This window comes from Choloepus didactylus, chromosome 5 (assembly GCF_015220235.1).
Source record: "Choloepus didactylus isolate mChoDid1 chromosome 5, mChoDid1.pri, whole genome shotgun sequence".
Classification (NCBI taxonomy): domain Eukaryota; kingdom Metazoa; phylum Chordata; class Mammalia; order Pilosa; family Megalonychidae; genus Choloepus; species Choloepus didactylus.
The window spans coordinates 55,657,163-55,945,520 of NC_051311.1; the positions used below are offsets into that span (position 1 = coordinate 55,657,163).

The window sequence follows — 288,358 nt, forward strand, 5'->3', positions numbered from 1 at the left end:
AAAATTACATGAAAGAAGTGGCATTAGGAGTTTACATGGTAGTGAAAGTATAAGGAAGTAGGGAGTGGGGGAGCAGAACAATGAAAAAGTGACAAGGCTTAGAAATTTAGGTCATTTGCAAATTCTGTGATTTTTCCCTGTCCTGCCCAGTGTAGGACCCCAGGCATGCCAAGTTCACCATTAGGTGTTGACTCCATTCAGGGGCTTGGTATGGGGTTGCAGATGCAGAACCGCTGGGTCTCTGGTGGAGTAGGAAGCAAATTGCCCTAGATTTTTTCCTATGACCCACTACTACAGTGAGCAAATGGGTCCTGTGGAAGAGCTTCTTCATAGGCTGGATTATTCCAACAATCTCCCAACTGGTCTTCTTGCCTCCACTCTCACTCATTTTCAATTCACCTTTCACACTTCATCCTCTCCCTAAAACCCTTCAAGTTCTTGTCACTGCCTGAGGGGAAGTCCAGACCTCATAGGAAAGCATATAAAGCAATTCCTCATCTTGCACCTTCAGGCTCTTAAATTTTATCTCACAACTACTCCCCTTAGACTCTTCTTTAGTAACTACTGCAGTTACTTAGACACACATTCTCAGGTTTTTCAGCCTCTTCTCCAGCTCGTCAAGACCCTTTACAAATATAGCTCCCTTCTTCATGGGTCAGCAGAATCTCTCTGACTACTGTGTCACATCTTCCTTCCCTCGAATCTTTGTGGGTGCTGTCTTCTCTTTCTAGGATGCCTTTAGCTCCTTCTTCACAGCAGGCATCATCTCCCCAACACTCCTACCCAAGGCTAGATTCAATGCCTCTCCTGTGCCCTGCCCTACTGTATTGAAATAATTCATAACTTTGCCTGTCACTCCGGACTGAAAGCTCCACAGAGAATAGTAGAGTTACCCAATAAGTTCCCAATAAAAGTTTCGTGAATGAATAGGGTGAATTAAGATCAAAGTGCTGAATTTCTACATTCCCAGATTATGGTGTGGCCTCCTTTAAGATGTAACATCATAAGTCACCATCTCTCTTGCAAGTGCCCGAAAACTGTGGGATAAGAGGGCAGGTCCCTCTTATTTTCCTGTTACAAGGACTACTGTTCTGGACCTGAAGGGGCTAGGGTACTCCATATTTCCTTCTATGAAAAGCACAAGGGCTCCAGCTAAGGAATTACCTGGTTGAACCCCTCTGAGACATTTTCCTATTGATACATGTGTAGGTCCTGACAGAGGGCATGAGCCTCAGTAGAGGCTGACATAAAATAGGAAGTAGGGAGTGGGGGAGCAGACCAGCGAAAAAGTGACAAGGCTTAGAAATTTAGATAATTTGAAAATTCTGTGATTATCTCATTATCTGCTAATGAGAGTCCATGGCACTAACTCAACCATGTTGCACAGTCCTGTACATTTTAAAACTCGTAGGAATAGAGTAATGTAAAAGTGCTGATTGCAAAGTTAATTTATTTAGTTAGAAAGAGTCTGGATTGTATTTTGGGCATTTGCATGAATACCTGGCTCCAGTCCTGGGCAGGAAGTGGGTGAATGAGAGTGGGGAGTTACTGACGAAAGCAGAGTTCCATCTGAGTGATTAAGAGCAGCGCATCCATCCTATCAGAAGAATTCTCAAAGTGAAACTATGTTTGTACATGGAACAAGAAAGCATTAATTGAAATAAATTACTGTACTGTTCAGGATATGATGTAAACTCAGAAACAAAGGACAATAGGAAATACTCCCTATGACAACAAATGCCAAAAAAAAAAAAAAAAAAAAAGGAAAGAAGATTTTTAAAAAGATTCTAGGTTAACATAAAGCTGTTGTGTGCATCATTTCTCTGTTTCACTTTGGGTTTTGGCAGTTCTTCAGTGATACGTATTTTATATCTTCTCTTCTCAATTCATGGAGGAGTTGAGATTTCAGGAAGAGACTGATAAATAACACAAGGCTTAGCGTGGTGTTGAGGAACAACTTCTGAGACAGATTGCCCTGAATTTAAATTTCCACTTCACTAGTGATTTACTCTGTGACAGTAAGTTATTTAACCTCTCTGAAACTGAGTTTCCTCATCTTTTAAAGCAGAGATAATAATGCATTCCTTAGCTTGCTGTGAAGATTCAGTAGAATAACATGTCTGTCATTTAACACCTTCAAAATTGTGTGGGGTAGTAATAGGATGATCAGACTGGAGAATGGTAAGGGTGGGGTGTGGAGATTGAAGATAGCTAAAAGACAACTTTAAATAGTGTCTGATAAAGATGTATTAATTCAGTACCAATGATACTATAGTCTTGTGATAGTCAAGTAATCATGAAAAGTTCATGTATCAACTTTGCCAGATTAAAGTGTCCAGTTGTTTGGTCAAGCAAGCACTGGCCTGACTGTTACTAAGAGGATATTTTGTGGATTTAAATCACCAGTAAATTTATTGCATCTATGGCTAATTAACCTACGATAAACTAAGGAGATTGCCTTCAGCAATGAGAGAAGTCTCATCCAATCAGCTGAAGACCTTAAACGGAGAACTGGTGATCTCAGCAGTCAAAAGGAAGAATTTCCATCTCTACTGCAGCCTGACAGCTTGCTCTCCTGGGAAATTCATTGAAAACCCTCATCAGAGTCCCCAGCTTGTGGCCTGTACTACAGAATTTGGATCTGCCAATCCTCACAGTTGTGTGAGCCAATTCCTATAATAAACCTCATAATAAAAATTATCTCATATATCCATCCTGTCAATTTTGCTTCCCTGGAGAATCCTGACTAATACAAGTCTCAACGAATTCTACTAATGAGAGTCCATGGCACTAACTCAACCATGTTGCACATCCCTGTACATTTTAAATTGCACATTTAATAAGTACATAAGAGGCAATGACTGATTTAAATGCTTTATAAATTAGATAGCAAATTGATATGGCTGCAGAAGCTCAGGTTAATTTACTATGATTTTAAGATTTTAATCCCTAACCATAAACATGAGAACCCCAAAGCAAGGCAAGCACTTTTTAAATTTAAGAGAAAAAGGCACTCACTATCTTGCATTGAAATGTTGTTGCTTTCTGGTTGCTAAAATTAACTCTGCATAGTACATAGAGAAATACAGTATATTCATTTTTTTCTTTTGCTTCATTTTTGCTTGTTTGTCTGTTTTTACATGCATTATCTTAAAAAGTAGACTCACTCCACAAGTAATCATGAAAGGTTCATCATCATGTTCAAGCCTTTAGGTGGTTAGAGGGGCTTCTTCATTTGTTCATTTTTGAAAGACTAAAAGTATAAAAGAGAAAATTAAAATCACCATAATCCCAGAAGGTTATCAGAGATAACCTCAGTAATTTTTTTGATTGACAATGTTAGGAAACATTGGTTATGTTTCTAGAAATCTAGAAAGGAATTCATGAAAATCTAGAAAGGAATTCATGAAAATCCAAACTGCCTACCTTCAGACAGAATAAGGCATAAATATGACAGAAGAGAAGAATACATCTCCCAATAAATACCACCTCCATCAAAAAGATGATTATAAATTTAGGAAATATATATACATAGGAGGTCTGAGCCCGCTGTTAAGGTACAAATGTGAGGAATTATATATTTTTAAATGTAAAAGTCACGGGTATCATTTCATAGTTGCAAATAAGTACTATAAAGTTTTAACAGAGATATAGGAAGAAAATAGTATGTCAAGACTGCAAAAGGCCTGGGGATAAGCCTGGCCCTGGCATTGTGGTGGGATTGAGAAAGGCTTCTTAGACCAAAACAAGGAAGATAAATGAAACAAAATAAGGTTTCAGTGGCTGAGATATTTCAAATAGAGTTGAGAGGTCATTCTAGAGGTTATTCTTATGCATTATATAGATATTCCTTTTTAGTTTCTAGTGTATTAGAATAGCTAGAAGGAAATACTGTTGAACTGTAATTCAGTAGCCTTGACTCTTAAAGATGATTGTATAACTTTATAGCCTTTATTGTGTTACTTTGTGATTGTGGAAACCTTGTGATTGATACACCCTTTATCCAGTGTATGGGTAGATGAGTAAGAAAATAAAGACAAAAAATAAATAAATAGGTGGGGATAATGGGAGGAAAAAAAAAGACTACAAATGAAAGAGAACTTTTAGTTAAGGGTAAATACAGGCCAGATCATAAAATTATAACCCCCATTAGAATGTGGGCAGAGATATTTATTTTATTCACTCACATCTCTCAAATATTTAGAACAGTAGCTAGCAACTCATAGTAGGTGCTCAATAAATATTTGTTGAATGAATGGATGTGTTGGAAAAAAAATTAGTGCACAAGACAGTGAGACTGAGAGAAAAGAACAATTGAGACAGGTGCCACAATTGGAATCCTGACAGGGTAAGGCTTTTCTAAGATATAAGGTGTTTTAGATTCCTAATTAAATGCTAGGCCATGGGTTGGCTTAAACAATGGGAATTTTCTGCTGCATGGCTATGTACATAGCAGCCCCTCTTGGCTTCTCCTTTCTCTGTGGGCTCCACTGAGGTTCAGCTTCTGGCTTCTCCCTCTGACTTCAGAAGTAGGATTAAAGACTCATCCTGATTGAGCTGGGCCACACCATAACTGAAGTAATCTTATCAAAAGGTGCTACTTACAATGGGTTCGCATCCACATGAATGGATTAAGTTTAAGATTATATTTTTCCGGGATACGTAGCTCCAAGCCATCATATAAGATAATCAAGAAAAACAAATAAATAATACTACATTCACTATTTCATTTAAAAGAATCATCTTTTTAACTATACTTATATTGATGCCACTAGCTAATTATAATCATTTAATCATATAATTTTGAGCGAAAGGGATCAAAATGGATATTCTCATCCATTTCCCCTATTTTACAGGTTTAAAAACTAAGGCCAAAGAGTATAAGTAACCTAGCCCAAAGTCTCTTGACTCATGGTCCAGTGAACTTTCTATTCTAGAGTAGAATGCTTTTGAGCTATCAGAGATGCTACTGTTTTCTGTGTCATATCAAAAATTTGTCACAAAGGCAAGGACTCTCAGAGTGGCAGGATGTAGGGCTCCAAGATCTGGTCCTCAGGATAATTCTAAATATTCATTTTTTGGTCATGATGAAATACTCAACACAAAATTTGCTCCCCCAGTATAAACAACTAGAAAACTGGACAAAATATATGAAGCAACTGTTTCAGATGTGGCACAATAAACAGCACAGTAGAGTGATTTCTGAGAGAAGGAAACAAGTTGAGCCCAAGGATCCCTCCAGTTCTCTACTTAGAGTTATTTTTCTCAACAGTAAAACAAGGAGGGGGAGCCCAAACACAGCATGGCACACTCACTGAGTTAAGGAGAGGAATTCAGGGAAACTGAGGCAGCTGGAATATGAGGAGCAGAGTACTGAAGAGGAGGGTGTTACAGAGAAAGATCTCCATAATCCTTCGTAAGGATCCCTGACTCTTTAACTGAATGCTAATCTACATAAGTGTAAGGTGAGACTCCAAGAGGCTGGGTATAAAACAACTACTAGGGAGCTGTAAATGGAACATTGTCAGTGCTCACATAAAGTTAGAGAAACATGAATTCACACCAGTCAGAGTGGAGAGACAGTTTTGAATATCTACAACTTTCTGTGGCCTTCATAGTAGGATTAAGTTAGTGGTAGAGTAAAAGCTATTCTAGATTATATTCAAGTGCCCATGGAACATTCACTAAGATAGACAATATGCTGAGGCTTAAAATAAGTTTCAATAAATTTAAAAGGATTAAAATCATATTGAGAGGGTGGGGCAAGAAGGCAGAGTGGTGAGGTGGGGAATTTAGTTACTCCTCTAGGGCAGCTGGTAATAGCCAGGAACTGTATGAAACAGCCATTTTGGGGTCTTCTGTGACCAGTCACGCATGGTATAATAGTCTGTAATGGGTGGAACAGCTGAGATCAGCCCAGACATGGCAGACTGTATTGGAGCTAGTTCCCTGAGGGAAAAAGAAACAATCTGTCCTGGCAGCAAGAAGCAGGACTCAACCCAACCCCAGCAGACTTAATTAACAAATTTGGACTGCTGAATAAAAGCTCCAAGTACAGCTAAATGAAGAGCAAGGATGAGAGGAACCCAGGGGATTATGCCAGGTAGAGAGGAGGTGGGGCCAACAACAACAACAAACAAACAAACAAAACAACGATAACAACAACAAAACCACAGACTTCTCGAGGTGGAGTTGTTCAGAATACTGGAAAAGGGCTGGGTTCCAAGAAAAGGTGAAACAGAAACAGGCACCAACTGGGGCTCTCATTTGCAAACCTGGGAGGTTGGGGTCTGACTCTGAAAAGGGTTTTTTTTCTTTTCTTTTTCTTTTTCCTTTGTTTTCTTGCTCTCCAACTCTTTATCTTTGTACTCTTCAATAGCCCATGATGGCTCCTGCTTCAGCACTGCCCTGCGGCAAGGGAAGAATTTAAGATGTCTGAGAGTAATTATTCAGGTGAAAGAGATAGTAGCCTAAAGGGCATATCTTTAAATAGTCTATACTGGGTCTGACAAAACTGGGAGGCTGGGGAAAAGCCTTGAAAAGGAATTTCTTTTCTTTTTTTAAAAAACTATTCTAAGTAGCTCTTTACAGAAAGCCACAGATATTAGCAACTGGCCTCTGGACCCAGGCAAGCGCAGAGCTAAGATAGGTCTGAGAGATGAAGCAATGAATCTAGTGGGGGAGACAATTCCATAAAGAGCATAACTCCCCAAGAAAAGGGGGGGGGGGCGGGGTCCAGCCCAAGTGGTGGCCCTCCTTCAAAGAACTCAGACCCCAGTGGCTGGGAAACAGAAACCAGCTTGAGTCTGCCATGCCCCTGGGCAGGGACAGGAACTGTGGAGAACTAAAAGCAAATGTGGCACCTCTTTACACTGGTGGGGAGATGCTGGATGACAAGTACCACCTGCTGGACAGGATTGTAAAAGCACAGAGTCCAGAGGCATCACAGGAGGGTCTGACAACCTGCTGGGTCTCATTCTCAAGGAAACTTCATATCCTGTTCCTGTGGCCTGGGCCTGGATGGGCTGGGAAAGTCTGACTGGGGTCAATCATATCTGGGAGACCCTCTCACAAAAAGGTTACATAGAGGCACGGCAAGAACCAGAAAAATATGAGGTAAAAAATTCTGATTAACTGAACAGAAGCTAGGTTAAAGGTTTACAATAAGTTGAACTGAACACCAGGAACAGATAGAGAACAAAGCCAACCAACAAGAAAACCTTAGGTAAAAGAGGGAAAACAAGTTCCAGAATAAACTAACCAAGAAAATTATATGCCTAGACAGCTAAAACTAACAAGCCATGCTAGGAAAAATGAAAACATGGACCAGCCAAAGGAACAAACTTACACTTCAACTGAGATACAGGAATTGAAACAACTAATTAAAAATGTTGAAACAAATCTCCTAAATCAACTCAACAAGTTGAAGGGAAATGTGGCAAAAGAGATGAGGGATGTAAAGAAGACACTGATTGACAATAAAGAAGAATTCATAAGCTTTAAAAAAACAAATGGCAGAACTTATGAGAATGAAAGGCACAATAGAAGAGATGAAAAACACAATGGAGATGTACAACAGTAAATTTGAGGAGGCAGAAGAAAGGATCAGTGAACTGGAAGACAGGGCATTTGAAATCATACATGCAAAAGAACGGATAAGAAAAAGAATGGAAAAACATGAGCAGGGTCTTAGCAAGCTGAACAACATCTGAAACACACGAATATACATGTTATGGGTGCCCCAGAAGGAGAAAAGAAGGGATAAGGGTCAGAAAGTATAATAGCAGAAATAATCATTGAAAATTTCCCAACTCTTATGAAAGACATAAAAATAAAGGTTCAAGAAGTGTAACATACCCCAAACAGAATTGTTCTAGTTTGCTAATGCTGCTGGAATGCAAAACACCAGAAATGGATTGGCTTTTATAAAAGGGGTTTATTTGGTTACACAGTTACAGTCTTAAGGCCAGAAAGTGTCCAAAGCATCAACAATCGGGTACCTTTACTGGAGGATGGCCAATGGCATCTGGAAAACCTCTCTTAGCTGGGAAGGCATGTACCTGGCATCTGCTTGCTCCCAGGTTGTGTTTCAAAATGGCTTTCTCCCAGAACGTTCCTCCCTAGGCCACAGCTCCTCTTTGAAATGTCACTCTCAGTTGCTCTTGGGGCATTTGTCCTCTCTTAGCTTCTCTGGAGCAAGAGTCTGCTTTCAACAGCTGTCTCCAAAATGTCTCTGTAAGCTGAAGCTCCTCTCTCAGTTCCAGTGTGTTCTTCAAAGTGTCCCTCCTGGCTGTGGCTCCTCTTCAAAATGTCACCCTCAGCTGCACTGAGTTCCTTCTGTTTGTCAGCTCATTTATATGGCTCCACTGATCAAGGCCCACCCTGAATGGGTTGGGCCACACCTCAATGGAAATTATCTCATCAGAGTTATCACCTACAGTTGGGTGGGGCACATTTCCATGCAAACAACCTAATCCAAACATTCCAACTTAATCCCCACTAATATGTCTGCCCCACAAGTTTGCATCAAAGAATATGGCTTTTTCTGGGGGAAATAATACATTCAGACCAGCACAGGTACCTTCAATGGAGGATGGCCAATGGTGTCTGGAAAACCTCTGTTAGCTGGGAAGGCACGTGGCTGGCATCTGCTCCAAAGTTCTGGTTTCAAAATGGCTTTCTCCTAGAACATTCCTCTCTAGGCTGCAGTTCCTCAAAAACGTCACTCTTAGTTGCTCTTGGGGAGTTTTTCTTCTCTTACTTTCTCCAGAGCAAAAGTCTGCTTTCAACGGCCATATTTAAACTCTTATCTGCAGCTCCTGTGCATTCTTCAAAGTGTCCCTCTTTGCTGTAGCAAGCTCACTCCTTCTGTCTGAGCTTATGTACTGCACCAGTAATCAAGGCCCATGCTGAATGGGTGGGGCCATACCTCCATGGAAACTATCTCATCAGTTATCACCTACGGTTGGGTGGGTCACATCTCCATGGAAACACTCAAAGGATTCCAATCTAATCAGCACTAAAACGTCTGCCCCACAAGATTGCATCAAAGAATATGACTTTATCTGGGGGACACAATACATTCAAATCAGCACAAGAATAGATCTCAATAGACCTACTTCAAGATACTTACTGATCAGATTGTCCAATGTCAAAGACAAAGACAGAATTCTGAAAGCAGCAAGAGAAAAGCGATCTATCACATACGAGGGAAGCTCAATAAGACTATGTACAGATTTCTCCGCAGAAACCAAAGAGGCAAGAAGGCAGTAGTATGATACATTTAACATACTGTGCCAGTTTGAATATATTGTGTCCACCAAACCCCATTATCTTTGATGTAATCTTGTGTGGGCAGATGTTATCAGTGTTGATTAGATTGTAATTCTTTGAGTGTTTCTTTGGAGATGTGCCCCACCTAGCTGTGGGTGATGACTCTGATTGGATAATTTCCATGGAGGTGTTGCTCCACCCATTCAGGGTGGGTCTAAGTTGAGTCACTGGAGCCATATAAATGAGCTAATGGACAGGGGGAACTCAGTGCAGCTGAGAGTGAACTTTTGAAGAGGAGCTACAGCCAAGAGGGACACTTTGAAGAATGCACAGAAGCTGCAGATGAGAGACAGTTTGAAGACAGCCATTGAAAGTAGACTTTTGCTCTGGAGAAGCTAAGAGAGGACAAATACCCCAAGTGCAACTAAGACTTACATTTTTGAGGAACTGAAGCCTAGGGAGGAACATCTTGGGAGAAAGCCATTTTGAAACCAGAACTTTGGAGCAGACGCCAGCCACATGCCTTCCCAGCTAACAGAGGTTTTCCGGACACCATTGGCCATCCTCCAGTGAAGGTACCTGATTGCTGATGTGTTATGTTGGACACTTTATAGCCTTAAGACTGTAACTGTGTAACCAAATAAACCCCCTTTTATAAAAGCCAATCCATATCTGGTGTTTTGCATTCCGGCAGCATTAGCAAACTAGAACACATACTGAAAGAGAAACACTGCCAACCAAGAATTCTGCATCTGGCAAAACTATCCTTCAAAAATGAGGGAGAGATTAAAATATTTTCAGACAAACAGACACTGTGAGAGTTTGTGAATAAGAGATCTGCACTACAAGTAATACTAAAGGGAGTGCTACAGGTTGATGGGAAAAGACAGGAGAGAGAGGTCTGGAGAAGAGTGTAGAAATGAAGACTATCAGGAAGGGTAAAAGGAGAGAGAGAGAAAAGATGAGATATGACATTTAAAATAAAAAAGACAAAATGGTAGAAGAAAGTATTGCCCTTATAGTAATAACACTAAATGTTAATGGATTAAACTCCACAATAAAAAGATGTAGATTTGCAGAATGGATTAAAGAACAGGAACCCCATCTCTATGCTGTCTATAAGAAACTCACTTTAGACACAAGGCCAAAAATAGGCTGAAAGTGAAAGTTTAGAAAAAAGTATTTCATGCAGTGTTGGACTTCCTCACCTGGACTGATGCTGATGTTATCACAAACATTGAGGACTGGTGGTTTGATGTTCTGAGCCCTCTATCATAGGACTTGCCCTTATGAAGCTCGTTACTGCAAAGGAGAGGCTAAACGTGCATATAATTGTGTCTAAGAGTCTCCCCCTGAGTACCTCTTTATTGCTCAGATGTGCCCCCTCCCTCCCCCTCCCAAATAAGTCACCTTGGAAGGTGAACTCACTGCCTCCCCCAACTATGTGGGACCTGACTCCCAGGGGTGTAAATCTCCCTGGCAACACAGGATATGACTCCCAGGGATGAATCTGGACCCGGCATCGTGGGATTGAGAATATCTTCTTGACCAAAAGGGGGATGCAAAATAAAATGAAATTAAAGATCAGTGGCTGAGAGATTTCAAATGGAGTCAAGAGGTCACTCTGGTGGACATTCTTATGCATTATATAGATAACTCCTCTTAGGTTTTAATGTATTGGAATAGCTAGAAGTAAATATCTGAAACTATCAGACTCCAACCCAGTAGTCTGGACTCTCGAAGACGATTGTATAACAATGTAGATTACAAGGGGTGACAGTGTGATTGTGAAAATCTGTGGATCACACTCTCTGTTCTAGTTTGCTAATGCTGCCGGAATGCAAAACACCAGAGATGGATTGGCTTTTATAAAGGGGGTTTATCTGGTTACACAGTTACAGTGTTAAGACCATAAAGTATCCAAGGTTACAATTGGGTACCTTCACTAGAAGATGGCCAGTGGTGTCCAGAAAACCTCTGTTAGCTGGGAAGGCATGTGGCTGGCGTCTGCTCCAAAGTTCTGGTTTCAAAATGGCTTTCTCCCAAGATGTTCCTCTCTAGGCTTTAGTTCCTCAAAAATGTCACTATTAGTTGCATTTGGGGTATTTGTCCTCTCTTAGCTTCTCCAGAGCAAGAGTCTGCTTCCAACAGCCATCTTCAAAATGTGTCTTATCTGCAGCTCCTGTGCTTTCTTCAAAGTGTCCCTCTTGGCTGTAGCTCCTCTTCAAAAGTTCACTCTCAGCTGCACTGAGTTCCCCTGTCCATTAGCTCATTTATATGGCTCCAGTGACTCAACTTAGACCCACCCCGAATGGGTGGAGCAACACCTCCATGGAAATTATCCAATCAGAGTCATCACCCACAGCTGGGTGGGACACATCTCCAAAGAAACACTCAAAGAATTACAATCTAATTAACACTGATGGTCTGCCCACACAAGATTACATCAAAGATAATGGCATTTGCGGGGACATAATACATTCCAACTGGCACACTCTCTTTATCTAGTGTATGGATGGATGAGTAGAAAAATGGGGACAGAAACTAAATGAAAAATAGGGTGGGATGGGGGGATGATTTGGGTGTTCTTTTTTAATTTTATTTTTTATTCTTATTTGGATTCTTTCTGTTGTAAGGAAAATGTTCAAAAATAGATTGGGGCGATGAATGCGTAACTATATGATGGTACTGTGAACAGTTGATTGTACACCATGGATGACTGTATGGTATGTGACTATATTTCAATAAAACTGAATTTAATTTAAAAAAAGGTATTTTTCACAAACAACCACCAGAAAAAGCAGTAGTAGTTATATTAATATCAGACAAATGAATTTCAAATGTAAAACAGTTAAAAGAGACAAAGAAGGACACTATATGTTAATAAAAGTATCAATTCATCAAGAAAATATAATAATAATAAATATTTATGCACCAAGCCAGAGTGCTCCAAAATATATGAGGCAACACTGACAACATTGAAGAGAGAAGTAGATACCTCTATAATAATAATTGGAGACTTCAATCACTGCTCTCATCAATGAATAGAACATCTAGATAGAGGATCAATAAGGAAATAGAGATGTTGAATTGTATGATAAATGAAGTAGACTTGAAAGACATTTATTGAACACTACATCCCAAAAATAGCAGGATACACATTTTTCTCAAGTGCTCATGTTTCATTCTTTAGGATAGACTGCATGTTGGGTCACAAAACAAGTCTCAACAAATTAAAAAATATCGCTGTTATACAAAGCGCTTTCTTGGATCATAATGCAATGAAGTTGGAAATCAATAACAGGCAGAAAGTCAGAAAATTCACAAATACATGAAGACTAAACAACATACTCTTAGACAACCAGTGGGTAAAAGAAGAACTCACAAGAGAAATTGGTAAACACCTTGAGCCAAATGACACTAAAAATACAACATATCAAAATTTATGGGATGCAGCAAAGGCAATGCTGACAGGGACATTTATTGCCTTAAGCATAAATGCCTATATTAAAAGAGACAAGAAAGCAAAAATTGAGGAATTAACCATTCACCTGGAGGAACTAGAGAAAGAACAGTAAATTAACTCTAAAGCAAACAGAAGGAAAGAAATAACAAAGGTTGGAACATAAATAAATGAAATTGAGAACAGGAAAACAACAGAAAGAATAAACAAAACCAAAAGAAAATCAATAAAATTGATGGACCCTTAGCCAGGCTAACAAAAAATGAAAAAGAGACCAGATGCAAATAAATACAATTAGAAACATGAGAGGAGACATAACTACTGACTGCACAAAAATAAAGTACATAATGAGAAGATACTACGAGTAACTATATGCTAATAAAGTAGACAACTTAGATGAAATTGTCAACTTTTTAAAAAAGCAAGAACAACCAACATTGACTCGAGAAGAAACACATGTCCTCAACAGACCAATAACAAGAAAAGAGATTGAGTCAGTCATCAAAAAACTCCCCAAAAAGAAAATTGCAGGACCAGATGTTTTCACATGGGAATTCTACCAAGCATTCAAGAAAGAATTAGTAACAATCCTGCTCAAACTCTTCAAAAAATTTGAGGAGGAGGGAAAGCTACCTCACTCATTCTATGAACCGACATCACCCTAATACCAAAGTCAGACAAAGATACTACAAAAAAAGAAAATTATAGACCAATCTCTTTAATGAATATAGATGCAAAACTCCTCAGCAAAATACTAGCAAATCTAATCCAGCAGCACATTAAAAGAATTATACACCACAACCAAGTGGGATTTATTCCCAGTATGCAAGTCTGGTTCACCAGAAGAAAATTAATTAATATAATACACCACATCAATAAATCAAAGTGGAAGAACCACATGATCATCTCAATCAATGCAGAAAAGGCATTTGACAAAATTCAACATCCTTTCTTGATAAAAACACTTCAAAGGATAGGAATAGAAGGGAACTTTCTCAATATGATAAAGGTAATATATGAAAAACCCACAGTGAACATCATACTCAATGGGGAGTGACTGAGCTCAGAAACAAGGCAGGGATGCCCACTGTCACCATTGTTATTCAACATTGTGCTGGAAGTTCTAGCTAGAGAAATTAGGCAAGAAAAAGAAATAAAAGGCATCTAAACTGGAGAGGAAGAAGTAAAACTTTCATTCTTTGCAGATGACATGATCCTATATGTAGAAAATCCAGAAAAATCTACAGCAAAGCTACTAGAGCTAATCAATGAATACAGCAAAGTGGCAGGCTACAAGATCAACATGCAAAAATCAGTAGTGTTCTATACACAAGTAAGAAGCAAGAGGAGGAAGAAATCAAGAAAAAAATTCTATTTACAAGAACAACCAAAAAAATCAAATATTTAGGAATAAACTTAACCAAGGCCACAAAAGACCTATATAGAGAAAACTACAAGAAACTGCTAGAAGAAATCAAACAGGACCTTAAAAAATGGAAAAACACATCATGTTCATGGATTGGAAGACTAAATTTAGTTATGATGTCAATTCTACCTAAACTGATTTATAGATTCAATGCAATACCAATTAAAATCCCAACAACTTACATTACAGAAAGAGAAAAACCAGTAACTAAATTTGTTTGGAAGGGCAACGTGCCCCGAATAGCCAAAAATATCTTGAGAAAAAGGAATGAAGAGGGAGGTCTCACACTACCTGACTTTAAGGCATACTACTGGCATAAAGATAGACATACTGACCAATGGAATGGAATTGAGTGTTCAGGAATAGACCCTCTCAACTACAGACAATTGATATTTTTTTTGTTTTTTGTTTGTTTGTTTATTTTGTTTGTTTGTTTTTATGTACTGGGTGCATTTTATTGCTTATCTTTCTCTTTATCATAAGACAAAAATCAATGAATGCTGTTTGAATTTTACAGACTGTCGTAAAGGCAAAGGTGGGTGCATACACAGATATTTATACATTGTTTGCATGCATTCGGCTTGTGGAATCTCTTCATAATGGTAAAGAATAAGTCCATTTTCATTGTACCCAGTCTCTGAGGACTTCTGATTTTCACAAGCATCATCTCATTAATTTTCACAATGCCTTGGAAACTCAAGGAAAGGAGAAGAAAAATGTTCCTGCTTGTTCTGTGGACTGAGAAGCAGAACCCAGAGTGACTGGACGACCAGCTCAGGCCACCCTGAGTTCATAGTACGTCACAGCAGGTGCCTTCCCATGGATTTTCTTATTTTTCAAAAAGAAGAAAGTCAAGCACTGGATTACAAAAGTCCAGAAAACTTATCAATCTTTGGAGCCTTGGTGGCATCTCTGCATCTTGATTGTGATTTCAGAGGAATCTTTTCCTCATATTGTGAGTCTGTATAGCTCCCCAGGCTATCTCATTAACATCATGAAAATGAAAAAAGATAAGGTATCTGCTTACCTTACAGAGGACTGTAATGAATGCCAAAACACTTGCCATAAGTAACCGAGATGATGGCGGAGGCCCTGAGGTTTCCCCCCTGCTTTTACTGCTATCATCATTTTTTTTTCTCTTTTTTTTTAAATCTTCATATTATTGAGATATATTCACATACCACGCAGTCATACAAAACAAATCGTACATTCGATTGTTCACAGTACCATTACATAGTTGTACATTCATCACCTAAATCAATCCCTGACAGCTTCATTAGCACACACAAAAATAACAAGAATAATAATTAAAGTGAAAAAGAGCAATTAAGGTAAAAAAGAACACTGGGTACCTTTGTCTGTTTGTTTCTTAGTTTGTTTCTTTCCCCTATTTTTCTACTCATCCATCCATAAACTAGACAAAGGGGAGTGTGGTCCTCATGGCTTTCCCAATCCCATTGTCACCCCTCATAAGCTACATTTTTATACAACTGTCTTCAAGATTCATGGGTTCTGGGTTGTAGTTTCATAGTTTCAGGTATCTACCACCAGCTACCGCAATTCTTTTTTTTTTTTTTTTTTTTTTTTTTTTTTTTAATCATCATTTTATTGAGATATATTCACATACCACGCAGTCATACAAAACAAATTGTACTTTTGATTGTTTACAGTACCATTACATAGTTGTACATTCATCACCTAAATCAATCCCTGACACCTTCATTAGCACACACACAAAAATAACAAGAATAATAATTAGAGTGAAAAAGAGCAATTGAAGTAAAAAAGAACACTGGGTACCTTTGTCTGTTTGTTTCCTTCCCCTACTTTTCTACACATCCATCCATAAACTAGACAAAGTGGAGTTTGGTCCTTTTGGCTTTCCCAATCCCATTGTCACCCCTCATAAGCTACATTTTTATACAACTGTCTTCAAGATTCATGGGTTCTGGGTTGTAGTTTCATAGTTTCAGGTATCTACCACCAGCTACCGCAATTCTTTAGAACCTAAAAAGGATTGTCTAAATTCTGCATAAGAGTGCCCACCAGAGTGACCTCTTGGCTCCTTTTGGAATCTCTCTGCCACTGAAGCTTATTTCATTTCCTTTCACATCCCCCTTTTGGTCAAGAAGATGTTCTCCATCCCACGATGCCGGGTCTAGATTCCTCCCCAGGAGCCATATTCCACGTTGCCAGGGAGATTCACTCCCTTGGGTGTCTGATCCCACGTAGAGGGGAGGGCAGTGATTTCACCTTTCAAGTTGGCTTAGGTAGAGAGAGAGGGCCACATCTGAGGAACACGGAGGCAATCGGGAGGAGGCTCTTAGGCACAGTTATAGGGAGGCCTAGCCTCTCCTTTGCAGCAACAGTCTTCCCAAGGGCAAATCCTGTGGTAGAGGGCTCAACCCATCAAACCACCACTCCCCTATGTCTGTGGTCATGTTAGCAACCATCGAGGTGGGGTAGGCCAATACCCCTGCATTCTCCACAGCCTCCTCAAGGGGGCTCTACCTATTTTTTTCCTAGTTTTTTTTTTTTTTTTTTTTTTAATCATCATTTTATTGAGATATATTCACATACCACGCAGTCATACAAAACAAATTGTACTTTCGATTGTTCACAGTACCATTACATAGTTGTACATTCATCACCTAAATCAATCCCTGACACCTCCATTAGCACACACACAAAAATAACAAGAATAATAATTAGAGTGAAAAAGAGCAATTGAAGTAAAAAAGAACACTAGGTACCTTTGTCTGTTTGTTTCCTTCCCCTACTTTTCTTTTTTTTTTTTTTTTTTTTTTTTTTTAATCATCATTTTATTGAGATATATTCACATACCACGCAGTCATACAAAACAAATTGTACTTTCGATTGTTTACAGTACCATTACATAGTTGTACATTCATCACCTAAATCAATCCCTGACACCTTCATTAGCACACACACAAAAATAACAAGAATAATAATTAGAGTGAAAAAGAGCAATTGAAGTAAAAAAGAACACTAGGTACCTTTGTCTGTTTGTTTGCTTCCCCTACTTTTCTACACATCCATCCATAAACTAGACAAAGTGGAGTTTGGTCCTTATGGCATTCCCAATCCCACTGTCACCCCTCATAAGCTACATTTTTATACAACTGTCTTCGAGATTCATGGGTTCTGGGTTGTAGTTTGATAGTTTCAGGTATCCACCACTAGCTACCCCAATTCTTTAAAACCTAAAAAGGGTTGTCTAAAGTGTGCGTAAGAGTGCCCACCAGAGTGATCTCTCAGCTCGTTTTGGAATCTCTCTGCCACTGAAGCTTATTTCATTTCCTTTCACATCCCCCTTTTGGTCAAGAAGATGTTCTCCGTCCCACGATGCCGGGTCTACATTCCTCCCCGGGAGTCATATTCCACATTGCCAGGGAGATTCACTCCCCTGGGTGTCTCATCCCACGTAGGGGGGAGGGCAGTGATTTCACCTTTCAAGTTGGCTTAGGTAGAGAGAGAGGGCCACATCTGAGGAACACGGAGGCAATCGGGAGGAGGCTCTTAGGCACAGTTATAGGGAGGCCTAGCCTCTCCTTTGCAGCAACAGTCTTCCCAAGGGCAAATCCTGTGGTAGAGGGCTCAACCCATCAAACCACCAGTCCCCTATGTCTGTGGTCATGTTAGCAACCATGGAGGTGGGGTAGGCGAATACCCCTGCATTCTCCACAGGCTCCTCAAGGGGGCACTACATCTTTTTTTTTTTTCCTTGTTTTTCTTTTTTTTTTTTTTTTTTTAAATTTCCCATCTTTTTTAAATCAACTGTATGAAAAAAAAAGTTAAAAAGAAAACAAACATACAATAAAAGAACATTTCAAAGAGACCGTAACAAAGGAGTAAGAAAAAGACAACAAACCTAAAATAACTACTTTACTTCCAACATGTTCCTACTCTACCCCAAGAAAGTTACCTAATATAGCAACATTTCTGTGAACTTCTTCCTACTATACCCATCAGAAATTAACAGACCATAGTCATTCCTGGGCATTCTCAGAACGTTAAATTTACCCATGATAGCTTATCTGTTCTTCTTGGATTATTGTTCCCCCTTCCTTAATTGCTCTCTATCGCTAGTTCCCCTACATTCTACATTATAAACCATTTGTTTTACATTTTTCAAAGTTCACATTAGTGGTAGCATATAATATTTTTCTTTTGGTGCCTGGCTTATTTCGCTCAGCATTATGTCTTCAAGGTTCATCCATGTTGTCATATGTTTCACGAGATTGTTCCTTCTTACTGCCGTGTAGTATTCCATCGTGTGTATATACCACATTTTATTTATCCACTCATCTGTTGAAGGACATTTGGGTTGTTTCCATCTCTTGGCAATTGTGAATAATGCTGCTATGAACATTGGCGTGCAGATATCTGTTCGTGTCACTGCTTTCCAATCTTCCGGGTATATACCGAGAAGTGCAATTGCTGGATCGAAGGGTAGCTCTATATCTAGTTTTCTAAGGAACTGCCAGACTGACTTCCAGAGTGGCTGAACCATTATACAGTCCCACCAACAATGAATAAGAGTTCCAATTTCTCCACATCCCCTCCAGCATTTGTAGTTTCCTGTTTGTTTAATGGCAGCCATTCTAATCGGTGTGAGATGGTATCTCATTGTGGTCTTAATTTGCATCTCTCTAATAGCTAGTGAAGCTGAACATTTTTTCATGTGTTTCTTGGCCATTTGTATTTCCTCTTCAGAGAACTGTCTTTTCATATCTTTTGCCTATTTAATAATTGGGCTGTCTGTACTATTGACATTGAGTTGTAGGATTTCTTTATATATGCAAGATATCAGTCTTTTGTCAGATACGTGGTTTCCAAAAAGTTTTTCCCATTGAGTTGGCTGCCTCTTTACCTTTTTGACAAATTCCTTTCAGGTACAGAAACTTCTAAGCTTGAGGAGTTCCCATTTGTCTATTTTTTCTTTTGTTGCTTGTGCTTTGGGTGTAAAGTCTAGGAAATGGCCGCCTAATACAAGGTATTGAAGATGTTTCCCTACATTATCTTCTAGGAGTTTTATGGTAATTTCTTTTATATTGAGATCTTTGGTCCATTTTGAGTTAATTTTTGTGTAGGGTGTGAGGTAGGGGTCCTCTTTCATTCTTTTGGATATGGATATACAACTCTCCCAGCCCCATTTGTTGAAAAGAACATTATTACCCAGTTCAGTGACTTTGGGGGCCTTATCAAAGATCAGTCAGCCATAGATCTGGGGGTCTATCTCCGAATTCTCAATTCGATTCCATTGATCTATATTTCTATCTTTGTGCCAGTACCATGCTGTTTTGACAATTGTGGCTCTATAATAAGCTTCAAAGTCAGGGAGTGTAAGTCCTCCCACTTCGTTTTTCTTTTTTAGAGTGTCTTTAGCAATTCAAGGCATCTTCCCTTTCCAAATAAATTTGATAAGCTACCTTTTCCAAGTCTGCAAAGTAGGTTGTTGGAATTTTGATTGGGATTGCATTGAATCTGTAGATGAGTTTGGGTAGAATTGACATCTTCCTATCCAAGAACATGGAATATTTTTCCATCTTTTAAGGTCCTATCCATGAACATGGAAGATTTTTCCATCTTTTAATGTCCGCTTCTATTTCTTTTAGTAGATTTACGTAGTTTTCTTTGTATAGGGCTTCTACATCTTTGGTTAAGTTTATTCCTAGGTACTTGATTTTTTTAGTTGCTATTGAAAATGGTATCTTTTTCTTGAGTGTCTCTTCAGTTTGTTCATTTCTAGCATATAGAAACATTACTGACTTAATGTGCATTAATCTTGTATCCCGCTACTTTGCTAAATTTGTTTATTAGCTCTAGTAGCTGTATTGTCGATTTCTCAGGGTTTTCCAGATATAAGATCATATAATCTGCAAACAATGACAGTTTTACTACTTCTTTTCCAATTTGGATGCCTTTTATTTCTTTGTCTTGCCGGATTGCCCTGGCTAGCATGTCTAGCAGAATGTTGAGTAACAGTGGTGATAGCCGGCATCCTTGTCTTGTTCCTGATCTTAGAGGGAAAGCTTTCATTCTCTCACCATTAAGTACTATGCTGGCTGTGGGTTTTTCATATATGCTATTTATCATATTGAGGAAGTTTCTTTCAATTCCTACCTTTTGAAGTGTTTTTATCAAAAACGGATGTTGGATTTTGTCAAATGCTTTTTCAGTATCTATTGAGATGATCATTTGATTTTTCCCTTTCGAATTGTTAATGTGCTGTAATACATTGATTAATTTTCTTATGTTGAACCATCCTTGCATGCCTGGAATGAACCCCACTTGGTCATGGTGTATGATTTTTTTAATGTGTCTTTGGATTCGATTTGCAAGTATTTTGTTGAGGATTTTTGCATCTATATTCATTAGGCATATTGGCCAGTAGTTTTCCTTTTTTGTAGCAACTTTGCCTGGTTTTGGTATTAGATTAATGTTAGCTTCATAAAATGAGTTAGGTAGTGTTCCATTTTCTTCAATGTTTTAAAGAGTTTAAGTAAGATTAGTATGAGTTCTTTTTGGAAAGTTTGGTAGAATTCCCTGTGAACCCATCTGGCCCTGGGCATTTATTTGTGGGAAGCTTTTTGATGACTGATTGGATGTCTTTGCTTGTGATTGGTTGGTTGAGGTCTTCTATTTCTTCTCTGGTCAGTCTAGGTTGTTCACATGTTTCCGGGAAATTGTCCATTTCCTCTACATTATCCATTTTGTTGCCATACAGTTGTTCATAGTATCCTCTTGTAATTTTTTTTAATTTCTTCGGGATCTGAAGTTATGTCACCTTTATCATTCATTATTTTGTTTATATGGGTCTTCTCTCTTTTTGATTTTGTCAGTCTAGCTAGGGGCTTGTCAATCTTGTTGATCTTCTCATAGAACCAACTTTTGGTGATATTTATCCTCTCTATTGTTTTTTTGTTCTCTATGTCATTTATTTCTGCTTTAATCCTTGTTATTTCTTTTCTTCTACTTGGTTTAGGATAGGTTTGCTGTTCATTTTCTAGCTTCTTCAATCAATCCATTAGTTCTTTGATTTTGGCTCTTTCTTCCTTTTTAATATATGCATTTAATGCTATAAATTTCCCCCTCAGTACTGCTTTTGCTGCATCTTATAGGTTTTGGTATGTTGTGTTCTCATTTTCATTCGTCTCTATATATTTAGCAATTTCTCTTGGTATTTCTTCTTTAACCCACTGATTGTTTAGGAGTGTGTTGTTTATTTTTTTTAAGTGTTTTTCTCATTTCATATTTTCATATCCTTGGGATCATATGTGTTTATTAATTTCTATCTTGCATATCATATTTACTATTACATATAAACATTTTTCTAAGTCAGGATAATTCTTGATAGATATAATTTTTTTTTCCTTTTTATTGAGATTGTTCAGATAACATACAATTATCCAAAGATCCAAAGTGTACAATCACTTGCCCCTGGGTACCCTCATACAGCTATGCATCCATCACACTTAATTTTTGTTCAATTTTTAGAAACTTTTCATTACTGCAGACAAGAAATAAAGTGAAAGATGAAAAAAGAAAAGAAAACTCTAATCCTCCCCTAGCCCTAACCAACCCCCCTCAATTGTTGACTCGTAGTATTGATATAGTACATTTGTTAATGTTTATGAAAAAATGTTGAAATACTACTAACTGTAGTATATAGTTTGTAATAGGTATATAGTTCTTCCCTATATGCCCCTCTATTATTAACTTCTAATTGTATTGTCATACATTTGTTCTGGTTCATGGAAGCGATTTCTAGTATTTGTACAGTTGATCATGGACATTGCCCACCATAGGATTCAGTTTTATACATTCCCATCTTTTGACCTCCAACTTTCCTTCTGGTGACATATATGACTCTGAGCTTCCCCTTTCCACCTCATTCACACACCATTCAGCGCTGTTAGTTATTCTCACGTCTTGCTACCAACACCCCTGTTCATTTCGAAACATTTAAGTTCATCCTAATTAAACATTCTGCTCATACTAAGCAACCACTCCCCATTCCTAAGCCTCATCCTGTATCTTGGTATCTTATATTTCATGTCTATGAGTTTACATATTATAATTAGTTCCTATCAGTGAGACCCTGCAATAATTGTCCTTATGTGCCTGGCTTATTTCACTCAGTATATTGCCCTTGAGATTTTGTCATCAACCCATTTTTTTTTTAATATGGTTTTTTTCACTCACCATACATTCCATCCCAAGTAAATAATCAATGGTTCTCTGCATGGTCATACATTTATGTGTTCAACACCTTCACCACTATCTATATAAGGGCATCTACATTTCTTCCACAAGGCAGGAGGGAGAGTCAAAGAAGGTAGAGAGGCAAAAGAAAGAGGAAAAAAAAAAAAAGACAGGAAGCAGCAAAAGGAAAAATGACCTTAAATCAAAGTAGAATAAAGGATCAGACAATACCACCAATGTCAAGTGTCTAACATGCCTCCCCTATCCCCCCCTCTTATCTGCATTTACCTTGGTATATCACCTTTGTTACATTAAAGGAAGCATAATACAATGATTCTATTAGTTACAGTCTCTAGTTTATGCTGATTGCATCCCTCCCCCAATTCCTCCCCATTTTTAACACCTTGCAAGGTTGACATTTGCTTGTTCTCCCTCGTAAAAGAACATATTTGTACATTTTATCACAATTGTTGAATACTCTAGATTTCACCAAGTTACACAGTCCCAGTCTTTATCTTTCCTCCTTTCTTGTGGTATCTCACATGCTCCCCGTCTTCCTCTCTCGACCGTATTCATAGCTACGTTTGTTCAGTGTACTTACATTGTTGTGCTACCATCTCCCAAAATTGTGTTCCAAACCATGCACTCCTGTCTTCTATCACCCTGTAGTGCTCCCTTTAGTATTTCCTGTAGGGCAGGTGTCTTGTTCACAAAGTCTCTCATTGTCTGTTTGTCAGAAAATATTTTGAGCTCTCCCTCATATTTGAAGGATAGCTTTGCTGGATATAGGATTCTTGGTTGGCAGTTTTTCTCTTTCAGTATCTTAAATATATCACACCACTTCCTTCTTGCCTCCATGGTTTCTGCTGAGAGATCTGCACATAGTCTTATTAAGCTTCCTTTGTATGTAATGGATCGCTTTTCTCTTGCTGCTTTCAGGATTCTCTCTTTGTCTTTGACATTTGATAATCTGAGTATTAAGTGTCTTGGCGTATGCCTATTCATCTCTCTTCTGGTTGGAGTACGCTGTGCTTCTTGGATCTGTAATTTTATGTCTTTCATAAGAGATGGGAAATTTTCATCAATTATTTCCTCTGTTATTGCTTCTGCCCCCTTTCCCTTCTCTTCTCCTTTTGGGACACCAATGATATGTACATTATTGTACTTTATTTCATCCTTGAGTTCCCGGAGACGTTGCTCATATTTTTTCATTCTTTTCTCCATCTGCTCCTTTGCGTGTACACTTTCAAGTGTTTTGTTCTCCAGTTCCTGAGTGTTTTCTTCTGCCTCTTGAGATCTGCTGTTGTATGTTTCCATTGTGTCTTTCATCTCCTGTGTTGTGCCCTTCATTCCATAGATTCTACTAGTTGTTTTTTTGAACTTTTGATTTTTGCCGTATATATGCCCAGTGTTTCCTTTACAGCCTCTATCTCTTTTGCAATATCTTCTCTAAACTTTTTGATTTGATTTAGCATTAGTTGTTTAAATTCCTGTATCTCAGTTGACGTGTACGTTTGTTCCTTTGACTGGGCCATAACTTTGTTTTTCTTAGTGTAGGTTGTAATTTTCTGTTGTCTAGGCATGGTTTCCTTGGTTATCCAAATCAGGTTTTCCCAGACCAGAACAGGCTCAGGTCCCAGAAGGAAGAAATATTCAGTATCTGGTTTCCCTGAGGGTGTGTCTTAGAAAATTGCTCCACCCTTTGATGCCTCGGGTCACTGTGCTTTTCTGCCCAGCAGGTGACGCCTGTTAGCCTATAATTCTTGACTGGTGTGAGGAGATATGGCCCTGTTCCCCCAGGCTCTGGGGTCTGGTTCTGAATGGAAAGGGCCCCACCCCTTTCCTCCTAGAGAAGACAGACCCCCAGGTGGAGGTCATTAGCATTTCAATGGTCTCGCTCTCTGCTTGTGCTGTCTCCACCCTTCCCAGAGTCACAGCCCTGGAAACTAAAAATGACTGGGGCTTTCTCCACTGAGCCAAAAAAGAAACAGATAGTCCCCTTCACACCCAGTCCAAGGCGACCCTCTGGCTCTCCAAGGTCAGTCGTCACCCAAAGCCTCTGTCTGTTTTTTTGGGGATGCGTACCTGTAGTGAGCAGTTCACACTCGCTACTTAAAACCCAAGTTGGAGCTCAGCTGACCTATATTTGCTTGCTGGGAGAGAGCTTCTCTCTGGCACCACGAGGCTTTGCAGCTTGGGCTATGGGGGAGGGGGTCTCGCAACTTGGATCCGCAGGTTTTACTTACAGATTTTATGCTGTGTTCTCGGGCATTCCTCCCAATTCAGGTTGGTGTATGATAAGCGGATGGTCTCGTTTGTCCCCCCACAGTTATTCTGGATTATTTACTAGTTGTTTCTGGTTTTTTGTAGTTGTTCCAGGGGGACTACTTAGCTTCCACTCCTCTCTATGCCACCATCTTGCCCTGCCTCCAGGAGTGTGTTGTTTAACCTCCAGGTATTTATGAATTTTCTAAGTCTCTGATGGTTATTGACTTCTAATTGTATTCCACTGTGGTCAGAGAATGTGCTTTGAATAATTTCAATCTTTTTAAATATTGAGGCTTGTTTTATGTCCCAGCATATGATCTATTCTGGAGAAAGTTCCGTGAGCACTAGAGAAGTATGTGTACCCTGGTGATTTGGGATGTAATGTTCTATATATGTCTGTTAAATCTAATTCATTTATCAGATTGTTTATGTTTTCAATTTCCTTATTGGTCTTCTGTCTGGTTGATCTATCTATAGGAGAGAGTGATGTGTTGAAGTCTCCCACAATTATTGTGGAAACATCAATTGCTTCCTTTAGTTTTGCCAATGTTTCTCTCTTGTATTTTGTGGCACCATGATTGGGTGCATAAACATTTATGATTGTTATTTCTTCTTGTTGAATTGCCCCTTTTATTAGTATGTAGTAGCCTTCTTTGTCTCTCAAAACATCCCTGCATTTAAAGTCTATTTTATCTGAGATTAATATTGCTACACCTGCTTTCTTTTGGCTGTAGCCTGCATGAAATATTTTTTTCCATCCTTTTACTTTCAATTTCTTTGTGTCCCTGTGTCTAAGATGAGTCTCTTGTATGCAACATATTGATGGTTCATTTTTTTTAATCCATTCTGTGAATTTATATCTTTTAATTGGGGAGTTTAATCCGTTTACATTCAACGTTATAACCGTCAAGGCATTTCTTGAATCAGCCATCTTATCCTTTGGTTTATGTTTGTCATATATATTTTTCCCCTCTCTCTATTAATATCCTTTAATGTACCCATACCGAATCTCTTTAGTACTGAACCTTTCTCTAAGTCTCTCTCTCCTTTCTTTGTTTCTCTGTCTGTAGGGCTCTCTTTAGTATCTCCAGTAGGGCAGGTCTCTTGTTAGCAAATTCTGTCAGAATTTGTTTGTCTGTGAAAAATTTAAGCTCTCCCTCAAATTTGAAGGAGAGCTTTGCTGGATAAAGAATTCTTGGTTGGAAATTTTTCTCACTCAGAATTTTAAATATATCGTCCCACTGCCTTCTCGCCTCCAGGGTGGCTGATGAATAGTCACTACTTAGTCTTATGCTGTTTCCTTTGTATGTGGTGAATTGCTTTTCTCTTGCTGCTTTCAGAACTTGCTCCTTGTCTTCCGTGTTTGACAGTCTGATCAGAATATGTCTTGGAGTGGGTTTATTTGGATTTATTCTATTTAGAGTTCACTGGGCATTTATGATTTGTGTATTTATGGTGTTTAGAAGATTTGGGAAGTTTTCCCCAACAATTTCTTTGAATACTCTTCCTAGACCTTTACCCTTTTCTTCCCCTTCTGGAACACCAACAAGTCTTACTTTTGGATGTTTTATATTATCTATCATATCCCTGAGGTCCATTTCGATTTTTTCCATTTTTTTCCCCATTCTTTCTTTTGTGCTTTCATTTTCCATTCTGTCATCTTCCAGGTCACTGATTCGTTGTTCAACTTCCTCTAGTCTTGTACTATGAGTATCCAGAATCTTTTTAATTTGGTCAACAGTTTGTTTAATTTCCATAAGATCATCTATTTTTTTATTTAGTCTTCCAATGTCTTCTTTACGCTCTTCTAGGTCTTCTTGTTATCCTTTGTATCCCGTACTATGGTCTCATTGTTCATCTTTAGTTCTTTGATTAGTTGCTCTAGGGACTGTGTCTCTTCTGATCTTTTGATTTGGGTGTTTGGGCTTGGGTTATCCATATCATCTACTTTTTTCATATGCTTTAGAATTTTCTGTTGTTTTTGGCCTCTTGGCATTTGCTTAACTTGATAGGGTTCTTTTAGGATTTGTAGACCAATTGAAGTCCTTATCTCTAATTTATCAGAGCTACAGCTTTGTGGCATACACTTTCTCTAACTAACCAGCAGGTAGCATCCACAAGCCACCTGTTCTCCACAAGCCAGTTCTCCCCTGCTTTGCCTTTGTGGTGAGTGTGGGAGTGAGTCTTTTGGGATCCAATTGGTGTACCAAGCTTGTGTGTGTAGTTGGTGTTGCCCGCCCTGTGTATGGGGCATGTGTCTGGGCAGTCAGGGAGGGGGGGGTGGCTCTAACAATCAAATCTCCCTGGTGTTCCTGGAGTTTTAAAGCTGCTGCAATAGTCTAATCCTTCAGTTCAGTCCTGCCACAGTTTGTCTCTGCCACTGACCCACAAGTCCTTGATATTGGCGTATGGCTCCTGAGATTTGCGAGTGGGTCCCTTTTCCAGGCCGTGCACCCCCTGGTCCTCTGTTGAGGGATGACTGTGCTATGTCACAGGTGAGTGCCGTCCCCCCAGGGCAGTTCTGGGCTCCTGGGCTGTGTAGGGAGGCTCCTAGTCTGCTGAAATGATGGCTGAATGGGGCTTTGTTAATTCACACTGCTCCATCTTCCCAACTCTGGGACAATCAACTGAGGTTGCAGGGAATGCTAATGTCCACGCCCAGTTTTGTGGTGTGTGCCTGTTATTTGAAACACTTCCGTCACACTGGGTTGTCTGGGGCAGCTCTGGGTTATGGGGCTGGCGATGGGCAGGAGTGTTTCCTGTCCACCAGGATGATGGCTGTGAGCGGACACCCCCCTTTTCTTGGGAAGTTGTGGTGTTTAGTGAATTTTCTCAGCCACTGGATTATTGCGTTTTGTCTCAGAGCTCTCTTAGTTCTGCTCTTGACTTGACCTGCCCAAATTGCAAGTCTTTGAAGCTTTCGGTATTGGGCTTCTTAGAGTAATTGTTTTAGAAAAAGAAAAAAGGATTAAAAAAAAAACAACAAAAAAAAAAACGGCCCTCCTCAGAGATCTAATGGGTTATTGAAATGCTAAGAGACAAAGCAACCAGGGCCATTAAGGAAAGGTCCACAGGGCAGAGAGATCAGCTTTTCTTCGGGATTTGCATATGCGCCTCAGGGCCTGAGCTCGGGCCTGAGCTCTGCCCTTCCCCTTTCTATGTTCACCAGAACTCCAAAAAGCCTCCGCTTTTATTTTGGAGTTTTTCTTGCTGTTTTTTGCTATGCCTATCTCCTGTCTGCTGGGCTGGCTGCTCTCAGATTCTCTGGTGTCTGGTCTCAGTCTATCTATGGTTGGAGTTTGTATTAGTAGACTGAATTTCCAATAAGAGCTGCCACTGCAGTTCTTCCTTCTCCTTCCCAGCGCTGATGGCCCCTCCTCCCATGGGACTGAGCCTGGCAGGGAGGGGCGTGGGTCCCCTGGCCACAAAAACTTACAGATTTCGCTGATCTCAGCAGTTCAATGTGTTCATGAGTGTTGTATGAAGTATGCCCAAAGTCAAATTGCTCTGCGGTGTCCAGTTCACACAGTTCCTTGCTTTCTACCTACTTTTCGGATTGGCTTTTATAAAGGGGGTTTATTTGGCTACACAGTTACAGTCTCAAGGCCATAAAGTGTCCAAGGTAACACATCAGTAATCGGGTACCTTCACTGGAGGATGGCCAATGACGTCTAGAAAACCTCTGTTAGCTGAGAAGGCACGTGGCTGGCATCTGCTCCAAATTCCTGGGTTCAAAATGGCTTTCTCCCAGGACGTTCCTCTCTAGGCTGCAGTTCCTCAAAAATGTCACTCTTGGTTGCTCTTGGGACATTTGTCCTCTCTTAGCTTCTCTGGAGCAAAAGTCTGCTTTCAACAGCCATCTTCAAACTGTCTCTCATCTGCAGCTCCTCTCTCAGCTCCTGGGCATTCTTTAGAGTGTTCTTCTTGGCTGTGGCAGCTTGCTTCTTCTGTCTGATCTAATACGGTGCTCCAGAAATTTAATTCAGACCCACCCTGAATGGGTGGGGCAACACCTCCGTGGAAATTATCAAATCAGAGTCATCACCCACAGTTGGGTGGGACTCATCTCCACGGAAACACTCAAAGAATTACAATCTAATTAACACTGATAGTTCTGCTCACACAAGATTACATCAAAGATAATGACATTTGGGGGGACATAATACATTCAAATTGGCACAAGAGTCACTCTGGAGGGCATTCTTATGCACGGTATGGATACCCCTCTGTAGTTTTTAGTGTATTGGAATAGCAAGAAGGAAAGATTCTGAAACTGTCAAACTGCAACCCAGTAGCCTTGATTCTGGAAGGTGATCGCATAACTACATAGCTTTCATGGTGTGACTTTGTGACTGTGAAAACCTTGTCGTTCACACTCCCTTTATCCGTGTATGGACAGATGAGTAGGAAAATGGGGACAAAAACTAAATTAAAAATAGGGTGGGATGTGGGGGGTGGAATGTTTTAGGTGTTCTTTTTTACCTTTATTTTTATTTCTTTTGGAATAAGGAAAATGTTCAAAAATTGATTCTGGTGATGGATGCACAACTATATGATGGTACAGTGAATAACTGATTATACCCTGTGGATGATTGTAGGGTATGTGAATATAGCTCAATAAAACCATATTTTTAAAAAATGGGAAATTACAAGTGTTGGAGAGGATGTAGAGAAATAGAAACACTCATTTCATTGCTGGTGGGAATGTAAAATGGTGCAGCCACTGTGGAAGACTGTTTGATGGTTCATCAGAAAGCTAAGTATAGAATTATTATATGACCCAGCAACCCCACTACTAGGTATATACCCAAAAGACTTGAAACCAGGGTCTTGGATAGATGTTTGCACACTGATTGTTCTAGTTTGCTAATGCTGCTGGCATGCAAAACACCAGAAATGGATTGGCTTTTATAAAAGGGGGTTTATTTGGTTACACAGTTACAGTCTTAAGGCCATAAAGTGTCCAAGGTAACACATCAGTAATTGGGTACCTTCACTGAAGGATGGCCAATGGTGTCCAGAAAGCCTCTGTTAGCTGGGAAGGCACGTGGCTGGCGTCTGCTCCAAAGTTCTGGTTTCAAAATGGCTTTCTCCAAGGACGTTCCTCTCTAGGCTGCAGTTCCTCAAAAATGTCACTTTTAGTTGCACTTGGAGTATTTGTCCTCTCTTAGCTTCTCCAGAGCAAGAGTCTGCTTTCAATATCCGTCTTCAGACTGTCTCTCATCTGCAGTTCCTGTGCTTTATTCAAAGTGTCCCTCTTGGCTGTAACTCCTCTTCAAAACATCACTCACAGCTGCACTGAGTTCCTTCTGTTATGTCAGCTCATTTATATGGCTCCACTGATCAACTTAGACCCACCCTGAATGGGCGGAGCAACACTTCCATGGAAATTATCCAGTCAGAGTCATAACCCACAGCTGGATGGGGTGCAGTCCAAAAAAACACTCAAAGAATTACAATCTAATCAACACTGATAACCTCTGCCCGCACAAGATTACATCAAAGATAATGGTGTTTGGGGGGACATAATTCATTCAAACTGGCACACTGATGTTCATAGCAGCATTATACACAATTGCCAAAAAATGGGAGCAACCCAAGGGAACATCAACTGATGAAAGGACAAACAAAATTTGGTGTGTACATACAAGGGAATATCATTCAGTTGTAAAAAAGAATGAAGTCATGATACACACAACAACATGGATGAACTTTGAAGACCTCACATTGAATGAAATAAGCCAGACACAAAAGGAAAACTATTGTATGATCTCACTGATATGAAATGATTAGAATAAGCAAACTCAGAGTTAGAATCTAAAATATAGGTTACCAGGGGATGGGATAGGGATAGAGACTGGGAAGTTAAGGCTTAAAATGTACAGAGTTCCTATTTGGAAGGATGGAAATGTTTTGGTAATGGGTTGTGGTGATGGTAGCACAACGTTGTGAATGTATTAACATCACTGAAATATATATCTGAATGTAGTCTAAAGGGGGAATGTTAGGTTGTATATATGGTAATAGAATAAAAAATTTTAAAAAATCCATGGAGGACTCGGGCAAGATGGCGGCATAGAGAGGAGTGGAAGCCAAGTAGTTCCCCTGGAACAACTACAAAAAACCAGAAACAACTAGTAAATAATCCAGAATAACTGCGGGGGGACAAACGAGACCATCCATTCATCATACACCAACCTGAATTGGGAGGAATGCCCGAGAACACAGCATAAAATCTGTAAGTAAAACCTGCGGAACCAAGTCGTGAGACCCCCTCCCCCATAGCCCGAGCTGCGGAGCCGCGTGGTGCCAGAGAGAAGCTCTCTCCCAGCAAGCGAATACAGCTCAGCTGAGCTCCAATTGGGGTTTTAAGTAGCGAGTGTGAACTGCTCACTACAGGTACGCATCCCCAAAAAACAGACAGAGGCTTTGGGTGACGACTGACCGGGGAGAGCCGGAGGGTCGCCTTGACTGGGTCTGAAGGGGACTATCTGTTTCTTTTTTGGCTCAGTGGAGAAAGCCCCAGTCATTTTTAGTTTCCAGGGCTGTGACTCTGGGAAGGGTGGAGACAGCACAAGCAGAGAGTGAGACCATTGAAATGCTAATGACCTCCACCTGGGGGTCTGTCTTCTCTAGGAGGAAAGGGGTGGGGCCCTTTCCATTCAGAACCAGACCCCAGAGCCTGGGGGAACAGGGCCATATCTCCTCACACCAGTCAAGAATTATAGGCTAACAGGCGTCACCTGCTGGGCAGAAAAGCACAGTGACCCGAGGCATCAAAGGGTGGAGCAATTTTCTAAGACACACCCTCAGGGAAACCAGATACTGAATATTTCTTCCTTCTGGGACCTGAGCCTGTTCTGGTCTGGGAAAACCTGACTTGGATAACCAAGGAAACCATGCCTAGACAACAGAAAATTACAACCTACACTAAGAAAAACAAAGTTATGGCCCAGTCAAAGGAACAGACATACACTTCAACTGAGATACAGGAATTTAAACAACTAATGCTAAATCAATTCAAAAAGTTTAGAGAAGATATTGCAAAAGAGATAGAGGCTGTAAAGGAAGCACTGGACATGTATACGGCACAAATCAAAAGTTCAAAAAACCTACTAGTAGAGTCTATGGAAATGAAAGGCACAACACAAGAGATGAAAGACACAATGGAAACATACAACAGCAGATCTCAAGAGGCAGAAGAAAACACTCAGGAACTGGAGAACAAAACACCTGAAAGCCTACATGCAAAGGAGCAGATGGAGAAAAGAATGAAAAAACATGAGCAATGTCTCCGGGAACTCAAGGATGAAACAAAGTACAATAATGTACGTATCATTGGTGTCCCAGAAGGAGAAGAGAAGGGAAAGGGGGCAGAGGCAATAATAGAGGAAATAATTAATGAAAATTTCCCATCTCTTATGAAAGACATAAAATTACAGATCCAAGAAGTGCAGCGTACTCCAAACAGAAGAGATATGAATAGGCCTACGCCAAGACACTTAATAATCAGATTATCAAATGTCCAAGACAAAGAGAGAATCCTGAAAGCAGCAAGAGAAAAGCAATCCATTACATACAAAGGAAGCTTAATAAGACTATGTGCGGATCTCTCAGCAGAAACCATGGAGGCAAGAAGGAAGTGGTGTGATATATTTAAGATACTGAAAGAGAAAAACCACCAACCAAGAATCCTGTATCCAGCAAAGCTGTCCTTCAAATATGAGGGAGAGCTCAAAATATTTTCTGACAAAAAGACAATGAGAGACTTTGTGAACAAGACACCTGCCCTACAGGAAATACTAAAGGGAGCACTACAGGGTGATAGAAGACAGGAGTGTGTGGTTTGGAAGACAATTTTTGGAGATGGTAGCACAACAATGTAAGTACACTGAACAAAGGTAACTATGAATACGGTTGAGAGAGGAAGATGGGGAGCATGTGAGACACCACAAGAAAGGAGGAAAGATAATGACTGGGACTGTGTAACTTGGTGAAATCTAGAGTATTCAACAATTGTGATAAAATGTACAAATATGTTCTTTTACGAGGGAGAGCAAGCAAATGTCAACCTTGTAAGGTGTTAAAAATGGGGAGGCATTGGGGGAGGGATGCAATCAGCATAAACTAGAGACTGTAACTAATAGAATCATTGTATTGTGCTTCCTTTAATGTAACAAAGGTAATATACCAAGGTGAATGCAGATAAGAGGGGGGATAGGGGAGGCATGTTAGACACTTGACATTGGTGGTATTGTCTGATTCTTTATTCTACTTTGATTTAAGGTTATTTTTCCTTTTGCTGCTTCCTAGCGGTCGTTTTTTTGTTTCCTCTTTCTTTTGCCTCTACCTTCTTTGACTCTCCCTCCTGCCTTGTGGAAGAAATGTAGATGCTCTTGCTTAGTATGAGCAGAATGTTCAATTAGGATGACTTAAATGTTTGGAAATGAAGAGGGGTGTTGGTAGCAAGATGTGAGAATAACTAACAGTGCCGAATGGTGTGTGAATAAGGTGGAAAGGGGAAGCTCAGAGTCATATATGTCACCAGAAGGAAAGTTGGAGGTCAAAAGATAGAAATGGATAAAACTGAATCCTATGGTGGGCAATGTCCATGATCAACTGTACAAATACTAGAAATCACTTCATGAACCAGAACAAATGTATGACAATACAATTAGAAGTTAATAATAGAGGGGCATATAGGGAAGAACTATATACCTATTACAAACTATATACTACAGTTAGTAGTATTTCAACATTTTTTTCGTAAACAGTAACAAACGTACTATATCAATACTAGGAGTCAACAATTGAGGGGGGTTGGTTAGGAATAGGGGAGGTTTAGAGTTTCCTTTTCTTTTTTTCTTTTTTCATCTTTCACTGTATTTCTTGTCTGGAGTAATGAAAAGTTTCTAAAAATTGAACAAAAATTAAGTGTGATGGATGCACAGCTGTATGAGGGTACCTGGGGGCAAGTGATTGTACACTTTGGATCTTTGGATAATTGTATGGTATCTGAACAATCTCAATAAAAATGAAAAAAAAAAAAAAAAAAAAGAAAGAAAACATTAAAAAAAAAAAAAAAAAAAAATCCATGGAAATGCACTACCTGAACAGTAAACCCTAAGTTAAACCATGGACTATGGTTTATAGCACAATTAGAAAAGTGTGTATTCATCAACTGTAACAAATGTTCCAAACCAATGGAAGGTGATAATAATAGGGTGGTATATGGGAATTCTTTATTTTATGCATGATTGTTCTGTAAACCCACATCTTCTCTAATTTAAAAAAAAAGGGAAATTGAATGGCTTTTTGCAATGAATTACTCTTTCTATGGGTAGGGTGGTCTTTGCCATTATGCAAAACACCGGAATTGGATTGGCTTTTATAAAGGGGGTTTATTTGGTTACAAAGTTACAGTCTTAAGGCCATAAATTGTCCAAGGTAAGGCCTCAACAATAGGGTACCTTCACTGGAGAAAAGCCACTGGCATCTCGAAAACCTCTGTTAGCTTGGAAGTCACATGACTGGCCTCTGCATGCTCCCAGGTTGCGTTTCAAAATGGCGTTCTCCAAAATGTTGCTCTTGGAGCATTTTGCCCTCTCTTAGCTATAGCTCCTCTTCAAAATGTCACTCTCAGTTGCTCTGAGGTCCCTTGTTTGTGAGCTCTTTTTATAGGACTCCAGTGAACTAAAGGCCCACCTTGAATGGGCAGGGCCACATTTCCATGGAAACATTCAATCAAGAGGTCACACCCTAATCAAAGGTGTCACTCACAGTTGGGTGGGTCACATCTCCATGGAAACACTCAATCAGAAGTTTCCAACCTAGTCAACACTAATACATCTGCCCCCACAAGATTGCATTAAAGAATATGGCTTTTTCTGGGGGACATAATATATACAAACCAGCACAGGTAGTTTAAGAGTTAAGTAAAGTGTTTGGATGCAGAATAATGTAGTTGATGAGAAATAACTTCAGCCACGTGTACACAGATTCTTTTTTCATTGTACAAAGTCTCGGAAGCTGAAAAGGTATAGAATACAGGACTTCAGGTTTGAAATGATTAAGTCTGGGAGAAGGGACTGAGTAATGAAAATACAGCAGAAGGAGCAGGTTCAAATAGTGTTGTAGAGAAACACAGCAAAGTGAGAAGTGAAAAACAAGGGCAAGAGAACTGCAGTGGAACTAAGGGCAAGTCATGAATGAAAAAAAAATGATAATCCAAAGGTTGGCTATATAACGAACTTCTCTAAATAGGTGCAGTATAAAACCCATGGAAGCTCTTTGGATCTATAATTTTGAACCCTGACCCATGGCCATCTCAAATCTCAGTCAGAAGACTTGGAGGAGTATCAGCCAGGGGGAGCTGGAGGCAATCAATCAATTGTAAAGAGGGTAATCAATCAATATGCCACCAAGTTTTGTCTGAGTTTTTGGGGCACAAGCATCCAGGTTTAGTAATTAGATGTTGTTTCTAGAACTCAGAGCAAATTATGCAAGGTGGATGGATTAGCCAGATTTTGTCCGTGGTGGCATACAACAGATGCGACTGCCATTTGAGCAGTGGGGAGCAATGATGATGGGTGTGGTGCTAGCAATGTTTGTCTTAACCAGTCTGCTCCAGCTGCTAGCCCCCTCAGTCTAGCCTGTCTTCTAAGCCTGGTTCTCCACTTCCCAGCCAACTCTGTGAGTCATCAACTATCCTTCTAATTTTCTACTTGTTAGCCAGAGTCCATATCTGCTCTTTTTATTCAAGAATCTGGCCTGGTACAGTGAATATGGTGGTAAGCAAGCAGAGTGGGTGTCTTTAGCTGGGCCAGCCTCTGAGAGAAATAAGCACAGGGACAAAGATTGCCAGAACTGGGATCCTAGATGGGATAAACCCCAACACTGGCCCATGGACTTGCTCTTCCCATATAAGTTTGGAGAAGCAAAAAGCATGTTAAATTTAAATAAGGTCTACACTGATTTCTGGCAACTAGATAGCTGTCTTCTGCCTTGATGAGGTTATCAGGGTTTTCAAAGGATAAATATCTGAATGTTCTCCCCAGCAAATGGAAGCTGGTTGGATGCAGGAGTGGGGAAGGGAAGGAAGTCAAGAGCAAATAGAAGGCAGAACCTAGGGCAAAGCTGTAGACTTCAAATCCAATTGTCTTGGAATTTGGTGGAGAGGTAGCAAAGGCTCTATAACTTGGGAAGAGTAAGACATTATGAGCAGGTTGAGTGATTCTTTGTGACACAGATATGCAAGGAGTAGCTCCAAAGGTCACTGGCTTTGCTCACAGCCATATTCTCAATGGTGACTGGTACATTGTGAGTGCTCAATAAGTATTTGCACAATGAATGAAAGAATTGTTAAAGTTTTGACACCCACCATCAGTTGGTAAAAGCCTTAAAATGGGGATCTTTATGTAGGTAAGATGAAATGAGATTTCGGGTTTGAATTCAGATCTGTCTGACTCTGAAGTCCAAGTTCTTAATTACTGGTCTGTTTTGTCTACCCAGTTTCCAGCAGCAGTAATTGCTAAGGCTTCTGTTGCCTGCCAAGCCATGTGAAAGAGCCATCATGACTGCCAGTACTCATCAAGCTGTCACTTGCTCTAATGGCCACCTCCTCCCTTTCTCTGCATCATCATTGTAGATAAGCTGTATTTTTCAAGGTGCCAAAGTTGCTCTACATTCTGGAAAAATGTGCTTTTTATATCATGCTGCATCAATGAATACTAAAGACTTAGTACTTGTATATAAATGTCACACAGAAATTTTAGGAAAATTGCTCTGTCAGTGTTGACTCATAGCTACATTTCCTCCTAACCCTAGTACATACACCTGTGCTTGGGTGTCCACATGACTCAGATATGAGTTTATGGAGGGCGCTATGCTGGGACACAAATCTGAGTGACAAACATGATTCAGTGTCATCCTCTGCCCCTTGAATGACTAAGATTTTGTTACAATTTTGTATGCCAGGTTCTTCCCTGGAGAGTAATCTCTCTCAGGAAATGCCTTGGGATCTTCTGCAGGTAGACTTCTTGTGGCTGCCCCTTAGCCTCCCAAAGGTTTTCAGACTTACAGTCCCAACAGTGGACATTAGTGAGATTCCCCTTGGGATTCTTCTTGGACAAAGCTAACAGTTTCAATCATATTTAATAACTTTTTAACTTCCATGCAATAAAATCAACAAGATGAAAAAATCTTTAAATCAAGCTTCCATTTTATGTAAAAATATATAAAAAGCAAAATGATAATGACAGAAAGATCAATGGTTGCCTGAGGCTAGGGGTAGGAGAGAGGATCAACTGCAAAGAGACATGAGAAAACTTGTTAGAGTCAGGGAAATGTTCTATATCTTGATTGTGCTGGGGGTTATGTGATTGTATGCCTGATGCATTCATTTGGATTCCTTCCTTCAAAAGAAGACTCTGAGGTAAGAGCTTGGGTGGAGGTAGTTCTGTGGGAAATGATTCCAAGTAGTACAAGAACAGAAGTATGGAAAGTAACAAGGGAGGAGAGATGCATTAATGATCAGTTTACTACTTTGGACAACTGGTGCTCAGTCTTACTGAGGATCATCTGAGATACTTTGTAGAACATACCTCAGAATTGTCCCACCAGAGGACAGGAAAGCTGGGATTTTTAACCACCATTTCCCAAACTCCATTGTTGGAGGATTGCCCTGGAAGCTTTAACATCCACACATTGCCAGATTGTTCTGGCAGGCAGCCAAGCTTCCAGTGGTGATGTTGAAGAGAGTCAGACACAGGGCTTGAGGTGGGAAACCTGGAACTTGGAACCTGCAAGGAATTCAGTGGGCTAATGGGATATGAGGCAGAGAGCATTGATGGCATCTATAGTACACTAATATCAAGACTTTTTGGTAGCAAGTAACAGAAAATTTAACTCAAACTGGCTTGGGAAATAGAGAGAAGTCCTTGGCTCACATAATCATAAAGTCCTAGGATAGGTCAAGGGGTTCAAAAATATCATCAGGTTTCTCTCCATCCGTTGGATCCGATCTCCTCTGCATGAGCTTTATTATCAGGTTCTGTGTGGTAGTAGACGGATGCTAAAAGCTCTAGGGTTGACACCCTCCTAGATTCAACATCTGTGGAAAAGAGAACTTCTCTTCCTGGTAGCTCTTATATAGGTTTATGGAGTCACTAATTCAGATCACTTACTTATCTCTGAACCAAGTGACTTAGGGGTTGGAAGAATGCTAACTAGTGAAGCTTAGTTTTAGGCAAACTGAATTATCACTGTGGCTAGGAAGCTTTGATTCTTTGACCAATGCATGGTTATGTCTTTTCTGACTCCATCATCTGAACCACAGGAACTCAGATTGGGAAAATTATGCCTCCTCAAGAGAAATTATCAGAAGATAAGTTATCGGCATAAAACAGATGTATGCTGGGCAAGTAAAACAACTTACATCTACTGTACCATTGCATCTCGAATTTTAATATGAGACACCCTGAGATCTTGTTAAAATGCAGATTCTGATTCACTAGGGCCTGATATTCTACGAGTCTAACTAGCTCCCAAGTGAGGCCAATGCTGCTGGTTCTTGGACACACTTCCAGAAGCGAAACTCTTTACCCACACTACTAAAAATATATATTTTGATTCTTTTCCTTTTACCACCACAGTGCTTTGTTTTTTCCTATCATCGACTCAAATTTTCACCTCTTCCCCTTCTCCCAAACCCTTCCACTGAGTTCTTTGGTATTTCTACTCTGAGATCAACAAAGTACCCTCAACATCTTTCCAGATCATTCTCTCTATTCACTGCACTTAAACTACAGATGTCCTCTAAGGACACCACATCACCAAAAGGTGCTTATTTTCTTACACCTCACACACTTTAGGGACTAGACAGAGCATGGTGTCCTTATTGTCCATTATTTTTGCTTTCAGACTTTGTGATGGTTGGGTTTATGTGTCAACTTGGCTAGGTGGCCTAGCTGTCTGGTCGAGCGGGCACTGGCCTGACGATTGCTGTGAGGATATTTGAGGCTGGTTAATAAACCAACAGGGTGGTTTGTCAGATCATCAGTCAGTTGACTGCAGCTGACTGATGACTCATCAAGGGGCGTGCCTTCCACAGTGAGAGAATGCAATTGGCTGGATTTGGTCTGGGTGATCATTTGGAGGCTTATAAGCCGGACGGTTAGAGAACCTTCACTTCTTCTCCAGCTGCTCAGTGAAGCATTTCCTGGGGAGCTCGTCGAAGTTGCCAGTTCGTTTCCTGAGGAGTTCATCAAAGTTGCCGGTTCGTTTCCTGAGGAGTTCGTCAAAGTTGCCAGTTCGTTTCCCGAGGAGTTCGTCAAAGTTGTCGGTTCGTTTCCCGAGGAGTTCGTCGGATGTCTTCCTTGGAGTTGACAGCTTGTTGACGGCTCTGCAGAATTTGGACCCATGCGCTCCCGCAGTTGCGAGAGTCACTTTTACAATTTGATAATCAGAGACATCTCTCATTGATTCTGTTTCCAAGGAGAACCCTAACTAATACAGACTTCTATTTATCCTTTCTCTTCTAAACCTCTGTTTACTGAGATTCACATAATTTCTCTATATCACCTCTCCCTTTGCTTCTGTCATCTACCATCCTGGTCACTCCTCCTCATCCACTTGCCGACTGTTTTTCTATCCAACCCTACTCCTGTTAAATGATTTCTAAGTTCCTTGACCTCTCCCTACCTGAGCCACCTCTCCTAAAGTCAGACCTAGTCATGACCAGAAACTGCTGTAGATCCAAAGGTGTGACAGTTACCTATGATCCTTGCAGCAAGTTTTCCAGAAGGAACATCTGTGCAGTAGAACTTCATGACTGCCACAGTCCACCCCTTGCACTGTACAGATCCACTTTCCAAAGCATGTTCAGGGAACCACTCCTCCATATTCCTGTGGGCCTCTCTTTCTGAAGGTAAACTTAGAAGTGGGAGTTAATGGGAAGAAATACAGCCCCCATCACTGCAGGTGGTATCAGAGTTGCAACAATGTTCATGCTCTCCCTCTTCCACTATCCATTCTAAACTAAATCCATTCTAAACACTCTCACCCTCAGCCATCACCTTGGTAGTTTCTGGAGGCTTTTGTGAAGATGTGATTAAAACCTTCATTCCTGAGGGGTCTGGGCTTTTCTTGGTAATCATAGTTTCCTCAGCCACGATTGATGCATGCACTCACTCACAGTTATAACTGGGAAAGGGAGTACCAAGCTGCACCCAAGCCCAGGCATATGGCTAGTGGATGACCTGTGTTCCACATGTATACCTCTATGTCCCCATTATGTAAAAACAGCCCTCCTTCCTACTGTTGGTCAGAGTCAATTACCTTTGCCAAGATGGTGACTTCTCTTCTTGTCTGTTTGTACCTGGTCACAGGGAGTTCAAATTTCACTGCTGGCAGTAGTAGCTTGTAGTTCAGTGGTACCCCTTCTGTGTCCTTTGGCAAGAGAGTGGAACTTTTGGGGCACCAGTACTTTTTACCATCCAGAACCCAGTATTTCAAGATAGAAACACACAAAGTCCTCAGTGGGTCATTGGGAGTGATGGTAAATGGGGTCACTCCTGCTTCCATCTTTTATTTCCAAGATCCATGTATTCTTCCTTTTGAGGTTGCGGTATCACATAGACTCTACTTTAATGTATATACAGCACTGGAAAGGATGCTTCCCAATCCTGCAATGTACTGCTCTGAGTTGGTGTTTAAGCTGTGCTTTTAGTAGGCATTCCAGCCCTTTATAAGGCTGGCTGATTCTAATTGGTGTGGTGCATTAGAAGGTATGGCATCTGTGGCTATCAGTCAAATATGCTCTCTGCTGTAGGTACGCATCAAAGGACATCTGAGCACTGCATCTCCATGGCTTCCACAATATTCAAATTGCTGAAAACCAAAGATAAAGAAAAAATCTTGAAAGCAGCAAGAGAGCAAAGAAACATTACATACCTTGGAACAAAATAATACAGCTGACTTCTCATCAGAAACTTTGCAAGCCAGAAGAAAATGGAGTGACATCTTTAAAGTGATGAAAGGAAAACAAAACAAAACAAAAACTGTCAACTCAGAATTCAATATCCAGGAAAATAATTTTCAGACATGAAGTCAAAGTAAAGACTTTTTGTGACCAATGAAAGCTCAGAGAATTCATTGACAACCAACCTGCATTAGAGGAATTGTTAAGAAAGTTCTTCAGGCCAAAATGATATTTGACATTTATATCTATACAAAGAAATTAATGACAAATAGTAAAATGAAGGTAAATATAAAATACATTTTTCTCATTTTAAAATATTTTAAAAGAGAAATGATTGTTTAAAGCAAAAATACTAACAATGTATTTTTGTGTTTATAACCTATGTAAAAGTAAAATATATAACAAAATAGCACAAAGAATGGAAATTAAGAATTGAAAAACTTGTAAGTTTCTTATACTCTATGAGAATTGGTAGAAATATTATTTGAAGATAGACAGTGATATATTAATGATATATATTTTAGGGCAACTACTAAAATAATTTTAAAAAGAGGTATAACTAATGAATCAAAAGTGGAGAACAAATGGACAAATAAAATATACCCAATCCAAAAGAAAGCAGGAAAAGAAAACAAAAGAAAAGATCAGAGTAATAGAAGACAACTAGCAATATGGTAGATTTAAATCCAATCATACTGATAACTACATTAAATGCAAATAATCTAAACAGCCCAAATAAAAGGTGGTGACCATCAGATTGGATTAAAAAGCAAGATCCAATATATGCAGTCTATAATATATGCTGCTTTCCCTTCAGCCTGGGCCCCAGAATGAACAAAACATGGCTTTCTTTTTTCTATTTTTCCTTTTTGGGAATTATTGGGCCTCTTAATGAATTGAGGTCTTTCATCACTTTTGGGAAACTCCAAGCCATTATGTCCAAAGACAGTCTCAACTCCATTCTCTCTCTTTCATCATTCTGGGATACTAAATATATTGGACCATCTCACTGCATCCTGTATATCTCTTGTTCTCTGCTTTATATTTTACTTCTTATTGTCTCTATGTGCTTTATTATGGATAAATCTTTCACCTCTAGTTAAATATTTTTCATTTCTTCTCAGTCTAATCTTTTGTAAAACACATATTGTTGACTTCTTAATTTTTGGTGATTTTCTTTATTAGTTTTGAAATTTCTCTTTGGATCTTTTACAACTCTGTAATGTCACTTTTTATGGTTTCTAGTTCCTTGTTGAAAGTTGAAAGTTTACATTTTGTCTACACAAAAAGAGGACATGTTTTATAACCTCTCTCTGATGATTTCAATAGTTGGAGTCCCTGTGGATATTTTTTCCTGTTGTCTGTTTTTGTTTGTTCATTTTGTTGGGTTTTTATTTGTATTGTTTTGTCTAGAGGTATATTCCACAATCTTTGATGGTTTTTTGGACATTTTATTTTAAAAAGTACTTTTAGGAATTATTTAAAAGCTAGGGTAATGTAGGCTTCCTCCAGATAATTTTGTTTCCCTCAGCGCAGCACCTGATGGTGCCAGCAGGTAAAGACCAAGGCTGGGTCAACTAGATGACCCACTGGAGTCAAGTCCCTACCCTCACTTTCTGAAAGAGGGCATGTCAGTGCCCCAGTTGACAGCAGGTTCTCTGTCTTCAGCAGGTGCTGAACTCCAACTTTAGCCCCAGGTCTCCTTGAAACCACTCCACTTTTCAGCTGCTCCCCTCAGATTAGCAAATGTCCCCAGGTTAAAAGCAGTAGCCCTTTGGATAGTTAACAAGGAGGGTGTTCTGGTTTGCTAAAGCTGCCAAAATACAATATACCGGAAATGGATTGGCTTTTTCATGGGGATTTATTGGTTTGCAAATTTACAGTCCAAGGCCATTAAAATGTCCAAATTAAGGCATCAAGAGGTAGAAACCTTCTCTGAAGAAAGGCTGACGGCATCTGGGGTTCCTCTGTTACATGGGAAGGCATGTGGATGGCATCTGCTGGTCCTTTGCTCCCAGGTTGCATTGCTTTCAGCTTCTGATTCCAGTGGCTTTCTCTTTAAGAATCTGTGGGTTCTCACTTAGCTTCTCCAGGATAAAACTCTGGGCTTCATCTCTTAGCTTAGCATCTCCAGATGTCTTTCTGTTTGCATCTCCAATCATCTGGGTCTTTGTCAGCTCTCTGCTTGTTTCTCCCAGGACATTTCTGTCTAAGTATCTCTATTAGCTTCTCTCAGCTCCTGTTGGTCCTCCTTGCTTCTTCCGAGGGGCAAACTCTGGATTACATATCTTAGCTTCTTTCCAAAATGTCTCTCAGCTTCTCTGAGCTCTCTGTCTGTGAGCTCTCTTAAGGGACTCTAGTAAACAATAATTAAGACCCACTTTGAATGGGCGGGGTTACATCTCCATGGAAACCACGTAATCAAAAGATCCCACCCATAATAGGTCTGCGCCCATGAGAGTGGATTAAAAGAACATAATCTTTTATTGGTTACATAACAGATTCAAACCAGCATAGAGGGGGATCTTTACCTTTGGTCACTGGCCAAAGGCAATCTTATCTCTCAATTGCCTTTTTTGGAACAGCAAATGCCCCTTGGACAGAAATAACTTAAATTTACCTCTTTAAATTCTAATCCTTTCCCAGTTAGAGGTCATGTTATTATTTCTTTGATGCTTTTTATCCAACTTCTTTTTAGTTTTCTTTAGTGGAAGGATAAAGGGGCTTTATTTAATGAGCCCCCAAGAACAAGGAAGTGGAATGAAAAGAGACAAATCTATATGGTCCTAGAGATTTACTCCTTTACCTCTTTCAGTACAGTGGTAGATTAGATTACTGTTCAGCAAATATTCACTCACTTCCCCCAACCTCCAGGAGAAGTGGTAGTCTACTTCTCAGCTCTTTGGATGTTGAATTTGGCCATGAGACTTGCTTTGACTACTGGAATGTTACCAAATGTGATGCAAGAAGAGGCTTGAAAGGTGTTAGCATATATGGGCTTGCCCTCTTGCCCCTCTACCATTGCTATGAGAAGCACTTTCCCCAGGAAGCTGCTGCCCTTTCAGTCTGGGCCTCCAAATGATCACACATGAAGCAATCCTGAGCAATCTTCAGCCAACCTGAGTTACAAGAGTGAGAATAAATGACAATTGTTTTAAGCCATTGCATTCTGGGGCAGTTTGCTACATGGCATTTTTTGGCAATAGCTAATCAATACAAGTAGCCTAGCAAGAAGCTGGCATAGCAGGAATGAATTAGTGCAACAGAAGAAAGACTCCTACCAAAAGCTGAGCTCCAGAAGCTTCTTCTTTCTAACAAGGTCATTTTCCCAAGCAGGAAGTTCCCATTATTACTTAGTTGCCTAGCTTCCCACTTCTCATTCTCTGTAAGTAGGGAAAACATCACATGACTCCATTAATGCAAAGTATTAGTGATAGAGAAAACTGTGGGGTAGGGGGTCAGGGAGTCAGAAATTATGGGAACTCTACTTTCTGCATGACTTTCCTGTAAACCTACAACTTCTCTAAAAAAACAAAAAAAAAAAATCAAAATATCACAGGAGTAATACCCACTTTATTTCAGCCCAAACCAGATCGGTTGCCAAGAGGAGCCGGGGAGAAAGGGTGGCAAGGGCCAATCTCAGTGCTGCTTTGAGGCTAGATTACTCCTCTCTCTCTACCCACCCTACAGGTAGACTGAACTCCAATCCAAGATCAGTGCAATTGAAAGGTTCTTTCAGGGTTTTGTTTATTTCCCCGTTTTAACAAAGTCTTTTAGTTTTACACTGGTTCTGCAATGTCTCTGAGATGCAAAGAATGACCTTTTCTGCCTGGGGCCCTAAGTTTGACTTTTCTGCCAGGCAGTCACCATGCTTCCCTACCCCAACTTGTTTCTTTGGGGTTAATTTGGACCATTTTCCTCTCCCACCTAGGGTTTTAGAGTTCCTTGCTCTAGGAAACATTTGTCAGCTTAAGAAATCACCAGCCTCTTCCCAGCACATTTAATGGTGGAGAAAACAGGCAACAATTTAGATGCTTAGCACTAACCACCTCTTTTCTCCTTGGAGAACTGCCTCCCCCCTAAACTCTGCTTTAGAATGACCCAGTGAACAGCATCTAGTTATTGAAATCAGTCTCTTTGGTTTATTTTGTATTATGTTGGACATCATTAAACATCTAAATAAAAAGGATATACAGTCTTGATGAATGCTAACTACTTTGATTCTTCAGAGAGAACTACTAATAAAAATCCAAGAGATTAAAAAAAAATGTATAAATTTGGACCTTGTGCCTCTCAGCACGGGAAACTTGACTACTAATTCAAATTTTTCATGAACATATTCCTGAATAATATAATTGTTTTCATTGTGAAGTATATCACACATATAAGAGTGAGAACAAAATATATTTGCAGCTTTTAAAAATAATAGTAACATGAACACCTGTGTATCTATCACTTAGATTAAGTAATAGACTTAATTCCAGTTCCTTAGAAGATTCCTTTTGTGTCCCTCCTGGATCATGTTCCTTTTCCTCCCCACAGAAATAACCATATCCTGAATTTGATGTAAAACATTTCTTGCCTTTCTTCATAATTTTAACTGTATATATGTATCCCTAGGCAATATCATTTACTTCTGCCTATTTTTTTGAACTTATTTAAAATGGATCATACTATTATATATTCATCTGTGACTTCCTTTTGTTTTTGAAATTCATCCATTGAAACTGAAGTGTGTAGTGGTAGTTCTTTTTTTTTTTTTTGCTATATAGTACTGCACTGTATTGCTGCAATTTATTTATCCATTCTACTATTGATTGATATTTGTGTTGTTTCCGGTGTTTCTGCTATTTCAACAAATGCTGCCACGAACATTCCTGAACAAGTCTCCTGGGATATTTGTGTAAGATTCCCCCTTGCATATATCTACCTAAGGAGTGGAACTCCTTGGTTGTAGCGGATATATTATGGACTGCTTGCATTTCTTTTTCAAGTAACTATTTTAAAAAATCAGCAAACTGAAACTTGTGATCTGGTTGCCTGTTTTCGTAAACAAAATTCTTTTTGGATCCAGGGCTGGGATTAGGGTGAGGTGAACAAGGCACAGTTGGAGCCTGTCTTTATTATTTTGTTCACCATGGATTTCTTTTGCATTAATTTTGGTCTTTAAAATTGTATCAAAATATTATTTATCTTGATTACTGAGTTCTTGGTTGCTTGCTTAAATTTTGTGCCCAAGGTGAATGCCTGACTCACCTCACCCTAGTCCCAGCCCTGCCTTGTCCAAGCAACTCATCATCTCCAGGTTGCAGTTCTGTAATAGCCTTGCTCTCTCCTCTTCTATGTTTGCCACCATCTCTCATCTGTTCTCCACAAGGCAGCCAGAGTAATCTTTTGTAAAGATATATTGAGTCTTACCACTCCTGATTCAACCATTTCAATGGTTTTTTTATTCTACTGCGAATACAATCTAAACTCCATGTAAAGCCCTGCATTACCTGGATTCTGCCCTCTTCCCTAATCTCATCTCCTACCACTCTTCCTTTGCACTCTAGGCCCCAACTTCACTGGCTAACTTTCCATTCTTGCCACATGCTTAATATCCTATATCAGGGTCTTGGCACAGGTCATCCTTCAAATGGGTCATCTCTTTTAATCCTTTGAATCTCCGATTAAGTCTTCTCTTCAGAGACTCTCCAATGTAAAATATATTTCCTCCTGATATTTTTTTCTATCACTCTTTCCTTCCTAATACTTTGACAACATATATGTAGAATTTGATATGTTTATTCATTATTTCTAACTTATTTTCTGTCTGTTTTTTTAAAACTAAGTTCTTTGAGGAATTTAGTAGTTTCCTCATTACCAAATCTTCAATATTAAGCACTCAAATACTCAGTGACTAAAGCTAGAAAAAAATAACTATAAAACCTAGTATTAATGGGTTTTTCTAGAAAAAGCCATGCCAGAAAAGTGCCATTAATATTTATTAATATTAAAGCAATCTGGCCATACCAAGGGTAATAAAATTGTTCCAGTTAAGTCTACATTTGAGTTGAAATATAACTTGAAAATTTCATTTATTTAAATACATGTATATTAATTATGCCAAGTGTGAGAAAAGGGGAAGAAACCTATAATGTTGGTTGCTCATTAATTTTCCCCATCTCCATTCTCCTTCTCCAGCCCTATGTATGCTGTTTCCATGGCAGAACCCAAGCAGAGAACATTACTGGAGGAAAAATCACAAGTTGAGTAAAATACAATCACAATGATTTTTAAGTTTGCCAATCGCAAAATGGGCAATCATTTTCCTGAAATCCTACTGTTTTTCTGATGAAGTTGTTCTCCCACTGTCCACAGATGCTGTTACAGCATTCACCATTCTTTTTTCAAAAATTCAGTTTTATTGAGATATATTCACATACCATACAATCATCCATCACCATTCTCTTTTACGAAAGGCACCACCATCTATAAGACCATTTAAGCTGGAAAATCTGAGAGTCATTCAAGAGAACCCCTCCATATCCAATTAATCCCCAAATTCTATTGTTTCAGTCTCAAAAATATCAAATTCATCCACCTTTTTCTGTCTTCACAGCCACCACAGTCCAAGCCACCATCTGGATGACTGAAATATTCTCTTAATCAGTTGCTCTCTTTTCATTCTTGCCTTTCTCCAATACATTTTCCACACAACAGCCAGAGTGGTCCAGTTTTCTTTATTTAATTTTATTGAGATATATTCACATAACATACAATCATCCAAAGTGTACAATCAGTTGTTCACAGTATCGTCATATAGTTGTGCATTCACCACAATTAATCTCTGAACATGTCCATTATTCGGAAAAATAAAATAAAAATTGAAATAACATCCAAAACATCCCATTCCCCTCTTCCCCCACATTGTTCATTTGCTTTTTTTAACACAGTTTTATTGAGATATATTCACACACCCTACAGTCATCCACAGTGTACAATTAATTATTCATAGCACCATCATACAGTTGTGTGTTCATCACCAGAATCAGTTTTTGAACCTTTTCCTTACTCCAAAATAAAAATAAAAGCAAAAAAGAAGACCCAAAACTTTCCATCCCCTCCATGCCACCCTATTCTTCATCTAATTTTTGTCCCCATTTTTCAATGGTCCATTGTTAAAAGTGTACAAAAATAATTCATACACATAACAATAAATCAATACAGCAATTATAAAGAAAAAATTATATTCTCCCTGTACCCTTTTCCAATTGCAATCCGCACAGGTGACCAACCATACTAAATATTTGATGTGTATGTATCCTTCCATTATTTTCTCTGTGCTATACAGAAATGTATTGTTTATTTTGGATTGGTTCATTTTTACTTCTAAAATATGGAATATATTATGTTGCAATTTAAGTTTTTATTCTTACATAATAACATATCATGGACATTCTTCCAGGTCAGTATCTAGTTCTTTCTCTCTTTTAAACAGCTAGGTAGTATTCTATAGAATGGAAGCGCCACCATGAAATTAATAATTTCCCCACTGAAGGACATTCAATGGCATGATGTTTTAAAAAATGTACATCAGATCATGTTTCTTTCATTCAAAGTCTTTCCTTTTCCCATGGAATAAGATCTACATTTCCTACCATGGCCTACAAAGCCCTGGATGATCTGGCCCTTGCCTCTCTTCAAATTCACTTTACGCCATTTGTTCCCTTCCTCACTATAGTCCACACTAGCCTTCTGGTAAGGTTTTTTCTATCTCACGGTCCCTGCACATTTTCCACTCTTAATCTGTTAAAGATCTTCCCTGACTACCCTCCTCTCCCCCACCAATCTAAATTAGTTTCCCCCTCATACTCTCAAAGCATCTTGTAAACACTTTACATAGTATCCATCACCAGTCATGATTATATGTAAGAAATTATATTTATATTTATATGTTTGTATTTATTTATACTTATGATTATTTAATCTGCCTCCTCCACTAGGCACTATGCTCTATGAGGTGTTTTGATCAGTTATGTTATGATCAGTTTTGCTGATCACTGTATTTCTATACCACCAGCACCTAGCACAATACCTAACACTGAAGAGGAGGTAAAAAACATGTATAAAGTAAAGAGATGGTATGTCCCACATGGAGGAATCATTAGGCAAGCTAGGTAACAGAATTTAATGTTGATTAGTATTTAAAATTATATGAGAATTAAATGTTACATGGACAAGACTGTATGAAATTATACACAGTCATTTATACACATATATTATATTGGTAATATAATATAGTAAAAAAAAGCACTGGCTTGAGAGGGTGGTGACAAAGTCACTAATCCATTGGTAAACTAGGAGATGTCATTTCCTTACTCTTAGATCTCCATCAATGAGTGATTCTCAATAGGTGTGATATTGCCTCCTAGTGTTGGATACTTGGGGGAGGCACTACTGGCTTTTAAGGTGCAGAGGTCAGGTGTGCTAGACTTACTGCAATGCATGGGACTATTCCTCACAATGAAGTGTTTTGGGTCCCCCATGCCTTTTAAATGTCCTGCTGTAGGTGAAAAACCTGTTTCAAATTATCTTAACCTAAAACATATTTCTTAAAAATCTTTATTTTACATATGAACATGAAGTTTTTTTTTTTACATGGTTATAATATACAATGAACATTTAAGCAATGCATCTACTATGAACAGTGAAGAAAGACTAGTGTTGTCCACCAGAGTGGCCAGCACCACACCTAATGTCAGCTGGTATTTGTAACTGTCACCTTCATAGGGATTTTATTTATAAGTGCAAGTAAATGGTGATTTCATTGTATTTTCTAACAATACAATAAAATGCCTCAGCATGACTATATATATTGAAATACAAACTATTTTATTATAATTACTTTCTTTGTACATCATTATATTATAAATAGGACACTATTTTGACTGAAAACAAAATCATGTATGTGTGTAGGTAGGTTATATTACATATAAATTTCATTTTAGAATAACAAAGGACAGTATGACAATATTTGTTATTTAAAAAAGGGTGTGGTAAGATAAGGTTGTGAACCATTGGATTAGATAATGCTTGAAATCCCTTCTAGTTCTTACTGCTTTAGTTCTAATCTTCAGTTATGGAAATGATTCATTTAATTTCATTCTTTTCATTACTTTGTTTTTATTACACTATAAAATTGGTCATCTATACAAGAAAAATAAACACATTAAAAAATACACATCACCTATACTGAATGTTTAGGCTACCTAAAGTTAACTAATAAAGGTGAGTCCAAATGATTTCCTGAGTTTCCTTGTTAGATAATCATTTCATGATTCTGTAATTTCAAATTTATGATAAAATGTGAATTCATACATTTTATAATTATATATCTTCATTTTTCACCAAATAATTATTGCCTAGGCATCACAGTGAAGAAAGTGAAACATAAAGAACTTGTATTTTTTTTAAAAGTCAGGTAATTCACATTTAAAATTGCAACCTCTTCCCCTACTCTTCTCCCCTGTTTTAAAGTCCTTCCTTATTAGTTCTGACATCCTATAAATTTTTAGTAATATATTTAAAAACTGGATTTGCCTCGTTTCTCCCACACACTAGAATGAGGAAAGGGAATTTCGTCTGTTCTGCTCACTGTTGTATTCCCAATGTTTAGAACAGTTCGGGGCACACTAGAGGAGCTCAATGAGTATTTGTTTTGTGAATGGGGGAAGAATACACGCAATAAGCAAAAAACGACTGCTTCGAGCGCCACTTCCACCAGAGTTCTAGGAGGCAAGTGAGCGGTATAAAAATGACTGATTTTTGTGATTGAGGATACCTCCACACTCCTAGGGATTGCGGCTGCATTTTTATATTCTTTGGGATGTGTTGTGTGCGGAGTTTGTGAACTTGACTCACAAAGCCGTGCAGGGCAGGCTATCGAACTAGCAACAATTTGCACCGAAGTCCGCATAATGTTCTCAAATTCGCATCATTACAAACACGTTTTTATATGTGCATGGGTCTCTAATTCTTGTATACATTGTGCACGAGACAATTTAGGAGATATTTTCGCCCTGGAGAATTACGATGAGGATGGGATTTAGGGCCGTTACTGCTACAGAATACAGTTCCTCCAAAAAGCGCAAAGATGGGGAAATGAGTAAACGCTCACTTTCAGTAAAAAGAAGCCAAGTCAGTATCAAATTCTCTGCCCTAGATCAAATCCCGCGCTCCTCCTACCCACGATCTGTCTCTATCCTGCCTCCTTTAGATCTGTGATAGGTGAGGAAAGTAGAGGTATTCTCGGCTCCCCCCAAATTGGTTACACTGGCCCCGAGTTTTGATATCCCGTATTTCAGCCAACAGCGAGAAAACGCAAGGACTAACGAATACCACCAACCAAATAATGGTAGAGCAGCACACGCGGGCAGAGACAGGAGCAAAACACGAAGAAAGGCAGCAGTCTACCAGCCACGTGAGGTGGACGATCCCGTCAGGCCTCGGAGTTAGAACTTCAACTCCCGGCTTGCAGCTAGGCGGTTACCCTCTGAGTACTACAACTCCCAGGGTTCTGCGGGAGCGGCCGCCGCAACCTCCCACTCTGCCGCCAGCCGCTCCTCCCCGCCCCTCCCCCGTCCCTCCCGGCCCGATCGGCGTGCGCCTGCGCACGGGAGGCCGGAGGAGTCTTACCCTAATGTAAGATGGTGGCCCGTCTGGCTGTGGAACCCACCGAAAGCCGATAGTCTCTCTCTCTCAGCCGTAAAGGTCGGACTCGCTGAAGCAATCAGGCCTAGTTCTGAAGAGTAATTTCCCCGACAGTCGTCAGTGGTCCCTTGTGTGGACGAGGCAGTGCGTGGAGTCGGCTAAGGGAAAAGCGAGGCAAGGCAGGCGGGTGAGTCTATGCGGGGCTGGGCTTAGGGGAAACCCGGGGCTGACCGGCTACGAAAGAGCGGAGGCTTCACTGGGACTGTGCAGGCCGCACCCCCCTTTCTCCCCACCCTCCGCTTCATTTTCACTCTCCTGCTTGGTCTTCCTCCTCCTCCTCCTCCTCCCTCTCCCCTCTACGCCACAGCAGTTACCAGCAGGAAAGGGAGCGGGGCAGAAGGCAGCAGCGGCGGCGAGCATCGACTCTCCTTCAGAAATTTCTTCAGTTGGGAAGCCGGGGCGGCTTCTCGTCTTCAGCTCTCTTCTGTACATTTTTGTTGGGGCAGTATTTTTAGGTCTCAATACTTGTTTCCCAGCCCCCTTTCCCCTCTCTGACGTCCTTCCCCACCGCCCCTGGTCTCCCAGGACCAAAGCCATCACTTCCACTCTGACTGGTGTTGCTGCTGCTCATTAATCCTATCGCTCATTGCCCACTGGTCCTGCTGCCTTTTTTTTTTTTTTTTTTTTTTGCTCCATTGCTACCAGTCTGGAGTTAGCCTTTGCCCCCCCCCCCCACTCCCTTTCTGCTTGCAATCAGCTCCCGTAGTCTATATGCCACATTAGAGCTTCTTCCGATTTGCAATCTTTGCTTTAACCACATGTCATTTTAAAGCTGCCCCTTAAGTATCTAGATTATGCTGCTGCCCGTTCTCACCCACCTGTTTCTCAGCTTTGCGAATTATCCGTCCCTTCCCTCTTTCCTAAATAGATTCTTTCAACATACAATTCCAGAAAAAGGGATGCTCCATATTGGCCCTTGAAAAGTCAAGGAAGTTGGGAAGTGAATGAAGTGAGGTAGGATACTATGAGACATTATGAGTAAAGATCATTTATTCAGACTACTCAGAAGAGGAACATTTTCATTTTGCTTTCAGTGATCTATTTGTTGATTACTCTTTCTATTGGGACGTGCATTTTTTTTTTTTTTTTTTCTTTTCATTTTGGACCGGCTTCCCCTTGCTACTGAGCATTCTTCTGAATTGTCTTTCTCAGGACACTTCATAATGGGCTCTGATTATACCAATAACTATTACCCTAAGCATTTCAACATAAGATAAACCTGGTACACACACAAAATTCATCTGTGAACCTCACAAGCAAATACAAGTGTTTTTTTTTAATTATATGTGGGTTACAGATCCCTTCCATGTTGTGAATTGATTATTGACCAAGTGAGTTATGTTATTCAGCTTAATTGATGACATTTTATTTATGGTTTGAGTGGGAAATTTTCCCTCCGGCTAATCTCATATTTACTTAGTATTTTTGGATTTGGAAAGTTCTGTCTTTTAACACGTCTAGAATGGGAGTTATCTGAATAAATTGTCTTCTCTTAAAAATCTATTAGGATTTTTCTTTTGCATGCTGAAATCCCTCATATTTTTTCCATACAAAAAAGGGATGGAAAAATAAATGACAAAGCTGTTCACATATATGCCTTTGGTGGCACTCACTGGCATTGTTACCTACATTGAAAAGCAGAAAACGAGGAGCAGGGGGTGGCTTATGATGTCCATGTTTTGGCAAAAGCAAATATTGAAATATACTGACTAATGGCATAATGGGAAGGAGGAGCCTTTGCTATAATCAGTCCACTGTGAAATAATTAACAGAAAAACAGAGGACTGCATAGATCAGATACATACATCTCAAATTTAAGCATAAATAAGACAGTGTTCTTAAGATATATGTAAAAATGTTTTAAGTCATAGTAGCAACCTCAGGCAGCAATATATCTCTATCAAAAGTAATGGTACCTTGAGTATAAATACAAATACATACAGTTATCCTTTGGTGACTTTGCACATTAATGGATTATTGTGGTTTTTACACATTTTACCTGTGAAATTTAAGGAATCTTATATTTGGTGTTGCATTTGCTTGATTCTGATAAATGGTCTATTTTACCAAATTAAACTAAGGTCAGAAAAGCTGTTTATAAAACTTCTTTTTTCCCTTTTAGCCACTTAAGCCCTGATTTGGGGAAACTAAAGAAATCCCTACTCTTCTGAGAACTGGAAACAGTTTACATAGAAAACCTTAAGTTATAACTTGAAGTTTTTTTTGAAATATTATTTACACTTAGTTTGTAAGTAGTAGAATGTTTAATTCAGTTGACCTTCAACTCTAAATAAAAATATACTTCATTTTTCTTTGTAATATGTTGGTGGAGAAGCCTTTGTACATTGAGCAAGCCTAATACACAGGTTTAGAAATCCTTGGCAGTCATACTTGACTGAATTGTAGGCAGTGTATTCTAGTAGAGGACTGTACGTCTGGCACAGGGGGGTAAATGAATTTCGTACATCATTTCTTTTGTAAAAGTATTTTGCCTCACTAAATATTTTCTTGTACTTTTCTCTCATTCATACTTACTGCCTGAAACTATCAAATTTTTAGTTTTAGCCCTCTGAATCAAAATGAATTAACTTTGGCGACTTTAGTTTGTCTAAAGAATATTGTATTTCTAAAGTTCTTGTTACTTTGACAGGGAATAGGTAGTTGAGATTTCTAAAATATTTTTGTATGGTGTAAGTTTTCAGAGGTAACATTCTGAATATTGCAGCTTCGTACGTTCATAGTTTCTTTTGATAATTTGGAATACATTCTGCCAAGTTTAATAGTTGAATTCTTTAGATGAATAAGTTATTTCCAAAGAAAGTTTTTAAACGCAAAGTACTTAAAGTTGGCTTATAAAACTTGTTTTAGAAAATTGCATAGACAAATCTTCAGTTTCAGAGGATAAGACAGTTATAATCAAATAGCAAGATGCAGAAAAATACAATTGTTTTGTGAAGCCCTTCAACTTCAGTCTAAGTGGATATACCAGTGGTATTAGTTTGTAAAAAACAAAAGAGGGTGTTGCTTAAAGATGAACTCCTTGCTTTAGGGGAGCTTTACATGTCTTCTCAGTTTAAGCTGTTTGGTTTTAGAAGTCTTCCCTGTCTCTCCTTCCCTACTCCTGGTTTTAAAATGAAGCTGCACTCTTAATTTTTATATGTTTTTTAATGTGACAGCAAATAATACTGGATTGAATCTATTTAAACTTCAGTGTTATCATTTTTATAGACTGTTCAGGTGAGATAGGAAGTATTTATTTCTGAAAACTGCTGCCTCTGAAAATGCAGTTAGCTTTCTGTCAGTATGTCTAGTACTTAGTCTTGATTTTTTTATGAAAGAACTTACAAGATTCAGCTCAGTTGGTTCTGAAGAAAAACAATAGGGAAATAGGTTATAGGGATTTTTGCTCTTCTAGAAGCAGTATAACTAGAATGTACTACATACTTTTCTCAAGGGATTTCTTAGTCTAAATGGAACTTGTAAATGGTTTTCATCCCTCTGGAATAGCATGCATTTGATAAAACTTGTTAATATACTCTGAGATTATAAATTTTATGTTATGTTATAAATATTAGAAAAAAATTGCAAATGACCATTGTTGTGTAAAATGTGGCTATATTCCTGATCTTTTAAAGATGGTTTTATTTATGTGTGTGTGTATATTTACTTCTCAAATATTGAGAGTAAACAAATCATAAAAATAGCATAATTTACTCAGTTTTTGTGATGCAAGGAAAGACAATAAGTAGAACATTTTAATCATGTATTTAGCAATTTTCTAAAAGCTTTTCAGTATTGTTTGTAATCTCATTATCATGTGGCCTTCTTTAATAGAAAAGATTGTGTGGTAAATGTCAGCTTTTTGAAGTGTAGCAATATAATTCAGTGGGTCTTCTCACACATTTCTCTTTCATAGTATTTTTTTTTTTTTAATCAGAAAATTATTTACAGAAGAGAAAATGTCAACACTATTTCGGCCCCTTAGGTTAATTTCCCCATAGCAGAATTTTTCTAATATCAGAAGAGAGAAACTGTGTACTACTTAAAAGAAGATTAGTTTTATTTGCTGGGAAAACCTACCTTTATTTATTTATTTATTTATTTATTTATTTATTTATTTATTTTTTAAATCTTCATTTTATTGAGATATATTCACATACCACACAGTCATACAAAACAAATCGTACATTCGATTGTTCACAATACCATTACATAGTTGTACATTCATCACCTAAATCAATCCCTGACACCTTCATTAGCACACACACAAAAATAATAATAATAATTAAAGTGAAAAAGAGCAATTGAAGTAAAAAAGAATACTGGGTACCTTTGTATGTTTGTTTGTTTGTTTCCTTCCCCTATTTTTCTACTCATCCATCCATTAACTAGACAAAGTGGAGTGTGATCTTTATGGTTTTCCCAATCCCATTGTCACCCCTCATAAGCTACATTTTTATACAATTGTCTTCGAGATTCATGGGTTCTGGGTTGTAGTTTGATAGTTTCAGGTATCCACCAGCTACCCCAATTCTTTAGAACCTAAAGAGCATTGTCTAAATTGTGCGTAAGAGCGCCCACCAGAGTGACCTCTCGGCTCCTTTTGGAATCTCTCTGCTACTGAAGCTTATTTCATTTCCTTTCACATCCCCCTTTTGGTCAAGAAGATGTTCTCTGTCCCACGATGCCAGCTCTACATTCCTCCCCGGGAGTCATATTCCACGTTGCCAGGGAGATTCACTCCCCTAAAACCTACCTTTAAAGATAATATAGGTACAAGGTGGTTTGAGTATGAGTTTCTTTTCCTCCTGAGGAGTTCATTTTTGAGGATGGCTTCATTATTATTAAACTGTTTAAATAGGTTGCTGTTCTGTTTTCAACTTCAGTTGTGTTGAGTGATAGGCAGATGAGGTACGCTGTTAGGGTAAGTCTTGCTATTTGTATATGTGTGTATGTCAGATATCTGTTTAAAAACAGGTTGTTTTTAGTCATGGTAACTCTTAGTTTGTATTTAAACAAAATATGGATTAGAAGGGGAAATCAGAATAATTGCATTGGCTTGTTAAACCATTTTGGGAAAAAAAGCAAGATTAAAAAAAAAAGCAGTGTAATTAGAATAATAAAATACCTGCATTTAAAAATAATAAGTATGATATTAGAGCTTTTGGAAGGAATTAGTGAATGATGTTGTAGGGAAAATGATTAAATTTTGAAAAGGAGTTAAAGACTGAAATATCTAAGGGGTAGAACATTCCTTAGCAGTAACAAATAGATACATTGTCCTTATGCCAGATATCTGAAATTTCTTAAGCACATTTTTCAGTCTTGGAATAAATGGACATGTTAATTTTTCTTTTATTTAGGAACCTACTAATTCATTCCTTGTGTAGGCATCAGGTGTCTTCAGATTGTGAATTTCCTGGAATAACATTGGCCAATTTGGATTATTGAACATAGATTGTAGCAACTTTTTCTCCTTTTTTCTTACTTACTGCCTCCAAGTTTTTGCTTATGTTTTTTCCCTATGTTTTCGATTTGCAGCAATTGTTTGATGGACCCTTTTGTGAATGCTGTAGTTGGGTGAAAATTTATATTAATATAGTAGTATAAACCATATTGCTTTTGGTGGTAAGGTTAATTTTTCTTTTGATGGAGCTCTCCAGTTTGATTAGGTTCTTCCTCTAACTTATTTACATTACTTCTTAGATAAGAATTAGGATGGGCAAGTTCCCTGTCAAATTCAACTTTCCAGAAGTTTTTTCTTACTCTTATCTGTTTGGGAACCTAGGCATTTGTTAGGTAAAGAAAGTGTTGTAAGATATTTGATTTTGTCTTTAAATGAAGTAAAGATATTATTAGTAATTTTTTTTTAACTTATCATTGTGGAACATTTTAAGTATAAAAGATAATACTATCATGAACTGCCATGTAGCTATCAGTTAGCTTCAAAAATTATCAACTCATGGCCAGCCTGGTTTCATCTGTTCCACCACTTTCCTGTCCTCCCCCAACTCTTTGTCCTGGATTTTATTTTGAAGCAAGTTCTAATCATCATGTCATTCCGTTTGTAACTCTTTAGACATAATAAAATATCTTGAGCGTTTATCAGGGTTATTTACTCAGTTTATCAAATAGTCTTTGGGTGCTTCTATAGACTCACTTTTTGCAAAATGGAACTGCTTCTAAGAGCGAATTATCTTGCTGGTAACACTTTCATAATAATATACCTAGCACTACCACAAAGTAGTAAATCCTCGATATGTGGTGCATATAGTCTGGGTCTAGTATGTTAGTGTAGAGGCACCTTCAGATTAAAGTTCTAGGGGTAAGTCTTTTTGGAGAAAGTGGGACTTGAATAAAGCGCATATACTGTTTTTATAGGCAGAGCATCTCCACAAGGAAAACATTCCATACATTCCTTGTGGGGGATGGAAACATGAATAAACACTTATTGATGGGGAGTGGCATAATGTGAGAGGGATGTAAGGAGTCTGATCTCAGTGGAGTAAAGTGTTCATTTATAGGAATTGTGTCAAATAAGTTTGTATAAGTAAGGGTAGGGTATAAATTTGTATAAGTGGGGTATAAGCTAGATTATGGAAGGTAGATTCAGTATCAGGTTGAATTTGGTCTGCAAACTAGTAAGAAACCATAGAGGATGTGGGGCAGGGGGTGGGGGGAGAGGTAAGGAGATGACATAATAAATTTTTTTTTTTTTTTAAGAAAGATTGCACTTTCCTTAATGTGTAACATATTTTAGGATTAACATTTGAATTGAGTTTGAAAAATTAAAGACCAGACCACCGCGGTTAGGGGCCATTCTGAGAGATGTTAGAGTGGAAATTCTGTGGAATTTGGTAACTGATTCTTTCCATCTTCTTTTCAGCCCCTTATATTTAAAAATGACACCACAGTTTGGAGAATAAAGGATTGAGACACTCTTGACTGTTTATCTTTGATAGTAAACTGCAATTTGTTATCAAAGCCCAGCTTTTCAAAATAACAATCTCAAAAAATTTCAGAAGAAATTTGCTACCAATGTTTTCGAATAATTTTAGATCTTCATTCATTAGGGAATACAAGTTTGGAAAATTAAGAAACAATCTTTATTATATGATAGTAAGAGGTGGAACATACTTACTTTGTAAAAGAGAAATTCATGCCTCATCTGCTTCCCATGTGTGTATTAGTTCATAAAGGGGTATTAGGAGACTTATAACCAGTGTATATTATTGTATACCTTTAAAATTTAATAATGACCTGATTAGAGCACAGGGAGTGGCAGAAAATTCTGAAGAAGTAGGACACTAAATATTGCCAGCTCCAAACTCTCTGTTTAAGCATGGATGTTAGGTCGGCAGTCCAAAGAATGTAGGGACACTATGAAATGAAAATTTATTCTTTGACTTATTTTAGTAGACTTTGTTTTGAAAAGGTAATATTAAAAACAGATCTCCTTAAACACCAGCCATATTTCTTTTGGTTGGAATTTTTTTTTTTTAATTGAAATTCTTGAAATTATTCTTTTATTCTTGGTTTTAGTTTGTTGACCCTTCCTTTGGTCAACTTTTTGCACCATTGTGTATTTCTGGATGGCATGCTTTCTTTGTTTTGTGAAGGAAATTTTCACATTTTATCTGAAAGCTGGGGGAAATAAGTAGGTATCTTGCTTTGTAAATAGTAGATGAATATGGTATTGCCAGTTTTTCTCTTCCTACTTCCTTCAATATTGTGGCTCTTTCCCCACTAAGGTATTTATCAGATGGATTTCAAGGATTTTCCCACAACTGAGTCTGAAAACATCTCAAGCTCAGGGAGCTTAAAATTTTTGAATTGAATTTATCTTAATTTTCTCAATCATTACTTTTCTGTTATTATAAAAGGTAGGGCCTAGCATAATGTCATGGACCTTTTAGGTACCGGGGAAATATTAATAATGATAAAAATAATGGTGTAGCATAATACATTATTGGGAAATATTTGTTATTTTTCATTGACATTCCCTGCATCCTAAAACCTCCTTTTGTGACATGACCGAAATTTTTTTGGTATTTTTTTACTTCTTTATTTAGCAAGTCATGTGTGTTCTATAATATGGTCACTAGAATAAAAAGCTCTTGCCTTCTCCTTGGGGGTTTGTTTAACAGGGGCTTTAATGTATTAACTTGAATTTCTGATTGAACTCAGATCTCTTTTGTGCAGTAGAATTTTAAGAAGGATTATGCATTTTCCCCATTGCTACCAGTAAATGTGGGAGGGAAGTAAATATCAAATGTGCAATATAGAAAAACCTTAGTATTTGAGAATATTTTCAGTAGTAGCTGCCAATCCAGTCTTTTATACAAGAAATTTTAATTTAATTCCTTGGGGTGTGGAACCACTTTTAAGAGTGTCATGGTGGGAAAGTGAAGGAAAAAATGGCTCCCTGTTCCAAAAGTCCCTTCCAGATAATTTGAACATTAGAGACTAATTTGAATTAATATGTAATTATTAATAGTTGTATATATTTTTCATTCATACACTGGTTGGGAGGAAGCTGATTTTAGGGGAGTGGCTTTGGAGGTGCCTTGGGTAACTAGGAGGGTAGGTGCATTATATGCCCAGGAAAAGGGAAAGGCAGAAAATAAAGTGGAAAGATATCAAGCTGTAGTGAAGGCTACTGTGCATTTTTGCCTAAAACATTTGTGACACTGTCTCCTTTACTGCCTTTAACTGTATACTTTTAAGTTTTCTTTTAAGTTAGGCCTCATTACTAGTTGAAAAGACTACAGACTTTGGCCTTTTCCAAATCAAACAAGTGTGTCTATCCAGGCTTGTGCATTTTAATCTCTCCAGCTCAAAACCTGAAAAATTCATGTCTTTTCTCTGCTGGCAGTGACCGGAAGGAGGAGATGGTTGGGGTGGTACTCCCTATCTGCTCATTTTTAGTTATGTTACTGCAGAATTGTTTTATGAATGAACCTCTGTCTTTTATTTTTAATTTTTATGTAATCAGTTGTAAAACAGCTTTATGGATTTACTAAATAAGTGCTTAGAAACCTTTTAAAAGGTACTTTAGCCATGGGGTTGGTGATAGATTAGTTACCTGTGTAAGGTAGATGCTTAGTGGTACTTTTTTAGGTTAAAGCTGACCGGTAAAGGGTACCTGCAAGTAGGTTCTTAGTGTTATTTTTTTTTGAACCTCTTGTTTTTGCTGAAATCTTCTGTCGTATTGGCCTAGTCCTAGATTTAAATTTTGCTTCCAAAGAATAAAACTAGTAGTCTTTCTCTAAGGTAGATACCTTCCCTGCATTGTATTCCAATCTATTTTAATCTTGATGAAAGCAAGAATGACAGCAAAATGCTTTAATATAGGCATGCTAACAAAAGAACATTTGTTAGTCATGTGTCACCATATACTCTTATCATACCTAACAAATATTTTCAGTAGCTTTGAAGAATTCTGAATAATATGTGGTGTGTTGGTGTTTACAGTTTGTGCTTTCTCTTACATAGTACTACAATACTAGAATTTTTTAAACTTGGCGTGATATTAAAAGTTGCTCTTCAATATTCGGAGTAGAAAAGTAACTTAAATGATTTTTCATGGTTGATCCCTGTTTTCCATAGTTTGTAGTTTTCAATGTAAGCCTTTTGAGCTCTTCCTGTTTTCATTTATCACTCCTTTTGGGAGTAGGCAGTATTGTATGGTAGGTAAGAGCATCAGCTCTGGAGCCAGACTGCCTGTGTGTGAATCCTGGTTCTATCACTTACCACCTGGCAAGTTACTTTATCCACTCTGGGCCTCAGCTTCCTCGTTTGTAAATTGGAGATACTAGGATTATTATGTGGAATAAATGAGTTAATGTATATAAATTGCTTGGAATAGGTTTGGCACATAGTATGTACTATGTAAGTGTTTGCTATCATTATACATTTGCAAGAATCAAAGAACATTCATTTTTGAAGACTTTTCTTTTTATTTAATACCCTTTTTAATGTCTTATACCGGGCATATGTTTCAGTAGTTATTTGACCAACTGGAAACACAAACGATGTTTGAAGGGAATAGTCAAAGGACTGGCCTGCCTGGAATTCTTGTGAATCAGGGAGTCATGGAAAATGAACCTGGATAGATATGATAGAAAATGATTGTAGAGTATTTTGAACTAAAGCAGAGAAATGTAGATGTGGTTGTGGTTGGTAAGGAGAGATTCATGACAGGTTTTTTTTGTTGTTGTTGTTAAATACCAGGTAAGTGGTGTGCTTAAAATGGTAATTAGAGGAAGATGGTTTTAAGAGTGTCCTTGGTAGTATAGAATTAATATTTAACCTTATGTGGATAAAGGATTCTTTTTGGTCTGTTTTGCACCCCACATAATCCCTGGTAAATAGTAGGTGCTCGGTAAATATTGGATGAATGAATCTTAAGGGACATTGTGAGATAACATAAAGAAGCACAAAAAACCAAAAACTTTTGTTGTTCTATTTTTGGGGTAGCGATGAAAAAGGCAGTATTAAAGAAACAATTGGAGAGGTAGAGAAAGATGGAAAAAAAACAATTGGAGAGGTAGAGAAAGATGGAAAACAAAGGAAGAAATTTTTGGAAGAGAGGTCAGAGAGTTAGAGATAGGATAGTATCCCTTCTTGGTAGCTAAGGAAGTTTCAAGAAAAAGGAAAGGGACTGACATAATCCAATACAACATTGAAGGAGAATGAGACCAGAAAAAGGGTCCTTTGGCTTGGTGATATGTTAACTGCTGACCACACTCTAGCAATTTCAGTAGACTGAGAATATAATGGGGAATATAAATCAGGTTGGGGGGAGGGATTAAGGAAGGTCGTCAGTGGAGACTGTAGGTAGAGACCATTCCGTCAAGAAAATGATTGTAATTCCTACTATATGACAAGTACTAGGGATGAAGTAATAAAAAAGACATATGGTCCTTACCCTTTGAGGTAATAACAAAATGCTAAACATAGGATAATTTATGATCTACAGTAAATACCTTTAGATATCAAAAAAAAATGGCTGTAAAAATGTCAAGAAGAAAAATTATAATTGTAACTGTTATAGTATTGTAAGAGATTCTATTATTAGAGATGAGAAAACTTGAAGCAGTTTGTGCTGAATGATCTTAAGTTTCATGGTAGAGAAGTTGTACCACACACATCTCTCCAGGGCTCTGCCACTTGCTAATCGTGTGATCTTGGGGGAAGTTGCTTAACCTTTTTTCCCTCAATTTTCTCTCTTGTAAAATATAGACAACAGTAGCACCTATTTGATAGAACTGTGAGAATTCAATTAGTTCATCTTTTAAAAACACTTAGAACAATGCCTGAAATATGGTAAACATTAGATAAATATTAGCTATTATTATTATTATCTATTGCTGAAGTAAGACAGAGTAATTGGAGGCTTGAAGAGAAGAAATTTTTTTAAAAAGAAATTAATAAAATCATTGCCAAGTAGTGACAAGAAGTAAATGGAAAGCCTTTTTCAGGGCCTTTGCTTTAGCTGTTCCCTCTGCCTGTAATACTTGTCTTCCACACATCCACATGGCTAGCTCAACTCCCTCAGGCCTTTGCTCAAATAATTACCTTTTCAGTAAGTCCTAACCTGACCATTTGTTTACAATCAGAATTCAGGCTCCTATTCCCTAATATGTGCACTGTTTTACTTGTTAATCTTCTAATATAAATCACATTATCTGCTTACTCATTGTATACAGTTGATTCTCATTATTCCCAGTAGTTATGTTCGATAAAGTTGTGGTGAACATTGAATTAGTGAATGCTGAACCATTGATCCTAGGGGAAATACAGGGTTAGGTTCCTTTGAGCCTCTTGTGACAACATTTTCATCAACTGATCAATACCTAACCTTGTTTTATGTGTGTTGCTATTTAAAGACATCTATTTAATATATATTGTTGATTCATTAATGTTGAACTTACATCCAGCAGCACTGTAACTTATGCCTGCACAAAGCTTGTCTAACAGTGATTTTCTACATAAAGCACATTACAGCCTTCTTGCACTTAGGAACAGTAGAGGTTGCTTCAGCAATATGCTTGGAGGCCATTTTAAGCAGCAGAATCACCAACCGAAAACACAAAAATGCAAAAAACATAGTACTAAATATGCTGGGAAAAGGACACTTGTGTACAGTATGAGAGCTGAAACAAGAAAGCAGAGTGACACCTTGTCTGATCTCAGCTGGAAATGTGTGTCGGCTAACTCAAGTTTTTCACCACTCTGTGCATGTCCACACCTGTCAGTGAATGACTGTGCATAATGATTTTTTGGGGTTGTAAATTTTAGCGAGTAGGTGAATAATGAGTATCAACTGTATATTATTTGTTGTTGATCTCCCTCCGTTAGGGCAGGGATATTTGTTTTGATCCCTGATATATCCCAGATGCTGGGGATAGTGCTTGGCACATAATAGGTACTCAGTATGCTTGCTGAATTAATAAATTAATTATTCTACCATTGAGGAAGGTGATTGGGGAAACAAGTTCAGATGTTGGTGATAACACTTTTGGAGGTGAGCCCGGTTTCTGACATTGATAAGACACTACACAGAAGTTGACTTTCTCAGAGACTTTCCTCTTCTTCCTCAAATGAGTTTTCTCAGAGTCCATTTTGGTACTGGCTTTCCTTGAAATGACTTGGGAAACTTACTTAGCTGAGAAAAGGGAAATGTAAAATGAATCTTTTTTTTTTTTTTACTGTATTTTAGTAAAATAATTTTGTAAGATAATTATATTTTACATTTAGTTTATCTAATAAAAGCTTATCTTTGAGTGCTTATTAGATGCCAATCACTGTTCTAAAATCTTTATAGTATTACTCTTTTAGTTGTGAATTTTAATTGTAACATAAACACAAAATTTCCCATTTTAACTATTTTTAAGTGTACAATTCACTGGTATTAATTATATTCCCAGTGTTGTGCTACCATCACCAGCATCCATTACCAAGACTTTCATCATCTCCAACAGATATTCTGTACCATTTGAACAGTAACCTCATTCCCCTCTCTCCCTGGCACCTGGAAACCTCTAATCTACTTTCTGTCTCTATGAATTTGCTTATTGTAGATATTTCATACAAATGGAGTCATAATTATATTTGTCCTTTTGTTTCAGCTTTTTTCACTTAGCATAATGGTTTCAAGGTTCCATCCATGTGGTAGCATGTATCAGAACTTCATTCCTTTTGTGGCTGAATAATATCCTATTTTATGTATGTACCACATTTTGTTTATCCATTTACCTGATGATGGACAGTTAGGTTGTTTTCACCTTTTGGCTATTGTGCATAATGCCGTTACAAATATGTATCTGTTCGAGTCTCTTGTTTTCAATTATTTGGGTATATACCTAGAAGCGGGATTGCTAGGTCATATAGTAAGTCTGTTTAACTTTTTGAGGAACCACCAAAGTGTTTTCCCCAGTGGCTATACCATTTTTGTATTATTCCTTTTTAAAAGTTCTAAAAAAACACCCTGCAAGTACATTAGTTTTTTTTTGGTTTTTGATTTTTGTGTGGTTTTTTTTTTTTTTTTTTTTTTTTTTGGAGCAGTTGTATGTTTACAGAAAAATTATACAGATAGAACTGAGTTCCTGTATACCTCTCTCACACACGCAGTTTTCCCTATTAACATTAATACATTACAGTTTTAAAATAACTTTTATAAATATTCTCATTGTTCCTTGCAAGCCATTACCAGGAGTCAATGGGGGAAGCCCTTTACACTGAGATTGAGAACATAGTCCCCCAGATTGTTGTCTTCCATTGAAGGGGAGCTCCAAATACTTCATTCCTACCTACCCACCCTTCTAACCTTTATAGTCTTGACACCACTACTTGCCTGAAGACCAGGAGGACTAATCTCACTATATCCTGTATCCCTTTTTATATCAGTCATCACCAGTCTCATAGACAACCCTTCGTATCCCCCACTTTAATTTCCACAAGGCTCTGCACATTTCCTATCTTTCGCTCCTCTCCAACTTCTGAGATCCTACTATTGTGCACCAAGTGGAATTCATAGTTCATCACCAACAAAACTTCACATATTCTTGTTTTTTTCTCCGTTTCCTCTTATTTTTTACTTTTCTGGGAATGCTGCTTCCCCTGCAGCCCTCTTACATGCCGGCTAGTAAAATTTTCTTTTTTATTCTGGTAAGCAGTCATCAAAAGGTCAATGGAGAGTCTCATGCATTGAGACTTAAGACCGTATTTCCCCATTCTGATTTCCTCTATTGAACAGAAATCGGGAGCCTGGATTCACTGAGCACAGAGATGGGGCAGATTGTACTCCATTCTCTTCTCCCTAAAGCCTGCCGGTTAGCAGGTCACATTTTCCATAAATTTGTATGTTTGCAGACTTGTACTCACCCTGCGTTACTCCCTCCTTCTCTTTCCTTGACTAGTTAGTACCTGGCTCACTGCCGTTCTTGTCAACCCTATGCCTCTTTTAATGCTTGGTAATTTCAATATATACCTTCTATAGTCCTTCTAATACCCTGGTCTCTCAAGTTCTAAAATTCCTCTTTAATGATCTTGCTCTCTACCCTATCTCAGTTACTGACTCCCATGGTCATATTTTACACTTTGTTTTTACTAATAACTTGAACCCTTTCATAATTTCAATTTCATGCCACCCCCTACCCCAACCACTGTCCAGCAGCTCATTCTACCTAGTACCCCAGTGCAATAATCCTTTACCATCCCTGGGACCTCCAGTCCACTGATTTCTATCCCTTTTTCATTGTTCCTTGCCCCCTTGATTTCCCCTCTTCCCTCCTAACCTCATTTACATTCCATGATCAATCATTATATTCATTCCCTTGCATATGCTTTCAACTCTTTTGCTCTTTTCTGGTTTCTTTATACTTAACTTGGTGTGATGGTTAGGTTCATATGTCAACTTGGCCAGGTGATAGTACCCAGCTGTCTGGTCACGCAAACACTGGCCTAACAATTGCTGTGAGGACGTTTGTGGCTGGTTAATAAACCAACAGGCTGGTTTATTAAATCATCAGTCAATTGACTGCAGCTGTGACTGATGACTCACCAAAGGGCATGTCTTCCACAATGAGAGAATGCAATTGGCTGGATTTAATCCAATTAATCAGTTGAAGACTTATAAGTGAGACAGATAGAAGACTTTCATCACTTCTTCGGCCACCCAGTGAAGTGTTTCCTGAGGAGTTTGTCGAAGTTGCCAGATCTTCGATGAACGTTCATTGAAGATCCCAGTTCATTTCCCGAGGAGTTCGTTCACGTTGCCAGTTCGTTTCCTGAGGAGTTCTTCGGACATCTTCCTTGGAGTTGACAGTTTGCTGACTGCTCTACAGAATTTGGACTCGTGCATACCCACAGTTGTGTGAGTCACTTTTACAAATTTGATAGTCAGAGATACCTCTCATTGATTCTGTTTCCCTACAGAGCCCTAACTGATACACTTGGCAAAACTTGTTATAGTTACATGAATTTGACTATCTGAATACTTCATGCCTGCACCTGTGTAGCTGAAAGTGAATGGAACAGCACAACTATGATTACTGCTCTCACTTTAAATTCATGGTAAGAAAACACAGGTAGCCCTTAATATTGTCCGGCAATCATATTCCATTTCTTTTGTCTGTTCATTCTCCTTTCCTGGGTGACTTCTTTTGTATCTTTGCCTTTCTCCTCAGACTTTCAACCTTCCTCCCTGTATTCACTCTCAGTTGATAGATCTACAAATAGAACCAGTCAAAAGAACAGTAACAGACTCCCGTCACCAAATCTGTGTACCTGTTGCATTTGAACTCACAGACTTTGCCTTCCCTCTGTTACTGTAGATGAGCTGTCTAGGCGTCTAATTCCTGTTCCTTTGGTATGTGCCTTAGGTCCCATCCCTTCTCGTTTACTCTGGTCATTGCAGTAGCAGTTCTCCCTTCTCTCTCTATGTCATCAGATTTACCTTCTTTTCTGGATCATTCCCATCAATGTACAAATATGCTGTTATTTTTCTCAGAGTATCTTCTCTTGACCACTCTTCCCCACTTCCCTGCTCTTCTCTGCTTCCATTGCCTGACTAGCTCTCAAAGCATTGTCAAAATGCACTGGTTCTTAATTGCCTTCTAACTTCCTGTCTTAAACCTGTTCCAGTCAGGCTCTTGTGCCACCACTGTGATAAAATTGTTTTTGTTCAGGTCTCTCAACAATGATGTTAAATCCGGTAGTCACTTCTCTTTCTTTATTTTATGAGATCATCCTCCAATTGACACAGTTATTTTCTTCTTCCTCTTTGATGTACTTGTTTCACTTGGCTTTCCAGGGTACTACATACCCTTGGTTTTCTTCAAAACTCATTGGCTGCTGCTCCTTACTCTGTCTTGCCAGATCTTCTTAATCACCTACCTCTAAAACATTAGAGTATCCCAGGGTGTTCAGTCCTTGGTTATCTTTTCTGTCTAACCTCTCTCTTGGTGATCTCTGCTTGTTTGATGGCTTTGATGAATACCTTCTAAATGTTGATGACTCGCAAATTTATTTCTTTAGCTCAGACCTCTGTTCTGTACTCCAGACTTGTATATCTAATTGCCTATTCAATATTTCTACTTGAATGACTGTTAGACATCTCAAGTCCAACATGTCCAAAATGGAATTCTTGCTCTTCCCTCCCAAACCTGCCCTCCCATACCTTCTCTACTCATATACCTTTCCTCATCTCAGTTGTTGGCAGCTTCAGGTTGCTCAGGCCAGAAATCTTGGAATCATTCTTTACTCTCTTGCCCTCACATCTCACATTCATTCCTTCAGAAGTTATTGGCTCTACCTTCAAAACATGTCAAGAATTCATTCAGTTTTCACCGTCTCCACAGCTACTGCTTTCAGCTTTTGCTGGATAATTGCAGCAGCCTTCTAACAGGTTTCCCTCCTACCACCTTTGCCCTCTATCATCTGTTACTAACACAGCAGTCAGAATGATCCTTTGAAAATGTAAGTCAAGATAGCAAGAGATTTTCTAACACATTTAAGAAATTTTATGCATTGATAAGATTAAAGATCATTGCTGGCAGTCAGTCTTATTTTACGAAATCATGTTGGCCTTGATGGCACATTTAGTGTAGGCTTTGCATATGACTCTTTGTATAGGTGGGAGAGACGTTAGATGTTCATGACCTCCCTCGTTTCTTTTCCCTTATGCTACATGCAGAAAGATGAGTTACCTATATCCACTAGGATATTGAAAAGAGAGGGTCTGAGTTAGTTGCTGTATTAGTTAGGGTTCTCTAGGGAAACAGAATCAATAAGAGATATCTGTAAATATAAGGTTTTATAAAAGTGTCTCACGCAACTGTGGTGATGCACAAGTCCAAATTCCGTAGGGTAGGCAGCAGACTGGCTACTCCAGTGAAGGTGTTCGATCATCTCCTCAGGCATTGAACTGGCAACTCAGATGCAGGTGTTCAATCAACTCCTCAGAAAACGCTTTGCTGGCTAGCTAAAGAAGGTCCTCTATCTTTCTCCCTTAAAAGTCTTCAGCTGATTGGATTAAATCCAGCTGATTGAATTCTCATTGTGGAAGACACCTTTTTCGTTGATGTAATCAGTCACAGCTGCAGTCAATTGACGGATGATTTAATAAACCAGCCTTCTGGTTTATTAACCAGCCACAAATGTCCTCGCAGCAACAGTTAGGCCAGTGCTTGCTTGACCAGACACCTGGATACCATCACCTGGCCAAGTTGACACACGAACCTAACCATCACAGTTGCTCTTCCAGGAAATTGCTTTGAGTGGAAGATTTGACCACCCTTAATAGAGAATAGCCTCTTAATAGCCTCTGACCTCCTTTAGCAATACTTGCTTTCACCCAAGCCTTGCCAAGTGTAATGCCTTCTATCACTGCCATTTCTCTGCTTTACCAGCCTCCCAAATGGAAACATATTTATGACATTCTATTCTATTTGAATTATTGTTTCAGATACCCGTGAGTTACCAATTCCTATGGCTCTAGTGTGAGCCAGTTTTACTTTTGTTAATAAAGTCTGGCAGAATGATACTGGACGTAATAGTAAAAGGAAAATTGTTACAAACAGGTGAAGAAGAAATCAAGTGTGCAATTATAGGAAAAATGAAAGATATTTTTACTTGGTCCTTTGAACTTACTTATCTTATAAGCTAATGATAATGATTTCTAAAGAAGTTATACTTACTACATATATAGAACCTTAAGATTGGTTGGCAAAAGATTTCACAGTTCATTTCTTTTATGTCTTGAGATTCTTTTCTCAGAAGGCAGATGATCTTTAATCAGTTTTCCTTTGGTTCCCTTTCTTTAAAGGCCCTCATGGTTTTTTTAGGACTATGGTCTAAAGTTAAACTGTTAAAATACTAATTTTCTAGAAGCCTTTTCTTTGCTATAGACACTAGCTCTTGCAAAATCCTATTTTATAGAAATACCCCCTACCCTCATACCCACTTATCTGCTTATACTTGGAAGAGTACATGAACCAGAGGATGTGCCTTGTACTTGGATTAATAGTCATACCACAATTGTGATATTTTGTATACATTCCTATTGATTTGAGATCCTTTCAGATGATAATACTTAATCTCTTGGTCTACAGGTAGATATATACCTGTTAAATCAAGCTGTGTCTTAAACTCTTGCCATCCAATTTGGTAACCACTAGCCACATGTGGCTATTAAGCACTTGCAACATGGCTGTTCTGAATTGAGATGTACGGTAAGTGTAAAATACAAACCAGGTTCAGCTCTTTAATTTTTTTAACATTAACACACATTAAGCTGACAATATTTTGAATATATTAGATTAAATAAAATAAAATGATTTTATTGTTTCTTTTAAACTTTTTCTCTTTGTTGAGCTTCTCATATTGTTCATGTATCATTTTCCTGGTACCTTTGTTTTTTCTCCATTTCCATGTTTTCCTTATCTCCTTGAGCATATTGAAGATCATTTTTTAAATGTCTTTGTCCAGTATGTTCAGTGTTGGGTATTCTTCATTGTTGGTTTCTGAATTTTTATCTTGTCCCTTTGAATGGGCCATCATTTTCTGTTTGTCTTGTAATCTTTTGTTCTACATCCTACATTTTAATATTTTAATGTGTTAACTCTGTTAGTCTCTGAGCTCTCTCTTAAGTTTGTGTCCAGCTAGTGGTGTGACAGAGATTTCCTTGATGCCAGGAGCTAACAAAACAAACAAAAAAACCCAAACCAACCAAGGTTAAAAAAAAAAAAAAAATACCTTTCACAGTCTTTGCAAATTGACTCTGGGTTAGTGGGTGCTCTCCTTCAGATTTTAGCCCTTCTATTTTAAGATCAGCCTGAGGTGAAAGTGGAGTGCAGAATCCTCTCTGTCTTTGCTGAGCCTGAGTTTTGTCTTGGGTTTAGGCTTGCTCATGGCCTTAGGAGGTCCCAGTTTACAGGCATCCGAATGTTACCTGTATTCCTTTTGAAATAGACTTTTTCTCTCCCTCACTGGAGCACTATTGTTTGTCTTAAAGCTGGTCATCTTTTGCCCTAGGCCACTTGGACTTAATTGTTTCATTCTCTGCTTTATCTATTTGTTAGCTACTTGTACCTGCAGGGCAAATTCTTCGATCTTGCCACCCAATTGGTTGGCACCTTCATACAGCCACTGTAGTATGTGCATGGGGTTACTCTGCTCCCTCTGGAACACGACCTGGGACCCACAATGGGAGCTCAGGCTGTCTCCACACCATGCTGGAGAAGGCATGGGAGAGGGGCCAACAAGGGCTTCATGAGCTGCTCCTACTATTTTTAAAGCTGCATTTTCTTGATCTGGCACTTGACCAATTACTGCAACCCTTTAACAGTTTTGTAGAGTTTTGAAGAAGTTGTCTGCTAGTTTTTGCTAGTTGTTCGAAGATGTCATACAATGCCATCCTCGTTGACTAGAAATCCTACAATCTGTGGGTAGTTTTTATTTGAACAATTGAGGACTGGATAGTTATGGATTATTTAAATGGACTTGTTGACTTTTTTTTTTTAATAATTCAATTTTATTGAGATATATTCACATACCATGCAGTCATACAAAGCATACAACATACAATCAGTTGTTCACAGTACTACCATACAATTGTGTGTCTGTCATCAAAATTAATTTTTGAACATTTTCATTACCACACTCAAAAGTAATAAGGATAAAAATTAAAGTGAAAAAGAACAATTAAAGTAAAAAAGATCACTGGGTGCTTTTTTTTTTTTTTTTTTTGCCCGTTTTTCTGCTCATTCATCCATACACTGGACAAAGGGGAGTGTGATCCACATGGCTTTCCCAATCACATTGTCACCCCTCATAAGCTACATTTTTATACAACCATCTTCAAGATTCAGGGGTTTTGGGTTGTAGTTTGATAGTTTCAGGTATTTACTGCCAGCTATTCTAATTCATTAGAACCTAAAAAAGGTTATCTATATTATGTGTAAGAGTGCCCACCAGAGTGACCTCTCGGCTCTTTTTGGAATCTCGCAGCCACTGAAACTTATTTCATTTCATTTCACATCCCCTTTTTGGTCAAGAAGATGTTCTCCATCCCATGATGCCGGGTTCAGATTCCTCCCCAGGAGTCATATTCCATGTTGCCAGGGGTATTTACACCCCTGGGTTTCAGATCCCTCGTAGAGGGGAGGGCAGTGATTTCACCTGCCAAGTTGGCTTAGCTAGAGAGAGAGGGCCACATCTGAGCAACAAAGAGGCATTCAGGAGGAGACACTTAGGCACAATTATAAGCAGGTCTAGCCTCTCCTTTGCAGTAACAGTCTTCCCAAGGGCAAGTCCGGTGATTGAGAGCTCAGCCCATCAAACCACCAGTCCCTAATGTCTGTGAGCACATAGCAACCATTGAGGTAGGGAAGCCCAACACCCATGCATTCTCCCCAGCAATGTTCACATTAGTGGTAGCTTAGCATTATGACTTTTGAGCTCAGAAAACATATTTCAGAGTAACTCATGATATGTTTTTATCATAAATGTACTTACGGTATGGCTTTGTTAGGCATTTGAAAATAACTTAATTATTGAAGAATTATTACTTTTACTACTTAAGGAGTTCACAGAATATGCTTAGATACTGTACTTTATATAAAAAGCACATTCTCAGGAAGATTCTACATAAAGCAAAAAAAAAGTTTGTGCCCACAACTTTGAATTTTTTTTTTAAATTATTAGAATTGAGAAAAGGTTGGTGTATATACAAGGACAATTGGGGAAACGAAGATATACATGGTGAAAAATGTATATAGAAAATGGGTATCATGGAAAGGAAGAAGACAGGTGAGGTCTGTTAAAGTTCACATTCTTGGATGCTGAATGGAAGTATACCCTTGATAGAATAAGCCAAAGATTCTGCTACTTGTGAATTTTCTGGATCTTGGAACACCCTATTTACCTTTTTTGGTTTCTCCTAAGCTTTGAAAGTAGCTCTGTTTTCTGCTTCAGTTAGCTGTGTAGACCTAGAGTTGGACTGATGTAAGAATAGTTTCTGAATATATCTACTTTGAATGTATCAGTTGTTTGTTCCTTTTTATTGCTTTATCATGTTGAGAAAGTTTCCTTTGATTCCTACGTTTTGAAGTGTTTCTATCAAGAAAGGATGCTGGATTTTGTCAAATGCCTTTTCTGCGTCAATTGAGATGTTCAGTAGTTTTTCCCTTTTGATTTGTTAATTTTGTGTATTACATTAATTCGTTTTCTTGTGTTGAACCATCGTTGCATACCTGGGATAAAACCCACTTGGTGATGGTGTATAATTCTTTTAATGTGCTTTTGGAATTAATTTGCAGGTATTTTGCTGAGGATTTTTGCATCCATATTCATTGGAGTGAGTTGTCTGTAGTTTTCTTCTGTCTTTATCTGGCTTTGGTATTAGGGAGATGTTGGCTTCAAAGAATCAGTCAGGTCATGTTCCCTCTTCAGTGTCTTGGAAGAGTTTGAGCAGGATTGGCATTAATTCTTCTTGGAATGATTGGTAAAATTCACTTGTGAAGCCATCTTGTCCTGGACCTTTCTTTGTTGAGGGGTTTTTGACGACTGATTCTGTCTCTTTACTTGCGACTGGTTTGTCAAAGTGTCTTCTATTTCTTCTTGAGTTAGTGTGGGATTTTTGTGTGTTTCTAGGAAATTATCCATTTCATCTAAATTGTCCAGTTTGCTGGCGTATTGTTGTTTGTAGTATCCTCTTATGATCTTTTTTTATTTCTTTAGGGTCTAAGGTAATGACCCTCTCTCTCATTTCTGATTTTATTTATTTGGATCTTCTCTTTTTGTCTTGTCAGCCTAGCTAAGGGTTTGTCCATTTTATTGCTCTTCTGAAAAAAACAATTTTTGGTTTTGTAAATTCTCTTTTGTTGTTATTCTCAATTTCATTTATTTCTGCTATAATCTTTGTTATTCTTTCTTTCTGCTTGTTTTGGGATTAGTTTGCTGTTCTTTCTCTAGTTTCTGCAGATGTTCAGTTAGGTCTTTGATTTTAGCTCTTTCTTCCTTTTTGATTTGGGCATTTAGGGCTTTTAAATTTCCCTCAGCATTTCCTTCGCTACATCCTATAACTTTTGATACATTGAGTTCTCATTTTCATTTGTCTCAAGATGTTTATTGATTTCACTTGGAATTTCTTCTTTGACCCACTGATTAAGAGCGTGTATATGTGAATTTTCTAGTTCTCAGGCTGTTACTGATTTCCAGCTTCATGCCATTATGATCAGGAAAAGTGTTTCATATAATTTCAGTCTTTTAAAATTTATTAAGACCTGTTTTGTGCCCGAGCATGTGGTCTAACCTGGATAATGTTCCATGAGCACCTGAGAAGAATATGTATCCTGCTGTTTTGGGGTGCAATGTTCTATATATGTCTGTTAGGTCTAGTTCATTTATCATATTATTTAGGATATTGATCCTCTGTATCTTCTTAATATCCTTTTTCTCTTTAGCTATCTCCTTTAATTTGTCTAAGAGATTTATTTGCACATCTTTGATTAGTTCTATTTCTGTGTCTCCCCTGACATTTTAATTTGTTCCTTTGACTGGGCCATATCTTCCTGCCTTTTAGTATACCTTGCAATTTTTTGCTGTTAACTGGTCATTGGATTATCTTGATGGGTTTATTCTGAAGGTCAGTTTCTCTCCTGTCTAGGATTTTGTTGTTGCTTGGGTTTGTATTAAGGCTGTTGACAGTTGGTTCATCAGTGTTTCCAAGCCAAAACAGGGCTAGGTATGTGTGCAGTGTTCATAGACCTGATCCAGTGGGCCCTGGGATAGGTCTGGAAAGACTCCCCAAAAGCCGTCTTTCTCCTTCACTTTTAGCCTGCACAGCAGATGGCGCTCTTTGGCTCCTATTTCTCCTCTGAGCAGTTGAAACGGTGGTTTCAACAGCGTCTGACTGGGAGGGGCCAAAGCTGTGGGAATCCTGTGTTTTCACTTCACCAGCCAATATCTGGCTCAGTGTTTGCCTATATCCCACTCTGTACTAGACAAGAATCATGCTGCTCTCTGCTGCTTCCTTTGATGGTAGGGAATGGGCACCAGGAGTCTCAGAGGGAATTACAGTCTCTGATGACGGTTTCCCAGTCTCTTCATCTTATACTTCCTAGGGTATTGTACTGTCCTCCCTTGTTCCCCAGATCCCTAGACAGTTGATTCAGACTATTTCTGCCTGGCTACTTGCTTTTTTGGGGAGAGAAGTAGGTTCTGCCATTCTCCTCCCTAATCCTCCATTTTGACAGCGCCTCCTTGGTCACTCCTCTTTGGCTTGTGTTCTTCCCTGGGTTTATGTGGACTTGGGTTCCTGTGTCTGGATATGCATGGGGATCTAACTCACTGCTGTGAGTGTTTTTATAGTCTGTGTCCCTGGTGGGAGATGGCAGGGATCCCAGCCACTGCCTCTGGGCACTTCCCAAGCTGCATGGGATCAAGTGAGGGGGAGTGAAGTTTCCTACCTGATACTTTTCCCTTTCTTTGATTCAGCATTTGTGGAATCCTTCTCCAGTCTTTATCTTCTTCCAGAATTCTAAGCAAATGAGATTTGTCCTTTTTTTCTCTGGGGAGGTTTTTCCTGGGGATGCCTTATGTCACCATGTCAATGATGTCGCTGTCTTTTATGTTCTTGACTGTGATGTTTCCAGCTGTTGTTGTTGGATGAGATGATTTTATTAGATTTTGATGATTTCATAAATGAGATTTGGTGGACAATTTTCATTTCGTCCTCCTACATCATTTTCTAAAAATGCTATTTTATTGATACTCATTCACACACCATGCAACCCATCTGAAGTATACAATCACCAGCTCACTGTAACGTCACATAGTTGTGCATACATCCTCATGATCAATTTTAGAACATTGGGGGGCAGGATTTGGTTTTCTTTTTTCTTTTTGTTTCTTTTCTGGACTAATGAAAATACTCATACATCGTTTTAAGGCATGTTCAGTTTGTTGTAAGCTAAGGGTCATAGCATGGTTGATTAATATCTTAGGCATTAGGGCATGATATTCAAATTACCTAAGATTGGCATAATGAAATATTTCATTCAAAAAAATGTGAAAAGTTAAAAAAAAAGTGGCTTAAAAAACAGTCTTTAATTATGAAAGACAAATTAAGATTTTTAATAACTAGAAATACAAATCTAGGAAATCTATTAATATACGCATAAGAATATAATTGTGTACATTTGTCCAATTTGTTCATATCCTCAAGATGAATATATAAATTTGGTAATTTCACTGAATTTATTGTTCGGTGTATTGAATTTTGGAGGATTAATTTATATATGGGGACATGTTCCAGGATGTGTATTATACCATTGTAATACCCAAAGTTTGAAAACCACCTATATTAATATCAGTAGGGGGCTTGTTAAATTATGTGTACACCTTTGTGATTCAAAAAATTGTGACCATGAAAAAAAATGTAGAGAAATATGTATGAAGATTTCCAGTGTATATTAAGTGAAAAGGGGAAGGTTCACAACAATGAGGAAAGTGGAAGAGCAAGAGGATATATTAATGACCATATTTGTATATACGTTGAATATGTTTCTGGAGGAATACACAATAATTGTTTATAGGGGTTGCCATTGTTCCTTAAAGATGGAAACAAAAGATAATGGTACCTTTTTTATTGTGTTTAAATTTTGATCAGTGAGGTAGTAAAAGTAAAATTAAATGTTCACAGTGAATATTCATTGTGACACATCTGAAAAATGACAGAATCTAGAAGATCTCCTAACGATAACTTGTTAAAAGTTCCTTTCGATCTTTTTATTTTGTATTTTACTTTGACTTTTTAACTTATTTTTTAAATCATAATATTAGTGTTTGCCAGTTGTCATTTACACTTTACCGCCTTATAGTACTTTCTGAAATAAGGTGAGATATAAATGTATAAGCATCATTTTTAGTGGTCACTTAATATTCCGTTATAAGTGTGATACAAAGGCAGTGTGTTTGTGAATATTACTACATTGATTGCCTGCGTTGATAACTGATCCTATGGGTTGGGTGGGCAGCCTCTTCTTTCCTTAGTGTTGCATATCTCACTCTCTGAAAGTGCCATAGTCAGTTGATGAGGGCAGCCTTCCTAGGTAGGAAAACTTCCCCTAATGGACGTTTGCATAGTTCTCAGTTTTTTGATGTTATGCATGGTCTAGCAGTTTATCTTTGTAGCTGAGTGTAATTTGGACTCAGTAGACATAATAACCCTCCAAGGATATTGTAAATACAAGCATTTTAATCAGTTTTACCAACATTCATGAATTTTCATTAGATTATCTTCTGGGGAAAATTACATTAAACCATTTTAATTTATTGGTCAACTTTCTAAATAGTGACATTAAATATTTTCAGACTTTTTCCACATCTATTTTACTCATTATTATTTTTACTGGGATTGATTGTTCTGTGTTTTATAATGAACTTATAATTTATTGATCAGATATTTATTCATAATTTCCCATTATAGTTTTTTTAATTCGTTTTCATTTGAACTTATTTCTCCCAGGTATTACACATCCACATTTTGTCAAGAAGAGTTGATTCATCAGTTTTTTTAATTAAATTCAGTTTTACTGAGATATATTCACATACCATACAGTCATCCGTGGTATACAATCAACTGTTCATGTTACCATCACATAGTTACGCATTCATCACCCCGATCTATTTTTGAACATTTTCCTTATACCAGAAAGAATAAGAATAAGAAATAAAAGTAAAAATGAACACCCAAATCACCCCCCCATCCCACCCTATTTTTCCTTTAATTTTTGCCCCCATTTTTCTACTCATCCATCCTGCACTGGATAAAGGGAGTATGATCCAGGAGGTTTCCACAATCACACTGTCACTCATTGTAAGCTACATTGTTATACAGTCGTCTTAAAGGGTCAAGGTTACTGGTTGGAGTTTGATAGTTTCAGGTATTTACTTCTAGCTATTCCAATACATTAAAACCTAGAAACCATTATCTATATAGTGCATACGAGTGTCCAGCAGAGTGACCTCTCCACTCCATTTGAAATCTCTCAGCCAGTGAAACTTTATTGCATTTCATTTTGCATCCCTCTTTTGGTCGAGAAGATGATTTCATCAGTTTTTAGTCAGCAGCGTATTTTATCATGTGCAGTTTTAGTCTTGGGCTACTTTATTTTGTTTAACTCTGCCAGTAATATTCCTTATGAATTGGACCAAAGACCAAGGTTTTTTTCTAATTCATGAGAACATTGTAAACAGTTTCTCTTTGATATTAAAGGACTACTAATTAACTGTATTGTTAAATTCGTTGATGAGGAAAGTTCTCTTCTTTCAGTTGCCTCTTCGCCCTGAAAGTACTGCTCCTGATGTTGGCCTCTTTAGTTTTGGAGCTTTCCTGTTCCAATGATTAGATACTAAAATGTAGAATTCTGTTTGCATGTACCTTATTCATAGCTTTGAGAAAGTTTTATTCGGTAGTTGCCATTGATCTGTTACACAGATAACACCTGTGGTGTTAACCAAGGCAATATGAGTGCCCCAAATACAGATCTTCAAACCTACTTTAAACCAGACTGATAACTCATTTAAATTGACTGCTAAATTGTATTAATTGTGCTCTCATATGCTAGGCAAGGTTGAAACAGCCTGCATTGCTTTTAGTTAAATTATTTGCTTATGCTAAATTTCCAGACATGAAATTAGTGGTTCATAAAATGTTAGCATCATTATAATTTTTTCATTATATTGATTTTCAAAAGGATTGAACCAATTTTATGCTGCCATCTACCATATATCTGCACTTAAGTTTCATATAGTTCCTTTAGAATTAGGTTTTAGTATTTTAAACTGTTTTATTCACTTAACTAGGAGTTGCTTTCATTTACGTTTTCATTTACTTTGTGTAGAAATTTAGTAGGAACAAGCCAGAAGCAGGTTGGAGAAATAACTTTTCATCACAGTATTTGGTTACATAACCTTGTCTGCATTGTATTAATGCTTTGACTCAAAATCAGTTTAAAAATTAAGATTGGTTATTAGCATAATGAAGTATAGTGTCCCTAGAAGGAAAGCCATAGAGTACTGTTCTACTCTTAGAAGAGTTTGTTCTTCTTTTGTCTTACGTCTCTCTAGACTCAGAATAGAATAATATACTACTTTTATCCTGCAGTTTAACTGTCACTGTACTTACATCTGTCTTTGTGTGTCTGCTTGTACAGTCAATTAAAAAGTGCTTTTTAATTCTTTGCCTAGTTAGTAATACCATAATATGTTTTCCAGGGAAGTGAATAAAAAGCTATTTTTGTCATGTGTATTAGTTTTTTTTATTTTTTATTTAGCCAAAAATGATTAGCATGGCTCTACTATTTCCTTGTTTTTGAATATGGTTTTTAAATTGTAAGTAACATAACCAAGAGAGGTTTAGAAATAATCTTTTTAAATAAAGCATGTCAGTAATCCTTTTATTAAAAAGCAAGGAACATTAAACAAGGAGATTGAGCAAATGTTTTTATTTATTTTCTCATTTATGACACTTGAGGTCTCTTATTCAAACCTCCAAGCCAACAGTATTATTAAAATCAGATTCTAGTGCGGGCAGATCGTTCTTTTTTTTTTTTTTTTTTGACGTTCTTCTGTATTAGTAAGACAATAAATCATATTTATAAATTTTAACACCTACCGTGGGAATTGCACGGTTAATCTTTTTCTCTCTTTAATGTCTTTAGGAGCCAATCATTTTTTTTTAAAAGGAGTTTTTTTGAGGTAAATTCACATAGCATACAATCCATCTAAAGTCTACAATCACTGTCTTCTAGTATATTCACAGAGTTGTGCATACCTCATCACAATCATTTCTAGAACATTTTCACCCTGAAAGGGTTTACTGTGTTTTACTATGTGAAATATATTCCACATATTTTTTCCTGTTGAGTTATACATGTTTTTTCCTCTGGCTTTACTTCTAATACATACACAACCCTAAATGTTGCCTTTTAACCACAATCACATTCACATATTGTTGCTGTTAGTTACACTCACTATAATGTGTTCCTATCACCTCCATCTATTTTCAAACATGTGTAACTGACCTTTTTACATATTCTGCACAAACTAAGCATCAGCTCCCCATTCTCTGCCCACATTCTGGTTTCTGGTGACCTGTGTTCTAGGTATTAACACCTTGAGTTTGCCAGTTAGTTCATATTAGTGAGGTCATATAATATTTTTCCTTTTGTGTCTGAATTATTTCACTCAATATAATGTCCTCAAGATTCATCCTTGTAGTTACATGTGTCAGGACACCATTTTTTCTTACAGCTGCATAATAGTCCGTCATATGTATATACCACATTTTGTTTATCCATTCATTGGTTGATGGATCCCCGGGTTGTTTCCACCTTTTGGCAATTGTAAATAAGGCCACTGTGAACATTGGTGTGCAGATGTCTGTTTGCATCCCACCTTTCAGTTCTTCTGAGTAGGTCCCTAGTAGTGGGATTAGTGGATTATATGGTGGTTCTGTACTTAGCTTACTGAGGAACAGCCAAACTGTCTTCTACAGTGGCTGTGCCATTCTACATTCTTACCAACAGTGAACTAATGTTCCTGTTGCTCTACATCCTCTTCAACGCTTGCAGTTTTCTGTTTTTTTAATAGTGGCCATTCTAGTAGGTGGAAAATGATATCTCATTGTAGTTTTAATTTACATTTTCCTAATAGCTACTGATGTTGAACATCTTTTCATATGCTTTTTGGTCATTTGTATATCTTCTTTGGAAAAATGTCTGTTCAAGTCTTTTGCTCATTTTTAAAGTGGGTTGTGTTTTTATTGTTGTGTTGTAGATTTTCTTTATATATCTTGGATGTTAAACCCTTATTGGATATGTAATTTCCACATATTTTTTCCTATTGAGTAGGCTGCCTTTCACCCTCTTGACAAAGCCCTTTGAAGCACTAAAGTCTTCAATTTTAAGGAGGTCCCATTTACCTATTTTTCTTCTTTCGTTGCTTGTGCTTTGGGTGTAAAGTCAAAGAAGCCACCACCTGCCACAAGATCTTGGAAGATGCTCCTTACATTTTCTTCTAGGAGTTTTATGATTCTGAATTTTATATATAGGTCTTTGATCCATTTTGAGTTAATTTTTGTATAAGGTGTGAGATAGTGGTTCTCTTTTATTCTTTTGGGTATGGATATACAGTTCTTGCAGCACTGTTTGTTGAAGAGACTGTTCTGCCCTAGTTAAGTAAACTTGACAGCCTTGTCAAAAATTAATTGACTATAAATATGTGGGTCATTTTTTGAACTCTCAATTCCATTCCGTTTGTCAGTATATCTGTCTATATGCCAGGACCGTGTTGTTTTGATCGCTTTAGTATTGTAATAAGTCAGGAACTGAGAGTCCTCCAACTTCATTTTTCTTTTTCAAGATATTTTCAGATATTCAGGGCCCCTTACCAAGTAAATTTGGTAATCGGCTTTTCCAGTTCTGCAGAGTAGGCTGTTGGAATTTTGATTGGAATTGCATTAAATCTGTAAATCAATTTGGGTAGGATTGACATCTTAACAATATTTAGTCTTCCAATCCATGAACACAGAATGTCTTTGATTTCTTTTACCAATGCTTAGTAGTTTTCTGAATGCAGGTTTTTTACATCTTTGGTTAAGTTTATTCCTTGGTATTTGATTCTCTTAGTTGTTACTGTAAATGGAATTTTTTTCCTGACTTCTTCCTCAGATTGCTCATTACTGGTGTATAGAAACACTTCTGATTTTTTTATGTTAATCTTGTATCCTGTCACTTTGATGAACTCGTTTTTGGGTCTAGTAACTTTGTTGGTTTTTTTTTGGACTTTCTAGGTATAGGATCATATCGTCTACAAATAGTGAAAGTTTTACCTCTTCCTTTCTGATTTGGATGCCTTTTATTTCTTTTTCTTGCATAACTTCTCTAGATTGAACTTCTAGTACAATGTTGAATAACAGCGGTGACAGTGGGCATCCTTGTCTTGTTCCTGATCTCAATAGGAAAGCTTTCAGTCTTTCACCATTGAGTACAATGTTAGCTGTGGGTTTTTTATATTTGCCCTTTATCATGTTGAGAAAGTTTCCTTTGATTCATATCTTTCTAAGTGTTTTTATCAAGAAGGGATGCTGGATTTTTTCAGATGCCTTTTATACATCAATTGCTCACATTGGTTCTTCGATTTTGTTAATGTGGTGTATTACATTGATTGTGTTGAGACACCCTTGCATACCTGGGATAAAACCCACTTGATCATGGTGTCAAGTTCTTTTAATGTGCTGTTGGTTTTGATTTTCAAAAACTTTTTGAGGATTTTTGCATCTATATTCATTAGAGAAATTGTTCTATAATTCTCCTTTCTTTTAGTATCTCTATCTGGTTTAGGTATTAGGGTTTAGGTTGGCTTTATAGAATGAGTTAGGTAGCATTCCCACCCCCTCCTTCAATTTTCTGGAAGGGCTTGAGCAGGATTGGCGTTAATTTTTCTTGGAATGATTGGCAAAATTCACCTGTGAAGCCATTTGGTCCTGGGCTTTTCTTTGGATGTTTTTGATGACTGATTCAATCACTTGTAATTGTTGGGGTCTTCTATTTCTTCTTGAGTCACTGTGGGTTGTTTATGTGTTTCTAGAAAATTGTCCATTTCATCTAAATTGTCTAGTTTGTTGGTGTACAGTTGTTCTTAATATCCGCTTATGGGAGGAAGGATCTAAGATGGCAGCATAGAGAGGAGTGGAAGCTAAGTAGTCTCCTGGAACAACTAAAAAAAAAACAGAAACAACTAGTAAATAATCCGGAATAACTGCAGGGGGACAGACGTGACCGTCCACTCATCATACACCAACCTGAAATGGGAGGAATGCCTGAGATCACAGCATAAAATCTGTAAGTAAGAACTGTGGATCCAGATTGGGAGATCCCTCCCCCACAGCCTGAGTTACAAAGCCTCGTGGTGCCAGAGAGAAGCTTTCTCCCAGCAAGCGAATATAGCTCAGCTGAGCTCCAACTGGGGTTTTAATTAGTGAGTGTGAACTGCTCACTACGAGGTACGAATCCCCAACAAGGAGACAGAGGCTTTGGGTGATGACTAACCTTGGAAAGCCGGAGGGTCGCCTCGGACTAGCTCTGTTCCTTTTTCAACTCAGTAGAGAAAGCCTTGGCCATTTTCAGTTCCCAGTTCTGTGACCCAGACAAGGTTGTGGCACAGGCAGAGAGAGACCACTGAAATGCTAATGACCTCCCCTTAAGGCATCTGTCTTCTCTAAGAGGAAAGGGGTGGGGCCCAGCTCTACTACCTGCCTTCCATTCAGAACTTACACCAGTCAAGATTATAGGCTAATCTTTGCATCAGGCAGAGAGCGCTCCTGCACAGCCTGGCGGCCCGGGGCTTCCCTTGAGGGATGACAAGCACTAGTGACGTAGCACAGCCTTCCTTCAGCAGAGGTCCTGGAAGATCACAGCTGAGAAGGGGGGCCCGCTCGGAAAACCCAGGGATGCTACGTCGATGCTGGTGGTTTGTGGGTCAGCAACAGAGAAAGTCTAAGCCTTTCAGTTTTGCTGAAATGAAGGTTTAGACTCTTACCACAGCCTTGAGTCTCTGGGAACACCTGGGAGGTTTGAATATTAAAGCGGCCCAGCCTCCCTGACCACCCAGACACACGCACCACGTTCAGGGTGGACAGCTCCCAACAACAAACCCAAACTGAGTTCACCAACTGAACCCCACAAAAATCATTTTCCCACACACCACAGAGACAGAGTTGGGGAGAACTGACTCGAGGGGTATTGGTGACTTGCAGACGCCATCTGCTGGTTAGCTGGGGAAAGTGTACACCACCAACTTGTATTTCTGAAAAATTAGACTGGTATTTTTTTTTCTTTTTAACAACTCGAAAGAACCCTATCAAGCAAAGCAAATGCCAAGAGGCCAAAAACAACAGAAAATCTTAATGCATATGATAAAACAAGACGATATGGAGAACCTGATCCCAAACACCCAAATCAGAATATCAGAAGAGACACAGCACTTGGCACAATTAATCAAACAATCACAATCGAGGAACGAAAACATGGCACAGGATATAAAAGACATGAAGAAGACCATGGAACAGGATAAAAGGGACATAAAGAAGACCCTAGAAGAGCGTAAAAAAGAAATTGCAAGATTAAATTAAAAAATAGAAGATCTTATGGAAATAAAAGAAATTGTTGGCCAAATTAAAAACACTTTGAATACTCATAATACAAGAGTAGAGGAAGTTGAACAACGATTCAGTGTCCTAGAGGTCCACAGGACAGAAAATGAAAGAACAAAAGAAAGAATGAAGAAAAAAATAAAAAAAATCTAAAAGGATCTCAGAGATATGATAGATAAAATAAAGCTTCCAAATTTTAGACTCATTGGTGTCCCAGAAGGGGAAGAGAAGCGTAAAGGTCTAGAAAGAGTATTCAAAGAAATTGTTGGGGAAAACTTCCCAAACCTTCTACACAATATAAATACACAAAGCATAAATGCCCAGCGAACTCCAAATAGAATAAATCCAAATAAACCCACTCCAAGATATTCTGATCAGACTGTCAGATACTGAAGAGAAGGAGCAAGTTCTGAAAGCAGCAAGAGAAAAGCAATTCACCGCATACAAAGGAAACAACATAAGACTAAGTTGTGACTACTCAGCGGCCACCATGGAGGCAAGAAGGCAGTGGCATGACATATTTAAAACTCTGAAAGAGAAAATTTTCCGACCAAGAATACTTTATCCAGCAAAACTCTCCTTCAAATTTGAGGGAGAGCTTAAATCTTTCACAAACAAATGCTGAGAGAGTTTGCCAATAAAAGACCTGCCCTGCTTCAGATACTAAAAGGAGCCCTACCAACAGAGAAACTAAGAAAGGAGAAAGAGATATAGAGAATTTTAACAGACATATATAGAACCTTACATCCCAGATCATCAGGACACTCATTTTTCTCTAGTGATCATGGAACTTTCTCCAGAATGGACCATATGCTGGGACATAAAACAAGCCTCAATAAATTAAAAAAAAAGAAATTGAACATATTAAAAGCACAGTCTCTGACCACAATGGAATACAAATTGAAGTCAATAATTTTTGAATTGTAACTCCACTATTTACTTCCTACATGATACAAAATACACAAACTCTAATGACAAATCAGTGGTTTTGAACTCAATGTAAAATATGTAACTTTTGACAGGAAATATTTAAAGGTGGGGGAATGGAAGAGTATAGGTACATAGTTTATGTGTCCTGTTGAAATTAAGTTGGTATCAAAGAAAAACAAGATTGTTATGGATTGAAGAGTTTAATTTTAAGCCTCACAGTAAACACAAAGAAATTATCAGAGAATATGACCATAGAGATGAAAAGTAGACTATGGGTTAAGAGAAATGGGGGAAAGGGCAAATGGGGAGTTAAGAAATGAGTGTAGGGTTGCTGTTTGAGGTGCAGGGAAATTTCTGGTAATGGATGGTGGGAAGGTGATAGCATGACAACATTCTAAATGTGATTAATCCCACTAATGGAAGGCTAGGGAGGGGGTAGAATGGGAAGATTTAGGCTGTATGTATGTTTCCACAATTGAGGGTGGGGGGGAAGACAGTCTAAATAGATGACAGTTCAGTGCCAAGGATGACCCTGGATGGGATCTGAGGATGGAGGACAGGAGGCTTAAAGGGACACAGTTGAGACATAAGGAAAAGGAAATATAGAATGTAAGCTTTGTGTCATTGTTGAATCTCTTGTACTTCTTAGCTGCGCTTAATGGGATTGCATAAAAGAATATTCTTATTCACGGGAATTATATATGTGAATTATAGTTTTTGTTCAAGGATGTGTGCAGCTAGCTCTCATGTTCAGAAGACAGAGCAATAGATGACGGATGATAGATAGGAAGAGAGGGAGGGAGGGAAAGAAATAGCGGTGTGACAACATGTTAAAGTTAGTGGATCCAGGGTATCAGGGGAGAGGGGTCAGGGAATGCTGGAGTTCTGTGTATGGGGTTTGTATTGTTTTTGCAACTGTTCCTATAACTTTGAATATATTTCAAAATAAAATTAAAAAAAAAATTCAAGATAAAGTTAAAAAAAAAAGTTAATGAAAATATGACTCCCGGGGAGGAATCTAGACCCGGTATCTTGGGATGGAGAATATCTTCTTGACCAAAGTGGGGATGTGAAATGAAATGAAGTAAGTTTCAGTGGCTGAGAGATTCCAAAGTAGCCAAAAGGTCACTCTGGTGTGCACTCTTATGCACAATATAGATAACCCTTTTTGGATTCTAATGACTTGGAATAGCTAGCAGTAAATACCTGAAACTATCAAATTACAACCCAGAACCCTTGAATCTTGAAGACTACTGTATAACAATGTAGTTTATGAGGGGTGACAATGTGATTGGGAAAGCCATGTGGATCACACTCCCCTTTGTCCAGTGTATGGATGGATGGATGAATGAATAGAAAAACAGGGGCAAAAACGAAAACAAAAAGGGCACCCAGTGTTCTTTTTTACTTTAATTGTTCTTTTTCACTTTAATTTTTATTCTTATTACTTTTGTGTGTGTGGTAATGAAAATGTTCAAAAATTAATTTTGGTGATGAACGCACAACTATATAATGGTACAGTGAACAATTGATTGTATGCTTTGTATGAGTGCGTGGTATGTGAATATATCTCAATGAAATTGAATTATTAAAAAAAACAATTAAATAAAAAGTTAATGAGAGGGGGATGTGAAATGAAACAAAATAAAGTTTCAGTGGCAGAAAGATTCCAAATGGAGTTGGGAGTTCACTCTGGTGGGCATTCTTATGCACTATATAAATAACCCATTTTAGGTTTTAATGCATTGGAATAGTTCGAAGTAAATACCTGAAATTATCACACTGCAACCCAGTAGCCTTGATCTTGAAGATGATTGTATAGCAATGTAGCTTATAAGAGATGACAGTGTGATTGTGGAAGCCTTATGGGATCACACTCCCTTTATCCAGTGTATGGATGGATGAGTAGAAAAATGGGGACAAAAACTAAATGAAAAATAGGATGAGGGGGTGATTTGGGTGTTCTTTTTTACTTTTATTTTTTATTCTTATTTTTACTTTTTCTGGTACAAGGAAAATGCTCAAAAAATAGATTGGGGTGATGAATGCACAAGTATATGATGGTACTGTGAACCACTGTACACTTTGGATGACTGTATGGTATGTGAATATGTATCAGTAAAATTGAATTTTAAAAAATAATATCCAAAACTTGAAAGTAAAAAAAAAAAAAAGTTAATGAAAATAAAGTTGTGATCTTTTTCAAAAAAAAAAAAAAAGCCACTTATGATCTTTTGTATTTCTTTGCAGTCAGTAGTAATGTCTCTCCTCTCATTTCTGATTTTATTTGTTTGCATGTTCTCTTCTTTTTTCTTTGTCAGTCTAGCCATGGGTTTGTCAATTTGTCAATCTTCTGAAAGAACAAGCTTTTGGTTTTGTAGATTCTCTTTTGTTTTTTTGTTCTAAATTTAGTTTATTTCTGCTGTAATCTTTGTTCTTTCTTTCTTTCTCCTTGCTTTGGAATTAGTTTGCTGTTCTTTTTCTAGTTCCTCCAGATGTGTAGTTAACGTCTTTCATTTTTATCCTTTTCTTCCTTTTTAATGTTGGTGTTTAGGGCTATAAGTTTCCCTCTCAACATTGCCTTCACTGCATCCCCTAAAGTTTTTTATGTTATGTTCTCATTTTAATTTGTGTCAAAGTATTTACTGATTTCCCTTGCTTTGTATAATTTTGATCTTTTTTTCGCTTTGTCATCTTCTAATAATTGTCAGAGTAAATAAGAGAGTTACTGTAAAAAGTAATTTTTTCTGTTTTGCCCTTTTGTATCCATCCCTTTTAATTCCACACTCAAAATTTGAAATAGCATCATCAAGAACAATTTTTACTAAAAACACTAATGGATATTTAAAAAATATCCCAGAATCTGGAACAAGTATTAGGGAATAAACAACAAACATATCAGTATATAGGGCTCTGAAGTGTATTATAGTAAAAAGCTTTTCATTTGTCTCATTGAATCAATCTTTTATGCAGGTTAGGCAAAGATTATAGTAAAACATGACACGTGTCGTGTAAATGGGTTCATAAAATGGGAATGATTGTACTTCTGAATCTCATTCATATCATTTTCTGTGCATATTATATAATACGTAAGATGCCCTGTTTTGCTCCCCTAAGAGGTAACCGGTTGAAGTTTACAAGTTTACAAGAGAAATACACATGGAAACCTTGTTTGAGTAACTAGGCTTGTCATTAACAGAAATGTGACATATTCATATGCTAAGCAGGTTGTAAAAGAAATAGCTTATTATGTGCATAAAGGATTTTAAAATCTCATAGTAAACAAATATCTAAGTGAGAATTTTCCCCTATTTCCAAGTAAGATAATGTTGATAACCTATCTTATAATTAACTTTTACATTTGACTTCCTTTTTTGTAAATATAGTTGCAATTACTGGAATGGGTCGAGGCAGTTTGGCATACTAAGGCTGCATCACCCAGGAAAATACCTGCTAAGGAAGGCATGATCTCCCTACCCTACCCCACTTTTTTTTTAAGCCTGAGGTTTTAATGTCAAAACATAAAGTCTTGTAAGGTCTTGAAATAATCATTTTGCAAAATAAAGCAGCTTTATGCTGTAAAAACATTAGTTCTTTGTTCAAGGTTATGTTTTCCTGTGCTCATCTGCTGCTACCAGCTGTCAGCATCTTCTTTAGAGATCAGTTTTTTCTTCATGACGACCTCCTCATGCAGCCCTTTGGCTGTCCAGGTTTGGTTTATAGTCTAAATATGTAACACTGTCTAACAAGAGCTCCACTGTTGTTTCACATGCCTGAACATGCTGAGCTAGTCCTAGTGTTTTCTGCACATTTCAGTAGATCTTGGAGAGGCAGTACCATCCTCATCACAGTCCTTCTTGCCTTTGCCACAGGTCTCGTAGCACCTATCATGTTGGTTGCGGCACTTTGTCAGTGAAGGGATGCCAGTGTAAAGATGAACAACAAACATTGGAGAGCCACGTTCATTTGGTGGGGAGTGTTTATAACCATAATGTTGGAAAGGCTTAGATCCATCATTGCACTTGTAATGACAGAGCCTGTCCTCATCTCCGTGGAGGTCCAAGGTGGCATTCAGGTACATGTCTATCTTCTGAATGCCATTCCTGATGGTCTTAAGTGTGGCCCTCCAGTCGGTGGTCTGGGCCTCTCCATGGCACCTGAGACTAGCTGGCAGGAGCAGGAGGGCGAGTGTGGGCTGTAGAAGCACAGCTGTCTGCGCATCGCCAGCCTCATGGGTGCCTCGGGTCTCTGGAGCCACGGTGGCATGTGTGCCCCCATGGAGCCCCTGGGGCAACCTAGGCAGTGGCCTGAGTCCTGGGCTAGGATGCAGCCACCCAATCCATGCCCATGCCTTCTTTCGGGCCGCCTGGGCCACACACAGTGTCACCACCTTTACAGATCTCCTGTGGTGAGGCAGCACTGTTGTGGGGCAGTTTCATTCTTTTTAAAGCTATTAAGACCTGTTTTTGACCTGACATGTAGTCAGTCCTGGAGAATGATGCATGAGCACTTGAGAAAAATATGTATCCTGCTGTCTTGGGGTATTGTTCTGTATATGTCTGTTAGGTTTAGTTCATTTATTAAATTATTCACATTCTCTATTTCCTTATTGATCCTCTGTCTAGATGTTCTGTCTATTGATGTGAGTGGTGTATTGAAGTCTCCAGCTAGTATTGTAGATAAGTTTGTTTCTCCCTTCAGATTTGCTAGTGTTTGCCTCATCTATTTTGGGGCACCCTACTCAGGTGCATATATATTTATGATTATTTCTTCTTGGCGAAGTGTTTTTATTAACATATAATGTTCTTCTTTGTCTCTTACAAGAGCTTCACATTTAAAGTCTATTTTGTATGAAATTACTATAGCTAACCCAGCTTTTCTTTGGTTACTGTTTGCATGGAATATCTTTTTCCAGCTTTTCACTTTCAACCTATTTATATTCTTGGGTCTGAGGTGTGTCTCTTGTAGACGGCGTATAGATGGCTCATATATATATATTTTTTTTAATCCATTCTGCCAGTCTGTGTCTTTTGATTGGGGAGTTTAATTCGCTAACATTCAATGTCACTATTGTAAGGGCAGAATTTGCTTCAACCATTTTATCCTTTGGTTTTTATATGTCATATCTTATTTTTGTCTCTTTTTGCCCTTTTAGTTACCCTTGCTGGTCCTTTCCTTTCAGCCTGCAGGACTCCCTTGATTATTTCTTATAGAGCAGGTATCTTGTTAACAGACTCTCAGTTTCTGTTATCTGTATTTTAAACTCTCCCTCATTTTTTTTTAATGAAAAAGTAATGATTTAATGACTGCAGTCTCCTTCATTTTTGAAGGACAGTTTTGTCAGATAGAGAATTCTTGGCTGACAAGTTTTATCTTTCATTATCTTGAATATATCATACCAGTGCCTTCTTGCCTCCATGGTTTCTGATGAAAACTCTCTGCTTAGTCTTATTGGGCATCCTCTGTACGTAATGAATCACTTTTCTCTTGCGGCTTTCAGAATTCTCTGTTTATTTTTGGCATTTGACATTCTGATGAATATGTGTCTTGGAGTAGGTGTATTTGTATTTATTTGGTTGGGGGTACATTGCGCTTCTTGGACGTGGTATCAGTACTTTTCGTAAGAGTTGGGAAGTCTTGGCCATTATTTCTTCAAATGTTCCTTCTGCCGATTTTTCTTTCTCTCCTCCTTCTGGAATACCCATAATGCGAATGTTTGTATGCTTTTTGTTGTCAGTCAGTCCCCAGAGATCTTGCTCAAATTTCCCATTCTTTTCTCTGTCCTTTTGTCTGTTTGAATTCAGATGATCTGTCTTCTAGCTTGCTGATCCTTTCTTCTGTTGAATTCAGATGATTTGTCTCCTAGCTCGCTGATCCTTTCTTCTAATCTGTTGTGTGCTTCTAGTATATTTTTAGTTTCATTTATTGTGCTGTTGATTCCCATTAGATCTTTTATTTTTCTTAGCATGCTTTCAAATTCTTCTTTATGCTCACCCATTGTCCTTTTAATATCCTTTATCTCATTAGCCATCTCTTTAAATTTGTTTAGGAGGTTTGTTTGTACATCTTTGATTACTTGTTCCAGATACCGTATCTCCTCTGACATTTTGATTTGCAGCTTTGACTTGGCCATATCTTCCTGTTTCTGAATATGGCTTCTTATTTCTTATTGATGTCTGGGCTTTAGATTATCTTGGTGAGTTTACTCTGAAGGTCGGACTCTCGCTCATCAGAGCTTTTGTTTATTGGATTTGTATTAATGCTCTTCTTTGACAATGGTTTGTCAGTATTACCCAACCAGGGCTGGACCAAGGATCCATGAAGGGGACTCACACCAGCTCCACAGGGTTCCAGGGAGAAGGTTGGGTAAAGATGCCTAATATTCTTTAATTCTACTCCCCAAGGGTGCATTTTCCCAGCCTGTCCAGCATATGGCCCTCTTTGCCCAAAAGCCTTTTAGATGTCTTCCTGGAGGTACACTTTCCTTGCCTGCCAGCAGTTGACACTCTTCAGCAACCTCTTCCCCTCAGCCCTTTGAAAGCATGTCTTAGCTCCCTGCCAACTCCAGACAATGGCAAAGCCACTGTGGGTGTGGCAGATTTAAACTGCTAGTGGTCCCAGCAGTCCAAATTAACTGACAAAAAGCTGGCCTAGTGCTAGATTATGTCCCACCTTTTCTTGGGAGAGTGGACCTCTGCTGCCTTTTCTGTCTGGAGCTGCCCACCTTTCAGAGTCTGGAGAACCAGATGCTTTCTGTTCTGAGAGTGGGGGGTGGGCGTCAGGAGTAGGGGCTGAGGAGGTCTCTCACTGCAGCTTCTCCATCTCTTGTCCTGCACTTTCCTGGGTGTTGTAGAGCACTCACCCCAATCTCCAGAGTCCCAAATCCATTGTTGCTGACAGTTTCTGCCTGATCCCAGTTTGTTTTCTGAGAGAGAACTGAACCCATCTTCTCCCTAGTCAGCCATCTTGGATCCTTCTTTGCAGTCATTATCTTTTAAGGTTAGTTTGAAATGGTTACTTAAGTACTATACTTTGTGCCATGACCTACTTGTAGTGATCATTTAATATAATATTTTATAAAGCAAGAGTTCATTTGGCTAGTAAGTGTGCCTTCCAGTTCTCTGGTAGGTGTAGGGACACTGCTTTCAAGGGACTAGCATTTAAACTAGCTAAGTGACAAGATTATTATAGGTTACATAAGACAATTACTGAGTAATAAAAGTCATTATGGACCCAAGAGTCTCGAAGTGTAGGCCTAACTAAGGGTTCTGCAGGCATGGAAAGTTGATAACTTGAGATTTTGTTTATGCTTTTTAAAAAAAATTTTTTTTTAAATTTGAGATGTAATTTACATACAGTGAAATATATAAATCTTAAGTGATGCTTCATTAAGTTTAAGCAAATGTATATACCTGGCTAACCCCCAGCTCTGTGAAACTATAGAACATTTCCATCACTTCACAGAATTCCCTATGCCCTTTCCTACTCAGTACCTATTCCCCAGGGTCTTCCTTGGAATCTGTCAACAGAGCTTTGGTTGTTTTGGCAGTTACAGAATTTTATATAAATGGATTATTTTATGATTGGCTTATTTTATTTAGCATAATGCTTTTGAGATTCATTCCTGTTGCATTTACCAGTACTTCCTTTTTATTGCTGAGTAATATGGTAATGTTCCATTGTATATCCATTTACATGTTGGTGGCCATTGAGGTTGTTTCTGTTTATGGCTATTATAAATAAAACTGTTTTTGAACATTCATGTATAAGCCTTTTTGTGAACACATGTTTTAATTTTTCCTGGTTAAGTATCTAGGAACAGAATTGCTAGGTGATATGACAAGTGTATGTTTACAGACTGTTTTCCCAACGCCAGTGTTTGGAGCATAGCAACAGGGGGAAATGGAAGTGAAAGAGGATTATAAGGGTTTGAGGAGAACTTTATCTCAAAGCACAATATAAAGCCATCCCAAAAGATTTAAGACAGGAGATTAAGAGCATCAAATTTGTATTTTTATTGACTGTCTTTTATTTTATGTTGCCTGTTTTTTTTTTTTACATCTCTGTTGCTATGCTATATACAACACATGTTCAGTGTGTACGGTTTGATGAGTTTTGATGTATGTATATGTCCATGAAACCTTTACTTCTTCAAAATAGTAAACATGCCTATCACCCTCATGAGTTTCCTCATGCCCCTTTGCAGTACCTCCTTCACTCTGTATGTTGCTTTTTATTTTTATTTATTTACTTATTTTATTGTGGTAACATTTACATGACATGAAACTTAACATTTTAAACATTTTTAAGTCTACAGTCAGTGGTGTTATGTACATCTACAATGTTTTGCTACCATCACCACCATCTATTACTAAAACTTTTTCATCACCACAAACTCTACTTTATGAAGAGTCGATTAAAGGTGAGTCTAAAGGAGGAAGATCCAGCAAAATTATGTCAGCTATAAGGTTTTTGTTGCAAATGATAGAAAATTTGACCCAATCTGGCTTAAGCAAAAAGAATTTTTAAGTCTAGGCAGTATCATTAACTCAAAGCTTTAGCTACTAAATATATGTCTGACTCTAAAATTTGTATTTCGTCAGCCCTTACATCTCCTCTGAACTCTTGATATGCTCGTTGACCTGAACCCTTTGCCTAGAAAACTGCCTGACACGAATTAGATACTCAGTGAATAATTCAGTAAATGAATGAATGTTTTCAGGCATACTTCTGAGTCATTTCGAGTCATACTTGAAAATTCCTGTTCTCCCTGCCTTCAATGTCTGGCCTGTTCTCCTGCCAGAATATTTCCCACACTTTTCCACTTCTCTCAATCTCCACTATTACAACACTCCTGATTTCTCTCTTACCTCTTCTGAGTATCTTTTGTGATTTTTCTCCATTGCGTTCTCTAAAAGGTTGGAGTTACTCAGGCCTTGGACCTATGTCCTCTTTTTCTCTGTATTCCTCTGTACGTGGACGATGCATATACAGTCAAGAAAGATGAGAGGTGTGATATTCAGCATAAGGCAAGGAGATTTTTTTTCAATGCAATTTTATTGAGATATATTCCCGTACAATCAAAGTGTACAATCAGTTGTTCACAGTATTGTCATATAGTTGTGCATTCATCACCACAATCTCTGAACATTTTCATTACGCTGAAAAATAAAAATAGAAATTAAAAGAACATCCAAAACATCCCATTCCCTTCTTACCCCCCATTGTTCATTTACTTTTTTAATACAGTTTTATTGAGATATATTCACACACCTTACAATCATCCACAGTGTACAATTAATTATTCACAGCACCGTCATACATTTGTGCGTTCATCACCAGATCAATTTTTGAAACTTTTCCTTCCTGCAAAATAAAAATAAAAGCAAAAAAGAACACCTGAATTTTTCCATCCCCTCCATCCCACCCTATTCTTCATCTAATTTTTGTCCCCGTTTTTCCACTCGTCTGTCCATACACTGGATAAAGGGAGTGCGAACCACAAGGTTTTCACAATCACATAGTCACACTGTGCAAACTACATGGTTATACAGTGGTCTTCAAAAATCAAGGTCATTGGGTTGCAGTTCAACAGCTTCAGGTATTTCCCTCTAGCCATTCCAACCCACTAAAAACTAAAAAGTGGAATCTGTAAAATACATAAGAATACTGTGCCGGTTTGAATGTATTGTGTCCCCCATATGCCATTATCTTTGTAGTTTTGTGGGGCAGGGATTTGCTTGGAATGTGCCCCACCCAACTGTGGGTAATGATTTTGATGAGATGTTCCCATGGAGGCGTGGCCCCGCCCATTCGGGGTGGGCCTTGATCAGTGGAGCTATGTAAATGAGCTGACTCAGAGGAAACTCACTGAGTGCAGCTGGGAGTGATGTTTTGAAGAGGAGCAAGCTTGCCAGAGAGGAACGTCCTGGGAGAAAGCTGTTTTGAGGCCGGAGCTTTGGAGCAGACGCCAGCTGCCTTCCTAGCTAGCAGAGGTTTTCCGGACACCATTGGCCATTCTCCAGTGAAGGTACCCGATTGCTGGGGTGTTACCTTGGACACTTTGTGGCCTTAAGACTGTAACTATGTAGCGAAATAAACCCCCATTTTATAAAAGCCTATCCATCTCTGGTGTTTTGCATTCTGCAGCATTAGCAAACTAGAACAGATTTTGGTACCAGAAGTGGGGTGCTTTTGCTGCTGAGTCTGCAGATACCAAACATGTTGGAGTGGCTTTTCAAATGGATAAGGGGAGGATTCTGGAAGAATTGTGAGGAGCTTGATAGAAAAGGCCAAAACTGCTTTAAAGAGACTGTTTGTGGAAATATGGACTCTAAAGATACTTCTCATGAGGCCTTGAAAAGAAATGAATGTGTTGTTGCAAACTGGAAGAAAGGCGATCTTTGTTTTAAAGTGGTAGAGAATTTGGCAAAATTGAGTCCTGGTGTCAGATGGAAGGAAGAATTTGAAAGCAACAACCTGGAATACTTAGCTGAGGAGATCTCCAGACTACGTGTGGAGGATGTATCCTGGCTTCTCCTTGCAGCTTATAGTAAAATGCGAGTGGAGAGAGATAAACTTAGAACTGAACTCTTGGGTTCAAAGAAACCAGAAGCTGATGGCTTGGAAAATTACGAGCTTCCAGGGGATGGAATCCCAGAAGCTACAGCCCAACATGAGGATGTAACCAAACACGGAACTCAGCCGCCATTTCAGTACAAGCCAAGATTGGAGATGGAATTATCCAGAAAGGATTTGTGGAAAGTCCTATTGTCTAATGGCTTTGACCCCTGTGTGCTTCATGCAAAGCCAACAAAATTTTTGTGAGATCTTTATAGACAGAGCCATTGCCGGTCTGGACTGGAGGAGACAGACAAGGAAAAAATTAAAGGAAAAATTTCTTCAAAGACAGAGCCATGGAGGTTGAGGTCTGGAGTCAAGAGGTTTGGGGCTGGGAGAGCAGAGCAGCCCACATGCATGGAAAGGGTGAGTTTGATCTGGAGGTCGAGGGCGGGCTTTCCGCCTTGATGCCCTGGAAGAGTTTTGCCACCTCAGGTCCCAAAGAGGTTGGAGCACATTCCCAGGGAATTGGGGAGAGCCTGGCTGCCACCCCACTGTTCTGAAGGGGTTGAGCGTGTGCCCCGGAGATGGAAGGGAATCCGGGAGCTGCCCCGATGTTTGAGGAGGGTGGGGCCAAGAAGGTGGTCTCCCCAATGTGTGGATATGTTGGAGCACTCACCCAAGCATTTGGAGAGGAAACAGCTGCCCAAAAGGCCCTTGGGAAGGGTTAGGCTCCTGCTCTCTCAAGCCCCAAAAAGGCAACATTGTTCTGTAAATGACTCTCAGACTTTGAAATCTAATGGAGTTTGTCCTGCAGGTTTTAGGAACTGTTTTGGTCCTGTTAACCCTGTTTTCCTTACTGTTTCTCCTTATGGCAATGGAAATGTTTATCCTATGAATGTCTCGTCTTTGTATATTGGAGCACATAACTTAGGTTCTAAGTCCACAGATGCAAAGCTAAAGGAGAATTATGCCTTAGGACCCACCATGCCTGTAATTGATTTTGATGGGATTTTGCACTTAACTTTTGTTACTGAAATGATTTAAGTTTTTGTGATATTGTGATGAAATGAATGTATTTTGTGTTTGGAAAGATAATGTCATTTTGGGGTCCAGGGGGTGGAATGTGCCGGTTTGAATATATTGTGTCTCCCAAATGCCATTATCTTTGTAGTTTTGTGGGGCAGGGATTTGCTTGGAATGTGCCCCACCCAGCTGTGGGTAATGATTTTGATGAGATGTTCCCATGGAGGCGTGGCCCCGCCCATTCGGGGTGGGCCTTGATCAGTGGAGCTATGTAAATGAGCTGACTCAGAGAGAGGAAACTCACTGAGTGCAGCTGGGAGTGATGTTTTGAAGAGGAGCAAGCTTGCTAGAGAGGAATGTCCTGGGAGAAAGCCGTTTTGAGGCCGGAGCTTTGGAGCAGACGCCAGCTGCCTTCCTAGCTAGCAGAGGTTTTCTGGACGCCATTGGCCATTCTCCAGTGAAGGTACCCGATTGCTGGGGTGTTACCTTGGACACTTTGTGCCCTTAAGATTGTAACTGTGTAGCAAAATAAACCCCCGTTTTATAAAAGCCTATCCATCTCTGGTGTTTTGCATTCTGCAGCATTAGCAAACTAGAACAAATACCCTCCAGAGTGACCTTTCGACTCCATCTGAAATCTCTCAGCCACTGGAACCTTATTTTGTTTCCTCTCTCTTCCCCTCTTTGGTCAAGAAGATCCTCTCAATCCCACACCACTGGGTCCAGGCTCATTCCCAGGAGTCATTTCCCATGTTGCCAGGGGGTTTATACTCCTGGGTTTCATGTCCCATGTAGTGGGGAGGGTAGTGAGTCCACCTGCTGAGTGGGCTTAGAGAGAGAGAGGGGGCCACATCTGAGCAACAAAGAGGCTCTCTGGTGGGGACTCCTAGGCACAATTATAGGTAGGCTTAGCCTCTTCCTAAGCAAGGAGTTTTAAAGTGATCATGATAAACTGTGAACAGCGTGCTAATGTGCTATAAGGAGAAAGTCGAAAGTTTCCCAACAGTTATTGTAGAGAAAGTCTAGGGAAGGAATAGATGTATAAAATTTGAGGGCAGATTTCTGGTATAGTTCTTTGGGTGGGGGAAACATACTATTGCTTTGCTCCCAGAGTCCAAAATCTAATCTTATGCATACAACAAATAATCTGTAATACATTTTGTTTTTCTAAGCTAACAAATGACTTTAAAATCTGTAAAGGAAATGAAAAACAAAAACCAAAAAACTCTGCTGCATAACTTAATTAAAACATTAATATTTATATTTTCTCCCTACTCTTGACCCATCTTTAGCACTCCCACACTTGTGTTTTCCACAGACATTGACATTTTCCAGAAATTTCATATCTTTACGTTATGGACTGTTGATGCAAGAAGATTGACTCATAGTGATTATGGGGAAAGTAGCTTGCACAGCTGTGTTTAGAACATAGCTGATAGATTTTTTAATCAGGAAGAACCTGAAATATGCCTGTTTAAATAGATTGAAGGTCACTGAGTGCATACTTATTTTTGGTCATTAATATTCTTTTCAAAACAACAACAGCCTATCACCATAAATGCCTAATAGTATATCTGACACACAGAGATGGTGAAAGATAACATACACGTTACTTTAAACTGAAAATAACACAATCATGCAGCTCTATTGTAGAAATGAAAATGTGTTGAGGGGAAGAGGAAGAGTTTGGCTTAAGTATCTATAAGTTTATCTTTTTTATTTTAATATAAAATTTCTTTTTTGTCTCAAATACATAAAAAATACATAAAATTATGTATTTGTCATATATATATATTTAGCAGTTTTATTGAGATTTATTCACATACCATACAGTCCCATCCAAAGTGTACAACCATTGGTTCACTGTATTATCACAGTTGTGAATGCATTACCACAATCAATTTTAGAATATTTTCATTACTCCAAAAAAAATCCACAAACAACCCTTACCCCTTACCCCCCCCCCATTATTGACCCTTAGCATTGGTGTGGTATATTTGTCACTGTTGATGAAAGAATATTAAAATATTACTATTGACTATAGTCCATGGTTTGCAACAGGTATGTTTTTCCCATATATCACTCTATTATTAACTCCTTATAATAGTGACATACATTTGTTCTAGTTCATGAAACAATATTTTTGTATGTTTATTATTAATCAGTCATAGTCCACCACAGGGTTCACTGTGTTATATAGTCCCATGTTTTATCCTTTAGCTTTCTTTCCAATGACATGCACAACTCTAAATTTTCCCTTTCAACCAAATCACAGTCATAATTCAGTGCTATTAATTACACTCACCATAATGTATTACCATCATCTCGGTCCATTTCCAAACATTTAAATTCAATCTAGTTCAAAATTCTGCACACATTAAGCATCTGCTTCCCATTCCCTACCCTCAGTCTATCTCCTGGTAGCCTGTATTCTAAATTTTAACTCCATGAACTTACTTATTATAATTAGCTCTTATTAGTAAAATCATATGGTGTTTGTCCTTTTGTGTCTAACTTATTTCACTCAGTTTGATGTCCTAAAGTTTTATCCATGTTGTCTCATGCTTCAGAACTTCATTCCTTCTTACTGCTGAATAATACTCCATTGTATGTATATACCACATTTTGTTTATCCATTTGTCGGTTGATGGACACTTGGGTTGCTTCATCTTTTGGCAGCTGTGAGTAATGCTGCTATGAACATTGATTTGAGGCTATACATTTCTCTCTTAGCACTTCTTTTGTAGCTTCTTATAAGTTTTGGCATGTTGTATTTTCATTTTCCTTAAGATGTTTCCTAATTTCCTCTTTAATACATTGGTTGCATAAGTGTATGTTGTCTGTCTTTATGCTGCTTTGAATCACCGTCTACTGTCCTTTCCTTTTAGTTTGAAGAACTCCCTTTAACATTGCTTGTAGGGCAAGTCTAGTGATGAACTCCCTCAGCTTTTGTTTATCTGAGATTGTCTTAATTGTCCCCTCATTTTTGAAAGAAAGTCTCGCTGGAAGTAAAATTCTTGGCTGGCAGTTATTTTCCTTCAGCACTTTAAGTATTTCAGCCCCCAGCCTTCTTGCCTGCATAATTTCTGCTGAGAAAATGACACTCAGTCAAATTGGGACTCTCTTGCACGTAACATGTTGCTTTTCTCTTGCAGCCTTCGGGACTCTCTCCTTGTCCTTTGCCTTTGATAATATAATCACCATATGATGGGGTGTATTATTATTCATGTTTATTATGTTTGATATTCTTTGAGCTTTTTGGATGTGCGTATTTGTGTTTTATGCCATGGTTTGGGAAATTCTCTGTCATTATTTCTTTGACTATTCCTTTTTCTCTTTTGAGTCTTTCTTCTCCTTCTGGGACTTCCATAACACATTTATTGATGCCCTTTATGGTGACCCATGGCTGTCTTAGGCTATTTTTGTATTTAATATTTCCTTTTTCTTTCTGCTTTTTAGGCTGACTCAGTTTCAAGTGTCTTGTCTTCAAGTTCACTGATTTTTCTGTCAGCTCCTATGTGATCTTGAAACCCTACTGGGCATTTTTCATTTCTGTTATTATGGTTTTCAACTCCAGTGGTTCCATTTGGTTCCTTTTTAAAATTTCTGTCTCTACTTAAAGTCTCATATTGTTCATTCATTGTTTTCCTGATATCCTTTAGTTCTTTGTCTGTACTTTCCTTCATCTCCTTGAGCATTTTTAAGTTCATTTTTTTAAAGGCTTTGTTTGGTATGTCCACATTTTTGTCTTTGTTGGTGTTTTCTGTATTTTTATGATCTTCCTTTGGATAGACCATCTTTTCCTGTTTCTTTGTCTTGTTTGTGCTCTTTTGTTGCACACTGTACATTTTAGTATTTAAAGTGTTAACTCGGGGATTTATTCCCCGGGATGTCTGTGTCCTGGTTTTGCAACCAGCTGGGGATAAGACAGAGATTTTCTTGAGCTTTAGCCCTCCTATCAGGAAGGTATGTCCAAGGCATTTGCTAGTTAGTTTTTTGGAATTAGTTGTTTGGTTTTCCCTGCTGTTTCCCAGGTGATATACCTCCCTCTCCCTGGTATTTGAAGCTTGCTGGCCTTTGTCCCGGATTGACTGCCTCTGTAGTTTTTACATTCCTTTCTTTGTCTCAAGGTGCTTTTGCCTAGAGGGCAAATTCTAGGAAGAAGTTCACCCTGGAGAGGAATTTCCCAAATCAGTCTTTCCCAGCCAAAACAGGGATGCAGCGCAGACCAGCTCCAAAGTGCCCTGGGGAGAGAATGAGAAAGGGCACCAAGAGATTCTCTGATGTCTTTCCAGTGCTGAGCTTTGCTGGCTTGTTTGGCAAATGCAGCCCCTCAGGTAACTATCTCCCACAGCCCTGAGGATGCTGTGCATCTTTAAATCTCTGCCCCTCTCTGGAAACAGTGGCTGCCGCCTCCTTTGTCCAGGTGGGTTGAAACAGTGGCTACTCTCAGAGCTGGGACCCAGTGATCTGATTTTGTTAATCAAAGCAGTGATCAGTGGTTGGTCATGCCTACCCTTGTTCTTGGGAAATAGGATTTTTATGTCCCTTTCTGCCACCAGCTGCTAGCGAGGTACTGGACCCCACAGTCGCCTACCGTGACAGTGGGGGATGGGCATCGATAGCTGCTGCTTTGTGAGAGCAATTTATTGTTCTTTATCATAATTTATTAACCGCTTTCTCCTGCTTTTCCTGTGTGCCATACAGTATTCTTCCGGCCTCTGCATTTTCAAAATAGCTGTTTTAGAGATTTCCTGCTTGTTTAATAGTTTTTTTAACTTCCATCTTCTCTGGAAGTTTTTCTTTTTTAAGGAGTTACCTTCCTCACTTGACTTTTTAATCATATCTGAATAGAGTTGTTTTTTGTTTTTTTAAATATTTTGTCCAATTTTGTAGACTTTTACAGTGGGCAGGCAAGTCAGCTCTTGCTGTCATTGGGCTTTTAAGTAGCACTACAAGATTCATAATAAATACTGCAGCCCTTTTCCTTACCTCTTCTCACATTCAAGTCCCTGCACCAATGACAGGTATTTCAACTCTTCACCCGATTTTTTTTGTTACTTATGTCCGTGTTTCTAGATGACATTTTTATACTGCTGTTTCTTGATACTTCTTTGAAGATAAGAAGTTCTAATTTTTTCTACCATATATCCTCATATTCAATGTTCTCAGCCAGCTCCTGGGTACTTGTTTACATTGTTTCAATTTTTAATACTTTTTTTCCTAGAGAAGAGTTTATTATCTTGATTGGTATAGTTAGTTAATATGTGTTCAGTGCTGATTGGATGGAAAAAAATGCAGACCTGTTGTGGTGGAATGCATAAATATTTTGGGTGAGCTGTACAGTATCAGGAGTTGGAGTGTTGCTATTGTCCTAGACTCTTTTCATTAGGTGATTTGTATATATATATATATGTATACATTTTGATGAGTCTTAGCAAGTATTGCCTTATTTGCTTATCAGTGCAGACTTTTAATGTATACCTTCAGTATACTATTGAGTCACTTGAACAGGAAGCAATAGCTTATTCATGTAATGTTGCTGGCTTGAATTCCAAGGATCTTGGCCATTCCAGGAGAAAGAGTTCAACGGCACAGCACAGATAAAGTAAGCAGGCAGAAAGTTTATTAAGCACACATGTAAAGAGGAGCTTGTGGGTGCTCACACAAGAAAAGGGAGGCGAGAGGCCCCAGCACTGTGGGACAGTGTGCTTTTATTGCTTAACTTTACCTGCTCCCCTTCCCCACTCCTTGTTCAGGGCTCTTTCTCCTACCCTCCCTTCTATCCAGGTGGTATCTGGAGGTATCTGTGTGGTGGTAGATAGTGTACTTTTTTTTCTTCTTTTTTTTCATTCAATTTTATTGCTATATAGTCACTTATCATACAGTCATCCAAAGTGTATAATCAGTTCACAGAACCATTGTATAGTTGTGTATTCATCACAGTTAATTTTTGAACATTTTCATTACTGCAAAAAAATAAGAAAAAATAAAAATTAAAGTAAAAAAGAACACCCACCCCCCATTATTCATTTACTTTTTGTCCCCATTTTTCTGCTCATCTGTCCATACACTGGATAAAGGGAGTGTGAGCCACAAGGTTTCCACAATCACATGGTCACACAGTTCAAGCTATATAGTTATATAATCGTCTTCAAGAATCAAGGCTACTGGGTTACAGTTGAGCAGTTTCAGGTATTTCCTTCTAGCTATTCCGATACACTAAAACCTAAAAAGAGGTATCTATACAATGCATAAGAATAACATCCAGAATGACCTCTGGACTCCATTTGAAATCTCTCAGCCACTGAAACTTTATTTTGCTTCATTTTTCTTCCTGCTTTTTGTCAAGAAGGCTTTCTCAGTTCCTCGATGCTGGGTCCAGGTTCATACCCGGGAGTCATGGCCTATGTTGCCAGGGAGATTTACACCCCTGGGAGTCGTGTTTCACGTAGGGTTCTCTGGGGGTGACTCTTAGGCACCAGTATGAGTAGGCTTAGCCTTTCCTAAGCTTCATAAGGGCAAGCCCCAAGATTGAGGGCGTGGCTTTCTAATTTGGTAGTCCCTAATAGTTATGAGAAGAACAGTAATTCCCCAGGTGGGGAAGTTTAATATTTCCATATTTTCCTCCAGTCCCTCAAGGAGCTTTGCGAATACAGTTTTATTCTCTGCCCAGATTCCTCTGGGATGTATCAGGGCATCACAGTAACTTGTAGAAACCAACCAGATCTGACTCCCTATTCAAAGTTCCCTGTAATTATGGTGTTTGAATAAACTGACCATACAAGTTAAATTATATAGTATGCTACAGAAAATACAGATTTTGCACAAATAAACATCTCTTCTTTGGTCTCATACAGAAGTTGAAGTTTTAAAACACCATTCCCAGTATAATCACATAGTTATGCATTCACCACCACAATCTATTTGAGGACATCTCCATCTCTTCTGTGTCAAAAGAGGAAGAAGAGAAAAAAGAAAAAAAGAAAAAAATACTTAAAAATAAAATAAAATGCAATAAAAAGGTCAGACAACGACACCAGCGCCTAGAATCCCATACCCCTCCCTTATATCCCACTCTTAATAGACATTTAACTTTGGTGTATTGCCTTTGTTACAATTAGTGAAAGCATATTATACAATGTTACTGTTAACTATAGACTCTAGTTTGCATTGATCATATTTTTCCCCATTACCATCCCATTTTCAACACCTTGGAAAGTTGACATTCATCTGTTCTCCCTCATGGAAAAACATTATTATACTTGAACGTTTAATCACAATCATTGACCACTCTAGGTTTCCCTAAGTTATACAGTCCCAGTCTTTATCTTCTATCTTTCCTTCTGGTGTCATACATACATACCCCTAACTTTCCTCTTTCAGCCATACTCACAGTCATCTTTTTTTCACTGTACTTTCAATATTGTACTACCATCACACATATTGTGGTATCCATTTCTGGGTCTATACAATCAGTCCTCTTGAACATTCTGTACCCCTTCAGCATCGTATGCCTGATCTCTACCTTCTTTTGATCTCCTGATATCTTCATTTCTACACTCTTTTCCAAACCTCTCTCTCTCCTGTCTTTTCCTGTCTGTCTGTAGCACTCCTTTTAGTATTTTTTTGTGGAGGGGGTTCTCCTGTTCACAGACTGTCTCAGTGTCTGTTTATCTGTAAATATTTAAAACTCTCCCTCATTTCTGAAGGATAGTTTTGCCATATATAGAATTTCATTTGGCAGTTTTTCTCTTTCAGAATCTTGAATATATCATACTACTGCATTCTCGCCTCAATGGTTTCTGCTGAAAGATCCATACTTAGTCTTATAGAGGTTCCCTTGTATGTGATGGATTCTTTTTCTCTTGCTGCTTTCAGAATTCTCTCTTTGTCTTTTGAGATATGACAATCTGATTAGTAAGTGTCTTGAAGTAGGTCTGTTTGGATCAGTTCTGTTTGGGGTATGCTGTGCTTCTTGGATCTGTAATTTTATATCTTTAATAAGAGTTGGGAAATTTTCATTGATTGTTTCCTCTATTATTCTTTTTGCCCCTTTCCCCTCCTTTTCTCCCTCTGGGATACCTATAACACATATATTTGTGTTGCTTCATGTTGTCATTCAGTTCTCTGAGACCTGTTCATATTTTTCCATTCTTTTCCCTAACTTTGCTTTGTGTGGAGGATTTCAGATGTCCTTTCCTCCAGTTCATGAATCCTTTATTCTGCCTCTTCAAATCTACTGTTGTATGTCTCCATTGTGTTTTTCATCTCTTGTATTGTGCCTCTCATTCGCATAAGTTCTGCCATTTGTTTTTTCAAGTTTACAGATTCTTCCTTGTGATCACCCAGTGTCATCTTTATATCTTTCATCTGTTTCATCACATTTTCTTTCAACTCATTGATTGGGTTTAGAAGGTTCATTTGAACTTCTTTAGTTAGTTGTTTCAACTCCTGAATCTCAGTTGAGGTGTTAGTTTGTTCTTTTGACTGGGCCATATCATTGTGTTTCCTGGTCTGGCTCATGATTTTTTGCTGTCTAGTCATCTGATTTTCTTGATTAGTTTATTCTGGAAATTGTTTTTTTCTCTTTTGTATAGGGTTTTCTTGTTCATTGTCTTTCATCTCTATCTTTTCTTTGTTTCTCTAGCTGGCCAGTTGTCAGATGGGCTCTCCTCCCCAGTCTTCCCCCCATAATCTGTTTCCCACCATGGCCTGCCACAGGGATGGTAGTTAGGCACTGGGAATGTCAGCAAGTTCACTGTGTGTAGTAATACAAATCTTCTGGCTTCCAATGGTGCTCTGTTTTCTGCTGGCCAGCAAGACCTGGATTTATTTTAAAACCGTGGTTTAACAGTTTGGTCTTCCATATTTCTCAGCCAAAACAGGGTTGGGTTTCTGTATAGGGTGTGTAGACCAGCTCCTGTGGTCCTAAAAAAGGGTCTGGAGCATCTTTTTAAAAGTTCCCTTGCATCTTCTGGACCGTCCAGCAGATGGTGCTGTTCGGTAACTTAATCATCCTCAGAGGCTGCTTTGTCTCCAAGCACAGGCTGTGTCTACACAGGTGAACTGAAACTGTGGGATTCGTATTCCCTCACTTTGCTGGTGCACTCTGGCTCAATGCGGAGCTCCATCTGCACAAAGTACTCCCTCAGCTGACCCATTACTCCAGCCGTCCCCAAGGCAAGGAAACTGCTGGTGGCTGCTGCTTCCCTCAAGGGTAGGTGAAGGGCTTTCAGACCCAGGACTGGAAACACATTCTCTGTCCAGGGTTTCTCAGTCTTTTTGTCCCTGACCTGGGGCTTTGAAATGTCCTGTTCCCCATGTCTTCAAATGGTGGGGTATGTCTCACTACTGTGAGAGATTTTATACACTGTGTCCATGGTGGGAGGGTTCCTGTTTGCTGATTCTGTGCCTTTCCCACACTGAGACTGAGTGAGGGGGTGGGGAGAGGACCGACTAGTCTGGAACGGACGAATCCTACCTGGTATTTCTTCTCTCTTCAGTTCGGCATTTGCAAGGTCCTTTGCCATGCTATATCCTCCTCCAGAGTTTCAAACAATTCAGAATTGTCCTTTTTTCATAGAATCTCTAGAGAGAAGTTTTCAATAGCTCTTTATGACGCCATGTTGATGACATCCTAGATAGTGCACTTGGGCAGGTCTGATCCCACTGGATGTTTTGCATAGGTGCATAGCCCCAGGCAGGATGTCTGTACAGGACCGGCCCTCCAGACCTTGATTAACCATCTTTGCCTTGTTCAAGGGCTTCTTCACGGTATCTTCTCTCTCCACCTCTGCTCTAGCCTGCCTCAACTTCCTCCTCAGAGAGTTTTAGCCCCTTAATCTTAAGGGTTATTGAGGGATGAGAGTCTGTCTTCTATAGCTACTTTCTGCTTGTTAGGTAGTGTAGGCCCAACCTGACACGGTATAGAACTTGCTGGCTATCTCATTTAGGTTGAGAGGGGAGGAGGACAGAGGAATAGTTGGAATGGCTAAAAAACCTCACATCTGCATTAGTTTGGTGTGAAAATCTTCTAGTCTGGAGGTAATAAACTTGGTGAGAAGCTTAAAAATACAGGTGCTGATCAATAGCAAGTGGAAGATAGAAATGGGTAGGCCTAGGAGAGGCATTAACCAAGAAAGACTGGGGAAGAGGGAAGGGAATGACCATCCTGGAATGACCAGGTTCAAGAGTGAATCCTAGCTGGGCAGCTTGTTCCTGCTCAACTGGGGAATAAGAGGGTTGCAGGTGGCAAGTTAAGGGGTGTGGGAATGAGGCATAGAAGGGACTTGACTGATGAGGCTGTGGCTTTGGCTGCCATGTCGACCAGGTTATTCCTCCAAAAGTTGATGGCCAGGGCAGTGAATTACAGCTCTTTCTGTCTGCAAGAGCACAGTATTTAAGAGATTGAGTATCTCTTGGCAGTGTTTAATTGTGGTTCCACTGTTCATGCGAAAGCCTTGCTCTTTCCGTACTGCTGTGTAAGCATGCAGGACTAGGAAGGCATACTTGGAATTGGTGTAGAGTTAGCCTTTTCCCTTTTCCTAGTTCTAGAGCTCAGGTGAGGGTAATTAGTTCTGCTTTTTTGAGCTGAAGTCCCTGGGCACAGGGCTTTGGCTTCACTCTAGTCTGGCTGGCTATAGCGTACCCTGCTCTCCTCATCCCTTGTTCAGTGAAACTACTTTCACACATAAACACATTTGACAATTGTCTTATATTAGGGTTATCAGCTACAAAGTATAGCAGAAGTTTTATCTTGTTTCACTTCTACACATTTACTAGGGTTATGTTAATTAATAGGTATATATACAACTATATACTTGTCTTCTCTTTTAAAATCCTTTTTGTTGAAGATGAAATTCTGACTTATAGCTGATATACATGTACTTTTAGAAAAGCATTGGAACAAGTAGTGTAACAAGTAAATCTGGTTGTTTTGATGATTTGTAATTTTTTTCTAAAGTGACCAAAGCCATGACTAACATTATCATGCTGCTGTTTAACATCATACAGCTCAGTATCAGGTTATAACATGGACAGTGAGAACGTTGTCAAATTTTTAGCAATTGTATACAGTCTCTAAATAAACGAATAGCGTTTCAGTTGTACAAATTTAGCTTAACAGGAGGATATACAATCTCTTTTAATTGTAATATTTCCTGTATACTTCCTATGTAATATGTTTAACTATTTTAGCACCTCACTTCTACAAAGTGAAAGAACAAATCTTTTGTAACAAATTTTTTTAAGAGTGAGACTTGTCTTTTTGAAATAAAAGGTGATAAACATCAAAAAGGATATTATTCTTATATGAAACAAAATCTTTGTCTTCTATACAGAGTACCCAGATGGTTAAGAAAAACTTTTTGTAATTTCTCATCAAGAAACCAACCAACAATTTACATTATTTTAACAGAGTGAAAACCTTCATTCAGTTCTAGTCTTACATATTAAAATTAGCCATTTTATTTTAGGACAGACATTTTCCCTTAGACAACCTTAGCAAATTTTAATCAATTTCTCAGTAATTGCTTGGAGGCTTTGCACTGCCTCCCATTTAAGAGGATATTGGTTGCTACTCGGTGGGCTCGCCCTGGCATGCCTTCTTCCCATACAGGTGGGTCTTTTTGCTCAAGGATCTCCTTTGGCATGCTGAGAGACCTCAATCTAGTAGTGGCTTCAGAGAAAACAAGGGGTTAAGCACTAGCCAGTCTCCTAATCTTAAAGTGGCCCCCAGGGAGCGAAGAAGATCTCTCCCTAAAAGGGGGGTGAGACATTCAGGGACAATGAGAAATTGATGGGACATTAGAATGCCCTCAAGCCTACAAAGGAGAGGTTCTAGTTTTGGCTTTACCATCAACTCCCATAATTATGCAAGTCTAAGTGGAGGTACATCCAGAATGGCAGTTCAGGACAGAGTAAGTGCCTCCAGTGTTAATTCAGAAATCAGTACTCTTACCTGCTATGTCACCCAGGGCTCCTCTAGGTTGATAGTTAGATGTGAAGTCAGCAGAGCCATAAACAGCCTCGGGCACCCTCAGTCGCAAGCAGGGCTCAAGGAGGGTTGTCCTGCCTCCCCTTCAGGAGATGGGACATTCCCTGGCCTGTTGCCCATGTTGGTGGCACTTGGGGCAAGGGCCCTGGTTGGTTCTTAGGTGGAGAGTTGTTTGAGGTTTCTGGCAGTCTGCTAGTGATTCTCTAACCCACAGTTGAAGCAAGGCCCTTGAGGCTTGGAGCTATGATTCAGGTGACCTCGAGGAGACAGCCCCCCCCCCCTTTTTTTTTAATAATTCAATTTTATTGAGATATATTCACATACCATGCAGGAGACAGGGCCCTTTTAACAGCAACTACAATAAGATGAGCCTGTTCTTTGGTCTTTTGCTTACCTCTCTTTGCCTTCTCTTCCTCCTTGGCCTTATCTCAATTGTTAAGGACAGAAAAGGCAGCTTTTAACAGGTCGTTAATGGGAGTTTGCTGGCCCATGGAGAGCTTTTGCAGCTTTCTCTGCAGATCAGGGGCAGACTGGCTGATGAAGTGAGTGCCCAGCAAAATCTGACTTTCCTGGGAATTTGGGCTTATATTAGTATACTTCTTCAGGGCTTCAACTAACCTTCCCTGGGACAGGGCCAAGTTTCTTCTTTCTCTTGAGTGATTTCCTTTAGCTTATTGTAATTAACTAATTGGTGGTATATTTTCTCATACCTTCTAGCAAACAGGTGACCATATGGTCCCTATTGTCTTTTTTTTTTTTTTTTTTTTTTTTTTTTATTAAATTCAGTTTTTTTGAAATATATTCACACACCATACAATCATCCATGATATACAATCCACTGTCCACAGTATGATAACATAGTTATGCGTTCATCACCACAATCTATCTCTGAACATTTTCCTTACATCAGAAAGAACCAGAACAAGAATAAAAAATAAAAGTGAAAAAAGAACACCCAAATCATCCCCCCATCCCACCCCATTTGTCCTTTAGTTTTTATCCCCATTCCTCCACTCATCCATACACTAGATAAAGGGGGTGTGATCCACAAGGTCTTCACAATCACACTGTCACCCCTTGTAATCTACATTATTATATAATTGTCTTCAGGAGTCCAGACTGCTGGGTTGGAGTTTGGTAGTTTCTCTCTGGACACTTTTTTTTTTTTTTTTTTTTTTTTTTAAATCATCATTTTATTGAGATATATTCACATACCACGCAGTCATACAAAACAAATTGTACTTTCGATTGTTTACAGTACCATTACATAGTTGTACATTCATCACCTAAATCAATCCCTGACACCTTCATTAGCACACACACAAAAATAACAAGAATAATAATTAGAGTGAAAAAGAGCAATTGAAGTAAAAAAGAACACTGGGTACCTTTGTCTGTCTGTTTCCCTCCCCTACTTTTCTACACATCCATCCATAAACTAGACAAAGTGGTGTTTGGTCCTTATGGCTTTCCCAATCCCATTGTCACCCCTCATAAGCTACATTTTTATACAACTGTCTTCGAGATTCATGGGTTCTGGGTTGTAGTTTGATAGTTTCAGGTATCCACCACCAGCTACCCCAATTCTTTAGAACCTAAAAAGGGTTGTTTAAAGTGTGCATAAGAGTGCCCACCAGAGTGACCTCTCGGCTCCTTTTGGAATCTCTCTGCCACTGAAGCTTATTTCATTTCCTTTCACATCCCCCTTTTGGTCAAGAAGATGTTCTCCGTCCCACGGTGCCAGGTCTACATTCCTCCCTGGGAGTCATATTCCACGTTGCCAGGGAGATTCACTTCCCTGGGTGTCTGATCCCACGTAGGGGGGAGGGCAGTGATTTCACCTTTCAAGTTGGCTTAGCCAGAGAGAGAGGGCCACATCTGAGCAACAAAGAGGCATTCAGGAGGAGACTCTTAGGCACAAATACAGGGAGGCCTAGCCTCTCCTTTGCAGCAACCGTCTTCCCAAGGGTAAAACTTATGGTAGAGGGCTCAACCCATCAAACCACCAGTCCCCTATGTCTGTGGTCATGTTAGCAACCATGGAGGTGGGGTAGGCGAATACCCCTGCATTCTCCACAGGCTCCTCAAGGGGGCACTACATCTTTTTTTTTTTTTTTTTCCCCTTGTTTGTCTTTTTTCTTTTTTTTTTTTTTTTTTTTTTTTTTAACTTTCCCTTCTTTTTTCAAATCACCTGTATGAAAAAAAAGTTAAAAAGAAAACAAACATACAATAAAAGAGCATTTCAAAGAGACCATAGCAAGGGAGTAAGAAAAAGACAACTAACCTAAGATAACTGCTTAACTTCCAACATGTTCCTACTTTACCCCAAGAAAGTTACATAATATAGCAACATTTCAGTGAACTTGTTCCTACTACAACCATCAGAAATTAACAGACCATAGTCATTTCTGGGCATCCCCAGAACGTTAAATAGCTTATCTGTTCTTCCTGGATTATTGTTCCCCGTTCCTTAATTGCTCTCTACTGCTAGTTCCCCTACATTCTACATTATAAACCATTTGTTTTACATTTTTCAAAGTTCACATTAGTGGTAGCATATAATATTTCTCTTTTTGTGCCTGGCTTATTTCGCTCAGCATTATGTCTTCAAGGTTCATCCATGTTGTCATATGTTTCACCAGATCGTTCCTTCTTACTGCCGCGTAGTATTCCATCGTGTGTATATACCACATTTTATTTATCCACTCATCTGTTGAAGGACATTTGGGTTGTTTCCATCTCTTGGCAATTGTGAATAATGCTGCTATGAACATTGGCGTGCAGATATCTGTTCGTGTCACTGCTTTCCGATCTTCCGGGTATATACCGAGGAGTGCAATCGCTGGATCGAATGGTAGCTCTATATCTAGTTTTCTAAGGAACTGCCAGACTGACTTCCAGAGTGGCTGAACCATTATACAGTCCCACCAACAATGAATAAGAGTTCCAATTTCTCCACATCCCCTCCAGCATTTGTAGTTTCCTGTTTGTTTAATGGCAGCCATTCTAACCGGTGTTAGATGGTATCTCATTGTGGTCTTAATTTGCATCTCTCTAATAGCTAGTGAAGCTGAACATTTTTTCATGTGTTTCTTGGTCATTTGTATTTCCTCTTCAGAGAACTGTCTTTTCATATCTTTTGCCCATTTTATAATTGGGCTGTCTGTACTATTGTCATTGAGTTGTAGGATTTCTTTGTATATGCAAGATATCAGTCTTTTGTCAGATACATGGTTTCCAAAAATTTTTTCCCATTGAGTTGGCTGCCTCTTTACCTTTTTGAGAAATTCCTTTGAGGTGCAGAAACTTCTAAGCTTGAGGAGTTCCCATTTATCTATTTTCTCTTTTGTTGCTTGTGCTTTGGGTGTAAAGTCTAGGAAGTGGCCTCCTAATACAAGGTCTTGAAGATGTTTTCCTACATTATCTTCTAGGAGTTTTATGGTACTTTCTTTTATATTGAGATCTTTGGTCCATTTTGAGTTAATTTTTGTGTAGGGGGTGAGGTAGGGGTCCTCTTTCATTCTTTTGGATATGGATATCCAACTCTCCCAGCCCCATTTGTTGAAAAGACCATTATGGCTCAGTTCGGTGACTTTGGGGGCCTTATCAAAGATCAGTCGGCCATAGATCTGAGGGTCTATCTCTGAATTCTCAATTCGATTCCATTGATCTATATGTCTATCTTTGTGCCAGTACCATGCTGTCTTGGCAACTGTGGCTTTATAATAAGCTTCAAAGTCAGGGAGTGTAAGTCCTCCCACTTCGTTTTTCTTTTTTAGAGTGTCTTTAGCAATTCGAGGCATCTTCCCTTTCCAAATAAATTTGATAACTAGCTTTTCCAAGTCTGCAAAGTAGGTTGTTGGAATTTTGATTGGGATTGCATTGAATCTGTAGATGAGTTTGGGTAGAATTGACATCTTAATGACATTTAGCCTTCCTATCCATGAACATGGAATATTTTTCCATCTTTTAAGGTCCCCTTCTATTTCTTTTAGTAGAGTTATGTAGTTTTCTTTGTATAGGTCTTTTACATCTTTGGTTAAGTTGATTCCTAGGTACTTGATTTTTTTAGTTGCTATTGAAAATGGTATCTTTTTCTTGAGTGTCTCTTCAGTTTGTTCATTTCTAGCATATAGAAACATTACTGACTTATGTGCATTAATCTTGTATCCCGCTACTTTGCTAAATTTGTTTATTAGCTCTAGTAGGTGTATCGTTGATTTCTCAGGGTTTTCTAGATATAAGATCATATCATCTGCGAACAATGACAGTTTTACTTCTTCTTTTCCAATTTGGATGCCTTTTATTTCTTTGTCTTGCCGGATTGCCCTGGCTAGCACTTCCAGCACAATGTTGAATAACAGTGGTGACAGCGGGCATCCTTGTCTTGTTCCTGATCTTAGAGGGAAGGCTTTCAGTCTCTCACCATTGAGTACTATGCTGGCTGTGGGTTTTTCATATATGCTCTTTATCATGTTGAGGAAGTTTCCTTCAATTCCTACCTTTTGAAGTGTTTTTATCAAAAAGGGATGTTGGATTTTGTCAAATGCTTTTTCAGCATCTATTGAGATGATCAATTGATTTTTCCCTTTCGAGTTTTTAATGTGTTGTAATACATTGATTGTTTTTCTGATGTTGAACCATCCTTGCATGCCTGGAATGAACCCCACTTGGTCATGGTGTATGATTTTTTTAATGTGTCTTTGGATTCGATTTGCAAGTATTTTGTTGAGGATTTTTGCATCTATATTCATTAGGGAGATTGGCCGGTAGTTTTCCTTTTTTGTAGCATCTTTGCCTGGTTTTGGTATTAGATTGATGTTAGCTTCATAAAATGAGTTAGGTAGTGTTCCATTTTTTTCAATGTTTTGAAAGAGTTTGAGTAAGATTGGTGTCAGTTCTTTCTGGAAAGTTTGGTAGAATTCCCCTGTGAAGCCATCTGGCCCTGGGCATTTATTTGTGGGAAGATTTTTGATGACTGATTGGATCTCTTTGCTTGTGATGGGTTGGTTGAGGTCTTCTATTTCTTCTCTGGTCAGTCTAGGTTGTTCATATGTTTCCAGGAAATTGTCCATTTCTTCTACATTATCCAGTTTGTTGCCATACAGTTGTTCATAATATCCTCTTATAATTTTTTTAATTTCTTCAGGATCTGCAGTTATGTCACCTTTTTCATTCATTATTTTGTTTATATGGGTCTTATTATTCTTATATGAAACAAAATCTTTGTCTTCTATACAGAGTACCCAGATGGTTAAGAAAAACTTTTTGTAATTTCTCATCAAGAAACCAACCAACAACCTCTTGAGATCTGCTGTTGTATGTTTCCATTATGTCTTTTCTTTTCTTGTGTTGTGCCTCTTTTTCCATAGATGCCAGTTCTTTTTTCGAACTTTTGATTTCTACTGTATGTTTCCCCAGTGTTTTCGTTATATGCTGCATCTCTTTTGCCATATCTTCCCTAAACTTCTTGAACTGATTGAGTATTAGTTGTTTAAATTCCTGTATCACAAGTTGAAGTGTAAGTTTGTTCCTTTGATTAGGCCACAACTTTGTTTTTCATAGTGTAGGTTGTAGTTTTCTGTTGTTTAGGCATCTCATTTCCTTGGTTACCCCAATCAGGTTTTCCCAGACCAGAACGGGCTCAGGTCTTGGAAGAAGAGAATAGTATCCTGTTTCCCTGAGGGTGTCTTAGAAGATTGGTATACCCTGTGAGGCCTCAAGTCACTGTGCTTTTCCACCCAGCAGGTGGCGTCTGTTAGCCTGAAGTTACAGACTGGTGTAAGGAGGTGTGGCCCATAGCTGTTTTCCCCCAAGCTCTGGGGTCTGGTTCTGAATGGAAGGTAGGTAGTAGAGCTGGGCCCCACCTCTTTCCTCTTTCCTCTTAGGGAAGATAACCACCCTAGGGAGAAGTCATTAGCATTTGAATATACACCCTGCGTGTGCTATCTCCACCCTTGTCTGGGTCAGAGTGCTGGGAACTGAAAACGGCTGAGGCTTTCTCCACTGAGCCGAAAAAGGGACAGAAGCCCCCCTTCAGGGCCAGTCCATGGCCACCCTCTGGCTCTCCAAGGTGAGTCGTCACCAAAAGCCTCAGTCTGCTTATTGGAGATTCGTAGCTTGTATTGAGCAGTCCACACTTGTTAATTAAAACACCAGTTGGAGCTCAGCTGAGCTAGATTCGCTTGCTGGGAGAGTGCTACTCTCTAGCACCAGGAAGCTTTGCAGTTTGGGCCATGGTGGGAGGGGGCTCGTGGCTTTGATCTGCAGTTTTTACTTAACAGATTTTATGCTGCGATCTTGGGTATTTCTCCCAATTAAGGTTGGTATATGATGATTGGACAGTCACGTTTGTCCCTCCATAGTTTTCCAGATTATTTACTGGTTGTTCCAGGGGGGACAAACTAGCTTCCACTCATTTCTATGCCACCATCTTCTTCCGTCCAGATAAACCTTTAATCTGTATTAACTTTTAAGAAACTGCAAAATTATCTTCCAAAGTGGTTGTGCTGTTTTGTATTCCTGCCAGCAATGAATGATAGTTCCTGTTCCTCCACATCTCTCATTAGCATTTGAAGTTGTCTGTGTTTTACATTTTAGCCATTGTTATAAGGGTATAGCGGTATTTCAGTGTTATTTTAATTTGCCATTACCTAATGACTTAAGTTGAGCATCTTTTTATATGCTTATTTGCCATCTGTTTATCTTTTTTGTCAAGGTTTCCATTTAGCTCTTTTGCCCATTTTAAAATTGAGTTGTGTTTCTTATTGTTGAGTTTTAAGAGTTCTTGTATGTTTTGGATACAAGTCCTTTTGAGATATGTTTTGCAAATATTTTCTCCCAGTGTGTGGCTTTTCTTTTCATTCTCTTAGCAGTGTCTTTGACAGAACAGAGATTTTGAATTTTAACTCAGTCCAACCTGTCATTTCTTTCTTCTATGGATTGTGCTTTTGGTGGTGTATCTAAAAAGCCATCACCAAACCCCAGGTCATCTAGATTTTTGTCTGTGTTGTCTTCTGGTTTGTGTTTTATGTTCAGCTCGTGATCCATTTTGAGTAAATTTTTGTGAAAGATGTAGGTCCTGTGTCTAGATTCATTTTTTTTGTTGTTTTTTGTTGTTGTTGTTGTTGTTTTTTGCAGGGGTTGGGCTGGGGTGGGGGTGGAAATGTGGCCCTCCAGTTGTCCCAGCATCATTTGTTGAAAAGACTGTTCATTCCTCATTGAATGGTCTTGGCACCCATGTCGAAAATCACTTGCCCATAAAGGTAAGGGTTTATTCCATTGATTTATATAGCTATACTTATGTCATTACCATACTGTCTTAATTATCATTGCTTTGTAGCAAATTTTGAAATCGGGCCATGTGAGTTCTCCAATTTATCCGCCTTTTTCAGGATTGTTTTGACTATTCTGGGTCCCTTATAACTCTGTATGAATTTTAGAATCAGCTTGTCAGTTTTGATAGAGAAACTAGCTGGTATTATGATAGGTATTGCATTGAATCTATTAATCGGGGGGTAATGCCATCTTAACAATGTTAAGTCTTATGATTTGTTAACATGGGATACGTTTCCATTTATTTAGATCATCTTTTTTTCTTTCAACAATGTTTTGTAGTATTCGGGATATACATTTTTCACTTATTTTGTTAAGTTTATTCATAAATATTTTGTTCTTTATGATGCTTTTGTAAATGGAATTTTCTTCCTAATTCCTTTTTCAGATTTTTCATTGCCAGTGTACAGAAATGCAGTTGATTTTTGTGTATTGATATTACATCCTGCAACCTTTCTGGGCTTGTTTGTTCTAGTGGTTTTTTAGTGGATCTCTTAGGGTTTTCTAAATACAAGATCATGTCATTTGTTAATCGAAATAGTTTTACTTCTTTCATTTTGTTCCTTTTCAGTTCCTTTTCTTTCCTAATTGCTCTGGCTAGAACCACCAGTACACTGCTGAATAGAATTGGTGAGTGCAGATATCTTGTTTTGTTCCTGATCCTAGAGGGAAAGCATCCTGTTTTTCACCTTTAAGTATGATGTTAACTGTGAGTTTTTCATAAATGCCCTTTTTCAGGTTCAAGGAGTTTCCTTCTATTCCTAGTTTTTTTAGTGTTTTTGTCATGAAAGACTTGGCTTTTTTCTAATGCTTTTTCGGCATTTACTTAACATGATCATGTGGCTTTTGTTTTTATTTTGTTGGTATGATGTACTACATTGATTGACCTTTAGATGTTGAACCACACTTACTCTCTGGGATAAATCCAAGTTGGTCATGGTGTATAATTCTTTTTATGTGTTGATGGATTTGGTTTGCTAATATTTTATTGAGAATATTTGCATCGAAGTTTTTAAGAGGTATTGGTCTTTAGTTTTCTTGTGATGTCTTTCTGGTTTTAATATCAGGGTAATACTAGCCTCATAGTATAGATTAGAGTGTATTTCCTTCTCTTCAAGTGTTTGGTAGAAATCACCAGTGAAGTCATTGTAGCCTTGGATTTTCTTTGTGGTAACTCTTTGATTACTAATTCAACCTCTTTTCTTATTATAGATCTATATAAATTTTCTATTTCTTCTTGAAACAATTTTTGTAGTTTCTATTTTTCTAGGAATTTGTCCATTATATCTGTTATCTAATTCATTGACATGCAATTGTTTGTAGTTTTCCTTTTTAATGCTTTGTATTTCTGTAAGGTCAGAAGTAATGTCTCCTCTTTCATTTCTTATTCTAGTAATTTGAGTTTTCTATTTTCTTTTGGTCATTCTAGCTAACAGTTCATCAGTTTTTCACTGATCTTTTCAAAGAACCAGATTTTGGTTTCATTAATTTTCTGTATTGTTTGTCTGTTCTCTATTTCATTAATTTTCTCTCTAAACTTTATTATATTCTTCGTTGTGGTTGCTCTAGGTTTAATTTGCTCTTCTTTTTCCAGTGTTGTAAGGTAGAAGATTAAGGTATTGAGCTGAGATCTTTTCTATCTTAATGTAGGTATCTGTAGCTATAAATTTCCTTGTAAACAGTGCTTTAGCTACTATCATAAGTTTTAATGTCTATTGCTTTGATTTATATACATTTCAAAGTATCTTCTGATTTCTTTTGATTTTTTTTCCTTGACCCATTGCTTATTTAGAACTGCTTTGTTTTTCATCATTTGCTGTATTGGATAATGCTGGCATTCATAGCTGTTGAACGCGGGCTCTGAGTCTCAGGTGTCACTCAGATACCCGAAGTTACGTGGACTGACCAGCTCAGCATCTCAGAAGTTAGAGCTAACAATTACAGTTCATGAATAGATGTGACTGCTGTAAGAGCTTACAATTGAGGAACCTTTACCATAAGCCTTTCCCTGATAACCTATTCTCCCAGATTCTGTTCTTCAGAGTTTGCACATCATGGTTAGTCCATGTTAGTGACACGTTATAATGTTTGTCTTTTCAATTTCTGGCTTATTTCACTCAACATACTGTCCTCAAGGTCCATTCACCTAGGTGCAAACCTCACAACTTCATTTCATCTTGCCACTGCTCAGTATTCCAGTGTTTTCTATATACCTCATGTCCTTTTTGTTCCTCTATTTCTCCTTTATTGTATTCTTTTGTATTAAATGAATATTTTCTAATGTAGCATTTTAGTTTCTTTAATGATTTTTTATTATTTATTTTTTGAGTTATTACCTTAGTGGTTTCTGTAGGACTTAGCCATATGCATAGGAACTTAACAGAATCAAGTTCAGATTTATACTAATGTAATTGTAGTGAGATAAACGTCACTCAATAGTTTAAATCACGTTTCTCCTTTCTGTGGTATTATTGTAATATGTATTAAATCTATTAACATTGTTAACCCAACAACATATTGTTAAATGATTACTTTGTATGATTTTATATTTCTTGAAAGAATTTGAAAGAAGAAAGGAGAGCAAATGTACATTCTTGGCTTTTGTAATATTAACTTTCTTATCATTTCTAGTTCTCTTCATTCTTACTTATAGATCTATTTCCCTTCATTTGTTACCGTGGATATAAGTTACCATCTGGAATCACTTCCGTAGCCCAGTACAGCTTTGCTGACATCCACCTTCTTTGTACTGTTATTGGCAAGCATATTTCTATGTTATAGACTCAATAATTGATTAAATACATGTTGCTGTATACAGTTTTTTTTAAGAGATGAAAGGAGAGGAAATATGTGTTTATGCTGTCTTTTGTAATTACAGAAATACCTTTACTGGTGTTGCTTTATTTTTTGTGTGTGAATTCAAATTACTTTCTGCGGTTACTTGCTTGCAGCCTGAAGAACTTTCTTTATAATTTCTTATAAAGAGAGGGTCTGCTAGCAAAACATTCTCTCATTTTTCGTTTGTCTGGGAATGTCTTTATTTCACCCTCACTTTTCAAAGATAGTTTTGCTGGATATAGGATTCTTGGTTGACAGTTTTCTTTGAGCCCTTGGAGTATGTTCTTTCACTGCTTTCTGGCATCCATTGTTTTTGTTGAGAAATCAGCTGTTAATCTTGTTGGTGTTCTTTTGTAAGTGATGAGTCATTTTTAATATCTTCCTGTTTTGAAAATTTTTGATGTATAAATTGTTTTTCATCAAATTTGAGAAGTTTTCCGCCATTATTTCATCAAAAACCTTTTCGGTTCCTTTTTCTCTCTCTTCTAGTACTCGCATTGCACTTATTTTGATGTATGCTGTGGTGTCTTACATTTCCCGTAGGCTCTGTTCGTGTTTCCTCTTCATTTTTCTCTCTGTTCTTTGCATTGTATAATCTCTATCAAACTATCTTCAGCTTTTCTAATTCTTTCTTCTGTCAGTATAAATCTACTGTGGGGTGACTAGTGGCTTTTTCATGTCACTTGAATTTTTCATGTCAGTTATTGTACTTTTCAACTCCAAAATTCCATTTGGTTCTTTTTAAGTGATTTCTGTCTCCTCATTGATATTCTCTATTTTGATGTGACGTCAATATACTGTCCTTTAATTCTTTAATCATGGTTTCCTTTAGTTCTTTATGTTTATAATGAGTCCTTTGATGTTTTGTTTATGGAGTCCAACATTTGGTTGCTCTGACAGGCAGTTTCTGTTGCCTGCTTTTTTGTTTTTTCTGTTATTCTGGGTATTTACCCCTCCCACCCCCCCCACGTCACCCCTATCCCCACCCCCAAACATACACATGCTCCCTTCCCTGTTTATTTTCTTGCTTATTCACTTAGTGAGTGGATTATTTTAGTGACATCAGTTTCCCTCTGCATTATGTGTGTCTGACTTTCCTCCTCAGGAGACATAACCTTGAGTATGCCCATATTTACCCTATCATGACAGTGGTTTTCAGGAAGCTCTCTGACTTTTTTTCTTTTCCTGACCACATTCGGCTGTTAAGCTCCACTCATTTGTAGGCCGTTAAAATCCCCTCAGGCTTAAATTGCTTCCCAGAATGATCTAATCAAATTGTGTCAAATTGAAGGGATAGTTCTTTTGGTTAGTGTTTGAGATTTGTTCTGACATCAGAAGGGCTCTTCCCAGCTGTTTCTTTGCTGTGTTCTCTCTGGCAAATTAGGTGGCATGTAGTTTAGCCTATATTTCCAATGAATCTACCAGTGTCTTCCTAACTGCCTTTCACAGCAACCTTCACAGTTTTTAGAGCACTCTTAGGCATGAACTTCTCCAACCCTGTTGCCAATGAGGTTAGTTCCTTTGGAAAGTATTCAGAAAGATGTGTATATGTGTTTTTTGTTTTGTTTATTTTGTTTTTAATTTAACAAGTGTATTTATAATTATTAAGTTCAGCTGTTGAAACTTGTTCACTGAAACGTTTTGACTTATACTGATGCTTTATGTCCCTGTGTTTATATTAAAAATTCCCACAGAAATGAAAATGGGAAAACTACCAGAACCAGATTTCTGTCCCGTTTTTCTCTTTGTAATCCTATATTTACGTACCTGTATTGCCCCATGAGAAAAAAATATCTAACTTTCAGAACTACTACAAAAAGAAGAGGGAAAAAACTTTTTTTGAGAATCAGATGTTTCCTGTCATAGTAGATTATCAAGCATGTTCTCCACAATGCAGCATGCTTGCTGGATGTCTTTTGCCATAATTGCTAATGTTTGGCATGGATAGCACATAGTTTGTTTCAAAAAGGCCAACCAGAGAGGCCTGTCTTATCTCTTGTAAAACACCAATAGCTGCTCTCTGGAAGTGTAGATCTGTTTTGAAGTCCTGAGCAATTTCTTGCACTAGATACTGGAAGGGAAGTTTGTGAATCAAGTTCAATGGACGACTTTTTTTTTTAAAGCAGTCTTATTCACACCCCATACAATCCATCCAACATGCACAATCAGTAGTTCTCAGTATAATTAGAGTCATCCTTTCATCACTAAATCAATTTTAGAACATTTTCATTGCTCCAAAAAGAAAATCCTCTTATCCTTTATGCTCCCTATTATTAACACTTAGCATGGGTCTGGTACCTTTGTTACAGTTGATGGAACAATGTTATAATGTACTGTTAACTATAGTCTATAGTTTGCATTAGGGTTATATTTTCCCATGTACAACCCTATTACTAACACCTTGTAATAGTGACATACATTTGTTCTAGTTCTTGGAAGAACATTATTATATTTGTACTAATACCACCTTCATCGTCCACCATAGGGTTCAATGTTATACAATCCCATATTTCATCCTCTAGCTTTCCTTCTAGTGACATACATGACCCTAAACTTCCCCTTTCAGCCATATTCAAAAACATAATTCAGCGCTGTTAATTACACTCACAATAGCGTGCTACCATCACCACTATCCGTTTCCAAGCATTTACAATCAACCTTCTTAAAAATTCTGCCCAAATTAAGCATCAGCATATTAATGGGTCATATGATAATTCTATACTTAGCTTCCTGAGGAACTGCCAAACTGTCTTCCACAGTGGCTGTACCATTTTATGTTCCCACCAGCAATGTATGAGAGTACCTATTTCTCCACATCCTCTCTAACACTTGTAGTTTTCTGTTTTTTTAATAATGGCCATTCTAAGAAGTAGGTGTGAGATATGTTTCATTGTGGTTTTGATGTGCATTTCCCTATAGCTGATGATGTTGAGCAACTTTTCTTGTGCTTTTTAGCAATTCTGTATCCTCTTTGGAAAAATGTTCACATCTTTTGCCCATTTTTTATTGGGTTGTTTGTCTTTTTGTTGTTGAGTTGTAGGATTTCTTTATCTATTCTGGACATTAATCCCTTATTGAATATGTGGTTTCCAAATATTTTCTTCCATTGAGTAGGCTGCCTTTTCACCTTTTTGTCAAAGTCCTTTGAAGCACAAAAGTCTTCAGTTTGGAAGAGTTTCCATTGATCTATTTTTTCTTTCATTGCTTGTGCTTTTTTGGGTGTAAGGTTTAAGAAACCACCACCTACCACAAGATCTTGAAGATGCTTCCTTATATTTTCTTCTAGGAGTTTTATGGTTCTGGCCTTTATATTTAGGTCTTTGATCCATTTTGAGTTAAATTTTGTATAAGATATGAGATAAGGGTCTTCTTTTTTTTTTTTTTTTGGCTTTTATAAAGGTGGTTTATTTGGTTACAAAGTTACAGTCTTAAGGCCATAAAATGTCCAAGGTAAGGCATCAACAATAGCATACCTTCACTGGAGAAAAGCCGTTGGCATCCAGAAAACCTCTGTTAGCTGGGAAAGCACGCGGCTGGCATCTGCTTGCTCCCAGGTTATGTTTCACAATGACGTTCTTAAGGGTCTTCTTTCATTTTTTTTTTTTTGGATGTTCATATCCAGTTCTCCCAGCACCATTTGTTGAAGACATTGTTCTGTCCCAGTTGAGTGAACTTGGCAGCTCTTCTGGTTTGCTAATGCTGCCATTATATAAAATACCAGAAGTGGACAGGCTTTTATAAAGGGGGTTTATTTGGTTACAAATTTACAGTCCTGAGGCCATAAAACTGTCCAAATTAAAGCATCAACAAGAAGATGACTTCACTGAAGAACTGCCCATGGTGTCCAGAACACCTCTGTCAGCTGGGAAAGCATGTGACTGGCGTCTGCTGTTCCTTTGCTTCCAGGTTGCGTTTCAAAATGGTGTTCTCCAAAATGTCTCTGGGCTTCTGTCTTCACTTAGCTTCTTCACATGTCCTTCTGTCTTCACCTCCAAGCATCTGCAAGCATCTGCAAGCATCTGCAAGCATCTGGGTCTTGGCTTAGCATATCCTGGGGCATTTTTATCTTTCTGCTCTCTGTGTGAGATCCTTTTAAAGGACTCCAGTAAATTAATCAAGACCTACCCTGAATGGGCAGAGTCAAATCTCCATGGAAACATTCAATCAGGAGGTCATATCCTAATCAAAAAGATTAATAACTCTGCACCTATAAGACTGCATTAAAGAATATAGGGGACATAATATATCCAAACCGGCACAGCAGCCTTGTCAAAAATCAGTTGACCATAAATGTGCATTCCTTTTCTGAACTGTCAATTTGGTTCCATTGATCAATATGTATATCTTCATATCTTTATGCTGGTAACATACTGTTAGAGATACTCATATTAAGTCTTTCTTCTCTCCCTAGATGATATCTCTGGCTCTGAAGCTGAGAATGGAGATAATGGTGCTCTTTTCTCTGTGTTATAATCTGATTTAGGAACTGAGTGTTTGGTGTGGGGTGGTATTGTACGTTTAGGCCTTCTCAACTTGCTTTTTCTCCTGTGGGACCTACACTTTACATATAAGCTGTAGTGAGGGTAATTTGGAACCTAGTATTCTCTGCATGCTTCATTCAAAATAGAACCTCTGTCTCACAAATGCGGGCAGAACAGAAGAATGGAGCCCCCATCTCTTGGCTGCACTCTCCTTGCCTTTAGCCTTGGCAACATTTAGCTGCAGGTAGGATGAGAAATGCTAATGTTCTGCCCCTCACTGGAAGATAGCCCCTCACTGGCAATTGGGGGAAGATGGAGCCCTGTGTTTTTGGCTGCACCAGTGTGGAGTAAAGTTTCAGTCTTGTTGACCTGACAGGAGTGGGTTTACCACATAGTCTTGTTGTTCTTACCAAGTTTAAGTAGATTTTCTTGAACAAGTGTTTTTTCATTTGCTTCATGCCCTTAGGTCCATTTGCAGAGACTTTACATGGTTATTTTAACAATGATTTTCACCAGGTTCACTGGGGAGCAGGTTTGTGGATCTCCTCACACTGTCATGTCAGAAGTCTCCAACCCAATCAACACCAATACGTTTCCTGCCCACCCAAGACTGCATCAAAGATAATGGTGTTTTGGAGGACATAATACATCCAAATCAGCACAGCAATCTGCTGTGCTTTTGTAATAGATGTATTTACCAAATGTGTTTAAATTAGGTATTATTTTTATTTGACATATTTTAAATGTATATGGAAGGTTTTTTAATTAAAAAATTTTAGAAAATATATTTATTTAAAATTTATTTTTTCATGTAAATTATTATTTTCTATTTGTTTTATACATTTGAGTTTTCATGTTGTTATATTTTCCTAAAATATATTTGTGAGCAAAGGTTGCATTTCTTTATGGCTTTATTTTGAATGATTTTTTACCTTTACCATCCTTCATTTGTGCAGTTGATAGATCGTTGGATTTTAATGAGCAGCATTTTAATGATTTAATGTTTACATTGCCATGCCATGCAAGTGAACACATGCAAATTACCAAGTTACTTTGAAAAAAAAAAATCATTGAATTTTGTATTATAAGAATATTACAACCCTTTGTCTCTTCTAGTAAATGTTTTAAGAGAAGTCTTTTACTGTGTTATAAGTGTGTTTGCTACATGCTGATTTGTAAAAATTGCCAGTGAATCTTCTAATAGGTGCTTAAAAGCATTTGTAGAAAAACAGCACAGGTCCTCACTGTCTTTTCTCTCCCTCCTATTTTCCTTCCTTGTTTTCTTTCTTTCCTTCCACCTCGTAAATCTTAAATGGCTGCTAAGTGCCAAGAATTGTTTTATTCATATACGTATAATCCATCCTCTAAGTATACAATCACATAATTATGTATACACCACTATAGTCAATATGAGAACATTTTCATTTCTTCCAAAGAAAAAAATCCTATGCTCCTTATATCCCCGTTATTGACATTTAGCTTTGGTATAGTGCTTTTGTTACAGTTAATGAAAGAATATTACAATGTTAATGTTAACTGTAGACCTTACTTTACATTAATTGTATTTTTTCCCCCATATATCACCCTGTTATTAACACCTTGTAATAGTGATGTATGTTTGTTCCAGCTCATGTAAGAGTTCTCTTATATTTATACAATCAACCACCATCATTGTCCGCTCTGGGTTTTGCTAAGTTATACAGTTCTAGTTTTCATTCTAGCTTTCCTTCTGGTGACATACATGACTCTAGCCGCCTTCTTTCAACCATATTCACTCTATGTTCTAGACTTTTTAGATATGCTAATTGTTTAGACTGTCTTGGTCTTCATGGGACTTACTTCCTATTGGAGAAAATATTCCATTCATCTCATTCCATCCTGATGTACTCCGTCCCTTAAAAAAAAAAAAAAATACTTGGAGCATATATTATTTGAGCTGATTTATATGCTGATTTTTACTTATACTTTTGGAAAGTAAAGTAAAAATATTTTACTAAATAAATCGTAAAGTGCTGGAGAAGAAGAAAGCAGTCCCACCTGATTGATTTTTCTGTATAACTGAAGCTTAACCTTTTATGAGAGAGACTTGCAATTCTTGGGAAGAAACATCTCTAAAACATAATTATACTTTCCTGCCTTCCTAAAGGTACACAGACTGTCCTGAATTCCATTGTATTTTGTACTTAATTTTCAAGGGGGAGGAGGTGCTGATATTTAGGCAGTTCTTTATCCTACATTTTTACTTGGCAAACTGTTCATAGCTACTGTCCAGTCTGTTTTTTCTTTTGCATCATTTATACAAATAATATGCTTTGTGAAATACATATGTAATAAGAAACAATGGACAACCTAGAGTATAGTTTTGTAATTTTGAAGAGGATTTGTCCGGCGCTTCTCCGCCCCGCCTCGAGTCCTCGGTCGGCCGGCGATGGGGACCAGAGAGATAAGGGGAGAGAGGGTGCGGACAACGTCTTACCCGGAGCACTTGTGATCACTCAGGACTCGCGGTGGTAAAGCAGATAAACTTTTAATGGGACTAGGCAATCATCATCTTTACAGGTTCCACCCGGGGCGAGACACCTCGGGGGAGAACAACCTCGATGCGGCCGTCAGGTACGGCTCCTTGTGGGCTGTCTCTCCGAGCTTTGCCCGGGAACTTTCTTATAAACCTTGCGTGTATCCAATGGGCTAACGCCACGCACACAAGCATGATTGGTGAATACAGCGGGTGGTTACATACATCAGAAGCCGGAAGCAGGATGTGGGCGCCATCTTGGCACCACTCGATGGGCGGGGGGAACTCAAGGGCAGGCTGCAGCTTGTCTACTAGGCCAAATCCGGAAGGTGGCTGCTCACATCTCCCCCTTTTTTGTTTTTTATGCCCCAGTGTCTCCAGTGATGAATGTGCTCCCGTGGACCAAGATGGCCCACAACGTATTTTTTGGTGCTTTGGGGAGTCTGGACTAGGTCCCGGCCATACCAAGGTGGGACCTCTGGCACCGACCAGAATGCTCACTTCATATAGAGACCGGAGAACCCGTGAGCCGGAAACCACGTGGCCCTCCTTGCAGTACTCAGTCTCGCAACTGGGGGACAGGAGGATTAGGAGAAGGTAGCCAGTGCCGAGGGCGTCACTAGGAGCCTCTGTGCAAACGCCAAGGGTCCCGTCTGGCCACAACTAGGACTCTGCGTAAGAGGTCCACCTGAGACAAAAATTAGGGCCACTGGTACCGAATGTTTATATACGAGATTTTTTCATATACTTAGCTGCGAACCTTACCCCCGAATGCCCAGCTTCGAGTGGTTGGGATGGGTGCTGGGCAGAGGGACTATAGTTATCAGGAGGGTTACAGGCAGAGGACATGGCCATCATGGCGGTAACACGTAATTGCTGTTGTCTTTGAAACAAACGCTCCAGCAAACTCTTAACAATGATCAAACCTACTAATAACCCCACAGCAAGAAGAACCCAATTGGTCAGATTAGGCCAAGAGAACCAGGAGGGAAAAAAGGTCAATATTCCTGGCCCTCTTCCCGGTCTGCTGGGGAGTGGTCGACACCGTCGACATCATTTGACCGCTCATCACGCGAGTTGAGGACTGGATCCAACAGGTCACGTTGGGGGTTTAACGACCCGTCAGGCTGCAGTTCTTTGGTGTTCTCAGGCGACTGCACGGTTCTCACCAATCTCTCCGGTACCCACACTGGTTGGCGTCCTGGTTCCTGGGGAAAGACACAAACAGAGCCTCTGGCCCAGCTGAGCACTGGGTCAGGACCTTTCCATTGCCCCGACAGAACATCCCTCCAACGGACCAGGCCTCTATGCGGAGGACCTGGGGTGGTATGTTGTAGGGCAGGCGTCATGGTTGATGCGTTTTAGGTGTAGGCGGGTATGCACCCTCAGTGGCCCCTAGGAAAAACCCAGGCCTTGTCTACCGGGGTTAGAGTCAGCCTGAATGGGCTTCACGCGCCCTTGCAAGGAGGCTCCCAGCCCCCTGCCCGGGACATATCCCATTCTATTCAGCAACTGTTTAGAAGTTGGAGAGTAACCAGTGGTTAAAGTCACGTCCATTTGAGCTAGAATATCTCTTCCCCATAACGAAACAGGCAGGGCCAGCACATAAGGCTGAAAACTGCCTTGATGCCCTTCCTCATCCTCTCAATGGAGAGTAATGGCGCTCACCATGGGCGCTGAGATTTGGCCGATCCCTCTGATGGTGTCTTCCGCTTGGTTCGTTGGCCAAGCGGGGGGCCAATCTTGCTGTCTTATAATCGACCTATCGGCTCCAGTATCTAACAGACCTAGGAAGGCTCGGCCTTGTACTTTAAGAGTCAGCATGGGTCGAGACTCTAGGGACATCTGAAGACCCTCAAAAACTTCTCCGGAGGACCCAAATCTTTTATTCCCCCTCTGTCCTGGCTTGCTTGGAAAGACTGAATGCAGGCTGGGCAAGAGCAGAAGCTGTGCCAACCTATCGCCCTCTGCAATGACCAGAGTGCCCTGCAGAGACTGCACCATAACCTGGACATTACCCGTGAAATCTGAGTCTACAACACCTGGCACAATTGTTAATCCTCTTAACGCTATGGATGCTCTCCCTAATATAAGCCCCACGGTTCCTACTGGAAGGGGCCCCCTGAAAGAGGTCCCCACCAATTGGACTCCCATAGCTGGGGTTAGCACGAGCCCGGAGGTGGCACGGAGGTCCAATCCTGCTGATCCGGGAGATGCGCGGGTCTGGATGGGGGCCGCATCATCCGTTGGTGTGTTTGGGGGCCCACCGCAAGGGTGGACCCCCCCTGCCCGTTTTTTGAATCTTGCTCAGGACGACCAGAAAGGCGTACTCCTTGCGCATTGAAGACTGACTTACAGTCCTCGGCGCGGTGAGGCCCCTTGTGGCAGCGGCCACACAGCCTAGTGACTGCACGTGGCCCGTGGAGATGCTGAACGGCAGGCGGTTGATCTTTATTGGGGCAGTCTCTCTTAAAATGCCCAGACTGGCCACAGCCATAGCATCTTTTTGGCTTTACCTCTAAAGCTCTGGGGTCCTTTGTGTTTACTTGTAAGGAGCTGGCTAACATAGCAGCCAGCCCCGCATTAGTTAACGGGCTGCCAGCGTCCCTGCAAAGCCGAACCCACTCTGTCAAGCTCTTTCCCTTATTCTGTGCCAGGATAACCTTGCACTCCTTATTGCATTGCTCAAAAATCATCTGCTTAACCACAGTTTTCTGCAACCATTGGATCTGAGAAAATCCTCTCAGCCGCAGTCTGCATTTTCGCTACAAAATCTACAAAAGGTTCTGTGGGACCCTGGTGTATGCCGCTAAGCGAAGCCTGCGCCTCTCCTTCCCCTGTCAATTTTTTCCAAGCCCCTATGAAACAGCGAAAAATTTGGGCATAAACCTCCTGGGGGTATCCTGTCTGATTCTGGGCGTGAGCACCTTTCCCTAAAAGCATATCCGCATTCCACCCGCCGTGCCTTGCCACAGCGTTTCTTGCGGCTTGTTCCTCAGCTAACTCCTCAAACCACGCCTTCCAATCGATAAACCTGCCAGGAGGCAAGCAAGAGCGAGCCAGCTGAAGGATATCTGCAGGTGTATGATTTAGGGCGGAGAGGTTTTCAACCATATTCAGGGTGTAAGGGGCGTTAGGGCCGTACTGATGGACGGCTTGCCTCAGCTCCTTCAAGAGCTTGTAATCATAGGGTTCATGATTACGAGCTTGCTGATTGATAATGACTGGGAACATCTCGGAGGCTGGTTCGGGTTCATTGAGCAGCGGTCGGTAGCCGCCAAGAACGCCAAAAGGTCTGAATGTGGTAAAAGGGCTCCACCTCCAAAAATGCCTCCTATTGGGTGAAGGGTGCGGAGGGTCCGCGTAGTCGGGTGGGGATTCTGGGCATTGCGCGGGAAGGTTAGGGTATGTACTCGGCATGTCCGCCAGAGGGAGCCCTCTATAAGGGCCCTTTACGGAACCGCTGAAACCATCCACCGGATGCAGGTGCATCCTCTGAGGCGCAGCAGCCGTTGCTGGTGGGGCGGAGGGCCGCGTGGGTGAGACAGGAGGCCCCTCTAGGTCAATCAGCGGAGGCGCTTCCGGCCCTTCATCTGCCTCACTTTCAGATTCTGAGTCAGAATTATCAGAACTAGCACTCGACTCCGGCGGCTTGCCCTTATGGGAGCCCTCCGCAGATGAAACAGACTGAGCCTCTTGGAGTGCATGTCGCGCCTGCAACAAGGCGGTAGGCGTAGTTAGGCCTGTGGCTGATTCTAACTCAAGTACTGCACGAACAGTCTCCCATATAAGGACTAGAATCGGGTCCAAACAGACACCCGTTTGGCGCGCTCGGTCTATATCACGACCAAGTTTCATCCAAGAGGGCAGATTAAGGCTGTCAGAACAAGGAAACCAGGGGGCAAAAGTGGCCACATCATCTTTAAGGGGGTTAGTAGGGGTGAACTCCCGGACTGCCCCATGCTTGCAGCCGGCACTGTCTTGTAATCACTCGGAGAGCTCTTCCGAGTCCCCGGGGCTACCTGAACGCCCACGGGCCCTAGTCCTCGTATGGAAAGGGGGTGCTTACCTTCTCGCGGTGATCAGTCGCGGAGGTCAAACCACGGATCCCGGGAGCACGTCTCCGTCGGGGCGAGGGGAACGCAAATGAGGTTGCGGGTTCGAAGTTCCCCGTACGGGCCACCACTTGTCCGGCGCTTCTCCGCCCCGCCTCGAGTCCTCGGTCGGCCGGCGATGGGGACCAGAGAGATAAGGGGAGAGAGGGTGCGGACAACGTCTTACCCGGAGCACTTGTGATCACTCAGGACTCGCGGTGGTAAAGCAGATAAACTTTTAATGGGACTAGGCAATCATCATCTTTACAGGTTCCACCCGGGGCGAGACACCTCGGGGGAGAACAACCTCGATGCGGCCGTCAGGTACGGCTCCTTGTGGGCTGTCTCTCCGAGCTTTGCCCGGGAACTTTCTTATAAACCTTGCGTGTATCCAATGGGCTAACGCCACGCACACAAGCATGATTGGTGAATACAGCGGGTGGTTACATACATCAGAAGCCGGAAGCAGGATGTGGGCGCCATCTTGGCACCACTCGATGGGCGGGGGGAACTCAAGGGCAGGCTGCAGCTTGTCTACTAGGCCAAATCCGGAAGGTGGCTGCTCACAAGGATTGTCTGTCACAACTGATATACCAAATGATTCATTGCCTGTTTTATTCATTTTTCAGTTATGTGAGTTCTTGCTGTTTCCTAGCAGCCATGTTTTAGGTGCTTGAAATACTATACGTAAGTGTTATGTATCAGGTAACTTCTCTGCTTTCCTGGAGCTTCTGTTCAAGTGAAAATAGGCAGATTGTTTAAAGAAACAAAATAAAATATTGTAAATTGTAAGGTGTTTGGAACTAAATTACAGTTTTTAAAAATTTATAGTTTATAGTTCTATATATATATATTGAATTGAGAATGTGTTTTTTTTTAATGGAAACTTCCCAAGATGCTCTTCTAGATCCTATTCAAAAAGTGTATATAGTTTGTATCTTACAAGGGTCTTTTAATTTCTATACATATAACTTTGAGTATATAGTGTATTCATGAGTATAATTTCTGTGTAATTGTCTGTATCCAAAGGAATTACATTATACACATATTTAACTTATTCCAAATTCAGCTATAAAAAGAATTTAAATACGATGATTAAATACTTCTAAAATTTTGCAAACGCACTGTTTAATTATATACTATATGTGTATTTAGTGTATTTCTCTACATATCTGTTGAACAAGGTGGGATCCTAAACACAAAACCTGTATTTAATACTTTACGAGTGACTTATGGAATTTTCAAGAATAATTTCAGGATATGATTTTTGTTTTGTGCACTTACATGGTATGCGATTTTTTTTTACATTGTTATGCATATTGGGGATTATACTGTGTTGTATCATTAGTTGTTGGTGTTACAGAACAACAGTCAGGTAATGAGGTAAAGATTTATTTATATATTTATTTTTTGATGAAGTAATGTTTATTTATTTATTTTTGACGAAATAAATGTCTTTTTGCTTTTTTGGACATTTGTTTTCCTCACCCAAGGATATATAGCTGCAACTTGAGTAATTCTGACTGCTATCCTATTGTATTAGAATGTACATGGGTTTTGAGGTTGGCAATCATATTTTTGAATTGTGTATTTAATAACACTTAAAGGCTGATTAGCCCTTTAGCCTCAGTTTCATCTTTTATAAAGGAATACGTTCCTCACCAAGTCACTGTGAGGAAATAGTATATATGGAAATGTAACTTTTTTCTGAGAAATTAATTACTGAATAAAAAAACTGATCATTTTTGTCTTAAGATCCTCTCCCATACTCCCTGCCCAATCCAGGAAGTTGTTAATTTTACTTCCCCTCTTCATTTAAAAAGATCTTTTATTTCTGTCTGGTGCCTTTGTGAATCTTGTTGTTTCAACCCGTTCTTTTTTTTTTTTTTATCTTTATTTGAATATTAGTTAATTGATTTATGAAATAAAATTATTCTCCCCTAAATGAAAATTTGAGCTAGGGTATTGGGAGGGAAAAGTTTATTTCAAAGCTTATTTTAAAACTTACAGCGGATGGATACATTTAGGAAATTTCTTTCTGTACATGAAATTCCCTTAGATTTTGTGTCTTTTCCCATTTTTCAGATGAGTATTTTGAGTTCTGGACCTTTTGAATGCCTTACTCATGATCAGATAGCTACTTTCTGGAAGAGATGAGGAGGAAGTAAGGTCTTTGGATTTGTATTCTAGTGTTCTACCATATCAGACTACCCTCCTACACTTTAGTATTCCCTTAATTATATTGGCAACTGGCTTGCATGACATCTCTCTATGGTGTTAGAAGTGAGCAAAATGGACTTACTTACTTTTTTAGTTTTTTCTTCATTGAGAAGGAATTCATGTAACATAAAATTAGCTATTTTAAAGTGAACAATTCACTGGCATTTATTCCATTCATAGTGTTGTGCAACCACCACCTCTACCTAGTTCCAAAACATTTTATCACCCCAAAAGGAAACCCCAGACCCATTAAGCAGTCCTCCCCATTCTCCCTTTCCTGACCACCTAGCAACCATAGTTTGCTTTCTATCTCTATGTATTTACATATTCAGGACATTTCATACAAATGAAATCATAAAATATGTGGCCTTTTGTGTCTGGCTTCTATAGCTTAGCATAATGTTTACAAGATTCATTCTTATTGTGGCTTGTATCAGTATTTCATTCCTTTTTATGTTTGAATGATATTCCATTGTATATCCACGATTGGCTTATCCATTCATCTGTTGTTGGAGATTTGGGTTCTTTCTGCCTTTTGGCTGTTGTGTATAGTGCTACTGTAAACAGAGTATAGGTGTATTTGTTTGAATACTGTTCTCACTTCTTTTAGATATATACCTAGGAGTGAAATTGCTGTGTCATATGGTAATTCTATGTTTAACTTTTTGTGGAATCGCTAAACTTTTCCTGTTTGCTTTTGTATTAACTGTCAGAAGGGAGTTCTTGCTGCTTTGTCCCTTTCCTTTCCTCTCAGCTGAAAGATATGGATGCTTGCAAACTTTTTTTAAAATTAAAAGCAGAGGCAATCTAAAAGCAAACCTTAATATGTCACCTTTTATTTATAGTAATTTACTTTTTTTTTTTTTTTTTAAATTCAGTTTTATTGAAATATATTCACAAACCATACAGTCATCCATGGTATACAATCAACTGTTCACAGTATGATCATATAGTTATGCGTTCATCACCACAATCTATTTCTGAACATTTTCCTTACATCAGAAAGAATCAGAATAAGAATAAAAAATAAAAGTAAAAGCAGAATACCCAAACCATCCCCCCATCCCACCCTATTTGTCATTTAGTTTTTACTCCCATTTTTCTACTGATATTTTTTCAATTTTTTAACTTTGTTTATCAAAAAATTAAAAACAAACAGGCAAACAACAACCAAAAAAACCCCACAACATTTCAAACGAAGCAATGGATTAAGGAAAACAAATAACCTAAAATAACTACTTTGCTTCCACTATGTTCCTACCATACCCCAAGAAAATTAATAAACCATGTCCAAACAGAGGAGTAAGAAAAACAAATAATCTAAAATAACTACATTGCTTCCAACATGTTCCTACCATACCCGAAGAAAATCAACAACCCCTAAGAAAACAAAGGAATAAGAAAAAAAAAAAACCTAAAATAACTCTATTGCTTCCAACATGATCTTACTATATCCAAGAAAGTTTACAAACCATAATCATTCCTGAGCATTCCCATAACATTGAGATTACCCTCCATAGTTTATCTGTTCTTATTAGATTATCATTCCCCCTCCCCTAATTGGTATCTCTAGGTCCCCTACATTCTACAGTATAAAACATTGTACATTTTTCACAGAATTCACATTAGTGGTAACATACAATATCTCTCTTTTTGTGCCTGGCTTATTTTGCTCAGCATTATGTCTTTTTTTTTTTTTTTTTTTTTTTTTAATCTTCATTTTATTGAGATATATTCATATACCACGCAGTCATACAAAACAAATCGTACTTTCGATTGTTCACAGTACCATTACATAGTTGTACATTCATCACCCAAATCAATCCCTGACACCTTCATTAGCACACACACAAGAATAACAAGAATAATAATTAGAGTGAAAAAGAGCAATTGAAGTAAAAAAGAACACTGGGTACCTTTGTCTGTTTGTTTCCTTCCCCTATTTTTCTACTCATCCATCCATAAACTAGACAAAGTGGAGTGTGGTCCTTATGGCTTTCCCAATCCCCTTGTCATCCCTCATAAGCTACATTTTTATACAACTGTCTTCGAGATTCATGGGTTCTGGGTTGTAGTTTGATAGTTTCAGGTATCCACCACCAGCTACCCCAATTCTTTAGAACCTAAGAAGGGTTGTCTAAAGTGTGCGTAAGAGTGCCCACCAGAGTGACCTCTCGGCTCCTTTTGGATTCTCTCTGCCACTGAAGCTTATTTCATTTCCTTTCACATCCCCCTTTTGGTCAAGAAGATGTTCTCCGTCCCACGATGCCAGGTCTACATTCCTCCCCAGGAGTCATATTCCACGTTGCCAGGGAGATTCACTCCCCTGGGTGTCTGATCCCACGTAGGGGGGAGGACAGTGATTTCACCTTTCAAGTTGGCTTAGCTAGAGAGACAGGGCCACATCTGAGCAACAAAGAGGCATTCGGGAGGAGGCTCTTAGGCACAACCATAGGGAGGCCTAGCCTCTCCTTTGCAGCAACCGTCTTCCCAAGGGTAAAACCTGTGGTAGAGGGCCCAACCCATCAAACCACCAGTCCCCTATGTCTGTGGTCATGTTAGCAACCATGGAGGTGGGGTAGGCGAATACCCCTGCATTCTCCACAGGTTCCTCAAGGGGGCACTACATTTTTTTTTTCCCTTTTTTTTTTTTTTTTAACTTTCCCTTCTTTTTTAAATCAACTGTATGAAAAAAAAAGTTAAAAAGAAAACAAACATACAATAAAAGAACATTTCAAAGAGACCATAACAAGGGAGTAAGAAAAAGACAACTAACCTAAGATAACTGCTTAACTTCCAACATGTTCCTACTTTACCCCAAGAAAGTTACCTAATATAGCAACATTTCTGTGAACTTGCTCCTACTATATCCATCAGAAATTAACAGACCATAGTCATTCCTGGGCATCCCCGGAACGTTAAATAGCTTATCTGTTCTTCTTGGATTATTGTTCCCCCTTCCTTAATTGCTCTCTATTGCTAGTTCCCCTACATTCTACATTATAAGCCATTTGTTTTACATTTTTCAAAGTTCACATTAGTGGTAGCATATAATATTTCTCTTTTTGTGCCTGGCTTATTTCGCTTAGCATTATGTCCTCAAGGTTCATCCATGTTGTCATATGTTTCACGAGATCGTTCCTTCTTACTGCCGCGTAGTATTCCATCGTGTGTATATACCACATTTTATTTATCCACTCATCTGTTGAAGGACATTTGGGTTGTTTCCATCTTTTGGCAATTGTGAATAATGCTGCTATGAACATTGGCGTGCAGATATCTGTTCGTGTGACTGCTTTCCGATCTTCCGGGTATATACCGAGAAGTGCAATCGCTGGATCGAATGGTAACTCTATATCTAGTTTTCTAAGGAACTGCCATACTGACTTCCAGAGTGGCTGAACCATTATACAGTCCCACCAACAGTGAATAAGAGTTCCAATTTCTCCACATCCCCTCCAGCATTTGTAGTTTCCTGTTTGTTTAATGGCAGCCGTTCTAATCGGTGTGAGATGGTATCTCATTGTGGTCTTAATTTGCATCTCTCTAATAGCTAGTGAAGCTGAACATTTTTTCATGTGTTTCTTGGCCATTTGTATTTCCTCTTCAGAGAACTGTCTTTTCATATCTTTTGCCCATTTTATAATTGGGCCGACTGTACTATTGTCATTGAGTTGTAGGATTTCTTTATATATGCAAGATATCAGTCTTTTGTCAGATACATGGTTTCCAAAAATTTTTTCCCATTGAGTTGGCTGCCTCTTTACCTTTTTGAGAAATTCCTTTGAGGTGCAGAAACTTCTAAGCTTGAGGAGTTCCCATTTATCTATTTTCTCTTTTGTTGCTTGTGCTTTGGGTGTAAAGTCTAGGAAGTGGCCGCCTAATACAAGGTCTTGAAGATGTTTTCCTACATTATCTTCTAGGAGTTTTATGGTACTTTCTTTTATATTGAGATCTTTGGTCCATTTTGAGTTAATTTTTGTGTAGGGGGTGAGGTAGGGGTCCTCTTTCATTCTTTTGGATATGGATATCCAACTCTCCCAGCCCCATTTGTTGAAAAGACCATTATGACTCAGTTCAGTGACTTTGGGGGCCTTATCAAAGATGAGTCGGCCATAGATCTGAGGGTCTGTCTCCGAATTCTCAATTCGATTCCATTGATCTATATGTCTATCTTTGTGCCAGTACCATGCTGTTTTGGCAACTGTGGCTTTATAATAAGCTTCAAAGTCAGGGAGTGTAAGTCCTCCCACTTCGTTTTTCTTTTTTAGAGTGTCTTTAGCAATTCGAGGCATCTTCCCTTTCCAAATAAATTTGATAACTAGCTTTTCCAAGTCTGCAAAGTAGGTTGTTGGAATTTTGATTGGGATTGCATTGAATCTGTAGATGAGTTTGGGTAGAATTGACATCTTAATGACATTTAGTCTTCCTATCCATGAACATGGAATATTTTTCCATCTTTTAAGGTCCCCTTCTATTTCTTTTAGTAGAGTTATGTAGTTTTCTTTGTATAGGTCTTTTACATCTTTGGTTAAGTTGATTCCTAGGTACTTGATTTTTTTAGTTGCTATTGAAAATGGTATCTTTTTCTTGAGTGTCTCTTCAGTTTGTTCATTTCTAGCATATAGAAACATTACTGACTTATGTGCATTAACCTTGTATCCCGCTACTTTGCTAAATTTGTTTATTAGCTCTAGTAGCTGTATCGTCGATTTCTCAGGGTTTTCTAGATATAAGATCATATCATCTGCAAACAATGACAGTTTTACTTCTTTTCCAATTTGGATGTCTGTTATTTCTTTGTCTTGCCGGATTGCCCTGGCTAGCACTTCCAGCACAATGTTGAATAACAGTGGTGACAGCAGGCATCCTTGTCTTGTTCCTGATCTTAGAGGGAAGGCTTTCAGTCTCTCACCATTGAGTGCTATGCTGGCTGTGGGTTTTTCATATATGCTCTTTATCATGTTGAGGAAGTTTCCTTCAATTCCTACCTTTTGAAGTGTTTTTATCAAAAAGGGATGTTGGATTTTGTCAAATGCTTTTTCAGCATCTATTGAAATGATCAATTGATTTTTCCCTTTTGACTTGTTAATGTGTTGTAATACATTGATTGATTTTCTTATGTTGAACCATCCTTGCATGCCTGGAATGAACCCCACTTGGTCATGGTGTATGATTTTTTTAATGTGTCTTTGGATTCGATTTGCAAGTATTTTGTTGAGGATTTTTGCATCTATATTCATTAGGGAGATTGGCCGATAGTTTTCCTTTTTTGTAACATCTTTGCCTGGTTTTGGTATTAGATTGATGTTAGCTTCATAAAATGAGTTAGGTAGTGTTCCATTTTCTTCAATGTTTTGAAAGAGTTTGAGTAAGACTGGTGTCAGTTCTTTCTGGAAAGTTTGGTAGAATTCCCCTGTGAAGCCATCTGGCCCTGGGCATTTATTTGTGGGAAGATTTTTGATGACTGATTGGATCTCTTTGCTTGTGATGGGTTGGTTGAGGTCTTCTATTTCTTCTCTGGTCAGTCTAGGTTGTTCATATGTTTCCAGGAAATTGTCCATTTCCTCTACATTATCCAGTTTGTTGCCATACAGTTGTTCATAGTATCCTCTTATAATTTTTTTAATTTCTTCAGGATCTGCAGTTACTTCACCTTTTTCATTCATTATTTTGTTTATATGGGTCTTCTCTCTTTTTGATTTTGTCAGTCTAGCTAGGGGCTTGTCAATCTTGTTGATCTTCTCAAAGAACCAACTTTTGGTGATATTTATCCTCTCTATTGTTTTTTTGTTCTCTATGTCATTTATTTCTGCTTTAATCCTTGTTATTTCTTTTCTTGTACTTGGTTTAGGATTGGTTTGCTGTTCATTTTCTAGCTTTTTCAGTTGATCCATTAGTTCTTTGATTTTGGCTCTTTCTTCCTTTTTAATATATGCGTTTAGTGCTATAAATTTCCCCCTTAGCACTGCTTTTGCTGCATCCCATAGATTTTGGTATGTTGTGTTCTCATTTTCATTCGTCTCTATATATTTAGCAATTTCTCTTGCTATTTCTTCTTTAACCCACTGATTGTTTAGGAGTGTGTTGTTTAACCTCCAGGTATTTGTGAATTTTCTAAGTCTCTGATGGTTATTGACTTCTAATTGTATTCCATTGTGGTCAGAGAATGTGCTTTGAATAATTTACTTTTACTTTTTAGAAAGCTTTTCGGTTCATCAAGCATACACCCCCTCAATTATTTTAGTTTAATTTCCTATTTGTGGAACCTATGTTTGAGTCTGTATTGTCTGCAAGTACAGTTGTTAGATGTTCAAATTGGAGGAGCCATTAGCAATCAACTCTGAACCTCTAATTTTATAGCTGTTTTATAAAGTAGGAATCCTGGATTGTTTACAAATATGTACACTTTTTTTTTTTTAACTTTTATTTTGAAATTAATTATATATTCTCAGGAAAATGACATTTCATTTTACGTTTTCTTCTAGTTATTAAAGTCAGAATTAGTTTTGCTAAAGGAGATTTTAAAAATTCCCTTTTTTAAAGTTTGGCCATTTGAATTACGAAAGTAATTGATACATGTTTGTTGTAATGATTCAAATAATACAGATGCTTGTAAAATAAAATATTTACCTCCATTTTGTCCTATAACAATATTTTGGTGTATAACCTTCCATGTTTTTTATTTTCTTAGAGAAACAAATCAATATATAGATCTGCAATGGTTTATGTAGTTAAATGTAAATAGTTGTATATTACTTTTCGTCTCCAACTTCTTTTTTTAAAAATTATGTAATATATAATAGACATCTTTCTGAGTCAACACACACACACATCTACTTCACAATTTACTTAATGGGTCCCCTACCGATGGACAATTACATTGTTTGCAGTTTTATAGTATTATAAACAATGCTGCAGAACACAGCAAAATCCTTGGTACACATGGGTAAGTAAGTAGGTCAAAATTCTTAGGTGGTATAAGGGAGTGGTTAAGATCAGAGATTCTGGAGCTAAGTGTGCCTGGAATGAATTTAGGCTCCATAACTTAATAGCTGTATGCCCTAAGGCTAGGTACTTTATCTCTTTGTTCTCTAGTTTCCTCTTTTGCCAAGAGGAGATCAATAATAATATCTACTGTTGGGGGGGCGGGTTGGGAGCTAACTTTTTTGATAGACTGATGGGAAAAAATGCTTTATCATTGTTTACTAGCTAAAGAGGTTTCATATTTTCATATGTTTTCGTCATTTATATTTCTTTTGTGACCTACCAGATAATTCTGTTTTCATTTATTCTTTTGACTTATTTTCTTTTTTCTTATTCCTTTGTAAGATTACTTTATATATTCTGGATGCCAACTCTTTATTATATAGAGAGAATATATTCTTTTCTCTGTTGCTAGCCTTTAATTATGTTTATGTTTTTTTCATTTCATGTTGCTAAGCCCATCATATTTTTCGTTTTTGGCTTTTGAATTTTTGTTTGTTTTGCTTAGGAAGACCTTCTGTATCCCAGGGTTTGAAAAATTACTGTTTTTTTTTTTCTTCTAACATTTTAATAGTTTATTTTGATGTGTAGCTTTGTAGACAGATCATATAGGATTTATTTTGATTGCACTGTGGAAATAGATATAAACTTTTTTCTTCAAGTGAATAGTCCAGTGTCCTTTACTGGTTATAAAATAAATAGCCCATCCTTTCCATATTGATTTGTAATGTCACTTTCATCAAATATTTGAATCTCATGAATTTTGGGTTCATTCCTAGATTCTTATGTAGTTTCTTTGATCTTTTGTCTATTCGTGTACTGTGATATCAATTATTTAAATTATTGCTTTGTAGTACATTAACAGACTACTGTGATTGTGGTCGAGATTGCAATAAATTATAGATTCCAATTTAACCTGTTAATCTAACAGTGACTTTTGCCTAAATCTTTGCTCAAAAGTTTTCAGCTCTCCCTGATCTTAAAAGATACAGTATTTAATTTTTTAAAAAGTGTTTTGGAGTGTGGAGATCTGTTTGTTCTCTTCCCTCCTTCCTGTTTCTTGTGAGGTTTTTATAGTGTTACAATAGGAATAATTTTATTTTGTTTATTACTTGTTTATTTTTCCAGAAGTTTTCAGCAGCAGATTAATGCATATTTCATTGTAAAAGGTTAGGTTCTATGCATATTTATTAGTGTTTTTTTTTTTTTTTTCACCACTTGCCTATATTTTCTGTGGTTTATGTATGGCTTTGATGTTATCCAACTTTAGATGAATGGGGGCTCTCTTCTTCATTAGGTATGTTTTGTAAATTGTGACACATTTTAGAATATTGCAGTACTCTTAGTTCTGAGGCATCATTACTAGCTTTTAGGTCAAAGATGAGATGGTTCAGAGTATGTTTTAAGGCAGAAGACGTTTCGTTATTGTCTCTATTCCCTTAAAGTGTATGCTAGCTAATGCTATGTCTGTACCAAATGTTTTAGCTAGAAAAATCGGAAGGCCTTTTTATCTCTATATTGAATCAAAAAAATTTGTAGTTCAGACTTCTTATCTTGGCATGCAAAAAATTTCATAATAAAGTTAACTTGTTGATAGGGAAATCCATTCTGAGATGACAGCAAAAAATTGCTCAGATTGACATTTTTCAATTGTTCAATAATGTGATTCTGGGTTGTTAAATATGCCGTTCTTTCTCTAGTAGTAAGCAATGTGTTTTGCTTATTCTCCTGCAGGTCTTCAGAGTACTTCATTTTAGCTCTCATTGCTGAAGTTCCTTCTCCCTTAAATTATTATAAACTTTTGCTGCTGTTTAATAAACGTTAAGATGTCTCGCAGTCCTGATGTGAAGGAAGACCCTGTGGAATGTCCTCTTTGCATGGAGCCCTTGGAGATAGATGACATCAACTTTTTCCCTTGCACCTGTGGCTATCAGATTTGCCGATTTTGTTGGCATCGAATTCGCACTGATGAAAATGGGCTTTGTCCTGCGTGTAGAAAGGTAAATACTCCAAAATAACTTTGTATTTAACTTTTGTCGTATGCATATACGTAAGTGGATTTAAAAGAATCTACAACCCTCAGCAGAGATTATATAGCATTATATTTTTGAGATATCCTAGTAGGTTGTGTTCTGGTTTGCTAGTGCTTCTGTCTTGAAAAATACCAGAAATGGATTGGCTTTTATAAAGAGAGGTTATTTGGTTACAAAGTTACAGTCTTAAGACCATAAAGTGTCCAAGGTAAGGCATCAACAGTAGGTTACCTTCACTGAAGGATGGCCGATGGCATCTGGAAAACCTCTTGTTACCTGGGAAGGTGTCTGCTTGTTCCCAGGTTGCGTTTCAAAAATGGTGTTCTCCAAAATGTCAGCATCAGCTTCAGGGCTGTCTTCAAAATGTGTCTGTAAGCTGCAGCAGCTCTGGGCTTGTGTGGCTCTTTTTAAAGTACTCCAGTAACCGTTCAAGACCTATGCTGAATGGGTGGGGCTATACCTCCATGGAAATAATCCGGTGAAAGGTTTTACCCACAGTTGGGTGGGTCACATCTCCATGGAAAAAACCCAATCCAAAAATTCCAACCTAATCAACACTAAAAGTCTGCCCCACAAGATTGCATTAAAGAACATGGCGTTCTGGGGGACGTAATGCATATAAACCAGCACAGGTAGAAAGAACCCTGAACTGGGAGTCAGGGTCTAGTCTTGGCTTTGTGGTTAACTGGATATATGACCTTTGTAAAATCATATAACCTCTTTCATTGGTCTTTATTTTTGTCATCTGAGGAGAGGGACAACATCATTGGTGCTCCTCATTTAAGGGAATTAGAAGTAGGGAGTTATCTCAGTTTCCTAGGGCTGCTGTAACAATTTACCACAAACTAGGTGACTTAAAACAACAAAATTTATTGTCTTATAATTCTGGAGGCTGGAAGTCTGAATTCAAGATGTCATCAGAGCAATGCTCCCTCTGAAACCTTTAGGGGAGAATTCTTCTCTACTTCTTCTAGCTTCTGGTGTTTGCCAGCAATCTTTTGCATTCTTTGGCTTTTGCAGCTGCACCAAGTTCAACCTCTGCTTCTGTCATCATGTGGCATTCTCTCTTCCTGTCTCTTCTTCCTATCTTATAAGGGTGCCAGTCATATTGGATTAAGGGGCCATCCTATTTCACTGTAACCTCATTTTAACTTAACTAATTCCATCTACAGTGACCCTATTTCCAAATAAGGTTGCATTCACAGGTACTAGGCATTAAGATTTGAGCATATCTTTTTTAGGGGAAGAAAACTCAGTGGTAGCAGGGGATAATGGATTTGGATAGATTGGAAAAACACATTCAGTATTACATTTGGGGAGAAATCAACTTCAATTTTCTAGAACCAAGAGAAAAGTTTTGTTGTTTATCAAAAGGGGCAATGGATTAAAATGACTCAGAAATCTTGATTCAGAAGATAATAGCTACTCATTTGTTGAGCCCTTATAACAGTTCTATGCAAATATCATTGTTCTCATTGTACATTTGAGGAAACTGTGGCTTAGAGAATTTAATAACTTATTCAGAGTCATCAGCAAGTGTATAGTAGATTTGGGATTCAAATACAAATCTTTTGATTCCAAAGCCTTGGTTGTCAAGACTGTGTTACTGAAAAACTCTTTTAATTCCAAAAATCTATGATTTTTAACATTCCCTGGGTTTTATTGGTTTGATAATCAGCCACAACTATTAGGGTAGGTAGGACCACTGCATTTTCATTTTGGAGGTCTTTATTTGTGATTTTAGGGTTTGATACAAATACCTGTCACTTAAATATTAGAATTTGCTTTCTCTTTGATGTCGGTGTGGTTTAAACTTTCTTTTCTATGTACCTATTTCAAATAGCTCCTGTGTTCATTACCATCAAATTTTAAGAAAGCTGAGGTGTGCTTTAGATACCTAAAAAATTAAAAAAAAAATTACTCTCAATGTCCTTAGCTGAAGATGTGTAAATCTCAGAAGGCAGTGCACTGTCCACTTTTTTTTTTTTAGTCCAGTGGGCATGCAGTATATATTTAATTGATTGAAAAAAGGTTATTTCTGTTTTATTTTAAGTGTTATTTAATGTAATTTTTATATATAGTTATATGAGTATTGTATATAATATACATAAGTATCGTTCCTGTTTGCTAAAGCTGCTGTTATGCAAAATACCAGAAGTAGATTGGCTTTTATAAAGGGGATTTATTAGGTTACAAATTTACAGTTCTGAGGCCACAAAAGTGTCCAAACTGAGGCATCAACAAGAGGATACATCCTTCACTGAAGAAAGGCCGATGGTATCCGGAACACCTCTTTTGGCTGGGAAGGCTTGTGGCTGGCATCTGCTGGTCTTGCTCCTGGGTTTTGGTCTAAAAATGGCCTTCTCCAAAATGTCCCTGGGCTTCTTTCTCTCTTAGCTTCTCTTTCTCACCTCCTGTGTATCCTTGTTTGTTCTCCCAGGGCATTTCTTTCTAAGTGTCTGGGGGTCTTCTCTTAGCTTCTCGGGGGCAAACTCTGGGCTTCATCTCTCAGCTTAGCATCTCCTAATGTCTTTTTGTCTGCATCTCCAAGTGGCTTCTCTCTAAGTATCTCTCTGAGCTTTCTTCAAAATATCTCTGCCTTTATCCTCTCATAGAGAGCGCCAGTAAAAGACCCACCTTGGACAGGCGGAGTTGCACCTCCATGGACATAATCTAACCAAAAGGCCCCACTCTCAATTGGGTGGGCCACATCTCCATGGAAACAACCTAAAGGTCCCACCCATGAGATTGCATCAAAGAATATGACTTTTTATGCGGTACATGACAGATTCAAACCAGCACAAGTATGTTAAATGTAATCTGTAATATATAATGCATACTTCTATATAATGTATGTAACGCATATTTACATATAATAAACATACTTCAAGAAATGTAAATCAAAAGGAAAATGGAAACCTCAACATTGAATTTGGTTAAAACCTATATACATTTTTCTTAATGGATTTCAAACATTCAGCCATATTTTAAAAATTGGTTCCTTGTCATTCTGTAAGAACATGATCATATTGAAGCATTTTGTTGAAAATGGTGACATTCAGGGTAGCCCAAGATTCTGAGGTTTGTGCATTTGATTTGCTTTTTGAGATTTCTGTCTTGTTTTCCTTTAGAGTGTTATGAAGGTGAGTTTTCTGACAAAACCAATTGTTAAATAGTCAGTAGAGAAAAAATAAAATTTGAAAACAGCAAAGAAAATTACCTCAATCTTAAGGGATTACCTAGAATCACCTCAAATCCCTAGAAAGTAGAGAAAAGTAAAAGATGATAAAGTTAAAAACAAAGATAAATAACCTTAGCAAGGCTGGAGTGCCCTAGAAGGACCAGAAAGTGTGGGGAATCTTTGAAAGACAGAAGGCCATTGAGATCAGTTTGAAGAAGCAAGTGTTTAGTGCAGGATATATTCAGGAGAAGTTTGCTGCAAAATGGTAAAATAGTGGTGCTCTTAACTCCTTGGGAAACCATCAGTGTGGTTAGTTGCATATGGCATTGTTGCTGCCAGATGGGTCCAGTCTCTTTTGTGCATGTAGCAGAGACAGATGGCCTCTTGCTAAAATGTGATTATAATTTTGGATCAGAGTCTTAAGGTATATGGGAAACATTCTGGAGAACTGGAACTCCTATTCTCAGAACATTACCTGTTCGCATACTCTGTCCAACAACATGTTCTCTCTACGGTTAAAAAAGAACATCCTGCACTACTCAGAAAAGCATCTATAGCCAGGCTGACACGGTTTTTGTATGTCTAGATGCGTAACAGCAAAGAATCAACAGGTACTTCAGGAAAATCAGCATCATGAAAGAGAAGCACAAAAATCAGTAAATAGCAGAACCTAACATAAGGAAGCAAATGGAAAGGTACTATTAAAAAGTATCATTGTTACCTCTCAGAGAAATAAGGGAGAACAACTTATTCAGGTAAAATATAGTTTGTTGTTAAAGAACCAATTACAGATATTGAAAATGAAAGTGAATTGAAAATAAAAAATCTCATAGGTGAACTGAACAGCAGAATGGACACAGTTCAAGAGCAAATTAGTGAATTGGAAGATTGTTTTGAGTGTTTTTTGCAGAATATAGTAGAAAAGGATCAAAAAAAGAAAGTATAAAAGAAAAGTTAAACAGTATGAAATATAGGTCTTCAGGTCCTAATCTCTGTTAAGAGGAGTTTCAGGGAGAGTAAACTAAGAATGGATCAGAAAAAAATAATCAAAGAACTCATAGAACAAAAATTCTTATGAGGAAAAGCTGTAGTCCTCAGATTAGAAGGGCCCTGTGACTATAAAACAAGGTGACTGGAAAAGATCAACGTCAATTTATCTAATTGTAAAATGTTAGAACATCTAGAATGAAGATAAAGGTCTAAAAGCTCCTGAGAGGGAAACATAGATATACTACAGATGAACAAGAAAAAACTGATGCCAATATTCCTGTTTTACAACTGCAGACCAAAGAAAATATTTGAGAAACTTGTTTTACCAAAGTTTTGAGGGAAAATAATTTTGAAACAAGAATTTTCAAATTCATTCAGATGTGAAAGCTATTATAATAAAACATTTTTCAGACATAAGATTCATAAAGTTTGTCATTTTCTATGAACCACCATACAGGACAGATACGAGAGTTGAAGATGACCATGAAGTTTTGAACTGAAGAACTGAAGTAAGGAGTGGCCATTTACTGAGATAGAGAATTCTGAAGTAGAAATAGGGATTTATTTGGAGATCAGTTTTTTAGACATGTTTAATTTGTGATTCCTATTACAAATCTGTCTGGAAATACTGAATAGACAGATGAATATTTAAGTCTGGGTTTCAGATGAGAGATCCTGGTATAGAGATGTAAATTTGGGACTAGTCAGTGTATAGAATGTTATTTAAATCATGAGAATGAATGAGGTAAAAAAGGGAGAGAGGGTAAATAGGAATTGTTAGAGACTAAGGATGACTTCCAAGACTTCAACATTTATAGGAAAAAAAAAAAAAAAACTAGTTCAAAGAGGTCCAAGACAACTCTCTTTTGAGTTTCCAAGTTAGAAGCTTTTGTTGAGGCAGGTATTGTATTACAGACCAGGAGTGATTTCTTGGTTTCTTAATGACTTAACCGCATTCCATAGAACTTCTTGGTCCGGTCACCAGACCTTGCTCATACCTGTTTAATGGCTGGAGTAGTTCATGGGGGCAGACAGTGCAGGCAATACAAGATCTTAGAGACTGAGACCTGGCTTAGTCTTGTCAGAGAGTATACTAAGCACAGGATTAATGATTATGTAGTTGCTCATATCAGTCAGGGACCAGAATGTCTGTGGTCTCTGGAGACCAGACCCTGTGGCTGTGGTTAACACAGAGAAAAGCCACAAATGTTACCAGAGGTCTGGAGAGAACCATGAAGTGACCATTTGCACGTAACCCAACCCTGTGTGATGAAGTCGTGAAGAGGTCACTCGGTGAGGTAGCAGACTGATATGATTTAAGTAAACTTAGAGATAGAGGTAGGGAGCTGATTGTTGGAAGCCCACTGCTTGGTCCTGAAGAGGAAACCTGCTCTTTTGCAAAAAACAGCCTCTTTGATAGCTTGAAAAGCAGTGACAGGCAGTTTTAAAACCAAGCAAGTTTAGTATTTCTATCTAGTCTTGGATGCTGAACCTAATGGGGTCAAAAGGACTTGACTGTTTCCTTAAACATAGGTGCAGACTCCTTTGTCATTTCTTAAATTTGCTTTTGTGTATCTTTTTAGTATGGAGTTTCTGGGGGAAAAAAAAAAACCTGGTAGAATGACAGAGGATATGGGAATATAGATGGGGTATCCTGATATAGCATTATATAATGACATACAGAAACCAGTGTCTGGGCAAGGAAATGAAGACTTCAACAGAAGTATTATTATTTTCATCACAAAAACAATAAAAGATATTACATCCATGAAACAAGAACACAGTATTAAAAAAGAACATTCCGTGAACAATGAACATTGTTATGGATAAATAAAATATGATAGCAGAAATAAATAAGGAAGGGGTTGAAAGATGAGGCTGTAGGGCAAAAACACAAAGAGATGAAATATTTGAGAGGAGAGAGTTTATTTGAGGATCCATCCAGGAGGTCAGATATCCAGATAATTGTTTTAGAAAGAGACTACAGAGATAAAAATGGGAGGTTGTCATAAAAAAAATATGTGAAGACTATTTCCCAGAACCAAAGGACACATTTCAGGATCAAAAGGGCCAGTTGATTGCCTGGCACATACATCTTGAAGTATCAGCATATCAAGGATAAAGAAATTCTGCACGCTTCCAGAGAGGAAAACATAGGTCACATACAAAAAGATCAGGAATCAGAATGGTTTCAGACTTCTCATTAGCATCATTTGAAGCTAGAAGACAATCCTAAAGGACATTTATTTTCATCCTAGAGTTCTGTATCTGTTCAATTCTTAACTGTGAAGGTAGAGTGAAGACATTTACAGACCTGAAAGGTCTGAAAAATGTTTTGCCTTCCATGCATTCTCTCTCAGGAGTCTACTGGAGGATGTCACACCAACATGAAGGAATGAACAGGAGAAAATATATGTGATAAAGGAATTAGGGGATCCAACACAGGAGAGAAGCAATGGAAATTCCTGGAAGGATGGGGAATGAATGATGATACCCATGCCCCAGGTATTTTAGAGGACAGCCAATCCAAAATGCAGCAAGTCAGAAAACGCCAAGGTTTCTATATAAAGATAAAATTGAAAGAATACTTGGATTTCATGAACATTCAAATAGAAAGTCTTGAGAGGCGATTTGGACAACTGAAGGAGATTTGATGGTTGAATTAGTAATAAATGCATAGAGATACAATCAGACAAAACAGTTATCAGCTCTGTGCTGGCTTGAATCTGTTATGTACCCCATAAAAGACTATATGTTCTTTTAATCCACTGTTGTGAGGGCAGACGTATTGTGGGTGGGACCTTTGATTAGATGGTATTCATGGAGATGTGACCCCACCCATTCAAGGTAGGTCTTTATCCTTTACTGGAGTCCCTTAAGAGAGCTCACAGAGATAGAGAACTCAGAGACACTAAGACAGAAACGTGCCAGGAGAAACAAGCAGAGAGCAGAGAGAAACAGAGAGACATTTTGGAGAGACGCTAAGATATGTAATCCAGTTTGCCCCCGGGAGAAGCTAAGAGAGAAGCCCAGAGAATTTTGGAGAAAGCCACAGAAACCAGAAGCTAAACCAGGGAGAGAAGGTTCAACAGAGCTAGCCATGTGCCTTGCCATGTGACAGAGGAATCCTGGATACCATCAGCCTCTCTTGAGAGTCAAGGTATCTTTCTCTGGATGCCTTGTTTTGGACATTTTCATGGCTGTAGTACTCTAAATTTGTAACCTAATACATTTCCATTGAAAAAAGCCAATCCATTTCTGGTATTTTGCATTCTGGCAGCTTTAGCAAATCAAAACAAACTGAGAGGAATAAAAAGTTTTACAGAAAGGAAAAGTAATTATAGTATGCTAATGTATGAGGTAGGGAGTTTGAGATTTTTTTTCCCCCATATAGATATCCAGTTGTTATAGCCTCATTTGTAGAGAAGACTCTACCTTCAATATTGAATGATTTTGGAACCTTATTTGAAAATCAGTTGCCCATAAATGTGGTAGGTTGGTTTCTAGAGTCTTTGTTCTGTCCGTTGATGTTTATGTCTGTTCTTATGCCAGTATCATATGGTCTTGATTACTGTAAGTTTTGAATCCTGCTATAATAAATCTTTCAATTTTGTTATTCTTTTTGAAAATTGTTTTGGTTTTTCTAAAACCTTAGCACTTCTATATACGGTTTTAAAACTGTCAGTTTCTACATATAGCCTTCCAGTATTTTGATTGGGATTATATTGACTGTGTAGATCAATCTGAGGAAAATTGACATCTTAAAAATTGACCCCTCCAGTTCATGAATAAGTATATCTTTCCATTTTTCTAGGTCTTTTAATTTTTTAGCAGTTTTATAGTTTTCAGTATACAGAGTACAGTACATTTTGTTATATAAATCCACAAGTATTTTATACTTTTTGAACTGTGGTAAATGATACTGCTTTTAAATTTTCACTTTCCAGTTGTTCATTGCTAGTATATATAACAGTTGATTTTTATATATTTAGTATCCTGCACCCTTGTTAAATAAATTCCCTAGCATTTTCCACCTAGATAGATGGTCATGGCATCTGTGAATAAAGACAGTTTTATTCTTCCTTTCCAGTCTACAATTTTTAATCTTTTTCTTGCCCTATTGCATTGGGCAAGTGCTCTGTGATAATATTGAATAGAAGTTGTAATAACAGATATCCTTGTTTGTTCCCAATTTTAATGGAAGGTGTTGAGTATTTTACATTGAGGATGTTGCTGGCTGTGGGTTTTTTTTTTCATTTCATTTTTTAGATAGTGTTTATCAGGTTGAAGAACTTTTCTTCTATTCATAGTTTGCTGAGAGGCTCTTTTTGTTTGTTTAAATCACAAGTAGGTGTTGAATTTTAGCAAATGTTCTTTTTCCTTTTGTTGAAATGGCCATTTTTTCTTCTTCTTTTCTTCTTCATTCTTTTGAAACAGTGATTTATGTTAATTGGCTTTTTGAATCAACCTTCCCTTCCAGGGATAAACTCCAGTTGATTATGATGTATTAAATTTTTTATATTCAGTTTACTAACATTTTCAGAAGTATGCTTGAGTCCAAGAGGAGTATTTGTCTGTAGTTTTCTTTTATATTGGTTTTGAATATGATAGCAATTTAATACTGGCCTCATAGAATGAGTTAAAAATGTTTCCCTATCCTCTGTTTTCTGAAAGAGTTTGTGTGTCATTGGTATTGCTTCTTTTTTATTTCTTTCCCAAATTCATAACTGTCAGGTTACTGTTCATTGGAGAGCTCCTTAAGAAGCTTGTCAACTTCAGGATTCTAATATGTAGATTCCTGGGATTCATTTGGGGTCTTTCTCTCTCTTGCTTCTTTTCTTGCAGAGATCACCATCCTGCTATTCATTGCCTGTTGACCAGTGTCTAAGAGCAGTTATTTTTTACATGTTATCTAGTCTTCTAGTTGTTTTTGGTGATAGGTCTAGTCTTTTACCATTTACTCTGTCATGACTGGAAGTAGAAGTGTATAAATAACATTTATATATTATAATAATACAATCATGAATGTTGATGAACCACAGTTATATAACTATTACAAGAGTGAGAGGTTAGAAAGTGAGCTTAGGGTGTGGAGAGGGGGTTGGTAAATGAGAACTTAATCTTTACCTTGTATAATGTGATCATTTCTAAAACTGAAAAATTAAGAAGTAGCAATTAAAGCATGCTATTTAGAGATATAGGGGTAAATGACAAAAGAATCATCTCAAAGAGTTGACAGGATTATTTCTAAGGAGCGGTAAATGACCTGAGGATGGGAGAGGAGAAGGAAATGGGGGACTGCCCTTTTCCTAATAAACCCTTGTAGAACTGTTGACTAGGTAAGTTTCATTAGTTCTGGTGAAAAATAAAGCTGTTGTCTTTAAATATTGCCTTTGTTTTCTCTCTACTTCTGGGACTGTGATTAAATATTTTTTCAGATCTTTTTCACTGTCTTCTATATCTCTTAATCTCTTTTCTGTTTTTTTTTGTTTTTGTTTTTTTGTTTTTGTTTTTGTTTTTTGTCCTTTTTCCATTAATGAAAGTGAAATTATTTCTCTTCCTGTTTGTGAGTGGTTTCTTCTTTTGGGTCAATCTGCTGCTAAATAATGCTCACTGAGTTTTCAGTTTTGGTTTTGTTTTCCATTTCTAGACATTCTGTTTTCTGTTTTTTCAAATTTGCTATTTTTTTAAATTCATTCTTATACCCTGAAGATATTTCTGTGTTTTTCATATATTTCTTTAAATAGATAAGCAATGTTGTAAAGTCTTATGTCAAATAATTCCCATAGCTGAAGTCTCTGGGGGGAGGTTTTACTAGTTGTTCTTTATGTTGTTTTGTTTCTCTACGTACTTGGTTATCTATGCCTGCTTCTTGGTCATTGTCATCAAAAAAATTATTTGAAGGGTTCCTGAGACCTAGGGTAGATTTATCCTCTTCTAGAGAAGCTTTGACTTGGCCTCTGCTGAGCCCTATAATCATTGCTATTAGGGATACCTCATGCTTAAAGGCCCTGGTCTGCCTAAGATTTGTGTCTCTGAGGTACAATTTCCCTAGGGTTGGTTTCAGCCACTTCTCAAGGATGATTCCCCCACGCCCTTTACCTCTCTGCAGTCCCTGGTTGTTGGAAGGGTAGGTAGATCTGCTCTGTTCTTATCCTGAGACTTAAGGAGCCCTTTGAGGGTAGGCTGGGTCTCAGGGATCTCCCTGAAGACTCTCCAACTTTGGGTGGTCCTAGACTTTGAATGCTGTCTTTCTCCCTTGATTTGGTGGCCAAACTAGAGCCTGAGTGTGTGTTATCAGTCTTGAGTGGCTTTGTTGTTACTCTCATATTCTGCTCACATCTGTGGATATTGGCTTTCATTCAGAAATTGGCCTGGGAGTTCCCCACTGCAGATCAATATTGTTTTTTAAGGTGTTGGTTTAAAAAATTGTTTTTATATAGCATTTTTCATTGTCTTCCCAAATACAGTACAATAAAATTAGACATTTACAGCAAAATAATTTTAAAGAAAAAATCCATTGACCTGTAAAGTAAAAAATACACTGTGCTGTAACTCTTTGTTTAAAGATGAGGACAAAATAGAAATTAAAAATTATTTTAAATCAAGAATTTGAACACCACTTCTTAGAATCTCTGGAATGAGACCAAAGTAGTATTTAGAGGAAATGTTAAAAGTCTTAAACGCATTTATTGGAAAACAAGAAGGAATGATGAAAATATATGAATTTATTAACATCTTGGGAAACTAGAAAAAGAATAAGCATTGTGACAGAAGGCTGGTATTAAGCAGAGTTTAGTGAAATAGAAATACGAAAAAAATAGTGTTTTCAATAAAGTTTAGAGCTGGTTCTCTGAAAAGACCAGTAAAATAGTCAAAATCAGATCAAGAAATAGAGACAAGACACATATAATAGCATGAATAATAAAAGTGGGAATATAACTATAAACATATAGAAGAAATTAAGTGTTTGCTCTAGAGAGACTACAAACCATCTCAATTAGTAATTTGAAGATTTATTCCAAATTAATACTAATAAAAATAGTGTTATATTTAAATATGGCCACACAGATTATCTATTTAGCATTAATTTGATATATAACACACAGTATTGTCTTTAGAGAAAATTTTTCTACTTGTGATTTTTCATTTGATGTCATATTCCTAGATATTTAAGTTTAACATGTGTTTGAGTCAGAAAGTAGACGACAAATGTATTTTTTTATATTCACTTTTTAAAGCAGTTTTATTGTGATATATTCTATTCACATACCATACAATCCATACAAAATATATAATAATGGCTTTTAGTATAACCACATATTTGTGCATTCAGCACCACAATCAATTTTAGAACATTTTCATTACTCCAAAAAGAAAAACCCCATACCCTTTAGCAAGTCACCTCTTAATCCCTCTGTCCTTCCCCAGCCCTACATAACCAAATTCTGTCTCTATAGATTTATTTATACCTATGTTTTGTATAAATGCAGTCATTACAAGAGGTAGTACTTTGTGTCTGGTTTCTTTCATTTGGCATAATGATTTTTAAACATTATTGTTTGTTTTTTTTAATTAGAGAAGTTGTAGGTATACAGAAAAGTCATATAAAAAATACAACTTTCTAATATACCCTGCCCCCCCAATTGTTGACACTTTGCATTGTTGTGGTACCTTGTTACAATTGATGAAAGAATATTAAAATATACTATTAACTACAGTCTGTAGTTACATTAGGTGTAATTTTTCCAATATACCACTCTATTAGGAATACTTTTTGACATACATTTGTTCCAGGTCATGGAAGATCATTCTTATATTTGTACCATTAACCATCGTTCATTGTCCACAACAGGTTCACTGCGTTATAAAAGTCCCATGTTTTATTTTCTAACTTTCATTTAGTAACAAACACAATCTAAAACTTCTCCTTTAAGCCATATTCACAAGCAAATTAAACACTGTTAATTATACTCACAATAATGTGCAGCCATCACCTCTATCCATTTCCAAACATTTACAATCACCTTCTTAAAAATTCTGCCCAAAGTAAGCATCAGCTCCCCGTCCTTTACCCACATTCAATCTCCTGGTAATCTGTATTCTTGATTTTAATTTTACGAGTTTGCTTATTATAATTAGTCATATCAGTGAGACCATATAATATTTGTCCTTTGCCTTATTTCACTCAACTTAATGTCCTCAAGGTTCATCCATGTTGTAGCATGCATCAGGACTTCATTCCTTCTTACAGCTCAGTAATACTCTGTTTTATGTCTATACCACATTTTGTTTATCCATTCGTCAGTTAATGGATGCTTGGATTGTTACCATCTTTAGGCAATTGTGAATAATACTGCTGTGAACATTGGTGTACAGATGTCTGTTTGAGTCCCTGCATGCTTTAGTTCCCCTGGGTACATATCCAGTAGTAGGATTAGTGGATCATATGACAGTTCTATACTTAGATTCCTGAGGAACTGCCAAACTGTTTTCCACAGTAGCTGTACCATTTTACATTCCCACCAGCAGTGAATGAGCTTTCCTATTTCTCCACATCCTCTCCAACACTTGTAGTTTTCCTTTTTTTTTTTTTAATAATGGCCATTCTAAGAAGTAGATGGGAGATATGTTTTATTGTGATTTTGATTTGCATTTCCCTAATAGCTAGTAATGTTGAGCAACCTTCCACGTGCTTTTTAGCTATTTGTATTTCCTCTTTGGAAAAATGTCTATTCATGTCTTTTGCCCATTTTTAAATTAGGTTGTCTTCTTATTGTTGAGTTGCAGGATTTCTTTATATATTCTTATCAAATATGTGGTTTCTAAATATTTTCTCCTGTTGGAGAAATCTCGTCACTTTGACAAAAGCCTTCAATTTTGAGGAGGTACCATTTATCTGTTTTTTCTTTCATTGATTGTGCTTTGGGGGTAAGTCGAAGAAACCATTGCCTACCACAAGATCTTGAAGATATTTCCTTACATTTTCTTCTAGGAGTTCTGTGGTACTTGTTCTTACATTTAGGTCCTTGATCTATTTTGAGTTAATTTTTGTATAAAGGATGAGATATAGGGGTCTTCTTTCATTCTGTTGAATGTGTATATCCAGTTCTCACAGCATCTTTGTTGGAGAGACTTGGTAGCCTTGTCAAAAATCAATCAACTAAATGTGAAGGTCCTTTTCTGAGCTCTCAGTTCTATTCCATTGGTCAGTATATCTATCTTTCTGTTAGTACTATGTTGTCTTGATCACTAAAACTTTGTAGTAGGCTTTAATTCAGGAAGTGTGAGTCCTCCAACTTCTTTCTTCTTTTTTAACTTTTTTTTTGTGGATATTCAGGCCCTCTTACTAAGTAGATTTGATAATTGGCTTTTCCAATTCTGCAAAGTAGGCTGTTGGAATTTTGATTGGGATTGTGTTGGATCTGTAAGTCAGTGTGGGTAGAATTGACATCTTAATATTTAGTCTTCTAATCCATAAACATGGAATATCCTTCCATTTGTTATTTAGGGCTTGTTGGATTTCTTTAGCAATATTTGTAGTTTTCTTGATGCAGGTTCTTTACTTCCTTGGTTAAGTTTATTCCTATTTATTTGATTCATTTAGTTGTTATTGTAAATGGAATTTTTTTTCTTGATTTCCTCTTTAGATTGCTCATTATTAATGTATGGAAGCACTACTGATTTCTGCGTTTACTCTTGTATCCCACCACTTTACTGAATTCATTTATTAGGTCTAGTAGTTTTCTTGTAGGTTTTTTTCAGACTTTCTAGGTATAAGGACCATATCATCTGCAAATAGTGAACATTTTACTTCTTTCTTTCTGATTTGGATGACTTTTATTTCTTTTTCTCGCCTAACTGCTCTAGATTGAACTTCTAGTACAATATTGAATAACAGCGGTGGCAGTGTGGATCCTTGTCTTGTTCCTGATCTCAACAGGAAAGCTTTCAGTCTTTCACCATTGAGTACAATGTTAGCTGTGGGTTTTTGATATATGCCCTTTATCATGTTGAAGAAGTTTCCTTTGATTCCTGTCTTTCAAAGTGGTTTTATCAAGAAGGGATGCTGGATTTTTGTCAGATGCCTTTTCTGCATCAATCAAGATGATCATGTTCTTCTTCTATTTGTTATTGTGGCGTGTTACATTGATTGATTTTCTTGTTTTGAGCCACCCTGCACCTGAGATAAAACCCACTCAATCCTGGTATATGTTCTTTTAATGTGCAGTTGGTTTTGATTTTCAAGTATTTTGTTGAGGATTTTTGCATCTATATTCATTAGAGAGATTGGTCTGCAATTTTACTTTACTGTTGTATCTTTATCTGGTTTTGGTATTAGGATGTTGTTCTAGTTTCAAAATGGCTTTCTCCCAGGACTTTCCTCTCTAGGCTGCAGTTCCTCAAAAATGTCACTCTTAGTTGCTCTTGGAGTGTTTTTCCTCTCTTAGCTTCTCTGGAGCAAAGTCTGCCTTCAACAGCCGTCATCAAACTATCTCTCTCATCTGTAGCTCCTGTGCATTCTTCAAAGAGTCCCTCTTGGCTGTGGCAAGCTCGCTCCTTCTGTCTGAGCCTATATACTGCTCCAGTAATCAAGACCCACCCTGAATAGGTGGGGCCACGCTTCCATGGAAATTATCTCATCAGAGTTATCACCTGCAGTTGGGTGGGTCACATCTCCATGGAAATACTCAAAGGATTCCAATCTAATCAGCACTAAAATGTCTGCCCCGCAAGATTGCATCCAAGTACATGGCTTTTTCTGGGGGACATAATACCTTCAAAGTGGCACAGATGTTTTGGCTTCTTAGAATGAATTAGGTAGCATTTCCTTCCCTTCAATTTTCTGGAAGGGTTTGAGCAGGATTGGCATTAATTTTACTTGGAATGATTGGGAGAATTCACCTTGAAGCCATCTGGTTGTAGATGGTTTTTTTTTTTTGGATTTTTTTTTTTTTTTTTTTTTGGATGTTTTTGATAACTGATTCAGTCTCTTAACTTACGATTCGTTTGTTGAGGTCTTCTATTTCTTCTTGAGTCAGTGGGGATTGTTTATGTGTTTCTAGAAGATTGTCCATTTCATCTAAGTTGACTAGTTTGTTGGTGTATCCAGTTGTCCGTAGTATCCTCTTAACGATCTTTTTTATTTCTGTAGGGCCAGTAGAAATGTCCCTCCTCATTCCTGATTTTATTTATTTGCATCTGTTCTCTTTTTTCCTTTGTCAGTCTAGTTAAGTTTTGTCAATTTGTTGATCTTCTGAAAGAATCAACTTTTGGCTCTGCAGATTCTCTCATTTTTTTGTTCTCAATTTCATATATTTCTGCTGTAATCTTTGTTATTTCTTTCTTTCTCCTTGCTTTGGGATTAGTTTGCTATTCTTTATCTATTTCCTCCAGATGTGTAGTTAGGTCTTTGATTTTAGTCTTTCTTCCTTTTTAACGTAGGCCTTTAGGGCTATAAATTTACCTCTCAACACTGCCTTCTCATACATTTTGATATGTTGTGTTCTTGTTTTCATTTATCTCAAGATTACTTACTGATTTCTCTTGGCAATTTCTTATTGACCCTCTGATTGTTTAAGAGTATGTTGATACTTTGGAGGATTATATGTTATGTGAGTATATCTCAATAAAATTGCTTAAAAAAAGAGTGTGTTGATAGCTTCCATATATTCCTGAATTTTCCAGTTCTCCAGCTGTTACTGATTTCCAGCTTTGTTCCATTCTGGTCAGAGAAAATGCTTTGTATAATTTCAGTCTTTTTAAATTTATTGAGACCTGTTTGTGACCAATATGGTCAATTCTGGAAAACCATCTATGAGCACTTCAGAAGAATGTATGTCTTTCTATTTTGAAGTGCAGTGTTCTGTCTATGTCTATTAGTCTAGTTCATTTATCAAATTATTCAAATTATCTATATCCTTTTTGATCCATTTTCATTACTCCAGAAAAGAAATAAAAAATGTAAAGATAATAATGTTTTAATACTCTTTCATCAACAGTAACAAATGTAGCATGCCAATACTATGGGTCAATAATATGGGGGGATATCTCTCTGTAGTATTTCTTGTAGTACAGGTCTCTTGTTAATGAACTCTCTCAGTTCCTATTTGTCTGTGAATATTTTAATCTCTCAGTTTTGAAGGCCAGTTTTGCCAGATAAAGCATTCTTGGGTGGCAGTTTTTCTCCTTCAGTTCCTTAAATATATCATACTGTTGCCTTCTTGCATCCGTGTTTTCTGATGAGAAATCAGTATTTAGTTTAAATCAGTTCCGTCGTATGTGACGAATTGCTATTATCTTACCTCTTTCAGGATTCTTTCTGTATCTTTGGCATTTGACATTCTGATTAGTCTGTGTCTCACAGTTCATCTATTAGGATTTATTTTGTTTGTTTTAAGTTATACTTCTTGGACATGTGTATTTATTTCTTTCCTAAGCGTTGGGAAATTTGCAGCCATAATTTCCTCAAATATTCTTTCTGCTCCTTTTGCCTTTTCTTCAACTTCTGGGTTGAAGAAAATCCATGACGTATAGTTGTGCCTGTTGTGCTGTCATTCATAGACCCGAGCCTGTGCTCTATTTTTTCTCTATGTTCTTCTGTCTGTAAGATTTCTATTGTCCTGTCTTCTAGTTTGCTATTTCTTTTGCCTTTTCAGATCTGCTGTTGTATGCCTCTAGTGTATTTTTATCTCTTCTGTTGTGCCTTTCATTCCCATAAGTTCTGTTATGTTTCTTTTTGTACATTCAGATTCTTCTTTTTGCTTACCCAGTGTTGTCTTAATATCCTTTATCTCTTTAGCCATATTTTCCTTCCTCTCCTTGAATTGATTTATGATATTTCTTTCATCTTTGATGAGTTCGAAATTCTGTGTCTTCTTCAAAGTCTTAATTTTTCGAGACTTCCGGAAGATGGTGGTTAGGAGAGACAGGGCAAAAAACACACCTCCATGAAAAATATTAAATAAAAGCCAGAAAGTGACCCAGAACACCAGTTCCAGTGATGCACCAGCTGGACAAGGTCTGCTAAATCCACAAGGACCATGCACTTGGTGAAACCAGGAGTCTGCATTCTGAAACGAGTGAGTAAGCCTGCTGAATATCCGGCAGCCATGCTGTGGTGTGGGGAAACCGTGGGTTGGCGTTTGGAGTCAGACTAGTTCTTTTTTTAAAAAACCCAAAAGCAGCTGCTGATATGGCAGCAAGAACCACACAGTGGAGCGCGGCAGGAATGGGCTGTGGGTATGCCTCAGTATCTGGTGTGGACGATAGCCTTTCGTGCACCCGCTGCTTATTTCTCAGAGTGAGGAAGGCAGGGGTGAGCCAAAAGGGGAAAATAACCACACCCCTTACAGCCGTCTTCCTGGTGGGCTGGAAACGCTCCTGCCTGGCACTGGCGCCGTAGCCCAGAGCTGCACCAAACAACCCAGCGCGACAGGAAGCCTTTCCAGCAACATGGGCACATGCCACAATATCGGGTGTGGACAACAGCCTTTTGTGCACCCACAGCTAATTGTCCGGAGCTGGGAACGTGAAGCTGTGCGAAAAGGGGGAAATTAACACGCCCCGTACAGTCATCATTTCGGCAGCCTGGGAATGCCCCTACACGGCCCAGTGGCCTAGAACTTCCCTTGAGGGACAGCACGCACCTGTGATGTAGCACAGGCTTCCATCAGCAGAGGCCCTATGAAGGCATGGCTTGGAAGAGGGACCCACTTGGAAATCCCAGGGACCATCCACCAATACCAAGGAATTGTGGGTCAGCAGCAGAGACAATCTGTGGCAAGACTGAACTGAAGGTTTAGACTCTTGCAACAGCCTTAAATCTCCAGGAACACCTGGGAGGTTTGATTGCTAAAGCCTCAGACACATGCCCAACATTCAGGGCGGACAGCACCAACAACACACGCAAACTTGGTGCACCAATTGGACCCCACAAGAATCAGACCCCCACATACCACAAAGACAGAGTTGGGGAGAACTGGCTTGAGGGGAATAAGTGGCTCGTGGATGCCATCTGCTGGTTAGTTAAAGTGGACGCCACCAACCTGTAGATCTGACAAATTAGAGATTAGTCTTTGAATTAGCCTAACATCCTAAAAGAACCCTATCAAGTTAAGCAAATACCAAGAGGCCAAAAACAACAGAAAAGTTTAAAGCATATGAAAAAACCGGATGATATGGATAACCCAAACCCAACCCAAATACCCAAATCAAAAGACCAGAAGAGATGCAGTACTTGGAGCAATTAATCAAAAAACTAAAGACAAACAATGAGAGCATGGCACAGGATATAAAGGACATGAAGAAGACCCTAGAAGAGCATAAAGAAGAAATTGCAAAAGTAAATAAAATAATAGATGATCTTATGGAAATAAAAGAAAGAGTCGACCAAATTAAAAAAATTCTGTGTACTCATAGTACAAGACTAGAGGAAGTTGAACAATGAATCAGCTACCTGGAGGACAACATAACAGAAAATGAAAGAACAAAAGAAAGAATGGGGAAAAAATAAAAAGAATCGAAATGGACCTCAGGGATATGATAAATAAAATAAAACGTCCAAATATAAGACTCATTGGTGTCCCAGAAGGGGATGAAGGGAAGGGTAAAGGTCTAGAAAGAGTCTTCAAAGAAATTGTTGGGGAAAACTTCCCAAACCTTCTACACAATATAAATACACAAAGCATAAATGCCCAGCGAACTCCGAATAGTTAGTAAATCCAAATAAACCCACTCCAAGACATATTCTGATCAGAATCTCAAATACTAAAGAGAAGGAGCAAGTTCTGAAAGCAGCAAGAGAAAAGCAGTTCACCACATACAAAGGAAACAATGTAAGGCTAAGTAGTGACTACTCAGCAGCCACCATGGAGGCGAGAAGGCAGTGGCACGACATATACAAAATTCTCAGAGAGAAAAATTGCCAACCAAGAATCCTTTATCCAGCAAAGCTCTCCTTCAAATTTGAGGGAGAGCTTAAATTTTTCACAGACAAACAAATGCTGAGAGATTTTGCTAATAAAAGACCTGCCCTGCTGGAGATACTAAAGGGAGCGCTACTAACAGAGAAGCAAAGAAAGAAGAGAGAGAGATGGAGAAAGGTTCAGTACTAAAGAGATTCAATATTGGTTCATTAAAGGACAATAAGAGAGAGAGGGCAAAATATATCTGACAAACATAAACCAGAGGATAGGATGGCTGATTCAAGAAATGCCTTCACAGTAATAACGTTGAGTGTAAATGGATTAAACTCCCCAATTAAAAGATATAGATTGGCAGAATGGATCATAAAAAAATGAACCATCAATATGTTGCATACAAGAGACTCATCTTAGACACAGGGACACAAGGAAATTGAAAGTGAAAGGATGGAAAAAAATATTTCATACAAGCTACAGCTAAAAGAAAGCAGGAGTAGCAATATTAATCTCAGATAAAATAGACTTTAAATGCAAAGACGTTATGAGAAGGTCACAACATACTAATTATAAGGGGCAATTCAACAAGGAGAAATAACAATCATAAATGTTTATGCACCCAATCATGGTGCCACAAAATACATGAGACAAACACTGGCAAAACTAAAGGAAGCAATGGATGTTTCCACAATAATTGTGGGAGATTTCAGCACATCACCCTCTCCTATAGATAGATCAACCAGACAGAAGACCAATAAGGAAATTCAAAACCTAAACAATCTGATAAATGAATTTTATTTAACAGACATATATAGAACACTACATCCCAAATCACCAGGATACACATACTTTTCTAGTGCTCATGGAACTTTCTCCAGAATAGATCATATGCTGGGACATAAAACAAACCTCAATAAATTTAAAAAGATTGAAATTATTCAAAGCACATTCTCTGACCACAATGGAATACAATTAGAAGTCAATAACCATCAGAGACTTAGAAAATTCACAAATACCTGCAGGTTAAACAACACACTCCTAAACAACCAGTGGGTTAAAGAAGAAATAGCAAGAGAGATTTCTAAATATATAGAAACAAATGAAAATGACAGCACAACGTATCAAAACCTATGGGATGCAGCAAAAGCGGTACTGAGGGGGAAGTTTATAACACTAAACGCATACATCAAAAAGGAAGAAAGCTAAAATCACAGAACTAATGGAGCAACTGAAGGAGCTAGAAAATCAACAGCAAACTAATCCTAAACCAAGTAGAAGAAAAGAAATAACAAGGATTAAAGCAGAAATAAATGACATAGAGAACAAAAAAACGATAGAATAAATAACACCAAGAGTTAGTTCTTTGAGAAGATCAGCAAGATTGACAAGCCACTAGCTAGACTGACAAAAATCAAAAAGAGAGAAAACCCATATAAACAAGATAATGAATGAGAAAGGTGACATTGCTGTGGATCCTGAAGAAATTTAAAAAATTATAAGAGGATACTATAACCAATTGTATGCCAACAAACTGGATAATGTAGAGGAAATGGACAATTTCCTGGAAACATATGAACAACCTAGACTGACCAGAGAAGAAATAGAAGACCTCAACCAACCCATCACAAGCAAAGAGATCCAATCAGTCATCAAAAATCTTCCCGCAAATAAATGCCCAGGGCCAGATGGCTTCACAGCGGAATTCCACCAAACTTTCCAAAAAGAACTGACGCCAATCTTACTTAAACTCTTTCAAAACATTGTAGAAAATGGAACACTAGCTAACACATTTTATGAAGCTAACATCAATCTAATACGAACACCAGGCAAAGATGCCACAAAAAAAGGAAAACTGCAGGCCAATCTCCCTAATGACTACAGATGCAAAAATTCTCAACAAAATAATTGCAAATTGAATCCAAAGGTACATTAAAAAAATCATACACCATGACCAAGTGGGGTTCATTGCAGTCATGCAAGGATGGTTCAACATAAGAAAATCAATCAATGTAATACAACACATTAACAAATCAAAAGAGAAAAATCAAAGGATCATCTCAATAGATGCTGAAAAAGCATTAGACAAAATCCAACATTGCTTTTTGATAAAAACACTTCAAAAGGTAGGAATTGAAGGAAACTTCCTCAATATGATAAAGAGCATATATGAAAAACCCACAACCAACATAGTACTCAATGGTGAGAGACTGAAAGCCTTCCCTTTAAGATCAGGAACTAGACAAGGATGCCCGTTGTCACCATTGTTATTCAACATTGTGCTAGAAGTGCTAGCCAGGGCAATCTGGGAAGACAAAGAAATAAAAGACGTCCAAATAGGAAAGGAAGAAGTCTTAATTTTTCATTTGACTTGGCCATATCTTCCTGTTGCTTAGAATGGTTTGTAATTTTTTGCTGATGTCTATACATCTGATTATCTTGATGAGTTTACTCTGAAGGTCAGTTTCTCTCTCTGCCTGGGGTTTTATTTTTGATTGGCTTTATGTTAAGTATCTTCTTTGACACTTGATTCCAGTTATTCTAGACCTTTAGAATAGCCTGTGTTTATCTGACCAGATGTTTTTACCTCTTCTTCATCTGATTCTTGCTGTGGATATGTGGTACAATTTTTAAGATTACGCTACTGGTACAGTTTCACTCCCAGGAGAAAGCTTCCTTTCCTCTGTTTTTTCTCTGGAATCTTGATTTGCTCTGTTTTTGTTTGGTCGCTTTAGTTTTTTTACACTCCTTCTTTGCCTCTAGCTGCTTTGCCTGGAGGACAAATTTGGGAAGGAGGGTTACCCCAGAGACATCAATATTTCCCAGCCAAAACAGGGCCAGGGAGCCACAGAGGAGGCAAGACCAGCCCAAAGAGCCCTGTGGAGACGATCAGGAAAGACCAAGACACAGAAAAGCCTTTTTGGAGATTCTCTGAAGCTGCTTCCCAGCATATGGCACCCTTCAGCAAACTCATTCCTGACTCCCTGTGGAGGCACTGTGTCTAAAACCTCCACCACCTCGGCCCCTGTCATGGGGTGGGTTGAAACAATGGCCACCACTGTCCCTTTCCAGTGGTGACTGAAATAGCAGCTCAGAACCTGGACCCAGCAGTCTGAATTCCCATCAAAAGCTGTGACCAGTGCTGGGCCATGCCCCCTCTGTTCTTGGGGAAGAGGACTTCCACATACCTCTCCATCCACAGCAGCCAGCCAGGAGTCAGACCCAAGGCAACCCACCTCAAGAGTGTAGATAGACACCCACAGCCACCATGAAGCAAGTACTCCCATTGCTTTACTGCAGTTTCTCAGCCTCTTCCTCCCGCTCTTCTCTGGAGGCTCTGCAGTACTCCCCTGGCCTCTGGAGCCCCTTAATAGTTGTTTCAGACAGTTCCTACTTGTCCACTAGATGTTTTAGAGGAGTGAGTCCTGGATCTTCCTATTCTGCCATCTTCCCCGGAAGTTCTCCTTTATATTTGTTTTTAATACTAGTGTTGTTAGCTTTATGGGTCTCACTCTTTTTCTACATTTGTTCAATAAGTTTGTTTTTTCTTTTTTCCTTAAAATATTTTCTTTTCATTAGAATAGCTGTAGGTTCAATCATGAAGCAAGTACAGAGTTTCTGTATACCTCCCCTCATACCCAGTTTCCCTGTTATTAACATTTTGTATTAGTGTAGTACCTTTGTTACAATTTACGAAACAATGTCAGTGTAATTTATTATTAATTGTTACACCGTGGTGTGCATTGGAATTCACTCTTTGTGTTGTAGAATTCTATGGATTTTCTTTTAGTTTTATTCTGTTAACATATATACAACCTAAAATTTCCCATTTTAACAACCCTTTCATGTATACAATTCAGTGGTGTTAATTTTATACACAGTGTTGCACTACCACCACTATCCATTACCAAAACTTTTCCATCAATTCAAACAGAATCTTTGTACAAATTAAACATTTACTCCTCGTTCCCCACCTCTACCCTTTCCCTTGGTAACCTGTATTCTAATTTCTGATCCTGTAAGCTTGTATATTCTAATTATTTCATATAATTGAAATCATATAAAAATTGTCGTCTCCTTCATCTCATTTTAATAGTTTATTAATTTTATGTCATTGGGCTTGTATAGTATGTATATATGGTGATTGTGTATCTTTGAGGAGGAACTTTTGTGGAATGCATGCTTTCCAATTTTTAATGAAACTTTCGGTCAAGTTAAGGGAAGTAAGACTTTGATTATATTGTTTCCAGCTGTGAATAGATTAAATTAGCATATTTTATATGGTCCAGAAGAACTTAATTCCTCCTAACAGAGGTGCACCTTCACATCTTTTAAGAATACGTGGCTCATCTTTATAACAGCTTACTAAATAAGAGATATTTTAAGAACTAAACTGTATTAAAATTATTTGTCTCATTCTTCTCTTGAATTGATATCTTTTGCATTATGTAGCAGTTATTTTCCAACAAAGTTGACTTTGAAGCCTGATGGAAATATGTTTCCATAGGCAAAATCTTGGAATAATATAGGAAAAAAGGCTAGGATAACAGTATAATCCAGTGTTTTATTCTCAACATGGTAGTCTATCACTATTATACTTGGTGAAAGTTGATATTGCAACCTCGTTTTTCTTGCTTGTCATTCTTTATCAATTTCTTTGTGTGTTTATGCATTTTTTGCTTTTACATCACTTACCCTATCTTTGTTAAGGATTTTACAGTTTTGGAGAATGTTTGGAAAGAAAGAAACCTTAAAGTGTTTGTCACATCCCTCATGTTTTCACAAGAATCTGAGTTCCAGAAAAGTTACATCAGTGTTTCTTCAAATGATCTGTAAAGAAGAACCAGATTTTTCATATTTCTTATTTTTCCAGCCTGTTCAGTATGATCCTACTGTGCATACCTAGTACTCGGCAGCTTGTATTATGTGATTTACCACCTAAATCCATTAACAAACAAACTGATAAATATCTCATTCTGCAGAGAGTCCACTGATCATGTGATTGAATGTTGTTGGACTGTCAAATTGCTGTAAATATTTCCAAGTGCTAATTCTCAATTTTTGTATTTTTCTTGTCATGGACTGCTAAAACTTACTGCATGGACCATACCTTGAGTAGCACCAGGTTGTTTGCCTATTTAAAGTCAAACCGCACATTAAAATGTTAAACTAAAAAAAAAAAAAAAAAAATTAAAAACAAACAAACAAAAAAAAAAATAAATAAAAAAAAATAAATAAAAATGTTAAACTAAATCCCTGTACTTGGCAATATTTTATACAAGAATTGTGCTAGGTCCCAAGACACATTCTTATTAATTTTTTTTAACCTTTTCACATTCCTTTTATTTTTTATTTTTAATCTTCATTTTATTGAGATATATTCACATACCACGCAGTCATACAAAACGAATCGTACTTTCTATTGTTCACAGTACCATTACATAGTTGTACATTCATCACCTAAATCAATCCCTGACACCTTCATTAGCACACACACAAAAATAACAAGAATAATAATTAGAGTGAAAAAGAGCAATTGAAGTAAAAAAGAACACTGGGTACCTTTGTCTGTTTGTTTCCTTCCCCTATTTTTCTACTCATCCATCCATAAACTAGACAAAGTGGAGTGTGGTCCTTATGGCTTTCCCAATCCCATTGTCACCCCTTATAAGCTACATTTTTATACAACTGTCTTTGAGATTCATGGGTTCTGGGTTGTAGTTTGATAGTTTCAGGTATCCACCACCAGCTACCCCAATTCTTTAGAACCTAAAAAGGGTTGTCTAAAGTGTGCGTAAGAGTGCCCACCAGAGTGACCTCTCGGCTCCTGTTGGAATCTCTCTGCCACTGAAGCTTATTTCATTTCCTTTCACATCCCCCTTTTGGTCAAGAAGATGTTCTCCGTCCACGATGCCAGGTCTACATTCCTCCCCGGGAGTCATATTCCACGTTGCCAGGAAGATTCACTCTCTTGGGTGTCTGATCCCACGTAGTGGGGAGGGCAGTGATTTCACCTTTCAAGTTGGCTTAGCCAGAGAGAGAGGGCCACATCTGAGCAAAAAAGAGGCATTCGGGAGGAGGCTCTTAGGCACAACCATAGGGAGGCCTAGCCTCTCCTTTGCAGCAACCGTCTTCCCAAGGGTAAAACCTATGGTAGAGGGCTCAACCCATCAAACCACCATTCCCCTATGTCTGTGGTCATGTTAGCAACCATCGAAGTGGGGTAGGCCAATACCCCTGCATTCTCCACAGGCTCCTCGAGGGTGCACTATATCTTTTTTTCCTTGTTTTTCTTTTTTTTTTTTTAACTTTCCCTTCTTTTTTAAATCAACTGTATGAAAAAAAAGTTAAAAAGAAAACAAACATACAATAAAAGAACATTTCAAAGAGACCATAACAAGGGAGTAAGAAAAAGACAACTAACCTAAGATAACTGCTTGACTTCCAACATGTTCCTACTTTACCCCAAGAAAGTTACCTAATATAGCAACATTTCTGTGAACTTGCTCCTACTATATCCATCAGAAATTAACAGACAGTAGTCATTCCTGGGCATCCCCAGAACGTTAAATAGCTTATCTGTTCTTCTTGGATTATTGTTCCCCCTTCCTTAATTGCTCTCTATTGCTAGTTCCCCTACATTCTACATTATAAACCATTTGTTTTACATTTTTCAGAGTTCACATTAGTGGTAGCATATAATATTTCTCTTTTTGTGCCTGGCTTATTTCGCTCAGCATTATGTCTTCAAGGTTCATCCATGTTGTCATATGTTTCACGAGGTCGTTCCTTCTTACTGCCACATAGTATTCCATCGTGTGTATATACCACATTTTATTTATCCACTCATCTGTTGAAGGACATTTGGGTTGTTTCCATCTCTTGGCAATTGTGAATAATGCTGCTATGAACATTGGCGTGCAGATATCTGTTCGTGTCACTGCTTTCCGATCTTCCGGGTATATACCGAGAAGTGCAATCGCTGGATCGAATGGTAACTCTATATCTAGTTTTCTAAGGAACTGCCAGACTGACTTCCAGAGTGGCTGAACCATTATACAGTCCCACCAACAATGAATAAGAGTTCCAGTTTCTCCACATCCCCTCCAGCATTTGTAGTTTCCTGTTTGTTTAATGGCAGCCATTCTAATCGGTGTGAGATGGTATCTCATTGTGGTCTTAATTTGCATCTCTCTAATAGCTAGTGAAGCTGAACATTTTTTCATGTGTTTCTTGGCCATTTGTATTTCCTATTCAGAGAACTGTCTTTTCATATCTTTTGCCCATTTTATACTTGGGCTGTCTGTACTATTGTCATTGAGTTGTAGGATTTCTTTATATATGCAAGATATCAGTCTTTTGTCAGATACATGGTTTCCAAAAATTTTTTCCCATTGAGTTGGCTGCCTCTTTACCTTTTTGAGAAATTCCTTTGAGGTGCAGAAACTTCTAAGCTTGAGGAGTTCCCATTTATCTATTTTTCTTTTGTTGCTTGTGCTTTGGGTGTAAAGTCTAGGAAGTGGCCGCCTAATACAAGGTCTTGAAGATGTTTTCCTACATTATCTTCTAGGAGTTTTATGGTACTTTCTTTTATATTGAGATCTTTGGTCCATTTTGAGTTAATTTTTGTGTAGGGGGTGAGGTAGGGGTCCTCTTTCATTCTTTTGGATATGGATATCCAACTCTCCCAGCCCCATTTGTTGAAAAGACCATTATGACTCAGTTCAGTGACTTTGGGGGCCTTATCAAAGATCAGTCGGCCATAGATCTGAGGGTCTTTCTCCGAATTCTCAATTCGATTCCATTGATCTATATGTCTATCTTTGTGCTAGTACCATGCTGTTTTGGCAACTGTGGCTTTATAATAAGCTTCAAAGTCAGGGAGTGTAAGTCCTCCCACTTCGTTTTTCTTTTTTAGAGTGTCTTTAGCAATTCGAGGCATCTTCCCTTTCCAAATAAATTTGATAACTAGCTTTTCCAAGTCTGCAAAGTAGGTTGTTGGAATTTTGATTGGGATTGCATTGAATCTGTAGATGAGTTTGGGTAGAATTGACATCTTAATGACATTTAGTCTTCCTATCCATGAACATGGAATATTTTTCCATCTTTTAAGGTCCCCTTCTATTTCTTTTAGTAGAGTTATGTAGTTTTCTTTGTATAGGTCTTTTACATCTTTGGTTAAGTTGATTCCTAGGTACTTGATTTTTTTAGTTGCTATTGAAAATGGTATCTTTTTCTTGAGTGTCTCTTCAGTTTGTTCATTTCTAGCATATAGAAACATTACTGACTTATGTGCATTAATCTTGTATCCCGCTAACTTTGCTAAATTTATTTATTAGCTCTAGTAGCTGTATCATCGATTTCTCAGGGTTTTCTAGATATAAGATCATATCATCTGCAGACAATGACAGTTTTACTTCTTCTTTTCCAATTTGGATGCCTTTTATTTCTTTGTCTTGCCGGATTGCCCTGGCTAGCACTTCCAGCACAATTTTGAATAACAATGGTGACAGCGGGCATCCTTGTCTTGTTCCTGATCTTAGAGGGAAGGCTTTCAGTCTCTCACCATTGAGTACTATGCTGGCTGTGGGTTTTTCATATATGCTCTTTATCATGTTGAGGAAGTTTCCTTCAATTCCTACCTTTTGAAGTGTTTTTATCAAAAACGGATGTTGGATTTTGTCATATGCTTTTTCAGCATCTATTGAGATGATCAATTGATTTTTCCCTTTTCACTTGTTAATGTGTTGTAATACATTGATTGATTTTCTTATGTTGAACCATCCTTGCATGCCTGGAATGAACCCCACTTGGTCATGGTGTATGATTTTTTTAATGTGTCTTTGGATTCGCTTTGCAAGTATTTTGTTGAGGATTTTTGCGTCTATATTCATTAGGGAGATTGGCCGATAGTTTTCCTTTTTTGTAGCATCTTTGCCTGGTTTTGGTATTAGATTGATGTTAGCTTCATAAAATGAGTTACGTAGTCTTCCATTTTCTTCAATGTTTTGAAAGAGTTTGAGTAAGATTGGTGTCAGTTCTTTCTGGAAAGTTTGGTAGAATTCCCCTGTGAAGCCATCTGGCCCTGGGCATTTATTTGTGGGAAGATTTTTGATGACTGATTGGATCTCTTTGCTTGTGATGGGTTGGTTGAGGTCTTCTGTTCCTTCTCTGGTCAGTCTAGGTTGTTCATATGTTTCCAGGAAATTGTCCATTTCTTCTACATTATCCAGTTTGTTGCCATACAGTTGTTCATAATATCCTCTTATAATTTTTTTAATTTCTTCAGGATCTGCAGTTATGTCACCTTTTTCATTCATTATTTTGTTTATATGGGTCTTCTCTCTTTTTGATTTTGTCAGTCTAGCTAGGGGCTTGTCAATCTTGTTGATCTTCTCAAAGAAACAACTTTTGGTGATATTTATCCTCTCTGTTGTGTTTTTGTTCTCTATGTCATTTATTTCTGCTTTAATCCTTGTTATTTCTTTTCTTGTACTTGGTTTAGGATTGGTTTGCTGTTCATTTTCTAGCTTCTTCAGTTGATCCATTAGTTCTTTGATTTTGGCTCTTTCTTCCTTTTTAATATATGCGTTTAGTGCTATAAATTTCCCCCTTAGCACTGCTTTTGCTGCATCCCATAGGTTTTAGTATGTTGTGTTCTCATTTTCATTCATCTCTATATATTTAGCAATTTCTCTTGCTATTTCTTCTTTAACCCACTGATTGTTTAGGAGTGTGTTGTTTAACCTCCAGGTATTTGTGAATTTTTTAAGTCTCTGATGGTTATTGACTTCTAATTGTATTCCATTGTGGTCAGAGAATGTGCTGTGAATAATTTCAATCTTTTTAAATTTATTGAAGCTTGTTTTATGTCCCAGTATATGATCTATTCTGGAGAAAGTTCCATGAGCACTAGAAAAGTATGTGTATCCTGGTGATTTGGGATGTAATGTCCTGTATATGTCTGTTAAATCTAATTCATTTATCGGATTGTTTAGGTTTTCAATTTCCTTATTGGTCTTCTGTCTGGTTGATCTATCTATAGGAGAGAGTGATGTGTTGAAGTCTCCCACAATTATTGTGGAAACATCAATTGCTTCCTTTAGTTTTGCCAGTGTTTCCCTCATGTATTTTGTGGCACCTTTATTGGGTGCATAGACATTTATGATTGTTATTTCTTCTTGTTGAATTGCCCCTTTTATTAGTATGTAGTGGCCTTCTTTGTCTCTCAAAACATCCCTGCATTTGAAGTCTATTTTATCTGAGATTAATATTGCTACACCTGCTTTCTTTTGGCTGTAGCCTGCATGAAATATTTTTTTCCATCCTTTCACTTTCAGTTTCTTTGTGTCCCTGTGTCTAAGATGAGTCTCTTGTATGCAACATATTGATGGTTCATTTTTTTTGATCCATTCTGCGAATCTATATCTTTTAATTGGGGAGTTTAATCCATTTACATTCAACGTTACAACCGTGAAGGCATTTCTTGAATCAGCCATCTTATCCTTTGGTTTATGTTTGTCATATTTTTCCCCTCTCTCTATTAATATCCTTTATTGTACTCATACCGAATCTCTTTAGTACTGAACCTTTCACCAAGTCTCTGTGTCCTTTCTTTGTTTCTCTGTCTGTAGGGCTCTCTTTAGTATCTCCAGTAGGGCAGGTCTCTTGTTAGCAAATTCTCTCAGCATTTGTTTGTCTGTGAAAAATTTAAGCTCTCCCTCAGATTTGAAGGAGAGCTTTGCTGGATAAAGTATTCTTGGCTGGAAATTTTTCTCACTCAGAATTTTAAATATATCGTGCCACTGCTTCTCGCCTCCATGGTGGCTGCTGAGTAGTCACTACTTAGTCTTATGCTGTTTCCTTTGTATGTGGTGAATTGCTTTTCTCTTGCTGCTTTCAAAACTTGCTCCTTCTCTTCTGTGTTTGACAGTGTGATCAGAATATATCTCGGAGTGGGTTTATTTGGATTTATTCTATTTGGAGTTCGCTGAGCATTTATGATTTGTGTATTTATGTTGTTTAGAAGATTTGGGAAGTTTTCCCCAACAATTTCTTTGAATACTCTTCCTAGACCTTTACTCTTTTCTTCCCCTTCTGGAACACCAGTGAGTCTTATATTCGGACGTTTCATATTATCTGTCATATCCCTGAGGTCCATTTCGATTTTTTCAATTTTTTTCCCCATTCTTTCTTTTATGCTTTCATTTTCCATTCTGTCATCTTCGAGGTCACTGATTTGTTGTTCAACTTCCCCTAGTCTTGTACTATGACTGTCCAGAATCTTTTTAATTTGGTCAACAGTTTCTTTAATTTCCATAAGATCATCCATTTTTTTATTCAGTCTTGCAATGTCTTCTTTATGCTCTTCTAGGGTCTTCTTGATTTCCTTTGTATCCCGTAGTGTGGTCTCATTGTTCATCTTTAGTTCTTTGTGTAGCTGCTCTAGGTGCTGTGTCTCTTCTGATCTTTTGATTTGGGTGCTTGGGCTTGGGTTATCCATATCGTCTGGTTTCTTCATATGCTTTATAATTTTCTGTTGTTTTTGGCCTCGTGGCATTTGCTGAACTTGATAGGTTTCTTTTAGGATTTGTAGACCAATTGAAGTCCTTATCTCTAATTTATCAGATCTACAGCTTCGTGGAGTACACTTTCTCTAACTAACCAGCAGGTGGCGTCCACGAGCCACCTGTTCTCCACAAGCCAGTTCTCCCCTGCTTAGCCTTTTTGGTGAGTGGGGGAGTGAGTCTTGTGGGGTCCAATTGGTGTACTAAGCTTGCGTGTGTAGTTGGTGTTCCTGCCCTGTATATGGGGTGTGTTTCTGGGCAGTCAGGGAGGGGGGGGGTAGCTCTAACAATCAAATCTCCCTGGTGATCCTAGAGTTTTAAAGCTGCTGCAATAGTCTAATCCTTCAGTTCAGTCCTGCCACAGTTTGTCTCTGCCACTGACCCACAAGTCCTTGGTATTGGCGTATGGCTCCTGAGACTTGCAAGTGGGCCCTTCTTCCAGGCTGTGCACCCCGGTTCCTCTGTTGAGGGATGACTGTGCTATGTCAGAGGTGAGTGCCGACCCCCCAGGGCGGTTCTGGGCTGCTGGGCTGTGTAGGGAGGCTCCCAGTCTGCTAAAATGATGGCTGAATGGGGCTTTGTTAATTCACACTGCTCCACCTTCCCAACTCTGGGACAATCAGCTGAGGTTGCGGGGAAGGCTAATGTCCACGCCCAGTTTTGTGGTGTGTGCCTGTTATTTGAAGTACTTCCGTCACACTGGGTTGTCTGGGGCAGCTCTGGGCTATGGGGCTGGCGATGGGCAGGAGTGTTTCCTGTCCACCAGGATGATGGCTGTGAGCGGACACCCCCCTTTTCTTGGGAAGTTGTGGTGTTTAGTGAATTTTCTCAGCCACTGGATTATTGCCTTTTGTCTCAGAGCTCTCTTAGTTCTGCTCTTGTCTTGACCTGCCCAAATTGCAAGTCTTTGAAGCTTTCTGTATTGGGCTTCTTAGAGTAATTGTTTTAGAAAATGAAAAAAGGATTAAAAACAAAACAAAACAAAAAAAAAGGGCCCTCCTCACAGATCTAATGGGTTATTGAAATGCTAAGAGACAAAGCAATTAGGACCATTAAGGAAAGGTCCACAGGGCAGAGAGATCAGCTTTTCTTCAGGATTTGCATATGAGCCTGAGGGCCTGAGCTCTGCCCTTCCCCTTTCTATATTCACCAGAACTCCAAAAATCCTCCACTTTTATTTTTGAGTTTTTCGTGCTGTTTTTTTCTATGCCTGTCTCCTCTCTGCTGGGCTGGCTGCTCTCAGATTCTCTGGTGTTTGGTCTCAGTCTATCTATTGTTGGAGTTTGGATCAATAGAATGAGTTTCCGATAAGAGCTGCCACTGCAGTTCTCCCTTCTCCTTCCCGGAGCTGACGGCCCCTCCTCCCACAGGACTGAGCCTCGCAGGGAGGAGCGCGGATCCCCTTGCCGCAAAAACTTACAGATTTCGCTAATCTCAGCAGTTCCACATTTTCATGAGTGTTGTATGAAGTATGCCCAAAGTTAGATTGCTCTGTGGTGTCCAGTCCATGCAGTTCCTGGCTTTCTACCTACTTTCCTGGAGGAGTAACTAAAACATACAGCTCACCAGTCCGCCATCTTGCCCCGCCTCTCCCTCTTATTAATTTTGAAGCAATTTTTTATGACAGAAAGTTTTTTACTTTGCCAGCTTTAAAAATTATATATGTATATGAATTTCACTTGAAATGGGGAATTAGGAGCAATCCATATGTTTGACCTATTCAGGGAGTCCAGTAAAGTGTACAGATGTTAGTGAAGGGCAAAAGCTTTCAAATAAACTTAATAGTAAACACACCAAATGGAGCTAGCCAGAAATCCAGGATTAGAAAACAGCTTATCCATGTGCAAATGAAAAATTTAAGTGATCTTATAGAAAGATATTTTCATTGGTTTTATGTAATTCATACCTGAAGCTTCAAATATTGTCATGGATTATAATCATCAGGACAGATAGATTAAAGTAATATAGATACAGAAAGGTGAAGGGAGGAAAGAGAAAGTTTTGAGAGTAAGTGTTGAGAAAAGACTTAAATGAGGAGGATTATGTCATTGAATGAGGAATTGAATTTATTGTAATAGATGTTTAATCATTTGGTTTTTAAAATTAAAACACAAGAACATTTTGAAATAACTTATTTCTTTAATTTGAAAATTTAGGTGTCTTTAGAAAAGTAGCAGTGTTAAATTTTCAGTTCTAGAGAATGGCTTGGTGTTTGGCAAATATTTATTGAGCTCCTAATATGTGCCACATTGACTTTATATTTGATCTTGGAGAAAGTCTTAGGCTAACAGAAAAGTCAAGTAAATAACTGAGTCAGCTGTTGCATGTGCCTGCCACTGCCAAGGAAGTTGGAGTATGCCAAGTAGTACCACTGGGCTAGAAAATTCAGATTGTAAATGTGGGAATTGAATGATAATGGCCGCTTACCTCCTGGAGGACCGTTAAGAGTTATACTTGGATGTTTTAAGGCCCTAGTTCATTGGTAATTGGGTAAACTATAAAGAATATAAGGTTTTCTTAAAGGAGGAATAAGTTAAAATTGAAGAGTGGGCATAAAAGGGGAAAAGAACAGGGTTCCTGTAGACCTTATTATGATAGTGCTAGTAGAATTTGAGGAATATAAAGGGAAATCTCACTTTCTTAATTGACCTCAGCATTAGTCTGGGCATGTTCACAAGTTTAAGGCTTGTTTTTTACTTAGATATGAAAAAAAATGAGAATAACCTTATGTTAAAAGTGTAGCAAGGTTTCAGGCTTCTGAATCCTCCTCTCTTCTTGTTCTCATTTTTTCCTTGTTGCCACCCCCACTCTTCTTGTACCCACTTTTATTCCTGTTGGCATTGTTTCTTTGGTGCCCAGTCCATTATTTTGAGAGTCGCAGTTTCCCAACCAGTTATGGTTCCCATTCCCAGAATCTCTTCATATCCACTTCTGGTTATTACTGCTTTTAATATGTCCCATCTCTCATTTATCATTAATAGTGTTTATTATTAATAGTAATGATAATTGACTTACTGAATGCTTATGTGCATGGTAGGTGTTCCTGTGTGCTAATGCTGTTGTTATGTAAAATACCAGAAATGGATTGGCTTTTATAAAGGGGGCCTATTTGGTTATACAGTTACAGTCTTAAGGCCATAAAGTGTCCAAGGTAAGGCATCAACAGTCGAGTACCTTCATTGGAGAATGGCCAGTGGCATCTGGAAAACCTCTGCTAGCTGGGAAGGCACGTGACTGGCACCTGCTTGCTCCTAGGTTGCATTTCAAAGTGGCATTCTCCAGAATATCAGTTTTCAATGGCCGTCTTCAAAATGTCCCTCAGCTGTAGCAAGTAGTGAGCTCCTTCTGTCTGAGCTTTTATAGGGCTCCAGTGAACTAATCAAGGCCCATGCTGAATGGGCGGGGCCACACCTCCATGGAAATTATCTAATCAGAGTTATTACCTACAGTTGGGTGGGTCACATCTCTATGGAAACAACCTAATCCAAAGGTTCCAACTTAATCAACACTAATACGTCTGCCTCCACAAGATTGCATCAAAGATAATGGCATTTTGGGGGCCATAATACATCCAAACCAGCACAGTAGGTTTTCATTAAATGTTTATTGATAGAAATGCACAAACCTAGACAAGAGAACTTATAATCTTTGCCTCTTACACAATACCTCAGAAGCTGAATCTTCCTGTAAACTGTGTGTGTGATAGACACTGTAGGGAATACTGAGATGGAAGAGAATTTGACCCTGTCTTCATGGAGCTTAAAATTCTTAGTGAGATAAAGGACAGTTATATTCAACTAAACAGAATAAATACAGGTTTTTGGTTTTTTGTTAAATTTTGGTGGTGTTGAGAATTTTAGTGCTAAAAATGGTCATGCTAAACTCCAAAAACTAAATATTCAAAAAAGAACTGTATTTAACTTTTATTAAATAAAAGATGTTTTAAGCAATTAAAAATTCATAAAAAGGCCAGAGAATATCACAAATTATGCACATACCTAAGAATTTGATAATTGTTATTCATGTAGTTCTTCTATTTATTTGTTTAATACTAAATTCTATGTTTGTTTTATTCATAAAGCCATATCCAGAAGACCCAGCAGTATATAAACCACTTTCCCAGGAAGAACTGCAAAGGATAAAGAATGAGAAAAAACAGAAACAAAATGAGAGAAAACAGAAAATATCAGAAAATCGCAAACATTTGGCTAGTGTGCGGGTTGTACAAAAAAACCTCGTCTTTGTTGTGGGTCTGTCTCAGCGCCTAGCAGATCCAGAGGTAAGTTTTCTTTTGCTTTCTTTCTCAATTAGACATATTTTTCTTTTTTTTTTTTTTAACTTAATTTGAAAACAACAGTTGACCCTGTTCAACTGCAAAATTCCTCTGAAAATATTAAAATTTAGTAGGAGAAAATGGGAAATTGTATAATAATCACCAGGGCATATACAACCAGTTGTGATCTTAGGCAAGCGTCTTAATCTTTAATCTTTCTTGGCCTCAGTTTCTTCAGTTGTAATACTAGGGAGTTGGACCAGATCTCTCTCAGCACTGAAGTCCCCTTTAGTGCTGATGGTTTGTGAAAATTGGATGATTCTGTTTTATTGTTAAGGCTACGTAAAATGTGACATGACTATTCTGTTTTTTCCTCTTTTCTGTAGCTTATCTAAAGTCCAACAGTGGAGATGCAGTTACATGAACTCATTGGAGATCTGAACTTACGTTTTTCATCCTTCCCAAATTCTTCAAGTAATTGTTGGTTTTTCCAGAATGCTGCTTTACTGTGTCATTATTCGTTATTCTTTTGTTCTAAGCCAGTTTTGGAGAATGGATTAGGTTCTTTGTCATTCATTTGGGGGCAGGGGAGGTATTAACCTTTTTTCTTTGTTTTCTTTCTTAAATCTCCTACCACCAACAGCCTTAGTAATATTGAATCCATACTTCCCTTGATGCCCTTGGATACTCATTTGTTAATTTCTTTTCTGATAAAATACCAGGAGGTGCTCACTAGATTGTTAGGAGGGCAAATAGAAGCTGATTTACAGCCAAAATGCTTATTTCCATAGGAGAGAGCTGGGTGGTGGGAATCATCCACAAGTACCCCCTTGAGAAGGGTTTGAGCTAATGTTTATCTTGGTTCCAATCAGAAGGATTGTAGTTAATATTCTTAAGGAGATGGTACCCTTCAGACTTGGTGCTAGTGGGCGAAAGATCCCAGAAGGAGGAATTTAAGGAGTCTAAAGTCTTGTGTTTTTTTTGTTTTTTTGTTTTTTGTAAAAATTATTTTAGAATGTTAAATCTTTATTGATGATGAGTTTACTATGTGTTTAGTCTATTAAGGGCTTCAAGATCATTAGAGGAGAAAGTCTGGAAGACCTTAGTAAGCATAAACTATCATGGGCAGTAAACATGGAAGCAATCAAGAATTACTAGGATCTAGGTCCAGGAATACTGGCAGTAGTGGACTACATTATATTCAGGAGACCAGTTTCTTTCCAAAGCCGAAGGGGTGGGTCTAGGGTTCATATAGGAAAGGACTTTTTAAATAAGAGATATAAGGTGAAGCTCATTTTGGGCCTATATTCAACCTCAGCTAGTACTTACTCTCATGGCCGGCAGAAGCTCTGCCTGACTTTTTTTTTTTTTAATCATTTTATTGAGATATATTCACATACCATGCAGTCATACAAAACAAATCGTACATTCGATTGTTCACAATACCATTACATAGTTGTGCATTCATCACCAAAATCAATCCCTGACACCTTCATTACCACACACACAAAAATAACAAGAATAATAATTAAAGTGAAAAAGAGCAATTAAAGTAAAAAGGAACACTGAGTGCCTTTGTTTGTTTGTTTCCTTCCCCCATTTTTCTACTCATCCATCCATAAACTAGACAAAAGGGAGTGTGGTCCTTATGGCTTTCCCAATCACATTGTCAACCCTCATAAGCTACATTTTTATACAATCGTCTTCAAGATTCATGGGTTCTGGTTGTAGTTTGATAGTTTCCAGCTACCCCAGTTCATTAGAACCTAAAAAGATTGTCTGTATTGTGCGTAAGAGTGCCCACCAGAGTGACCTCTTGGCTCCTTTTGGAATCTCTCTGCCACTGAAGCTTATTTCATTTCCTTTCATTTCCCCCTTTTGGTCAAGAAGATGTTCTCCATCCCACGATGCCGGGTCTGCATTCCTTCCTGGGAGTCATATACCACATTGCCAGGGAGATGCACTCCCCTGGGTGTCAGATCCCATGTAGAAGGGAGGGCAGTGATTTCACCTGCCAAGTTGGCTTAGCTAGAGAGAGTCTGCATGACTTTTGATGACCATAACCTTGAAAACAACCATGAGTTTGCATCATCCCTTCTATTCCCTCTTAGCTTTTTTCCTACCCAGAGAGTACTTCCTGTTTACTGGCTTTTGTTAGCTGCCTCTGCTTACTTCTACTACTCTTATAGATTAGAATCTACTTTTGTCTTTCTGATATTGCTACTCCAGTAAAGTAATGGAACTTTTACCTTGATTTGAGAGCTCTCAAATGTGGATATACTTGTTTTTATTCATATATCCTGCTCTTTTCATCTGTAATACTTTTGCAGGCATACAGAGTACCACCTGAAGACTGGAAGAGATTAAGCTGTAGTCTGACTCTGATGTTTGGATTATAGGTTTCTATTGGGGATTGAATTATGCCCCCCACAAAAGACATGTTCAGGCCTCAAACCCTAGTCCTGTAGGTGTAAACCCATTTGTATGTAAGACCTTTGAAGATATTATTAGTTAAGATGTGCCCGTACTGAATGATGGTGGGCCTTAATCCAATACAGCTGAAGTTCTTGTAAGCAAAGGAAATTGGACATGGAAGGGAGGAAGCCATAGAGAGGAGCCAGAAGCTGGAAGTCACTGGGAAGTAAAGAGAAAGGAAAAGATGCTGCCATGTGCATTGCCTAGTGACGGAAAAGACAAAGACCAAAGGGTCACGGCAGCCAGTCTAAAACCCCGTAGTCTTCAGGGAAAAGTATCACTTTGCAGATGGCCTCAGTTTTGGATTTCTCCTAGTCTCAAAAGCATCAGCCAATAAACTGGATATAAACAGTTTTTGGTACTGAAAAGTGGGGTGTTGCTATTACAAATGTCAAGAATGTGGAAACAACTTTGGAATTGGATAATGGGTAGAGACTAGAATAATTGTGAGGCGTTTGATTGAAAAAGCCTATATTACTTTGGAGAGACTGTAGGTAGAAATATGAATGTTAAAGGTAGTTCCAGTGAAGGCTTAGAAGGAAATGATTGTGTTATTGGAAATTGGAGGAAAGGCATTCCTTTTTATAAAGTGGCAGAGAACTTGGCGAAATTGTGTCATTTGATGTTTGATAGTGATACTGCAAGCATGGATCTTTCCAATAGAAGGGCCTGCCTGACCCGGTGCTACAAAGGAGAATCATGTCTTTTAGTTTGAAGGTGATTTATTACAAGTGCACTTGGAAGGAACTGAAGGCAGTCTTCCCAAAACCAGTTCCAAGTGCTGAGAGATGGTGGGTCTTCACCCTAGTGTTCAGGGAGAGCATGGCTGCTGTACAAACTCTTGGAAGGGGTGGGGCTGCCACTCCATGAGCCAGGAATGCAAAGAAGTAAGTCACAGGTGACTCTCAGATGTTGAAATTTAATTGAGTTTGCCCTGCTGGGTTTGGGACTTGTTTGAGGCCCATGAACCCTGTTTTCCTTCCAATTTCTTCCTTCTGGAATGGGAAGGTTTATCCTATGTCTGTCCCTCCATTATCTATAATGAGCAAATAACTTGTTTTCTAGGTTTCATGGGTCCCTGAGACAGAGGAATTTTGCCTTGGGCCTGACCACACCCATAACTGATTTGATGAGACATTGTGCTTAGCATTGTTCTAAAATGGCTTAAGGCTTTGGGGATGTTTTGATGGAATGAAAGTATTTTGCTTTTGGGAAAAGATGTCTTTTGGGAGTCTGAAATGACAGACGGTTGGGGATTGAAACGTGTTCTTCACAAAAGGCATGTTCAGGTCCCAAACCCATTTGTCAATAGGATCTTTGAAGATATTATTAGTTATGGTGCACCCAGACTCAATGAGGATGAGTCTTAATCCACTGTGGCTGAAATCCTCATAAGCAAAGGAAATTGGATAAGGAAGGAGGAAGCCTCAGGGAGTAGCCAGAAGCTGGAAGTCAACAGGACTTGGAAGAGAAAAGAGAAGATGCTGGCATGTGACAGAAAAGCCAGCCCCAGAAGAGCATAGTATTCTGGGAGAAAGCATGGTTTTGCCAGCCCCTTGATTTTGGATTTTTCCTAGCCTCAAACCCATGAGCCAATAAGTTCCAGTTGTTTAAGCCAAACTATTGTATGGTCTTAGTTTTAGCAGCCGGGATACTTAAGCAGTTTTCTGCGTCATCTTTTGATTTCGTTATTTATATGTGATTGTTGGAAAATTCTACTCCTTTCCAAACAACACACTAGGCAAGCCTTTTGTGCAAGATTTCCTGGTGGCCGGAATAACACGCTGGGGCCACTGCATCCTGCCCAAAACCACCCATTCACCAGCTATATACATTCCATTCCTTAACAGGACACTAAAACCACTACTTACTTTTCCATTGGCTCAACACCATTCCCTCTCAATTCCCACCCCGACAGGCCCCAGGGTCCAGTCACCACTTGACCCATCAGCCAAACCCCTGTCCATTGTGACCAACTGACCCCCCTACCCCCCCAAAGGAAGGCATAAATACAATTCTCCTTTTGCCTCGGGTGGGCTGAAGCTTTAGTTCAGACCCCTACCATGCTGATAGCACTTTTCCTTTCCACCCTCACCATGCAGCTGCGTGAATAAACTTTCCTGCCAGAAATGACTGGTCTTCATTCCCTTTATGACTGCATGCTGAAATTTCTAACAGTGATATAAGTTTTCATTTACTTAAAGGGATTTCATATTTCTACTTAAAATAACATGTGCTATCATCAATTGTAACAAATGTTCCACATCAAGGCAAGGTATTGGTGGTGGGGTGGTATATGGGAGTACTGTATTTTATGCATGATTGTTCTGTAAACCCACAACTTCTCTAATATGGAAAAAAAAAAAAAAGAAAATTCATTCTCCTCCCATTAAACCAAAATTATTTCAAAAGTATAAAACCAGTAGTTTTTTTGTATATACTTAGACTCATGATAAAGCATTCTCTCTCACTAGTCACCACTTACATTAAGTTTTTTCTGTATAACAGTTCCTCAGATTAATCACACTAGATTAATCTTTCAGGAATTGTGAATAATGCTGCTGTGAACATTGGAGTGCAAATACCTGTTTGAGCACCTGCTTTCAATTCTTTCGAGTATATACCTAGTAGTGAGATTGCCGAGTCATATGGTGGTAGTTCTATACTTCGTTTCCTGAGGAACAGTCACTGGCAATGAATGAATGTTCTTATTTCTCTGCATCCTCACCAACACTTGCTGTTTTCCATTTTATAAATAAAATTGTCTGTTGTCTCACTGTCATTTTGATTTGCATTTCCCTCATGGGTAATGATGTTGAATATCTTTTTATGTGCTCTCTGGCCATTTGTATATCTTCTTTGGAAAGATCCCTGTTTTAGTCTTTTGCCTATTTTTAAATGGGGTTATTTGTCTTTTTGTTTTTAAGTTGAAGGATTTCTTTATATTTACTGGATATTAATTCTTTATCAGCTATGTTGTTTCCACATATTTTCTACCATTGTATAAGTTGTTTTACTTTCATGATAAAATCCTTTGAGGAACACAAGTTTTTGGTTTTGATGAGGTTGCAATTATCTATTTTCTCTTTTATTGCTTGTGCATTGGGTATAAAGCCTAAGAAACTATTGCCTAACACAAGGTTCTGCTTCCCTTAGTTTTCTTCTGAGTTTGGTGGCTCAAGCTCTTTTATTTAGGTTCTTGATCCATTTTGAGTTGATTTTTGTACAAGGTGTGAGGTAAGTATCCTCCCTCCTTTTTTTGCAAATGTAGATCAGTTTTCCCACCTCCGTTTGTTGAAGAGGCTGTTCTTTCCTAATTGAGTAGTCTTTGCTGTCTTGTCAAAAATCAGTTGGCCATAAATGTGAGGGTTGATTTCTGAGCTCTCAGTTCTTTCCCATTGGTCTGTATCTGTCCTTGTGCCAGTACCATGATGTCTGAAAACTGTGCCTTTGGAGTAAGTTTTGAGTTCAGTATGTGTAATGAGTCCTCCAATTTCATTCTTCTTTTTCAAGATGGCTTTAGCTGTTCGGGGCCCCTTACCCTTCCATATAAATTTGATGATTTGCTTTCCGTTTCTGCAAGACATTGTTGGAATTTTGATTGGGATTACATTGAATCTATAAATTTCTTTGCATGTTATTGACATCTTAATGATATTTAGTCTTCCAATCCATGAACACAGAATATCCTTACATTTATTTAGGTATTTAATTTCTTTTAGTAGTGTTTTGTAGTTTTCTGTGTATATGTCCTTTACATCCTTGGTTAGATTTGTTCCTAGATATTTGATTCTTTTAGTTGCTTTTGTGAGTGGAATTTTTTTCTTGATTTCTTTTTCTGATTGTTCATTGCTTGTATATAGAAAGGCTACTGATTTTGAGTGTTGATCTTATATCCCGCCACTTCGCTGAATTCATTTATTAGCTCTAGGAGCTTTGTTGCAGATTTTCAGGACTTTCTGTATATAGGACCATATTATCTACAAATATGGAGAATTTCACTTCTTCCTTTTCAACTTGGATACGTTTTGTTTCTTTTTCTTGCCTAACTGTTCTTGCTAGAATTTCTACCACAATGTTGAATAGCACTGGTGACAGTGGGCATCTTTGTCTTTTTCCTGATCTTAGAGGGGAAGCTTTCAGTCTTTCACCATTAAGTAGGATATTAGTTGTGGGCTTTTCATATATGCCCTTTATCATGTTCAGGAGGTTTCCTTCTATTCCTAATGTTCTAAGTGTTTTTTTTCAAGAAGGGTGCTGGATTTTATCAGATACCTTTTCTGCATCAATTGAGATGAACATTGGTGTTTTTCCCTTCATTCTGTTAGTGTGGTATATTACATTAATTGATTTTTATATGTTGAACCAGCCTTGCATACCAGAGATAAATTCCACTTGATCATGGTCTATAGTTCTTTTAAAATGCTGTTGAATTTGATTTGCTAGTATTTTGTTGAGGATTTTTAAATCTATATTCATTAGAGAAATTAGGCTGTATTTTTCTTTTCTTGTAGGATCTTTATCTGGCTTTGATATTAGGGTGATGATGGCTTCATAGAATGAGTTAGGTTGTATTCCCTTTTCTTCAATTTTTTTGGAAGATTTTGAGCAAGTTTGGTATTAATTCTGCTTGGAATGGTTGGTAGAATTCACTTGTGAAGCCTTCTGGTCTTGGACTTTTCTTTGTTGGGTTGTTTTTGATGACTGATTCAATCTCCTGTAATTGGTCCATTGAGGATTCTGTTTCTTCTAAATTCAGTTTGGTTGTTCGTGTGTTTCTAGGAATTTGTCCATTTCATCAAATTTGTCTAATGTGTTAGCATACAATTGTTTGTAGTATCCTCTTGTGATCCTTTGTATTTCTTTGGGTTCAATAGTCATGTCCCCCCTCTCATTTCTGATTTTATTTGTTTACATCTTCTCTCTTTTCTTTTTCAGTCTAGCTAAGTGTAGGCTGATTTTATTGATCTCAGTGGGCTCGTTGACTTTGGGTTTTGTTTATTCTCTCTGTTGTTTTTTTAATTTTCAATTTCTTTTATTTCTGCTCTAATCTTTGTGTTTTCCTTCTTTCTGCTTGCTTTGTGATTTGTTTGCTGTTTCTTTTTTAGTTCCTCCAGGAGGATTTTAGCTCTTTCTTCTTTTTTAATGTAGGCATTTAGGGCTATAAATTTCCTTCTCAGCACTCTTTGCTACATTCTATAAATTTTAGGTTTTTTTTTTTATTGTGAACTTTCACTTATATACGTAACAGTGATAACTTTCAAAGTATGATTTAACAAGTAGTTAGAGAGCCAATTTCAAAAACTGTTATGGGTTACAGTTCCACAATTTCAGTTATTTCCATTATTGTAAAATATAACATATATACAGAAAGGTGTTCACTTTCAAAGTACAGCTCAAAAGGTGTTATATCAATAATTTCAAAAATTGTTATGGGTTACAGTTCCACAGTTTCAGTTCTTTCCTTATTGTGAAATATGGGATATATACAGAAAGGTGATAGCTTTCAAAGCACAACTCAGTAACTAGCTGTAGAACAAGTTTCAGAGCATGTTATTGGTTACAGTTCCACCATTTCAGTTATTTCCTTCTAGCTATTCTAATACCCTAGCATCTAAAAATATATATGTAAATATTTATAGAAAGTTTCAGTATTCATAATACTTTGTTAAATCCTATCTTGTCTGTTGCTACCCCTTCCTCTTGTTTAATCACTTTCTCGATCTTCAGGGGTGTCTAAGCAGTGACCACCCTAGTTTGTTCATACTGAAAGGGGGTGTCGACACTACATGGAAGAGGGTTGCATCTGCTTGTTGTGCTTAAAGAGGCTGTTACCTCTGGGTTTTAGGATTTGTCTGGCATAGAAACACTCTGGTGGATTCACTAAAACTTAGTGAATGAATCTTTTACAGAATCTCAGATAGGGACCTAGGTATTTCGGAACTACTGTTCGTAAGGGCAAGACAGTATGTTGCAATTTATTGAGACTTGTTTTGTGTCCAAATGTATGGGCTACCCTGTAGAATGATCCATGTACTCAAGAAGAATGTGTGTTCTGTTTTTGTTGGATGAGATGTTCTATATATGTCTGTTAGGTTTAGTTGGTTTAGAGTATCATTCAGTTCTTATATTGATTTTCCAACTAGATGTTCTGTCCGTTACTGAGAGTGGTACGTTAAAGTCTCCTACTATTAATGTAGTGCTGTCAGTTTCTCCTTTCAAATTTGTCAGTATTTGCTTCATATAGTTTGGGGCTCTGCTGTTAGGTGCATACATATTTATAATTGTTACATCTTCCTCTTGAATTGTCCCCTTTATCAATATGTAATGATCATCTTTGTCCCTCATAACTGCTTTTGACCTGAAGTCTATTTTATCCAATACTAGTATAGCTACCCTTGCTCTAGTACTGGTGTGCAGGGAAACTGAGGCACAGGAAGGTTGTGTGATTTGCCTGTGATCACAAAGCTATTTCATAGAAGGCCAGGACTAGAACTTCCCAGATCTTAGAACTCTCATTCTAATGTATTGTATACTGATGATTGCCCTATCATTCATCTTTGTTTATCCATGCATGTATTTATCATTCACCCATGCATCTGATTACCATGCTTTTGTTTTTCTCTGTAGTGTCCATTAACATTTGACTGTATTCCCAAAGAGTATAGAAAGGCATTTTAGTGTATAGGCATGCCATTGGGCATTTAGCATTCTGTCACATGGCCTTTTGTATTCCATGTTAGTAGAAAACCTGGCTCACTGTGAAGTAAATATATGATGCTGAGTATATAAATAAGGTGCTTATATGCATCATGTTCTGCCTATTCCCCATACCTTTTATTTATTCACTAGAATACAATTTGTGCTAGTTGACTTGTTTTTAGGCAGAATTTGGATTGTACAACTTACTACGAAAAGTTTAAATGCTTTGAATTTCTCTTTCCTTGGCAATCCATTTTTTATCAACCACTGGTCATATGTTAATACTTCGAGGCCCACCAGTGTTCTGTATCCATGTACTACTTTTTGTTCAAGGCTAAGACAGTTCATCCTTTCATTAATCATTTACTGAGTATCTTACAAAGTGTCAGGTGTTATGTAAGACATTGCGCATACTGGAATGAACAAAATAATCCCTACTGTTAAGGAGTTTATTGTTCTTAAAAATAGTAGTATAACATGAGAAGTGCTGTGTGATATAGAGGTTCAGAGGATAACCCCTAACCTTGGAGTGGGGTATGCCCCCTTCTGCTACTTTGGGATAAAGTGCTTCTGGCATAGGAACTTTGTGAAACATTTCTGGAGAAGAAAGAGCTTGGCCTGCAACTGATTTGTTTGGCTGGAAGATTAGCATGCAAATGGTGAGAGATGAGACTGAAAAGGTAAGTGGTAACAAATCATGAAGGGCTTTCTAACCATGCTAAGGGGTTTGAACTTTATCCTAAAGGCAGTGGGAAGTTGTTGAATATCGTTAAGAACAGGGAGTGACATGGTCAGATTTGTGCTTTGAAAATATTCTGGCTCCAATGCAGATATATCAGTGTAATTATATACAATCTTAGGTTATTATGAAGGTTGTGAAGGCCCATTATTGGCCAAACTCTATTTCCATACACCAGTGGTCTTCAACCCTATCAGGCCCAGTGCCCATTTTTTAAACTAATGTTTCATAGTATCCCTTGACTTTCATGAAATGACTTCTTTGGTAATATAATATGTTTACACACATAATTTGACAAAATGCAGTACATTGCCCTATCTGTAATATAAAGAAGAAATAAAAGGAAAGTGACTATAGAAAGAACATTTTGATATTTTGTATGCTTGGGCATCACTACTCTAGAACCTTGCTACTCAAGATGTGGTCCGTGGGTCATGACTCCCAGGGGTATATGTCTCCCTAGCAACGAGGGACAGGATTCCTAGGGATGAGCCTGGCCCTGACATTGTGAGATTAAGAATGCCTTCTTGACCAAAAGGGGGAAAAGAAATGAAACAAAAATAAAGTTTCAGTAACTGAGAGATCTCAAATAGAGTTGAGAGGTCAATCTAGAGGTTATTCTTATGCATTATATAGATATTCCTTTTTAGTTTCTAGTGTGTTAAAATAGAAGGAAATACTTGTATCTATTGAATGGTAATCCAATAGACTTGATTCTTGATGATAAGTATATAAACTGTATAGCTGTTGTCATGTGACCATGTGATAGTGAAAACCTGGTGACTGACACTCCCTTTACCCAGTGTATGGGCAGATGAGTAATAAAATAATGACAAAAAATATATTAGTAATGGGGGTGTAAAGGGTATAGAATGGTTTGGATGTTCGTTTTTATTTTTTTTCTTTATTTTGGAGTAATAAAAATGTTTTAAAATTGATTGTGGCTATGAATGCACAACTGTATGATATTTGAGCCATTGATTGTATACTTTGGATGGATTATATGGTATGTGAGTATATCTCAATTAAAATGCATTTAAAAGAAAAGATGTGGTCTGTAGACTGATAGCATTAGTAGTATCACGTCAGAGCTTATTGTGTGAGCTCTCAGACCCTGCTCCAAACCTACTAAATCCTAATCTGCATTTTAACTAGATCTTCAGATGATTTGTGTGCATATTCAAGTTTGGGAAGCACTAACTTTTAGACCACATAATGAAATAGTGGAATGGTTGCACTTGTTTATGAATCACTGTGATAACTACAAATGCACACTGATACAGTTACATGTATTGACAATTCAGGTGCCAGGAAATGCTAATGATGTGATTTTTTTGAGACAACATTTAGTGAAATTTCAAACAAAGCATGTGTAGTCATCCCTTAATTACATATTACTTGCTTCTCTGTGAATTCAACGTATGTCAAAACTGTGGGAGAGTGCTTTGTGCTTACATGTAATATGGAATTTATTTCTAGGTTCACTTAATTATTAACAGGTTTTCAGCTGTGTGAATGTCTTGTAGGATATTCAAAAGCTGTGTAGGATAATTCTTTGTAGTGCAGAACTAGCCCTAGCATTGTAAGATATTAGCGTCCCTGGCTCCTGTCCAATGAACAGCCAGTAGTATCTTCTGGTCACTTTGACAACCACCCCCAATAAGGGCTCCCACAAATTTCCAAAATGCCCCTTGGAGCATTGAAAACTACTGCCATAAACTCACACATGACATGAGATGAGTGATCTGAACATTTGGAATAGGTATTTTTGGCTGTGAGGCCTTTTGTTGTGTTGGTATGAATCCACCTGGACTATTAATGCAGTTCCAAATGCTATCAGCCAGAAGGCTTTTTCAGACTACATCCCTCCTTACCCCTTAAACCCTGAGACTTAGATATGAATAACCTGAGGGTCATTGCCTTAACAAATATTACTGTCATGTCTCCCAGGGAAATTGGGTGGAAAAAAGATTGAAAACCTATCTAGTGAGTATTCAGGTTCTATCAGCTCACTTTCTAAGCCATCAAAATTGGCTGTAGCAATCATAACAACCTTATACTTGAAATTACTTTATGTTAATAAAGTTGAAGACTGTTACGAATTGGTGACCCACCAGCCATAGACTATTTCGCTTGGCACTAAGTATGTGAAAAATATTATTAAATATGAGTGCTTGGAAAGAGAAGAATATATCGCAGCACTTGAACGGGTACATAAAATAAGCTTTCACTGAGACTCAGCTTGCTAACTGGGGGTAAATTCTACCTACCGACCCAACAATCGGAAATGACCAAATTATGGAAGAGATTTTTGTGACAAATTACACACTGGTCAAATTTGCCAAGGTTAAGTAAGTTTGTAAGAGAAGCTAAAAGAATGCATATAGTAATCACAGAGTCAAAGGAGGTGAGATTAATAAGCATGAGGGGAAATCACCACCAAGAAGTAATCAGGTAATAGAGAAAGAAATGCATAAATTTGTTTCCCAGATGTTATTTACTAGGAACAGAAGGGTAAAGCAATAGGAGATAATTGAGAAATGGTAATACGGAATAAGATTCAACATAAGGGAACTAAATATTTATATAATGATAAAGCATAAAGCATAAAAGATTGAGGGGGTACTCTATTAAATTTGGGTTTTACGATTTATAAAAATGTTTTAATATAGTATATTTAAATATTAACTGTCTCTACTTATGTCTGACTCAAGGACAGACGTAAGTCTTATAATTTTGTTCATTGTTTCAAGAATTACTTTCTTATGAGGATCAGCTATTAATGAAAATGTGGTTAAGAGTTTTGATCTGTTTTGTGTTTAAGAATACTGTGAAGTTAAGATCCTAAAGATTATTGGTACAGATATTACAACACAGTATATAATACCAAACTTAGTGAATCTCAGATTCTATTCAGTGGGCCAATAAAGAATAGGTTTTTATACTCTGTTGGTGATTTCCTGTCGGTTAGCCACACAAATTGAAGTAGTCATATTTTTTAGACAATTTAATAAATCACTATTTCCTTTCACTGAAGAGAAATGATTGAATGTCCCCATTATAAGGATAATGATTAAAATGGATTTATATACCTTATTTCTTCTTCTTTTATAGGTTTTAAAACGACCAGAATATTTTGGGAAGTTTGGTAAAATACATAAAGTTGTCATCAATAATAGCACATCATATGCAGGCTCACAGGTAACTAATTATAGGGATTTTTGCCTTTCCTCCTTATGGTCTGTGCTTGACCTGGTCTGTTCAAAAGGAAAACTTGCAGTCTGTGATTAGAAAGCTTGAGGGTCACCGACCTAAGCTGTGTAGTGCCCTGTGTTGGTGGGATGGGAGAATTATTAGTGCTTATTTGACTCTTTCTAGGACTTAACAGTGCGTTGATAGTAATAAAAGGGAAATAGTAATACAAAGATTTAGTGACTGGGTGAAGGGGGGGGGAGTTGAATCTGTTACCAGGCCTTGTAATAATTAGACAGTGATTTCTAATCAGTAATAATTTCACATATTGAAAACTTAATAGAGTGTCTTCATTATGCTGGTATTAGCAGATAGAATACTCTTGCAAATTGTGTTTTTTTGGGGAGAACATAATTTGATACAATGTCTTCAAATCTTAACCTTTAACTTTAGAATTTCAACTTTTTTTCTTGTAACCTTGACAAGCCTGTTAAATGATTTAAAAAAAATAAATAAATGCCAAGCCAAAGATGAAATTTTATTCATATGTTTTATAGTTTGCTTAAAATCAGATAAAATTCATTGTGTGATTGCTTTTAAACAAACTATTATACTGTTTAATAAAAACTATTACTATCTCTAATTATTATTATTAATGATACTAGTGGTAGTTTACTAGTAAAGGCCTTTGGAATGCCCTAGGCAGATTGCTAGAGAAGTTTTTTTTTTTTTTTTTAATGTAGAATTTGTGTCATCTGAAGCTAATAACAGTGGGATGGGATGTTTTCACTTTAGGGTCCAAGTGCCAGTGCTTATGTAACCTATATCCGGTCAGAAGATGCTCTAAGAGCCATACAGTGTGTCAACAATGTGGTGGTAGATGGCAGAACACTTAAGGTAACGTGGTCCTCTTGATTTTTTTCCGGGGGGAGAGGGATAAGATGTAGTAAACAGAGGTGAGCCTAGCATTTATATATTAAATTTGAAGGTAATCTATTTGAAGATAGTCTATTGGAAGAAAGATAGCATAATTAAAAACAGAATTTGCCTTTTTAAGTGCCCTAACCACTTGTAATGTGGAACAGATTTTGTCTGTCTCCTTGAGTGATTTCTAGGAAGAAAGACTAAGATGTTATCCTTAGTTCCAAATGAATGTTACGTTTAATAAATTCTAGTAATAGTTCAGGTCTCTGGTATCCATAGACATACCTCTTGTTTTATTGTGTCTGTGCCTCATTTTAAGTGAAATAAAAACACTAAATGTAGAAATTCTAATTGTGGTGTCAGTTCACATTTTGAGTCCTTTTTTCCCCCCCTTCCTCTTCTTGCAGGCGTCTCTAGGTACAACAAAATACTGCAGTTACTTCTTGAAGAATATGCAGTGTCCAAAACCTGACTGCATGTATCTACATGAACTGGGGGATGAGGCAGCCAGCTTCACAAAAGAGGAAATGCAGGTAGTAAAGTAATGTGAATTATCAACTTTGCAGAAAAGGGAGTACTTTGTCATCATAAGTTAAAATTGCAAAAGCAAAAACTAGGATTTTGTGTTTTTTTAAACTGGTATTACTTTAAAGTAGAGTTTTCCAACAAACTGTTCCATGGAATGCCAGTCTGCAGGATATCATTATAATAAAAAGGTTCTGTGGTCAACTAAGTTTGAAAATGCTAGGTTCAGTGAAGATGAAAAGGTTTTTTTGTTGCACAACTTCTCAGAGTCTTTAATATGTTAATACATATACAAGAAGGGAATGTGTAGTACCCAGTACAACTACAACTTTTAATCAACCATTGAAAATGCTTTGGGAAATGCTACTTTAAGGAAAATGTCAGGAAAATGAAAGCTAAGTGGATACTATAATTATTTTGTTGAGTATTTGCCTGATCTCTACTCTTTACAGAGCATGCTAGAAAAAAAAAGTTTATCAAATGATGCATATAAATTTACTTTATTTGTTAAAAATTATTTTCTCCATTAAAGTATCCACTGAGTCAGTATCCTGTGGGGTGAATTAAAGGCTACATGTCCTATGTTCTTTTTTACATTTCCTCTTTTCCTGTCTCCTTTCAATTTGTAGTATAAACATGCCTTTACAAGTAAAAATGTTGACCATTTGGCATATTAAATGAGGATTATACCAAAGCACAATGTTGCACTTCCCTATTATAGATGAGGACTTCCGATTGTTGCTATGGACTATTGCAAATGAGCAGGAATACTTCTCATTTAGAAGGTGGGGGCGTTCAATGCTACCTTTCATTCTCCAGGTCAAACTAGGGAGAGTTTGGTAGGGGCTCCTTTAAAAACAGATTGTTGAATAAAATGGAATATTACCTTTTTTTTGACTTGGAGTTACTACAGATTAAATTCCATTATAATAAATACGGTATTAGTCTTTATGATCCAGAAACTGTTAGAACCATTTCAAACTGAATTTTGACTAGTGGAAAAGATGTTGTACTCAAAGTAGAATTACAGTGAAAATATGTGTCTATCAAAGGATCTTCCAGCTCCACTTGATGTCATTTTAAGCATTAATGAAAAAAGAAAAGGATAGACAGTCCCTTGGAACTTACTTGTAAGGGAATTTAACCTGTCTCTTATGAACTGCCCCTGTAGAATCATTTGAATATAAGTTTGAGCTTCTTTGTGGCTAACAAAAGCCATGATATCTCCTGGATTATTGATTGCAAAAAGAGTTTTTGAAGCTTTTTGTGTTTTAAAGATGTAAAATCCACATCTAAATTTATTTTTTCTTAATAATTTAAAATTCATTTGTGAATTCATCTGGCTCTTTACTTGATTTAAAATTACTTTGAAAAGGGGTTTCTTTGTTAAAACATGTCTTCAATGTAGAAAAGAAATTTGAATAAATTATGTCATGGCAAAAATCCGAAGATCTTTCCTTGTTACTGTATAACTCAAAATTTTTTTACCATATGAAATATTTATAGGTCTAATTGAAACAGACAAGGGGCCTTGGGCCTCAGAACAGGGAACAATGCATTATGCAGTATGTTTGATGAAATTATGCTCAATTGCTATTACCCTTGCTTGTTTTGTTCTGTTTTGGTTTTGGTCTAACATCTATTTAGACCATACTTCTAAGTAATTAGCATCCCCGAAGGTAGGTAAAAATGTTTTAATCGTTGTCATTCCAGACCTGATATTCAAGCAGATAGTAAAAAGTTATTCAAAATAATTTCATTATAATTTAGTTTTGTATGTGACTGCTTTTTACAATCTTTGCCTAATTTTTCCCATAACGTTTGTAACATTGCCTTCTGATATAGAGATACCCAAGTACAGTAAATATACCATCCTCTCTTGTCTAAAGCAGGGCAAATTCTCTGTAAAGGTTCAATCAGTAAATATTTTAGGCTTCTGGGCTATCTGGTCTCTGTTGCAGCTACTCAGCTCTGCATGAATGAACGAGGCTGGGTTTCAGTAAAAGTTTATTTACGGTAGCAGGTGGCCAGGTAGATTTGGATCCAGATAGATTTGGATAATGGACTGTAAATCACTGACCTAGGTCTAGAGTTTCAAATATTTAACATTGTTTTATTTTATTCTTGGTAAGAACAGAGAAAAGGAGAAGGTAAAAATAAATTAATGAGATTTGTCCTTAGTGTCAGGATAATGAAAAGTATAGGAAAAATGCTTCATCTCTGTGTTACTTGCAGTGTTAATTTCTGAATAAAATATTGATTGAGTGACTGATTTTCAGTAGTCTTCCAAAAGTTCAATAATGGCCTGTTGGCACAAGGCTTAATTCTTATATGAAAGATGGGGAAGTAGGTTTAAATTGGACCTCATAATATTTTGAGCTAATGAAACTGTTCTCTCTTAATATGCTTTTCTGTATAATAAAGTGGTTTCTAATTGATGCAATGCCTTAATTTAATTAATGGAAAAAATAGCATGTAATTTTGTTGGAAGAACTTTCATTGGTCTAGAAGAAGTTTTGTGACATCATCCTCACAAATTTCTCTGACCGAAAGAACAAAACCTTATTATATGTTTTATTTAAGTTATCTTTAATAATTCAGGAAGTAATGCAGTATTTTATACTAGCTATTTTGTGAATCCCACTGCAGTTTTAATTTCTTCTTTCCTTAGGCGGGTAAACACCAAGAATATGAACAGAAGCTACTTCAAGAGTTATATAAATTAAATCCTAATTTTCTCCAGCTGTCTACGGGTTCAGTTGATAAGAATAAGAATAAAGTGACACCACTGCAGAGGTATGATACGTAAGTACTGATCTTAGTGTGGTCAAACTTCTTAACCCCCTGTCTGTCAGTCTTCTCTTTTCAATCTACATCTTTTTCAGGCAGAATCCTTCCTGACAGGGTCTACCATACAAGGTCCTTTTCAAGCAGAATTGTTTAGCTATGTAGGAAATCTTTTTGAGTCACAATTCATGGGTTTGAATATTCACTGTCCCCTGCTCCCTGGTAACAATTCAGGCTATCCTCCTGATGGCTTCACTTTTTCCAGTCGTTTCCAGACTGTCGTGAGCCCAAGCAACACCCATCTTGTTTAAAGGAAATTAAGGGATGTTAGGTGTTCAAATGCTATGTTCACCTAATTGAGGTTCCCCCTTGATACAATGAGGGGGGAAATACTGTAAAAGGGAGAGTGGGAATTATCTGAAGTACTGTATGTCAGAGACATAAATATTCAAGGATGTCTAGTCCCAGAAATTACTAAAGTTTTATATTCTGTTACTGAGGAGGTTATCTCATATTCAGAATCTTATTCATTTTAGGAGACACGTCATCCCCTATCCTCCACCCCCCAACCATGGTTCCAGGGAGACCTATGTTCTTTCAGTGTTTAAACAAATAAATAGTCTGTAGTTTATGAAAATAATCATTTTGGGGTTGAACTCTATCCTGAATGTACCTTAAGTCTGATGCTTTAAGACGTTTGTTCTGTTTTTTTAATTTGATAAGTTTAACCTTTATAAAAGTGAATTTATTTAAAAAGCTGTAATTAATTTAGGTGTGCTGATTATCTTCTTTTTAATTCCAAAATTAAATGTGTTTAAGTGGTGCTTTAATGTCTGGATGGTAATATTATAGCTCAGTGTCTGTTTAGCACTAAAGTAATGTAAGAGCTATGTTTCAGACAGCCATGTGCTTAATAATAAATCCATGGATTATTGTCGTAGTTGGTTTCTTCAAAAACATATTCTTGAGTTTCAATTTTTGAAGTCCTTGTTAAGTTTATTTCCTTTGATAGTAAAGATTATTTAAGTTAAAGACTTTAAATTTAAATATTGATTTATTTTTATATATCACATATATATATATACAAATATATACCTGTGTGCACATATATATAAATATAAATATATATGAGAAGCCATAAAGCAAAACAAAGTTGCTATATAGTAAAATATGTGAAATTTGTATCTAGTGGAATAAAAGGAATAAAAGCTAAGTACAAATAAAGATATTTCTGGGTTGACAGCTTTGACCTTTTCCTTGGATCTTTGTATTACCCTTTCCTACCCCTGCTTGTTTATTTTTATGATAAACCATATACTATTATTTATCTAATATTGGTTGACAACTTTATAGTGCTTGATATTAGAATGTGCTTTTAGCACATACACATCATTGTTCTCATTTTTAAAATGTTATTCTAATTTCAAGCTATTTTTTGGGTTCATAGTGAGCCTTGAGAGAATGCAGAGCAGAAATTTAAACTTAAGATTATCCTTTGAGATAACATTTATTATTTTCTAAATGTAAAACTTATACATTTTCATTGAAATAAATTCAAATTCACAAAAGCATACAGAAGAAAATAAATATTGTGTGATCTTAATACCCAGAGGTTTTCACTGAAAGTAATTAGATGTATTTTCTTTGTAGTCTTTTTCTTTCCTGTGAATGTATATACACACAAAATACATTTATTTGTTACATTTTAATACCTACTATACATTATTATGAATGTTTTCCCATGCCATAAAGAAAATTTTTAATGGCTACCTAGTATTCCATTGTATGTGATTATTTCAAATTTATTAACCCAATCTCCTGTTGTATAATATTATTTTTACTCCAGGGTTCTTATAAATAGCACTATGAGAACATTTTTTTCATATAAACTTTTGTTATAACATTGTTCCAAGAAATAGAACTACTGGGTCAGAGAGTATGAGAGTACCTATTTCCTTGGATTGGATATTTTTTCTTCTCCTACATATTTGCCATTTTATAGACAGAAATGCTGTCTCATATGAGTTTGTATTAGTTTGATTAGTAGAGTGAAATTTTCGGTCTCCCATGTTTTATTTGTATGTTTTTCTTTCTATTTTTTAAGATTTTCTTTGTGTTAAGGATATTATGCCTATCATAAATGTTGCAGATATTTTCTCATTTCATCTTTGTGTTTTAATTTTGTAAGTGGTATATTTTTACTTGAAAAACTGAAGTTTTCAGTTTTTATGTGGTTAAAAGTATGGTTTTGTTTTATGTTTTTGGGGTGGTATATGATTGTTTGGTTTTTTTCTTAAGTGTTTAATACATTTAGATTTTTGAAGCTTTTGTGTGAGGTTTAAAAATCTAACTTTCCTCAGTTGGTCAACTAATTGTATTTTGAAATACATTGAATTTATTAATCAATTTTGGAAGAACTGATATTCTACAACATTGAGTCCTTCCAATTTAAGTCTTCTTACCTCTTGGGAAAGATTTTTTTTTGTCTTTTTCCTGTTTTATAGTCTTGGATCACCCACTGTTATCTCTTCCTCTTATCCCTGGGCTAAAAATTAGAGAAGAAAAGTGTTATTCCTTGCTATTCCTAATGTATTGTTTTTTTTTTCCTTTGATCCAGAAATGAATATTGGGATCTATCAAGTTTCTGTTCAGCATTTATAACAAACACTTAGCTTTTCTTTATTTTTTTTTAATTTTTTTATTTTTTTTGTGATCAGTTACTAATGGATTTTCTTAACATTTTATTGACTGTTGTATTAGAAAGTATAGTCCTAGGTAATCCAGAGAGCACATTCATAACTGTTTTGGTAATGGAAGAGGAGTGTCCTAGGAACCACATGTTGTAGAGGGAAAAAAAGAAAAGGGAAGATTTAAAACAAGTGAACTAATAATTTCTCCCCAAACCAGTGCTACTCTACCTCAGCTGGGACCAAATAAATTTTGATATGGATATCTGTGCTTTGCATAAGTACATGATACAGGAAGGTTTTTTGGTTGTTTTTTTGTTTGTTTGTTTAATGCAGGTTCCTGAAGTCTATTGAACGACAGTAGATGGGTAGGCATAAAAAGCCAGTAGGTGATAGGAATGAATTTGTAGATAAGAATTCTTCCCACAGTGGGGGGGCAGGGGGAGTCTTGCTAAGTTAGAAAGATGAGCATTTACCCTTTCCATGGTGCTACTGAAGAGAGATAAAGTTGAGGATTAAACCTTAGGAAAAAAGAACTTCAAAGAAGAGTTCCTTTATCTCTTTTCTTGGCATTCTTATGTAGCAAGTGTCAGTTTTACAAGAAGGATTACACCAAGTGAAGACTGTGAAAGAAATAGTAGCTAAGTAGGCTGCTGTGCCCAGAATAGTGAACAGGCCTAGTTACAGGAATTGGGGGCAGATCACTCAAAGTAAGTGGTTATGACTCATTATTGTGGTTTAGTCAAACAAATCACCATTGAAGGAAAGGAGACTTCCGACTTTAGACTTAAGTGAAGGGAGGGTAGAACAAAAACCTGGGATCGTCTGTGTTTATATAATCTTCTGTGTGGGTAGATATCATTGTTACCTTACTACAGGTAAGAAAACTAAGTCTCGGAGAGTTTGAAAAATTTATCAGGATCCCACACAAATAAATGGCAGACCAGATTCTGACCAAGTCTCTAATGCTTTAAAGCGCAAGCTCATTTTACTCATACTTCCACTCTCCCATGATTTAGTCTAGAAGAGGTGACATAGGAAATTCTTCTGAAAAACTCTTAGGACAAAGAAGTCTTTAATAGGAATCAAACAAATGCAATTAAATGAAACTATGCCATAAATAAATGTAGTTTTGCCTGAAGATCTTTGGAGCTTATCACCTCAGAATAATTATAAGATAAATATAGTGGACAGTCTGTAAATTTCAAGGGATTGATGGTATTTTGAGCAAAATCTTCCTTAAACCACAGATTGGTGACAGTAGAAAATGAGATAAAGATGAAAAACTTCTGTAAGAATCTGTTGATTTTTATTATTTATTGCACTAATAGAAAATGCAAATCTTTAAAAAATATGACTTACTGAAAATCAAGTATAAGCTCTGACCGATTCTCTAGGAATAGTCAGAGTACCTTGTTTTTTCAGCAGAATCAGAATGGTCGCTGCATGAATTCTCTTCTTCTACCCTGTCATTATTTGGTAAACCCCTGAGATTCAGGAAAAGTATGTTCCAGAGACTTGTAGAACATAGTCTCAAGCTGAACTTGGTAAGTCTTGGGTTGGCTTCAGGATATCTGTGAACTCTCTGAAATTGTGTGTGAAATTTTCTGTTTGTGCACATTTTTCTGGAGAGAGGATCCATGACTTATAAGGCATTGGTATAGAGGAATCTGGTCTGCTGATACCCACAGGTAGACTGGAAATGAATTCAGCAGTGGTTATAAAACAGTAATTCTTAAAGTAAGGACAAGTGCCATGAGAGGTGGCCTACATTTTGTAAAATGAATCCCCAGAAAGGCATTTCCTTTTTTATCAGTGGATGAATGACTTGCAGTTCCTTGATTTTATTTTTGCATAAAGTGGAGGGCTACTTACTAAGAAACTAAATAGGTGTCTTAGTTTGACAGGCTTCTCTCACAAATACCACACAATGAGGTTGGTTTAAACAATGGGAATTTATTGGTTCATGATTTTAAGGTGAAAAGGAATACAAAATCAAGATACTGGCAAGGCTTGCTTTCTCCCCCAAAATCTGTAGTGGTCTGGTGCTGGCTGCCAGCAGTCCTTGGGATTTGCTGGCCGATGTCTGCCTCCCATCACATGGCAATGTCCTCTTCTTTCTCTTCTGGTTTCTAGTGACTTCCTATTTCCCCCTGTGACCTTCTCTTTATAAGACCTCCAGTAGTATGGATTAAGACCCACTTTCATTCAGATGGGCCACATCTTAACTAAAAATAACATCTTCAAGGAGTTTTATTTATAGTGGGTTCACCACAGGAATGTGAATTAAGATTAAGAACATGTGTTTATTGGGGTAAATAATTCAACCTACCACAGCAGATGAGTTATTAATGCTTGCTAAAATTTGACATTTATATTAAAATTAGTGAATTCTAAGATTTTTCTGAGGTTTCTTTCCCTAATTCTCTTTAAGAAGTTTCCTTCCCATTTTGTTGGGATATATACATATATTTATTTGGATATACATGTGCACAGTGGAAAACTAATAAGTGACTTAGGGTATTTTTCCCCATACAAGAAGAATATTGTCAAAAAAGATATAGAGTCATTGGTCTAAAGGATTTGTTCCAAAGGATGGAGTGAATGAGTGTGGGGGAGGGACTGTTAAGAGATAGGGTTGTTGGTACCCTTATTTCCTAGAATAGAGGAAAAGGCATCCTTTCAACATGAACAAGTTAGGGTGGTCACTCCCTAGACATCCCTGAAGATTAGGAAAGTTATTAAACTAGAGGAAGGGGTAGCAACAGACAAGATGGAATTTAACAAAGGATTATGAATAATGAGTCTCTATAATTTTCTTTTTCGTAGTTGCTAGAGTATTAGAATAGCTAGAAGGGAAGAATTGAAATGGTGGAACTGTAACCCATAACATTCTTTGAAATTTGCCCTATAGCTATTTGTTAAATTGTAATTTGAAAGTTACCACCTTTCTGTATATATTTTACATTTCACAATAAGGAAATAACTGTGGTACTGTAACTCATAACATTTTTGGAAATTCCTATATAGCTACTTGTTAAATCGTACTTTGAAAATTATTTTCTTTTTGCATGTATGTTATATTTCACAATAAGGAAATAACTGAAGCTGTGGAACTGTAACCCATAACATTCTTTGAAATTTGCTAACTACTTGTTAAATTGCACTTGGAAAATTATCACTTCTATGTATATATGTTATATTCCATAATAAAACATGATTTAAAAAAAAAGGCACATCAAATTAGCAATTGTATATCTAAATTCAATTTAAATATATGGTATCTTTTAAAAAGTTAAACTCTTACTGAAACACAAAATTAAAATTAATAAATGAAAACTTTGCTCACTGTTTTTCAAAGATTGTCACATCCTGTGATGTGTTTAGTATAGTGGAAGTCCATCTTTCAACTTTGATATTAATAATTTATTCTTTGTGCTGCCTGTTTGTTAAATCAAAACGTTTTGTTTTCATTCATGTTAAGAAGGTCCTTGGGTTATAAGAAAATTCCTGCTAAAATCAAATTTGCTCAAATACAGTCGATAATTTTTTTCTTGCCCTATTTATAGCTAATCATGTCACTTTCCTTCCTTAAAATGTGGCCATGTTTTCAGTAGCAAAGTAACACTTAAATGTTAATGCGAATTTGAAGCCTATATCAAATAAAATATATTCTGTAAAGGCAAATATGTCCTTTTGGTAGAAAATTTCTAAGTATATTTCAGAGTACCATTTTTAAATATGTTTCAGAGTAATTTTAAGATTCATAAAGAATTAAACTGAATTCTAAACAAATACAGGAATATTTAATTTAGGAACAAAGTGAATATGTATTTGTATATATAGTAATATGACAGTGAAATTTGGATATGTTCATGATATTGACATCTGTATTTAAATTCTACCCTGTGTCCAAAAGATAACTAAAAATTAACACCATCACTGATTAATCACATCAATTTTTATCACACCCTTACCCCCCAAAATGATGTGTGTTTTTTTGAAGCTTCTCCTATATAATTAATTGTTTTGTGTTGCCAGTTTTAAAAAGGAGCTACACAACTATTTTCAATCACTTGGTCACCATCACCACTAAGGAAGTAAAATTCAAGCACTGCTTTTGGGGCAAGTAGAGGAGAGCATACACTTGGCTGATCCTATGAAGATCCGATATGAGGCCCAGTTGTGTCACTGACTACCTATTTGGAGATGGTTTTGAATTTTGGTTTCTTATTTTGTAAAACAAAGTATTTAAACTAGATTTTAATCATTCCTTCTAGCTGTGAAACCTGGTAATTTTAGAGACTTTAAGCAGACTTGATGTGATGGTTACCTTTTCACCATGTTTCTCTTCACTTTGTAGAAATGATCATCAGGTACCAGGGGTCTCAACTTAGACTAATTGAATCACAATCTTCAGGGATGGAGTTTGAATATATACTTTATGTTTTATATACCTATGAAAAGCTCTGTAGCACTAGGTTCCAACTATTTGGGTTAATTTTTAAATGTTTACTCTTCAGAAATCTGTCATCTCACCAGAGATTTGGAACTGTTTAGGACTAGAACTTTTTTAAAATTAGACTATTTGTATGAAAACATATTTAAGGATTTTTATCTGCAGGGGTTTACACACACAGCATTGTCTTCTGGAAATAGTCTCAAAATTTATGATAAGTTATTCTTGATTGTATTATGAGACCTAACTTCCTATTAGTACTTCTTAGTCCTATTTAAATCTAGTGCTTTTCAGTCAACTGTGTGGTGCTTATGGACTACAAGTGTCTTGATTTCTTTTTCTGTCAGCGTAATGACCATGGGTTGTTTGAGTGAATTGTAGTTGTAGGTAGTCCAATTTTTAGCCTTTTCAAAGATCGTTGTCAGACTTCAGTTTTTGCCTTTCTCATTCTTTGATTGAGTTTATTACATTATCTCCTGTTCTTTGCTTTTGTTCAAGAGAACCAAACTGTTATACCTTGACTTTTCTGCATCTTTTCCTGTTTTTCCCTTCAGTGGCCAACTTCTGCCCTACTGCTTTGTGCTGCACAAATGGCTGTTAAACAAAAATCTTAACTATTGAAAATAAATGGAAAACAAAACTTTTGCCTCAAAATGCAAGTTATTTTTTTCAGTGTGGCAAAAAGAGGTTAATTTAAGAAACTTTTTGTTTGTTTTAAATAAAAAAGCCCTGTGCAATTTATCTTCGTTTATCCAAACTACTTATAGTCAGTATCATTGGGACTTGAAGAAAATCGTTCATTTCCTGGAGTAGGTTTCTCTCTTCATTAGGTACTGTGGTATTTATTAAAGTTTTTTCCCTTTTTTTTTTAACTGTTACCCTCTTGGCATAATAGGGTGGGTGGATATTGAAAGTAAAACAAATTTGTTAATCTTAATGCAGTTTAAGCAGACAGAGCTTGATGAGGAAGGAAGCTCAACACCTGATGCCAGTGGAGATGTGAAAACTTAACCTGTTTGTAGTAGTCTCTGAATTCTTGAAATTTGTAAATATGCTTTTTCTGTCTATTGGGGTTATTAGACATGTATTTGCAAAGACTCCCAGCTTTCTCTTCTACTTTTACAGTTACGATAGTTGCACTTATAAAAACAGTATTAACTATAAATGACTTTTTATAGTCCCCATAAAAAAAACAAAATAATTTCTAGCTGTTTTTTTCCTCTTTAAAGCTTTTCATTTATTATTTCTTGGATTTGTTAATTAATGTTACAATAAATTAAAGAATATACTAAAACTGAATGGAACCTAGACAATAAGCTTACTGGTATCTGCCACAATCCTGATTTTTTTGCAACTACCTTTGGATTGATGATACTGATCTAGAAGTTTTTAAGCATCTTTGATAAAACTTTCCCAGGTAAAGCATAAGGTGATGTGATATGAATCATTGCTTCTGAACTACAACAGGGATGGTGGACAAGATGATATGAATTCTTCTAATTAGTTTTAATTCAGAAACATCCTTGTGATTTATTCTTCATGCAATATTTTCATATAATGCCCTTGTCATTAGCAAAACTGACCTTGTCTGTATTTTCAGTGCTTTTTAATAATGGTGTCTAGGAAGATGAACCAAGATCTAGATACTGAAATTCTCTTTAATATGTTGTTTTCGTTCTTTCAATTCTTTGTTATGCTTCCTCTCAACTTTAAGCCCTTATTCCTGTTCTTCAAGTAGTGCATATTTATCTTGGACTATCTATTATGTTCTAGTCTGTTCTTCTTGCCAACATCAGATTATATCTTTCTCAAACACTGCTTTGTTTATGTCATTTCTATGCTCAAAATTTCCATTGGCCTCTTGAGTCTGGCCTCTATTTTTCTATCTTTACTTCCCATTGTTAGTTAAACCGTCCTATATGTTAGCCAAACTAATTATTTCTCTCTCAACCCTACCTGTGACTTTTTGATCCTTCACATTTGTGGTTTCCTACCTATTGAATGCTATCCTTTTCCCTTTTCTCCAAATGTGTCAGTCTTTTTAAGGACTTGCTTAAATTTAAACTCCCCTATGAAACTTTCCCTAATTGCCCCACTAGAGGTAGCGTCTCTTTCTTCTAAAGACCTATGGCATTTATTATTTAAGGAGTTCATTTATTTGATAGTTGGCACTGACTAATATTTTTTTGGTGTTCACCTCTTTTATTTTCCCCAGAATCTCTAAACTTAGTGGTCTCAGAGATATTTCTTAAAATTATTTGTATGACCCACACATCCAGGAATACTGGATGATTTATTGCTGTCTAGTAAATAAGAAGAAGTAAAGAAGGTCTTAAAGTAAATTTGAGAACTATTTGCCAGAATCAAGGGCATTTGGCAGTTTCTCTACAGAAGATACACCTGGGATTCAGAGACAGTATGAGCCCTTGTTAAATTTTTTTTAGAGCAGCTACATTAGGTATCACAAAATTGTCTCTTTAATTATGTTGAGGACTTTGGATATATTTCTAAGGAATAAATAATTTTGATAAATTTGTAATCTTATTTTTTGCTGTAAGTTCAGAACACCACATTTTAATACTAATACCTCTTGTTCATGTGCTATGTTAGTTATAGAAATGGTGTCACTAGGTCAGTGTTGTGATGCTTATGAGATTTTATTTTGTTTTTAAGTCATACTAATTAAAACGGACTTGAAGTTAGTGATTCTGATTTACTTTACTGTGGTACTGCATTTTTTTCTATATGGAAATAAAATTTTAGTGTTTCTGTTCAAGAGTATCAGTTTACTCAAAAGTTTGTTTCTTTTCTCAAGTATGTATGTATATGTACACACATATGCCTTCTCTAGTCTTGTAATTAGAATATTGAAGTAGTAAAAGAAATGTATTGCTCTTAAGAACGTGTAGAGAACATTCAGGGTCTTTTATGCCTTTCTTTCAAACCCCTAGAAAAATGGGATGGTATTATTCCAAAAACTGTAATGGGAAATGGGTTTATCAAATGCACAAAACTAAATGTTGGATTGGACTTTTGCCCTGTTAATTGGAGTAGTATCCATATGTATGCAAAATGGCTTCTTTTTCATAAGCTAGTATTTCAACCATTGGTTTTGGAGAATCTAACTAAAATGTAAATTCCTTAAGGGCAGGGATTTTATCTTATACTTCTTTGTATTCTCGAAGTGTCTTAGCCTCAATAAATGTTTAAGATGCTAAGTTTCTGTTTTGGGGAGGTTTAGGGGAGTTTTGTTGTTATTGTGAGAATGACTTTATTTTTGTTTGTTTGTTTTTGGTTTGTTTTCTGTTTGCAGCCCCATTGACAAACCTTCAGATTCTCTCAGTATAGGGAATGGTGATAATTCCCAGCAGGTAAGAATTTGATACTGTACTACTCCATTTATCTTCTGTACACTGAAACAAGGTGTTTCTATATAAATAAATTTTGTAGCTGGTGAAAAATACCTTTATACTGAAACGATTTAAATACAGTGGACACCTTTTTAAAATATGTTATAATTAGTCTCCTTTTCCTCTACAAATATATGCAACATAATTTAACCCTTCCTCAATGACTCAGTTATCATTATGGTCATTTATTATTTGTACTGTGTATTAGTTAATATATCAGTATCCTTAGTCTGTTGATGTTGTTGGTTTTTTTGACCCTATACCAAATGGTCCTGGACTAGCATGGCTTCTGAGTCCTTGCTTTTTAAGGTTGTTCCTTCCACACTCTCCCCTTGTCCCTTGCTGTCAACTTTAATTTTCTTTTTCCATCAGTGTATTTACCCCTAACAGTTTTCCTTTTTACTTCCTTCGAATGACTATTGGCTTTGAAATAATAAACCAAATAGTTAAACTGTTGAAGGTTACATCAAAATGGTATTCCAAATAAGGTCCTGACTTTTAGAGCAAGCGCTGTGTCCTCTTATCTAGGTATTCAGGGAACATTTTTTTGCTAGTTTTTAAATTGCTTAAATTTGTACACATTTTATTACATTGATAAAATAAATGTAATTCTAATCTCTTCCATAAAGAATGGCCAATTTTCCCTGTGTTTGTAAAGGAAAGATTTCAAATACAATGTTTTTCAAAGTTCTGCTCACAAATTCCATAAAAGAATTTGAAAATCTGTATATCTCCTTGCACATTTTAAATTGACATTAAAATTTTTTTTCATAATAAGGTAAAAGGAGTCACAAAGGATGTAATGTCAAGCATAGTGCAAATATTGGCATTTTAAAATACAGTTGCTATATTACTTTTTAAAAAGTATCTAAGAAATTTAAACACTATAGTGTTTTGATCCCCATCATCCAATTTTTAAAGAAATACACAAACCTTTCTTTAACAATCAGAAAAATTACATCATACCTTTTTCTCCTTCAACTCATAATTTCATTCCTACTGCCATTGCAGAATTTTATCTTAATGTAATTTGTTTATGCTTAAAAGGCATATACGTCTCTCAAACAAAAATAATTACGTAAATTTTGAATTAAAAATGTTTTTGTGTCACAAGGCCTTACAGTTTTTTCTTCTGAATTTTTATCAGTACTGTTGTTGACCAAAATCACGTTAAATATAGATTTTGATAAAAATTAAATCACTACACTTAAATACTAAAATTATGTTGAAATGCATCTCTTAATGACATGGATAGGGCCATTTAAAATTAGTTTTCTTGTATCACCAGATAAATATCACCTATTTGTAGAATGAGACAAAATACAGCAGCAACCCTAGTCATGTTTTTCATTTTTCTCAATGTAAGTGCTGAGACATCTTGTTCTTATAAATAAGAAGATGGAAGGATTATTATTATATCATTATCAGTCAAATCTTTGAACTTCTGAATTAAGTACCTAAAAATCATGTAAAGATTTATAATAAAATTATTTTTAATGATCTCTCTGAGAACAACTTGATTAGATCTTCCAATAATTTGGTTGGAAAAAAATATTGGGGATTACCTCATTTGTAAAAGGATCCAGTCATTAGAGTCACTCGCTCTCTTTTCAGCAATTCAGATATATGCAACAGTTTTTTGTTTGGCCCTGGAAAGTTTTCACTCTTGGGCAAAATACCATAAGTAGATTCTAGAGAGTGAGAAGTATTCTTTTCTTTGTAAAGTGAGAGGAGTAAGGTTGTACAAGGAAAGGAGACTAGCTTAGTGCTTTTCAGGCAAATCAGTTTTAGAAAAGAATACATATATAAGTTGATGAACTAATTAATTTTCTGAGAATTCTTTCTCGCATTAAAAAATCTTCAAGGACCATTGTTTGAAGACCACTATTTTAATACACTTAGTTGCAGACCTGTTTTATGGTGGCTTATTAAAATATATAAACTAGTATTGATCATAATTTTCTTTTCCTATTTTATTTAGATATCTAACAGTGATACACCTTCACCACCACCTGGTTTATCAAAATCCAATCCAGTCATCCCCATCAGTTCATCCAATCACAGTGCACGGTCTCCTTTTGAAGGGGCAGTAACGGAGTCACAGTCGCTATTCTCAGACAACTTTCGCCACCCCAACCCTATCCCAAGTGGGCTTCCTCCTTTTCCCAGCTCCCCACAGACATCCAGTGACTGGCCCACAGCACCAGAACCACAGAGCCTCTTCACATCAGGTATATAACCAATAGTGTTAATAATTATACTCTTTTATTGTGGTAACATACATAAAATCTGCCATTTTAACCATTTTTAAGTGTATAATTCAGTGGCATTAATTACTGTTAACAAAGTTGTGTTACCATCACCATCTGCTATTCTTAAAACTTTTTCATCACCCAAAATAGAAGCTGTCTACCCTTTAAGTAGTGACTTTTCTTCCCCTTGCCACCAGCCCTTAGTCCCCATGATCTTTCTGTCTTAATGAATTTGCTTATTCTAGATATTTCATATCAGTACCATCATACAGTATTTTCATCATACAGTATTTTCCTTTTTGTATCTGGCTTGTTTCAGTCAACCTGATGTTTTCTTCCATGTTGCAGCATGTATCAAACTTTGTTCCTTTTCACAGCTGAATAATATTCCATTGTATGTGTATACCACATTTTGTCTATCCATTCATCTGTTGCTGGACACTTGGGTTGCCTCCATCTTTTGGCAGTTGTGAATATGCCAGTGAACATTGGTGTGCAAATGTCTTTTTGAGTCTCTGCTTTCAGTTCTTTGGGATATATACCTAAAAGTGGAATTGCTGGGTCATATTGTAGTTCTGTGTTTAACCTTCTGAGGAACCACCAAACTGTTTTCCACAGTGGCTGCACCATTTTACCTCCCCGCCAACAATGTGCACGGGTTCCTATTTCTCGACATTCTGTCTGCACTTGTTTTCTATTTTTTAAATAATAGCCAGCCTAGTGGGAGTAAAGTGGTATCTCATTGCTTTTGACTTTTTTTATTTTAAAATTACTTTATCAAATAAAAAAAAACATTTCCAAACAAAGCAAAGCAATGGGAAAAACAAATATCCTGAAATAACATCATTCCTTCCAATATATTCCTACCATACCAAAAGGAAATTAATGAACCATAGTCACCACTGAGCATTCCCATTAATGCTCAGCCATTAAGATCACCCTCAATATCTTGTCTGTTCTTATTAGATTATCATTCCCCCTTCACTAGCTGCTGTCTATCTCTAAGTCCCCCATGTTCTACAATATAAGACACACATTGATTTGCATTTTTCTGATGGTTAATGATGTTGAGAATCTTTTCATGTTCTTATAGCCTGTTTATCTTTGTTGGAGAAATGTCCATTCAAGTCCTTTGCCCATTTTTTCGTCTCATGGTGGTTGAGTTCTAGGAGTTCTATATATATTCTGGATATTAAACCTTTATCATATATACAGTTTCCAAATATTGTCTTCTATTTTGTAGGTTGTCTTTTTACCTTATTGATAAAGTCCTCTGAAACACAAAGTTTTCTGTTTTGATAAAGTCATATTTATCTTTTGTTGCTCGTGCTTATGGTACCATATCTAAGAACCAGTTGCCTAACACAAGGTCTTTTCTTCGAAGAGTTTTATAGTTTTACCTTTTATATTTAGGTCCTTGATCCTTTTTGAGTTGATTTTTTTATGCATGTAAAATGATGTAGATTTTTACAGTATGATGTAGGGGTCCAATTTCTTTCTTCAGCGTGAGGCTATCCCATTTTTCCAGCCACATTTGTTGAAGAGACTATTCTTTCTCTGTTGAATGGAATTGACACCCTTGCCTAAAACCATTTGGCCATAGATATCTGGGTTTGTTTCTTTCCTCTCAATTCTGTTCTGTCTGTCTTTTGCCAGTACCATACTGTTTTGATTACTGTAGTTTTATTGTAAGTTTTGAAATCAGGAAGTTTGACTCCTCCAACTTTTCCTTCTTTTTTCAAGAAGGTTTTGGTTATTCAGGGCCCCTTGCAATTCCATATTAATTTGATGATTGGCTTTTCCATTTCTGCAAAAAATGCTGTTGGAAATTTAATTGGGATTGCATTGAGCCTGAAATCACTTTAGATAATATTGACCTCTTAACAATATTAAATCTTCCAATACATGCACAAGGAATGTGTTTCCATTTATTTAGTCTTCTTTAATATTTTCATCAGTGCTTTGTAGTTTTCCATGTACGAGTCAATTGCATCCTCATTTAATTTATTCCTTGATGTTTTGTTCTTTAAGTTGTTATTTTAAATGAAAATGTGTTCTGGATTTCTTTTTTGGATTGTTCCAATGTCCTTTACATATTGCTGGTATATAGAAACAACTGATTTTGTGTGTTTGTCTTGCACCCTGTAACTTTGCTTATTAATTCATTTGTTAGCTCTAGTGGCTTTCTTGTGGATTCTTCGGGATTGTTTATATATAGGATCATGTCATCTGCAAAAGCAAATAGTGATAGTTTTACTCCTTCCTTTCCATTCTGGATGCCAGCAATTATACTGTTAACATATTGTTGACAGACTAGCATGAAACCCATTGGTGGATATATTTTTATTCCTTTTTTCTCCTTACTCTCTTTCTCAGAGAAGTGGAAATAGTTTACACTGCATAGAATAAGATAATTAGATAATTTGTTGTATGATCTAGAAATTAGGATGTTAAAAAACAGGTTTCTACAGAAATCAAAGGTTATGTCCCCATTTTACTCAATAATAAAAAGTTCATTCCTCTGAGAAGCATTGAAGGCTTAACCATTTTAATGATATTTATGTTTGTATAGTTTGACTTAAAATTTTTCCCCCAGCTACATTGAGGTAAGTTATTTATTAGTGAAAGTTGTGTTTCAGCATTTTTGAATCATTTCCATTTTATTTATTATAATTAACTTATTAGTTACTAATATGAAGGATGGCATGAAGCGGCACCCAAGGAGGCAGAAATTTTTTTTAATTATAAGGATTAATATGAATAGGTACTGTTTTCATTAAATTACATCAAATTTTTTTAGCACTATATAAATCATATTTTCAAAATTTTTTGTACTTTGTCTTGTTACATTTTTAAAAAGCTTTACTAATTGAAATCCATTACATTGTATTTATTATTACTTTAATTCATTTGAATGAATTATTCTGGGTTTTTATTATAAATGGCTCAATATAATTTGGGTATCAAGTGATTAGCAGAAATCATTCTATCTAATTCAACTTTTGAAATTTGTAACAAGAATAAAATTATTACTTAAAGTATGAGGCCTTTTTTTAATTACACCATCTTAATGTACTAAGAAATCATACAAATTATGCATATATTTGATTTTATCTTGTAAAATGATAGCTTTAACTTGCACTTGTGTAGATACCCATTAAGTATGAAAGTGAGTTATGTATTTTATATTAACTTTAATTTTCCTCCTATCAGAAACAATTCCAGTATCGTCCTCTACAGACTGGCAAGCAGCATTTGGCTTTGGTTCTTCTAAACAACCAGAGGATGACTTGGGTTTTGATCCCTTTGATGTCACTCGAAAAGCCTTAGCAGACCTGATTGAGAAGGAACTGTCAGTCCAAGACCAACCTTCCCTTTCACCCACATCTCTTCAGAACTCTGCACACACTACAACCGCCAAAGGTCCAGGCTCTGGATTCCTGCATCCTGCTGCACCTACAAATGCCAACTCTCTCATACTACCTTTTCAGTCTTGCCACAGAGGTTCCCTCAATTTCAGCAGCACCGAGCGGTTTATAATTCATTCAGTTTTCCAGGCCAGGCAGCCCGCTATCCTTGGATGGCCTTTCCACGCAATAGCATCATGCACTTGAACCACACAGCAAACCCCACCTCAAATAGTAATTTCTTGGACTTGAATCTCCCGCCACAGCACAACACAGGTCTGGGAGGGATCCCTATAGCAGGTAGGTTCATTTAAAACCTTTGAGAATTGGAATAACTCATGCCTTCAAGTTGTTGGGTGGGTAGGGAAAAATTATCAAATAACAAAGTTAGAGTACTTATTGTTAGTCTTGGAAATTTATGTGGGGTCAAAAATTAAGGTTATTATCACAATCTAAAGAAATGTTAATTGGATGGATGCCTTGTAATAGTGAGCTTTATAAGGATGGTGGAGTATTATCCTAGTTATTGTTTGGAAGCATCTTACTAAATAGGATAGTTACCAAACTTTCATGTGTCATATAAATGCAAAGAGTAAAAGAAAATAGGAACTCTGAAATTATGGTGCTTTAGAGTTCAACACTGCGGTAAAAATTCTGATTTTGCATTCTTAAACTGATTCAAAAAAATTTTTTTAAGATGGTAATTAGTGAGAGCGTGAGGGACAAAGCCATTCTAACCACATTTGACAATTACTTACTTTGATACATGCACATACACATATATCAAAACTGTGCTAAATATTAATAAAGAACTTAATATTTGAAAACTTTCATTATTAATGTTTCACAAATCTATATGCACAAATATATTTTTTTGTGAAAAATTGTTCAAGGAGAGAGATGTCTCTCTTTGGTCTGTCATATTTTTATTTCTGGGGAAAAATGTTAGGTTCCTATAGATTGATAACATAAGACTTCTGGTTTTGGACTGCTGCCCTTGAAGGTTTCAGAGCTTGGGTCTTAAGATCCCATAACATTTTCTAGATCAAGTGTCTTCTATATCTAAGGAAATCTTTCTTATTATAGTGGTCTCATTTAGTTTGAGCTTCAGAGATGTGTGGGAGAAAAAAAAGAGTTGTTCCTCTCCTGATTCTCTGAGGAGAATAGAATAGTCCCTCACTCTGTTGCATAACTCATATAATTTATCTTTATTCTTGTCATGGCCTTAAGATATGGTACGGCACAATGTTCTTGTAATAATGTGCTATTACCAGGAAGACATTCATTTTGTGGTTTTTAGCAGACTGATAATGAATTTGCAGAGTTCCATCAAAATTCTTTGGCTCTATTCCCTTGTGACCAAACAACATTGCATTTGTAGTATTAGAGAGTATAGTTTGTGACCGTTGTTACAGTGAAGTTAGCTTACTTACGATACAGTGAAATTAATTTACATAAGCTTAGAAGCACCTAAGGTAGTGATTACACATTGATAGATTCATGATATTTCTTCATTTGATTATGGTAGTTGGTAGGTAATCCAGAGTGGCATTTTTCAATCCTTTTTCTATATGATATTCACTTGTTCTGATACTTTTTTTCCCTTCCATTCAAGACAGTATTATTAGAGTGTATTTTTGTTTCATTTTGTTCTGTTTTAATCATTTAGAAACATGGTATTTTAATTGCTAGTAGTGTATCTAGTAACTGAGTATAACATTAGAAAGTTAAGGTTAAGTTCCTTTAAATATTTTAAACATTTGAAAATAAAGTAAACCAATTAAAATGAGTACTTGGGTTCCTGTTTGCCCAATAATGAGTAGGGACGTGGAAGAATACAAAAGAAGTATATAATATATATATTCTTTCCAGGAACTTTATATTGTAGTTAAAGAGATAAAATTAAAACATGTATGAAAGTGGTAATGATAAGATACTGGAATCTGGGAAACATCAATGTAGCCTATAATTGTTGGGGAGACTTCATTGAGGAAGTAGGAATCGACTATGGCCTCTTGGATTTTGATTGATAGAAGGGCAAGAGAAATGCCTTTTATGTTGATGGTAGCCTCCTGAATAAAGACATGGAGGCAGGAATGAGTATGTCATTCAAGAAGTAGTAGTACTGCCTTCTATAATAGGAGGTACATCTTATTTTGTATGATGTAATGGATGAGAAAATGTAGGAACTCTGACAGCTGGGCAAAACAGTGTGGACTTGATATGATAGGGAGTATGATGCCTTTGTGGAACTCTTAGTTCTTAATTGTCTTCATTTTGTACTTTTATTTGATTTACTACATGACTATCTCCGATAAATTATCTGTTCTTCCAGTATCATAGTCATCATATTAGCACAGAAGAGCAGTTTCAACCCGAATATTTGAAACCAGTAGTTATTCTGGAAATGCCCCAGTGCTAATGAGAAATCACTGATTTGTGAATGTAGGGTTATCCTCATATTAGTCATTTGAAATCTTCATCAAAAGTAGAGACTTTTATGGAAAAAAAAATGTGGCATTAAATTGTGATCCAATCTTTGTGCATGCGTGTGTGTGTGTGTGTGTGTGTGTGTTTAACACGTAATACTTCAACTGTAGAGCATTAAAAACTTTTTCAGAAATTCTAAGAATTAAGTCACCAATTTAAGTTCTGAATCATTTGTATTTTGGGGAGAAGTCATTGGGGAAAGTTTGTTATTTCAGATTTTTCAATTTTGGGCTATGCATACCTGCGTGTTATTTAACTGGTGACTTGTTAAATTCACCAGTTAGATTATTTTTAAGACTCTGATGAGTAGAGAAATTTTACTTTTAAGGTACCAAAATATTTGAAATTGTTATCAACAGTCACACTAGAATCCTCTCATTGCTGTTAAATATTTGATAGATACCTCAGGAAACTGCTGAGCCTCAAAGCAGAATAGTATAATTGGAGCCAGATGATTTAGGATTTTCAGTGATAATTAGTAATGACAAAGTAAAAATCTGGAAAACTGTGTACATCTTAACTGTGTCTAATTTGAAGCAATTTAATACCTAGCTCATATCTGCCACCCGTCCTTCCCCCAGTTGTAACTTAGTTGCAGCTTGAGTTGAACTATTGAAAGGGATTCAATTTTGTATCCCCTAATGATTGCCATGGTACCTTACACATAGTAGCTGTTCATTAAATACTTCAGCAACCTGGAGTACGTGCTGTTTCAGTGAGACTTTTGACATATGCTTAGACAATATTTTAAACATTCTATACTGGGAAAAGCACATCTATTTATTCTTTAGCTAATGTAGAGCAAAATAGGGTCCCTGACTTGAAGAAAAAATATCCTGAGGTGGCAATCACATACATATCATACAGATACCGTGTCTATATTATTATATATTTGTATTTAAATTTTTGTTTTTGGTTTGTTTCAGTTAATTCTTAAAGCTTGGTATATCTGAAACCTATCATGGGAAGGACAGTTGCCAGAGGTTTGATAGGAATGTGGCTTTCATTTCTTTTGTCTAATTGAAAGCATTTTAAGTGCTTAAAATTAGTTGTTTACTTAAGTAAGTAAAATCTTTTAAGCAGCATTTTCTGGGCTGCACATCCAGTTTGCTAAGTTTAGAAGGACTTTTGAGCTAAAATATTCTTGAGAGAAAACTTTGTGTGCAGTTATAGCAAGTCCATCAGATCTTTTTTTTATTACTGGAATCATGTACCTTTGTTCTCAAAACTGACTTATCTTGTCCAACTCCTTCATTTTATGAAGGGCATAGTTGTGTTCCAGAAAGGTTAAATAATTTGCTAAAGGTCACACATTCAATTAGTAGTAGAATTAGAATAAGAACTCTGATCTCAAATTCAGTAACTGGAATGTTTTTCCACTGCAACATTGATACTCTCCTTCGTAAGTGAAGATCACTGGCTTGTGCTTTAACTTGGCTTTCTTCCCATAGTAATTGATTTTTGCTCTCACACAGTTGCAGTCTCTTTTTATCAGCAGTATCTGTCTATGAGACAATTGGCCTAGCTGAGAAATATGGCCTATGGTTAAGAAATAGAATGAAGGTTATTGACTTGATGAAAATCAGTCTCTTCATTAGTCCTCATTAATACCGTGTTTTCACCAAGTACTCTCCTCTAAATTTGTTCCTTGCTATGTACTTGGAGTCTATAGGATCTTTGCCAATCAGGAATAACCTGTTTTTAAGTATTGAAAGACTTTTCCTCACTTTGTCGGTTAAGCTATCTTTCCAAATACAGTTTTTGCAGATTCGTTTTTCAAAGAATTAATTTGGCAAGATGTTTTTATTCCATAATGCTAAAAAATTATTTAGAAACTAGTAGACTTAAGTCTGTAATTATTCTTCTTTCAAGGTATACGTAGGGAAATATTTGAAAGTGCATAGGATTTTTTTCATGGTTTTGTCAATTCAAAGTTTACTTATTAAAGGGCATTTTTCTTTCAATTTTCTTTTCTGAATTAGCTATTTTAGCAGTGACTTGATTGAATTTTGAGTCATATGTGAAACAAGTCACTTATTGCTAATAATTGTCATTTATACGTAGAACTGATCTCATTTCATGTATAGTTCTTGACCTAGAAGTAGTCATCTCAATTTCAGTCAATTGGATCATTGTATTAGCATTTTACTATTTCTGATTACATCAAAAGTACAATTGAATTTCAGATGCTATATTATTTAATAACAATACTTATATGTCTATGATCTCAAATTTTCTAATACACATATTCTTCTGCTTTTAAAACATGGATTAGTATTTTTTCCTTTTAAAAAATCAGTTTTTTTACCTTCTGTAAGTCTGCATTTTTAAGGGATCCAGTTGACTTGGAAAAGAATGGCTTTCCTGGGCTTCTTTTTTTTCTACCCATATATTTATATCCTAAATCTATTATATTTGTTCTGATCTCTAACATAATATTAAAATTAAAGAGTGTTTTCAAGTATAACTACTTGATAAGCTTATATTTAAAATTCATGTTTTGTTTCACACCTAGATTCCAACCATTAAGCATGTATTTTATATATGTATCATTATCCAAGTATTGAAACATTTTTAAAGGGACTGTTTAACAAATCTAGTCACCCTAACTAGACCATGACTGACTTTTCCACAGGGGAAGAAGAGGGTGAAGGTTTCGACCATGCCACTGTCAGCCTCTTCCCATTCATTACAAACAAGGACAGCAGCCCTACAAGTCTCCACACTACTGTGGCCTGACAACAGAACTGAGAGGAGAAGGATTAGACTCTGGGTGCTTGCATGGGCAACCGGATTTTTGCATGATTCCTTTCTGATTTTGCATTTAATGTATATACCCAAAGAGCCAATATAAACGTTCCTCATGCCTACAACTAGTGTGTTATCTCATAGTTGCTGAAGTTATTTCTTCATTAGGCCTTTAACATTATTTATTAGCATTTTGGCATTGTTTCTCATGAGTGATATTATTTTTAACTCATACAAGTAAATTTGCAGTACTAATTAAGATCCCAGATGAGATTAGCTAGAATTGTTCTTATTTTGGCTCTGTTACTAAAAATATACAAAGGTAACAATGGAGTTCCTTGCTTTTACTGATCTGTGAAAAAATGGTAATATTCTAGTCTATTCCTGAAGAATTTGAAAATTAAGATAATGTCTGTTGGATTTTTGAGAAGAAAGTGTACATATAAAACCAAATTGGTGGTGTCATTTAATGCTCAGAAGGATGTTGTCAGCAATTGTTTTAGTTGTATGGATTTATATCCTATATTATACATTACATGTTTAGAAACTGTTTTTGTTCTCTCTGATTTGCACATTTGCACTTTCTGTTTAAATGGTTGTTAATTATACATAGATAAGTTAAAAGATAATTATTGTAGTTCAAATGCAATATAATTTCTTTTCTAATGCACTGCCTAGTATACCAGGAAATGCCTCAAAAAAAGAATTTCAGTTTATTGTTGATTTATCAGAAACTTGACTATGGGGTAAACATTGTATGTGAGAAGCAACTGTGGGAGTATAACTTTTTTTTTTTTTTTTAACAAACGGTAGTAATCTGTGGGATATAAGTTTGGAAATTTCATTCTTTAATAATTAAAATGTGATAATAAGACTATATTACAAGTACCAGACCAGAATGAGACTAAGGGGAAGAGAAGAGATTGGGGATCTTCTCAAGTTAGGCCGCTTAAGTTGCAATACTTTAGTTAATCATAGAGAATAGTAGAGTATTTTATTAGGACATAATGTGAGGTGAGGTTTTGGATAATCCAGAATTTCTTGAAATAGTTTTAAAACTGATAAAGAAAATAAATTGAACTTAGTTCTGAGCAGTAGACAAAAGCTCATTTAGACAGCATGATTATATTCTGCCTAAATTAAGCATTCTTGGAGGAGAGGGAAAGTCAGATCTCCTCTTGAGATTCAAAAAACAGTTGTTATAGATGTATACCTCAATTTGTTAAAAATATTACGGAATAATATGAATACTGAAAAAGAAGCCTGGAGATTTAAAATAATAATTTTTAAAACACCTTCATTTGGAGATAATACTTAATGTCATATTTGAATTAGAATATTCACAATGGCCTTTCTGTATAAAAGCAGATTACTTTCTATTATATTTTATGCAGCAAATTAAATGGCTTTGTCCTGAGGTATAGTGGGGGAAGCTAAAATCTATTCTTAGATATCTTTAGATTTGGTTAACTGAGGGTACAGAGAAAGCCAGTCATGAAGCTAATGAAATTATTTTTGGAAAATTCAGCAGGTTAGTCTCTAATTTCTATTTAGAACAAGATTATAAGAAATTAGAAATAAAATACTGTTGAGTTATTAAACATGTCTTTTATCATCACTTAATTTCACTATGGTTTCACTTTTACTATAAAAGGCCAAGACATCCATGTAATGTCTCCTGCAGATAGATATCAAGCTCATAGGCTTTTGTTAATGAACTCTGTAATGATGCTTACCAACTCATAGCTTTCTCCAGTCTTCATTGCAAAGTCGTTTAATCTCTGGGATCTTCTTACAAAGCCATAAGCAGGTGGTTAGCTCCCATTTATTCACTTTTTTAGTTTTCCCAGACTTGTCAGAGCCATGAATAAAATCCCCAAACTGTCTTCCTGTCTGTTTCTTCTCCCTCCCCGTTTCTAGGCACACCGTAAATCAGGAAGATGCTTCTTGGGCAATTAGGCTTCAACATACAAATTTATGTATAAAATGGTTAAAGGTTACCCTTTAGCCAACTTTGTAATTCCTAGTCCTTGTAACCTAAGAATAATAAACCTCACCTTTTTTGCTTACTTGCTAGTTCGTATATTATGCTTTTAAAAAACTGAAATTTTAAAGTCATAGCTATTAATTTTACACTGGCATACAGAAAAAAATTACACAACACATAAAAGAAAGCATTACTATGCATAGCAAGCAAATTGATGAAACCAAATGATGATAAAGAATTAGAATTTTATAAAAAACTTCAAGTTAGATTTTGATATATTCCTGCATGATTGATCTATCATACACAAGGGAAGCTTTATATGCTTTTACATCCTTAACTTTTTAAAATGGCTAATCTTTTCCTTAAAACAGGGATTTTTAACCTGGAGTCCAGTACTCTCTGAAATTACATGCAATTGTGGGTTTATGTTTAGTATGCATATACATTTGTATCTGAGGGAAAGATCCAAAGTTGTTAGATTTGTAAAGGGTTTGGTTCTCCCCCCCTCCCCTGCCCCCAAAAAAAAGTTAAGATCTGTTGCCTTGAAATGTTTTCAGTGCCACTATAAGAAATGGAGTACTACACAGAATTATTTGAGTGATAGTTGAATGTCAAGTGCCTCTTTTCTCTATTTTCCATTAGAAAATATTTTCTGATTAATAATGATTTCCTTTTCGTTCTATTGTTGCAGTTTTTTCCAGGTGGTGCTTTGGTATACTCGCCCCATATTTCAACAAAGCATTAATTAAATAGTTGGGTACCTATTCTGTGTAATGGCTAGGTCTTGAGGGATACAAGGCTGAATAAAATACAGACCCTGTCATCAAGGATAACAGTCTAGTGACAATTTTATTTCAGATAATTTCTGTAATATCTGCTCTTGATACATTTTAACTACAAGAGCATCTATAGCAGTCCAGACTTATTTCATTATTCATCCCTCAGTAATCTGTCAGTGGCAACAAGAAGTATTAAATAAACAAGCATTTAAAACAAATGTTAGATTTAAAATATATGACAATTGAGGGGGTGAAAAAATCTTAATAGAAAAGACATACATTCATTATTTTAAGTTTCTCAATCGTGTGTGAATGCTTATAACTCTTAGTTTTTACTTAGTGTACTGGGAAATGAGTTGTCTATATTTGTGCTCTTGTAAATGAAAACTACTTTAATTTACCCTGTATACCTTTCAATTGATAATGGCTCCTATTTGTACAGTATTCCAAGCCCCTTCAAGACTGCCAGAGCTGTCTTCTGTGACACAGGTCCATAGGAATGTACTCTCACCCAGGGATTACCTCAGAAAGCCAGAAGAGAAAAGGGCAAATTGCAGAGCATTGAAGTCTAACAAAATGAAGACTACCATGTTATCTATATGTTATATTAACTGGGAAACATTCTATCCTATGTTAAGTTTGAAAGACTTTTAATATTATTGTTTCTTTGATTATGAAGTTTTCCAAATCTGCTTAATTGGATTTAAGAGATAGATATCATACAATTGAAAATACAGTAACTTTTTCTTTTTGATTGTCTTATACAGAGGTGATAACTCCAAATAATGATCAACTGTGTCTTTATTAAATATGGCCAAAGTCAGATTATCTGGTTTCAAGCTGTTCCATCTCTCCTTAGTGCTCTCTCTCTCCTCTCAGTCTTTTTATCTGAATGAGTACCTACTATGTGTCTCCTCAGGCTGGATAAATGGCAATAATATATATAAGTATTCCCATATGAAATGTTTACTCAACAAATCAGACACTATGCTGATACAAAAGTAAAAATAAGAGAGAAAGAAGTTATTATTAGCTGGTTTGGGAAAAGGTTTAATAAAAAGACAGTGGGACTCTGACTTTGAAGAATGGCTTGAATTTAGATGATGGGAAGGGGAAGCCATTAAATTAAATTAACATTGAATAAAGGACTAGAGGCCAAAATTAGCCTGGGTAAGGGTTAGAAGAGAAGGACAGGAAGCAGATGGACTTGTCTGAAGTATATGGATCATATAGGTTAACTGGGATATGTGTGCTAAAGCCTTGAAAACTAAGAACAGTTTAGTCTTCATGTTGATGTGGTCAGTGGTAGAGAACTATAGGTTCCATGGCAAGGATGTAATGTGATTGTAACATTTTAAGAAGATTAATATGGTATAGTGAGTTTGAAATTAAGATCAGTTAGAAAGCATTTCCAGTATGCCATTGCTGGCCAGTCCAAATAATAATGTTGGCCTGGACTAGAGCAGTAAGAAATTATGAATTAGAAGCCAGAAACATGAGATCTGAGAAAAGGCCTTTGGGTTTTGCCTAGGTCTGTGGTGACCTTTAAAAATGTAACTTCCGTAAAAAAGGTACAGATGAAAGCTAGATTCCTGGGATTAATGAGGAAATGTCAAGGACATAGTTGCAGCAATCACTGACTACTTATTTAAGACAATTGGCAAGAACAGGGAAGAGAAAAGATGTTAACTACATGGATGGTAGATCTTAGAAGGCATTGCTTTAAGATAAGGAAGAGACTTAAATATTTGAAGGCAGAGCATATAGAGCCAATTGAGAGGAAAAGATTAACATTCCTGAAGCAGAGATAGGTTAATCCTGCAGGATAGCCAATTTCTTCAGGTGGTTAGAGGAGAGAAGCTCTTGAGATAAGATTGTATATTTAATAGCTTTAGAGAGGTAGGTTATATCTTTCTCTGTGATTTGTAAGATTGAGAAGATACAGGAAAGAGAAAGTGATATTTTAAAAAAAGGGAGAATAGATGAAAGAGCTCATTTAATACCAGTAATTATTAGGATGCATTATCATTTGAGAATGGGGGTGAAAGAGCAGTTGGAATCCTGTGAGGAAAGATTTTTAAAATATCCTGTGAAAATAAGCCTAGAAGTGCATTGAGAAGAAACTAAAGAATTGCTGAGTAAAGAAAAGGGTAACATTTTTAAAGTTTAGAGTCCAAATTTGTATGTTTTTATGTTCTTATGTTTCCACACAAAGCATGAGGAGTAGAAAAAGCAAATAATTTAGTTTGCTTAGAAAGTGAAGAGGAAAAGGACATGAATATATTAGAGAAAACAATATTGAAATGCCTAATCTTAATGGTCAACAACAGGGAGTAGTCCATTGAGACAGGAAAGAACCAGTGGTGTGAGTGAGGTTGGAGTTCAGTGATTTTAGATTTTGATAAGAATAAAGAACAGATAGAGTGTTGTTAAAGGAATGGCAGTTAAGGAGATGTGGTCAGTGTGATGAATACTGAATGATGAGTGAGAACCACAGAAAGGCGAGTAGTTCTAGCATTAGAGATGGGGGTTAAAAAGAAGCCTAGCTTTTTATCCCCTATGGGCTCTTCTCTGTTCCCTTTTCCTACAGTCTTTTATTGAGAGTAGGAGGTAGTATATAAGAGAGAATTGTAGAAAGGGTGGCACTGCCTCATGAATCCTGGGTCAGGTTGCCTGTAAGTTGAAGAGAAAATGATGCAAAGGAAAACTTCCACAATGGAATGAACATTCTTTCCACAAAAACACAGTAGGAGGACATGGAAGCAAAGTGGGGAAGGTCTGGGAAAAGACAGAATTGAAATGAGAGATGTGTAAGTAACCCCAGAGTCTGAGTTATTGGTATAAATGTTAATTATAATGTAAAAGTTTTGGACAGAGGGAGTAGGTATGGACCCTGATGAGTCTGATGGTTGAGGAGTCTATATTACAGGTATGAGCTAGCTTCTCCCAAGCTCACATACAAACAGGAAAGAATTTTCTACCTACATTGTGAAAGTGTCTCTTACTTAGTTGGACTAGGCCATTCCGCTTTATTTATTTAGGAAATAGGATCATTTGAGTGAAAAGTAGAGAAGAGTAAGAATTTTATCCTAACAGTGTATAAAAATACTTTTACAGTGTTCCCCAAAAGAGAATATACTATGTAAATAGATACAAATCTACAAATTATTGACCTAACCTCATGGTCCTTAGCTTTTGAATACTTAGGATCTGACCTCTAGAAAAATTACTGAAGATATAGTGGAACAGAGGTGGAGATATATATGTATGTATATATGTGTGTGTATATATATGTATATATATATATTCCTCCTTATTCAGTTTACAGCAGAAGTCCCAGTTTGGAAGCAACCTGAGTTTCCTAACAATATAAATATTTTTTAACTCACTGGACTTGTTTCCATATATGTCAGCTGAGATATCAGATGTGACAATTAAAGGAGGTAATGCTTTGTTCAAATCATTGCTTAAGGATACTGTGTTTGTGAAACCATACTGATGGATTAAGAAACTACTGCTCCTTGGATCTCCTTACTGTCCTGTGATTTGCTGCCAGGGGTAGTATTCTTAGTAACCTTTCTATTTCTGGTCACAGTAGCTTTTGTCAGGAGCTATTTCCAAAGAATCAAACTGAGAATTCAAGATTCATTAAAGAGAATCCTGTTTTTCATAGTCTTTTAGAGAGTCTACCCTGGATTTGAATTTCATAATAATCTAATTTGCACCTTTTAGGTACATGGAACTGAATGCAAGTCTGTGTTTAAGCCATTTGAGAATTAGACTGAAGTATGCCAAAGTTCCATGAAATAGCTTGAAACTCCAGACCACACGTCCTACGACAACTCTAGACTCTACTGTGTGTGTTGCTAGTCCACTTCACAGACTTACAGTTATTCTAAAGGTTCCTGGAAGCTCCAAAATGACCCTGGAACATACCTTGCTTTTCACAAGTTTTGTTGTTTCAGTTCATGTTTAGTACTCAGACTCACTACTCTGCCCTCTGTTGCAAAGCAGCACCTCAAAAGATTTTTTTTCATACACTGTAATTTATAAAGCCTTTAAAGAACCCAGTACCTTTCTTCAGTTATCTCAATGTTACAATAGTAGAATGAATAATCCACTCTTTGGTGTTAGAATTTTGACCCTTCCGTTATTAAGGGTATGTGGTAATAGCTGTGTCTAGATGTATTATACCACTAAACTGAAAGTCAAAAAATATTTCATATTTCTGCACTTCAGCTTAAGCTTCTGGGTCAAGGGACTTTTATACCTTCATGTCACCCCCAAAAAAAGGCAAGGAACTCTAATTTATCTATCTCATTCAATAAGATTTAATTGCAGAAAATTGCATACTACATTAAAAGTTCCAAGTCTTTTATATGTTGATAACATTTTTGGTGTTCATACTTGTACCGGAGAGAACAAAGTACTCTGTTGAGATTTGAATTTTTAAGTTAATTCTTCTTTATTTTGGGAATTTCGCAATGATTCAGAAGGTTTATGCAGATATTATGAATTGTGACGATCTTGGGGCCCATTCTGCCCCATCTGTGTACTGACATGATAAACAGTACTGTATTAGGCACTAGATTAGCCATTGTAGTAGAGCCCCTTAGTGTACTTACTTTCCTAAACAGATAAAAATGTTTTGAATAGTTGTGAAATGGTAATGATAATCCTTTCTATCTTCATGACACCTAATAAACATTATGTAAAAAAGGATTTGCACAGCAAAGTAAACTAAGCTTGATTCTCTTATGTGTGTGAGGTTAAATGTGTGTGTGTATGTGTGTGGGTTTATATATAAGAATCTTAAGATAATTCCCCACTTAGTGAACATAGCAGAAGAAAAAGTCTCAAGCCATCTCTCTACTACTTTTCATGTGTTTGATTCCTGCTTTGTTCGGATTAATTCATATTTTCAGGGTAACTACTTTATTTATATTCCATCTTTATTATTATTATTTAAGGAAACAAAGACCATATTTAAATACTTTGAGGTTACAGGATGGGTGCCCACTTCACCCTAGTCATGTTTTTATCTAAACAGATACTTTCAAAACTTTATTCTTACCAAATGCCATTCTTGCTACTAAGAATTGATACCATTTGGGAAAACCTAAGGAAACCATCATAGTAATAAAAAAGATTTGAATCATGAAATTTCAGAGCTATAATAGACATAGCAAAGTATTTAACAGTTCTCCTTTTAGACAGTGATAATAATAAGGCTCAGAAGGATTGTGGTTTGTCCATTGTTACAATCTAAAAGCAATGTAAAGTTCCATTGGCCCCCATAATCTGAATTTGCTTTCTTATATGTAATTCAGTAGAGGAAAAAACTTTAAGATTCAGGATGTATATCTTCTTTAAACTTTGTTATGTCTTATAGTTTGATTATTATAGTACTTCTGTCAAGTCAAGGGCTTTCAACTGTGAATATCATTGCAAATATTGAATTGAAGGCATTCAGAATGTTCATCTGCTGGCAGCTATTATAGAACCTGTAAGTTGTCAAATCAGCCTGGTGCTAAATATGGTCCAGTGATCTCGGAGTAACTTTAGGAGGAAGCCTTGCAGGTACTTTTAATGTAGACTTAAATAATTGCATAATTACCCATGTCAGAACTAAACTAAAGAGTAAAACAAAGGTGGAATTCAGTTTCTAATGCTTCAGGATTTTTCTGCAGTGCTAAAGAGCATTTAAGGAGCAACATGTAAGACACTAGACCAGTGACATCTCTATTACAGAACAACAACAACTAAAATTTAATAATGGCATGAAGATGTACTATACCCACACTAAAGGTTTGATCGTGGGTTCATCTTTGAAGAAGAGCTACTCCATGCTACAGCATGTAAAGCAATAGTGTATCTGCTGATTTTTTTCAATGGAGAAAGTTGTTGTTTTCAGCATGATGAAACAGGGAAAGTTCCACAAGGATTTAAGGATGCTAATCATCATCTCCAAGAAGAAATGCAAGGAAACTGACTGCAATCAACTTTTGTAGCCTAGCACTGTTTCCTAATATGGTGAGATCTTGTTCCAAGGATTGTACTGTTGTTTACGCTCTCATATCAGTCTTGCATACTGAAATAATGTGTCTACAAAGCAAACCATAGTGATCCAGAATCTAACTGATTTTTTTAAGCATTGTCATTTTATATGTTGGCATTTGCAAGAAGTCTGACATCTGTGAGACTGTTTTTTTCCTTTATATTATGTCTATAATTTGAGTACTCAGCAAAAAGTAGAGGGGTCCCTGGATTATGATTTCATCGACTGAGTAGGAAGTTTTCTTGTTCAGCTTAAAATGAGTCTTAGGTTACATGCAATAGTTTCACATATGTTTTCTCTATTAAAAATATAAATTATTAAAATTTATGGTTATAGATTGCTAATATGTCTGCTCCACTCCCCTCTCCACATTTAGGCTAAGTTTTGCTACCAGGTATGTATCTTTTTACTTCTAATCTGTTAGCATTCACCTATTAACCTAACTAGTCATTCCTGGTGCCGGGCAAGTGTAACGTATCTTGAGTTTTAGTCTAGTCATCACTGTTAGGTGTAAACTCCCGACACCTCACTTGCACTTTAAATGGTAGGTGATTATTTAATTGGAATGAAGTATATGACTAAAATAAACCAGGATCTTATATAACTTCTAAGTAAATACACATAGTCCTGCAACATTTGTTTTATAACATGCTTTTAATTTTAATTCTTAACCACTGTGAGTCTTCTGATAGCTTGTGCACATCCCTCTTACCGTGTTTCTTTCTTTGGACAAAGAAGAAACCATTTCTTTCTCTGTGTAATTTACCACAATTAGAGGAGAGTCACAACAGATCTTAATGCTTACTACCAGCATGATTTCCCCTGTGGATCCCTGATAAGTGAATTTTCCTTTTGAAAGGAGAGAGTTCTCTCCGATCTCCCGTCAGGCTGCTCTGGGTGTTTACTCAAAGTCTATATTGGTGAGTCTATCACCAGACTCATCATACCCTTTGTCTCCCCAGTAACCATTCTACTAGCCTTTCAGCTTTTTTCCAAACTGGCTTTTAATTTTTAGTGATCATATTCTTTTTTCCCCTTCTTTCTCTTTTAATTCAAAACAGATGCATCGAAATAGAAAGCATAGTCTTGGTTTTGAAAGTAGATTGAGGAACAATCACTACTCTGTTAATGTTGAATTGATAAAGATTTTGACATTGTTAGACTTTGGCATTACTCCATTCCCCCAACTAATAAGGTGATGCTAGCTCTTTTAAAAATCACTTAACACTTCTAAACAATGTGGTTCAAAGTTTTAACAAATAAATGTGATTTTTAATGGAATTAAGAATTAATTTTTTTTGCTAAAACTTTTAATTCAGTATAAAGCTGAATTTATACAAGATATTGTGAAATGAGAATTGTGGTTTCTAATTTATATTTGAGAATATATTCATCTGATCTTCTTTCTTTTCGGCCTTCCTTCCTTCATACACAGTAAGACTCAACACTGACTGAGAATTGGTTCTGCCAAGACCATCTAGCAGTCTTTCTTCCAAATTCAATTATAATAAATTTCAGATATGGGTGAACACTTAAGTGTATGTTTAAAATGATTTCTAAACTAAGGTCCCTTCATGGTCTGGGGGTGAGCACCATAAGCCTCTAAATTTGTCAGTGTCTTTTGAAATGCTGTTTACTACAAAAGTCTCATCTTATAATAGAGTTGGAAAGATGTCTTCTTATTGGGATTAATTCTTTCTAAATTGAGACTGATTGAAAATTGGAATAAAAAACATTTTTATTTTTCCTAGTACGTGAATAAATAATGAGGAAAAAAAAGTAAAATAGTCTTGTATTTTTAATCACACATTTCACATAGCTAAAGTAGTGAATATTCATGCTTGTTTTGAAAAAGAAACATTTATTTTTAAAACAATCTCAAAACAAATCTTAAGAATTTCTTGGTTTGAGTAATGAGTACAATGAAAAGAACTCTGAAAGATGTATGGTTGGTATGCAGATTGGAAAAGTTCCGTCACCATGACTGCACCCATATTTCTTTCATTTAGTTTTAGTATAAAATAATGAACTTGTTACTTTGTTTCCTGAAATTGAAGAAATAAAGTAAATCATTGGTTTAATGCCTAAAAAGATACTTTCTAAAAAATGAAACTCATATCTGGGTTATGAGGAATTTGTCAATTAAAATCATTTTTTAGAAAAATGGGTAATTACAGTCTTCTCATTTGGTCCAAGGGATATGGGAGGAGGACATTTCCAATGGAAAACAGTAGTCGGGAGAAGCTGCCTCTCTTACTGCTTGTTCAGTTTTAAGATTAATGAAGTTTGATTTCCTGTATATTTCCCATCGGAAGGGAACTGAGGTCGTAGCCCAAACACTATATAATAATTTCCCATGAAAATGTTTCCAAATGCAAGTGAATAGAGCAGTGGCTAAGAAACCTATCCTATTCATTTCTAAAGAAATTATCAAGCCCCTAATCTATTTCAGAATTTTCCCAAGAACTAATTATAAGTATGTAGCTTCTGGAGTCTGCCATTTCCTCTGTTTCTGGCACTTAACAATGGTTTTGTGTTCATATTTGTGAGGATTAATACTCTGGGATATAATTCACTTTGTATCTAGAGAATTAAACTCATTTAAATTGATTAGATACTCTTTTTACTGTCTTTGCATCTTTCTTGACTTTTCTGGTTTGAGGGTTGTATTCTTGATAAAGAAGGTGGAAGGAAGCAAAATGAAGATGGAACTACATATATACCTCTGCCTTCTCTGTCACTGCTTTGACACCAGGCTGAGCAGTGGCCTCTCCTAACCATGTTCTCCCTATTCCAAACATAGCTTTTTCTTGCCTTCAGTGTTTTTCACAAGCCTCAGATCACTATGGACTTCTAATTTTAATTCTCAAGGATTATGATACGCTTACATACAGGTAGGTTATATCCCTCCATCCATTTTTTCTAAACTTTCTTTTCAGAGCTAATCCCATCAGATTCTTCCTGTGCAACAACTGGTTTCTTTAGATTTCTCCCTGTTTTCTTTTCCTTATTAGAATTATTTATAATTGTATAGTCAGAATATCATGTTTTAGCATCTGTGTGTGTGGCCTATGAATGTAGATCCCTTAGAGTCATAACATCACCCTCATCCGTCCCCTTTTTTTTTTTTTTTTTTTTATTTGAGCTTTTTTCTGAAAACTTTTTTTTAATCTGGAAGCAAATTTTTCAGGGCTGTTCATTTAGGAAACATTAAGTTTCTTCTGAGGTTCAGGTACTGTTCACTATACAAAAACTATTAAATTAAGGCTCCTTTCCTGGAGGAGTTCACAATCTAGTAGGAAAAAACTGACATGTAAACAAATGATTGCAATACACTGTGATAATTGCAAAAATAAGCCAGGATGCTGGCTATCCAAAAATACAAGTCTATTTTTCCCATTCCTTACTTCTGTAAATCCTGGTACATACTCCTAGGGTTTCTACTTTCACAATAATCAACCAGTTCTCTGTTGGTTAGAATTAAGTCCAGGCTAAACATTTCACTTCTGGTTTCCTCTGCTTTGGGAAAGAGATATGGTCAGAAAGGGAAATTTTCATCATATTTATTTTCTTCTAGCAGAATTAGACCTCAGAGATGTTAGGGTTGTTGAATTGTATTCTGATGATCTGTCTATCCTCTCCTTGATTATAACTCCCTTAATTACCTTTGGATATCTTCACAGGGCTTTGTCTATCATCAGTGCTCAGCTTTTTCCTCACTTACATGCTTTTCTCTGAGCTTCTAATTTCAGATTTTGCAGATTGTTTATATTGGATTTTCTGCCCCTCACCTTCTCTTAGCTCTGTTGTTTGTGTATTCTGGTTCAGGTTCCATCTGATCCAGTCTGATTCTTCTAAGAATATTTTTATCCTTTTGCATTAAATTTTAAGTTTACTTTTTATTCATTCAATATATGACTTGATACATAGACATCTTTTCATAAATATTTTCCCTGTTTTTGTTTTTCTCCTTAAAATCTGCTTCCAGTTGCCACTCTTTTCTGAGCCTTCATTAAATAGTCATCTAGTGTTTACCTGGCTCTCATTAGATGATCTGATTCTCCCCCAAAACAGATTTTAGGTCCTTGTAGGAACATTCTGGAAGAGAAAAGTACACATCTACTTATCTTTTGGAATGTTCCCAGTATACTGCATGAGTCTCAGCCTTTGGTGCCCTCTATTCTGCATGGAATGCCTTTTCTTTCTTTCATATCAACTTTACTTCCTCTGCTGCTTTTCTAGTCACCATTTATCCTACATGCAGAATGGCAGAATTATTCACTTCCTTCTTTGTGCCCCCACAAGACTTTGTTCATGCTAGACTAACATTTATTATCACATATTGTAGTTAATTGAATATGTCTGCCTTCCTCTTCTGTTAGCCCATGAGTCCTGTCAAGAGTAGGACTGCACTGGTGACAAGAACAAATGTTTGGGAGTCAGACTGGGTTTGATTATTGACTCTGACACTTTTTAACTGTGTAGTCTTGGGAAGTTCTTGAAAATAGCAGAGCCATTCAGCCTCCTCATTTGTAAACTGAAGCTCCTACTTAACTTAGTGGATTGTTGTACTAAAGTAATAGAGTATCTAAAGTGCATAGTGAGTGAATGAATAGTACCTAGAATAGAAAAATTGGTAGAATGTATTTTACAGACTGTTTATCTTGTATCCTTAGTATTATAATATCTGTTTTAAAATCACTCCTTATTTAAGCAATGCTGATGCTTTGAACTTAAAAAATTGTATTTGCTCATGTTTTGGAATCTGAAATACTACTGAAAACAGATAATCTTGGTGGTTCATTTCCCTCAGTATACATGGCAGAGAAGCCTTTTGAGCCCCAAAACTTAGCATATTCCTGCTTTCAGGAAGATTTGCATCCTTTTGTAGAGAACCATTTGTTCATAGCTATAGATAGAAATTAAACAAGTTTGGTGGAGAAAGTGACTTTCTAGGTCCTCTTAAGTCAGACCTTGGAGTCAGTAGGTATTTTGCACCTAAAGTTTCTAAGATACCAAACTGCATGCTGAAGAATGGACAAAATATCCCCTTGCATACCTTTCAGTAGAGTTGTGAAAGATACCGATATATGTAAAGGTACTACAATAAATGTCACAGAACAGCATACAGTTTACTGTCAGATTAGTGTGGTTCAGGCCATAAGTGCTGTCATGTAGAATGATCTGAGTGGAAGAGAAAAGACTTGGAAGATTGACTAAATTAATTGAAGACATCAGGACAGTGCCCAAAAAGCACAAATCATATTTTTATGTCATTTTTACTTCCTTCTGCTTGTGGGCATAAATTTTGGCTGTTTTTGCTAGTACTTTATTCAAGTTCTGTTCTGTGCAGAACTCTTCCACTTGAGTTCTTAAAATTTTTTGTTTAGTCTAAACTCTACTTTCAGATTTATTAAACCCTTAAGATTTGTCTGTGCCCCAGTAAATCTGCTCTGTGGTACCAGTCTTACTTTAAAATAAACATAATCCTAGAAATCTGAGTGTGAACTCTGTTTAAGTAGATTAGTATTTTTCATAAACTGATTTTATGATGTCTATCTGAAAGTTTATTCACAAAGCAGTCATTTTTCTTGGCATATTTTGGTTAGTAAATTGAAGTGATTTTCATGGCTGTCCTTAAATTTAAATCTATCATAAAAGCTTTCATTAAGTTCCAATATGAGAAATTGCATCTGCTCTTTAAAGTTTGGTTTTACACATAGGAAAAGCATATTTTATGTTTGAGTTGCTTCGAGATGTGCTTTAAAATTTGAGGAAGTTTAGTCTTTCTTGAAATCATATGCTCCCAAAAATTGATGGAGAATATAGAGAGGGTTGCAGTAATTGAGATAGGCTGTACTGTGTCCTTTTAAAAATACATGAAGATTTAAAAGTACCCCTCTGAAACTTGACAAAGGAGTAACCATTGTGGGAACTATGTTTCAGATGTGCAAGCACTTGTACTGAGTAAGATTTTTTTAACTAGGTAACTTAACTAATAGAACCTCTGATTTTGAACTTTAAAGGACAACAATGAAGAAAGAGAAAATAGAAGCTTTTCTGCAAAACAAGACCAGGCTACAGATTGAGCTGCTGGGAGTAACCATTAGATGAGGCTTAAAAACTGAAGCAGGAGATAAACTCTTTTAAGGATGTTTTTATGATTGGGATTCTCAATAGTTACTCCTCAGTTGGGTTGTTTGACCACTACCAGAGAGCAATTTCACCTGAAATATGGAGTCTCCGGTGCCTTTGAAGAATGGCATAACCTACGGATGAGGGCTGAAAGTGTGAGCCAGCTGGCCCTACCTGAAAATGAAAACTAGAGAAATTGATAGATTTTTTAATTTAGTTGCATCAAGCTACTTTAATTAATAAGGCCCATGTATAGGGTACTAAAAAGGTAGAGGCGAGAGGATAGGGTGCTAAAAACAAGTTAGAGGCGAGAACTCCAAGAAGAGACAGAAAGTCCTGATCTGGTGGTACAAAGTATATTAGAGGAAACAAGTACTTTAGAATAGCCTTTTGTTTTATGATTGCTCTTAAGTGTGTTTTATCTCACCATGTTGTCATTATACATGGATACTCAATGTTTTTACTCTCTTAGCAGCAGGTTGTATTTTTCAAATGAAATCTACATGGGACCCTAAGATGTAAAGTAGATGAAATCAGGGTGGGAAGGATATCTTGTCTTAGTGCCCCTCAGCTTCCTCTCCAGCGGCTCCTGAGACAGTTACACAGACTGCAAAACCAGTTAGAAAATCATTCTTTCCAGTGAAGATATTATGTAAAATGGAATAACTCACTGGCTTGATACTTGGACAACTTACTGTAAGAAGCAAGTTTGCCCACATTTTGCTGTGTATAGTTTTGCATTTCTTAATGATGACATACTGCAGTTAATTAAAGAAACCCACTTTGGCCACTGTGATGCTGTGTGCTTTTGCCTAAGCCATTCATCTTTTCCTGTTTTATGATTTTCTGTGAAAGTCTGATATCAGAACATAGCTAACTTTTATCTTGTAATATAATCATTGCTTATAAAATGAGCCTTTCTCTATACTTTCCAAATGGTCTACTCCAGTATTATGTAGAAATATCAAAGATAGTTACAACCTGTTGTGAGATTTTCAAGTTCAAGGGGCTCTATCTACTATGTTGTTGACCCACCAGCGCATTCTCACACGTGTGTCTCACTGATCTCTCCTCTCTTTTTATTAAACTGTATCATTTATTAATCATGTACAACCCTGTGATATTTCTTCTCTTGTTTTTCAAGATTGTAATTATTGAACTTTTCACATATTTGTATTGTTTCACCATCTAGACTGTAAACTTTTCAGAACAGGGGTGATGGGATAAGTGCTTTGTTGCTCCTTGCACACTGTAGGCACTCCAGTAGCAGCCTTAACATGTGCATTTTACACTGTTTGTGTTTTGTTTTGTTTTTTTCCTGAAAATAAGATTTGTTAACTTGTTTAATGTGTGATGATTGACTTTTGTTATGGACTGAGTGCTGTGCTAGGCTACCAATAAATTGGCCGAACTTTAACCATAATTTCTTCTTTAATAAAATATTTTCTGAGCCAGGTAAACTGAAAGTATACTGATATTTACACAATGGAATGTGAGAGTACGCTATATGGCATCTTGAAAGTACTTTAAATTGTATGTCTGAGTTTTACACTGAAAAATAAAACTACTACAAAAACCTTGACCCCTTCTACTGCCCTCAAATTGTTTAGAGCTGAAAATAGTGTTTTGTTGTATATACTTACATATTATACAACAAAATAATTAAGATTAGGTTTTTCTAACATCATAAAACATTTAAACACTTAAATAAAATTAGTATCATTTTTAATATAAAATATATTCAGTAGCTTGATTTTCATTGTACTTTGTTTGCTGGTATTTTCAAGTTTTTCTTGTGGAAAGTTGAAAATGCTTTCCCATATCTTGTCTTTGCAATATTTTGATGGTGAGAAGGCCTATTAATTAGACTGAATACACACTTCCTCTGTGAGAATGGTTAGTGTTATCCCTAACTGCTTTGCACAGGGCCAGATCCTGGTAAATGAGAAATCCCCTTCCTGCCTTCACTTTTTGGAAGGTTTACTATCTACTCAATATTGACCATTAGAGAAACATTTGTTACTAGACATTTATCCAGTAATAAATGGGCTTCAGATTGCTTTCTCTTCTCTTATTTCATTTTATGCTTTTATGAGAGTAAGACAGGTATTAGTCCTACTTATAAAAAAACTAGTGTCTTGGGATATTAAGAGACTAAGTACGATACATGCCCAAGCTACAATCCAGTTGCAGTTTTCAGTCCAATGTTTTCTCCATGAGACCTATATTCACTTATATATATATATATATATATATGTATATATATATGTGAATTGTATTCCAGTGTAATATCTATATAAATAAAGACAATGAAGTTGCATGAAATTGAGTCCAATGGTCAAAGTCTTGGTGCTATTTGAAAGGGAAATGTATATTTGAGTAAGGTTATTTAGAATCCTAGAAAAAAGCAAATTGACGTCCTTTGAATCACAGGTGATTTTGCCCCCCAGAAGACATTCAACAATGTCTAGAGACATTTTTCGTTGTCACAGCTGGGGCAGTTGTGCTACTGGCCTCTAGTGGGTAGAGACCAGGGATGCTGCTAAATGTCCTACAATGCATAGGACAACTCCCCACAATAAAGAATTATTCGGTCCTAAATGTTAATAGTGCCAAGGCTGATAAACCCTGCTGTGTCTGTTTCAAGGAATGGAATTACCAGAAGTCCTGAGAGCCAAAACAAATTGGAGTTAGGGGCAGTGGAGGGAGGTAAAGGAAGTGATTTCAAGTATGGCTGGACTGAGACAAGCTATTTTGGTGGGGGTTAGGATTTAGCTGATTTCCTTTCTCTTGTCCTTTCTTTGTGCCAACACTTGGCATAGCAATAATGGAGAAAATGGTGAAGAACGCTTCTTTTTTCTAAGCTACTTGGAATGGTGTTCAAGAACTTCAAATGTCAGTCCACCTCCCTATAACACTTGTAGCTTAGCTATAAACCACTCACCTATGCTGTTAGGCTGCTAAGATGCCCAAACACATGACTTTATTTGGGTGAGTCTGCAAGATTGTAAGAATAAACTAGTTAATTTCTTTCCCAAGGTGGCTTATAATTATATCGCACCTGGCAGGATCTAAGCTTGTCACTGTTTCTCTACCATATATGTGAATTTGTGTGACTGACATATACTCTTGCTTAATTTCATTAATCTACAATCAGAGAAACAAATGTCTCTTGACCTTATTATACTGATTTCCAAATAAATTTTATATAACTACACATTACTCTGTTAGTGCAAAATTAAGGGTTCCTTAGTTAAAGTATCTCACTACATATAAAGCAAAAGTAAGGAGAAAAATAGTCTAGGTGAGTTATGGGCTATCTTTTTCTATTTTCTTTTTTACACTCAGGGAGAAGAGGCTTCAATCACCTGCATTAACTTCTTAATTGATATGGCCAACTAGTTCAAGAGTGTTAATATTTCAAAAGATACCTGAGCATCTTCCTGAAAATTTCCCGTGTAGATACATGTCATCTTTTTGTTCAGGAGATATTTTCCTCTGAGAAAGTTTTCCCTGTTTAGAGTTGAATTTCTGGCTAATTGAAAGCCATCTGAAGTTATTAGTTTGATTGCTTTAAAGGTTAGGGTGCCATTACCATCAAACCTTCCTGCAATGGAGGGTATTCTAAGACTTGGTTATAAGTGTGATCTTGTTAATGCCTCATGCAGTTAGGGAGCCAGGGGGAAACTGGTGATTTTGTTGTTGATTAGATTCCCCATTCGACCCCCTACTCCCCACTCCCAGCTACAATGTCCAGTTTATTTCTTCAGCCTAAATATTTCTCCATCTTGCTAATCACAGCCAATGGATGTACTGTAATGCTTCAGTGCTCTTTTTTGCCTCTTTTCAATTATGGGTCTCTTGGGCCCCTGGGTTATCTCTTAAATATTTGACCTATTCAGATATCAATCAATGCCCTACACAAAGTAGAGCAAGAGAGAGAGCATGGAATTATTTTTTAAAAGGACAAATGCTCTGATAGGGTCTGTGTTCAAGTTCTTACTTGAACAAATAAGAAAAATTCTATGGCTTAACATTTCTTGAGTCTTCCTTTATCTCTTAAATGCAGATTATTCCTCCTGCTCTGCCTACCTCACAGGGTTGTTGAGAATCAAATGAAATAATAACTGACTCTGAAAGTGCCTTTAAATTGTACAGCACAATCAAATCTAAAGTAGTGTGCAGATCTGAGGAGTGAGATTTAATAAATTGCATTAATTGTGAAATGGAAGTAGGTTTGAAGAATGTAATTATTTTCTCTTCTTTTGACTTTTGATTGTGTAGAGTGCCTTTTCTTCATTTTAATAAGTTCAGAAATGACCTTTGTTGGGTTTGGTTGCAGTTTTTTAACTTTTAATAAATAAGATCAATAGGGTTAAACACTTCACTTGCTGAAACTTGATGTAATTTGGCATAGATCAATGATTGGCTCAAAGCAAATTATAAAAATAAAATTCCATGATCACCAAATTGCACAGAGTGCCCAATCATCATCATCATCATCATCATCGATTGCTAATCAATTCTGTAGAACCAGAAATAATTTTCTGTGCTGCTTAAAAATATCTGTTGATAATTTGGCCTGCATTCCTGTTTTCAATAAAACAATTAATCTAAGTAGCTGTTATACTTTACTCATTTTTCTGACCAATGTGCTATGTGGATTCTGGGTGATAGTATATCAAGTTTGTTTAGTTACAATTTTTAAAAAGTCTTTTTATTTTGATAGTGTCTTATCATGTTTGATACTATTCAAAAATCGACCCAGAGAGTTGTGGGGCCCCAGGACTCATGTTTTCAGTGATTGGTAGTGCTGTAGAGTAGGCAGACAGCGCTGGAAATTATTCCATCTAAAAGGTCTTTTAGCCCCTGCCTCATAGTCTTTGTGACTAAAGGAAAAAAATTCTTTTCAAATTCAAACGCCTATTCATTATCACCTTTCTCTTCTGAAATGCATTAAAGTTTTATAATCAGGGAACAATTATTTTTTCTGTTGACTTAACGTTTATTCTTTGTAAAATGACTTTTCTGCAACTTGAGGGGCTCAGAAGTAAGCTCCTATGTTGAACTTTGTGGGCTTACTTTTTTTTAATAGTGTAAATCGGCTCAGCTGACTAAATGCCCAACCAGCTGAAACCTCATAATGTAGCTAGAACTAAATTGTGCTCGGGAGCATTGAGTCTTTAAACTGGACTGTTAATTTACAAACGCATAATGGTGAAGAGGCTATAAGGACAAGAAGCTCCCTTTCCTGATCTTTGAGCAAATTTTTTCCACATTTGTTTGAGGGGCTCTGAGCTCACAAGCAAAATCCTAACCAAGTTTATCTTGCTAGGATAACCCATTTTAAATGCTCAATAAAGAAAGAATAATTCTTCTCCCACTTACCCACTAAAGGACAACATATGTTTCTAACGTCAGCTTTTTATTTTTTTTATCTTTCATTTTTTTGTTGGTAAATCTCCCAGACAACAGCAGTTCTGTAGAGAGTTTAAATATGAAGGAATGGCAGGACGGGCTAAGGGCACTTCTACCCAACATTAACATCAACTTTGGTGGACTGCCCAATTCTTCTCCCCCCTCCAACGCCAACCACAGTGTACCAACGTCCAACACTGCCACCACCGACAGCCTGAGTTGGGACAGCCCTGGCAGCTGGACAGACCCAGCCATCATCACAGGTAACTTTCTCACTCCTTCAGCTCCACTGATTGCCATCATTTGGTTTTTAGCACAGATTAAGTAAAAACAGAGGTGTCTTCAACATCAGTTTCTTTTCACAAAGCCGCAAGTGTGGAGTGGCTTGTGTCATTCTTAGGAGTCGTGCAGTCTTGGTTAATTCTGTTTGCCTAGTTGTGTGATAAAGCATTTGGTGCCTAGTTTGCCTCTTTTGGTCTAGGTAGATGTTAACATCTGGCAGCATGTGTGTATTTTATAGGTCGCAAAGTACACAAAAGGATCTGACTTACCCTTTCTTAAAAGGAACATACTCCACTTAAAAAAAAAAAAATAAAGCTCTCTATTATAAGGCTATCTTGTTTATATTATCTTTTTTTAGATAAGAAGCAGAATTGGAACATATTGTCATACAATTCTTGGGAATTGTTTTTGCAGCTCTGCCTCTGTGACAGTGGGAAACTGTCTCCGTAGTTGAAAAGAAAGGCATGGGTTGGTATAGAAAATAAATCTTGGTCATCATGGGTGGAAGATAAAAGGAATATAGGATTAAAAAGGTCTTATTTGGAAGAAATTTAAAATTGTGTTTCTTCTGTGTTTCTTTTGGATACACTAATCACTTAAAAAAAATTTGTTAGACTAACTTCTTATTCTTTCTACACAAACTCATCATTTTCCCTCTTGTTTTCTTTTCTCTCCTTAGGTATTCCAGCATCTTCAGGAAACAGTTTAGACTCTCTTCAAGATGACAATCCTCCACACTGGCTGAAATCCCTTCAGGCCCTTACAGAGATGGACGGCCCCAGTGCTGCTCCGTCACAAACACACCATGGCGCCCCCTTCAGCACACAGATCCCTCTGCACAGAGCCAGTTGGAATCCCTACCCTCCTCCTTCAAATCCTTCCAGCTTCCACTCCCCACCCCCAGGCTTTCAGACAGCCTTCAGACCCCCCAGCAAAACCCCCACAGATTTACTACAGAGTTCAACACTGGACCGCCATTAGGGAAAGAGGAGAAACCATTAGAAATGCAGGATTTGCCCCACCCTGTTTTCTCCCTTTCAGCCCACCTCCCACAGCTCCCTTCTCATCTCTTATGTTCTGAAGAATCCAGTTCCTGATCAATTTTTTTCTCCCTACCCCCAGATGCAGTGAGATCACAGGGTTATTACCATCTTTTTTTTTTCTTATAAAAGTTTCTGTTGATCCAGCAGTTGAGTGACACTGTTGAATGTTTCCTGAAATGCCTTGTTAAAGAGGGAAAAAACAAATCAAAGGGCAGTCTCGATACTTAGAAAATTACTGTTTGTCTGTTGCGCATAATAATGACATAATCTGCTTAGCAGAAATTGACGATTAATCTATAGGAAAGGTCAAATGCATTATCAACTGCAGAAGTTTGAAAACTAGGTTAATTTAATTGAGATTGCTAAATGCATGGGGGAAAGCAGTGGTCCTGGTATCCATCTTGTTGTATTCAGCTTATCACTATTGCAGGAAAAATGCTTTTAATTTAATTTAATTTTAATTCTTTTGGCAAGTTGATAGGGAGGACTTGATTGTGTTGTTAAGCAAACGAATTTATTGGAAGTTGATAAATTGATCTGTAGTAGTAGCTGGCCGATTGCCAAAGAGTTTATAAGGAGGGGGAAAGTGATTTTTTTAAAGGAGAAAAAAAAATTTGGCTTTAGATTTAACGTAAATTCATATGTTTTAAAGAAAAAAGTATTCACAGATTTAATACCTATATATAATATAAGAGCTGAAATACAAGTGATTTCTTCACTCTCTGTCAGAATCTTTTTTTCTTTTACATTAAATTTGCCTGATTAGGGCACTCTGAGATAGCACTGCTCTGGGGCCATCTGATCACCATCAGGAGCAAATCTCTGACCTCCTTGCCTGCAGCTTTTACTTAACCCTGTAGTTTCTGGACGTTTGTGCAGTATTGAAAAGACAGGAGAAAAGAAAACAGAAACCTGGTTATAACCTGATGCTAAAACTAAAAACAAGGAAATGTACCTCTTTCTTCAGAATTAAAACTAAAATCTTAAATAAAACAAAATTTGATGATGATCCTTGGGTTTTTGTTTTTTCTGTTCTATTCCTTTTTAACATTTCTGTGAGTTTAAAACACTAGTGATAAGTAGCCTTCAGATGATTCCATTTGATTTTATGTCTTCAACAAAGCAGGGGTGGTTTAGATGAAGCATTCCCCTTCCATTGGTTTTCAATAGCCAGTACCTCTTTGTGCTATTGTATAATGGAGACAAAACTTTCCCAACTGAGAAGACTTACATGCCCCAAATGGATGGTTATTGATGTGCTGAGATGTTGGTTCTCTTGGGGATACCTGGCAGAGGCAGCAGCCAATAGGCCATACAAGTGGTACCACCTTGTGTGAGTGCCATGATGAAGTGCCATGAGATTGGAAAACACTGATGTAGATAACCCACAGATGATAAATCTTTTATAACCAATTATTCTAGGGAGCACGTAATAATAGATTGTGACATCACTGACAAAAATAGGGTAGAGGGTAGAAATTAAATGTTCCCTGCCCGAATCCTAAGAATCTGTATGGTTTGTTTGTCTTGCTTTGGACTACATTCAAAAGTCAAAAGCTGGAGTTGGTTTCTTTCCAGCTGTGTCCATTAAGAAAATTTTTGTAGGATGCATAGAATTAATTGGCTCTTCTAAATCTTATATTCTTTTCCTTAGGATTGATTTTCTTATTGTTACCTTTACTTTTTACCTTCATTTGCTACAAAAAAATTTTTTTGACAGTTTTTGAGAAACTTAAATAGTTTCTCAAATGTCAACCACAGTAGCTGTTGACATGGTGGATAGTAATTTGTTTTTTTAAAGTTAACCAAAGTGTTACTTGATAGAAAGGAAAACACTAGGAACTGCAGGCTCTTTTTATCCTGTGAGCTTTTGTTTTGATCTCCTGTACCTTCATATTGCACTGCAGAGTGATGCACCATGGCACAGAGATAATATTCAGGTAACAGCAAATGGCAAAAAAGGCTTTTGGACGGGAAGAAGTGGGGATGGGGTATATACCCCGATATATCAAAAATGTTGCTTTTTCTGTAAAAGGGAAATTCTACCTTACAAGGCTGTGCTGTGATTAATCATACATATGGAAGAACATATGTTTATTTTTAAAAGCTTATTTATTTATTGTTTAATGAATATTCACAAATACTTGTATGCTTATCACCCAAGTTAAAAATAGAACTAGCACTATCTTAAAAGCTCCCTATGTGCCCTTTTCCAGTTACACTTTTCTTTTGTCATCATCCACAAATAACCATTATCTTGATCTCTGTATTGATTTTTCTTTTGTTTAGTGTTTACTACCTATGTATATATTCCTGAACAATGCATTGTTTAATTTTAAAAAGCTGAAATTACTAAACCAAATTCCTGTGTAAGGACAGGACAATATTTTCACTAATAGACAAAAACATTTAGGAGATGGTAAACTAAACAATCTTCAGGTCATAGTTTGACTTTTAGTTTATCTGATAATTTATAAAAGCCCTTTCTGGTGAGACTGGGCAGGATCATGAGTAAATCCTGGAAAAGAGGGTTGACCACAATTGGTACATACAACAGGGCTATAGCATGAGCTGAGTACTGAATGTCTGGCAGAAATGCAGTCTGAAGGAGGGTCTGCTGTTTTCTGTGCCTGAATTCATCATGGCTTTCCTCCAGTTCTCTGGAGCAGATCAAAGCACAATACTTGAGGGCATGGGTAGTTAAATGAATGTCAGGTGAGTAATTCAACAAGGTATGAAGGGAGAACAGAGAAACTTCATTAGGCATGGTCAAAAACATAACTACAGGGGAAAAAAAACAAGCCAAGTTGACATAGGCAGTCTTGGTATAATAGCAGTGGGAATCTTGATATTGACAGCTGTCATCTGTCTGTCTCTTGGATCACACACAATACTCAGATCTCAACTTGTCGCCCTTTGGTGCACAGCTGTCATTCCTAGTAATTTCCTTCACCACCTTTCTTGGATTCTCTTTTTCCTGTATTCTTATATCCCATATCCTAATTCTTTTGTTTGTTTTTATTCTTTCATTTTGGTGAAGCTACATCAAAGATTGTATGCTTTGAGAAAAGGTGGATGGGAGGTAAATATTTTAGCAATTTGCATGTCTGAAAATATTTATTCTACTATCACAATTGAGGAAATCTTTTTTCCCTCCCTCTCTGGAAGCTTGTAGAATCTTCTCATCTTCTGTGTTCTGAAATTTCACAGTGATGTGCCTTGGTGTGAGTCTATTTTTATTCATAGTACCAGACACTCAGAAGGCCTTTTTAAATCTGGCAGTTCATGTCCTTTAGTTCAGGGAAATTTTCTGGACTTATTTTGTAAATCATTTTCTTGGCATTTATTTTCTCTGTTCTTCCTTTCTAAAATCCTATTATTCAAATATCGTACCTTCAGACCCTTTTCTCCTTTTTTATCTCCAGTTTTCCATCACTGTCCTTTTATTCTTCTTTCTGGAAAGTTTTCTCTCAACTTTATTATCCAACCTTTATTAAGGGTTTTTTTTTTGGTTTTTTGTTTTTTTTTTTGGTTTTTGTTCCCTAAGATATCATTGTTGTTTTTTAATTATCTGATGTTCCTTTTTATAGCACCTTATAGTTAAATATAGTTTTATTTTCCTTGTGTTGTTTCTGTTTCTCCAAGTTTATTTTACGTGTTCATCTGCTTTGGTATCTGTCTTCTACTTTAGAGTCTTTTCTTGATCCCTGGTAATCCTTGATTATCTGCTCATGAATAAGACTAAAAGCCTATTGGAAGTTTTAAAAACATGAGTAGGGCTTGTCAACTTTGAACTTCACTGTTGGTAGATCTGGGTGCGCTCTTTGTTGGGGAACCCCTGTTGTCTGTCTTTAGGCCTTTTCTCTTGGGCTGACCAGATTCCATAGAGTAGAGTATTCATGTGGTCAGCCTAGAGGGCAAAGATCTAATTGCCTGTGGTCAGAGCTGCCTTGGTGGTCTCTGCATTCAGTATGCATACATTTACTTAATCCCACTGTTTTCAGAACTTTACTCTAAGGAAAGTAAGACTCCAAATGTTTAGGGGAAGCATAATTGCCCTATGGTGTGAAGTTGGGGTGTGTATTTAGAAGCTAATTTCAACAGCTTTCTCAATATTTATTTTAGCCCTACCCCACACCCTATACCCTTGGCTCTAGAGGTACCTGTTTCTGTCTGTTTCTCTGCCATTGAGGGTTCTGTGTGTGAATTGGATTGGATCTCAGCTAGGCCCACACCCAGCTTGAGTTCGGTATTCTCACATTGGCCACGTGGTTTACCACTCAACCGTCTCCTTTCCAGGCCCCCAAGTTTTGTTGGTGTTGCCTCCTCTGTTGTTGTTCTTGTTCTTTCTTTAATTTTAATGGACTTTTAGGAAGAAATAAAATTAGATATGTAGTTTTAATCCACCATCTTTACCTGGAATTGTGCTCTGATTTTATGTTAATAAGCGTAGCTTGTCAGCTAGTAAGGTAAAGGGAGCACTGTCCTTTGCTATTGGCCAAGGAGTACCAGCCAATAGCAAATACAGCATGTATTGCCCACATATTTCTTTCGATTAGCTTGAAGTGCTTTCTCTCCTTAACATCTTATTTTCCAATAAAGCTCTTTTAATTTATAATCAATAGTTGATTTCCTGAAAGATAATCATACATGGGATTATTTTATTGGTTAGATTACAGGCTGGTTGTTAAAGTGCAAGGTTTTTTTATTGTGTTTTTTGCAGTTTCGGAGATTAGCAAGTCAGATAGATGCGGGTCGTTTAGCTGAGTTAGAGCAATTCTAGAAATTTCAGAGAAGAAAAAGATATCTCACCTTTAACTGTGTATGAATTGTATTTTGAGAATAGGTAGTAAATGTCAACAATGTTTTTCCACTGACATCATGCTATAATAACCCAATATGTAGCTGAATTCAGTTAGTGCTCTCCAACAATATATGCTTATTCTTGAAGACATGGGGTATACTGCACGTTTTTTGAATTTTCTGTCAAATTTTTTCAAACATCATTTGCTTTAAGATCATTATTATATTTATGTTCTGCAAACTTAAAAAAGTAAAAAAGCTTATATACCCCTATACATAGTGGTGAGACATTAGTCAGATTTGTATCCTCTCTCAGATGTAGCTACTTCTACCGAATTGATCTATTCAAGTGGAAGGATGACTGAGTTTATGAAACTCATTAAAAAGCAAATGTTTGTCACAAAAATCATATTCATTGCTTTGTGCTTGATAAGAAATTGTCAGTCTACTCCAGACTCCTCCAGACACCCATAGGCAGTTTCCTAACGGAAAGTATTGTCTTTGGAAAAACATTTCTAGAATTGTTTTAGAAGGATTGATTTAAGGAAAAGAGTATATGATTAGAGAAAACTCTTTAAACAGTAAAATAATTATTTTTATTTGCAGTAACCCAAATGATTTGGGAAAGAAAATAAACATTGGCCTAAATGCTCTGGGCACACCATATAAGAATTAGCCATTCTAGAAAAATGGATTCTGCATTGGATCCGTCTTAATGGACACAGTGTATCACACAGATGTTGCTAAGTGTAGGCATTGCATCTCCTTCCGTAGCTTCCTTTCATAGTTGAAGGTAGCAGATACACAAAACCATTAGAAATTTGCAAGCCAAGTAGTATAGTTTTATTGTGGCCAGGATGATTTAAAAACTATTTCCAAGGCTCATAAATAACTCAATTAAAAAGCATTTGACAATGCTTGGAAAAACAATGACCTACAGCTTTCTACTTCCCCCCCCAGAAGTCAAAACCAAAATAATGTTGAAATAAAATCCCTGATATACTGCATACAGTCCAGAAGGCACTTATTTTTATGTAGACGTCTTAGTGGCATGAATTCCCATGCTTTTATCAGTCTCCATAATATAAAAAGTAGACAATGGGCCCAAAGAAGTTAGGTTTTTGTCCTGGATCACAGGTTATAAAAGAGCTAGGGCTAATTATTACCCAACTTCAACTGCATCTTTTCATGACTTTACTTTGGTTGTATTTTCTGTTCCTCTGAGATGCTCCAAGTGCTCTTCAGTTTTCCTATTTATATTTATAAGGTGACTAAGGTAAGGGTGGTATTATGTCTTTCCTCTATATTTTAGCTAAGTGGTGGTGGGAAAAAGAATGTGAAGATGAATTTTTTTTTTTTTTTTTTAATCCCATATCATAAGAGTGTGAGTCAAAGGTTGGATAGGAAATAGAACTCTTAGGGATTTCTTGACTATTTTTTGCTATATTGAGTTGAGTTTACATTGAGCTGGACCTCCAAAGTAGCCAATGTCTTGTAGATTTTTTACAGATAAGGAGCAAGAACAAGGTAATTGTCTTCAAATATTTGATGGACATATATGTAGAAGAGGATGTAGGATGACGGATGCAACTAGAACTAAAATGTGGAAGAAAGATTTGGGTTCAATTTGGTGTAACGATTTTTAAAATGTACTTTGGACTAGGCATTATGCCAGGTGCTTCACAGGCATACAAAGATAAGATGATCCCTGCTCTCAAAGTTCTTACACTTAGAAAAAGTTGAATATTTAGCTCTAAAACAAGCCTGAATTGAGTGCCAGAAGTTCAAAGCATCAAAACAGCTCAAAAAATTGAGAGCTTTAAATAGGCTTAGACTTGGATGGGGGTACATCTTGAGCAAAGAAAGGCATCAGTTTGAAACTGCATAGGACATGTGTAGGATTGCATCTCAGTTTGGAAGGAACATGGGATTTGTCTAGAGGACTCGTGAGAAAGAAGACCAAAAGGGTGGGTTGGACACTTAGTTAGAAATGAGCAACTGACACTTTTCAAGGAGGGGAGAGACATGATTGGATTGTGCTTTATGAATATACAAGCCATAGGCAGGAATGGTGAAAATGGGAGAGACACTGAGGCAGGGTTCTTTGAGGTCAGTGAAAGAACACCAAAGGAACTGTCAATGGCCCTCTGAAATTATCTGTAAAATACGGTATGTGTATATATGCATCTTATAAAAATATAAAATATGTTCATGATACAAAAAAAGTCCAGTTACCATTCTAGGAAATAGTCCAGGTGACGGTTATTAGCTGATAAGGGGTTTGGGAATGGAAAAAAAAGAGGGAAGAATTCAACAGAGGTTTCAGAATGAAAAAACGGGGGAAAGAATTCAAGAGAGATTTCAGAAGTTCTAGAGAATTTTGGTGAGTTCCTGGCTATAGTTAAAGGATAGAAGAAAAACAATTTCAGAACCTTCTTAGATTTCTCCTAGATCTTCCACTACACTGTAAGCTCTTTGAGAGCAGGAAACATATCTATCTTGTTAACATTATAGCCTTAGCTCATAACAAAGGGCCTGGCACATAGTAAGCTCTCAGTAAATATTTTATGTAAATGGTGGTGAGATATATTATGACTCCAGTTTTGAGCCAGATAGCTGGAATAATTGTATTGTTTAAAACATTTGTGGAATCATGACAAGGAACTTGTTTAAAAGCAATGTTTTTATTTTTGGATTTGTTAAGTTTGAGGTTCTAGCAAGTCATACAGTTAAAGGTTTCCAGGAATTAATTGGAGATTTGCCTGTAGTACTTAGGAGAGAAACTGGAGGTAGACACAAGAGTTCTCGAATTATATAGAGGAGAGAGGTGAGATTGGAACCTTGGGAAAAATAGAGATGAGTGGTCTGAAATGAAGGTGAAAACTTGAGTAACTCATGTCCTACATTGACACCAAAACTTGAGTAACTCATGTCTGACAATAAAATTTAATAGCATCTCCCCATCCAAAACTTGCTTCCTTCTTTCCTTCCCTTCCTTGCTCTTTCCTTTCTCCTTCCTTCCTTCCTTTACTCATTCCTTCAAACTGAATGTCAGGCACTATGTTAGGCTCTGGATATATGTAGACAAAAAGAAGGACATGAGTTACTCAAGTATCAGAATTTCTGCTGTATCAGAATTTCATCAGGAAACAAGGTATTTGATAAGAAGAGGTTTAACAAGCACCAGAAGGGCTAGGGGGAGGAAAGATCAGGGAAACCTCTGCTGGCTTTTAGGAAATCTGAAAATGCAGGAGTTATAGGAAAGCCTCCACCGAAGATCTCTCAGCTGCCTGCAGCTCCAAGTTGGTGATTCTCAGGAGGACTCCGGGAAGCGGTGAGCAAAACCCCTCATTTGCTAGTGGCCGCATATCTGCGCATAGCTGCTGCATCTGGAATTATGGCTTCTCTTCCACCTTTCACATTTCACATAAATGCCTCTCATTGGCAAGATGTAAACTGGGATTCTTTTAGAAGGCATCTGAGAAATGTGATGCAGAGGAGAGGGTAGTAGAGTATGGAGCTGGTGATCAATTGTCAACAGACAAGCTAGCACCTGTGATTTAGACCATCTACTATGGTCTTGCCACTTCCCTGTCACCAGTCTCCAAGAATTATCCTCTCCAATACCTTTATATTCAAATCCAAGTTTTATTGTCTCCAAGTGTCTTGTCTCCTAATAGACAGAATAATACTCTCTCTATTTCATATAATTGCGACTCAGTTCATTTGCATATCTGTTCTCTCAGCCTGGAATGCACACCATTCCTAGCCTCACCCTGTTCATCTTCTCAATTTAAGTGCAATCTACATGAAGCTTTCTCTCATACTCCTAGGCAGATTTAGATGGTTCTGCCGCCCTTTGTACCTTATATATGCCTTCATTTTGGCACTTACCTCCCTTCATTGTAGTTCCACTTCGGCTTGCTTCCCTGTATACTGTAGCCTCCTTGAGAGGGAGAGACCTTCTTTTTGTCTATATATATCCAGAGCCTAACATAGTGCCTGACATTCAGTTTGAAGGAATGAGTAAAGGAAGGAAGGAAGGAGAAAGGAAAGAGCAAGGAAGGGAAGGAAAGAAGGAAGGAAGCAAGTTCTGGGTTGGGAGATGCTATTAAATTTTATTGTCAGAAGATCAGTAGTGACCTTCAAAGAACTGGTTCTGATCCAGTGGAGTTACTGGAATCCAGTTGCAGCAGGTTGAAGAATGAAGGATGACTAGGAGGTAAAGAATAGGAGATAATGTATTCCAAGGAAGTTTAATAAAGGGAGAATGGCAATACAGCTTGAGAGACAAAAACAGAGTAAAAGAAACTTTTCTTTTTAAAGAAAAGACTTCACAAGCTTGTTAGGAGTCAAAGGAGACAAAGCTATGTATTTGAAAGAGTAAATTTGAACAAGAAACCTGAATTGAATGGCATCAGGAGCACAAGTGGAGGTTTGGTCTTAGAAAGGGATAATTTTTCCTTCAAGAGAGTAGCAAGGGAAGTGACAGATGTTTTTAACGTAAAGATAAATGTTAAATCTGTCAGCTCAGTATAATGAGGAGACTAGAGGTGAGATTGGGATTCGGAGCTTGAGACCATACAAAATGAGCAACTAAAACTTTGGGAACGTAATAGGAAGGTATAAGAATAAATAAATAAAGAGTGCTCAACAAAGAATGAGGGGCTAGTTGAGATTAGCAGCTATATGAAATGGGCACAAAAAGAATAATTTTTGCCCAGCAATGCTTACAAGTCTTAGAGTAGAAGGAAGGAAAGTTGGTGGTGATGATTACCAGGAGCTTCCAGTGAATAGAAAGAGCAGAAAATCACAGGGTTGGTGCTTTTTGAGAGGAGTGCAAATTATCAAAGTGCTTACCGTGAGGCATATAAAAGTCAGCAGCAGGGGGTGCCCTTCAACCATGATACTAGTCTCCTGGGACCCATTGAGGGCCATGACGCTGTGCTCCCAAAAGCTACACAGCCTGTTTTCACGGGGCAGAGCCATACAGGGGAATGCCACACCAAGTAAGATGATAGATACCTCCATGATTCATGAAGTTTTTTTTTGAAATTCAAGATTTTGTGAATATTTTGAGATCTCTGCAGAAGTTAGCTATAACCACAATTAAGTGCAAAATTTAACAGAATGTACATAGCATGCATTTTATAAAATTCACAACCACCAAATTCCGTTGTGTTGATTTTCTTCTAGAGGTGTCTGTAGTTTCTTGTTAATACCTAAATCATCTTTTCTTTCACTCAATAAGCACTTATTGAGTACTGTTTTAGTTTCCTAGGCTGCTTAAAGCAGATGCCATGAAATGGGTTGGCTTAAACAATGGGGACTTATTAGCTTACAGTTTTGAGGCTGGGAAAATGTCCAAATCAAAGCACCATCCAGGTGATGCTTTCTTCCTATAAAGACCAGCTGCCAGCAATCCTTGGCTCCTCTGCCACATGGCAAGGCAGATGGCAGCATCTGCTGATCTCTCCCTTCTCTTCTGGGTTTCATTGATTTCAGCTTCTTGTTTCCCTGGCTTTCTCTTTCGTTCTGAATTCATTCCATTTATAAAGGACTCCAGTAAAAGGATTAAGACCCATCCTGAAAGAAGTGGCTCACACCTTAACTGAAGTGGCCTTATCGAAAGTCCTACTTATGATGGGTTCACACCCACAGGAATAGATTAATTTTAAGAACATGTTTTTCTCAGTACATACAGTTTCAAACCACCAGAAGCACTGAGGTAGTAGTCTGAGGTATACTTTAGGGATACAGTTGTGAACAATACAAACATGGTTTCCTCTTTCTTAAGCTCATACTTTAGTGGTGGAGGCATTAAACAAATAACCCAGCAATAAATATACAGTCATGTCAAAAAATGCAGAAGAATATGTTTATAACCTGGGGATAATGAAAGCAGTTGGAAGCAAGAAACAAAACACAAGACCCAAAAGAAAAATATTTATCAATTTACTAAACCTAAATTTAAGACTTCTCTAAGACAAAACACTATAGAATTAAATCAGTGACAGCCTGGGAGAAAATGTTTGCACATTTGTAATAGACTGAGGACTGATATCTAGAATATATAAAGAATACCTACAAATCAATTTTTAAAAAGACAGACCAATTCAAAAGATGTCCGGAGATGACTTACAGAGGAAAAGATGCAGATGGCCAATAAGCATATGAAAAGATCTCACTGAGAGTTTTTTGCTCTTATTATTGGGAAAAACAAAAAAGATTGGTAAGGTTTAGGAAAACATGTATCTCATGTGCTATTTCTGTGATTATAAATTTATGAATCTTTTCTTGAAGAACAAATTGGCAGTATCAAAATTGAAATTGCCCATTCACTTCAACATAAAGAAGAATACACAAAGATGTTCAATATAGCATTGTTTATAAGAGGAAAAATCTGAAAACAGGCTGAATGCTCACCTGTAGGCCATCCATATTATCAATAATATGATGTTTAAATGAGATGAATCTATATACACAAACATGGAAAGATTTATAAAACACATGGGTGAAAAAAATTGTAGAACTATGTATACAATATCTTACCATTTATGTTAAACAAACACTAAACAAAAAACAAAACCATGTTATTATATATGCCTACATTTATGTAAATCATAGACAAAGGTCTGGAAAGATTCATGCCAAAATGATAATAGCAATTACCCCTGGGAAGAGGAACGAGATGGGGGTGGCAAAGGAGCATCAAGGAAGATTTCTTGCATTATCTATATTGTTTTCTTTAACTATGAAAGTGTATTCAGGTATAATAAAACTACAATATTTATGTAGTTAATTCTGATACTTCTTTGAAAGAAAAGTATAATATGCTATGAGTGAATAATGGAGAAACTGCTTTTCATCAGACCATCGAAGGTAAAAAGTGAGGTCTTGGAGAGCAGGCACTGTGCTACATCTGTTTACTTATAAATACCCAGCACAGACATTTGATGAAAGAATGAATCAATGAGTGGAAGAAAAAAAAAAACTTCACTGAGAAAGTGACACGCAGACCTAAATCTGTAGGATAAGGGGTCAGCCATGCAAACATCAATGGCAAGGGGAACAAATGTATGAAGGGCCTAATGCAAGAAATTGGAACTTGAAGGTAGAACCACATTTCCTGGTGCACAATGAATAAGGAAGCAAGCGATGTAAAATGAAGTTTGTGAGTTGGTCAGGAGCCTGATGGTTCATGGCCTTAAGAGCTAGCTGTGAGGAATTTTATTTATTCCCAAGAGCAATGGGTGTACAATGGCAATGACTGAGGATGTAAACACACCTGCAGAATCACTATCAAACTCTACTCTAGTTGCTCACTAGACACTGATTTCAATCAAGGTCAGACTGTTTTTCAGACACTCAGTGGGGAAGCAGGAGTTTGAATCCAGGTACTTGCTCAGATTTGGTGCCTGCTAAGGCAAGGTTTTCCTTTTTGTAATAATAATAATAATTATCATTACTATTAGTATTATTATTACTTGTTAGTTATTGTAACCACATAGCTGTGTTGAAAATATAAAGGAACAGACTCCGGTTGTAAATACTTTGTAATGTAAATACTTTGTAATACTTTGTAATGAAAATTTGTACTTGAGAGGAGGATTTTCAAGGGCACTGACATCCTACCAAACAGAGGGTATAATAAACTGACCTTTGTATATATATGAAGTTATATACATAGAATGGATGTACTCAACAAGAAAAATAAGCAGCAGTTGTGGCCTGACTTATGAGTGGATAATCAAGATTAGGACTTGGGTCTTAGAATTAACAGCCCACATACCGTCCATTTAGAATGTGAAGCATTTTTTCTCTCGGGCTGGACTGGGGGAGGGTGTGGAGAAAAAACAGAAGAGGGTCTATGGTGGAGTGGTTTAAATGGAGAATTATGGAGTCAGACTGCCTGGATTTTAATTCCTAGCTCCACCATTTACCAGCTGGATGATATTGAGCAAGTTACTTAAATCTCCAAACCTCATTTTCCTTATATGTCAAATCAGGAAAACAGTGTGTAGTATCATCATAGAGTTGTGGTGAGGTTTAAATAAGATAATTGGTGTAAAGTACTTAGCATTTTACTTGCTCCATAAACATCAGCAATTATTAACATGTCCTACTGCTGCTGGGGCAAGAAAGAGAACAGTAGCTTAAGAGAGTTGGGATATTTAGACCAGAAAAGAGAAGTCTCAGAGGGGACCTTCCACAAATATTTGAAGGCTTCTTGACAAGAAGAGGAATTATACACTTCCTGCAGGCCTCCATTAAGGAGAACTAAGACTTATGGGAAGAAATTCAAGGGAGACCCAATATAAGGAAGACAACACAACCAGAGATGGGTAAAGGGAATTCTTTGCCTCTATTGAGAGACTGGACTTGGTGACCTCCAAAGTTCCTTCCAAATCTGGAGTCACTAAATAATCTTGGAAATAAGTATAAAGTAATGCCATGACAGAGTTACAATGAAGATTTCTAAATAACCTGAAGATAACCAGGCTGTAGCCGAGAGGACCCTGATACGAAACAACAAAAACTGTTACCACTTACTTACTGTATGGCCTTGGGAAGATCACAATACCAACTTTGACCTGTTTTTTCATCTCTACTACCAAGATCATCATACCCATCTCATGTGACCATGAGGTGTAAATGAAAGTGCTCTGAAAACTAAAGTACAGTACAATTGCAAAGAATGTTTGCCATGATATTTTGTTAGTTTTTAAATTTATTTTTCCTGCAGTTTTCTTAAGATAAAATCATATACCATATGTTGTAGTTTACTAAGACTGCCATTCTGCAAAATGCCAGAAATTGATTGGCTTTTATAAAGGGGATTTATTTGGTTACAAATTTACAGTTCTAAGGCCATAACAGTGTCCAGACTAAGTATCAACAAGAGGATACCTTCACTGACGAATGGCTGATGGCATCCGGAACCCCTCTGTCATTTGGGAAGGCATGTGGCTGGTGTCTGCTGGTCCTTTGTTCCTGGGTTGCATTTCAAAATGGCTTTCTCCAAAACGTCTCTGGGCTTTTGTCTTAGCTCCTCTCTCGCAGCTCCTGTGTGTCCTTGCTTCTTTCTCCCAGGGTATTTCTAAGTTTCTGGGGGTCCTATCTTAGCTTCTCCAGGGCAAACTCTGGGCTCCATCTCTTAACCTAGCATCTCCAAACATCCTTCTGTCTGCATCTCCAAACGTCTCCAAGCATCAGCATCAGTGCCTGTGTTGAGTCCTGGCTCACTTAAATATGCCAGTGAACTATTCAAGCCCCACCCTGAATGGGAGGGGTCCACACCTCCGTGGAAATAATTCAGTCAGAGGTTCTATCCTAATCAACAGACTAATTAGTCTGCCCCCACACGATTGCATTAAAGAACATGGCTTTTCTGGGGGACGTAATACATCCAAACCTGCACACCATACAGTCATCCAAAGTGTACAGTCAATTGTTCACAGTATCATCATATAGTTGTGCATTCATCACCACAATCAATTTTTTAACATTTTCATTACTCCAAAAAAAAAAAAATAGAAATAAAAATGAGAATAAAAATAAAAGTAAAAACAGCACCCAAAACATCCCTTTTTTTTTTTTTTTTTTTTACTTTTTTGTTCCCATTTTTCTCATCTGTCCGTACACTGGATAAAGGGAGTGTGAGCCAAAAGGTTTTCACAATCACATGGTCACACTGTATAAGCAATAGAACTATACAATTGTCTTCAGGAATCAAGGCTACTGGATTGTAGTTAAACAGTTTCAGATATTTCCTTCTAGTTATTCTAAGACCCTAAAAACTAAAAAGGAGTATCTATGTAATGTATAAGAATAACTTCCAGAATGCCTCTTGACTCCATTTGAAATCTCTCAGCCACTGAAACTTTATTTTGTTTCATTTCTCTTTCCCTTTTGGTCAAGAAGGCTTTCTCAATCCCACGATGCCAGGTCTAGGCTCACCCCCAGGAGTCATGTCCCACGTTGCCAGGGAGACTTACACCCCTGGGAGTCATGCCCTACATAGCGGGGAAGACAGCAAGTCCACCTGCTGAGTTGGCTTAGAGATCACCTGGGCTTTTTAACAGACTCACTCTCACTGCTCCTTCAGCTTATCATCATTACCATGTCTGTTCTAAAATGAGTCCATGGGCAAATCACAAGGAGCACAAAATATTGGGACAGTTCTTTTTTGTGTACAAGTTTTTGGTAATAAAACTTCCTGAATGAATAAGAGGTTGATATGTAATATTTACCGAAGCCTAACTATGGAAAATAAAATCTTGAGATGGAAAGCATACTGTCTTTATAAGTATTTACAATAATAAAATTCACTACTCAATCCCATTGTGTTGGACTTTCTTCTCTTGCCAATATGCTTAGAAAAGTAGAGTAAAAATGCACCGCTGATAAGAAACTCATAAGCATTAAAATATTTTTTTCAAAACCTTGAATGTTAGGATGATTTTTATTTACAAAACGAGTTGGTGCTTTTGTTTTATAGAAGTTACAAAAAATGGCTCTTAAAAGTAGAAATAGTTTCTTGGACTCTTGGGAACTAATGGGAAGCAACCAAAGACTTAGAACTCAGAGGAGTTCTTTTTTTTTTCTTTTTTTAAGAGTTGGAACAGCAACACTTATCACTGCTTTAGGTCTTCCTCCCCAAATCATACAGGTACAAACTGTCTCTGGCAGAAAGGCCTTCAGTCAGGTCAGAGTCTGAAGTAGCAAGATCTTCTCATTAATGCAGAACCTGTGCAGCACGATCACCAGCTTCTCAGCACAGCAGGAAACCTGATGCTCCATGGCCAGGTGGAAGTCCTCCTCCATGCCTTTGGTGATGCCCACTGTGTGGTGCTTGATCAGCATTCCTTGATTGGGTAGTAATTCCAGATGGATTTTCCCACCTTCCTGAGTTCTTAAGTAAGCGAATTCCTCCAGCATGTCAATGTTTGTAACATAATTGAAAAAAACTCATTGGAAATTTCCTTGTTGGCAAATCTTACTGAGGGCTTTCAAGAAAAGATTCTCTCCCCTTGGCCACTCCTATTAAAGCAGTATGATCACATGCCCTGAAACTATGTCATCCCTGCTGTCTGCGAAATCTCTAAGTTTAAGACAAGCTAACATTAAATGCAGACAGTAAGGCATAATGGCCTTACTGGTACAAAGCAGAAGCTTCAGATCTGAACCTTTTCTAAATTTGAGCTTTATTTTTGATGGTTCTTCCTGTTATTTGCCTCCATCTTGAATGGGAAGTATCATGTAGCACATCAGATCAAGGACTTTTTCACATGTCATCCTGTACTCCCCTTAGAGCAAAGTGGCAGGTCAGTAGCTGGATTAGTGCTCTCTGGTGCTCCAAGGTCCCCTGTACTACAATCTGTGGCTGAGGGAGTGATCCATGGAGAGCTGCTAAATGGTGCAACCTAGCTATTGCCTTTTTTTTTTTTAATTTTTAAAATTTTTATTTTAATGACATATATTCAACCTAAAATTTCCCCCTTTATCCACATTCAAATACATAATTCAATGGTGTTAATTACTTTCACAGTGTTGTGCAACTATCACCATCATCCATAACCAAAAATTTGCCATCACCCCTGCTCTGGTTTGCTAATGCTGCCAGAATGCAAAACACCAGAAATAAATTGGCTTTTATAGAAGGAGGTTTATTCGGTTACAAAGTTACAGTCTGAAGGCCATAATGTGTCCAAGGTAAGGCATCAGTAGGTTACCTTCACTGAAGGATGGCCATTAGTGTCCGGAAAACCTCTGTTAGCTGGAAAGGCACGTGACTGGCATTTGCTTGCTCCCAGGTTGCGTTTCAAAATGGCGTTCTCCAAAATGTTGCTCTTGGGGCATTTTTGTCCTCTCTTAGCTGCAGCTCCTCTTCAGAATGTCACTCTCAGTCACTCAGAGGTCCTTCTGTCTGTGAAATCCTTTACAGGACTCCAGTGATCCAATTAACACCCTCCCTGAATGGGTGGGGTAACACTTACATGGAAATTATCCAATCAAACATTTCACTCACAGTTGATTCACATCTCCATGTAAACACTCAATCAAAGAATTCCAATCTAATTGACACTAATACTTCTGCTCACACAAGACTGCATCAAAGAACATGGCATTCTGGGGGACATAATGCATCCAAACTGGCACAACCTCCAGTAGAAATTCTGTACCATTTAAACTGCTCCCCATTCCTTAGCCTCATTCTATAACATGGTCACTTATATTTCATGTCTATGAGTTTACATATTATAATTAGTTCATATCAGTGAGACCATACAATATTTGTCCTTATGTGTCTGACTTATTTCACTCAACTTAGTGCCCTCAAGGTTTCTTCATCAACCTGTTTTTTTTTAAGGACTGTTTTGTTCACCCGCCATACATTCTGTCCCAAGTAAACAATCTATGTTTTCCTGTATAATCACGTATTAGGCATTCACCACCATCACCACTATCTATATAAGGACATCCCCATTTCTTCCACAGAGAAGGAAGAAGAGTCAAAGAAGGTAGAGAGACAAAAGAAAAAGAAAGAAAAGAAATGACAGCTAAACAGCAACAAACAGAAAGACAGAATTAAACTGAAGTAGAATAAAAGAGTCAGACAACATCATCAATGCCAAAAGTCCCATAACCCTCACTTATGTCCGCCTTTCATACGCATTTAGCTTTGGTATATTGCCAAATATACCTTTGTTACATTAAAGGAAGCAAAATACAATGTTTCTGTTAACTATAGTCTCTAGTTTACATTGACTGTGTTTTTACCCCAATACCACCCCATTTTTAACACCTTGGAAGGTTGACATTCATTTGTTCTCCCTCATGTAAAAACATATTTGTACATTTTGTCACAATTGTTGAGCACTCTAGATTTCACTGAGTTATACAGTCCCAGTCTTTATCTTTCCTCTTTCCTTCTGGTGCCCCACATGCTCCTAACCTTCCTCTTTCAACCACACTCACAGTCATCTTGATTCAGTGTATTTACATTGCTGTGTTACCGTCACCCAAGATTGTGTTCCAAAACTCTCACTCCTGTCTTCTCCTATCTGTCTGTAGTGCTCCTTGTAGTATTTCCTGTAGAGCAGGTATCTTGTTCACAAGCTCTCTCATTGTCTGTTTGTCAGAGAATATTTTAAACTCTCCCTCATATTTGAAGGACAGTTTTGCCAGATATAGGATTCTTTCTCCTTCAGTATCTTAAATATATCACACCACTTCCTTCTTGCCTCCATGGTTTCTGCTGAGAAATCTGCACATAGTCTTATTAAGCTTCCTTTGTATGTGATGGATCGCTTTTCTCTTGCCACTTTCAGGATTGTCTCTTTGTCTTTGATGTTTGATAATGTGATTATTAAGTGTCTTTGCATAGGTCTATTTGGATCTATTCTGTTTGGGGTATGCTGCCCTTCTTGGATCTATAATTTTATATCTTTCATAAGAGATGGGAAATTTTCATTGATTATTTCCTCTATTATTGCTTCTGCCCCTTTTCCCTTCTCTTCTTATGGGACACCCATGACATGTACATTCATGTGTTTCATGTTGTCATTCAATTCCTTCAGATGTTGCTCATATTTTTCTGTTCTTTTCCCTATCGGTTTTTTTTGTGTGTAGGATTTCAGGTGCCTTGTTCTCCAGTTCCTGAGTGTTTACTTCTGCCTCTTGAGATCTGCTGCTGTATGTCTCCATTGTGTTTTTCATCTCTTGTGTTGTGCCTTTCATTTCCATAGATTCTGCCGGTTGTTTTTTCAAACTTTCGATTTCTACCTTATGTTCACCAAGTCTTTTCTTTATATCCTTCATTTCTTTTGCCATATCTTCCCTGAACTCATTGATTTGGTTTTCGATTTGATTTAGCATGTTTTTTTGAAAATCTTTAATTGATTGTTTGATTAAAGTGAAACAATATCACAACTGTATCTTGATTGAGGTGTAAGTTTGTTCCTTTGACTGGGCCATATCTTTGTTTTTCCTAGTGTAGTTTACAGTTTTCTGTTTTCTAGGTATCTGGTTTCCTTGGTTACCCCAGTCAGGTTTTCCCAGACCAGAACGGGTTCAGATCTCAGAATGGGGTTATATTCACTTTCAAGTCTCCTTGAGGGTGTGTCTTAGAGATTGACAGACTTTCCTGTAAGGTCTCCAGCCACTGTGCTTTTCCTAACCTGCCCAGCAGGTAATGCCTGTCAGCCTGTAGCTCCCAACTAGTGTAAAGAAGTGTGGCCCCTTTAGTTTCTGTTTTGGCTGTTTTCCCTCAGGCTCTGCAGTCTGAGTTCTGAAGGGAAGGTGAGAGTAGAGGTGAGCCCACCTCCTTCCTCTTCAAGAAGATACACCCCCCCTAGGGAGTTATCTTCTGCATCTGAACTGCTTCTTTGTCTCTCTGACTTGGTTATCTCCACCCCTGTCTGGGTCAGTGCTGCTAACTGAAAATGGCCAAGGCTCTCTTCACTGGGCCACTCAGGTTGAGAGACAGAAAAAGGGAAAGAAACCCCTCTTTCAGAGCCAGTCCATGGCCCCCCAGTTTCGCCTGTCAGAGAAAACACCTGGTCTTCTGGGCTCCCTTTCCCAGGACACAGGAGTTTTCTGGCTCTTTAAGGTCAGTTGTCACTAAAAGCCTCTGTCTGCTTGTTAGAGGTTTGTCTATGTTTGTATCTTGTATTCCGCTGTCCACATTTGTTAGTTAAGACCCCAGTTGGAGCTGAGCTGAGCTATATTCACTTGAGACTGCTGGTTTCTCCCACAGTGAGGTTTTGCAACTCAGCCTGCCATGGGGGCAGGGGAGCTCCTGGCACAGGTCCCCAGTTTTACTTACAGGTTTTATGCTGCGATCTCAGCCATTCCACTGAATCCAGGTTGGCGTATGATGTGTGGGAGGTCATGGTTGTCTCCCAGCAGTTATTCCATATTATTTACTAGTTGTTCCCGGTTGTTTGTTGCCCCAGGGGACTAACTAAATTCCACTCCCTCTATGCCACCATCTTGCCTCTCCTCCCACCATCTGGGCTTTTGCCTTTTTATATTGACCCTGATAGATGATCATAACAGTGAGGGAGATTCTTATACAAAGACAAGTATTTGTCTTCCATGCCAAACAAATCCATGTAAATTTCTTGTCAAGGAATTCTAGGGAATATAGCAACTCCCAGCTCTTCATGGCCAATTTAAAGCTTTCTAACACTTCAGCTGAGTCCGCAAGCTCTGCTTTATTGATGAGAGTGTGATGTTTCCTTCCTTATGTTGAACAGTCTTTGTTGTCTGAACTCATGTTTTCTTCTTATTCCTTGGCTAATTTCCTTTTTTTATGTATGTATTTATTACAATCAATTTCTACATCACCATATACATTTGATACATCCTCAAGAAGAACCAATGGAATTTGGGTTGGACATTAGGACCTTGGAAGAAAGATGGCTGTATGCTGTTGACATACTGCAATGCATTCTTGAAGAAGACCAACATAGTGGAATAAACCACTTGGTTTTTACATTTTGCATAAGCTTTGTTATCAAAATTGTTCATGTATCTGCAGAGATCCTTCATTCTATGCAAAATATCACCACAGCTTCGTCTTCCTTTATCCATCTGCCATTCACATCTTATTCCAACAACATTCAAAATCTTTAACAACCTCTCCCAAGGATCCATAATCTGGATGACTTTTCAGTCAGCCCTTCTATTATGTACTTCTGAGAGCTACATTTGCTAGGGGGCATCAAATCAGCTGTGTCTTGGGCACCTTGATCCTGATTTTCTATTTGAATAGACCTAGTGACATAATTGATATAAAATTCAGCTGCTTTGTTCAAGTACTTTTATAATGAATTGACAGGGAAGTGAACATCATGGTTGTTAATTATTAGAGGAAGGACATAACAAACAAATAATTTCCTTAAGCAGTTAACAGGAGATTCTTAATCTTCCATTGTTTCAGCCTCTAATAATGCCTCACCAAGGCCAACCCCATGTTGCATAAGTGTTTCAGGGAAGCACCTCAAAAACAGAGGCAACATTTCTGATTGTTCCAGCATGTTGAAGCATTGTTCTATGACATTTAGAAACATTTCACACTGGACCCGACCAGGGAGAGTTTCAAATAAACCTCTTAAAAATTGGGTTTGTTTATCCTATGAATCGTTTCTTAATACTGATTTCTCCACACCACCAGATGGTCTGGGAAATTCACAAACATCTGCTCTGCATTCTGCTCGATGGTGTACAGCTCATCCTGGATGTTAAAGTTGACCAGGTGGAGGCTGTGGGCCATAATCAGCCATGTCTTCATTGCCCACAGATCCTGCTGCACCAACCCCCTGGGCTCGCTGCACTAGGACCTTGCAGATATCCTGGGCCTGACATGACCCAGGAGACATGGAACCCCTGCTTGAATCCATCCAGCTCAGACAGTGCCACCACCACCAGTTGCCATAATAATTTGCTGCAAGATGTTTTCTTCTTTCTCACTGGAGATATGGACCTAAGTTTTTGGCCTCATGGATTTCTTTAATGTCAAAGAGCATCTACACAGCTTTCATAGACCACATTCCACTCTGGACCTCATTTCTCCTGGGAATGGCACCTACAACTTCCCTTCAAGAAGACCTTCAGTTCATTTGGCTTCCAGGTTTGGGTTCTGCTATTAACAGTCTTCCTGGGAGAAAGCCAATGCTTTCAGCTTGATTGCTTCAGACTATCAAGATGACAACTTTGAGTAATTACCCTTACTATATTCAACACTTAAAGAGCTACTAATCTTAACTAGATGTTGTGATAGCAACTGTTTTCTAGCTTTTCATTTTTGGAGAAGATGTCCTTTATAGTATGTTACAGGATCTCCAAAGTGTGTTATGGAATCCTGTGCCCAAGAACGTTTTTAGGTACCACATAATGTGTCCTTATATATCCAGAGAAGGCTGCATTTTAACCTAGTATAGATGAATGCACACTTCATTTATTTATTCATTGAACATATATTTATTGAGTTCTTGCCAGCTGGAGAGCCAATGATGAAAAGACATGTTCCTGACCATTAAGGAAATCACTGGCTTAAGGGGGAGACTGATAGAAATAGTAAAATTTTTAAAGTTTTTTCATTGAGAAATATGACACATAGTGAAAAAGCCTAAATTTTTGAAGTTCTGTAGTAACATGGTAGAGGGAGGAATTTATGCAGCCATGAAGAAAACCAAAAATCTTTACAGGGGAAGGAACAATGAAACTGAGCTTTAAAGGACAAGTAGAGTTTGCTAAGTGAAGAACAGGGATTTGGAGTAGGTGTTGAACAGAGGATGGAGAGGGCATGGCATTCCAAGCAGGAGGAGTGGGTTGTGCAAAGACAGTGAGAGAAGTGTGAAAGGGCATACTGGGTAGTGTGCTGTGACTGGAGTATTGTTGGAGGAGTAGCAAGAAGAGAAGCTGGAAATGTAGGTTGTGGCCAGATGATAAAAGGCCTTGATCACCATGGTAAGGAGGGTAGAATTTCTCCTGCAGTCAATGTGAAAAATAGAGGTCTTTTTGTGTCTTAAAAAAGGAATTTGGATTGTACTATACAAAAAAGTATTGGAGAAGAAAAACTAAAATTAATGAAACATTTAAAAAGCTATTATGGTATTCCTGGTCAGAGAGGACGTATGTCTGAACTGTGACTATGGGATTAGAGAGGAAAAGAGTAATTTAAATTTAAGAGACATTTCTGATAGATAATTGGCAGGACTTGAGTCTGGATGAAGATGTCCAGGAAGAGAAGGGGATAGAGATGACTGAGATCTTTGATTTGGACAATGTGTGTGTATATTGGTTCAGGAAGGAGAGAATGATGGGTTTGATTTTGTGGGGTTTGTGCCCATTGAAATACAGTTAGTCTAATAAATGCACATGTGTGTATATATATATGTGCATACTTACGTATATACATACAAACATACATACATGAAGGTAGAGCTCAGAAAAGAGGACAGAGGGAGAGATAAAACTTTAGGAGTGGATAGTAGAGAACTGAGATCACTTAGGAAGGAGTGAAAGTATGAGTAAAGAAAAAAAGAAAGAGCCATGAGTTGGATCTTAGGGAACATCAGTGAGACTGAGAAGAAATAAAGAGAAAATAAGAACCAGAAGAAATGGTTCATGGAAGCTAAGAGATAAAAGAATGTAGTGGACAAATATGTCAAATGCCACTAGAAGCCAATTAGGATGAAGACTGAAAGTGGTGAGTATATCTGAAAAGTTGGAAGTGTAAGGAGAGGTTCTTGAACTAAAGAAGGTAGAACACCAAGCTGAGTCCTCTTTTGCAATTACACATGATGTTGTAAAAATGGGTCATATTTCAGTAGGAGGTACCCTTTGTGTGAGTTTTTTTTTTTTTAATTTTATTTTGAAATAAATTCAAACTTACAGGAACAGTTGCAAAAACAATACAAACCCCATACATAGAACTCCAGCATACCCCGACCCCCCTCACCCGGTACCCCAATCCACCAACTTTAACATCCTGTCACACCACCATTTCTTTCTTTCCCTCCCTCCCTATCTATCATCCATCATCTATTGCTCTGTCTTCTGAACATACAAGAGCAAGCTGCACACATCCTTGAACAAACAGTATAATTCATATATAAATTTCCCATGAACAAGAACATTCTTTTATGCAATCCCATTAAGCGCAGCTAAGAAGTTCAAGAAATTCAACATTGATACAAAGCTTACATTCTATATTTCCTTTTTTTTTCCTTATGCCCCATCTGTGTCCCTTTGAGCCTCCTATCCTCCATCCTCCCATCCCATCCAGGATCATCCTTGGCATTTAATTGTCATCTATTTAGACTGTGTTTTGTTTTTTTTTTTTTCAATTGTGGAAACATATATACAGCCAAAATCTTCCCATTCCAACCCCTCCCTAGCATTCCATTAGTGGGATTAATCACATTTAGAATGTTGCAATGCTATCACCTTCCCACCATCCATTACTAGAAATTTCCCTTCACTTCAAACAGCAACCCTACACTCATTTCTTAATTCCCCATTGCCCCTTCTCCCATTTCTTGTAACCCATACTCTACTTTTCATCTCTATGGTCATATTCTCTGACGCTTTCTTTGTGTTTACTGTGGGGCTTAAATTTAACCTCTTAAATCTATAACAATCTTGTTTTTCTTTGATACCAACTTAACTTCAATAGGACACGTAAACTATGTTCTTTTACTCCTCCATTCCTCCACCTTTATGTAGTTCTTGTCAAAAATTACATAGTTTACATTGAGTCCAAAACCACTGATTTATCATTCCAGTTTATGTATTTTAGATCCTGTAGGAAGTAAATAGTGGAGTTACAAATCAAAAATACAGTAGTATTGTATTTATATTTACCATGTGATCTTTACTGAAAATCTTTATTTCTTCATGTAGTTTCAGTCAATTGTTTAGTATCCCTTCCTTTCAGCTGCACAATTCCCTTTAGCATTTCTTTTAGGCTGCTCTACTGGTGATGAAGTCCCTCAGCTTTTGATTATCCAGGAATGTTTTCATCTCCCCCTCATTTTTACCCCCCAGGTGTTTGTGAATTCTCCAATGGTTATTGACTTCTATTTGTATTCCATTGTGGTCAGAGAATGTGGTTTGAACAAATTCAACTTTTTTTTTTTTTTTAATTTATTGAGGGTTGTTTTATGTCCCAGCATACGGTCCATTCTGGAGAACGTTCCATGATCACTAGAGAAGAATGTATGTCCCGGTGACCTGGGATGTAATGTTTCATATATGTCTGTTAAATTTCTCTATATCTCTCTCTCCTTTCTTTGTTTCTCTGTCAGTAGGGCTCCCTTTAGTATCTCAACTAGGGCAGGTCTTTTATTAGCAAAATCTCTCAGCTTTTGTTTGTCCATGAAAAATTTAAGCCTTCCCTCAAATTTGAAAGAGAGTTTTGCTGGATAAAGTATTCTTGGTTGGAAATTTTTCTCTCAGAATTTTAAATATGTCGTGCCACTGCCTTCTCGCCTCCATGGTGGCTGCTGAGTAGTAACTACTTAGTCTTATGTTGTTTCCTTTGTATGTGGTGAATTGCTTTTCTCTTGGTGCTTTCAGAACTTGCTCCTTCTCTTCAGTATTTGACAGTCTGATCAGAATATGTCTTGGAGTGGGTTTATTTGGATTTATTCTATTTGGAGTTCGCTGGGCATTTATGCTTTGTGTAATTTATATTGTGTAGAAGGTTTGGGAAGTTTTCCCCAACAATTTCTTTGAATACTCTTTCTAGACCTTTACCCTTTTCTTCCCCTTCTGGGATACCAATGAGTCTTAAATTTGGACGTTTTGTTTTATCTATCATATCCCTGAGACCCGTTTCAATTTTTTCAATTTTTTTCCCCATTCTTTCTTTTGTTCTTTCATTTTCCATTCTGTGGTCCTCAAGGATGCCAAGTTGTTGTTCGCCTTCCTCTAATCTTGTATTATGAGTATCCAGAGTCTTTTTAATTTGGCCAACAAGATCTTCTATTTTTATAGAAGATTTTTTATTTCCACAAGATCTTCTATTTTTTTATTTACTCTTGCAATTTCTTCTTTATGCTCTTCTAGGGTCTTCTTTATGTCCTTTATATCCTGTGCCATGCTCTTCTTCATGTCCTTTGTATTCTGTGCCATGCTCTCATTGTTTGATTTTAGGTCTTTGATTAATTGTGCCAAGTACTGTGTCTCTTCTGATCTTTTGATTTGTGTGTTTGGGTTTGGGTTCTCCATATCATCTGGTTTTATCATATGCTTTAAGATTTTCTGTTGTTTTTGGCCTCTTGACATCTGCTTTACTTGATAGGGTTCTTTCAGGTTATAAAAAATACCAATCTCTAATTTGTCACATCTACAGCTTGGTGGTGTGCACTTTAACTAACCAGCAGATGGCGCCTGTGAGTCACCTATTCCCCTCAAGTCAGTTCTCCCCAACTTTGTCTTTGTGATGTGTGGGGGTCTGATTCTTGAGGGGTTCAATTGGTGTACTAAGTATTGGTGTGTTGTTGGTGCTGTCTGCCCTGAATGTGGGGCGTGTCTCTGGGTGCTTAGGGAGGCAGGGCAGCTTTAATCAAACCTCCCAGGTGTTCCTGGAGATTTAAGGCTGTTGTAAGCGTCTTAGCCTTCATTTGAGTCCCCCCACAGATTGTCTCTGCCACTGACCCACAAGTCCTTGGTTTTGGCATAGGGTCCCGGGATTTCCGAGCAGGTCCCCCTTCTCAGCCATGCTCTTCCAGAACCTCTGCTGAAGGAAGGTTGTGCCATGTCACAAGTGTGCACTGGCCCTCCAAGGAAGCCATAGGCAGCCGGGCCACGTAGGGGAGTTCCCAGCCTGATCTAAAGATGGTTGAATGGGGCATGTTAATTTCCCCTTTTCGCACAGCTCCACCTTCCCAGCTCCGGGACAATTAGCTGTGGGTGCACTAAAGACCACTGTCCATAGCCAATATTGTGGCATGTGCACGGTACTGTGGGAAACACTCCCCATCAAACTGGGTTTCTTGGTGCAGCTCTGGGCTATGGGTCCAGCCCCAGGCAGGAGTGTCCCCAGCCCGCTGGGGAGATGGCTGCAAGGGGCACGGTTTCTTTCTCCTTTTGGCTTCCCTCTGCCCCCCTGGCCCCAAGACAATCAGCAGCGGGTGTGGGAAGGGCTTTTCTCCATGCCAGACACTGAGGCGTTGTTACAGCCTGCTCCTGCCATGCTTCACTGCAAGGTTCTCCCCGTTGTATCCTCAGCCTCTCCCAGGTTTTTTTTTTTTTAAAGAACTAGTTCATCTCCAAACACCAACCCACAGTTTCCCCACACCATAGCGTGGCCGCTGGACTTTCAGCCAGCTCACTCACTCATTTCAGAACACAGACTCCCGGTTTCACCAAATGCACGGTCCCTGTGGATTTAGCAGACCTTGTCCAGCTGGTGCATCGCTGGAACTGGTGTTCTGGGTCACTTTCTGTTTTTTATCTAGTATTTTTTCACAGAGATTTTTTTTTGCTCTGTCTTATCTAGCCGCCATCTTAGGTTCCTTCCTTTGTGTTTTTAGAGAATCTCTTCAATAATGCTAATGATGCTTTACTCTTTGTATAAAAGGAAAGTTTTCTTGACTCTCAGTCAGGACATAAACTTCGTTTATCCAGTGGTCATGATAAACATTGTTGAAATGTTATAAACTGGGTATTGGAAACCTGGGCCATAGTTCCATTTAGTCTCTAACCAGCTGGGTGACCTCTGAATAAGTCATAAGTCATAAGTCATTTTGCTTTTCTGGACCTCAGTCTCCTCATCCATAAAATCAGGGATTTGGATTAAATGATTTGCAAAATTCTTCCCAGTTCTGACACATTCTTACTTGGTTCTCTTTGTGACTGTGGTACCCAGTTGCCAGATGATGGCTAGAGCCAGGGGTGCGGTGTGTGACTGGGGAATATGGGAAAAACAGCGGATCCACGCTGGCACTCACTTTACAATGCCCTGGCATAGGATGCTGATCAGCCAAGTCACTTAATCCTTTCCCTGTGAGGCTTTGAGGTCCCATAGCTCATCTGGTTTCTGGCCTCCATATCCCAATCTATTAAGCTCATCTAGCTGCCTTCTTAGGGTCATGGTGCTGGTTAATTGGTCAGTTAAGGCCAGGAGCTGTTCTGGAAACTCTGGGGCAGAGGAGGTGGGAAGAGGGTCTGGGGCCAAATGTGAGGAGGGATTCTTGTGGAAGCTCACATTGGCAGTGTCCCTAACCTGTGCTAATCGATGGTACCCACATTCAGGTCCCGCATGAAGACAGACTGACTCAGGGACAGGTGCATTCCTAGTACAAGCCCCTAAACATAGTAGAGGTAGGGCTTCATTCTCAGTGACAGTATCAGCACATTAATTACAAAATCTGCCAGTAATGATGAGAAACCTGTCATACTTCCCATTCAGATCAACGCTGTGCAAGATGAGCCTAGCGGCTGTTTGTTCATGGGGCTGAGCTAAGTCACAGACTGAGAGAACAGCTCCCTGGAGTACACTTCATGTCAGATATGCAGAAAAATTAATTTCTTACTGGTACATGTGCTCTCAGATGACATTTCAATGAAAAACTGTGTAGAATTTACATTTAAATATCTCATATTCCATTTGGTTTTCATCATGCCCTTTTAATTTTTTCAATATTGCCCTTCAAAGTTTTATGATGTTCAATTTTGAATGTGGTCCTCATAGGAATATACTGCTCACCATTAGGTTTTGGATGAACTAAGCAAAGTGTTAATAGCCTTCTCAGTGGGCAGACAGTAGAAGGAAGCCGAAAGGCATGTAGAGTAGTAGTCAGGGTGGAAGAAGCTCCTTCCTAGAATGTGGTTCCCTGGGCTTCATGTGAACAGCTGGTCCCTAAACCAGCTTCTTTTGGGAGAAGGTACAGACATCTCCCACATCTGGGTCTGGTGCTCAGGGATAAGGAGCACATGAGAAATATTTCTATGGAATATATATAGTCCTGCATATATTACATAAATTACAGCTGCTGGCTGGTAATTTTCACTCAGATGTCCAACTGTCCCTTCATACCCATAAAACTTTGCTCCATTTCTTTCCCCAACTTGTTCCCCCTTCTAGCTCTCCTGTTTGTAGGCTTCATTTGTCAGTATTTGGAGAGGTATGGGGTGTGGGAAAAGCCATGGGCTCGAAGGCAGTCACCTGGGTTCTGGTCTCAGTATCACACTTGGCCTGGTGGCTCTGGGCAGACTCTTCGCCTCTTGGAGTTGGGGAACATTCTTGTAACACTAACTACGCGAGCTGCATGCCAGTTATGTCCAGTCATCATGTAGCATGATATTCAACAAGACTTTAGTTTTCATTGCTTATGAGAGCAAACTATGTTTATAAATGCACCCCTTTCATCTTTTGTTCCTGATCATTTTTATCAGAGTCATTATTTGGTGCCTATGCTGGGTGTTCTCCATTTGCCCCTCCAGATCCACACTTCATCTTCTCCTTCCTGGTCTCTCCCTTGGGAGACTGATCTATATGCGCTACATGAACAGGTTCCTGTGCCCTCTGGCTTCAGTAGAGCTTGGCCAATGGGGAGCACCAGCATGAAATTAGAGGGAGGTAAGAGAGTGAGGCCATGATCTTTAGTCCCCTGCCCTACCTGTGAGGCATCTTGGATTGGCTGTAGCTCCAAGGAAACCACACTTCTCAACTCATCCTTCTCTACGCAACACTCTCCTCCGGGATCCAGGACCCCTTCCCTTCCCTTGTCCTTGGGGCCTAAGGGTGGTAACAGCTCCTTCACTGTTACTAGCCCTGAGTTACTACATGTCCATTATAATTCCCCTATATTCCATCTCCACCTTTGTAAATGATCTAATATGATTGTGCCCTCTCTTCCGGATTGGGTCTGACTGATATAGTGCTAGGAAACAGGACCAAAAGGGGTAACATGGATGGTAGACATGAGGCTTGGAGGCCCCTGTGTTGATTACTTGTCAGTACAGGAGAGAGTGAGTGATCATCCTGCCCTCACCTAGTAGTACCCTGATCGCTGGCTAGAGGGGCCCTCTCTGGCCCTTCTCTGGCTGGGCTCCCTCACCACAGGGCAAGGAGTCTGTGGGGCCAACAGGCCATGCCAACCAGCAGTTCACATCCCCCTTCTGGACCACACTCTCATTCCAAGATCTGGAATTCAGAGCCTGGGGAGGCCTCTCCCCCTAGTTATGCACCCCTAAGCCTGAGGAGTGGCTGAGGGCAGATGTTTATCGGTGTGTGTGTATATGTCCAGACAGAGCTTAGATGTGCAGACTGGGACACCCACTTGCATGCACACAAGGCCTCTCATGGTGTGGGATGGAGCCAAAGATGGGAAAAAAAGGGTGTGGGTTGTGAGCTGAAGGCTGCTCTCACTGCACCACTTCATTTGAGCACAGAATCCAAGGATTCAAAGAATTCTAAATTCAAACAGGCAACAATATTGCTGTGAAGATGTATTTGTCAAGGAAGGGTGATAGAACATATTTGTATAACAATGCTAGCTCAACTTGTAACTTTTCAATAAATAGATACATGGTATGTAGGCCTCCCTTTGTATCCATGCTCTGCGCCTTACAAATTTTGCGGTCGGGCAGTCCTCAGAGTAGCCCTCTCCCCAGATTACTCCTGTTTAAGGACAAATAGCCTGTCCTCTTTCTAGAGATTTACAGGGAAAGGATGTCATCCAATTCCTTGTTAATCCTTGCTGTGAACTCAGCTTTTTTTTTTTTTTTTTTTTTTTTAATGAGATTCTCTTCTTAAGTTCAGGTCCCTTAAGAAACAGGATATAGTATGTTGGAAAGATCTTTCTGATGACAGAATGAAGGCAGTTTATAGGGGATGAGCTTATAGTTCAACACCCAGTTAGACAACCAGTACTTTCTAGCCCATGAGAGAAAAGATCAGGTTTGGGCCCCTCGTGAAAGCATGAAGAAGACCCAATCAATGGCTGGGAGTGAGAGACAGTTCCCCGCAGAACCCATAGGGGCTGCCTCTCTCTGAGTCCAGCCTGCACTGGGACACTCTGCTGTACCCAGAGGACCACGGCAGGAGCCCAGGAGCTCCTCCCAGCTCTGCTCAGGAGAGCACAGCAGCAGGTGGCAGGCAGCTCTTTAGGGAATTGTGTCTTACAGGCATTGAGCAGCAGGCGCAGATCCCTTGGCATCTGGAGCAGGTGGACATATGTCAGAGCTGCAGTTAGGGGCCCCTCCTGCAGGCTTTTTTGAGGGGAGACTCTGGCCTGTCCATTGGCTTGAAGTGACTTCTCTGAACTGCTGCAAAGATAGAGGGAGGAAGGAAGGAAATGTGAGGGATCCCGGATGAGAATGGGTTAAGGCCATGGCTAGGTAGAAGGGAGCTAGTCCTAGGCTTTGCATCTGCCCACTAGCTTGTTCTTTAGACACAAATGCTACTTCTTGTCCCTAGAAGAACTTGGGCCTCTTCTCCTAGTAATCAGTGGCCCGAGAGATGGCTGCTTTGTCTCGTGACATGTCCCTTCACTGCCTTTTTTCTTGCTTTCATTAATAGATGATAGTTGCTAATAAGGGCAGAGTTTTTCTACCTCTTTGAGCCATTTTCTAGCCATATACTCCTTCTCTTCTCAACCCACCATCACCACAAAGCCATTTAGCAGCTAGTCAAAGGCCTTGATAAGCCATGGGAACAAGGTCAGTTTGCATTGTCTCACTGTTGTCAAGTGAACTAATGCCAGGTAACCAGTTCCTATGCATAGAGAGGGAGTAAGAAAAAAGGAGCTTTCTCTCCCTCTGAGAAGTTGGAGATGAGCAATGAGGGGAAGGTGGGGCCTGCTATAGGTGGGACACTCTCAAGGCCCAGTGCCTCCTGGGACTCCGGCTGGAGAGATACACCAGGGAGGACTCTAAGATAGGGCATGAGAGGGGGAGGAAAGGAAGCTGCTTCAGGGAGAAAAGTTCACCTCTTCATGGTTGGTTGGGTGTGTGTTAGGGACACCAGGTGAGGGCCAAAGCTGGAGGAAGAGCCTCTGAAGGGGAGAAGCTCCATGGAGGGCTGGAGCATGCTTGCAAAAATGTGAGTGGAAGAAATTAGTCCTGAATCCAGTGTCTGTGCCAGACCCAACATCCTCGTCTCACTGGCTCCCTGGCCTTAAAATTTAAAATAGGTAACTTAGTTTCTGCATTTCCCGGAGGAATGCTCAGGGCTTTTGGGCCCTGGAGATCAGGGAGTGGTCCATCCTGAGAGCATTATCTCTGAAAGTCCCAGTTATCAGAGCCAGTGAGGGTGATGGGATAAAGGGCACAGAGTGGGGCAGGAAGGTGGCTACATGACCCATGGGCATCCTTGTCCATAAGTCCCAAGTCCCATAAGCCTCTGCAGCTCCAAGTCAGAGAAGTAGGCTCTCAGTCCTGTGTGGGGCCACATCCCCAGAGGGCAGAGAGATAGAGGTCTGGTCTGGGAGAGGCACTTGGCTCCACGGGGCCCCTGAGAAAGGCAATCCATGGGGGGAACTCTCCAGCATAGCATGTCCACCAGGGACCTGCAAGCCTCTGCTAGCCTGCCTTCCAAGAATGTGAATTCCAGTACATGAATGGACCACCTTCTTCATTACCAACTTGGCAGAGCTTGGGAGGTGAATGTAGAAGGCTGTTCAGCTCCTTCCCCTTCCATGTCTACTCTCCCCAGAGCGAGATCAGTGCCCGGGATGAATTCCACACAGCTAGGCTTGATCAGATCTTGTAATAAAGTGTCACAGCACCATTCACCTCTCCTTCATAGCCCTTATCACAGCTGAAATTATTTATTTATCTGTAGAATTATTTGATTAATGTCTGTATTCCCCCAAAACACTGTGAGTTCCATGAGGGCAAGGACCATGTATGTCTGTTCTTGCTTACCATGATATAACCATCAGCTGGCACAATGCTGGCAACATAGTAGGGATAGTAATTGCTGTATAATTTGGATGGATAAATGGCTGGCTGGCTGGAAGGAAGGAAGAAAAGGATGCAAAAGAATGAAGGAATGCTCACTTAATAGGCATGATTGAACTTAGCCCTGCCTGAAGCTAAAGTTCTCTTTTAGGTTTCTGATGTACGTTGATAGGACTTCGTAGATTGAGAACAATATCCTTTCTCTCCTTGCTCTCTCCTTGGAGGAGGGAGTTGGGACAGATCCTTTGATAAAGGCCAATATTTGGGTCTTGGTTAAGAGAAACATTCTTAGAGACTTGGGAAGTTATGTGTGGTTGGCAATCATGTGAGCTGTGGCTTTGAGACCCCTGAAGCAGCAGACGTCAGGTGTCAATCTCTTCCATTGCCTTCTGGCCAAATCTTCCCTTTTTCCCACCCTAGGATGCTCAGGACCATGGACAGGACTCAAGCTCAAGGACCGGAAGATGGAGTACCTTCAGAATTCTGGCTCAAAAGAGGTCCCGGCGAAGCCCTGTCTTTAGGTAGAAGAGAGCTAGTGTCTAGTTCTCCACTGGGTTTCACTGCTGCCCTTGTTCCCTATCACATGAGGCTCTAGCAGGCTGTAAGGGGATAAATCAGAAAACATTCCTCCCCTCCCCCCAACTAGGGAACAGGGAAGGAATTGCCATCAGTTGAGAGAATGCTGGCTGGGAACCCAGTCATGGGCTTTGGTCTTTGCATGCTACTTATCATGCAACAACCCAATTTGACCTCAGTGGTAAGATTAGAGTTGGGGAAGGCTCTCTGATTGAACTCTCTGCTTGCAGCTGTTTCTTACAGCCGAAACTTCCCCAGCTCTAATTTTTGCTGTCATCCCACATCATCCTCTGTAAACATGACAAGCTTGGAGGTGGACGTGAATACTTCCAAGAAGAAAAGCTGTTAGCTCAGTTCCTCTGCCTCATCTGGGTCCCATCCAACCAAAGGGTCAGCACAAGCTGGTACATGCTCAATGCGCCCAGCATTTAGGGCTTTCTGCTTCACTGGTCTGGTACACTTACACAGAATAAGCAGCTGTAGAGTTGTTCCTTGGCACCTTCTCTTGAAGAAAATACACAGCAAAAAGGTTGGAGACAGCCAAGATGATGGCACTGCTGATGAGAGGGGCAGTTACTGCTCCATAGAAGCCATCCCTGGAAGGCTCAGGAGTTACTGGGACAAAGACAGCATAGGAAATTTGACGGGGACACACTCTGGCATGGCTCACTTGCACAAAGGGAAGCTCATATGTTTTGGCATGGGTGTGTGTTCACTTCTTCAGTGATTCCAAACTCAGCACTGTTCTCTCCCCTGCCCCCACCACAGGGATATAACAGCACTGCACTGCCTGTTAGCTGGCATCCCACTCAGCATCAAAAGGCGTCCTCATAGCATAGAGAGGCCTGAATCTGTCTTGATATAGAAGCTGAAAGGGGAGGACAAAGTCCTGGGCACTGGGATTCTTTAGAGAGACTCAGAGAAACTGGCCAGAGTTAAGAGAACTAATACTGACAGAGAATACTCCTCCAGTACTGCAGAAAATACATTTTTTGGAAGACAACCTAAGGAGTGATTCTATTACAAAACATCCCAAAGGATTTCAGTAATGTGACTCCACAGTCCTCACTATCGCCATATCGGAATATAGATCCATTTCACCTTCAGTCAGCCAGGTCTAAAGTTGAGTGAATCAGCTGCACTCTCTCTTTTCCAGGAAGCAGTCATGGAAGAAAGTGTGTAATCAACTCTATCATCAACAAAAGTGCCATCCACTGGGACCATGAAATAGTTTCGCCTCGCAGAAGTATCCTTTGAACTGTAATGTGAATCACTTCAATGGGGACACATGAGAGTGATTCACAAGGGGCAGCAGGTGTTTAACCTCTCTCTGAACCTTCAGTACTACCAGACCTCCTGGTCTCCTCTCAGCAACCTCCTTCCTATTCCTTCCAGCCTACCTCCCTGACTGTACCAGATCCAAGCATAAAAGCAACCCTCTCCACAGAGAATTTTTATTTGTTCCTTCCAAACCCAGTTTTGTAGGATTTGCTTTCTCTATATTATTCTTTAATGTGTTAAGTGACCTATCTGGATATTTTAGTTTCCTAGGCTGCTTAAAGCAATATACCATGAAATGGTTCAGCTTTAACAATGGGGATTTATTCACTTACAGTTAGAGTCTGGGGAAAATGTCCAAATCAAGGCATTATCAAGGTGACGCTTTGTTCCCAAAGATGGGCCACCAATGATCCTTGGGTCCTCTGCCAAATGGCAAGAGACATGGTGACATCTGCCAGTCTCTCCCTTCTCTTCCAGGTTTTATCGCTTTCAGCTTCTTGCTTCTGTGGCTTTCTCCCTCTTCCTTTCTTCCTCTGTCTCTCCCTCCATGTATATGTATATGTATATGTATATGTATATGTATATGTATATGTATATGTATATGTATACATACCCACACACATAAGGATCCCAATAAGAGGATTAAGACCCATCCTGAATGAACTGGGTCACACTTTAAGTGAAGTAGCCTTGTCAAAATGTCCTACTTACAATGGGTCCACACCCGCAGGAATGGATTACATTAAAGAACATGCCTTTCTGGGATACGTACAGCTTCAAACCACCATGTTCCATCCTCTGGACCCCAAAAAGACATGTTCTTTCCATATGCAAATACATTCATTCCATCACAATATCCCAAAAGCTTTAAGTCATTTCAGTAACAATACTAAGTACAAAGTCTCATCTAATTCGGTTATAATTGTGGTCTGTCCTGGGGCACAATTCCCCTCTGCTTGTGGACCTGTGAAACTTAGAGAACAAGTTATCTGCTTATAACATACAATGAAGGGTCATTCATATGATAAACAATCCCATGCCCATAGGGAGAAATTGGAAGGAAAACAGGGGTCATGAGTCCCAAAGAATTCTGAAACCCTAAAGGGCATACTCCATTAAATTTCAAGGACTGACAGTCATCTATGGAATGATGTTTTGTCCTCCGGACCTGATGGAGAAGCAGCCCCACACCTTCCAAGTACTCTCCCCAAACACTGGAATGAAGGCTCCAACCTCTGAAAATACTGGGGAGATGGCCAGGCTCCCCACAATCCCTAGGGAATATGCCATGACCTTTCTGAAGACTATGATGGCAGCACTCTTTTTGAACAATGGAGTGGAAGGCACGACGTCTCCACGTGTCTTTCCACAGATGTTGGTGCATCCACACCCTTGGCCCAAGAAAATGTCTTCGGTCCAGACCTCAGCTTCCATGGTTCTGCCTTTGAAGTGATTTTTCCTTCAATCCATCCCTTTTCTGTTCCCTTTAGTCCAGGCTGGCAGTGGTTCCATTCATACAGATCTCACAAAAAACTTGACATTTTCACATGCAGGAAGTACACAGAGGTCCAAACCACCAGACAAAAGAACTTTCCACAGATCTTTTCTGCATAACTGCATTTCCAATCCTGACTTGCACTGAAATGGCTACAGTTCCATGTTTGGTTAAACCCTCACATGAAGCACTATATTTTCTGGGGACTCACTTTCTGGGGGCTTAGAATTTTCTAAAGCATCAATTTCTGGTTTCTTTGTGCCCAAGAGTTCAGTTCTCAGCGTACCCTTTCCTCTCACATTTTTCTATAAGCTACAAGGAGAAACCAGGCTGACTTTCCACATTTAGCTTGGAAATCTCTTCAACTAAATAACCAAGATCATCATTCTCAAATTCTGCCATCCACCTGACCTCAGTAGTCAATTTTGCCAAGTGCTCTGTCACTTTAAAACAGGCTCTCTCTCCTCTAGTTTCTAATAACACATTTGTCATTTTCTTCTAAAGCCTCATCAGAAGAATTTTAGTATCCATATTTCTACAGTCTCTTCAAAGCAATCTTGACCTTTTCTATCAAGCATCTTAATTCTTCTGGCCTCTACCCATTACCCAATTCCAAAGCTATTTTCACAGTTTTGGTAGCATCCCCCACTCCCAGTACCAAAATCTGTTTCAGTTTCCTAGGGTGCTTAAAGCAGATTCCATGAAATGGGTTGGATTAAACAATGGGAATTTATTCTCTTATGGGTAAGGGCTGGTGAAAATATCCAAATCAAGGCATCATCAAGGTGATGCTTTCTTCCTGAAAACTGGCTGCCAGTGATCCTTGACTCCTCTGCCACATGGTAAGGCACGAGGCAACATCTGCTGATCTCTTTCTTCCAGGTTTCATTGCTTTAAGCTCCTCGCTTCCATGGCTTTCTCTCCCTCTCTGTTTGTATTCATTCCATTTATAAAGGACTCCAGTGAGAGGATTAAGACCCATCCTGAATGAACTGGGTCACACCTTAACTGAAGTAGCCTTGTCAGAAGGTCCTACTTACAATATGTCCACACCCACAGGAATGGATTGCATTTAAGAACATACCTTTGTGGGGTATGTACAGCTTCAAACCACCACACTGGGTTTCTTTGAATGGTCATTGGTCTGGGGACAAGTTTTAAGCTAATTACTGAAGGCTTAGTGACAGTTCTTGGTGCTGGGCTATCCATCTTTCATTGCTCAGGAGCAAGGTGTTTTATTGCATTCACTGAGGTGGGGATAAATTGTAAAGGATGGTGATTACCACTTAGGAGACAAGAGGAAATATGGGACCCAAACTATATCTCAACCAGGAGTCTCTTATCACAAGGGTCTGGGTCCTGGCTTATGCACATGCTTATACTTTTGATTTGATTTATTAGAGAAATTGTGGGTTTACAGAAATATCATGCATAAAATACAATATTCCCATATACCACCCTGCAATGGTGTGGTACATTTATTGCAATTGATCAAAGCACATTTTTATAATTGTACTATTAACCATAGCCAATGGTTTAATTTGCAGTTCACTGTGTTGTGAAGTTTCATGGATTTTTTTTCAAAAATGTCATTCCAGTAACATATGCAACCTGTTTTGGTTTGTTAAAACTGCTGAAATGCAATATACAAGAAATGGATTTTACAATAGGGATTTATTAAGTTACAGTTTACAGTTCTTAGGCCATGAAAATGTCCAAATTAAGGCATTGATAGGAGGATACCTTCTCTGAAGAAAGGCTGCCAACATCAGGAACACCTCTGTCACATGGGAAGGAACATGGCTGGTGTCTGCTGGTCCTTTTCTCTGGGTTCTGTTGCTTTTAGCTTCTGTTTCTAGTAGCTTTCTCTCTGGTATCCATGGGTCCTCTCTTAGCATCTCTGGGGCATTTCTCTCTCTCCAAGCTCTCTCGGCTTTTCTATCTTTTACCCTCTCATAAAGGACTCCAGTAAAGGATTAAGATCCACCTTGAATTGGATGGGTCACATCTCATTGAAATAACCTAACCAAAAGTTCCCACCCACAATAGGTCTGCACCCACAAGAATGGATTAAAAGAACATGGTCTTTTCTGGGGTACGTAACAGCACCAAACCACCACACAACTAACATTTCCCTTCTAAATTACATTCAAATATATCATTCAATGCTGTTAATTATGTTCACAATGTTGTGCTACCATCACTACCATCCATTACCAAAACTTTCCCATCATTCCGAATAGAAATTTTGTACATTTTAAGCCTTAACTCCCTATTCCCTACCCTCATCTTGCCCCCTGGTACCTATATTCTGGATTTTGCCTCTATGGGTTTGATTATTCTAATTATGATATATCAGTGAGATCATACAATATTTGTCCTTTTGTGTCTGGCATATTTCACTCAACATGATGTCTTCAAGGTTCATCCATATTGTTGCATGTATCAGAACTTCTTCCATTAATATGTACTTTCATATTTATTTTATTTTATTTTTTGTATTGTACCATACTGAGTTCCTTCTCATTTCTATCTGGATATATTTTTCATATATTTTCCTTGTGGTTACCATGGGGTTAAAATTTAACATCCTAAATATACAACAATCATATGTGATTTGATACCAACTTGACTTCAATAGCATATACATACAGTGTTCCTATATCCCTTCCATCCCCCACTTTCTTGTACCTGTTACAAATTATATCTTTGTAAACATTGCTATATACAAAACCATAGATTTATCATTGCTTTTTGTGCATTTGCAGTTTACACCTATAGGAAGTAAGAAGCAGAGTTATATACCAAAAAATATATTACAATAGCTTTGTTTATCTGGGGATGTCTTAGTCTTTCCCTATTTTTGAAAGAAAGTCTTGCTGGAAATAAAATTCTTTGTTGGCAGTTGTTTCCTTCAGCACTGTAAGTATTTTTACCCACTGCTTTCTTGCTTCCAGAGTTTCTGATGAGAAATCAGCACTTAATCTAATTGGGACTCCCTTGTACATAACATGTTGCTTTTCTCTTGCAGCTTTCAAAACTCTCTTCCTTGTTCTTGGCATTCAACAGCTTGATCACTATGCGACAGGGAGTATATTTCTTCAAGTTTATCCTGTTTGGTATTCTCTGGGCTTCTTGGATGTGCATATTCACATCTTTTGCTAAGTTTGGGGAATTTTCTGTCATTATTTCTTTGAATGTTCCTTCTGCCTCTTTTTGTCTTTCTTCTCCTTCTGGGACTCCTGTATTGGTAGGCTTGATGTGTGTCCCAGAGGTGTCTTAGGCTATTTTTGCTCTTTATAATTCTTTCTTCTTTCTGCTTCTCGGCCTGACTCATTTCAATTGTCTTGTCTTTGAGTTCACTGATTCTTTCTTTTGCCAACTAAAATCTGCTGTTGAAACTCCCCTGGGTATTTTTCATTTCAGTCATTGTGGTCTTCAACAACAGTAATTCTGTTTGGTTCCTTTTTTTTTTTTTTCTTGCCATAGAAAATAATGAAGTAAGCAGAAATTTTATTTCCAAACTCTTCAGAGTTTATTACAAAAACACAGTATCCATTTAAAAAGTGTCCCAAATCAAACTGAAGGCACATCATCAAAATAAAACACTGTGACATTAAGAATTCTTTGAGATTATATTTTCACATTACTTTGTTTTTAACCATTTGAATGTAGATTACCTTTTTTAACATTTATTAAAGACATGAAATAATGTAGTATTTGTTAAAGCACAATCATAAAATAGAGGAACTTAAGAAGACAAAGATCAAATCTTCTTCATACACAGGATGGGGCAACCTCATACATAATACAACATTAATCATTCCCCAAAAAGTTTGCTAGAAACAGCTCCCATGTTTAGTGTTTAAAAATAAAACAGTCTTCTTGTTTAGAAAAATCAAGACATCATTTGATTAGTAAAGCCTGTTCTTCCCCTCAGTCTTACAGTTGGTTATCTTCATGTAGAAACTAAATTTATGATATAAGAACAAATTTTGTTACAGTATAAAAATCTTAGGAACGACAAATTACAAATATTCAGTTTTTAAAAAACAAAAATGTTTTCCTTCCTAAAATATAAACATCCAGTAAATAAAGCACACATGGTATTCCAAGTATAGAAACACTGGTAATTCAATTATGAAAGAGATGTATTTTGGTATATTTGGTGGTAGGATTTGTGTTTATGTATAAAGCACTTCACCAGAAGAACCAGGTCATTATTATTTAAAAGATCCACTCTTTCACCCAGTTTCCTTATTTGAGCAGAAACACACCAACTTCTGTAGAATTTTGGCTATAAGACCAGGGCACAGGAAAGGTCTGAACTATCTAAAAGTTGTTTGGCTAGAGAAAAGTTTTCTTGCAACATGGAGACAGTCATTCATCACTTTGTACTTGAAGGCATCCTCAATGCACTTCTTCCCAATCTTCAGAGCAAAGCGCAGGATCTGGGCTCCTGGAAGGGGCTGCTCCTGGCCCACACCCCGACCAGCAGCCTGTCCTTGCAGGCATTCTGCACACAGTACTGTGGAAGCTCTGCAGCCGCCTGAGAGACCTTGATCCTCTCCATGCCGGCCTCCAGCTTGAGCTGCTCCACCAGGCTCTGCAGAGGGTTCACGCTGGCCCCGGAAGACATGGCGGTGACCTGTGTGGTTCCTTTTTAACGTGTCTATCCCTTTATTGGATTCTCATCTGTTCATTCAGTGTTTTCCCGGTGTCCTTTAGTTCTTTCTCTGTATTTTTCCTCACTGCCTTGAGCATATTGAAGGTCATTTTTAAAAGTCTTTGATACATCCACACTCTGGTCTTCTTCATTGATGTTTCTGGATTTGTGTCTTCTTCCTTTGGATGGGCCATCATTTCTGTTTCTTTCTCTTGTAATCTTTTGTTGCACACTGTATATTTTAATATTTTAAAATGTTAACTCTGGGATTTATTCCCTGAGATGTCTGTTTTTGAAGTTTGTAACCAGCTGGTGATATGACATTTTCTCCAGGGTCAGGAGCTTTTAGAGAGAGAAGAAAAACCCAAAACAAATGAACAAAAGTAACCAAGTAAACCTAAGCAAAAAACACGTTTCACTCTCTTTGCAAATTGGCCTTGTGTCAGCTGGTGCTCTCTGTCAGAGTTCAGCCCTCCTATAAGATCAGCCCTAGGGGAATGAAGAGATTTGGTTCTCTCTGTCATTTCTGGGCCTATGTCTTGTCCTGGACTTGTGCTTACTAGTGGCCGTAGGAGTTTGCAGGAGTTTGAATGCCTCCTTTGCTTCCCAGGAACAGACCTTTCTCTCTCTCTCTCTCTCTCTCTCTCTCTCTCTCTCTGTTGTTCCACTGCAGGACTTAAAGCAGGTAAGCCTTTGCTTCAGGCCATCTGCTCCAATTGTTTCTTACACTGCTTCCATTGTCTTAAGTTGCTTTTGCCTGGAGAGCAAATTCTGGGTGGTGGGGAGCAGAGGGGGAGGCACGCCAGAGAGGAATGTCCCAAGTTAACCTTTTCCAGCTGGAACAAGACCAGGGACCCACAAGGGGAATGCCAGCTGGCTCAAACCATCCTCAGAGGGAATATAGGAGGGGCCAGGAGCTTCTTCTATGGCTCCCCAAAGCTGAGCTTTCTTGATTCAGCCTCTGCCAAGCAAATGCAACCTTTCAATTATCGTCCTAGCTCTGAGGGGGCATATTGTCTTGAAGTCTCCTCTGCTGCCTTTGTCTGGGATGGTTTAGAGCAGTGGCCTCCCTCAGAACCAGGCCCCCAGTGATGTGAAGTAGCTAATCAAAGCAGTGTTCACTGATTGGCCACACACCCCTGGATCTTGGGGAACTGGATTTTTATGTCTCTTCCCGGAACCAGCAAGCTACACCAAGGGCTGGACCCCACTGCTGCCTGCCACAAGAGTGGGAGATATAACAGTAACTGCCATGCAGAGAGAGCAATTTATTGATATTTACCATAATTTACCAGCCTCTACCTCCCCCTCTTCCTGGATACTGTATGGTGTTCTACTGGACTCCAGAGTTTTAAAATAGTTGATTCAGACAGTTCCTGCCTGTTTAACAGCTGTTCTTGTGGGAGGACTAAATCCTGGAGCCTCCTACTCCATCATTTTCCCACCCACATGTTTTTGCTTTTGATCTGATCATTCATTCAATGCCAATGACCTCCAATTCCCAAGGCTTCTAAACTCCACTTCCATTTGTGGAATGTGTGATTTAAGCTTAAAACTTAACATGACCACAAAAAACTTCTACAGCTAAACCTAATATTATGATGCATTTAGATTTATGCCTACACTGCCCTATCATTTCATGTTTCTCATTTTTCCTCCACCACCATCCTCCAAACACATATACAGCTCCCCATAAGGACCCTCTGGTTAAGGAGGATTTCCAGGCCAATGAAATCACTCACTTTTATCAGCCTATCTTAGAAGAAATGTGCTTGGCCAGTGGCCCAGGGCTCTCACACCCCATCTTAGGTATTCTGAACATACCTGAAAATTTCTTTAGAGTATTGTTTGGTGGGTGGAGTTGTTTAGGAAACTGTTACTCACATACCAACTCCCTCCTCCCAAGCAACTGGAGCAGCTTTCAGACTTCTCCAGGACATCAAACACAGAGCAGATAAAGGTCCAGCCCCTTGTACTTTCATGAACTTGGGAAATTAAAGAAATAGTACAAGAAGCGTATGTGCACTCATGCAGATGTGTGCATGTTTCCTGCAAGGAATCTTCTGAGGGAGACTGGACTTAACCTCTGAGTTCTGTGTAGGAGGGTTCCAGTGACCTCACTTTCCAGTTGCACTGACCTCCAGACATTCTCCATCCTATTCCTTCTCTTGTCTGTACTTTTCAAAGCTGTCCACTCAGTCCTTGACATCTTTCCTCTCCACAAACCCAAGTTGCTGAGTCTGATTGTGCTGCTGCTTTGACATTGGCATCCATATCCCCCTGTTTTAGTTTGTTAATGCTGCCAGAATGCAAAACACCAGAGATGGATTGGCTTTTACAAAAGAAGGTTTATTTGGTTACACAGTTACAGTCTTAAGGCCATAAAGTGTCCAAGGTAACACATCAACAATTGGGTACCTTAATTGGAGGAAGGCCAATGGTGTCCAGAAAACCTCTGTTAGCTGGGAAGGCACATGGCTGCTGTCTGCTCCAGAGTTCTGGTTTCAAAATGACTTTCTCCCAAGATGTTCCTCTCTAGGCTGCAGTTCCTCAAAAATGTCACTCTTAGTTGCTCTTGGGGTGTTTGTCCCTCTTAGCTTCTCCAGAGCAAGAGTCTGCTTTCTATGGCTGTCTTCGAACTGTCTGTCATCTACAGCTACTTTCTCAGCTTCTGTGCATTCTTCAAAGTGTCCCTCTTGGCTGTAGCAAGCTCACTCCTTCTGTCTGAGCTTATATAATCAAGGCCCATGCTGAATGGGTGGGGCCACACCTCCATGGAAATTATCCAAGAAAGATCTCACCCACAGTTGAGTGATCACATCTCCATGGAAACATCCAATCAAAAGTTTCCAACCCAATCAACACCAGCACGCTTCCTGCCCACACAAGACTGCATCAAAGATAATGACGTTTTGGGGGACATAATACATCCAAACCAGCACATTCCACCCCCTGGACCCCAAAATGACATGATCTTTCCATATACAAAATACATTCATCCCATCACAATATCACAAAAACTTAAATCATTTCGGTAACAACAGGTAAGTACAAGATCCCTTCAAAATCAGTTACAGGTGTGGTTTGTCCAAAAGCAAAATCCCCCTCTGGCTCTGTACCTGTGAAACTTAGAACAAGTTATCTGCTTCCAATATACAAAGGAGGGACAGTTATAGGGTAAATATTCCCATTGCCATAAGGAGAAACAGAAAGAAAAACAGTATTTAAGGGACCAAAACAATTCCTAAAACCCACAGGGCAAACTCCATTAGATTTCAAAGTCTGAGAGTCCTTTACAAAATGACATTACATTCTTGGGGCTTGAGACAGCGGGAGTCTAACCCTTCCTAAGGAACTTTGCAGCAGCCCTTTCCTCTCCAAATGCTGGGGTGAGTGCTCCAACATATCCACACATTGGGGAGACCACCTTCTCGGCCCCACCCTCCTCAAACATTGGGGCAGCACCTGCATTCTCTTCCATCTGTGGCACATGCTCAACCCCTTCAGAACAGTGTGGTGGCAGCCAGGCTCTCCCCAGACCCCTGGGAATGTGCTCCACCCTCTTTGAGGCCTGAGGTGGCAACACTTTTCCTGAACGTTGAGGTGGAAGGCCCACCCTCGCCCTCTGGGGGAAAACTCACCCTTTCCATGCATATGGGCCCCTCTGCTCTCTCAGCCCAAGACCTCTTGACTCCAGACCTCAAACTCCGTGGCTCTGTCTTTGAAGAAATTTTTCCTTCAATATGTTCCTTGTCTGTCTCCTTCAGTCCAGACTGGCAGCATCTCCATCTGTAAAGATCTCACAAAAATTCTGTTGGCTTCACACGAAGCACACAGTTGTCAAAGCTGTCAGACAATAGGACTTTCTACAAATCCTTTCTGAATAATTCCATCTCCAAGCCTGATTTGTATTGAAATGGTGGCTGGGTTCCATGTTTGGTTAAATCCTCATTTTGGGCTGTAGCTTCTGGGGATTCATCCCCTGGAGGCCCAGAATTTTCCAAACCATCAGTTTCTGGTTTCTTTGGACCCGAGAGTTCAGTTCTAAGTTTATCTCTCTCTGCTTGCATTTTACTATAAGCTGCAAGGAGAAGCCATGCTATATCTATAACTTCTAGTTTCAAAATCTCATTGGCCAAGTATCCCAGCTTGTCACTTTCAAATTCTTTCTTCCTTCTGACACCAGGATTCAATTTTGCCAAATTCTCTGCCACTTTAAAACAAGGATCGCCTTTCTTCCAGTTCATAACATCATAGTCATCATTTCTGCTCAAGACCTCATCAGAAGTATCTTTAGAGTCCATGTTTCCATAAACAGTCTCTTCAGAGCAGTTTAGGCCTTTCCTATCAAGCTCCTCACAGTTCTTCCAGAATCTTCCCCTTATCCATTTAAAAAGCCATTCCAACATGTTTGGTATTTGCAAACTCAGCAGCACCACACTTCTCTGGTACCAAAATCTGTTCTAGTTTGCTAATGCTGCCAGAATGCAAAACACCAGAGACGGATTGGCTTTTATAAATGAAGGTTTATTTGGTTACACAGTTACAGTCTCAAAGCCATAAAGTGTCCGAGGTAAGTCATCAACAATCGGGTACCTTCACTGGAGGATGGCCAATGGTGTCTGGATAACCTCTGTTAGCTGAGAAGGCATGTGGCTGGCATCTGCTCCAAAGTTCTGGTTTCAAAATGACTTTCTCCCAGGACATTCCTCTCTAGGCTGCAGTTCCTCAAAAATGTCACTCTTAGTTGCTCTTGGGGTGTTTGTCCTCTCTAAGCTTCCATAAAGCAAGAGTCTACTTTCAATAGCTGTCTTCAAACTATCTCTCATCTGCAGCTACTCTCTCAGCTTCTGTGCATTTTTCAAAGTGTCCCTCTTGGCTGTAGCAAGCTCACTCCTTCTGTCTGAGCTTATATAGAGCTCCAGTGAACTAATCAAGGCCCATGCTGAATGGGCAGGGCCACACCTCCATGGAAGTTATCCAATGAAAGATCTCACCCACAGTTGAATGATCACATCTCCACGGAAACATCCAATCAAAAATCTCCAACCTAATCAACACCAGTAGCTTCCTGCCCACACAAGACTACATCAAAGATAATGGCATTTGGGGGGACCTCCCAAATTCCTCTTTGTTGCTCAGATGTGGCCCTCTCTCTCTAGCACACTCGCCTTACCAGCTATCAATATATGTTGACTCCACTGGAGCAGACCTAAGGGAGGGCAGGAGACATCAGTGAGTACTGACATTTATGTCTGTCCAGTCTGATCCACAGACCAGAAGGCAAGTGACCAAGAAGCACGTGGCTCAAGCTGTAGTGACCCTCCTAAGCTATTTTTTTAAATTCATTTTTATTGAGATATATTCACATACCATGCAGTCATACAAAGCATACATTCAGTTGTTCACAGTACCATTACATAGTTGTGCATTCATCACCAAAATTAATTTTTGAACATTTTCATTACCACATACATAAAAATAATAAGAACAAAAATTAAAATTAAAAAAAACAATTAAAGTAAAAAAGAACACTGGATGCTTTTTTTTGCCCTCATTTTTCTACCCCTCCATCCATACACTGGACAAAGGGGAGTGTGGTCCATATGGTTTTCCCAATCTCATTGTCACCCCTCATAAGCTACATTTTTATATAATCGTCTTCGAGATTCATGGGTTATGGGTTGTAATTTGATAGTTACAGGTATTTACTGCTAGTTATTCCAATTCATTAGAACCTAAAAAGGCTTGTCTATATTGTGCATGAGTGCCCACCAGAGTGACCTCTCAGCTCCTTTTGGAATCTCTCTGCCACCAAAGCTGATTTCCTTTCCTTTCACATCCCCCTTTTGGTCAAGATGTTCTCCATCCCACAATGCTGGGTCTAGATTCCTCCCTGGGAGTCATATTCCACATTGTCATGGAGATTCACTCCCCTGGGTGTCAGATCCCATGTAGGGGGGAGGGCAGTGATTTCACCTGCCAACTTGGCTTAGCTAGAGAAAGAGGGCCACATCTGGACAACAAAGAGGCATTTGGGAGGAGGCTGTTAGGTACAATTATAGGCAGGCCTGGCCTCTCCTTTGCAGCAACAGTCTTCCCAAGGGCAAGTCACATGGTAGAGGGCTCAGCCCATGAAACCACCAGTCCCCTGTGTCTGTGAGAACATCAGCAACCATTGAGGTGGGGAAGCCTAACACCCCTGCATTCTCCACCAGCTCCTCAAGGGGGCTCGCATATTTTTTCATTGTTTCTTTTTTTTAAAATTAACTCTTTTTTAAAAAAATTAACTATATCAAAAAATTTTTTAAAAAAAGACATACAGGAGAACCTAAGATGGTGGCTAGGAGAGACAGGGCAAAAAAAGCACCTCCATGAAAAATGCTAGATAAAAGCCAGAAAGTGACCCAGAACACCAGTTCTAGTGATGCACCAGCAGGACAAGATCTGCTGAAACCACAGGGACCGTGTATTTGATGAAACCGGGAGCCTGCATTCTGAAATGAGTGAGTAAGCCTGCTGAATGTCTGGCAGCCATGCTGTGGTGTGGGGAAACTGTGGGTTGGCATTTGGAGGTGGACTATTTCTTTTTTAAAAAATCCAAAAGAAGCTGCAGATATGGCAGCAAGAACCACACAGTGAAGCACAGCAGGAACAGCCTGTGTGAATGCCTCAATATCTGGTATGGAAGATAGCCTTTCATGTACCCACTGCTAATTGTCTTGGAGCAAGGCAGGCAGAGGTGAGCCAAAAGGAGAAGATAACCACGCTCCTTGCAGCCATCTTCCCGGCTGGCTGGGAACGCTTCTGCCTGGCACTGGAGCCACAGTCGAGAGCTTCGCCAAAAAACCCAGTGTGATGGGAAGTATTTCTAGCAACATGGGCACATGCCACAATATTGGGCATGGATAATAGCCTTTCGCACACCCACAGCTAATTGTCCCAGAGCTGGGAAGCTGGAGCTCTGCGAAAAGGGGGAAATTAACATGCCCCATGCAGCCATCCTTACAGCAGGCTGGGAACGCACCTACACGGCTCAGCGGCCCAGAACTTCCCTTGAGGAATGGTGTGCACTTCTGACATAGCACAGCCTTTCCTCAACAGAATCCCTGGAAGGGCATGGCTTGGAAGAGGGACACACTCAGAAATCCCAGGGACCATATGCCAATACCAAGGACTTGTGGGTCAGCAGCAGAGAAAACCTGTGGGGGGACTCAAATAAAGGTTTAGACTCCTGCAACAGCCTTAAATCTCCAGGAATACCTGGGAGGTTTGACTATTAAAGCTGCCCTCCCTCCCTAACTGCTGAGACACATGCCCACATTCAGGGTGGACAGCACCAACAACACACCCAAACTTGGTGTACCAATTGGACCCCACAAGAATCAGACCCCACACACCACAAAGACAAAGTTGGGGAGAACTGACTTGAGGGGAATAGGTGACTTGTGGATGCCATCTGCTGGTTAGTTAGAGAAAGTGTACGCCACCAAGCTGTAGATCTGACAAATTAAAGATTAGGCTTTGAATAATCCTACATATCCTAAAAGAACCCTATGAAGTTAAGCAAATGCCAAGAGGCCAAAAACAACAGAAAATTTTAAGGCATATGAAAAAACCAGACGATATGGATGACCCAAGCCCAAACACCCAAATCAGAAGATCAGAGGAGACACAGTAGTTGGAGCAATTAATCAAAGAATTAAAGACAAACAGTGAGAGCATGGGACAGGATATAAAGGACATGAAGAAAACCCTAGAAGAGCATAAAGAAGAAATTGCAAGAGTAAATTAAAAAATAGATGATCATATGGAAATAACAGAAACTGTTGACCAAATTATAAAGATTCTGGATACTCAAAGTAGAAGACTAGAGGAAACTGAACAATGAATCAGTGACCTCGAGGGCCACAGAATGGAAAATGAAAGAACAAAAGAGAGAATGGAGAAAAAATTTTAAAAATCAAAATGGACCTCAGGGATATGATAGATAAAATAAAATGTCCAAATATAAGACTCATTAGTGTCCCAGAAGGGGAAGAGAAGGGTAAAGGTCTAGGAAGAGTATTCAAAGAAATTATTGGGGAAAACTTCCCAAACCTTTTACACAAAATAAATACACAAAGCGTAAATGCCCAGTGAACTCCAAATAGAATAAATCCAAATAAACCCACTGAAAGAGATATTCTGATCAGATTGACAAATACCAAGGAGAAGGAGCAAGTTCTGAAAGCAGCAAGAGAAAAGCAACTCACCACATACAAAGGAAACAACATAAGACTAAGTAGTGACTACTCAGCGGCCACCATGGAGGCAAGAAGGCAGTGGCATGACATACTTAAAATTCTGAGAGAGAAAAATTTCCAACCAAGAATACTTTATCCAGCAAAATTCTCCTTCAAATTTGAGGGAGAGCTTAAATTTTTCACAGACAAACAAATACTGAGAGATTTTTCTAATAAAAGACCTGCCCTATTTGAGATACTAAAGGGAGCCCTACTGACAGAGAAACAAAGAAAGGAGAGAGAGATATGGAGAAAGGTTCAGTACTAAAGAGATTCAATATTGGTTCATTTAAGGACAAAAAGAGAGAGAGGGAAAAAATATATCTGACAAACATAAACCAAAGGATAGGATGGCTGATTCAAGAAATGCCTTCACAGTAATAACATTGAATGTAAATGGATTAAACTCCCCAATTAAAAGATACAGATTGGCAGAATGGATCAAAAAAAAAAAAACAATGAACCATCAATATGTTGCATACAAGAGACTCATCTTAGACACAGGGACACAAAGAAATTGAAAGTGAAAGGATGGGAAAATATTTCATGCAAGCTATAGCCAAAAGAAAGCAGGAGTAGTAATATTAATCTCAGATAAAATAGACTTTAAATGCAAGGATGTTATGAGAGACAAAGAAGGCTACTACATGCTAACAAAAGGGGAAACTCAAAAAGAAGAAATAACAATCATAAATGTTTATGCACCCAATCATGGTGCCACAAAATACATGAGACAAACACTGGAAAAACTAAAGAAGCAATGGAGGTTTCCATAATAATTGTGGGAGACTTCAACACATCACTGTCTCCCATACATAGATCAACCAGACAGAAGACCAATAAGGAAACTGAAAACCTAAATAATTGGATAAATGAATTTGATTTAACAGACATATATAGAACATTACATCCCAAGTCACCAGGATACACATTCTTCTCTAGTGATCACAGAACTGTCTCCAGAATAGACCATATTCTGGGACATAAAACAAGCCTCGATAAATTTTAAAAAATTGAAATTACTCAAAGCACATTCTCTGACCACAATGGAATGCACTTAGAAATCAATAACCATCAGAGACTTAGAAAATTCACAAAAACCTGGAGGTTAAACAACACACTGCTAAAATAACTGGTTTATAATGTAGACTCTAGGGGAACTAGTGATAGAGAGCAATTGGTGAAGGGGGAACAATAACCCGATAAGAACAGATAAGCTATTGACGGTGAGTTTAACATTCTGGGAATGCCCAGGAATGACTATGGTTTGTTAATTTCTGGTGGGTGTGATGCAAACAAGTTCACAGAAATGTTGCTATATATTGGGTTATTTTCTTGGGGTAGAGTAGGAACATGTTGGACTCCCTTGTTATGGTTTGTTTGAAATGTTTTTTTTATTGTGTTTAAAAAAATGTTTTTTGATACAGTTGATTTAAAAAAAAAGTTAATTGAAAAAATATGCAGAGCCCCCTTGAGGAGCTGTTGGAGAATGCAGGGGTGTTGGGCTTCCCCACCTCAATAATTGCTGATGTGCTCACAGACATAGGGGACTAGTGGTTTGATGGGCTGAGCCCTCTACCATGGGACTTGCCCTTGAGAAGACTGTTGCTGCAAAGGAGAGGCTAGGTCTCCATACAATTGTGCCTAAGAGCCTCCTCCTGAATACCTCTTTGTTGCTCAGATGTGGCCCTCTCTCTCTAGCTAAGCCAAGTTGGCAGGTGAAATCACTGCCCTCCCCCCTACATGGGATCTGACACCCAGGGGAGTGAATCCCCCTGGCAACGTGGAATATGACTCCCTGAGAGGAATCTAGACCCAGCATTGTGGGATGGAGAACATCTTGAACAAAAGGGGGATGTGAAAGGAAAGGAAATCAGCTTTGGTGGCAGAGAGATTCAAAAAGGAGCTGAGAGGTCACTCTGGTGGGCACTCTTATGCACGATATAGACAAGCCTTTTTAGGTTCTAATGAATTGGAATAGCTAGCAGTGAATACCTGAAACTATAAAAGTACACCCCAGAATCCATGAATCTTGAGGATGATTATATAAAAATGTAGCTTATGAGGGGGGACAATGAGATTGGGAAAGCCATATGGACCACATTCCCCTTTGTCTCATTTATGGATGGATGAGTCGAAAAATGGGGGAAGAAAAAAAAAGGAGAAAAAGGCACACAGTGTTCTTTTTTTTACTTTAATTGTTCTTTTTCACTTTAATTTTTATTCTTACTATTTTTGCGTGTGTGGTAATGAAAATGTCAAAAATTAATTTTGGTAATGAATGCACAACTATATAATGGTACTATAAAGAATTGAATGTATGCTTTGTTTTGTATGACTGCATGGCATGTAAATATATCTCAATAAATATGAAAAAAAAGGAGATACAATAAAAAAAATTTCAAACAAACCATAACAAGGAATTAAGAAAAAGACAACTAACCTAAAATAACTACTTTACTTCCAACATGTTCCTACTCTACCCCAAGAAAATAACCTAATATAGCAACATTTCCATGAACTTGTTCCTACCATACCCATCAGAAATTAACAAACCAGTGTTTCCTGGGCATTCCCAGAACATTAAATTTACCAATGATAGCTTATCTGTTCTTATTGCGTTTTCGTTCCCCCTTCATTAATTGCTTTCTATCGCTAGTTCCCCTACATTCTGCATTATAAACCATTTATTTTACATTTCTCAATGTTCACATTAGTGGTAGTGTATAATATTTCTCTTTTTTTGCCTGGTTTATTTCGCTCAGCATTATGTCTTCAAGGTTCATCCATGTGGTCATATGTTTCAAGACATCGTTCCTTCTTACTGCTGCATAGTAGTCCATCATGTGTATATACCACATTTTATTTATCCACTCATCTGTTGAGGGACATTTAGGTTGTTTCCATCTCTTGGCAATTGTGAATAATGCTGCTGTGAATATTGGCATGCAGATATATGTTTGTGTCACTGCTTTCAGATCTTCCAGGTATATACTGAGAAGTGCAATCTCTGGCTCAAAGGGTAACTCTATATCTAGTTTTCTAAGGGAATGCCAGACTGACCTCCAGAGTGGCTGAACCATTATACAGTCCCACCAACAATGAATAAGAGTTCCAATATCTCCACATCCTCTCCAGCATTTGTAGTTTCCTGTTTGTTTAATGGTAGCCATTCTAATTGGTATGAGATTGTATCTCGTTGTGGTCTTAATTCACATCTCTCCAATAGCTAGTGAAGCTGAATATTTTTTCATGTGTTTCTT

General features: G+C 37.9%; 2 protein-coding genes and 2 pseudogenes across 2 annotated transcripts; 1 reads left to right on the forward strand and 3 right to left on the reverse strand.

Annotated features, from left to right (window-relative positions):
• The first annotated feature begins 51,272 nt into the window (after nucleotides 1–51,272).
• On the forward strand, nucleotides 51,273–237,572 carry CNOT4 (CCR4-NOT transcription complex subunit 4). Its single transcript, XM_037836099.1, is given in 13 exon segments — nucleotides 51,273–51,520; nucleotides 140,837–141,102; nucleotides 175,873–176,070; nucleotides 189,095–189,181; nucleotides 189,968–190,069; nucleotides 190,504–190,629; nucleotides 193,293–193,417; nucleotides 203,868–203,925; nucleotides 205,946–206,195; nucleotides 209,430–209,690; nucleotides 209,693–209,923; nucleotides 235,289–235,501; nucleotides 236,200–237,572. Coding segments are annotated over 12 exon segments (2,127 nt in total). The 5' UTR covers nucleotides 51,273–51,520; nucleotides 140,837–140,928; the 3' UTR covers nucleotides 236,502–237,572.
• On the reverse strand, nucleotides 88,702–90,753 carry LOC119535303 (annotated as a pseudogene).
• A 14,498-nt stretch (nucleotides 237,573–252,070) lies between the features above and the next one.
• LOC119534896 lies at nucleotides 252,071–257,715 on the reverse strand (annotated as a pseudogene).
• Nucleotides 257,716–276,576: 18,861 nt separating this feature from the next.
• On the reverse strand, nucleotides 276,577–276,783 carry LOC119535139 (guanine nucleotide-binding protein G(I)/G(S)/G(O) subunit gamma-10-like). The gene has a single exon (XM_037837620.1). It carries the CDS (start codon nucleotides 276,781–276,783, stop codon nucleotides 276,577–276,579), a length of 207 nt encoding a protein of 68 aa, XP_037693548.1.
• Nucleotides 276,784–288,358: the final 11,575 nt, after the last annotated feature.

Coding starts and splice junctions, on each gene's coding strand:
- LOC119535139 (XM_037837620.1), bottom strand. CDS start 276,783: ATGTCTTCCGGGGCCAGCGTGAACCCTCTGCAGAGCCTGGTGGAGCAG.